This window comes from Dermochelys coriacea, chromosome 13 (genome assembly GCF_009764565.3).
Source record: "Dermochelys coriacea isolate rDerCor1 chromosome 13, rDerCor1.pri.v4, whole genome shotgun sequence".
NCBI lineage: Eukaryota > Metazoa > Chordata > Testudines > Dermochelyidae > Dermochelys > Dermochelys coriacea.
Genome location: NC_050080.1, coordinates 6,503,015 through 6,791,372, shown reverse-complemented (window position 1 = coordinate 6,791,372; position 288,358 = coordinate 6,503,015). Strand labels below are relative to the sequence as shown.

Sequence of the window (288,358 nt, the reverse complement as noted above, 5' to 3'; positions counted from 1 at the left end):
TGAACATCATTAAATAATTAATAGTATTTTTTAATTCTGGGGCTCTATTTCCTTCTGGTGCTGAGGTGTCTAGAAAACCCACTCAAACTCTGTTTATGTGATTTATGATAGGAGCTGAGGGAATGGTCCTAACAAACTCCAAAACTACAAGAAGTTTGACGGGTGTCCGATTTTATTAGGAAATCAAAATTCAGACTAAGTTCACAGAAACATTTGCTAAGGGTTCACAAACCTGAGCCAAGATTTGAACAAACCAGGGAACTAGTTTATGATGTTGCATCTAAATCAAACAAAATTTCCAGCTTCACATACTTCTAATGTAAAACAAGGTGAACCCAGAAGTTTCGGATAGCTGTATGCCTCAAGTTAAAAGTGATCTTGATCCTAAAACTCAAAGGAGGACCTAAGGAGGCTATAAAATCAATCCATCTCAAAACTGCATAACCCCCAAAGGTAAAACTATTGAGCTGTTCAAATATCTGACTATGAAAGGACAGATTGAATAGTACCAAAATAAACTGAATAAATCAAATCAAATAAATAAATAATAATAATTTCAAATAGTTTCATTTAACAAATACTATTTCATTACTCAGCAAACAAACTATTTGACAAGTATTTGTTGACTAGTTATAGAACAGTTTTATACTGCAAAAAATATTAAAGGAATAATGTATTACATTAATAACTGAAATATTCAAATGAATTCTTCACCTGCTTCTAGTCTGCCGCATTGACCCCTTTTAATGGAATGGCAACCCCACAATGCACACCTGCCTGTTATTTGTTCTGTGAATAAAAGGTTCTGTTAACTAGAATTTATGATCTGTTTACTGGACCAATTGGATCTGTACCTCTCAAAGCACTTTCACACAAACTCAACTTTAAGCTGAGGCTTAATTTTAAGCACATAGTTAAAGTTGAGCAGGTGTAAGTAAGTGCATTGCTGGATGGCAGTTATAGCAAAGGAGAAAGAAATACTTAATTTCCATGTGTTTTGCTGACAAAAATTTTTCCTTTACACCTATTTAAATTTGCAATATTTACTTCAGATTCAAATTCACTTTTGCTTCATAGTGTACAAACACTGATCAATACACAGTCAGACTCACTCTCTGAGCATTCCATTCCCTTTTAGTTCATGTTTTACCACTACAACTCCAGGGCATGCACAAACTGATGGCTCCGTGGTCCCATTTGAAGGAACACGTCTTTAGGCTTTTGGGAATGAGGAGATTAATTTAGATCTGGTTGAAAATGTTCAAATGTTAATTTTTTGAGGGCTGGGGAGGTAAGAGGGTGTCAAAAAAAGATGAGACTTTCATTTGCAAAAACATCTCCTATTTTCTGACCAGCTCCAGGATAGTTATTACAGTTTAAAAAAATCAGATGGAAATACTTTACTTGCATTGAAATGGCCTTTTTCAGAAAAGAAAATTTTCACAGGTAGTGTCTCTTTCGTTTTAATTTTGCGTGTTTTTGCCAAAAACATTTGGTTTCTGTTTTTTTTTTGTTTCCTACTGCCAAGGGGGTGTGGGATAAGGAAAAGGGGAAAGAAAAGGGGGAAACATAAAGATCCAAAAACTCTGAAAAATATTTTTTTGGGTCAAGAAATTGGAAAACTGAAATTTTTCATTAAACATATTTACCATTGTTCAACCAGGTTGAATAGTTATTATTCCAGGTGTATTTAATATGCCTTTGGGGGGGCGGACTGGACTAGATCCCCCCAGCCCTACATTTCTGTGATTCAGAGGTTCTTTAAGATGCAGTTCTGCTCTGAAATGGGACGCTGTAATTTATGAGGAAGAGAGAAACAGACATGTATATTTGTTGCCTGTCATGATTTTCATGACAAAATATATTTAATTTTTTAAACAAAAGGACTTTTTTCTTAATTGCCAACTTTGAAAACTTCATCTGGGACCGAAGAGTCAGGTGGGGTTACCTCATTGTAGATCATAAAGATTCTAAAGGACAGACCCTGTCCTCACACACACAAGAATAAATACAGTGGGGTCTATTCTTAGAAGGGCCGAGGCCCAGCCCCTCATACTTTGCACTTACAGTATGAATTTAGGGGCTCAAATCTGACTAACTACCTAATTACACCTCTGGTAGACAGAAGCATAAGCACTCCATGTGAAATCCTGGCTCCATTGGAAAAAATGGTAAAATTCTCGACTTCAGCAGGGCCAGGATTTCACCCTCAGATTTGTACCTGCAATTGGATCGTGGGTGCAAACTATGCCCATTAAAAGTAGGCCTTCCTTAGGAGAATTTGGCCCAATAGGTCCACAACAGACAAAGATACAGGTGGGCTGGCACGGCTCCTCAGCAGAAGAGAGGATTCAGGAGGTTAGAATCACAGCAGAGTCTTTTATAAAACAGCGGCTGCGTTTCTTCTGGATACATTATTTGATGCCAAGTGGTGTGGACAATTTTTTTTTAAAGTAAAGAATATTTAATGTCATACACAGAGAAAAACGGCCCCTTAAATTATTTGTGGCATGTCCTCTGTGCTATGGAGGAACAAAGCTCACTCTCTCAAGGCATTGAAGCAGAGTTCAGGAGCAGCAATGGTAGGCAGGAAACAATTTATGGTCCTTGGGGAGAGATCTGCTAGGGTCCTGTGGAATAAGATAAAATATTAGATTTTTTTCCACAGGGGTAGTGGAGAAGAGAGATGCAAATCCATTTCACAGGGATTGTGCTTTCCGTCTGTCAAGCGGCAGGATTTGCAGAGGGGAGTTAATAACCAGGTTTGATTTCAATGCTGCTTTTCTTTTTTCTCCTCCCGAAGCTCTGTTCCCAAGGAATTTCACAGCATGAACAGGGCTTCTCAAAAATGAGAGGAAAATGGTGGGAAGGCAACAACAGGAACACATGGAGACTATGCCCAGCTGATTATTTCAAACAGTTCTCTTTGGAGTGCTTTTTGTTACTGATGTGATTCGTGAAGGACAACATGGGGCTCTCAACCTGGGTGTCTGAAAGAAAAGCTGATCACCTTAATGCTCTTGCGTACCATACCCAGATCCCTGTAGGATCCCTGAGTTTGAGCCTTGGCATCACAATCAGTGGTTACATCTGGGTCCTGACTGAGGGGGTTACTGGTACCTCTCCGGAGCTGCTGCAGGATCCCATGCTACAATGGAACCAGCTCATTGTGCGCTGTTCTTTACACTAGTCCTGCACTGAGAGAAACATTCCTCTTTTTACCAAGAGATAGCTATTAGGGTAAGAGCTACATAAAACTGACACCTACATCCCACTTGCTGAAGAATTATACCTTCATTTAGGACTCTCCCCCCCTCATTAGGCAAATGTCTTTCCCTCTCCCACACAAACAGACACAGTTCTTTCACACAGACAATTCAGTGCCGGAAAAATACGGTGGGCTGCAAATATATAGGGTCAAGCTTTCAAAGGCAGGCACAGCACAGGACGCTGAAAATAAGGTGGTGCTGCAAAGGCCTGTATTCTCAGGGACAAATGACTACAGGAAAACACAGAAATGGGCAATTGGTCACATCAGTGCTCAGTTGTGTGCCAGCCACCCACCACTTCCGCCTCCTTGAGGAACACAGCCCAAAAGGAGAGTGTGGTGATTGCCGGTTCGGAGGGGAGGTCATTTCAGCATTTGTTTAGGACAGCAAAATCCTGAAAGCTGGCACTGCTCAGAGAACTTGACCAAGAGTACATTGAAATCCACGGGAGTTCAGCGAGCCTTGGATCGGGCCTGTAAATCATCTCCCACTATCCAACACGGTCCTTCTTCCATTTCCATGTCATTCCATTTTCCCCGGCACCCAAGAATGCCCAGAGCCATGCAAATACAAAGGCAAAATTGTTTAGTTAAGTGAAGCTTTGTTCCTGCATCAGGATCCTCTACAGGAGAGGCTGCAGTGCTGGGAGCAGAGAGCCGAGCCCAGCCAGCCCTGTGGGACAGGAGCTCACACATCCCTTTGAAACATTTTGGTGACACAATTTGGGGTCCAGACCCACTGGTTGAGAAATGCTGCTCTACAGCAGACACCTCCTCATCCATTGTCTTCAGACTTCATCACCAGTGCCTGAGAAATTGTCTAGAGGAATTGGCAAGCTTTTAAAGGCTGACCACTGTGTAGTATGGGACAAATTCTCAGCTGGTGTGAATTGTCACAGCTCCATTGATTTCAGCAGGGCTGTAACAATTTACACAAGCTGAGAATTTGTCCCCACAGTGACCTGTGTGACCAAATACAACCAACCAATGCATCCTGAATGCCAGCTTTGGTATATCCCCAGCAGCTATTCATGGTCACTCCACAGGGTTAAAACAAAACTGGGGGGGGGAATCAAATTATTTAGAATACCAAAAAATCTGGGGAAATCATAACATATTTTCCAGCTACCCTCTGAGGAGATAAAAGGGATACATTTACTGGCTATCATATTCATTACAAAGTATTCACTTTGCTTTAATAATAAGTAGCAGATTGATCAATGAGTGTTTGTGACCCAAGACACACCCCTCTTGCACACATCTACAGAGCTACTGCACTACGTGCAGGCTACTACAGCTTCCCTGCTTTCACCACCACCTGGAGCAATGGGAGTTCAAAAATTACATGTGTGCTTGGAAGAAAGTGTTTTTTCCCCTCCCCAACCATAGTATAAGGATGAAGGCTACAGGCAAGTTAGCTGACCTCTCAGAGTAAATAAAAATGACCCAGATTGCCTCTATTTTCAGTTTGCCTCATCTCTACGGGCTCTTTCTGCAAGCCCCAAAACTCAAAATCCTTCATTAAGGGATTGATTTCTCAGAAAATTAGATCATCAGCGAATTGTGGAGCACACTGCTCTGTTACTAGGATTTCAAAACGAGCTGGCATTTCCCCTCCCAGCCGCAGGGAAGGGGAACTAATTACACTGCAGTTTAAGCACTATGGGCTCAATTCTGCCATCCAGGGTCCCATTGAGAAGCACTTCACAGATTGAGCAGTCCCAGTGGTGCTGCCGGAGGAGGAAGGTGCTACTCAGTGGGAGGAAGGGCGGCAGAATCAGGCCTGATTGTATTAAATTCATTTTTAAAAAATGGTTGTGCAAAACTGACATGAAATTCAATGCAAGCCTATCACTCTCCTTGCTGCACGTGCAGCAATCAGCACCGCTCGATGGAGGCAAACATACCATTGTTTGACATTAAAGATGGGTCAGAGCTGCAAAACTTGTTACTGGATCCCTGCTTTGAGCCATGTAGAGTTTGGATGGAAGGTTTGGTGAGGCTCCATCTCCCCTCTCAAAGCACTTTGCAAAGCTGGGGGAGTATTGTCATCTCCGTTTTATTGGTGGGGCCACAGATAGAAGTACTAAGTGCGTTGACCAACATCACACACCAAATCAAGGGGCTGATCCAAGAAAAGAGCGTAGGTATCCTGAAACCCAATCTATTGCCCTAATCCCTAGCCATTCCTGACTCCCATCATGGTGAGACCTAAGGATCAAAACTAATTGTATGTACATATACAGGGCACTGATTTTCCAATGCCAGGGCTTTAATCTAACATCCAGATCTCTTTTGTGCACTCACAACACCCTAGAGACCTATAACATAGGTCATTTGTGCCTATGCAGTCTCAGTAATAGGATGCACAATCTTAAAATGGCTTAATCTGTAATTTTATTTGTAAGGGTTTGGGTGGGGGGAGTGAAAATTAGCTCACAGGCAGAAACGACATTTGCCAAGTTTCCATCCAGAGAGTTATTCGGATACCAAATTCTACACTCCCAAAATAGGGTGTTTGTGTAACAGGGACTTGTGCCAGCTCACTGGCTATAATTACTATTTTCCCCTCTCAAGGTCTTTATTGATATCTGGGATTTTTTTTAAAAAAAAAGGGGGGGGGAAGGTGGAGGAGAGATTTCATACATTCCCCAAACTACACCACTCAGTTTAGTTAAAATGGGAAGTTTTAACAACCTGCCAGCTTCTAACTTCACAGGAAATGTCAGTGCCACTATCCGACTTTAGAGAAACCCCAGGGATCCATTACTGCAGTTTGAAGATGTCCCTGCACCTCCCTTTAAAGTGAATGCTAGAGCAGCTTGCTTCATTCCGTTGCTGCTGTGCGCCACAATATTCCTTTGAGGAGATGCTTTGCCATGACAAAATAACTGCTGACAATGTGAATACTGACTTCATTTTAATTTTGTTTTACATTTTCTTTGGTATGTTTTGATCCCAAAAATCTTTAGAGTGCAATTTTTTTATGATAATAAAGCTACTATTTATACAGTGCCACAGAGTCATTTCTCGGCTGGTCCCCTCAGCCCCCCCAGCCCTTCCTTTTTTCATTGATTTTTTGAAGGAAGTGAGCTTTGAAGGCATGACATATCCTCAGCATCGCTTTAATAAAGAAAAAGAAATGGAAAGGAAAATAAAAGAAAAAAACACCCTAGAAAGAATGTAAGATCACCGGTGACACAAACTAAGGCAACAATTTTTTTTCAACTATAAAATAAACACTGAAGAATGTGATAATGTCAACATGACTGTCAGCGAAGCATGCCCTGCTGGAAGTCATTCTCCGTAGGAGATGGTAGGGGGGTTTGCCCCCCCTCCCCAAAATACAATCGTTTGCAATAAGGCCAGAGTGCAGGAAGACATCCCTATTCAGGGAGGCATATAAGCACATGCTTAAATCTCTACGCACATGTTGAATTACTTTCCTGGCCTACATATCCCCAACTGGCTGGGAAGCCATTTTTAAGTAGGGTAATTCAAGAACTTTAAAATAATTCTGTCAAAGTTCTCTGGCAGCTGCTTGCCACCTAAATTAAAATTCTAAGAATCCCAGTAAACGAACAATTAATCTAATGGAGATGATGCCCCGATACTCTTTCTAGTATAACAACTAATATCCGATATTCCTTGACATTGTGAACATCGCTGTTAAATGAAGCAACAAGCCATGCTGGACAAAGCCTGGAAATGTTATCCTTGGGCGATAGGAATCCTGAGGGGACACCTAGTCTCACTCATTCCGAAGCTTCCTTAATTGTTCCAGCTGCTGAAAATTTTAACCATTTCCCCAGCCGACATGCCATGTTATGTTAAGCCCGTTGTCTGGCTGATATGCCAACCAAAGGCACAGTGAGATAAGCAGAGCTGAGGGAATTGCTTAAACTCACTTTCATGGGGATAGTTGCACAGTCCAGGCTTGTTCTTTTAATTTTATCATCAACTTTGCCATTTATTCTTGTCACATACCTGAAGCCACCACCTCTTGCACCTCCAAAGTCTTGACACATGGTTACAGTTCCAAAAGGGCCTCTGATAATGGTACCTTGTGCTCTTTGTCTGCCTTCCAAGTCTTATATGCTTAGCTTGCTGGCAAAAGCATATCGACACTGCCATCAGCTCTACACAGGCAAAGAAGGGATGGAAGAGCAAGTTGCTTTCTGCCTTGTGCATCAGAACAAAATCCTCATTTATGTTCCAAATCCCAAATTTGTGCTACTGCTGCTGCTGGTGACAGTGCATGAAACAGAAGGTGCGCAGCCTGATTTCCCAGGAATAGACTGAGCCCCCACTTGAACAAGTCTTGTTTCAGTGCCTAAATTGATCAAGATAATCTGCATCCACCTTAAAGCCCCTTCTCACTTCCAGAATGTTGTAAAAGGGGTCTCTGGGTAAAAGGGCCTTAATATGGAAGATCCCACATAGGTTAGGCAGACAGTTACATTTCTGGCACTTCTCTACATTTTAAAGAGACCATCTATGCCTCACCTAAAACCTGAGGTCCTGAATCTCCAATGCCTTGCCCCCTGTGTCATCATTTCCACCAGTGAACAGCAGGGTTAAAGTGCTACTGGGTCAAAATGGCAGCCTTTGTACAGATAGAAGGCACTGGAGAGTCAGGTCAGATGTGCCTATAATATTAGATAAATCTCTGTTCCCTGCTTGGATTTATGGATATGTTCCCCCTTGGGATTATTTCTTATTACAAGAGAAATCTTTACAAAACAAAAGAAACTCAGGTTTGTTGCTATCTATCTGTCTAGATAGAAAAGTGAAAAACTTTCCCTAAGATCACTCTCCCAGGATCCAGCTACAACACAAAGGCCAGTGCATTTAGAAAAGGGCTGTATTTCTGTAGCTCTCAAGCACAAAGGTTGAACTCTATTGGATTTTGGAAAGGCTAAATCTTCACTGAGGATCATTACGTTTTGTCAGTCATCTGTTGAGAGGTTTGCACCTTTCCCTTCAAGGTCATTAATAGAGTGAAGGACTCTAAGATGGGCTTGATCTTGATTGAGAAATAGGATTGTGTAACTACCCGGAGCATCTTGCAGCTGCTATAAAAGCCCATTCCTCCTCTGCATTTCTAGATACCATGGGCCTGTTTCTCCACTGTCCTGCACCTTGATAGGGTGACCATATTGCCCAAAGAGAAAATGGGACATTCCCAGTGGCTTGCCTGAGGCTCTCCCCCACCTGCCGTGGGCGAGGCTGTTGTCTGTCACTGGAACCCTGCTGCCCCCCTTCCCATGCTGGAACACTGTCTCCCACACCAGCTCTGCCTCCCTCCCCATGGCAGACAGATATTTCCGCTCCCTCCCCCCCACATTCCTTCACACTGCACCCCTCTTTTTTGACAAATGCCTCCTTTTGGGAAAAAATCAGGACATCTGGGACAGGGCTTAAAAAAGGGGACTGTTCTGGTCAACAGGACATCTGGTCACCCTAAGCCTGGGTAGTCATTTATACCTGTGCAAAGCCAAGTGTAAAATACTATTGCGTCAGCATGTGAACATTTTACACCACAGTGCAGAGCAGTAGAGACTCAGGTCCCTGGTGCATGCATCTCTTTCAATAGGTTTTGTTTCCCAAGGATGTCAATAACTTTTCATGAAAGCTTCTCTCCATTTAAACCCCTCTGATGCGTTGTCTACATACAAACTTGCATGGGCTTAGTTACATTGAGTGCAAACCGCAGCGTGGACATTTTAATTTTGGTTTAAGGGTCATTTATTTTTATTTATCTTAAACTGAAATAAGAGTGTCAACACAGTTTACTGCACTGGTTTAAAAAATAAATAAATCACGACTTGATTTAAAATTGGTTTGATTCTCCTGAGAGCGGCATTCAAAACAGAGGTTAGATTTTGAACACAGTGGGTGAAATTATTTTAAACATTTAAAGAACCCACATTTTTAAAGTAAAATATTTTGCTAAATCCTCACCACACTGTCATGGCTGTTTTACATTGGTACATTCCACCATCCTCACACTTACTATCGAGTAATGGGGTGTATTAATAGAAGTGCTCTCCTTTCTAATGATACCGACTTCTGCCCGCACTGGTAAAGAATTCAGTGGGAGCGAGAGCAGGCCACAGCAGGCATTCAACACTCCGCAGGGTCAAACTTCCAGCAAGGTTACAAACAAGTGTGGGCAACATCAAGATCCGAGCTGGTCAGCAAAATGTTTTGCTCCAGCGGAAATAGTCTATCAAGAAAACTTTTTGTTTTCATCTAAATTTTTCTTCTAACGTTTTCGAGTTTTTTGTTGAAAACCTAAAAAAAAACCTAAACATTTTTGGGTTTTGCCCATTGAAAAGAATTAATCCAACACCACCTAACACCCATTAATTCAGGTTCTGGTTTCTGTTGCCAAAAGCTGCTTGGTTTTCCATGTTTCAATGAAAACATGGATTTTTTTAAACTGAAATAGCCATTACGTTGAAAAAGCCATTTTCCATCTAAAAAATATTTCAAGCAAAAAAATAGCATCTAGCTCTAATCAAGAGACAGGCCCATCTAGATGGTCATGATACTATGACCCACAACGTGACATGACTTTTGATTGAATTCTCCCCTGATATCTATAGAAGCGGGGCATGGAATTTAGGGTTGGATGGCACAAAAGATTTGGCTAGACCCCTGAAAATCAGGTGGTATCAGGTTCTAGACAAACCTGCTAACAACACTCCAGATACAAAAGAGCCAAGACTATCCACACAGCCCTAGCGCCACCCATCAGAAGCATTGACATGGAATAAATAATTTGCTCCCTAAATATTCATGGAATTTGAGACTCCTAATTTAGCAAACTGGCAGGACATGTTCTCAAAAATATTTTGTGAACAGTCTGTTTCTGTGTTCATCCTGGCCTAGTGCTAGGAGCACAAGGAAGCAGAGGGCTTTGAGATGCGTGAGAGGTAAGTTGTACTCAGCTAGAGGGGTTGGAACAGCAGCTCAGATAGGCTTCAGTTTAGCTGTTTGGGGCGCCTTTCTTGGGAACACTTACATATGAGCTGAATTTGAAGTATGTGAGTAGTTCCACTGAAATCAATGGCACTGCTCAGGTGTTTACATTCAATCAGGTGTATCAGTGTTTGTGGGATCGGGTCTGTAGTTTCTAAATGATGTTACATAACACATTTACAGTATTAAGTAGTAATGGCATTTTACTATCAGTCTGACACATTATGATGCAATTCTTCCAATTATTTCCTCTCCTACTACTCCCCCCCCTTTAAAAAAAACATACAGGATAGTCTTGATATGGGCTTTTTTGTATCTTCCCCCATCATGAAGCAAGAGAGATGCAGTTGTGTGCACATGAGGAGATGCAGAGAAATCAGTGGAGGAAATTGATAGATGTGCCAAATTCTCTCTCTCACACACACACACAATGCAAACAGAAGAAGGAACAATTGATTGCACTCAGTGGTAATAACTGCCTTTGCCACTGTGACATCAGAGCAGAGACCCTACATCAGAACTGGTCAGTCAGTCTCTACCTGGCAATTCAGTAATTGAGTTTGATTATCAGAAGCGGAATTTTTCTATTTGAGTATTAGGGGGTCATCATGACTTCAGGAGAGGTTGTGCACATGTAACTGGGGCTGCAGTTGATGATTATGTGTAAAGCACCAAAGGCTGTGACCAGATATCTGTTTTCACCATTTCAGGTTGAGGAGCACACTGCAACGTCTCACAGAAGATGACACAAAGCCAGATCCTCAGCTGGTGTAAATATGTGTGGCTTTGTTGATTTCAGCGGAGACAGATGTATTTACACCAGCAGAGGATCTAGTTCACTGTCCCTACTGCAAGTTGTTTACAGTTAAAGGACTTGGTCCTGCCGTCACTTACTACCAAGCTAAGCACTTCCTACTGGATTGAACTGGGACCATCCACCAAAGCAAGCACCATGCTAAATACAAAGTGTGTCTAGAATGTGCCCTTCAGTGACTCTGCCTGTGTTTTACTCATGAAACAGGAACATTCTTCTTCTGATCTTAAACCCATTTCACAGCAGGACGGAGGTGATTTACAATCTGACATTGGCTTCCCGTACAGTCGGTGTCCCAATCTGTGTCACTTTTCAGCAAGATGGTGGCTTGCCAGCAGCAGCAGGAGGCTCAGAAATGCAGCCTGTATTTTTTTTTAAATAATTAATTTTAAATGCAAGCCACAGCTTATAGATGCCAAGAACTTCTCCTTGCCACACGAATGTTTCCACAATGCTGTGCTGAATTAAATAGGTTCAGCGTTCATTCAGATCTGCACGTGTGAGGAGACAGCTTGATAGATAAATACATTTACAGGTGCAGACAGCTCTGGTCAGCAGACAATTAAGAGGATGGGAAGCCTAATGTGCCTGGGTCATTTTGGATAGAGAGAGCACAAATTATTCTTCGCAAAAGGATCTATTAGTAATATTTACATAATGCTAATAGAAATCCAGTTACTCAGAAAGACTGTGAGCACATTATCTATTTTTAGTGGATTCATCTTATTCTGCAAACGGATTTTTGCTTCATCATCACATTAATTTTGTCCACCCTCTCCTCTGGGATGCAGCATCCTTCAAGGACATGTCACAGTAGCAATCTATCCCATCATGCTCTTACTTTGAGGCCTAGCAGCTGAATCACCCCCAGCCCTATTTTCTTTTGCAGTGTTAGATTAGTGAGAGGGCTTATGACCCGCCATCTGTCAGGGCAGTCTGCTGACTGTGAGTCTCTGCTCACTGTGCAACATTGCTGAGGAGGAGGAAGGAGTTTTGGGGGAGGAGGGGAAGAATCTTCTTATCCTGCTGCCTACTCTTCAGTCCACAGCCTGTCCTTAAAGCTGCAGCACACTGAGTTTCAAGGAGAAGATACTAGACTCATTGGGGAAGAAGAGATTTTTATTTTAATGCAGTGACCCAGCAGGTACATTTGCTATCAGACTGGATTTTGCAGCATGATAGCAGATCTTGTAGTACCTTGGAGGCAGCATGCTATGCGAAGATGAGGCTCCTGCATGCTGTTTAATCACACCTGCCGAAGCTTCCCCAGTCTTGCCAGAGAGAGCCAGGCAATGTGACCATACATCTGGCTTTCTGGCAAGGAGAGTACTGCCTCTGGCATCAAGCCAGCACAGTCCATCTCTTCCTGAAAATAGCATACCATTAAAAAAGAAAAGAAAAAATACCTAGAAGGATATTTCTCTTCTGGTTAATTGCACCCTGACAGAAAAGTTCTGTGGACAATGCTACCCATTCAGAATCATCCAACAGAATTTAATAGAGAATGAGATCACTAACTACAAGAATTCAACAGCATGCTTTAAAATAATTCTACAGAGAGAGTTCATTCTAGGGAGGGGGCAGAGCAGAGGGAAGACTCTTAAAAACACCAAATAGATTTAGGAGCACAACTCCCATTGAAAGTCAATGGGATGTGTGTTCCTGAATCCCTTTGGGGCTTTAAAAATCTCATCATAGGTGTTTAAAAGTCTTTTCTATCAATCCTTGTTACATTTCTATAGAGCCCTATTGGTTTCATCCTTATGAGATTCTGTAGGACTTTCCCATAAGGGCTGAACTGGCTCCTGTTTAAAATAAAATAATTTACAACATGAAGGAAGAATCCCAAAATAGTTTGATTTTGGTCTAAGTGATGGTACAATCAGTGACATTCCTTCCTATAAGCAGTTCTCTCAACCTCCTCTACACCAGGATCTGGTTGCTATTTGCGTCTCGACATTAAAAATAAAAGGAGTACTTGTGACACCTTAGAGACTAACAAATTTATTTGAGCATAAGCTTTCGTGAGCTACAGCTCACTGCATCGGATAGTCTCTAAGGGGCCACAAGTACTCCTTTTCTTTTTGCGAATACAGACTAACACGGCTGCTACTCTGAAACCTGACATTAAAAATATAACTTATCTGCTTGAATGAATTTACAGGTCTCTCATTGTAGTCTCTGGTGCATGTTTATTAACTTCATAAAACCATAATGCTGTAAGGCACAATTGGCTGTCTCTGGTTAAGCACAGGATGCTGAAAGCCAGGATTAATGTGCATTAGCAAAGCTGTGTGAAGGATCAACGACTAGTGCTTCAGGGAAAGACTGAGGTGAGCTGGGAGTAGGGATCTAGGACTGGGATAGCAGAGTGTGAGAGACCAAAGTATTTACAGGGCTGCACATGGGTCAAGTCTGGAGTAGCAAGGGCTATTTTAGGTCAGCATCAGTGTGCAGTAGCAGGGTTGAGTATATGCACTGGCTGGAATGACAGTGCTTCTCCTCACCGTGCTCAGTCGAGGCAGGAGTATTACTCCTTCACTTTCATAAGCAGCAAAATCTGACTAAAATAGAACAGTGCTAGTGATCAGGTCTCAGCATTTACCCAGACCTAAAACCTCAGATGTGATGAGCTTTTTATGGCTTTTGGAGACATAGATTCCTGAATGTTCCATTGGATTCACTAGTGGTGGTGTCCTCAAGAAAAGAAACGCCCCAAGACTGCCTGGTTTTAGCAGATTGTGGTCTCTGTTGCTTAGGCACGCTGAATGGCGCTCCAGGTAGATCTACCTTGTTCAGAAATGGATAAGCCCTGCTGATGTTTGATTGCTAGGCTCTCCTTTCCCACCTGGTGAGAGAGATCAAAGATGTGTTTGGTTCCTCTTGCTGCATGGGGGAGGGAGAGGGAGAGACAGAGAGAGAGAAAAGGAGCGAGAAACCAAAGGGGAGGTAGGAACAAAAATTTCTCTCTCCAGCACAACCTTCATTGCAACTGCCTTAAACCAAATTTCCTCAGCTTCACAAAGCTCAAATCAGAACAACCGGCCCACATACACATCCCAGGTATTAAGCAACCAAGAGCGCTGAGGTTAATTAAAAATTGCCTCCCTTGCCAAAATGTTGGTATATGTGAACACAGAGACCCCTCTCAATCCATAGGCAAGAACAAGTATTTTCATATCCCCAAGGATGAGATGCCTTGTTTTCCTATTTCTTTCCAAAACGTAGACCCTCCAACAGATGGCACTGCTGGGAATGAGCTCATAGAACTGGCAATGCCCATTTACTTTTCTCTGTGGTGGCTCACGCCCTCACCAAAGAATTCAATTCTGGATATTGCCAAGCACACATAGGGCCTCAGATACGAACACCCACAGAGTTCTGAAAATAGTATTGCTATTCAGCCAGCATAATATCAATTACAAAATGGTAGCGCCCAAATGTTCGGTACTGCACATGGGAAAAAAACGTGCATGCATATTTGCCTGCAGAATTACCACAATGGCATGTACAGTCATGGTAAGGAACAAATGTCAACTGAGCTGCATTATCCCCTCTAGCAACTGTGCATTGTGGGATGCTGGAGGAGTATAGTCATTAAAGAAGGTAGGACAAAAGGCAAGAGCATGGAGGTGCTGGATAGGAGCCCACAGTGTGATACAAGAGAATTGTAGGCTTGCTGCTGTGCTGGAGGCCAGTGAATCTACCATTTTTACTAAGGTACCTTGGCCTTTTGTAGTCGCAGCCCCACAGGCTGACACAACACAACCTGTGTACCAGAGAAGTCCTAGATTCTGGAGCTGCACACTAGGGATATAGCTAGGAAAGGCCATTCACACAGTGCAAGCTGAATCAGTCTCAGATTTCCCAGTGAGAGCAAACTGAGCAGAGCATCTTTCCCCTCACTCCTCTCCCGCAATGGACATACTTTCTAATTCACACCATGGCCCCTACCCATGGAATTAGGATGGAGGGGCTTTCAGTAGCTATGCGGTTACAGGGGCATAGATAACCTAGCCACTCTGCCTCTCCATATGGGCCCATTACAGACCATTGTGGCATGTTTACTCCCCTTTGTGCCAAGGAACACGGGGAAGATGGGGTCTCAAGTTATTTTCTAGAGTGTGTTTTGCACTATGGGAGGGCTTAAAACCATCAGCTAAAACTGTATGGAACAAATTCTGATGCATTTGATATGCAGAGAAGTTAACGTCATTTGGAAACAAGAGGTCGCATAAGTTACTGTAGCCCCAGGGCTGTAGTAATTTATGTGCTGAGAATTTATATAGGTCATGTACCTATTTACTTTGCTGTGCTCTAAAAAATGCATAGTTTCCTTAGCAACTTTAACACTGCAGGAGAGTACAAAGCTGTCTTAAAGAGACATTGTCAGAAATGGTAATCCTAATATTTTAACTATCTTTTCCCCCACTTCCACTGTCTGCTTACCAGGCATGTATAATACTTCCTGTTTGTTATATTTCCAAACCAAATGCTTGTTTGTCTAACAATGACCAGCCAGCAGTCTCACTATTCATAGACTATGTGACAATGAAGGAAAACTCATGAGTAAAAGTGTGTAAAAAAGAATTTATCCATTTCATCGTCCTAACATGTTCTTAAAAATAACTAAGTTTAAAATAATTTTTAAATTTGTGATAATTGCTTTGACTCTGTAAAATACAAAGCATGCTAATTACACCGGGGGGAGGGGCTTTTAGACTTTAAAAAAATGTTTAAAAAGAAATCTAATCAGTAGGCATGGCAATAAGCAGTCAGGTTCCCATATTTGTAATAATTTATAACTGTTTTGATTTATTCTAATCCTTTCCAATGTTATTCTTTAGATTGATTTTAAAAGAATTGTTTCTCATAAAAGATAAAACATCATATATAATGAGGCTCAGATACAAAATATGCTTACGTATAACATTAGCCTGATGGAACAAGAAAGATATGCTCTCTCCATCCATACAGGATCTGATCCAATACTCATTGAAGACACTGAGATTAATGGACTCTCAATCTACTGCCCCTATTACTGGGGTATGAGATAATCTCAGAGTCTCCACTGTATTTATCCTCACAACACCCCTCTGAAGTAGGGAAGGACTATTACTCTCACCTTACAGCTGGGAGACTGAGGCAGCGAGTGACTAAGTGACCATCGCCAGTGGTGGAGAAGTAGTGCTTAAATTTTAATGAAAGAGGTGCCAGGGATCATGCAATTTTTTTTACATAACTTTTTCATAACTGATGCAGCAAGCCCAGAGGTGCCGGGACTATGAACTACCAAGCCTAGAGGTGCCAGAGCTCAGCCCTGGCACAAATTAAGCACTTGGGAGAATGGAATTGAACCCAGGTCTCTCAAGTGACAGGATACACCCTAACCATTTGACCACCCTTCGTGTCTGAATGGGCTTTGGGTCAGGTCCTAAATCCTTCTTTCTGAACTCATGTCTTCTTTGCCCTACTCCAGCTCAGTCCAGCTAGAATGAAAGGAAGGTACTGCGCCCCTCAGAAAGGGCAGGAGAAAATAAAACATGGCCAATATTCTATTTCTCAGTCAAAGAGGGTTGAACATCCAAAGCTATGTGTGCATTGAGGCATTGCTGAGCCACATAATGACAGCTCCATTTCCTTACAGTCTCAGGGTATGTCTACATTGCGACAAAAAATCCAGGCACTGAGTCTCAGAGCCGAGGTCAGCTGGCTCAGGCACATGGGGCTTGGGCTGCGAGAGTAAAAATAGCAGTGTAGACATTCTGGATTGGGCTAGAGCTCGGGCTCTGAGACATTCCCCACTAGTGGGGTCTCAAAGCCCAGGCTCTCACCTGAATATCTACACTGCAATGCTATAGCCCCACAGCCCAAGTCAGCTGACCTGGGCCAGCTGCTGCTATGCCCTGGGTCTTTTATTGCAACATAGATATCAGAGAGCCAATCCTTCAACTAGTGTAGATCAGCATAGCTTCCTTGGAATCAACAGCACTATGTTGGTTTATATAGTTCAGGATCTAACCCTCGATTTCGAACGCATTGCCTTGTAAATTACTGAGAATCCATGTGTATGAAAGGCACTATAGAAAACCAAGCTCTGAAGAAAACATCTTCTTTCTTTGCCAATCTAGAAATACATATTTCAGGATTCCATGAAACGGGACTATTTTTATGTTCAATTAGATATATGGCTAGGACTTCTTTAAATAAATGTTAACTGATCTTAACCACAACCAGGAAAAAAAAAAGGCTTTTCCAACAAGGTTTAGAAAACACAAAATGACCATCCACAAATAGTCTGAGTACACTTAATTAACATGGAAAGAGTCATAGTCTATCAGTCAGAGCCATCAAATGAGAGTACAGCAAAGACAGGACAAAAAAGTAAATCAGCCAGTGATTGTGCTACAGAAAATGATGGTCTTATTATGAGAATCCTTAAGGACAAAATGAGGAATTGGTCTGTAAATACTGCCACACTGTAGTACAACTGGGGGAAAAAAATCAACAGCCTGTTGCAAGTCATTGTTAAGAATTACAAAATAAACTGGTGAAATTTAAATCTTTCTGCATCTTTTAGCCAATTTTCAATGCACAAAGAAAAAAAATAAACAACAAATTATCCCCAAAACAACTCCTATTTTGCAGCCCTCAATAGTATGCAATAGATTTAAACAATTTAGTCTCCCTTTTGATATCTATAGCAATTAAATACTTTTTGCACTTTATATAACTATAGAAATCATATCGAAAATGCATCGTTTCTCCACACAGAGGAATGTATATATGTGTGTCTGTCGTCCATAACTTATAATTTAAATCAGCTTCTGTACCAAATGACTGGAGGATAGCTAATGTGTTGCCAATTTTTAACCATTGTAGTCCTGCTCTGGAAGAACAGAACCAAATGCTGGCTCTTAGTAATCACTGGAACAAAAAGGAAGTTGGAAGTTCTAGATATTTACCCGATTCTTGTAAAATGAATGGCAAAACTTCCATTGAGTTCTATAGGATTAGGCTCATGTGTATGTTCTATAAATGGGCAGCATCTGGGGCATAGAAGGAAGGTTTATAACAAAATTTAAATTTTTGCACATACACCATTCTGCCTCCTAACAAATAGGTGGGCACCATTTGCCGCTAGTTTCAGTATTTCCTATTTGGGCCAACATTTCCAAAGCAGCCTTTGAATTTGCACCCTCACATCAAGTGCTGATCTGGGAGCAGAGTGCCCAATTTCAGATGTGTATTTAGAACTCTCTGAAAACTCTCCTGGACTGCAAGTCCCATGCACACTGCACAGGCGAAACGCACAGTGCTCCATACTAAAGGGCAGATTTCCTAAATCACTAGGCACCCCAAATAGGGGCCAGGTTTTCAGATATCCTGCTTCCATTTAGGCATTAAAATAAGTGGTGAGATTTTCTAAACAGCACAGCACTTTGGGCCTTTTTGAAAATCTGGCCATACGTGTCACAGTGGGAACTAATGGGTCCTGAGCACTTCTGAAAAATTCTGGCTTTTATGGAAGACGAGCTCTTTGGAAAATCAGGATAATGAACTATATTATACTCCCCCAAAGGGGTGCTGGATATCTGTGAAGCACTCTGGATGGGAGGAGTCATCTAAGGGTGAGAGCCTGAATTAGGATTTCCAGATCTGGCCTCTTGGTCTTACTAGTAGATTTGCTTAACGAACGTGACTCAAGCATTTCCTGTTTTGTGATAGCCAAACCAAACAGGTGGTATTGTCCCACCTGCATCCACAAAAAGGAGGGGACTCTCCTATCACCAGTCTCCCCCCATCTGAATAGGAGATGGTATCAGCCATCTCTACAACAGCATCTCTGGGTCCCACTGTAGGTGCTCCACAGCTTCTGGTATCTATGCCCAAAAAGTGAAGGAGCACCAGGAGAAGGAGGGATGAATACACACTCATCACATCATTCCCTCCCACCCTAGAAACCAGCAGGGGATCTTCTCAAAAGAGAATGAAACCTCAAGCTGTATTAATTTTCTCATGGAACTTCTCCGTGGCATTCGGCATCTCTGCCCCTTTATGAAGGCACCAAAAGCAGTGGCCAGTAAACCTGTGCTGAGACAGGGTGGTGGGGGAGCTACAGAGAGCCCTGAGGCCGTGGAGCACAGGGTCCCCAAAGAGGCTCGGGCCTCTAATGGATACCAACACCTTGCCCATCCAACAAAGGCACAAACCCCATTACACCTGCCCATCCTCCATTGCCCTGCATGGAATGAGCCACAGGAAACGTGCAGTGGGGGAAGTCTTGCAGAGCTTTTCCTGCTCCTACTCCCAGCCCCGCCGTGTGTGTTTAGGCAGCAATCTGCCTCCATGGTGTTAGCTCGGTACCTCAGGAAACGGGCCACTTCACCAATAGCCTAAGTATTCCTATGCTCTGTCAGATCTTATGCCTACGTCTGAGCCCCACTACATTAATTCAAATTGGTAGTTAAAAAAGGGGGGGGGGAGGAGAGAGACAGGGCAAAGCATACCAGATGGCAGAGGACAGATACAGTATCCCATTCTCTCATACTGTGTAATAAAACTGTTTAAGTCACCATGGTTCACCACCCTGCTCTCTAGTTTTTAAACACTCTAAAATGCATATATTGCCACCATCCAAAAATCCAAGGTTTTCATGGTTTTGTTTCCTCCTCTCAAATTTTGTATATTTCAATTTCTGTTGCAATTATTTAGGCAACCTGGCACAATGAGGGTGTGATGGCCAAAAGATAATCACACCCCCAGGGTATTATTAAGCACCAGGCTATGCCTCATGCCGCCTGTTCTCCATGGATGTGATTATACTATGATAACCACACTCCCCAGTGACACCTCATTGCAATTATGGCATTTCTTTCAGGTTTATGTATGAATACATTATTTAAGAAAATTACTTTGATCACTAGAAACTTCCACTTAGTGTTCAAATGCTTAAACTGGATGGTTTACAGAGATGAAGTTACTTCTTTACAATGTCTGACAGGCAAAGAAACTGGCCTTTTAATGTGAGCACCGTGGAATTGGAGATCTGCTCACTAACACATATTTTCTCTTAATCGGGACCGTAACCTCTTCCAGTACCTAACCAATAGATTTAGTCTGTATTTTGGCTTCTCCAATATTTGTGCTTGGTTATGAACAGCAGCTCCAAATTCCTCCCACCACCATCACTCACCTCCCCCCAAAAATGGTTTAATAGAAAGAATACTGGATAGAATTATTGCTCCCTGTCCCTTTAAATAAGAAGAATTCAGTGGGTAGCCCAATATGGATACCTGAGGTGCAAGGTTTAAATAGGCAGTGTGGGTTGGGAAACTGAACAATGGACTGCGTTCTAATGCTGGCTCTGGCCTTGATTTGCTTTGTGGCCTCAGGCAAGTCACAGAACCTCACTGTTTCCCCATCTTTACAAAGGAGATGGAGCATTCTAAGGGCTGGTCTGCATTCACAGTTTGCACAGATTGAACTAAATGAATGGAAAAACTGGTTTAGTTAAATTTGTCCAGCCCTTATTGCAGATACAGCTGTAGAAACATCATCATCTTGGTATCAGTGTAATGGCATCCACACTAGGTGGGAAGGGGCCCAGAACTGCAAAGTATCCTCAGCTTCACTTAGGAGGTATGAATAAGCATAAGGGGTCAGCACAGCCCCAAAAGTGGGCAATGCCATCTGACAAAAGGTGTGGCCAGGAAGGCTTTGAGGCCTGGCAGTATTCTACAGGGATCCTACAGGAACCCAGCTGAACCTCACTGGAGAAACAGAAACACCACCTGCACCCTACATAGATGAATATCCCCTAAGATATAACGGGCTTAACTAGTGCAGAAGAGTGCTCTTTGCCCTTCCCTGTGTCTGCTTTGCTGAATATGACCCAAGTTTACAGCATGTGTATTTGATATTAATCACACTAGATGTTCCCCATTGAAAAGAACCAGCTAACAGTGAATAGATAAAGGTCTCCATTGCCAGAGAAACAAGGGAGCCATCAATTACCATAGAAGGGAATGCAGAACAAGTATCATACAGCTGGCTTGTAATCCAGTGTGGAGAAGGAACGACACTACTTGACTTCTGGGCCGCATTTCTCTGCATCCTGATTATTGATATTGATTTGAAGCTTTGCTGAAGGCAAGATTCTATGACACCTTACACCCAAACAACAATAGAGCTCCTCAATAATGTTTGCAAAGGACTGGCATGCCAAAGGGAACCAAGATTTTTGGCCACAGCATTTTGCTTTGTTTTTTACTACTCTTTTTTTCCCAAATTTGCTCGTTAGTTTCAGTTGAGAAAAGCATTGCTCTTTAACCCATTGCTGATATTTTGTCCAATGTTGCACAAAATATAACCTCCGGCATTGGGGAACCACCAAAAAAATTCAGTGTGTTCAGCCCAGCTCACAAATGTGGAAATTTACATTCAGGAATTCAGTCACTATCATCGGTCCCCAAATGTGAAAGAAGAATTTCCCTTCTCATCATTCAGGATAATTTTAAGGCAGTACTAAGCAGGAAGCCAGGTCTGAGTTCTATGCCTCTTGATTTTATTAGCAATGGAAATAAGCTTTTGATGAAAAATACTGATATGCTAATTATATTACAAACTCTGAAAAGAAGATGAAGGTTTTTTTAAAAATATTAGGACTGTAAAACATAAAAGCTAAATAACAAAAGAAATCTAGGTTCCAGATTTGCAGCCTCCAAAGGAAACAGATAAATAAATATCAAACAACAGCTTTAAGTGATGCACAGAATGCTAGCCAATAATAAAGCAGCATTCCCTTAACCTTGTACATGGATAAAGAAAACAATATTTTATATATTTTGTTAAATCAGTGAGTATGTGCCAATTTCCAGTTAAATATAATCAAAGTTGATTTATTATAAAAGAGGTTGGAAATATCAATGTTCTTCCTATTAATTTGATAATGCAACAATTGGTGTAAAGGCTAAATAAGAATGGAATGGCAAGATTCACATTCAGATAACAGGAGCACAGGGAAAACCTGTGAAAGCCGACAAAGCAACATCTGCAAGATTTCACTTCTTGGGACAAAGATCATGGCTCTACCATTCCATGTGGTTTTTGAACTTATTGAGGAAAAAGATCATCTTGCTCATGTGTTCAGTAGTTCTGTCACTGCCATCACTGATAGAACACAAACATCATCTTAGAGGAGGCAGAGAAATCCTCTTCTGCAGAAGATCCCATAGAGAATCAATCTGGATGGTTTAGAATGTCTTGATTCTACACTACTGTTCTATCTCAAAGGAATGAGCTAATAAATCTCCTTTAGAGAGCCCCCTGTTATGGGTTCAGTCATAGAGACCCCCTTGGGACTGTCACCTGATGTGCTGAAATTACCTCTGAGCCTGTTTTGCCTGCCAGCTTGGGACTTCCAGAACCCTGCCTTGTTGAGCCAGACATGCTAGCCTGCTGCAACACTGATCCAGGGCCTAGGCCACACCCCCAAAGCTGCAAACTTTAACTAAAAACAACTCAGCAGGTTACTTGTCTCCAGCACCCAGACACCCAATTCCTAATGGGATCCAAACCCCAAATAAATCTGTTCTACTCTGTATAAAGCTTATACAGGGTAAATTCATAAATTGTCCACCCTCTATAACACTGATAGAGAGATATGCAGGGCTGTTTGCTCCCCCAGGTATTAATCACTTACTCTTGGTTTATTAATAAAAAAAAGTTATTTTATTAAGTATAAAACATAGGATTTAAGTTGTTTCAAGTAATAACAGACAGAACAAAGTAAGTCACCAAGCAAAATAAAGCAAAAACATGCACGTCTAAGCCTAATACATTAAGAAACTGATTACAGGTAGTAGCTCACCCTCAGAGATGTTCCAATAAGCTTCTTTCACAGACTAGACTCCTTCCTAGTCTGGAACCAATCCTTTCCCCGGTACAGTCCTTGTTAGTTCCAGCAGACATCTCAGGTGGTAACTAAGGGTTTTCTCATGGCAGCCCCCTTTTCCTGCTCCACCCCCTTTTATAGCTTTGTCACAAGGCGAGAATCTTTTGTCTGTGCTTTTCCCCATTCCCGCCTCATCAATGGAAAAGTACAAGGATTAAGATGGATTCCAGTATCATTGACATGGTCACATGTCACTGTAAGACTCCTAGTCTCCATTCTTCCTGGGTTGGCCCACATGTATACAGGAAGGCTTGCAGGTAAATAAACCATTTACAACCAATTGTCCTAGTCAATGGGAGCCATCAAGATTCTAAACCACCATTAATGGCCCACACTTTGCATAATTACAATAGGACCTCAGAGTTATACTTCATATTTCTAGCTTCAGACACAAGAATGATACATGCATACAAATAGGAGGAATATATTCAGTTTATAACCTTTGTTATGATACCTTACAAGAGATCTTTTGCATAAACCATATTCCAGCTACATCATATCCACACTCATATGCATATTTCCATAAAACATATGGAGTGCAACGTCACACCGCCTCTACTTCCCACTCTGACACCGGATGCTAATGAGCCAGTGCTTTTCTCCAAGAATCACTGGGGAGGGAGGGAGGGGGGGGAGCAGGGATGAAAGAAATCCAAGGACCCCTCTTTCCAATGCTCCAGTTCAATGAAATAAAGCAAGCTGTAGGCAACCTATCATATGTGGATTCAAGCAGGTGGCACAGCATAGGCTGAAAAAGCACACCAACCTCAACTGGTTTATCATCAAACCTAATCCTAAAAACAGTTTACAAATCTTGGTAAAACCACAAGCCATCATCATAATTTCTGTCCAATCTCATCAGAACATTTCTTCTCGCAAGGTTTTGCTAATATAATAATAATAATGTGACTCTTTTTCCTTTGCAATGAACAGCAGGAGAGGAGACCTCACCGTTAATACTTCTAGTAATGGACTCTCTAAATTCCAAGCTTTTCTCCATCATCTCCTGCCTTCTAAATATTCAGACATCCTTCTGTGAGCTTCCAGCATGAAAATAGCTCCTTAGCATTTCTCAAGAGACTAGAGCAATGGTTTTCAGCCTGTGATTTCCAAAGGGGTCCACACACTACCTTGTTCATCTCTCTTCAACTTCACAATAGTTGATCGGCAGAATTAAAATGCACGGGATAGATCTGGATGATTGTGGGAATGGGGGTGAAGAGGAAGTATTTGGATGCATAATTGTGAATAAAACCCATTGATTCACTTGACTGGGAAACACAACCCCTTTTCTATGAAACATTTGGGAGGACAAGTTTTGACGTGCAAGAATGTGCATGGAAAACAAAATCATCATGAAAGCAATCATGAATTCACAACAGTATCCACACCTGCACTGCTTTCTTTGCCATTTGCAAAAGTTCTAAAAAGAACTTTGCACTACAGACTGATTGAACACTAACTAAATGTTCATGGACAACTTGTGACCAGAAAAATGGATTCCTTCTGTTTAGAAAGCTTAGGTCATTTAAGCAGGGAAACAGAAGCAATACTATGTGGCTTAGGTGACCAATCATCCAACAGAAATGATGAGTAATTATTAGAAATCATATATTAAAATTGTTCAGGAGCTATTGCGATTAATGAACAAATTACTTCATGGCTTTGCCCCACCTTGTCCATCCAATAGTTTATCCAGCTATCAACCACCACCTCCAGTAGGCCAAAGAGACCAGTCTGTTTAACCTATCAGTCCAATTTTTCTTCAAGCACCTTTTTTTTCTTCTCCCATGCTACCTCTTATGCAGAGGAGAGAGGATCTCCTTGTAAAAATCTGTAGAGCCACCACATCATCCCCCAGAGGTGGCAGAAGCTCACTGTGAAGGAGTGAGGGGACACGGAGGTGATCTGCATGGGGAACAGGGGGAAGTCAGGAGCAGAGGGAAGAAGTCAGGCTGTCAGGGATTGGAGGGGAAGTGGGATAGATGCTGGGGAGCAACTCAGTGAGGGGAATCAATGAGACGTGGCAGGGTGGGAATTGTTTCCTACCTGATCCTCGGCCTGATCCGGGCACCCATAGCAGCTGTTCCAGGCCCTCCAGGTCACGCGCTTGTCTCTGCCCCTACTCCACCCCCCACTGCGCTTGCCCACAGTTTACTGCAGGGGAAATCAATTATTTTTTGTCAAGGTCCAAATTTCTTGGTCAAGGCATAGTCGAGCTCCAGACTACAGAGAAAATAATAAAAATAAAATAATAATAATAATAATAATAAGTAAGTAAAGATTCTCACGTCTGCTCAAAAGTGTCCAGTGGTCTGGATTTGGCCTGTTGACTATCCCTGGTTTACAGGGAACACTGGGCTGGGACAGAAACCAAGCTCAGCCCCCATACTGTTTCCATTGCAGGAGTGCTAGCCTCCTGACCCCCATCCTTAAAACTCATCTTTGCAAAAGATGCAAATTGTCGCTGGGCAGTGGAAGTGTCAGACTGCTGCTTTTTCATATGAGTGTTGCTCTGCCTCCCCCCTGCTTATCGGATCCACTTTCAGTTACTGAGGGCAAGTATAGCCTTTTTGCAATCGTTATCATGATTAACTCCTTGTATTGAACTCACAGACCTCAACCCCATCATGTTACATGCTGTGGAAACACAAAACAAACCAAGAAGGTCCCTGCCCCAAAAGACCTTACAGTCTAACTCGTTGGCACATCTGTACACAGCATCTAACACAATAGGGCCCCGATTCTTAATGGGGGCTTCCGGGAATTACTGCACTGCAAATAATAACTATAATAAATACATAAAAATCTCAACTTTCTCATGGATAATTTATCAGGAAAAAAAAGTTACATGAATCAGCTCTATTATGACTCAAAGAAGATGTTACAGCAATGCCAATCTATAGAGCAGTCTCTACTGCAGTGAGTGAATGCCCATGGAGTAGCCTACCCAATCCTCAGATTCACTATATGACGAAGGACAGTAGTTATGCTGGCTTGCCAATGAAATCATGACAGAGGCTAGTCCATGACTGGCAAAGCTGCTCCTGCAGCACCTTACAAAATCGGATTCTTGGAAGAAACAATTCCATCCCTGCAGCATGTGCTAGGCCGCCACAGCCCCTCTTTTCTTGTGACAAAGCCAAAACCTTTAACAGCTGCATTTTAAAATAAACACACCATGAAAGGCTATGCAGCCATTAAAGAAATATCTGAAACTCTGTACAATGTGTTAACACAACATTGCAGTCGACACTTTGCATTTGCAGCTAATCTGCCCATGATTAAATGAGCTGTTACTGAGCATTTACCCTGTTGAACTGGGTTTTTCTTCTCCTTATTAATCATTCATTTTATACCATGGCAGCCTCCTGTCCTTAAACAAATCTTTAAAAAAAAAAAATAAGCCAATTCAGGTTTCTCTCCTGATAAGGTTCTTTACAGTTGCAAGGACAGATTCTGACAACAGGCACAAATAAAACACGTGAAAGCTGTAATGTTAAAAGAAAGAATTCTCAGGGCACTAAAACTTATGGAGTTGAGAAGGTAGAGGACGTGGCTAGAACCACTAAGCTCTGGTGTCAACATGGCCATTTAAGAGGATTTGCATACTATTTATTAACCTCCCCAAAGAGCTACACAGACCTCAGTCACTGAAAACAGCTGTGTACACATGTTTGTTTCATTCTTGTTATCGAACTATAGCCTTTGCCACCCACTTCCAAGCCCCTTCTCAGGTAGATAAATGAGGGGGTGGAGATAGAGATAGCCTATTTCCTATCTAATTTGGATTGTTATAAAACCTTGAATTAATCTGAAATGTCCTCACTTGGAAAGAAGGTGTAAACAGTACTGTCCTAATGACTTCACATTTCTTAAGGTACAATGATAAAGGAGAATTTCTCCCTTCGGGTGCTAGAAAATGTAGGTGCCCCGATTAAAGCCAATCACAGCCAAAGTCTACCCAGGGCCTACTGAGCATTGGCACCTTGATGAGCGAGTGTGGTTCAGCAGGCAAGACTGGTGTCAAGAGACTCCAATGGATCTATGACAATTTGCAACATCTGAGGGGCTGCTGCTTGGATTCTAGTCCCGTCTCAGCCATTCATCTGCTTTGTGACTGAGACCAAACCACTCCATCATTTTAGCCTTCAGTTTCCCCATCTGTAGATTGGGGATAATGGATCCTTCCTTTGTAAAGCACTCCTTGTTCTATGGTAACAAAAGCTACATAAAAGCAAAGGATTATTTTTATTGCAGTCCAATACTATTCACTTGTTATATAAATCTCAGGAGTTTCATACTAAGTTCCAGGTTATATTTTATGACAGTCTGGAAGCTGCGTTCTGTATCTATTTGCATGGGAATGAGACATTTTCTTTCAAGAGGCGTGGAAGAAAAACACCCTGATAACAAGCGATCAAGAGGGGCAAATTTAGTCAGTGGACATGGACAAGAAAGATTTTGAGGGGAAAATTTTCAAAGGCACTAAGGATAATTAGACTCCCAACTACCACTGACTTTCAATAGTGACAATCTCACCCTTACTAAATACCAACCAGTATTCTTGGACACCTGTGTTGGGCAAGGAGCGACTAGATAGGAAGGATGGTCCAGTTGTCAGGGTACGAGCCAGAGACTTGAGTTCAATTCTCTGCCCTGCTACAGATGTTCCTATGTGACACTTAGCCTCTCTGCGTCTCCGTTCCCCATCTGGGAAGGGGAGATAGTAGTCCTTCCATACATCCCAAGATAGGGAATCTATTCAAGATTGTGAGGTACTGCGATAACAAAGCCAGAAAAGTACTTTAGATATAGTCTCCTTCAAATTATACAGATCATGAATGCACTAAGTACTTCCCTAACTCCAACTGCTTGGCTGTTTAGAATATAATATGGAAGTGCTAGGACTCTGTGGGGAATAATCTGAGACAGATATTAACCCCAAATGAAGAATGTATGGTGTGATCATTAGCACAAATGAATGGAGGTGAGAAGCATTGGATAGCAGGAACAGCCTGTGTTCCCAAACTAGCTAAAACACTGACTCGCTGTCTGACCTTGGCCAAGTCACTTGGGCTAGTTTGTGTTTCAGGTAACACCGCTGGAAAAAAATAAGAGTAAAATGCAGAACGTTACTGAAAAGCAGATACTGCTTCTGAACTGAGGTATCTTTAGTAAATAGAGTTTGTATGTGTAACTTACAAAGGGAAACTAACAGGTCAAAAAAGTATGTTTTTTTGTTACTAACAACACCTTAGCTTATTAAGAGAGATTTTAAAGTCTAATTTACTTTTAAAAAATTATTCACTTTGTGTAAGGACAATAAACAAATTCACTTTATTTTTAAGACAGATAATTAATCATTTTCGTTTTCTAGTTTCTTATAATAGGGTGTTGCAATGCTTGTAGCACAAGCACTGGATGAGAATAATTTTACCTTTAAAACTAAACTGTTTTGTGGATGTCTCTCTTTCTATTTTTATTTTTTAAAATCTGTTAGAAACCATGCCATTGATATTGGGTTTTGTTAAACCAGGGGCGATTTTAAAAAAAACAAACAAACTCATTCTACATTTGGGTCCTAACTTAGCCCCAACAGGATCGTCTTTAAAAACGTATACAAACCTATTCAACACTTTCAAAAACTAAGCAGCAGTGGGGGAAAGTTACATCTTCTACATTAAAGATACATACAAAATTATAATTAAAAAGTAAATGCGTGTAAATCAGGCAACTTAGCGGTTTGAAATCTCTCCTGAAGAGCTTATTCTTTTTTGTATATTACAAATTCACTTCCAGCGGTTATTTTTAGCTCAACACACATCCAATTACCCATTCTGCTATAATAAGTAATTTTAAATATCTTTCTGAACAATCAAAGAAGGAGCAATGTTCAAGTACAAGCACGGAAGTCAATTTTATCTCACATTTCTCCATGAGGACTTTTGACCTTCCTGATGTGGGCTCATTTGATAGGAGTGCATTGGCTCTTTAAAGATCTATGTCTCATGTAAAATGATTATAATAGAAGTTCATATCATAAACCCCATACAGAATATCATTCTCTTTACCTTAAAAAAGTTGACATTTTCAAGCTCTTACCTAGAGAGCAAAGGACAAATGGAAAAGATCAGTCACATACAAGCTATATTATCATGACATCCCATGGCAATTTCTGAGTACTTTGAACACCAAATGCTTCTGTTCCATATCTAAATTTCATATAACAAGAGACCGATTGAGGCAAAAAACATACCTGTATTGTTAAGCAAAAATAAATAAACCATGGACTTCTTACAGTTTAAAGCAACTCCCTATTTGGATTTGGTCAAATTCTTCAGTGCGAAAGAATTTGCCTAACACATTAGATAGAGTTGTTGCTGATGAAGTTGGATGAGATACCATAGAGATACATTAGTACCATGGGATAGACTCATGTAAACACAGGCCACAGCTACAAAACTGAATCTGAATATGACCTTACTAAGAACATAGGAATTTACTAGATTGGGTCCATTTCCTCCAGTATCCTGTCTCTGAAAGTGGCCAATACAGGCTCCTTCACAAGATGCTGGAAGAAATCCTACAGTAGAGAAGTAAAGAACAACCTGCTCCCAGGGAAAGCTCCTTCCTGATTTCCATTAGAGTTTGGTATATGCCCTGAAGCAGGAGGATTTATATCCCTTCCAAAACTCTTATAGTAGTAAGGATTAAAACACATGCAACTCTGGATATATTATCTACATAGATGTCCAAACCTTTTTTGAATCCTGAAAAGCTCTTGGCCTCAATCATGTAGCAATGAGTACCACAGGCCAAAGTATGGAGGATGCTGATCTGGGATTTCTAACTTAGATCTACTTCCTTCTTTACTTGAAGAGTTTAACTACATCAGTATAGTAGCTTTGCTGCTAGCTATATAAACAGTTGTAGAGAGATGACATAATGACAAAGATGGCTTCACTTAAGAGGCTGAAAATGAAAAGTACTTCTGTGTCTGTACTAACAGCAGTGGGATGAATTCTGCCCCATTGAAGTCAATGGGATAGGCTCATCCCAGTATCTTCAACACTTTGCTTGTTTTGAAGAGCTTTTGTCTTGTTTATTTGCTGTCAACTCAAAACTCAAGAAGACAGTTTAGAGTAAACACCATCAATAAGCAGGTGAAGCCTAATCCAAACCCCAATGGGAGTCTTCAGTGGTTTTAGGATCAGGCCCATTATCACTAGACATTTTATTCCTGCATCTTCTGTAGTAGCCCCTATAAGAGAAAGGATAACAGGAAAAACTTAATGGAAAACAGGCTTTTGTGTAAGGACCTGTGTCCCTGATTTCCTTCTAGAGCTCCTCCCTTCCACTGGGCAGTGTCTTCTGAAGCCTCCAAGTGTTTCTAAAATTCTTAATGCCAGTCCCAGAACACAGTTTATAAAACAGACCTAAATGCGGACCTCACCTTGCCATGTGTTGACACATTTTCAATGTTATGTCCTCAATTATTATTAATATTTTTTGCAGTGATGGCAATCTGACATGGAAATGTCCATTCATAAACTACAACAAACTCTACAAACATCACTCCATCCAAACATGGGCTCATGTCCTGCAGTCCTTTCTTCGACCTAACCACTCCGCGATGCTTCTGCAGGGGCTGGGGCTGGTTTTACAAGACCAGAAACGCCAATGACTTCAGAGAGTTACCCCCTGATTTACACTAGCAGAAGCAAGAGAAGGATTAGGCCACAGGTGTCCATAGTTCCCTTGGGAACCAGAAACTGCCCCTATAATCTTTGCAAAGCCCTATTTCCCCTTTTCAAATCACTCACCTACCCATTTATTTATAAATAAAATAAATAAAACCCACCAGGAAAGCTAGTGAATGCCAGCCATATCAGCTTGCTAAATCTTCTCAAAAATACAATCTGGTTTCCTACATTTTTTTTCCCCTTACACAAAATCAATTTCTCTATGATTTACGGTAGGGTTAAGGCAAACGTGAGGCCCATGTTAAGGCTGCTTGCCCCACAATAAGGCAGCAAAAAGGTCAACAAATTACTCTCCCCATAATGGTTCATTTGAACCAGTGAAAACAGGATATTTTATCCTCCCGGGTCAGGCCTGTTTAGAAATCCTACGTTCACTCTCTCTGTCTCCTTTCAACTCTCTCTCTGATCCTCCAAGGTAACCTTTTCTCCTAGTCCTAATACCAAATTTTCTGGCTGAGTGAAGCTGAGCATTATTGCAGCCCTGGCCAAAAGTTTCCAGTCAGCAGGCCTAAGGGCCAGGAATTTCAACTGCAGCCTTACAGGATACAGCCCTGGGAGCTGGGACAGGGCAGGGAGAGCCAATGCCAACTGCAGCTGGACAGAGGTGACCAGAGGTATCAGAGAGAGAAGGGGAAAACCCTGCCATTCCTACCCTGCTTGGGAGAGGCTGATTTGAGCCTCATGTTACAAAGGCAAGAGCAGAAAGCTCTAACTGCTGACTAGGAAAACAGCAGTCACATCTAATTATTATCCTAGCTGCTGATTGAAGGGGGGCGGGGGGGACTGCAGGGATTGGAAGTTCAGCTGGGTGACTTGATGCAGTTTTAATGAGACTTGAGGTGGGGGGGGAGTGGCTGGTTGCTTTAGGATGGAGATATGGAAAATTCAAGCCAAATATGGCTGGCACCTATAGCACCTATAGCTGGGGGGGAGGAAGTCCTTCAGACAGACATGGGACATCACATTACAGGGGTGATTCGCGCTTAGCTTCTCTAACACGGGCTCAGGAAAGGGCTCGATCCAGCCCAGCCCTTGTTTTCTTATGTATTCAGCTGCCAAGAGGCAGGAAGGGGCAGTCGGGGGTTGGAGCAGAAAGGCGGATTCCTGCAGTAACTCCCCCAGCCTCCCCTCGCTTGTCCCCAGGAACAAACCTGGTGCAGAGACAGGAGAGAAAACGCTCTCGCGGAGAGAGTCAGAGGGGGGCTGCCTTGCGGAGAGCCCAGGCAGCTGCAGCATGAGCTCATGCATTGCAGAGTTCAGATGCACTTTTTCAAGCAGACGCTCCGGGCTGCCCGGTGGAGGGTGCAGCAGAACCTGACTCAGCAGATGGGTCTGATGTCAAGGCAGGCTCCCTGCTCGGGAGCCCCCCACGCGGAGAGCAGGGCAAAGCCCCCGTCGTGCGGAAAGGAGAACCGCGGGGTTTACTGTCGAATCAACCCAACTCTGGGGGGGGCGGCGGAGGGAAGGGGGGGTCTTTCAAGCTGGGGTGTCTGAAAACATCCCAGAGGTTTGCATGTAGCAGGGGGACCCTCTGCCTTAATGATGCGGGCATGAGAGATCATCTTTCCTTTACATCTGGGTTTGGTCTCTCCTTTGTTTCTGTTTCCTTGCAGCCGGGTGGGTCTAGCTGGTGCATTTCTGCACTGTAAAGTGGTGGTGTGTCGTGTCCCCCCCCCCCATATCCTGGCATGCTTCATCGGAATCAAATTAACGGCAACAAATTAACCCTTTCCAGGAGGTTCTCTCATTCACACACACACGATCCTGTCCACAGCCCCCAACGTATTAGAAAGTGGCAATCAGCCCATCCTAAAAATATAGGTCACTGATTTCGTCCTAAGTTGGCTGACATACCCCCCCTCCTTTCCTTTTACAGGTTATCCCAAGACTTGGCATGAGATCGGAAAGAGAAGAATGCTTGTTCTTTCTTTAAGATTCTGAATTAAATTATTTTGGTGGGATTTATTTTTAATCGGCAAAGGAAAATGTTTGTTTTCCTGACAGAAAGATCATTTCCCCCCGCAATATGGAGTCTGACAAAGTAGATTTAAACAAACAAACAAACAATAAACAATCATCTTGATCATTTACTTACACACACAATTAATGCATGTGTAAAGTATTAGAGGCACATCAGACATGAACATGTCCTTTAATTCTGCTAATGCTTAAAAAGGAGAAAAGTAAGACAGAACTAGATCCCTTCACAATAAATGAAGATTCAAATATTTAAACAAAGTACCCAAACCTATTCCCATTGAAGTTAGTGGGAGTTTCTCCCCAACACTGATTTCACTGCGGGGGGAAATGGATCCTACTTATTATAAAATAATATTGGGTGGGGGAAATAGACAAACTCAGCTGAGTTTTAAAAGATCTCTTTCCTGGCTTTAGTTTACTCTGTATTTCCGGGAGGGGGGGCGAGGGGTAAATTGTAATTATGTTCTGCAGAAAATAGATGTGAATCCAATGAAAGAAAAATAGAAGAGAAAAGCCTCTGGAAGGTGCGTGTGTTATTGATACAAAACTTTCCTTGCCCTTTTGTCTTTCATTTGCCACTTTTTCATGCCAAAGAAAACGACCAAACCATCCCATTCTGCTGGAACCTGGGAATTCTTTGAAGCTGCCTTACAGGGAAACTTCAAACCGATTTTGTAGCACTGTGTATTGAAAACATACGTAGAGCAAAACACACACGGCAGCCGTGCACTCGGGTTATGTGTGGTCACATTTCTGCACCGTTTGACTAGTTGGTCTCAAAACGGATCTTGAACATGCATGGAAGCCAGGGATTTGTTATTTCGAAAGCAATCCATGAGCTGCATTGGCTGTTTAATATCTTTTCTGATTTGTAGAGAACTCCAAAGCTTCTCTCTTTAACAATTTGGCTTTGGTGTTGGTGCCCCAATAATGACTTCGGAAGACAAGCCGAAAGGGGCTAGATCATCCTCCTATTAAGACAAACAGAAAAACCTCTATTGATTTCAACAGGAGCAGGATCGAATCCAGATTGTTTTATGGAAGAAAAGCCATTGCAACGTTCTGCCAGCCTCACATGTAAGCACAAAACACTGCTCGGCCACGGTTGATTTTTTTTATTTTATTTTACATTCTCAGCTTAAATCTGATCATCTCTGAAATAAAACAATGAAGATCCTCTTTTCCAAACAAGAGTTATTAAAAAAAAATAATCCCCTCTCCCCAACATATTCTGATTCATTCTATACTCCATGAAAGTTTGGGGAAGTTAAAATGTCCTAGAAAAGCGTGTAAATACTGGTTTGAAGACAATGCTGCCTTCCAAACAGAGGTGTTGGAACAATCTGCATGCCAGGTGGGGGGTGCTGAGAGCCATTGAACCAAACTGTAAATCCTGTATATCATGGAAACCACTTCCTGCATGGGGGTGCAGCACCACCCCTAGTTCCAGCACCCATGCTTCCAGACTAAAGAGTCCACTTACAAACATTTTATGCAATGAAGAGTTGGATTTTTTTAAAAACAAAAAACACACAAGACTTTTGAGTGTACTGCCAGAAAGAATGCATTTATTGTTCAACAAAACTAAAATGAAAATGCTTAGGAAGGGCTGGGAAATCAATGTGACCTGTTCTGGCATATCCAGGACAGGCTTCGAGGGAAATAAAATTGAAATCCCCCTCCCCAGAAAAGAGACACAAGAATCTTTTACAAATTTAAAACAAACATGAGAGAAATTGGCAATGCCTGGGCCATTTGTAACTGAGTTCACAATGAACCAATTTTGCAATGAAATGCACAAAAGAAATACTCTCACTGCTTTAAAAAAAAGTGGACTCATAAAATACTGTGATGCCCCCAGGAGTTTGGGAAGAAATCAAAACTGGTGCACTGTTTTCACATCCTAATAAGAAATATTTTCTAAACATCCCAGAGGACCCCTATTGTTCTGAACTCTAAGAGTCGCTTCTTTTGGGGGGGGGGGGGCAGGGTAGATTTTTAAAATGGCCCTTAAAGATGTGAACCTTCTGGCAGCTGGAAAATATCTGTGCTATAGTCCCATTCTACAGAAACTTTAATCTTTTAGGAGGAAAAAAAAAGAATACTGAAGGCAAATATGAAAGAAGAGTCCAACACGGACTTCTTTACACACTCTGATCTCCTATAGATGCCAGTGAAAAGTGCAAGGAAAAGGTTATTTGCAATATGTGGTCATACTGAGAACACTCTGCTTTCAGTTACTAATGAAAGGAAGGTTGTAGCCCCTCTGTAGAGCTGGTTCATGTTCCTTTATATTCAAATCAGGCCCACAAACTAACAAACCAGGCCACCCACCCATGCACAAAGGCAAAAGTGTCCATTATCGGTTTTAGATAAAGGGAGACGTTGGGAATGCAGATTAAATCATTCCCCTGCATTGTTTGCAGAATGGGCTCAATGAGAAAGTTACAAATGGCCCTGGCATTGCCAGCTTCCCTCATATTTGTTTTACATATTTGTAAAAGATTCCGTCAATCCAGTCATTCAGACCAAGACCCAGCATGCTGGACCCTGGTTTGTTATTTTTACTGGCTAAGAATCAGTGTCACTTTATTACAAATATTGCAAAGATGGGTTTTCTTTAAAAAAATGATGCTTTCATTTCTAGTCCAAGATTATCTGAAAATTGAGAGAGAAGAAACCTTCGAGCACCTATCTGAGCCTCCTTACTCAGGCTAAACTCCCAACAACTGCTTGATTCTGGTGGCCTATTTACACCGGTATTAAGTCCACTGGGTTTTTGTTCATTTGATTGTTTGAAGGACCAAGCCTGTATTCCTTGCAAACCTTAAACTCCCACTAAGGTCAAAGGGAATTTGCAGGTGTTCCAGGAATGCAGGATCAATCCCACCAAAGCACTCTACAGATTGTTCTTTCCGTACAATAGGTGAGCACATACCATTCACCATTACCATTCAAGAGACGGAGAAAGACTCAGGAAGGTTAAATGGCCCAGTGCCAGATAGCAAGACAATAGTAGAACTAAATTTAGAGCTTGTGTCCCTGGCTTCATGCTCACTCCACTAGTTAAATCTAGATCTGTGTAGTATATGAAAATGGCAAAAGAATTTTTCAAAGGAAACTTTTTAAAGATGGGCTTCTATTTCTGCTTATGCTGTAACTATTAATCCTTAGATGGAAAGACCCAAGACTTGAGTTTTCTTATGTGCGCATTATCTGGAAAAGGCAAATGAGTGTTGTTTCTGTGCTAAAAACCTCCCTTAGCTTACCCTTCCTCAAAAACTGGAGGATAGACAGAGAAATCTAGCACATAAAATGTACATTCAGTATTTCAGTATACAACCTAAATGCACTTTCCCTGTTATATACAGAGTGAAAATTCTCCCCCCCCCCCCACAACAAGGGATATGGATCTGCTCTAGTTCCAAAATGCAGAGGATAGTATACTGTGGAGATGGGGACAGGTTTCAGATGGGTAGCCATGTTAGTCTGTATTAGCAAAAACAAGGAGGAGTCCATCACCTTATGCCCAAATACATTTTTTAGTCTCTAAGGTGCCACAAGGACTCCTCCTTGTTTTTGTGGAGATGGGGTACACCCTAAAGATAGCAAATCTGGGATTCTATTCACTACCTGAATGCATGCATAGGGGGATAGCTGGAGCAGGCTAGGGAAAGGACAAGGGGTATGGTCAGTGGGCCTCCAATTATGTGAACCCAGTGGGCTTGCACATCTCCTGCCCAGAGATTGCCTTGGTCACTTAACACTGACTTTTAAAACTATTTAGCTAAGAAATATATTTACACAGATAATTTTCTTACATTCTGCAAGCCTGATCTTCTACGCACAGAACTCACATTGAAGCTAAGGTTCTCATGCATGAGCACAAGGTGAAAGGATTATAATGCACTAGCAAGAAATTTTGCTGTTGAAAAAAAGAAAGCAGGGTGTGGGAGGCACAAGGGACTATTTGTTAAACATTTGGCTTTTCCACTGATATATATTTTAATTTCATGGAAGCATTTCTATTGGTCTGAGGCTTATCCTTACAAAACCTACCCCAATGGCCAAGTTGGGCCAGATATTGCCCTTTTAATTAGTGAAGAAAACAAATAGTTTATTTAACTTTTTCACTAGTGAACTTTCTTTTCCTTTTCCATTTACTTCAACTTCAATCAATCAGATATTGTTTAACCTTTTAGATCTCTATATCATCAAAAATAAGGGAAACTATTATAAGTATTGAAAACTGGCCATTTACTGTTTGCTTCCTGTTTAAAATCGTCTGGTCCCAGATCAATCTGACTGGATGTTACAGACAGATCCTCAGTTGGTGAAAATTGGCATAGATCCATAGATTTCAATAGAGCTACACTGATTTACACCAGTCTCAGAATCTGGCCCTACATTTCCAGTAACTGTAGACATATAACTTGATCCAAATTTCACTGAAGTCGATGGAAAGACACCCATTGACTTCAATGGGTACTGGATCAGGCCCCTAACCCTGAGAGTTACTAAGCACCTACCATATCCAACTCAGCTCCTTTCAGGATACAGCTCTGCTAATTCTCAAGTAAAATATTACTACCGCTGAAAGCAATATAGAGTCTGTAAGAAAGGGACTAGGTGCTAAACTGTGTGGCAGGAATCCTTTGTGTCTCTTAGATGCTTTGCACTAGAAAAAGAACAAGAGTTGTCAAGAGACAGTGAGCCTGTTCTGTTTTATTTTATTTAACCTTTTACTTCTTAAAATTCCTTAGATGCAGATTAATTTGTTTGACAATCTATTATTGTTTCATCTGGCTCAAAATGGAAGTTTCCAACATTTTGAGAATGGAACTGAAAGATCAGTTAGTATAACTTGAATTTGTCCCTTTTCATCACACTCTTTACTCTCCAAATACCTCATCTTAAAATACTGATGCTATTTTCCCCTCTTTCTTCCATAATAGAAGAATGACACTGTTACAAAGGTGTCCTAAGACAATAGCCCTTACTGCAATGTCAATAGCAGAGGATCACTAAGAAGAGTAACATCGCACAATTGAGCCCTCAGATTTTGTTTCTAGTGTCATTCTATATCAGTTCTTATACCATACTCATCACCATAATATCTGAGCATCTTCCAGTAGTGCATCAAGCAACATGATTGCAAATCTGTCACATTTTTGTTCTCTCATCTTCTCCCCAGGAGAAGTGTGTGCAGTGAAGTTAGATTAACTAGATTTATTCTTCTGTCAGAGGTATTGATAGGGCGCCCATCACCATAGCATTCAGGTCAGGGCACACATCAGAGCTTACTCCTTAGTGGATCCCTTTCTTCCCTCAGTTTAGTCATTTGGCTTGAAATATATATATAAATGATACATCCCCAATCAAACCTTTTCCTCATGCATCCGATGAAGTGAGCTGTAGCTCACGAAAGCTTATGCTCAAATAAATGTGTTAGTCTCTAAGGTGCCACAAGTACTCCTTTTCTGTTTGCGAATACAGACTAACACGGCTGCTACTCTGAAACCTGTCACTCCTCATTGTTCTTCAGCTTCTGTCCTTGCAGGAATGATGGTGGAAAGATGAGTTTTGCAATGGGATCTGAAGGTTAGAGTTGTGCTTATTCTTATCTCATCCAGTCAGCAGCTCCACCAATGGTGGCCTTCCTCAGAGAACACACCTCCACCAGCTCCTGGAAGTCTGACTCTGGCCTTTGAGAACTCCACATTCCTTAAAGAATGCACCTGTCTCAGAGTCATGAGTAGGGAGGTTTTTTCTGAGGTAGCCTGGACCCAGCCATTAGAGCTTGAAATATCATGATCAAGACCTTGATTTGGGACAAGAAATTAAGGGGGGTAGGTAGCATGGACATGGTGTGCTTGTGGTAGGTTGCACTTGTCAGGAAGTAGGTATCCACATGCTGCACTTTCTGGAGTGTGTGTTAGTCAGATCGTCTGCCTCTGATAGAGAATTACAGCAGCTCAGTCCTAAGGAAACAGGCATGTGGATCATGGTAGCTAGATTATTGTTATGCAATTGATAAACGATTATTGAATTAGGGTGGAGACTAGCCTCCCCCAAAGGCCTTTCATAAAACAAACAGTGTCATTTTTCAGCAACATCTAGCACTAGGCTCAGAAAGGCCAATAGAACCAGATGTAAAAGTAAATCCATTTCATAGTTGATTCATGGTGACAAGAGCTTTTAGGTGGGAACTCCTGGCAGATTGCTCTAGGTTCTCAGGGCAACTTTAGAGCAGAGGATGATACAAGTTATTTTATGGATATATGGAGGATCTGGCTGTGGAAGAGATTTATGTACCTAAACTTCTGGATAGCTAGCTGAGTGCTTACCCACATTGGCTTTCCACTTAAATGTTTCCTTTCTTCCATGTGTCCCATCCTGACTGTCCAAACTAGAATAGTTTTCTTAATTAATTAATTAAAGTTGTCATAATGGTATGCTAACACTAAGAATAGCAAACAATGTGTGTGATACCATAGGGCATAAATAGCTAATCAAACGGATGTATAACCAGAAAAAAATGATGCAAAGGTATACAATGTTCATCCCCAATTCCTATATGCCAGTTGTCTTAGTCAAAGGTGAAACAGGCCAGCCATGATTTGATGAGATAAGAATCAGGAGACCCAGACTCTATTCAGGCCTTTACCAGCTGACTTCTTAGCTTGGGTAAATAATTTAATTTCTGTATATCTCTTTTCCTTCTGTAAAATGGGGATATTGAGCTTTTCAGGCAGAAAACAATAGACATCTTAGTGCTTTTCATCTACCTTTGGTATTGCTATATCTAGCAGCTGGTGTCTAAGTACTTATTGTGATCAGACTATTCGTTTATATAGGCCAAGTTCTCCAACAGGATTTACTGGATCTTTGGATTTTCCATTTGAAACTCTGGATTAGATGGCAGATTTTAGCTATGCAGTTCTCTGTTAGTTACACAATGCTGGAGGCACAAGAGGATGCTGTTCCAGACACTGGGTGAAGTCCTGGGCCCAGTGAGGCAAAATTCCAGTCAGCTTCAGTGAGTCAAGGATTTCACCCATGGTCGCTTAGCAGCAGGTTGATTCAGCCAAACTGAAACAAGTTGCATCCAGGGTCACCTGCATTCAAAAGAAGCATGAAAACACAACAAACAAACAACCCTCAGGCATTTTGCTAAATCCTTCCAATTTGGGGGAGTCAAAAGTCACAGACCTGCAAGATGAACTGATCCAGCAAGGACTTTTCTAAGAGAGTGGATCAACAGTGAACCACAGAAGCTGCTCTCAACTCCCCCAAATGTAGGTGACAGATGGTTAGTCTCTGGCAGAGACATTTCCTGCGGATCAGTGTTAAAGTGGGGGTGTTGGAGAGGTGAGAGTGGAGAGCAGCTCCTTCGAACTGGATACAAGGAAAGCTACCCTCCTGTTTTAATTTGCCTTAACCACTGATGAGCCATCATGGGAAGAGGACAGTCCATTGCACAGGAAAAGGAATCTTTAGACAGAGTGCTTATTAGTATGCAACGAACTGCCAGGCTGTTGCACAGATGTGGAGGAAAGCCCAAGCATGGATTATAACCCCATTCTGCTAGGTGCTGTACAAATACAGGACACACTGACCCCACCCCCAAAGAGTTTGCAGTCACGGAACAACAGGACCTGCAGCTTGTTTTATGGTCTTGTTCTGACTCCAAGCCCTGTCTGACATTGAGGGAAATTCTCTAGAGGCAGAACCAGAGAATTCTCTGGGGGGAGGGATAGCTCAGTGGTTTGAACATTGGTCTGCTAAACCCAGGGTTGTGAGTTCAATCCTTGAGGGGGCCATTTAGGGTTCTGTGGCAAAAATTGGGGGACTGGTCCTGCTTTGAGCAGTGGGTTGGACTAGATGATCTCCTGAGGTCCCTTCCAACCCTGATATTCTATACAAGTATCTCATTGTAACCAGAGACACCATTGGGTTTCATGATCTCCAGCCAAAAGTTTGCCTTGGTGAAAGGGTTGGTGGGAGAGTTGGAACTGCTGGAGATGACCAAGCGGGGCTGGAGAGAAGTGGGAACTCACTCATGAGAGAAAAGGAGGGAGGGGAGCTACAAGGGGAAGAGATGAAAGATGGGGACTTAGAAGGAAGAAAACAGTGAAGCATTAATTTTTTTTTTTTTTTTTTTTTTTTTTGCAGAGGGAGAAGGAGAGAGGAAGTCCTGATGTGTTTCCTTTGGAGAAGAGGATCAGTGAAGAAAGAGTATAAGGCAAAATGAGAGGGACAGCAAAGTTAAAGCAAAGAGGGAATGGGGGAGCGGAGAGGAGGGGCAAAGCATGCAGAAGAGAATGAATGGGGCAGGAGAAAATGGAGGAGAAACCCATTAGGGAAAGAGAAGGGGGGAAATAAAGAGAGGTTTTAGATACAGTGCTAGCGAAAAGCAGCTAGGGGGTATGAAGCAGAGAAGCGTGGGCTTTTTCAGCTGTGATTGCATTGGCCATGATTAAGGGCCCAAATTCCAATACGCCACCTCCCTCCCACAATTCCCTTTCAATGGTCCCCGACCCACAAGAGACGGCACTGGAACTTAAGTCAGGGCAGGTAGGCGGGCTGGTGCCAGAATCTGAGCCTAAATTCCAGGCCCTTTCATTCATTCTGGCCCTGAAACATGCAGATTGCTGCCACGGCATTGCCTCCATCCCTTTATATTGTATTTCTTTACCAGTAAGGGAAAAAATCTGATACATTAGACATGCTGTCTTCCACCCACAGGTATCTCCCCCAGCACAGGAGCCTGCCCTTCTTTGTCTCTTGTTTAATAGACCTTGCTTAGCCTAGGGAATCAAAAGGTGCAGCCCAGTGAAAATGGAAAGAGAGGCTCCATCTCTTCCCTCCTTGGTGGTCAAGGTGGCTTCTTAAGGACAATCTCTACAGCATCCCCACAGCTCCATGCAAAGCTTGCCAGAGGGAGAGTCCCATTCTGAATGAACATTAGAGAGAGCAGCATCTTGTCCTAGGGCACAAGGTGAAACATAAGCACTCTCCCTCTTTGGTCAATATTTGCATTTAAAAAGTTACATCTAAATATAAACTGCTTGGAAGAGCCATCTCCAGGTACAACACCCCCTTTCCACTCTAGCTGGTGGCGAGAAAAGTCTCAAGCCCTTCCTCGTTCTTTGCAAAGACGTGATCAGGGAGGGACTTTACCTGCCCAAGTTCTGTTAAGGAATAGGCGATTTGTTAAAAAGTGGTTCCCATTAGGCGATTTGAAAAGGCATCATCTTTGGGCAGGGGAGGGGGTATCAAAGACACAGAACTAGTGAGAACATATATATATATATATATATATATATATATATATATATATATATATATATATACGCCCCATCCACTAGGAACCCATAGTCTCCGCTCAGTTCGCTTCTCCCATCAGTGCTAGGCAGCCATTCTTCTTTTGTAATTTACCAGCCAACTCTAGAGTACGTGCCTTATACAGATGTCCACGTAGGTGCACTTATTACTGTCATGAGCTTTTACAGATCCTAATTTCTTCGGTCTTTTCATAGCGGCCTCACCCTGTATACAAATGGACATTACCTTTTAAAAAGTATGAATGAAGACAATATTTGTCTGCGCCATAATTTCCAAGGTCATCTCTGACGTGAGATTTCGATTGTTGGTACATAGTTCGTTTTTCTTGCCTTTCTGTCATCTAATCAAAGCCTATTTTTTAATATATGCTAATTATACTGATCCCAAAGTTCTTCTACGTACAGAACAGTTGGGAAACTCAAGAGATTTGCTGCATTCCTTATCAACAAAAAATCTGTAGAAGTTCGTTAGCATGCGGCATTCATTTCTTTTCAAAAGTGTCACTTGTACAAATAATTAGTACACACCTATTACACGTACTGTTTTTCTCACAGTATTACACCTATTCCACGGGTTCCTTACAACTGATAGGTCATGGGGGTGTTTTTTGCTCTGTTACCGTCTGCGATGACAGTTAAGAAAGAAAGAAATTTAAAGGATACAATTTGGTCGACAGGTTTCAGGGTAGCAGCCGTGTTAGTATGTATTCGCAAAAAGAAAAGGAGGACTTGTGGCACCTTAGAGACCAACAAATTTATTAGAGCATAAGCTTTCGTGAGCTATAGCTCACTCCTCTCCATTAATGAATCGGTCATTACAAAACAAAACAAAACTGGACCTTTGCTCTCCATTAATTGTTAGAGCTAATGCAAAATGGCTGAAAGTAAAGAAACTATTTATAGACCGTCTAGTTTGCAAAGGCTCAAAGATTGAAGCAAGAAAAAATCCATTGGACGTGCCTAATTGCAAGTCATAGGTTGTAACAAAGTAATCTCTTGTTTTTCCACTGGGTTTCTGTCTTCAATCTATATGAAGCTGTGTAAATAGCTACATTTGAATTCTACCGATTTCCTGAAACACTGTCTTTTGTAAGAAAATACAAGCTTGCATGTCTCAGCAGAAGGACAAAATGAAATCAACCAAGGAAGCGTTCTTTAAGGAGAAACATGGAGGCTTGTTTTTGAAGACGTCAGCTTGGGTTCTGACTTATTCTTTCAGGCTCTCATAACGACCCCTCAGCCTGCTGACCCTTTGCAGAAACACTCACAAACTGATCACCACCCTGCATAGGCTGGGATGGAAATTCTTCACGGTCCAAACCTCGAATTGTTTCTCTAGGACAGTTCAAGTGGTCAGAGATAGACAGACAAACAATCTCGAAAAAATTATCAGAAATAACAGCTTGAAATAAAGGTTGGGGAGAGGGGATACGTAATGGTTTCTCTATAGAATAGTAGTAATATTGCAGTCCATCCGGAAGCTGAGTCAAACATTCACTCCCTCCAATAACCCTTAAAATGCTAACGCCTGGATAAACTGGTTATTTCCAGCAGTCCTGCAAAATCATACAAATAGGGAGAACCCTTAGGTCTGTTTTTAGAATTCATCGTCTATCGGTTAATTTGCCTCGTTCTTTCATTAGGTGCTAAAATGATTGGTTCGCTTGGTGGGTTAGTGTTTCAAGATTGTAAGCACTTTTCTAACTGTCAAGTAAAAAAATAAAAATCTACAGTTCCGTTTTGCACATGCCCTAAATTCCTCGCCACTAAGTAGCTGTGTGCGTCAGGTCTTCCCTCTAAATACATGGTGCGGAGGGGGCATGGTTTCAAACATGGTAAGTTTGTGTTAAGGGCCATTGTACACAGCGACTGAATTCTCTGTCTTCATGGCTGCTTGGATGGAAGAGTCCAATCAAATCTCGTTACCACGAGCAGTGACTACACCCCACCCCTCCAGACCCATGTGTGTTGATTTCAGTGGAGAATGGGAAAACGGGGGAGAGGTACTGATAATTCAACCTTTTCCCCTTTAGCATGGCGGGCAAAGTAAAGCAAGGGTTTATAAATGGCCCCCCCTGTTCCTTTAGGGGCTAGCCGCAGGATACGCCCACCTTTGCAACTTGGTGAGAGACATCAGCTTCAGGACAACGGGTCACGATTTGGGGTTGATGTTCTTGTTAATTAAAAAATAAAAAAAAAACTTGCTGGACTGTATAAACTCCAGCTCTCCCAGCAGCAGACTTCCAGATTCACGAAGCTATTAGAGTTCTTGACCTTCTTTCGACCTGTATTTTGGGAAAGGTGACATTTTATTGTGTCATTGGTTATTGGATAGGGAAAGAAAAAAAAATCCACAACTGCCTTGGAAGTGGCATTATTTAGGTCTAAATTCTTCCTTGCATAGATCACTACAGACCATGCTAAAAGTGGACTCTGGGCAGTTAAAAAGGTGTAGCCCCATGGTGAGTGAGAGGAAAAGGCTTTAGCATGTGTGTGCGTTCCCCCTTGCTACTGTTGACCAGCTATAAAAGGGGAAGAATGAGTCTTCATTTCCCAGCTCTTTGGGTGGCTCGCCGTGCGGATGGGATGTTCTCTGGCTTTTCGGGTTTAGCTCCGGAACTGCTAATAAGTGTCGTCAGGAGCCTACTTTAACAAAAGTTGGATGACACCTATCTATTGTTATGGATTTTTAATCTCTCGGGGCATCTGCGGCTGCTTGCTGTCGTGGTGACCTGCCTCCCTGAGCCCAGCACAAAGCCCTGTCTGAACTTCGCGTGTCAAAGCTGCGTGGAACTTTCATTTCGAACCGGCAAGAAGTTGCTGGAAGTGAAACGGGGAAAGCTGGCCGCATAACCGGGCAGTGCTCGGCTGACCTCGACGGGAAGCTTCGCTTTGAAAGGGGGAGAGAAATGGACAAATCAACTCAAATCAAACCCAGGGGGCGTTGAAAATAGCAAATGCACAATCATGTATGAGAATTAAGTTGGTAGGGATGACATTTCCCATCCCTTTAGCCCAATGAGACACAAACTTCTTCATTGATTAATTCCCGAATGAATGAGTGAGTGAAATGGCAGTGCTTCTGTTTCGGCAGGATGGAGAAGAAATCTTTTATATTGCGGATTTTTTTAAGTTACCTAACACGAACAAATGTTACCTGAAAACATCAGGTCGTTTTGAGGCTTGTAATAGCAACGGGAGTTATTACTACCAATAAATACACGTTTCTTCATCCTTTTAACAAATAGATAAGATTAGAGCACTTTAACTAGGGCTAACTATCAATACTTGGATTTTTTTCGTTGTAGCACATTTTCCTATGAAAACAAATACAGATCTTGAGATTTATTTTATTTTTTACGTCAAGCCTGAAAGTTAGAGCAAGATTATCCGTTAACTTCGCTGAGATATGCAGGTCTGGTAAAATTCGGTAGCCATACATCACACGTTATTACGCCAACTAGCCCTATATATCAGAGGATGTGCTTACAAACACACACTTCCCTATAGAAGCTACTGCATCAAATTAGCATAAAGCCCCCACAAAGACAGAAACCTATACGTAGAATCCCAAATAGATAGGGCTGATTATTTGACAGGGAATGGCACTGGTTCACACTGAAGAATAAGTTTCATGCCTACCAAACATATATATTTTCTCTAAGAGTCATTCTTAGAAAATATGGGGTTGATACGGATGCTGCAGCAGCTAAGCAGAAAAGATACAGTAGTGTCCTCTCTCATAATGAACTCGGAGGCACGTTCATTTCAGTGGATTGTCATGCCTGTCACAGAGAAATCAAAGGGAGAGAATGTCTCCTAGAGTGGTATTTTCAGGTATTTACGCTTGATTTCTTTCTATTAAAGCCACAGAGTAAAGATCCTGCATAGAATGCAGCAAATATTTTGTGAATGCATCCGTCGTTCTATACTGTGTTTGAATACTAGACACTGAATGTTTGTTTACATGATACTGTATCTGGTTGTAACACTTCCTTTAATCAAATAAGATCCTTGTTAAATTAGAATCCAATATTTTAAGGGCAAATATTTAAGAGGCATCTCCTGTAAGAGGTTTAATATTTATATTATATTATATTATATTATATTATATTATATATAAAAGAACATCCTGGGAAATAAAGGAACAGGAGGAGAAGGTTCTATCAGTCAATAAAAGGCAAAGTGTATTTGTCCCCCAACAGTTGCATTGTTAGTGACTGAAGGGTACAGGAATAGCACAGACAGCAAGTATGCGTTTCTCTCTTTATGCTGGCGGTTGGGACCTTCCTGCAAGAGATGGGTTGTTACATGACTTATAACAACCTCTCTCGTGATGAGAATGTCTTATAACAATACATTTTTGGTCAAATAAAATCGTTCTAAAAGTCACCAAAAGCTAGAAATACGTTCTTAGGAATTGTCTCGAAATAAATGTTCCTACTATAATGAGCAGCCTAGGAAACCATACCTGGCAAAGAAGGAGGCTCTTGGCGTGGTCTAATTTGTGGGGATTTTTAATCTAGTATAGTTCCCATGAAAAGAGAACTGCTCGCTGGTTTATGTTTTATATTTTTGTTAAGTAGTTGGCCACCTCCAGGAAATAAGCCTTTCCAACACACACTACTGGGCATAGCTGCCAATAATTACTCCATGCAGTGTTGTTGCAGCTGTGTTGGTCCCAGGATATTAGAGAGACAAGGTAGGGATGTGTGATATCTTTTATTGGATCAACTTCTGCTGGTGAGAGAGGAGCTTATACAAAGCTCTTGTTCAGGTCTCTGTGTAAGCTCGAAACCTTGGCTCTCTCACCAACAGAAGTTGCTTCAATAAAAGATATTAACTCCCCCACCTTGTCTCTCAGATAATTACAGGTTCATTTGACACTTGCAGAAATGGGGGAGGGCGTTTAGTGGAGCAATCACATTTAGTTAAAATAAAAACTATTCACTGACCAAATCCGAATGAATGCATGGAGTGGGACTCGATTCTAAGCTTCTGCAGTTAACAAGAGCAGTAAAGGCATGTGCTACACACGATAGTGAACGAATATTAATGCGTCAAACACGGAAATAAAGTTCTCTTTAAAATCCTTGAGAGGAGTCCCTTTCCTCGCTTGCCTTAACAAACAACTACTGTAGCTAGCAGTTTATGTACACACAAATAGATACATATATACACACACACTTGCATGTACACACACACACACAAATATAATAGGAATAGTGTTTTTACACACAGTATAAATGTGCAGCCAAAGTCATCTGCAGTGGGTGTAGACGTGTTACACATATTATAATTTACAATATATAGCTCTCTTTGCGGAAAAATAACAAAATACCCTGACAAGCATGTAACGTTGCCTATATGCAAAATTTAGATACGTGTGCATACAATGTACATACGTCCATTTGTTACCTGCCTGTAAACAACACGTTCCTGTAAATTTAAGGTCTAATTTCCTTCGGAGCAGGAAGCAATTGCAGGCAGGGTGTGCGCACCAGTGCAACACAGCCTGAAGGACTCAGGCGTTAAGGGCCCGGTTCTCCATTGTTTAATTAAAGGGTCAGGAGGATTGTTGAAAGTTTCGGAGAATGAAACATTTTTTCCTCCCCCTGGGGAGTGTTGCAGCCGCGCGAAGTGCAGTATCCGAAGCAAGACAATCGCTTAGGAACTAAGAACTCAGGCAGAAATTGGGGAGCTCGGACAGTGAGGCTCAAGGGACACCTAATTTCATCCCAAGAGGCAGGAAAGCCAGGAGAACTGCCCGTTTAGAAAGTGTAGCATTCGGGAAATCCAAATGTCTCCCCTGGAAGGAGCGAGGGAGCGGCCCTGGGAGAGGAGAAACCCTAACAAAGGGATGGGAATTTTAGGAAAGCCACCAACACGTGGGAAATCGCATTCTTTAGCAGAGGGCAGCCCTGCCATGCAAATCCGGCACACGGTAAAAACAGCTCCGAGTTCTCCCATAATAGGCAGAGCTGATTCGGGTTACCAGAGCCAGTTAACAAGCACATTTCGCTGAAATAAATACATAGCGATCGGGGTAGAAACATCCCGTTCTTGTTACGATTCTTAATCTCCCTGCGTGGAGACGTTTCAACCGGTTTGGAAACCAGCAACCCCCCAAGCAGTTGTTTACATGAACTGGACCTACCAAACGAGGCAACATCTGGACCCTACGACGGGATATACACAATGGCTATGTACACACATGCCCGCCCGCCCGCCCCCACTAGAAGTGCTAACTCGAAATCCACCCAGATCCGAAAGAAGATTTCCCAGCAAAGAGTCCGAGCGTGGAAAGCGGATCGTGCTTACCTGCCAGCCGCCAGCAACGTCCCCCTCACCACCTGCAGAAGAGGAGAAATCGCCTTTCCAACAACCCTAAAACTTCCCCTAAGTCCACCCAGGCTTTTATTATTATTATTATTTTGGGAGAGCTAATCAAGGAAATAAAGTTAAAGAGGAGGAGAGTTCCTCTTGTTTGGGGTCTGATTTAAGGGGGGGGAGGGGAGTGAAAGAGACCAGTTGCTGCCCACTGCTTTGACCAGTGAGGGGATTCAACCCTGATTACCATTTTGTTTTTGTCCAGATTTGAAAGTAGGGCCCCCTGCATTCACTTCATCGCCTTCCACCCTGAGTGTAAAGGACAGGCCTTCGCGGGCCCCTCCGGGTTGTCCTCCATTAACAATCCCTTCTTTTGTGGAGGTGTTTCTTTTTCTATTCACACACAGTGCTGATGGCACTTCAGGCCCAGCTCTTAAAGAAACTGTTTGCAAAATTATACCTTTCCGCGGGCTACTCCACAAGGCAGCGGGCAGCTGTAGTTAGGAAAACATTATTGAGGCTTGTAATTTAATTAAAAATGCTGAAGCACAAGGGGGGTGGGGAGGAAGTGGGAGAGGGAGAAAGGGGACACAAGGGGGAAATCGGGGCTCCGCTCCTGCTATTTTAAAAATCAGAAACACGCTGCTCAGTGCTATCTCCAACACTGATCAGCAGGCTACTAAATCTCCGACCAGGCGTGGCTATAAATAAAACACTGATTTGGGGTGTTATGTGTGAATATAAGTGTGGAAACATTATACCGTTTTCACACACATCTATTGTCTGCAGCTTGTATTAGACACTGGATCTCACACATATTATACAGATACATAAGTGGATGGAAAGTGTATATGAAGTTACACACCCATCTGCCATGATATTCATTTGTGGGTAAACATACAGTTTATACACCTGATATATAGCTGTGTGCAACAGACAGTCTGGGCACATCTATGCACCTACCACACACACACACAAATACGCACACCTGTATGTATATGTGTGCAATGTTATTTAAACACGCACATACATAGAGAGAGAGAGGGGGAGCCCTAAACTTGGTTTAAAGAAAAACGCATTTAACACCCGTTTCCCCCCTCCTCCAAGGAAAAGCACACAAAAAAACCCAAACAAAACAAACAAAAACACCCAGGATTAAGAAATTAGTCTCAAAGAATAACAAATAAATACATAATGAAAGTGGATGCAATGTGTCCCATTTGGCCGCCCTTCATTTCCAGGGCCCCCTGAATGTTGTGACCCCTCTACGGATTATTCCCAGCGGCCCCGAAATCCAGAATGTGCTTGGTTTGCTAGCACTATTTCCCGGGCGTTATTATTCCCGTAGCCAGGAGCTCTGGACATGTTCCGCGACCATCACAATTCAGTTGGAGAAGCAGGACAGAGCCTGACCCCCGGCTCCATGGATGAGTGCTTCTGTCGGACCCCTGCTGTGCCAATGTGGACCTTGAACCGCAGTTCAGAAATCGGTGTGATTTGCCTGGGAAACCAGCAGCCATCGACCAACTGGCCTTGACAAGATGAAGAGGCAATGTATAGAAGACGTTTAATGGGTCGAGGGAAAGGGGGGAGGGGGAAATATATATCCCAGCCAACCCTGGAGAGGAGCATTCCTAGCTGATCTCTTTAGGGCCCAAAGGAAGGGGGGGGGAGGTCGTTTAAAACACGTCGGGCTCCTTTCCCCCAGCATCAGGGCCCCCTCAGAGTTCTGCCTAGCAAAGGGTGTTTACTTTTTTCCTGCAGGAGATGGGCTTCCGCTAAAGGGGGGGATTTCTTTAATGTCAATGAATGACTTGCTGAAGGCTGGCGAGGCTTTATATAGACGCGTGGAGTCGGATTACGCACGCCTAATAGCCTAAATTTCTTCAAGTGATCTTGAAATCACGCTGATGGGCGGCGGAACATTTATAAATAACTGTGCGAGGAGTTAAGATGATTTACTGGAGAGATGGTGGTGAAGCAATTCCCCACCTAAGCAGAACACTAATGAACGGGCGGTGTGTCTGGAGGGTGGCTTTAGAGACTGGGCTGGGGTTGTTTCTGTGCATATACAGTCTCACTGATTTTTAATTTCGGCCTTAAAATAATTGCAGTAGCAATGGGCGGCCTCGGGGATTGCCCCTCCCCCCGGAAGATATAAAGCCCTGGATCACTCCGGAGGTCCCATTGTTATTTATATTGGGAACACTCACCCGCCCCTGAAGAGCAGGGCACAGCTCCAAGGAGGAGAGAGAAAGACCCCCTCCCCCAGGACCAGGCTAGGCCCCTTCAGCCCCACCCCTCCCCAGTGAGGCAGGTGAGGGCTTGTGCTAGGAAAGTCACCAGCACACGCCAGGGCTGGGATCAGCCCCTCTTCTCCAACCTGGGCCACCAAGGCGGGCAGCCAGCACCGCCCCAATGACCCCCCCCCGCTGCTAGTGCAGTGGGAGCCCCCACGAGCCACCCCGTCTCCTCCTCAGGCTGGTTCAGGGTCCTGCCTCAGAAGCAGGAGAACAACATGGTGACAGCGCCCGCTCCAGCCCACGGGCCCCTGGGGGATTCGTGCTCACACTGTACCTCACTCAGAGCACCCTGGCGCGGGGAGCTCGCCCCGATGCGAAGCAGGGGCAGGACGAGCCTGCTGGGCAGTAAGAATAAAGCTCTTTCCAAAATCTCGAGGAACAAAAGGCCAGCACTCCCCACCGTGACCAGCGAGCAGCCGGAGCCTGGCCTGAGCTCCAGGTCCATGCGCGCTCGCTCCTCCTGGAGCAATGGGCCAGCGCCCCTGGAGTCCAGCGCATTCAGGATCGGGGCCGGGGGGAGCAGGGTATTCCACCCTGGCTCCTTATTCACCCTTGCCACGTGGTCAGCCTCCCCTTCCCCTCCCCATCTGTGTCAGGAGAGCAGGTCGCCAGGCATTGCTCTGAATTTGTAATATAGGGGAATTGCAGAAGGAAAAATACTTGCTCGAGGGACTTCTCCTTCCAAACTAGAACTCAGGCAAAACGTAGGCGCAAGACAAAGCGGAGAGATGGGGTGCACACACAGGGTGCACACACAGCCCCAGCTCGAGGCAGGACAAAGCCCAGCTGCTGCCACGTGGGGAGTATGCACAAAACCCCGACATGCAGGCCGCAGGATGCTGCGCTTTGCCAAAGGAAAAGATGGGGCCAGAGACTTCTTCCATTGCAAGAAGCGGGGGGTGTTTGTGAGACCCCCCCCCCCAAAAAAGCTTCCCTGCTTGCAGGTATCCAGCCCTGTTTCAGCAGGGCAGAGGTTAGGCTGTTGGCCTGTCACAAGTCCCTTTGCACCTTGTTTCCTAGACAGGTGCCTCCCGAAATAAGAACCCTGGAAACAAACAGTATGCCAAGAACCGTGCAGTCTCCCAAGAGGCCCGCCAGGTCCCTCCTGTCGGTATTTAGGTTTTTGTCTATCGTTTGCCTCACTGGACAAGACTGGCATTGGTCTGAGACAGGACAGCCTGCCACGCTTGTGTAGAGCGGAAGGGCCACGCGTGTTTTCTAAGAAGAGATCCACACCCGTTTCCTTCCCACTAAATTACCACCTTCTGCTTCACGGGGCAGCAATACCGCTCGGGATGGTGTCAACAGAGGCCAGCCCGGATGGGCGATTATCTCTACTTAGGGTTAGGAAAACCCAGTAGAAATACATTTCCAAAGGAAAGTGGCCGAGTTCTCCGTTTATTGCGACACTCGTACACATGCAAACACGCACTGGAGATTTTCACTAGCTTTGTCACGGCTCTGAAGTCACACCCTTGTCCTTCCAGATATTATACCAGAAAAGAACAATACATCCATGGGCCACACTCTCTCCCCAACACCACGCACACAGCGACGTGTCGGGGTAGTATTTGGTGTACAGATTCACTTCTCTTCACAACGGGAAACTGAACGGTGGCAAGTGATCAGTTCTCATTTGTATGCAAATGCCTGGCTTTCATTACTGGTATTGTATAGTTGGCCTCAATGGGACTTTTGCCCGAGTAAGGACTGCTGGTTTCTCTCTTCTCCCCCTTTATTTTGCCATCTCTTAATGAGGAGCTTTACCCAGTTAGACTACCTACGAGTGTGTACCGGGGTTTCACTAAAAGACATTCTTGCTGCGGAAAGAGATCTAAGGAGAAATTATGGCATCATTTACAAATGGATGTAGGGACCCAACTCTCTTTCCTAGGGGTAGTTTCATGAATGCGGCACAACTGGACTCGGCTACCGTTTCAAAAGGAAAGATGGTGGCCTCCAAAGATCACATGCCACCCAGGTGGCATCAGACAAGTCCGTTAATTGGACATACCGGCCTGTCTAAATACATGGAAGAGGATACTTTGAAGAACCGTGCATTTGGATTAAGCATTTGACTCTTACAGACCGGCGTATATAGGAGAAGAATCACCCTTCACTTGTATTAGTATCCGCCTATGTGTAAAATGTTTTCGTCTGAATACGGTAGATACAATTTCTAATTAGCAGTTTCAAGGGTCACCTTTTTAAAAAAAATCAGTTTCTAGAACTGGATAACAATGAGTGTTTCAGGAAGACGCGGCAGAAAGTGATTTTTTTAAAAAACCTCAGCTAGGAAATTAACGTTTAAACAATCAACAGAGGCGATTTAGGAAGACTTCCTACTGAAGGGACAGATGCCAACGATATTATAGGGCAAAAAGAAACGAGTTCTGGACTTGTGATATAACCGCTACCCTCCCTCCCCCCCAAGATTTCCCAAGTATTCATTGGACCTTCTTGCGTGCTAAACACAATTTTAATTCCTTTCGAAATCCGTGCATGTAACTTTCTTTCACAGTGATTGAGCGTGAGTGACTCGAGAGTTCTTGAAAATGTCTAAACATTATTTTTAATTCAAAGCCTGAGATACATAAGTGCAATATTTTATCTATATTTTATAAAAACAATAACCCTGAAATCCAATCGGCAGCTCGTGATGCTAGTTATGCCTTCGCAATGTGGCTGGGGGGGGGGGGGGAAGAGGAGGGAATCAAACTACAATGCACTCTATTTATTGATAATACCAAATAAATATCTATAGAAAAAGCCTTCTCCAGTGCGGAAGCATGGTGAAATGAGAAAGAATATTAGGTAATTGGAAAATTACCCAGCTATTTGATGGACTAATCTTTTCCGAAAGAGGAAATTCTTGACGTGAGAATTCTGGCTGGGGCTGTGAAATAACGTGCGAATCAAAGTGAGGTTTTTTATGATGATTATATTTTAAATTTGTAAATCAAGAACAAGTGGACGGGAGGGAGGGGGAAAGGCGAGCTTCTGGCATTCTTCACTTCAGATGCTTGAATGTTTCAAAGTTGCTTCTGTGCTGTTAGCTGACGGCTATTGTGTGTGTTTAAGACTGGGGTGGGGGGGGTGAGGAGGGGACTTTGACCCCCTGTTGGTGTGGATTTGCTGTCCAGAGACCGTTAGAAACAGGCAGAATGAATTGAATTGAATGCGATTGTAATGCACAAGGCCCTCCTCCTTTCTCAAGGAGCTGTGAGGCCAGGAAAGCAGCCCGGAGGAGAGCAAGCAGCTTTCTTACACGAAGGAAGATGCTTTGCAAATCAGTGAATTGTATATTTCGAGGGGGTGGTTTAATTTTTTTTATCATTATTGTTACTATTCCAGATCTGGAGAAAAAAAAATCAGCAACCACGAAGACCAAAAAGACAGAGGACATACTTGGTAGAGAAGTCTGAATCCAAAACCGCTTGTAAGTGTAATTACTTTCTAAGAAAGCTTTAAGTTATCCTTTTAAATTAACCACAGAAAAGACCAATCTCTACTGAAAGCTTTTATATGCCGCTAGATTGTTTGTGCCTAAAGGAGAGGCCAGGGATGTATAACCCGCCCCTCTATTTCCTTTACTTTTTGAAACAGAACAAGGCCTCGTTTAAAAATATATTATTGTTTTACTTGTGGGTCGGTTCATAGCGACCGATTCTGGGGGTGGAGGGTCGATATGTTATATTCGATACCTGTGCCAAGTTCCGATGGCAAAAGAGATGATTGTTAGTTACTTAATCAGCAGAAGGGGGAAAGAGGGGGACTTTCTGAAAGGAATGAGCTTCTCTGACCACTTGCATCGCCTGATTTGACTGCAGTGTATGTGCGTGCGTGTATATGTCTATGTTTTATACACACACACACACACACACACACACACACACACACACACACACACATTTTGCTGCCTGGTTTAGTGGTGCTCGTATGTTGTGAGAGGCTACTGTGGATTTCGGGGTATATTTTTAATATGGTCGCTATGCATTGCAGAGTTAACGTCTGGAAAGTGATAGCAGATTTCTTGTCTCTAGGATCTCTTTGTTCGGGGAACAGTAGGTGGTATGTTTAAAAAGAGACAGAGGGAAAGAAAGAAAGAAAGAAAATGGCCCTTTGCAAGTCATCTGACTATTTTCTTCCGGAACACAGAACTGCTGCATTAGAGCTTAGGGAAGGGATGTTCTTAAAACAAAATGTCTAGCTGGAAGTGCTACTGAAATAGCCCCAAACCCTACACATCTTTTAAAGCCTCTCATACAGGAGGTTGAAAGGGGGGCGGGGGGGGGGAGAGTCGATTTAATGGCAAACTCAGAGGGGCTAAAGCAATGGTGTGGCTTATTTTAAAGCGAAGTAAAATCATGCCACCATCATGCCAAATAGGAAAGTTTTTCCTCTTTGCAGCCTGACACTGCTCCGTTACAACAGAAGCTCTCTTTGCCTTAGGAGGAGGTTAAAAATATCACATCCATGCTGGGGCCACCAGGCTTACAACTCCAGAGTCTCTAGGAACATTTAGAAAGGCAGCAGGAACACTCTGTGCATGGATGACAGGCCGACCCTCCCCCACCCGAACAGATACAGGGGTGGTCACTTCGCTTATTAAGAAAGTTTATTTTTAAGGCAGTCTGTAGCTATAAGATTTCGCTGATCAGGATTCGAAGGAAAGGAAAAAAATCTCTATTCAGTAGGGGAAAAAATGCTCATTTATTCCTGACTGTTCTATTCAAATACACCTGGAGGTAAATTGTACGTTTTAAGTCAAACTGGTACTATTATGGGGGGGGGGGGGGTATAGGACGGGAGGACAGGATGAGGGGGCACCGATTCTGAATACCAGGGAGGTGAGTGATGTGAAAAGGGGAGGGGGGGAGAATCTATTTCATTCAACACCATGGACAGCGAACTCTTAGCCGGCAATGGAACCAGAAGACTGTAGCTCACCTTTCTTTTCAGCACCTTTCCCCTGCAGAACAAGACCTGGTCTCTGTCTCGAATTCCTTAGGATAACGTGAGACAGGGGAGGGGGAAGGAATAAATGTGAGATCCCAAGCCCAGCTGAAGGGGAATGCACAACAAAAATGGAAGACCGAGAGTTTGAGAATATGATCATTGTTTTCCAGACTGAAAGAGATCTCCCTGGTTTTCACTCCGTTGCCATTAGCTGCTCTGTATAGAGCCCAGCAAGGTGTAGGCATCGGAGACAGGTATTTCTGGAATGCCAACTGGGAACTAAAAGGGCAGTTCTAGATAAATAGAAATGTCATTCTATCTGAAAACCATTCTGGTGGTTGGAACCCAATACACAAAGACAGAACTTTAATATTATCCAATAAAATAAGCCTAGATCAGGCAAAGCAATAATAATAATAACGACAACACCTTTCCCCCTTCAAAAATGCAAATCCTGGATTTGGTTGTGGAAAGAAAATTAATTCTGAATTGTGCTGAAGATGGGCATCGTGTTGATGGCAAATGCTTGAGAAAAGAGCTCCCACGCGCAGGTTACATTTATTGAGATTTTTCAACCTAAATGTACCAGGTACAGATTCGCGTTCATGTAGCTTCTCGTGGACGTAAATAAGTCGATGCATAATAAACTGAAAGGAACCAGGTGGAAAAAAAAAGTATCTTCAGAAGATGGAAAAACGATGCTTCAATAGCAAAAATTCCTCTTGTTGCGTAACAGACAATGCATTTCCGCCTATCTAATATACATGCCATGCAATGGAGCATTATATAATAGAAAGGAAGTCACCCACACACAATAGTAAGGTGTGCGAGTGTTTGTACTATGGGCCTTAAGCCTTGAAGACGATATTTCACATAGCTGTCAAGCATTTCTGATGGCTACTTTATTATATACCCCTAGTAGATACTCTGTCGTGAGATTCTGTTTTATACTGCCTTGAACCGATTTTTTCCCCAATTGTGTCTCTGGGTTTGCCTGTCAGAGACCCGCTATCTAATATAAACAAACTATCAGAAACAACAACAAAGTCCCCGAACAATTGGTTTGATCTAGTGGGAACAAAATGTATATATAGTTTGCAGTTCTACTGTACCAACACCTCCATTCTGTAATTGCTCACACAGCAATGGCAAAGTGGAGACTTTCAGAACTGGCCAAAAATGATTTCCATCATAATCAGAGTCCAACTCCCACATAAGCATGTAAAATATCTGTGTCCATCTAAATCCTGCTAGAATCAAATCAAATCACAGTCTTAAATCATTCTAAGAATAGAAGGCAGCGTTTTGCTAGCCACAGAAGGTTATTAGAGCGGAAGATAACCCACAAATCTGCACTTTCCACCTAAAAATCCTTACATGGGGCGGGGGGGGGGGATGTAGAAGTACTTCGCCATATTTTCTAAGGATAAGACTAAAGTACAATAAGGCGTGTTAGAACAGTTCTAAAATACTCATCTCTGATCTGTATATAGAAGTATTTAATAATAATAAAAGCAATCTCCCCTGAGCGAAAGGACTCTTAAAAACATGGCATGACACTGGGGGTAGGCAAGTACAGCCTGATGAAAGAGGTCTCTAGGTAGAAGGCATTCATTCACGATTTAAAAACAAAACACACAAAATAAATGTGTTAAAACCACGTATTTATAGCTAGCGTTTCCTTATAAGAGAGCCCTATTTGCTGGGTATGGTTTAAAGAAGAACCAGCATTCGGTGAAATAAATGAAGGGTATTTGATGGCAGCAGGAATTCTATATGCATTGCTACATTGTCCCTCTTGGTGGGCTTTTAAAACCAATACCCCTCTTTCGGTTTATTATTTAGAAATGATCTATAAGGAACTCCTTCCCTTCCAAGCTAAGCAATTCTTAGCTCCTGTGACTTCCGTGATTATGTAACTTTAAGAAGCTTGATCGCAAGGAACAAAAGCACATGTAAATAGGGAACCCGTTTATTTTAAAAGTGTGACTTTAAACACATTCTCTCTTCCTGGAAGGGGAAAGAGAATAATTCCTTTACAATTTTCTCAAATCTGGTTGGTTTTTTTTTGGTTTGGATGGTTTTTTTTGTTTGTTTGTTTTAAATTACATCCATGTCAGCTTTAAGGAAAATTATTGCTGATGTCTTTTGAGGTAGGAAATATAATTGTAGGCTCTACAGTCCTCCCCTCCCCCTCCTGCCTCTGTTTAAAAAAAAAAAAACCGCAACAGAAAATATAAAGCTTCTCTGATTAACAGTTTAGGTGCAGATTCCAATGTATAACGTCTGTGTGTTCCTAGAATGACTAGATTCTCTAGCCCTGTAGTGCAGCCATAGATGCAGCTGCAAGTACTCAAAGCTTAAACACTATTTTCTGAAAGCCCGAGCACCCAGGCTGAGAGGAAGGTGGGGATGGGCTGGGAACAGAGTCTCTCGAATGTTACTCCTATAGTTTCAAGGACATCTTGCTGATGAGGATTTGGTTAATGGAGGAGAACTTATGTCCTCGCGGTGACGTCATTGGGTCCCAATGTAATCCTCTTGTGCCGAACCCAATCGGCAGATGTGCTGAGAGCCTGGACGGAGGGAAGAAGCGCTAATCCTTTAGACTGGATGAGATCAGCTGAAACAGCCAGGACTAGACCCAAAAACCCCTCTGCTAGGAAGATCAAGAGAAAAGGGATAAATTGAGAGAGACGCCTCATAACCCCTTTAAAGAGCTCTGGAGAAGAGCAGGAGAATGGAAAGATGCGTGGGGCACCCATACAAGTTCATCTGGCTTTTTCCAAGCCGAGCGGGAGCCTGGTTTTCACTCTGATGAGCTCTTTCTTCATTGTTCCAGGGGGAGGAAGAGAGAGAGAGAGAGAGAGAGAGAGAGAGAAAAGGTCTAAAATTCAAAAGATAATGAGAGACTAGGCGCTTTTCTTATTCATCTCTAGCCTGCATACACACAACAAGCATGCTGAACCACGGGAGGGCGTCCGCACTGGATCTGAGAAAGGACGCAGAGTTTGTGCCGCCCCAGCCACAGAGGGCTGCTTCTATTGGAATGGGTAAATCTGCTAAAAGCTAGTCTTGCCGGTGCTGTAATTATGGGGTTTAGGCGACAATGGTGGGAGAACATCCCAGCTCGATTGCTAACTTGGAAGAGCGTCAGGATTTTTTTTTCTTCCTTCCTCTTTTGTAAGCGTCCTTAATGGGCTTTATCATTATTAGGGTTTTTTGGGGGGCGAGAGGACGACAAGGAGGGGGATGGGGGGAATTCAGCGGCAAGATCGATAGAAAGAAATCGTCCTAAATTAATAAAGTGCCTTTAACTCCGATGGCCAGCAACGAAATCGCTTTAATCATGGTCACTCTCTTTCCACCCTTACTTAATACAGACAAGCAAAAAAAAAAAACAACAACCACCCCCCCCCCCCGCCCAAAAAAATCCCCAAAGCGTGGAGCTATTATTGTGCCCAGCCGCTGTGAATTGCCAAATGCACCTCTAAGCTATTTCGGTTTCCCTTCTAAAGAAGAGAAATCAGCTCATTTGCATTTTGAGCGGCTTAAGAGACACACGAGGATGATGATTATTATTTGAAAGTAGAAGAGAGGGGGGAAAAAGACGCCCAGCACTTTGACTGGCCCTGTAACTCTAGAGAAATAGACCTGTCCCTTGACATGCTGGATCTGTTACGCTTAATTCAGGTCTGTCTTACTATTAGAAGGTGGCCATCAGTTTCCGGGGTGGCTGTTCTGTTTTAAAAACTTATCCTTTTAAATACCGTATAGGCGGTTACAGAAATTATACCGTACAGAGGGTTTGCATTATATAAGTGGTTTATATGGCTATTATATAGGATTTCATTGCAAAGGCTTTTGAATATGTAGGCGGTGTATAGGATAGGGTTTGATGTAGAGGTTTGAATATGGGTTTACTGTACAGGCTTCTGATCTATAGGTTTTGTAATTGTAGAGAGGTTTATTCTAGCGGGTAGAGTGCAGAGATATTTTACATTGGACATGGGGGTTCATTGCACGGGGGTGGGGGCGGAGGTTCTTCCCCAGGGTTTGTTTTTACATTGTCCGGCTTTTTATATTTTATACCGTGTTGGGGAGGGTTTGTGTTGTGTGTGTGTGGGGGGGTGTCTCTCTCCTCTCGGAGGTTTAGAGAACCCCCGTTCTCTCCCGCTCCGGAGGGGAGCCGTGTGCGCGTGTTGTCGAGAGAGGGGGGCACCCGAGCGGTGCCCGCACGGACCAGACGCTTTTGAGCCTTGGTCTCTCCCTGTCCTGCTGCCGCCGAGCCCCTCTCTGCGTGTTCACAGCGGACCTTGATTTAATGTCCATACAATTAAGGCACGCGGTGAATGCCAAGAGAGGAGCCTCACAGCTTCATTTTAATGGAAATGGGGGACACAAACCCTCTAATTACACTTAACAGCAGCCACTGAGCGATCTATGGAGCATCCTCGGCCTTTTGACAAATCGGAGCAACAATGGGCTCCAGCGTCTTGCAGGGCAGCTGTCTCTTTACATTAAAAGTGGCAGGGGGGCGAAGCAGGCCCCTCCTGAATATGCAGAGGTTTAGGGGCTCCTGGCTCACAAAGGGAAAGGACAGGACAATGCAGGGGGAGCTAAGGAGGGGAGAGCCAGGAAGACAATGCAGGAGGGTTGCTATTATTATGGGGAGTTTAGATGTCCTTGCAACCCCCACGGCTGCTACTCTGAAACCTGGTAACTTTGCCTCCCTTGAGACGTTTGCAATGAATGGAGAGATCCGAGGGGGCACAGAAAGGGAGTTGCAAGAGCTATCAATGAGAAAGAAACCCGCCAAAGGTTCAGGGAAGCGGTGCTGTGCATTGCTCAACGTCACTTGAAACAAGGATTGCACTGAATAAGAGGAGCAAGATTTCGTTCTGTTTTAGAGGCAAAGCCCTCAGCTTGGACTTAATGTCCGAAAAGCGTCGCTTGTATTCTATATCTGTAACCCACTTCGAAGGGGGGAGGAAGGGAAATACAGATGTCCAAAGCACTTTCATTCCACTTTCTGGGGTTAACCGAATCACGTTCCAAATCTAAGAACAGTGGCAAAATGTGCTGGAATAAAGAGTTCAGCTTCGCTCGTGGTTCCTGGATTAATCATTGCAATAACCCTAATAAACTCCTTTTGTTTTTTCAAATGCCCGACGAAAGAATTTTGTTCTTCCTTTCTTCTTCTTCTTGTTGAACATCAAGTCTTTATCATTATGCAGCAGCTTCAAAGGAGCAGTGTTGCGATTTAAAGAGGTTACCTAGTTCATTGAAATATTTTGAAACCAGCACAGCTCTTTTAGTTACTGCTTTAATAGTTTATTTACAACAGTATTAAAATGCACATTGCTTAGTTTTGTAAATAAAATTCGTGCGTCTGTGTGTCTTTTTTTTTAAGTTATAGAATACTACGCAATAGTCGTAAGAGGATTTGGGGTGTGATTTTAAAGAGTTTAGATTTTAGAACCAAGGTTTGTTGTTACGAATGCAGTTTAGTTACGCAGAAAGTTTCTAGGTATTTATGCATCTCTAACATGGCTATTCTTCAGTAGAAAATTATATATATTTATTATAAAGGAGTAATTCTGTATTTATAGATATGTGCATGTAACTTACATTATAGTTTGCATATATAATCATGCACACAAAGGTGTTGATATAGGTATCTATGCAATTTATATCAATATGATTGTGAGAATGTAAGAAAAGCAGACGTTCCTCATTTGTCTCATTTTTCACCATCTTTGTAATGACATTTTAAAAAGATTCTCCTAATGCCCCCTTACTTTTTAAAATTCATTAAATTGAAAAACCTAGCTGAAGACGGCATTTCCAGGGGCGGCAGAAGAGCCCGCGCATAGCGCCATCTGCTGCTCCCTCTGCTGTATGGCAAGTCGTGCCCGCGGTCCAGCCGGGTTGTGAGGCGCGGGCGTTTGGGAGGGGAGATGCAGAACTCGCAGGGCTGTGGGCCACGCTGAGTGCCGCGGCCCCCCCGGTTGGTAGTTTCTGTGTTAATTAACTTTGTGCCGCAGGGTCTCAGATCATCAAGACACAGCGGGCCGAATCCCGACTTGCCAAGGCCAACTCCCAACCCTACGGGAGCTTGCTCAGGCAGCGATGTCCGCAGCTGGCCCCCAGACACGGGCCTGGAGGAAGAGACATACACACGAAGACACGGGGGGCAGAGGCATCCCCAAAGGTGTAACTTGGGACCCAGCGCATGGAGGGGTGGCTCTGGGCCGGTTGTAAAGAAACAGAAGGAGGGGAGAGGCGGGAGGCTATTTGCCTGGTTTAGGAGTGTCTTCCCCCCTCTCCCCCCGCCGCCCGAATTACATTACATTGTTTTGTTTAATTCCATGTTCCCTCCGGGAGAGTGGGTGCGTCCCCCTGCCTGGCAGGGGGAGCGGGGCAGGGAAAGCAAAGGGGAAGTCTCCCAGCTGCTTGGCGTTGGGAAGGTTGGTGGTCTCTTGAGCCGTTTGGGCTGTTCCCCCAGCAGGAGTCTGCGACGCTGGGGAAAGAGAGGCGACGGACCCTGTGCGATGCCCACCTGTCTACACTCAGCAGCATCAAGACCAACCAACCTAGCCACAAACCCCCCACCCCCATCCCCGTGGATTCGGACCTTGGTGGATTCCTCTAGCACTGCGCCCCCAGATGCTGTGAATTACCGCGCAAATCAACTGCGCTCCGCGCAATCTGTGCTCAAGGAGGGGCGCGTGGCTAAATAGGGGTCTGGGAAAAGGGAGAGAGATCACCAGGACAAACGGACCCCCATGGATCTCTTCCCCCCCCCCCCCCCCTGCAGACCTGGCCTGGAGAGGGGAGCCGACTCGCCTTGCGTCCCCCCGCCCCACCTCCTTCAGGCGCTGCAAAAAGGGGGTTTGGGCAGATCTGGATCTCGTCGCACCTGGTATCGGGCAAGCACCCCCCCCAAGTCTATGGGGTCACCGCGGGGCCAGGCTCAGGTGTGCGAGCTCAGAACGGGCCCCAGTCAGGGAAGCCGGGTTCGCCGGTCTGTGGACACACTCGGGCAACCAGCGCTCTGGCCGGCTGGACCCGCTGGGCTGCCCCTGCTGTGGGTCCCTCCACGGGGTGGGTTTCATTCCCAGAGCGAGCTGGGGGAGCCCGGCCGAAGCCAGCAGGCTGGGGTTGGCGGGGCGGCGAGCGGTCAGATGGCGTCTAGCCCACAGGCCTGCCCGGCTCCCTGATTCCCTGGGCAGCTGGCTGGAGGGGCTGAGTGATGGGGCGGTACTAGCTGGGGTGCAAGGGGCCGGATGCCTGCCCGGGGCTGGCCCGGAGAGCGCAGGTGTCGCTCCTGTCCCCTCCACTAGGCACCACCAGGAGAGCCAGGCCGGATTTGAAGCAACCACCAACACTGCTCTAACATCCTTTTTGCTGTTAAGCAAAGGCCAGGTGTCCCCCCGTGCACACACACACACACACACGGTCTCAGGGTAGCACGTTCACACCACAACAACAGCGCCCCCAAGCACGCACAAGGGTTGCCCGACTAGCCCGGAGTTCGCTTTGCCCTATTCGCTCTTGTTCCTTTCTAAAAGCCAACAGCGGCAGCAGGGCAAAGAAAGCGGGTCCTGGCAATGCCCCCAAGTGACTCCACAGGCTCTGGGACAAACGTTTTCCCCAGGGCCTGTCAGCTACAATCTGAAACCGGACGGGAAGACACTTCAGTGGACAACAGAGAACCAACATACCCCCTTCTTCGCTGGCCCTTGACACTAGCTAAAGAGCCAGGCGTTATTCGGGCCTGCTGGTCTCGAATAGCAGAAGGATGGAGAACCTCCGGCAGCCCCAACAGACCCCCCAATACAGAAATCACCTTAATCCCTGCACCACATACAGGCCCCTGGCGCATGTTCACAAAAGGCCGGATCCAAACCTGCTCAAACAGACCTCCCCACCCCTAGCATCTCTGACACAGTCCGGGCGCCTTGACCAACTCACCGATAGTAAGTCCTGCAGGGAGGGGGCTCTAGCCAGCTCCCTGAAGGTGCAGTTGTCCACTCCCTGGCAGAGCAGTTATGCCAAAGAGGTGCCACCAGCCCAAGGAGGCAGAAACTGCATCTTTCCCACCCCCCTCAGATACCACCCAAGGGCCCACAGCTGGTTCAGAGCCAGAGGCCACTCTCCCATGCCAGGTGCTTCCCCTAGATTAGAGCCTCCCGCGTGGGGAGGATTGGCTGAGAACTTGCGAGCCTCCCACCTGAATCCCCTTTACCCCCATGAGTTAATCACAAGCTCCTGTCACAGCTGTTTTGTCTTGGAAGCGGGGCCTCTGCCTTTACACCTGAGGTAACCTCATTTCACCCCAGGCTTGACTCCGCTGCTCCCAAGCCCAGCACAGCCTGGACCTCACTGGAGCCCATTTACAGCAGCTGAGGAGGTGGGGCCTGTGGACCAAGGAGCAACCACAAAAGCCCTTTCCTCTCCCCTAGCGTGTCCGTTGCCCCAGCAGGTTAGACGCTGCAGGTCAATTAAAGCCGTCCCCCATGCAGATATTATTCATAGAGGAAGAAGGAGCGAAGGCTGACCCTGATTTATTCCTAGCCCCTGAGCCTTGGTTCCATTTTACAGATGGGTCCATCCAGAAGGAGTCAAAGGCCCAGATCCTCAAAGGCATTTAGGTGCCTGACTGTGGGAGTTAGGTAACGGAATACTCTTTAGGAGCTGGGCCAAAGGATTTACCCAAGATCACAGGGCAAGCCAGTGCCAGCGAAGAGAGAAGAATTTCTAGTCCCCTAGCTAAACACATAGCTCCCTGCTGTTAGGGCTTGGTTTGATTGAAGCCAGTAGCAACCCTGGCACTTGATTCAATAGCCCAGGATTGGGCAGTGCATGTCGAAATCCCCACAAAGGGCATGACACCTTCTTATTTCCCCTCCCTGAGTCTGTCCCAGAGCCAGAGGTCCATTTCCTTTGTGCATCACATCAAGTGCTTTGTTCCTAGTGACCCACTGCTACTGCACAGAGAATCAGTCCTCTTTGATTTCCCCCTTCACCCTAAACAAACATTAGCCTGTTTGCAAATCCTTTGGGGGGGGGTGGAGGGAGCTTAAAAGTCTTTACAGTAAAACACTCATATGAAAGTGGACACAGGAATCTACACAATTCCTTCCCCCCGGTGTGGATCTGCTTTACCCAAAGCCCTTTGGTAAATACAAAGGAGGCTCACTGATTTAGTGTGTTGTACCTGATCCCACACACAAAGTGGACAGAGCGTTCCCAGCATCTCGCCTCCTCCTGCACCAGCTAGGGAACTCTTTGTCTCAGCTGCCATGTCTTTTCCATAAACTGCCCTGCGCCTGCAATAGCTCGATAGCTCCCTCTTGTGTCCAAACCTGAACCGAGACCGTGGCTGGGGGTTAAAAACGACCGCAGTGGACAGAAAAGATGGGGATGTCTATAAAAGCAGGAGCTAAAGCCCCAAGGATTGCCATTCACACTGTTGTGAGACGGGGAAGAGGCTTGGAAGCTTCGGACACATCCCCCATGGTGATGTTAATGAGATAGAGAAAGGTGCTACAGTATGCTCAGGGGATTCCCAATTGCAACCGGAAAATACAGGACCCACTCAAGCTGTTGGAGTGCTAAAGTTTTACTACTGAACGTATAGGTTTTGATCTATACACACACAATTCATGCTTAGAAAGAGAGTCTTGGAAATCAGGGTCTTTGTTTATTACTTTCACCTTCAGCTGGTTTCATGCTCCATACAGAAAATACACAACTCAGCACTGCCCTAAGATTCTGGTGATAATGAAGATGACATGGAAAAAGAGGAGAATTTATGACAGGGAATCCTTTCCCCCAACATTTCCAGCCTTGCTTTATTTCTCCAGGAAGTCATATTTTGAGGGGAGGAGGCGCAATCAGCCACTACTGTATTAATATTATTTATCTGTTGTCCAAGTAGCACCTACTCCAGCTGAGATCAGGATCCATTGTGCTGGCTTCTGCACAGATGCATAGTAAGAAACAGAGTAGTTCACGATCTGAAAAGACAAGGGTCGTGACATTTTTAAAGATGGGGAGGATTAAGGATGTCTAGCAAACCAGGGAATTGAATCCACATTCAAATCCAGTGCCTTAACTACATGTCCAGCCTTCTCACCAGTGGGAATAATTCCTTGACTCAGTCTGTAATGAAGGAAGAAAAAGACCTCACCCATTAACCCGACTGAGGAGAGAAGTGTGAAAGCAATATTAATGGAGATGTCCTCTTCTCAAACTGCTGCACAGTGTTTTGGTTGATTGTCCAAGACAGCCCCCTCCAGAGAAGCAGGTAACTCCCCAGGGGGCCAGAAAGTTTGTGTAGGCTAATAACAGAGGACCAGCACTGGGTGGGGAGGGTGGGAATAAACACACACTTATCAGAGGAGTAGCCGTGTTAGTCTGTATCCACAAAAACAATGAGGAGTCCGGTGGCATCTTAAAGACTAACAGATTTATTTGGGCATAAGCTTTTGTGGGTAAAAAACCCACTTCTTCAGACTCACTCTTGTTACCCTAGCTGGAATGTGAGCTGACTTTGCAATTCATGTATCAATTTTTCCCCATATGGCCCATGACTCCTGCCTCCTGATTGGAGGACACAGAGATATCCTAATGCATTGGCAACAAATAAATCTCATCTAAGCCTTGCTCAGCCCAAGCAAACCTTTGGAGTTACTTGGTGCCTAGAAGAGAGCAAGGGTCCTTACTTATCCAGGGTACATATTAGCCCCAATACCATAGGATCTGAGCACCTTATAAATCTTTAATACATTTACACACAAAATCCCCTGGGAGGTAGGAAAGTGCTGTTATTCCTGTTTATCAGACGGGGAACTGGGGCCTGGTCAGACTAAGCATCTCGCCCATTGTCTCACAGGAAGTCTGTAGCAGAGCAGGGAACCGAACCCCCATTGCCGGCTAGAACCCTAAGCACTGGGCCATCTCTTTACTATGATTTGCTGGACTCTTCACAACCACAAGTAAATGTTTCATGCCCATGCCCTAGTACAAAATAGTAGCTGAACAGGGAGAGAAGAGGTCTATACATAGGGCTTGAATGTCTTCTAACCTGTGCTGATGTAAATCAGGAGTTACTCCCCTGATACCAATGGAGTTACATCCATGTGAATCTGATGCACGTTGGAGGAGAATAAGGCCACACAGTGTAAAACAAGCAAGAAACAGGACAAGAGGTAGTTTAGGATGTTTAACCATGAAGTCATCATCAGTGATATTTGTCCCCAAGGCCTTTCCTAGCCATTTTCTGAAATAGCAGAGGATGGGATCTTAATCCATTTTAATAATTTCTCTCCTCTCTTAGGAAATGGTCCATCTGTCTAGAGACAGAAGCCCTACATATGTACACACGCCTCTAACTGATGAGGTTGATGAATAAATTTCCCCAATTATTATAGGCCAATTATTCCTTTATTGACCAAAACACTTTGTGAATAGCAGGGGGCAGAGTGGTCCACAAGACCATCTCTTAATTGAAGTTCCATCAACATATTTTGAAAAGCCTGAGCACCCTGGTATTAGTACAAACTGAAGGCCAAACTCTGCTTGCCTCACCCACTGTCTCTTTGAACTTCTCAGTCTATATAGTCATACTAATAGGCCCAAACCAAGAAAGAAAACACATTTCTCTTAAACAAGCCCCAGAATGAAGACTCAAGTGTATTACCAGGAGGACATTAAGTCTCTACCACAGCAGTGTCCCTGCCCCTTCTGCCCCACCAAACTGCCATTTGTCTTAACCTCCCAACAGATATTCTCACAGGCCTGGTCTGTATTATTTAAGAACATAAGATATGAAGGAAAGCATGTTGGGTTAGCCGACCCATTGTGCATATGATCAAAAGTGTGCACAGAAGGACGGTGTAACTGTCCCGCCTGTGGTCTCGGAGAAGCCAGGGATGGAAGAAGTTCAGTAAGTGGCTCTGTTCCAGTCAAAAGGCCTGACATTAGCATTCCACCTGCCCCACAGAGAGGGAAAAAGTCTTACAGGAAATCACTGGTGTTCAAGGGAATTCACCCTGTAGAGTCTGTAGTTTGTTTAAACTGGGCTGGCAGATGTTTTCCGGTGGAAGGGGAGTCGATTATTATGACATTATGTAACTTTTGGGAATATACCATCAGTAACTAAGGAACTGCGCTGTATTTGAAAGTAGATCTTGTGTTGTTTCGGTAGCTATTGTGTGAGTACTAGGATGATATGTTTAATGCAAGAATAATTTTCACAGGGCTGCTCAGAATCCTGTAGTTAGTCCCTACAGTGCCAATTGCTTAGTGGGAGCATGCTGTGTAAAGAGAGTCAATACAGTTTTAAAATAAAATGGAAAGAATGGACAATTATAAAACTGATTAATACATGGAGGGGACTCAAACACCAAATCACTAACAAGGAAAACAGAGTGGGAGATCAGTCCCTGGAAGGAGTCCCAGATGACCACACGAGGGCACTACTCCACCTCTTTTACGTCTCCTGGAGTTTTATTTTATAGCCTATGCCAGAAACTGGAAACAGACATCAAGAGGGCTCTGCTGCAGACAGTGCTTTGGGTGCTGGTACATTATTGCTGGGTTTCAAAGAAAATGCAGAGGAGACACTGTTTAAAGCTCCCAGGTGGTGTCCGTCAGTTAGCCGCCAGTAAATGATTCAGTACCCTTGACCTATTCAGACGCTAAGCCATGGATTTGGTTTTGAGATGGTGGCTTGAACTGGACTTCACTGTGAGCTGGGGATGCGGTCAGAAGTGACCTAATGCTGCCTCCTTTCCCTAGCCCAGTTTCACTCTCTCTGTGGAGAGAATCTCCTCTCTTGCTATTTATCTGTTGTATTCACAGAATGAAGCCCATGAATGGCACATAATGCAGGATTAATTCCTCCTCAGCACTTGTTTCCTTGATTTTCCTGCCCTCTATTCCAGTCTGACTTTACTTTTGAAACCCTTTGGAGTTTGGCAGGACAAGTAGCCACTGCCTCCCTGTGATCTACTAACAAGGTATTTATTGATACAGCAAGAAAGCTAGAGATTTCATTTGACTCCATTCTTCCTTCATCACAGAACAAACACCTTATCACCCTGATTCTCCATTGCCTCGCAGTGCTTTACACAGGTGTAAACGACTACACAAGCAGCAAGGGAGTGGAGAATCAGGCCCCAGGAAGGAACCAGCATAAATCTTTAGATGGAGAGAAACTCCTTGTGCTTTCCATAAGGTGGCGTTCATTCTCCATTTGATTGGGGAGCAGACCGTGCTTTCCCAGAGAAAGGAGCTACCTGAACAAGATGCAAAGATATTTTGCTTGAGCCTGGCGATGTGATCCTTTGTTTTCATGTGTTTATGACCCAGACATGTAAAAATAAAAATAAAAACACATGTGTACCCAGAGAGCAGCTCAGGACAGGAGACCAAGACCCAGTTCCTCAAAGACATGTAGGCACTTAATTCCTATCCATTTCAATGGAAGTGTCTAAATAACTTTGACGATCTGTGTCTTCTGTAGGTTGCCATGCCCATGTGGTATGTCTTACAGATGGTAATGTTATATGCCAAGCTCCATGGAGCCACTAAATAATAGCCAAGAAAACATGTCTTGAAATCACAGTAGCACAATGGGAATTTTAACCCGAGCCACATGCCCTTCCCATCTGTTTACAGACTGGTATAATGGAAAACAGAGACAGGCACTTTCACACCCCAGTGACTAAACTTAGGCACCTGAATCCATATTTACGCCCCTACGCATGTTGCTTGATTTTCAGATGCCCTAAGCTCCCATGTCTCCTTCTGACAGGTGCTCAGCAGCTCTGTAAACCCTTTATTTAGGGGCCTAAATATAGATCTAGTTGACTAACTTTTAAGCACCCAGGTGTGGACATATTTGATCAGAAGCTTAACTGTGTAATAGAAGGAAACAAATCAGTGTCTGAACCAATCTGAGACAAGAAGCTCTTTGCACAGAGGTAAAGGGCTCCCTCTTTGCAGCTGCAAATTGACTCTCCCTTGGGCTCCCTGCACTCTGCTCATGTCTATTATAATCACCCTCTTTAATGCCCACTTTCTTAGAACAAGCTTGGCTCTCAAATGCCTAATGAAAAGGAGGAAAGCGAGATATGTAAAACAGCTCACACTGTTAAAACAAAAGCTTTGCAATGGCAGCTTGTGTTGCTGATTTCTAATTTACTGAAATACTCTCAGCAATAAAGTCTGTCAGTTCCTTAAGGAACAGACCCCTTCATTAGGATCTACCACTGGATAATTGATAGTCAAAAACATAATGGATGTAATGGATGTCAAGGGAAACCACCAGGCAGTAATGTCTGCAATGATAGGATAATTGAACTTTTTTTTTAAATGCACCAATACTTAAAAAAAATTATTCTAATACACAAAGAGCAGAATGACATTTTATCTCTTCATTTGAATTGCATGGAATAGGCTGTTGCCACAGGTCCCCTGCTGAGGCAAAAAAACAGACATTGATCCAGCGATAATGTTCCCTCACAATGATTTCATTTTTATTAGGCCAGATGACTGATGTAGATGTAATCCTCTGATCTGATTCATGCTGCTGCAGCTACAATGTATGGTAGCTTACTGTAGTGTTATAGACTGGCTGTAGAGACTAGGATCCAGATCCTTAGCTGGTGTAAACTGAGTTCCCTCGATTTCAAAGGAACTACCTTGATCTGCACCGACTGATTTCAGTGGAGCTGTGTCGACTTACACGTACTGCATGTCTGGCCCTGATCCACTTTAGGAAATGACCCCAACTGTAGCCAGTTGGAAGAAGACCAGTGCAGCTATTCAAATAAAATTTTTGGAAAGAGGTTTTTATGAATAAAGTCCTATGTAGGGCCCTTTGATGACCCTCAGTACCACAGTATCTGAGAACGCTAAAAATTTTAATGTGTTTATCCTCACCATGCTCCTGTGAGGTAAATAAGTAGTACTATCCCCATTGTACAGTGTGGGAGCTGAAATACGGTGAGATTCGGCCCAGATCCTCAAAGGTATTCAGGCTCCTATTGATTTCATACTAGCCACTCTGAGACCTGGCAGTCATTGTCAGCCTGCAGGCAGTTCCCCTCCCGTACCCCCCAAAAAGTCCAGTGTTACACTTCTCTTGTTTACCACACAAGGTTTTAACACAGCACTTGAGTTATTTCAGTGGGAGCTAGGCTTCAAAGTACCTTGGAGGATCTGGGCCTGAGCGAGTTGCCCAAGGTCACACATGACATGAGCAAGAAAATGAACTAAAGTTTCCAAGTTGCAAGCTAGCACCCTAACCACCCCTTCAGCTAATCGGAAAATTGGTTTTTGACTGGCTGAAGTTTTAGGTTTTAACTGTTTTCAGTGAGTAATAACCCTCCACCTAGAAACCTGATTGGCTGGCAAAGATTTTATTATGATAATGTTTAGCATTTATGGAGAATTTTTCATGCTCAGAGTTGTGGACAAACATTAACTGAACCTCACAAGAGCCCTGTGAGCTAAGTCTATTGTGAGATCACTCAGTGACAAATGACAACAGAGGGGACAGAACTGAATGAGTTGCTGAATGGCTCCAAAAGGGACTGCTCTTAATGACATCTTGTAAGACATTCCCACTAGAAATTGCTTATCTAGGGGTGGATTTTCAAAAGATTACAGCACCCAGAAGTTCCCATTGTTCTCTCCAGGGGGAGTACCCATTTTTCTTAGTGGGAGCTGTTGGGTGGTGAGCAATTTTGAAAAAAACTTGACCTCTAATATTTAATGAATATTAGCTTTGGCTGATTAATGGGGCATGAAGAAGAGAGACAGTGTTAATAAATTATTCAGATTCCAGGTGATGGTTTGGTGCATTATTCACTACTTATTTTTTGTTACTTTTTGTCTTGAGGTTTAAAAAGTTTAGATCCTCCAATCAAGGAGAAGAAACAACATCTTGGGACTCAGATTGCCAATGTCCATTGGCCATTCTATCCCACAAATAGCAAAAAGTGGAAGTTGAATAGTTCATGAACACCACTCAAAATGAAAGTTGTTCTCAAATCTGTTTGCCAAACTCCTACAAACAAGAGACACATTTAGAGGGATCACAAATGATGCCAGAACTGAAAAACAGGGCTACATTTATCAGACCACGCACTCATAATTTATCTGGCCGTCTCTATTTTAATACACACAAGACTCAGATAGGTAACACAAAGACCAACTGGAGCAGAAACCTCCGGAAGGGAAAGCTCCTTTGAAATATCTCTGATGTTCCCAGAAAACTGAATACACACCTAAAATTGCCAAGACTTTGCAGATAAAAAATATTTTTTTTTTCATTACTGTGTTAAAGACTTTGGCATTCATTTCTGGCAGCAACATCCGAACAGAGTTATTTCTATCAGCTTACATCAACCATAGCTGCATTTTGTATGTATACAAACAAGTACCAGGTACCATGCCTTCTTACATAAAAGCATTCGTCCTAGCTCTGCTTTGACATTGATTTCCGTGTTCTTTCAATCCTTTTTGGCAGAACTGCTGTCACAGTCTCTCACTAAATGTCAACTCAGCACCTTCTGCTGCTCTTATCATTGACATCTGCAGATTCTGAGACGGGTGACAATAGAACAGCAAGTGACAAACCAAGTACCATGGGACAAGAAGAAAGGGCACATTACCCACAGGCAAGTTGGAGAGTTTTTCCAGATGGGATTTCACTGGTCTATAATAAATGTTCCAGTCGTAAAAGGAGAGAGTCTCCGTGCTTAAAGAAACACAGGAATAAATAGTGACCTAAGCAAAAAGAGAAAGAAAAACATAGCTCTTTGGTGCAAATTAAAAAAAAATACTGCATGTAACACACCGTTGCTCCTCCTTAGCTAGGTGGCATGAACAGACTCTGCTTCTAGAAAACTGGTTGTTGCATAGGTGTGCGTCCACATAGTGGCAGCTATTTGAATCCTGTTTTATTTTTTAAAAAATTAATTAAATGTTCTGACTTGAGATCCTGAAGCCTTCTGTCTTCGGAGAAGGTACTTTATGAGAACAGCACAGCCCTCACTTCCCACCGCAGCCTGCTAATAGGCTCAACCCTGAATTGGAGGGGCCATTTCAAGGCTCCAGAGTCAGAGCTGGTTGGAAAATGGCAATTATTTTTCCACAAGAAATTTCCATTTTTTAAAAATTTTGTCCAACTTTCAAATGTGTATATATATATATATATATATATATATATATATATATATATATATATATTAACGACCTCCCACCCCAACTAAAGACATTTTTCCTGTTCAATTTTTGGTCTCCAAAAATTGATTTTGGTTAAACAAAATTGACTTTCAAGTTTTTTGGCCAAAAATTCAGAATTTCGTTTAAAATGAAAATTTTCCACAAAATGTTTCATTTTTGATGAAATGCCATTTTTGGTCAAAATTACTTTTCAATTAAAAATGTTTTGACCAGTGCTAGTTAGTGGATAGTTCATTCTCTGTGCCTGGTTAGTTCTTGGAAGCTAAGTAAGGCTTTGTCTTCCCAGCTAACAAAGGTGTGTTTTTATGTTGGGGTAACTAATGCATGTGAACAATCCTGAGATAAAAACACAGTGATGACAAGTTTACCATAGGGCAAATTAGGCAAGGTGAACCATGAGTGATGGGATAGTGCTGACCTCACTTAGTTTACCTCACAGTAAACATGTAATCACTGTGTTTTTACCTCAGGATTGTTCACATGCGTCAGTTACCCCAACATAAAAACACACCTTTGTTAGCAGTGAAGACAGGGCCTAACGCTAGCTCTGACATGGATACCTGCCTAAGAGAAAGTGACCAGAGATTGCCAAGCTCATTTTATGCAGACCAGGGAATGGACAAATGGTAGTGCTTTGTTCTAGTCTGCACATAGGTTTTGTACCAGTATAACTATTTTGGATAGAGATGTGATTTTTTTTTTATCCATATTGGCAATGTCAACATGATGAGCTCAGGCAGTGATCCCCAGCTCGCATAGACAAACTCACGCTAAAAATAGTAGCATAGGTGTGGTAGCAGGGGCAGCTTTAGCATGTGCTAACAGCCCTGGAGTTCAGGTGGGTTTGTACTTAGGGAGGCGACCACAGTACCGCCATTGCCCATACTACCGCAGCTAGCTCAAATGAGAGCTAGCACAAGTATGCCTATGCCAGCTGGGAATCACACCTCTAGCTCCTAGTGTTGACATAGCCACCGTTATAGTACAACCCCTAGAGTGGATGCAGTTATACTGATATAAATGTGCCTTCTATGTAGCATTTCCCCGGTCCCATACAGGAATATTGATGTAGTTAGACAAATAACACTCTTGTGCAAAGACGAGGCCAAGGTCTAGTGTATAACCATTGAGTCAAGCTTGATTTAAGTTACTGATTTAGATAGCTACCTATAGAATATCCAATAATTCTGTGGTTAGTGCACTTGCCTGGGATGCCAAAGACCAAGATTCAATTCCCCCCTCTCTGCCAGAGGGGGAGAAAGGATTTGACCAGAGGGTCGCCACCTCCCAGGAGAATCCTCTTACCACTGAGCTATGGGATAGTCTGATGTGGTAGTCCCTCAATCTCTCTTGTTGAAGCTGTTCCACTGTGAATAACTTATAAAAGAGTAGGGGGAGCGGACTCAGGGTCTTACACCTTTCGGGTGTGTGCCCTAAGCACTGGACTACAGAATCATTCACATTCTCTCTCCCTCTGTCTCAGGCCCAGTGACACAGAGGAACAGTCATTGGGTGAGAGAGACACCGTAGTCCAGTAAAAAGAAAAGAAGTACTTGTGGCACCTTAGGGACTCCTTTTCTTTTTGCTGATACCGACTAACACAGCTGTTACTCTGAAACTGTAATCCAGTGGTTCCATTATTTATCCCTAGTGGAACAGCTTCAGCAGGAGAGATTGAGGGCATCCCCCATCAGAATATCCCAAAGCTCACTCTCCTGAGAAGTGTTCAAATCATTTCTCCCTCTTGGGCAGAGAAGGGGGAATTAAGCCTGGGTCTCCCGCATCCCAGCTGAGTGCTCTAACCACTGGGATAAAAGTTATAACCCACCTGACTCCAGGAGGCATTCAAAGGTGCCCGACTCTCCACATTCATTGTATAGGGAGCCTGGACGCCTAACTCGGCTTTATGGATTGCCGTGCTGTTAGGCACTATGATACTCAGTGTTGCAACACCAAAGTCCCTTTGTGGATCCCGCCCCCCGTCCAACAGCTAGAAACAAACAACTACAGCAGTGGACTGTCAGAGCCCAAATGCAAAACTTTGCTTCATTAAATTGAATCACCTTGCCTCTAAATTCAGGTGAAGCCCTTGAAGATGGGAAAGTCACTGACATAGAAATGACTGAAAAGGTTCTAGAGATGCCATAGGAAATTACAATTAGTTTCAATGTCATTTGTGGGGAAAATGTTAGATAGCGTTTAAGGGATCAAATGTGAAAGCACAGCAAGGAGGGCTGATGTAGTTTGGGGGAAGGAAGGCTGTGTGGCTAATTTGATGGAGCTAGAGCAGTCCGAGTGAGCAAAACGGGCATTGACTATTTAGACATGGAGAGAACACTGGACAGGGCTCCACAGAGAAGGTTAATGATCAAGGTGGGGAGTCCCAGAATAAATGAATGGCTTAATGCATGGGAAATTGGCCAAAAGCAAAGGAACAAGTGGGAAGGTATTAATGGAACCTTTATTTGTCAGAAGGAGATTGTTACCGGGGTTCCTGTAATGGACCAACACAGCCAGCTCACCTGGCACAGAACAAAATCCTGCAGGGTTAGATTACGAGTGACTGAGCTCCCTAGGACAGGGAGCAGTCATTTTAGATCTGAAGCACCATGACTCCCTGTCCCTGGCCTTGTATAAACATGGCTCTCAACAGTTTCATGCACAGCTGTTGGATTTTTGCATTTGTTTTGTACTGTCTCTCCCCCATTGTTCTGTTCTAATAGATTTTTTTAAAGCGCTTTTCAGAACTAACAGAAGTACAAACAAAGGCAACTGCACACAAGTGATAGAGGGCTCGATCCTGTTCCCAGTTACTACTGCGATCGTTTTGCCACTGACTTCAAATGGGACAGATTGAAGGCTGTCAGATGGTAAGACTGGCTAAACACACCTAGATTGTCAGTGTTGCAGAGTGTGTGCATCTCACTGGGACTTGAGGCTGAGATTTTTCCCAGAGCTGCCTAAGCGATTCAGAGCCCCAGTCCCCTACTCAGTGTTGATGGTGCTGGCTGTTATTTTTAATGCCTGGATAGTTTCATGTTAAGGGTACGTCAACGGGGTGCAGGCAGGAGACATTTGAAATTATGTTCATTTTATTATCATGGAACCTGATTTTCATAAACTCAAGCTAATCAAACTGGTACACAAATGTAGGTGCCAATGCATGTCTATTGCTAAGCTGATATCATTAGAAACTGCTGGAAAGTTACAAACATGAAATTCTGTGGCTACTTGTAAAAGATGTCCAGGGATTTCTCTTCCTGCCCGCTTGACATTTGACTGGATCTCTCACTTCCATCTTAATACAAAGCATGCTGTAACATACCTCATCCTGTCTCTGGGAGAAGGCAAAAATCCTCCCTTAAATACAAAACCAGAGCATCTTAATGTTGATTTTTTGTTGGCTTTTTACATGTTTTTTTTTTAGCAAAGCCTTTGATTGCAGAAATAACATGCAGATCAATTGATGACTTCATGCAAAACGACAGTAATATGGCAGTGTTTTAGGAAGGGTTGAATTGAGCTGGTACACAATGGTGCACCATACTAGCCCTTCAGCAATGTCCTTATCAGCTGCTGCAGACTAAGCTTTCATATATATAAAGAGAGAGAGAGCGAGAGAGAGAGATGTATGTGCATGTATATATGACTTGATTTTCAAAACTGTTGTGAGAACGCACAGCTCCCACAGACATTAATGGACATTAAGTTTATGCTTCTAGTGTTGTGGAGATAAACTTCAGAATGGCACTCGATGCAATATCATTGTACTGAGTCTCTAACTAGACACATTGAACAATGGTTCGGAGAGGTGTGAACTGCTCCCATTCAACTCAACAGGAGGATGAATCTGAAGTCTGCCCATAGCCACTCAAATGTCCATGTTAACTGTTTCAATGATGATCAATTCAGCAGAAATATCTGGGGACTGTGGTTGTGGGTGCAGATTTGATGGTGTGCCACCACTTTTATCAACGGTCTTAAGCAATAGAAGAACCACAAATGCCTGCCATCTCAGCTTTTTTTTGGCCTGCTGCAAGTTCCTGCATATGACATTACCCATTCTTGCAGAACTACCCTTTATGGATGGCTTCCAGACAGTCATTGTTTGATTTATTTTTATAGCATAACCAGCTGCTCATCTTCTTATGCTCCTCTGATTAAGGCTTTAAAAAATGTGAAAAGATTTTCTTGCTGGGTTCTGTTTTATTTTATTTATGATGAACCTTTCAGACCTCTTCCTCCTCCACAATTTGTCTTTTTCTACATTCCCCCTTTTCATCTATTGTCATCACATTGTTTTAGTTCTCCAAGCCCATCTCAGGTCCCTCCAGGGTGGTAAGGCTAGATCCTCTGCTGGTATAGATCAGGATAGTCCATTGAGTGATGTCAATTTACATCAGATCAAGAACAGACGCCTAGTGAACATGGCGATAAAATCACTCACCTCTCTATCTGTAGAGAGCAAAAGCTGGTGCTATTTGTCACTGTATTTGGCTCTTCAAAATGTAAACCAAACCAAAAAATTAAAAATATTATCCACACTGAGAATGGCTGGTTTTTATATCCAGGGTTTGATAAAATCTCTTTGAAGAAAGGGATAATTTACAAGAGGCAGCATGTCCTCTATTCTACCAAGGATAGAGTCTATGTAGCTTCATTCAGTCTGAGCAGGCTGTAGGTTTAACTGCATTAGGAGTGAGGCAATTAGATCATTGAGGACATTTTAATTGACAGGGCTGTGTCTTCCCCTCTTGCTTTGTACAATACATTTTGCTTGACAACCTCCATGAGCCACAGAACAGCACACACAGAGGTAAAGCCCATAAATCCCACCTTCTTTGTGACTTGCTGGTCCTTGTGAGTCATTTTTAAACTAATTCAAGGTCTGTTGTAGTTACTATACTACAGGCACCCTCTGCCTCTGGACAAACTGTACTAAAGTGACTAATGGAGCAGTTGGTCACCTTGGAATAACTCTGCTGATTTCCTTATCCGTACATGAGCTGCAGCTGTAGCCATCCTTCTTCTTTCATAACCACTAGGCGGTCAGCATGGAGTGCCTGGGTTTACACTGCTGGTATGTTTGTCTTTGACAAGTCATGTAAGAACACTGCACAAAGGAAGAGAATTCCTCACACCTCAACCACTGATATTTCTCACCAATAATTTGCAATTTGCCCGGTTGTCCCCCAGTTAAGGGTCATAGAATATCAAGGTTGGAAGGTATCTCAGGAGGTCATCTAGTCCAACCCCCTGCTCAAAGCAGGGCCAATCCCCAATTTTTGCCCCAGATCCCTAAATGACACCCTCAAGGATTGAATTCACAACCCTAGATTTAGCAGACCAATGCTCAAACCACTGAGCTATTATCCCTTCCCATCTTTTGGATTGTGTTCAAATGTTATAAATCTGTGAGACAAAATATGATTAACTATCCAAAAAATGCATGGATCTGAAGTCCCAGGGAAATGTCACAATACTGGTTTAATCCATTTCCTGTTCCATGGAATAGCAAAGTCTTTCAGTACAGATGGAGGTCAGTATAGGCGAGTATTTCAGAAGGACCTCTTTGGACTGTGGTCTCTCTTTTTAGCCTGTTGACTCAGATCTCCACAGTGACTCCATCCTTCCCTTAGCAGGGTTGGGCTGCATGAACTAATAAAACTTTTTTTGTGTCTAACTCTTATGATCCTATCCAGGCACAGAAGTATTTACATGGAGATTTCATTATATATGGCACAAAAGGGTTGAGACATTAACTTCAATTTTACCATTACCTCCTTCCCAATCTCCAACCCCCTTCCAAGTCTCCCTTCCCTTCTTGTCTTTCACTAGGCCACACCTAACATACCCTCACACAAACCAAAACATCAAAGTCAAAATCACAGAACTAACATGTCATTTGCTGTCATCACACCTTCCCCTGCTGCATGGTGAGTGGGGTCACTTGTCAGGATTACCTGGGCCTATCTCACTTAATCAATTCCCTGCTATTGCAGGGGCCTCGGGCACTGGTGCACCTCTGTCTTGCCTATTCTCTGCCTGTGGCACATAGTCTATTCTCCAGTGGGCTATAATACTTCGCTCTAATTTTGGTTCTTGGGTTTAGTGTGTGGGCACTGGGTGGTGGTGGTGGTTTGTGATCACATGCTTGGAGATCCCTTTTGGCCTTAAACTCCATGACAACGACTCTATCACACTGCTCGCTTTGCTTGTGGATTTTACCCCTTCTCCCTACGCTGTTTGTCAAATCTAATTACTTTGTAAATTCTTTGGGGCAGGGATTGTCTCTTACTCTTTATTCTTGCAAAATGCCCCTGCTCTGGGATTTTGACAAATAATGACCTCAGCCTACAGCATTTATGAATGAATAACTATACAGGTTCAATAGCCTAAAAGCCCATAAACCCCTCCCAGTAAATGCCTTACATTTGGTTACTTGCCATTACCAAAAGTAGAATATTCACAGGTAAATATCTGATCATCAATACTTCCACTGTCAATCCCATTCCTCTCCACTATTACTGTGGACCACTTTTTCTTCTATAAAAACACTAGCCAGCTAGTGGGAGGTGATTAAGAGCAGTGTGCTTAGCTCATTGGCCAGTAGTGCTCGAATAAGTCATTTCTACCATAGCAGGAGAGGTTTTGTATATGTTCCTGAACCTGAGTTTCTCATGGCAACACAATCCACAGCCATTGCACTAGTACCAAGATGTGTTTGAAATGTAACAAAAGAAAGGAGTATCCAGGTGACTATCTCTATTATGACTTTAAACTTTCAGTTGATTTTAGTTATTATTTAAAACAAACCCATAAAGATTAATTAAAAACCAACCTAAAGGATCTTCTTATCTGCCTCTCTTTACCAATCCGCCTCTTCCAGGACTTGTCTCCAATTCTCACACACTTTAAACCTGTTCAGCTTGCAAATATCTGGTAGGTTCCCCCCCAGCAGACTCAATATGTCAAGGAGGAATTTGAAAATGTCTTGCTCATGAATGAAAACATTTTGATAACTCACTCATGGATTCACTATTCATCACCCATCAAGTTCTTTACTCATCACTGGTAGATAAAATTTCCCATAGGAGCTCATTATGTATCTTCCTGATTTTACACCATGAAACATTTTGGAGCTGCTCTTTAATCCCAGCTAGTAAAATACAGATTTCCCCCCACCTTACCTCCCCCTCCTCTGCATTAATTTTGAAACAGCATAATTAGAAAGAGCTTTTATGGACACAAAACCCAATGTCTGTGACCTAGGAGATAACTTTAAAGATTGAGTGTTATATGAACTGAATGTGCACCAATGGAACATTGAAGGATGCACTTACTTGAGTGAAAGGTTAAAACCAGGAGCTCTTCTTTCATTACCTGTCAGATCAAACAAAGAATCATTACTATTTCTGTGTCATAGTCACACTTCACATTTTACAGGTCAAATGTATAAAACTAGACGACAGGGAATCTTATTCCCCCCCCCCACACTTCTTTAAACACTGCACATTTCCAACACATTGATATGTTACCTTAATTGTTTCTTTCAATCTGGGTTTCTCTTGGCTAATGCACTGTCAATGAAAAACAAATCACTACAACAGGATGTTTCCAAAGATTGTATATGATGCATTGCAAGCCAGTTCAGCTTGCTGCATGCTATACAGAAAACAATAAATATTGTTTAAAAAAAATCAATGCAAGTGATTTAATTTGATCACATTTTGCACGTGTTTGCTTTATTGCCACACAGAGTTCACTTTAATCAGAAACTGCCATTAATGTGCTTTAAAGTGAACTTTGTATAATAGTTAAACAAGCACCTCTCCTATTTTGGGAAGAGGGAAAAGGTTAAATATATTTATCATTGGGTTGAGCGAGCAAAGCTGCTCCAGTATCTCATGATCTAATATAATTCTAGAATTCATGATTCACTAGTGACTTCTACCCACAAATTATTAAAACTCTTGCTGCCATTGTAACATCTCACTCCGCATAAGCAATTCTTAAATCCCACTAAAAGAAAAGCAGTACTTGTGGCACCTTAGAGACTAACAAATTTATTAGAGCATAAGCTTTCGTGAGCTACAGCTCACTTCATCGGATGCATCCGATGAAGTGAGCTGTAGCTCACGAAAGCTTATGCTCTAATAAATTTGTTAGTCTCTAAGGTGCCACAAGTACTGCTTTTCTTTTTGCGAATACAGACTAACACGGCTGCTACTCTGAAACCTGTTAAATCCCACTGTCAGTGTTCACACTTGTGGACTTGAGGAAGCTGTAGCATGGTCAAGACAGGCTATTTGATACCTCTGTTCTCTATGCAATCTTTAAGCACCTGGAGGTAAAGCACAAAACAGCTCATTGAGGGACCAAACTTTATCTACTAGCTTTATCAATGTAAAAAAGAAATCTGTAATTACAGCATCTTCATCACTATGCTTTTCCACTTTTGTCCTAGGAATAATCCATGATTGCTTTCCAGAGCTTGCTGTGTCTCAGGATGTGCTACTATGAACAGGAGGCATTAAAGGTTCTAAGCTCCAAACTATTCTAGAGTTTAAAACCAGCAGAGCTCTAGAATGGTGTTATGTATATAACTGATTATTTGATTCGCTGGCTGAACAAAAAAATTGAAAATAAAATTTAGTTTTGCGTTGAACAAAACATTTTGTTTGAGTTTTTTTTTAAACCTTTTATTAGAAAATACAACTGAGGTAAAATGTGAAACAAAAAGTAATTTCAAACTGATTTTTTCAGAATTTTGTTAGGTGTTTTTGGGGCAGTTTTTTTTTTGGTCAGCAAATTCAACACACATTCGTGAATCTGTATTTTTTGTCTGAAAAAAGTGTCTGCTGAAAATTTTTTCCCACACAGCAACAACTGTTCTCGTCTCTTGTAGTTTATTTCTGATGAAATGTGCCAGAGTGGAGACTCTAGAAATTGATGTCACTTTCAGAGTTACATGGGACAGATTTCAAATAGAAACATCTTTCCATACATATCATGGGCCAAAATTTGCGCAACTAGGAATCTAGTTAGTGTCTTCAGTTCACATTGATTTGCCAGCCTGATTTTCAAAAGTGCTGAGCATCCAACAGTCTCCTCAGGGTAAACAGCACTTTTGAAAATCAGGCAGGTGCCTTAACAGAGATTAGGAGCTTAACTTTAGACTCCTAGTTTTGCAAATCTTGGCACACTGTAAATCTATACAACTAAATGTATACTGGCTGCTTGTTTACTCTCAGCTCTCTAATACCGAACTTAGTATGGGTAAGTTTCTAGTGGGACATATATATTAATCTATTTACTTATTCCAAACATATTTATTTATAACTAGTGGGTTAAATATAGTTTCTGCAGAGCATGTTATGCGGAACAGTACAATTATGATCAATACATCTGGTGGCACAGAATGTTTTTAGTTCACCTTAGCTGTGGCTTGTGGTGCTGCATGAAGAGAGTAGGTGACAGAAGAGATGCAAAACTGAGAACAGCAAGAATATTAGCTACACTAAATCGCACCAGCAACTCTGTTACATTGACAGTACATATTTACCTCAGCCGTGTGATAAAGCACTGAGAGTGGTCCAGCAGAATAGAAAAATTACCTTGGAAAAGCTCCTTACCAATTTCAATACAAATATTTAATTCTTATCCAGAACCTATTTATTTTCCTCCTGTTTTGTAATTATTTTTCAATAAAAAAGCAAAAACAGGTGGTGCTGGTAACAGGGTACTCTTCTTGCAAGTGTAATATCAATCTTCCCTCTGTATTTTCCACCAAATGCATCCAATGAAGTGAGCTGTAGCTCACAAAAGCTTATGCTCTAATAAATTTGTTAGTCTCTAAGGTTCCACAAGTACTTTTCTTTTTGCGAATACAGACTAACACGGCTGCTACTCTGAAACCTGCAACTAGTAGTGTAACAGTACTTGGGGACAATATATTTGGCAAGACAAATATTTGCCTCTCATCAGGGCTGTCTTCATTACTGTAACCATTGTGTAACATTATCAAATCATATCCATTTAGCAGTAGTTGCACAGTAAATTATGGTTGTGCAGGACTGGTGTCTACACTGCAGACCTCTGTTGGTATAACACCACTCAGGGGTGTGAAAAATCCATATATCGACCTAATCCCCTGTGCAGACAGCACATCATCAGCAGGAGAAGCTCTCCCATTAATTTAGCCGCCTCTGAGGGAGGTGGATTAACTATGGTGATGGGACCAGCTCCTAAGTGCTACAGTGGCGCAGCTGCACCAGAAGACACAAAGACAAGCCCTACGTTCTGGAGATATAAGTCTCAAAAGAAATAGTCATTTAAAACAAAAGTTGCTAGATGGGTTCCTCCCCCACCACCCCAGCCTAGAGATCAAACTATTGAACTATGGATCAACATAGTGTCAAGCTGTTGAGTGTTACCCAAGATAATGCAAGGCACTTGCCCAATCTATGGAGGTCCCAAATTGGGAATGGTATTTTTGAAAATGTACATTTTACACTGCACATGTGCTAAGGGAGGACCCTGGCTAGAATTTCCATTCCCACTATTTTATATGCTTTAAAGCTCAACTCTTGTAAGCGCTCTAAGATCCAAATGGTTAATTGGATCGCTTTGAAATGTGGTGTGCCTCATGCCCGTGCAGGGTAGCTTTAGTGATCCACATTTGGGGTGCAAGGGGATACTTAAATAACAGCGCCCCCCCATAATGGTTTCCTTCTGCTGCCTCGTACTGTTAAATGGAGAGATATTTACCAATGACTGGACGAATCACAGATCTTGATTGCTATAAACTCACCCTGCCTTTAATATATTTAAAGATAAGCTAATCACAAGCCCTCACCTAAGAAAAACAAAAGGAGTTTTGAACTGAGTTGCTGGAGTTTGTTACAACTTGTGAGTCATGGGTAGCACTTTTAGTTTGGGGGAATGTAATCAAAGTATTTAGGTTAAAAATTAGACCTGTGAATGCTTTCTGGAACAGAAGAGACATTGAGGGTGGAGTGGGGGGCTGGGAGGAGAGAAGACTGCAAAACGATGAGAGTTATGAGTAGAAGATAAATGGGGGTAGGTGGGTGGTAGGAGGGGGACAAGAAGCTGGGGCTTCAGGTAAGAGAGGCGAGGAACTCCCCAGGTGTCAGTGCACCCCAATGCCCTTGCACCCTCAGCTCTGCCAGGGCACCCCAAGCCTGCCTGCACCCCAAAGCTCTGCCAGTGCACCTCAACTCTGCACCCACAGCTCTACCAGGAGTGAATGTCCCACCATGGCTGTTTCTAATCTGAATCTTCGTACACCTGGGCAATAGAGATTTAGTAACTCGTATTCCTTGCTCCAAGACGATCAAAATGGTCTCAAATGGTCATTTTTTAGTTAGTCTAGTCCATGGAACCCACTAAGTTTTTGGAGGAGCCAAATTCTGAGCAGTATTTAACAACACGTTCACTTCTTCACCTGCATAGATGTGCAGCCTGGAAGGATTACAGAACGCATGCAACCATTAAGAAAAATATCAAGATGGTTACTTTATGCCTTCCTGGGTAGTTCAAATCTTTGTATACCTGCACAATAAAGATTTAATAAACTCAAGTTGATTGCTACACATTGTCTATGTTATAATATAACCTATTTTTATTTTTACTGTGAGCATAACAGAATAGTCAACAGCCAATCTAACCAAAATTGTTATATTGGGTGGAGCAGAAGCCGGGGACAAAGGACCGTGCACCTGCATGTGTACATTTCAGCAACTGTAGGGTTGATAAAGGAGTGTGTGTGTGTTAAACAGAGCATAGCAGAAGGAGGGCAGAGTTAAGAGGGCAACTCTACCTCTATAGTTTGTTTTCTGGAAATTTGTATTTTGCTCAACCCGGTATTCTGTCAGGGAACAATATATGACTGAGTACCCTCAACTCTGCATTAATAACTATTGTGCCATTGAATTAGGAATCTATTTGGTGAAGACATTGCCATGGTAACATTCCAGGTAAAAAGAGTTCCTTTGACATGTTTTAAGCCAAGTAATGGTAAGATGACAGACAGCAATAAAATGGATTTAAAAATAACTAAACAAGATGTGGCAAACAGTAATTCAAACATCAGCTCTTCAAGCTTCTATTCGCTGCACAAACTGCATGCTCTAAAACATCAAGGTCTGCTTTAGGGGGGTCAAACACTCACATCTGGTATTTGCATACGGAGGAAGAGTAGGAAAAATTAAAGGGTGAACAAGGAGATAGAATAGGAGGTGGCGCCCTTTTGCAGGTACATAGGACCTCCCTGAGTCTCCCAAAAGAGGATAGGATTATCACTAGGATTATCCTAATTTAAAACATAAAAAGATAAGTGACTTAAATCACACAGCAACCCCATTAGGAACAGAACCCATCTGCTCAACTCCCAGACCCCTGCTCTAATCTCTAGTCCACACCAGACATTAAAAACACCAAAGTCAAAACTCATAGGAGGGGACGCAATGGTAATATTTTCAGTTTTTGTTATTAATTTTTCCAGTAGGAGAGCTTTGAAGGGAGGAAGGAGGTGAAGTCAATGAGATATCCAAATACAAGCAGGAAAAATCAAATTCAGAGGGAGATGCCAAGAAATATAAACTGTGGAATCTGAAGTAGACGGCAGCCACAGCATGGTTCAATGGCTAGGACAGAGCATCGCAGGTCAGAAAAATGGTGTTCTACCCCTGCCTCTGTCCTGGCTGAGTCACCAGCTTGGTCAAGTCACTTCACTTCTCTGTGCTTCATTTTCCCCATCTATAAAAGGCAGCAACACTTAACCTTTGTAACAAAATCTATTAATGAGAAGTGCTTTGCAAGAGCTAAGTATTATCATGAAGGACAATAATATGTCAAAAGAGGCAAGTTTATGTACTATCACCGTATCAAGCTCCACAGAACAATACAGCTTTGGAACAGGGGAGCTGTGTCTCCATTACTTGAGAGTGGCACTGGAGCTGAATTCTGATTAACAGGCAGCATTTCTTTAAAAATTGCAAGTATCTTTCGGCTAAATAAACTGTATAGTTTGCAACTACGATATTCTTGCAAGGCAGAGGTTTCCCAAGCTTAACGGATTACACAACACACAGAACACTAGCTGAGTCGGGAGAACAGTTGTGAGAGTTAAGAGGGACTGTTTTGTCTTCCATTTTCTTGCTTTAGTTTCATATTTATTTCATTTTACATAAAATCCCATCCCATTTTGTACCATTGCTTATAGATATGCCTGCACAAGAAGCAAACAGCACAACTATTGTACAGCAGGGTTTGCTTTTTGGGTGTGTGTGTCAGTTTTGGGGGTTTTTTTGGTAGCACAAGAAAGGCTGACACTTCCTTGCCATTTCATATACTGACTCAGAGAGCTAAAATTGTTCTAGTGACTGCAGTAGCTGACATTCGTTTCCCCCTGCATAAGGTTAGGCTGGAAAGTACACATTATTAGATGGAAAAGGAGATACTTGTTGCTTCACGTAAGTTATTACCTCCCTAGTGTGTTGTCGTCAGTTTAATACAAAGAAACGTACACTGTTCCTTTTAGCTTAAATCCTGTAGCGCATCTATGAGTAAATCTATGGCTAATGCATAGGAAGTCAATAGACAGGAAAGAAGTGCCAGGTAGAATTAAATTCGATAATAAATCTACTTTAAAAATGCTTTAGATAAAAGTTTGTTGGGTTTGCTGTAAAACTACAATTGCAAGCTTTGAAAATCAGGAGACTAGTGGGGTGTGAGGAGAGAGAAAAAACTTAGGACTTGCACTTCACACCCATGTACCCCTTTCCTAAAACCTCACCGATTTAAAAAAAAAAAAAAACAAAAAAAAACACCAACAAAAAACTCCAAAAACACACACCATATTTTACAAACACACTAAGTTAAGGTCGCAGTGACTGCTTTTATCCTCAATTTCCCTACTTTTGTCAGCTTGTTTCAATCTTAATGTAACTCAGTTAGTTTTGTTTGTTCCTTGTCATTTCTCATTCAAATCCAAGTTGTATTAAGCTCTCATTAATCAGTAGCAAGTGTAACCACCATGAAAATTAAGCACCTGAAAGGCTGGTAATGTTGCTTTCTAATACAGTTGTACTTGCAGTTATGAATCATTTTTTGAGAATGCTGTGATGTCTATAATTATAATCACAGCTTTAGGACATGCAAGATGTACTGCTCTGGTTGCCTGTTGCATTAGAGAAATACAAGTAAACAAAAAACTATCATTCTTTGAGCAAAAATACTTTCAAGCATTACTAAAATATTAGACCAAGTATATGCACAATAAGTGATTCAACTTTAACATCACACATTCTACAGGACAGGAGAAATATTGCTGCGTATTTATTCTATCTGATTTTTAGAATGTATTGCTAATTTATTGCTGGTCATGGCAAAGGTGAAACAGCAATGATTTGAGTCAGATGTTATTCAAGCTTCTTCTCTGAGCCAGCTACTCCTGGGACTGCATAGTACAACATTTATAACTGCACCCCTTTGCAATGTCTGGGAGAGAAGCCTATCATTGCAGCGTAGGTGGTATTTCTGTGATGCCCACAAATGGGACAGTAGGTCGAGATACACGGAATCAGCTTTTCCACTTGTCATTGAAACCAGCCAAACTACAATGGTTCTATTCCTTAAGAGACTAAACATTTTCTAGGTTAGCAGCAGCACCAAAGCAAGCGATACCTACACATTTTTAATGGGAAACTAAAAATGTGTGCTACCAGTGTCAGACTGCTGTTTGGGGACTAAAGAGAACTCCATTTCTTTTGGCTGTGGAATTCTTGGCTGCATGAGCCCAGCTGATGGACAAGAGAGGGCCAGACTTGTGCTGTATCAGGATGTCAACAGGACTTGAGGAATGGACTTTGAAGAAAAAGGCAGCTTTTTAAAATTCACCAGGTTAAATCCTAGAACATAGGGAGTAATGCAACACTGTCAAAAGCCATAAGGTTACATAAAAGAGTTTTACTTGGTTTATTCCTAATTTTGAAAGTTCTTTCCTCAGCACACTGATCCAGATTTGTAATATCCTTGTATAGATGGTGAATCCTGAAGATCAGCTTTCAATTCCTTATTAAGCCTCTTGGCCATACAAGCAGAATAGAAAGTATAACAGTTGCCAGTTATAAATGCACAAGAACCGCACAGAGGAAATAATACTGCGAGTAGCTTAGACATATTCTTAAGACGATTTCCAAGAAAGATCCCTGCCAGAGAGAATGTGTGTTGACCAACTCAGACGTTTGCAATTCTATCAGCGTACTAACTACTCTAATTGATCTTGTGCCTCATGAGTTTGTGTTACATGGCTACAATATATGCAGGTCTTTGAGTGTAGGGAAAAAATGAAAATGACATCATACTTGCTAAATATGTATTGTTTATTAAGGCTTGTATTCTCCTAGAGGAAAAAAGTTAATCTGATGCTGTCCATGAGTCCTTACAGGCAGTGACAGTCCAGAGACAAAGTTATACGTTCTAAATACAAGTCTAAATGATACAGCTTAAACTTTATTTAAATCAGAGGTCCTTTTGGAGTAAATAGTTTTCAGAAGACGATATTTGCTTTCTAATATAGTAAAAGATCCTCTACAATAAACACGTGCAGATTCAGTGTGCTAGAGCAACAGGCATGAGCACAATTTTCATGCTTAATTGAAACTCCAGTTGGTGACGAGTTCTTCAACGGTTCCCTTATTCCACAAAAACATGACAGCAAATTCAGTTTCTTAAAACATTTTTTTTACTCATCCAACAGAAAAAAAATTAGACATACACAGTCAATTTTAAACATCTGAGGCATAATCCATCATATTGTCCATACTATTAGTTTCTACATTAAAGCTCAGCATTATTGGTATAAAAACTTTAAATGGCATTGGGATTTGGGGGGAAAAAGAAAGGGAAAGATTAAAAATGATCTGCAATTAACTAATAACACCTGAAAGCTGAAACAGGTTTCAACACGTTGTCCAAAAACCCTGCAATGTTGATAGCATTTACATTATTATTTATTAAACTACAAAAACAATAAAGCAGAATTATGGCCGAGAAAAAGCATCTCACTAACTCTCTGCAGGATATGGGTATAACAAATGCACACTGAAGCACTGGTTAACAGAATGTGAAAGGGAAATATTTTCAGAGTGAAAATTTCACTGACAATTTCATTTTCTTTGAGATAGAAAAAAAATCAAAGTGGCATGTTAGCATTTTTAAAAGTATAATTTTACAATTAAAAAGTGATCTTAACTTGAATTTTTTCAATAGTCTGAATGCAGTATTTCTCTTAAACAACATTCTTAAAGTGACAAAACTCAATGGTTTCTTATGATTGCCATGAACAAACTGGGTTTGAGGTGAAGAGGAGAGAAATTCTGTCATATATGAAATTATGATGAATATCAATCAGAACAGGAACATAATTTGTGCCAAAATAGAGTCTTTGGGAAACACTGACATTTTTAGGATGCTCAATTATAGTTCCATATTAGGTCAGTATAATTGTTTACTAACTTAAAAAATAAAAACAGATGCACCTTTATTAATGGATTCTATAGCATTTTACATTAAAAAAAAAGATACAAATTAATGCAGATCCACCTGGGCAAAAAAACTACAATGTACTTAAAGATGCAACAACTTAATTCCCCCTGCACAAGAAGATATATTGGAGCTGAAAGCTTTAGTTTGTCCTGATGCCAGGATATAGCACCAGAATACATTTTAAGATTTGTTTTTCATAGTCGAATTTAATATCAGTTCTATTATATATAGCAAATTGTATACGTTTATTCTTATTGTTTGTTTCGATTCTGCCGTTCCTGTAAAAAGAAAAAACAAAATTTTTAAAAAGTCAGGAAAAAAACCCAGATATTTAATAACATGAACAAACTTTTAGTGACAACAGCTAAAAAAGGTGGAGGTTTTTTGATAAATGCAATTACTGGTGCAGCCCACAATTATGACTTGCACGTAATTTTAAAATTACAACAGCAATTATTTATCATATATAGTATATATTTGACACATAAAAGAATACAGGAATCAAATGAACACATGAAATTTTAAGTGGAGTTGCTGAATGCGTGCAGAGCAAGTGTACATGCAGCTAGACCAGTCACGCAGGCCCCAAAATGGTAACAGGTGAGTGCTACAGCAGAGAACGTAAGTATGGGAAACTAAAATTCATAACTGAAGACAGACCTTGAATATTTTGATCTCTAGCAACAGCAGCTGGATTGGTACAAGGGTAGGAACAGACTGAAGGGATCCACAGAACAAGTGCAAAATTTTCAAAAGTGCCCTTTTGTTAGCGCCTTAGGTCTCACTGGAAGGTGACAGAACTTCCACTCTTAAGTGCATGTCACTTTTGAAACTTGCCCCAAACCTTTTCTCCCTCTGCTACCTTACTATTCTTCTTGGAAGACGTTCTGGGAGACTTCAAAAGTCTGGTAGAGAAAGTGTTGCTGAATGAAGCAAGCAAGACTTGTAAGACACTATGATGCTGAATGAAGTAGAAGCCAGGGGCTCACTGAAGTCTCACTGAGTTTCAGATAACCTCCACCAAAGAGCAAGGGACATTAAAGGAAAACCCCAGACAGGGCTCAACTTTGGAAAGGGCAGTCTACTTAATTTGTGCCCTAAATGCAGTAAATGTGGAGAAAAAGGGTCTCAACAAGTCTGCAAGAATGTCTCCCAGTGAGCAAGAGGAGCAGCTGTGCTCTCCACTCTTTAGTGGGGGTAGTGAGCAAGGGATCATGCAGGGCAGTTCACGCAAAACCAGGGGAAATTGGTAACAAGCAAGAAAAAGAGAGGGACTGTTCAGTAACTGCCTCTGGAACAGAAAAATTGACAAGAATATCCCAGCAAAAGCTTATGTGGGTGCAAATACAGCGCTCCAGAGAGCGGAGCAGTGAATATCTACTATGAGAAGCCAAAAATACCATTTTACCTTCCCAAGAAGCTAGGAGTCTTTTAACAGCTAAACATTGCTAGTTTATGACTTTTTCCTTTAGTTTCCGAATTAGTTGGGATTGCTATATTTTCCCTGTTTTTAAAAAACTCAGAAAAATTGAAGTGACAAATATCTTAACTTTTTTTTCCTGGACTGGTGTCATTCTCTACTTTGTTTTCATCTAAGATACAAGGCGGGTTTAAAATGTTAAGAGCTGTTAATATGAGGGGCGCATCTTCATAACTTTCCCCCCGTATCCATTAATATTCCTTAAAGCAAAACATTTGCATAATGTAAAATACAAGGCATTAAGAACCATAGTTTAATAAGACTTTACATTTTATTTGAATGACTATTGATATGGCACTGGTTCAGTAGCCCAACCACCATGTCCAACGAGAGGCTTAGAAGTTAAAAAGTCCTACTGGATACACTAATTGAGTTTAGCAGCATCTATGATCAGCATTTATGTTAGCTACAAACAGACATGAAAGATGGAGCTCCCAAGCAGGATGCAGAGACTGGGGGTTTTTTTGTTTTTTTTACTTTTTGAAAATTAGATCCTTCCATTTCAAAATAAGCTTAAAATGAATGCAAGTAACCTTAGCATAAATTACTCAGACTAATTACCTCAAATCACACTTTTCAATTTAAAGCCTTTTCACATAGATCCCATCCACATTTTCTCCAAACACGGTGGTAAAGAGCTATCTACACAGAGCTTCCTACCATGTTGAACTATTCTAATTTTAAACTTGTGACAACTAGAGAGAAAGAAACCAAACTGCATTTGTAACTGGGTTAACACACGTTTTAGTTTTCAGGCTACAATGAGCTTATGAACAAGACCTGAACATTTATGATGATTATTTTTTTTGCGGAAAATACAAATACAACAAACTGATAAGGACTAAATTAAATGAAAATTTAAGTAGTCTGTAGGATTTATAAAGTAATATATATATATATTTTTTAAGACTAGAACAGTGTAGAGGGAAGGTTCTCATTGGTTGGCTGAATTATCAATTGCCAATGAAGTGATGTTTGTTTCTTAATTATAAATACTAGTAACCAAAGCGATATGTTCTTAATCAAGGGGCTCAGACCTGGGGCTAGCATTATTGGCATAATTATATATTGTTATTAAGTTTTCCAACCTATATTTGAACTGCATAAGTCAAGACAGTGGTTTTAAGTTCCAATCTTTTGATGGCAGATGCCCTTCTCCACTCCACTGTTCTGACATTTACTACCATGTCTCCAATCTATTCTCTCTCTTCTAAGAAAAGGAAACAAAATAAATTAGTTTTCTTGTTTTAGTCACCTGCTGGCTTCCCACAAAAGGTGGATAAAAATAAAATTGGATAGTTAAAGTATTTTTTTAATAAACTTAAAGTTAAAAATTATGAGAACCTATATTAAAGGCCTACATTTACTGTAGTTTATTAAAAATTTCAATTACAAAAAAATTCAAGTAGTACGTGTTTACTAATGCCAAAGTTTTTAAATGAAGTCAAACCATTGAACTGGAAGCCACAAACTAAGCACCTGGAACCCGAGTTTCTTGAGGTGCTAAACCAGCTTTTGACAATGGCAGTCTCATCTGGAGGTACAGAGAAAGTATTTTCTTCATTTGTTTTTAAACTAGATCAATTCAATGACTAGCTCATTCAAAGTTGAGAAACTGACTGGGAGCTGAAAAAGCAGAGAGATTTAAGAGGATGAGATCTACTAGTTCTAAAATCTTGACTGACATGGTGACCAGAAACTACAGATATTCCTTCCTTTGTATAATACATTTGTTTTAAATGCAAAACACACTGAAACTTTTTTCTTAGATTTCCATCACATTTAAGGTAGTTTAACTAATAAAAACAATTTGGAATTCAATTAAAAATGCACAAATACATTTCCCACCCAAATGTATCTTGACATAAATAATGAGTAAAATACTAATTATCTATTAAATAAGAAATGGTGTCATTCACCATTTTCTAACAAATGTAAGAGTTAGGAATCTGAACAAACATATGATAAACTACATAACTGTTTACATAAATGTATATAAGTGTAGTGTATTATTCTCCTCCTTAACAGAAAGTAGTACCAAATATAGTGTAAAGGACATATTTAATTGCAAATGTACATGTTTTAATGATTACCAACTAATGAGAATATCTTAAAGAGTACAAATGCATAACAGGATTAAAACATCAGGGGGTAGTCTATTTAAATCAAAGTTTCCTGTTTGTTGATTTGAATAACTAAAATTGGTGATTTTAAAATCAATGCATCCCACTCCCACATCCCCGTTTCCTTCAAAAAGCTACAAGCTCCTTTAGGCATCCATTGGTGGTTCAGTAGGATGAGGCTGCCTACTTTCTTGAGGTCAAGTTCCACAGGAGCAGACAATGGGCTACTCCTTGAGCTTCCAGCCCTACACTTCAAAGCAGAGAAGGATGACAGATGGTTTTCCAAGAGCCATTTTAGGTTTTTCCAGTAGTCAAAAGGTGATGTGAAACAGGACCGATCCGTTGTGTACATTTCCCTGCCCCCACTGCTCCTTTCCTGTCCCCATCTGGAGCCTCCCTTTTAGGAAGTGGGACTGTAGGCCAGGTTGAGGCACACCGACGTGTCACAGCTTATGCAACACATCTCTCAGTGAACCATGCTGCTAGTTACAAGTTCTCACACGTCTATTGTTCTTTGGCTTGACTGAAAATGTGAAAAATGTGGAGGTGACTTATTAATGAAAGCAGAGAAGCTGAGAGAGAAAAGTTCCTCAGCTGGATAATTTGGGGGGAAAAGGACAACTATCTTCCCAGGCAGAGACAGTGAAAATTGCAGAAAGGGATGAAGAAAAGGCCTCCAATTCCATACGAGAACTAGATATAGTTTTGCACTTATTGTTCCCAGGCAGAACTGTCAACCCTTCTACCAAGCCAGGGTCAGTGGGATTATTAATTATTATTATTAATCAGGACCAACCAAGAATGGGCCCCATTGTGCTCAGGACTGGCCAAACAGAGAGCAGCAGACACTTTCTGCCCTGAAGAAATAATAATCTAATAATATAATCTAAATCAGTGGTTCTCAACCAGGGGTCCTGGGCCCGCTGGGGGGCTGCAAACAGGTTTCAGGGGGTCAGCCAAGCACAGCTGGTATTAGACTCACTAGGGCCGAAAGCTGAAGCCCTGCCACATGGGACTGCAGCCAGGCCCTTGAGTCTACCACGAGAGGCTGAAGCCAAAGCCTGAGCAACTTAGCTTCACGGTGTCTCCTCTGTGGCATGGAGCCTCAGGCAACTGCCCTCCTTGCTACCCCCTCCCGCCCCCCACAACGCCAGCCCTGGAGTTTTTATAGCATGTTGGGGGGCCTCAAAAAGAAAAAGGTTGAGAACCTTGTCTAAATAGACAAGGCAGACACAAGGTGGGGGAAAGGGTATAACTCACAAGTAGAGTGAAGAAATAAGATGGCAGCAAACAGCATGCTAGTTTCACTATTTTTTTTTTGTTTTTGTTTTTTGGATACGTTTAGTTAGGTGGGGACAGACTGAATGAAAACACAAATGAAGGGAGAGGGGCAGGAGTGGAATAAAGTTGAGATGAAAGGACAGAAAAAGGAGAAAAGGACAGAGTTTGAACCAACAGACAATAAAAGAGAGCCCATTAAATCTTAATTGGCATTCCTCCTCCCTAACACTAAAAAAAAAAAAGCCTCTACAACAGCATAATTAAAATCAAGAAATGTAATATTATGAACACTGGTCTTAAAAATGCAACTGTAATGATCCGCATTTGGGGGTGGGGGAGAGCAGATGCACTCTAAGGCCATGCACCCTCCATCCTGAAAACCTCCATATTAGTGAGCCTTCCAACAAGTAATGGGACATGCAGCTCCCCCAGAGCCTGTCATTGTTGCTCCTTCAGTAAATCCAACAAATCCAGACTAGGATTTGGAAGATGTTAACTGGCACATTAACATCCTTGTAGACAACTCAGTGTGCCTTTCACTTGTTACCAGTTAAACATATGCTAAAGTCACACTAACTGGTCTACACTAGGCTGTTATCACATGCCAGCTAACATCTGCTAAATCCTAGCCTAGACAAGGCCAAAGGGGGCACCTGGGAAACTAAGACACACAATGACCTTGCCTTCTTGGGAACGTAATGCACATCCTCTGCTGCACACTTCAGACCTTTCCTTTCTGAAATATGAGAGCCCCTGAACTCAGATCCACAAGATACTGGCATATCGTGTAGTTACTAGACTGCCAAGCCAGCTAGGATCATCAATATAAGAGGATATCTATAAAGGTTTCATTTTGATCTCCTAGAACATAAATGCCCCTCCAACCTCTGCCCCAAATTTGTTCCAAACAAAATACATCCAAAAAAATATAATACACAACAAGTTTGTTTTGTTTGCTGTCACATCAAGCTTTTTTTATTTCAAAGAAAGATTTTGTAGTTTAAAATAATCTTATTTACTGGGGATGATTCATGAACTATTAATGCCACATGGTAAATTTACAAAATCTTCTATTTAGATAAATTTGCCCACGTTATGAAGTTTTAATCTTTTTATTTTTTAAGTGCACAATCTTGCATCACATGGGGTGAAATTAGCACCCTCTCTTGGCACAAAAAACGGAGTAAACTAGCTTTCAACAGAAAATGCAGAGGTGGTAAGCAGGAGAGAATCCATGTCCAACCTTCCCTGGCTATTTTGTTATACAGGATGGAATAGCAGCCAACACCCCTCCTCTACTGTATGGAATGTTTTAGGCCATTGGAGCTGCACTAGTACAATTCTATTATTCCCTCTCATCTTGCCTTAGTAGCATACAGGGCTACAAGTGTGATTACATCTTTCCTTTATCCACAGAGGGTAATGCAGATCTTAAGTGATGCAGAGGACCCTGGATGAATCTTCTACATTTCGATAAATGTTACCCAACTAAATTATGCTACATAGTCCTCATCTGAGGTCATAATCTTCATATGACATATTATAGTTTCCACAAAAGTAAGATATAGTATGATGACATTAGATTGACTTTAGTTGGAGAATAAGTAGCAAGGGAGTGATTAACTTCTAAGGAACACGTTCTGCACATGCCCTCAGTGATTAAACTGTTAAAGCAGCACTGCTCATATTTGTAGGCAAAACTGTCTAAAAGGGATTTTTAATATTTCTTAAAGTATCAGTGGCTTTATTACATAAAATTGATTTTCTCAGCAAAACAGGAAAAATACATATTTGAATAGTATAAGATTTTAAAAAGCCATCTTTATGTAATTATGATAATATAAACAAATTTCTAAACAAATTATTTGACCTCTAAACCAAATAAGATGAATAGAAGGATACAGCAATTTGAAAACTCTTTACAGTTAAGTCTTACATACACATATGTATTAACTTTAATTGGCAAAAGATTCCTGTATATAATATTTGCTTTTCAATGGAAGGTCTGTTTAAGACAGAGTTCTCAAGTATGTTAAATTTCAATAACAGGTTCTTTTCAACTATAAGAAAAAAGTTTGACTCTTCATATGCCTTAGAAGGAAACACTTACAGCAAGCTACTGCACTGCCAAAATTTGTTTACTCCTAGGTTAAAAATAGATGATTTCCTCTCAGAATATAATTTACATTGACTGCCAGTCTGATTATTATTTATTTTTCACTATATCATCTGTCATCTTTCTCAGCCTATTCCTATTGTTTATACACAGCTCAGTTTTGAAAACTATTCAGATACATGAAATGATACCTTCAGAAAATATAATCATCAGTCTAATATATCTGTAATTAAACTGAATCCCAATGTTCCCTCAATATTAAGTGAAGCAGAAAACATGCATTAATTGTTGAGAAATTGATCCTGTTAGAAAGTAGTACCCTGGATAGGCACATTTTGTTTATGTATTTAATTTTAAACAGAAGCAGAAAATGAAAGTCCACACTAAAGTAATGCAGAGGTGGGGTCAGCCCAGTGGTCTGGTGCTAGTATACTGAGCTACCATAAAAGAGAGCTAAATTCAGGTGATAGCATATGATCTCATTCATAAAGCTAGCAAGGATAAACATAGGATTAAATGTTTTCTCTTGAACTGAGAAGAAGAGGCCTGAAATCATTTTCAGTGGTTGACACAAGAGGCACTCCAGGTAGAGGTGGTCGGTTTTTGTTGTTGTTAAATCTTAGCATTATCATGGAGAGGCTAAGTGATTTGCCTTAGCCATCTCACATCTCATCCATTCAACACAATGCAGACCTCTCAACTCCTAGCCCAGTGTTCTGTCCCACTGTTTCAAACTGCTCCTTCTCAAGGCTGTGGTTGGGGAAAAGTGAGAAGAAAAAATTCTCAGCAGGCAGAAAGTTTGAAAGGATGTGGATCAAGCTTTTGCTCCAAAAATCCCACAGAGGACATAAAAAGCAAATTCAGAGAACTGAAGGTCTTCTCCATCAAGCCTAGTTATTATTGGCCTGAAATTTGCACGTGTATATACTGTAAGATGGCTAGACTGAAAAAATGGTACTAAAAATTGAATGAAAGCCTTAAATCTGAATTTCCCTGAATTTGTAAGGGGAGGTCCTAACCAAACAGTATAAATCGTGGTGCTTCCCGCAGCTCCCATTGTCCAGGAACGGCGAACTGTGGCCACTGGGAGCTGCGGGCAGCAGTGCCTGAGGATAGTCAGTATAAACGAACTGTTTTGCGGCCCGCCAGCACATTACCCTGATGGGACGCAGGATGCCCACCACTGGTTTAAAGCAATTTGAAGGGTGATAAAGGGAAAACCCCATATAATTGCAACTTCCATTTTACTTCAGGACACTGCATCTAAGTCTGTGCTTAAAAAAAATGTTTTGAAGCGCATGTAAATGCACTAAGCTGAATTGGCAAACTTCCGAGGAACTGTAGAAAGAACTATACACTGAAACACTAACATCAGTATCAAAATATTTTAAGTGTCAGCTAGCCACTACATTCTAACAGCTCCTACTTAGTCAGCACATAGTGTATACAGAGAGTCACTGATGTTAGACATTTGGGTCCCATTCTTGGGCCTGGGTGAGCTGCACCTGGCATAGCACTTGAGGCAAGGGTAGCTAAATCTTTTCATGATCTCGCTTTCATATAAAAAATAGACTAGTTACTGTAGAACTCTTTGTCTGGAGGTTCCCCACCTCCCCCACCCTACTCTAAAAATTCCAGTGATTTTTAGCATTGGAAGGTGTTAAGACAGTCCTGAGGAGTCAAAATCCTTCATTTATCCACAGAATAGATGTAACAAACAGCAGCAATACAAGTGTCCTCATACTGTAATTTTCCTCAACTCTTGTTCTGGAGAAGCCAGCTAATTGGATGAGAATAGTTCAGTGATTATTCAATCCTTGGCCTCACTGCTGAAGATACAACCAAAGGTGCCAGTTCTGACAGAATATTTGACTCTGACCTGGATTGATGCTTACTCATTCACAGAAGCCAATGAGCTATTACATGGCATCCCCTTACCTGCGCCAACTTTGAAACAGTCATAGGCTCTGTAGCTCATTAACAATCCCAAAATAAAATTTCAACCTCCAGTAGAATTGGGCATAACATACTTTACTTGTATATTTAACTTTTGGCTTAAACAAACAAACAAACTTAACCTCAGACTATGAAAACCACAAACAGAACTGAAGCACAGGTTTTTGTTTTAGTATTAAACACACTTAGGACAACCACGTTTGAACACGTTACAAATATTTTAGAATCTCTACTTAGCCTCCCTCCCGCTCCACACTCCTCCCACGGCAGCATTCACTGGTTTTCCAAGTATGTCTTTTTAATTTTTTTTTTCTAAAAAAGCAAGTTTACCTTCCGCACCACCTCCTCCTCTTCTTGGCGCTTTTCATAATGGGAAAAGTCATCAAAGATGGAGGTTGTGTGCTTGTAAGTAGCAATAATTTTAAGCACTTGTTTTGCTTTTTCTAAGGGCACCTCCTGTGTGTCACGGGAGTTTGTAACTGGTTTGTTGTCATTGTTCTCCAGCCTGATGTGTCGGAGCTGGTTGTTGGGCACATCCTTCACAAAGATCCATTTCACATCAAATTTCCCCTTCCATTTGTCCTGAGACCAGACGCCAGCACTAGTGCCATAGTCCACAGGTGATTTCATTTCTGCTACTCCACAGAAATGTCCACTACCATTAACACTGAATAGTAAGTAGACTGGGCCCTTACTATTCATGGATCGGAAAGCGCTGTCCAAGCGTTTGTTGCCATGTTCTGTGCTACACCAAATAGAATATTTAATGGAACGATGAATATCATCCTCAGAATAGCTCTTTATTATGAACACACGTCCATTTTTAAGATTCCATTCAAAATCTTTCGGGTTATAGCTATGAGCAGCTTTCAGTTTTTCAAGAACGGGATGGGATTCGCCACTTGGGACAGAGTTAGGCTGGGTACTGCCAGCTGAGTTGCTATCATTACCAGTTCCTCCACTTTGGCCAAAAGCTGCATTTCTGTTGCGGGGAGCCACCCAGCGGTTTTGGGGTGGCTGCTGAGGACTTTGATACTGTGGCTGGGTCAATGGAGGAGGTTGAGCTGGAATAGGCTGAACCATTTGTTGCTGTGGCTGTGGGACAGACTGAGGAGATGGGATTTGCTGGGGAGTAGGAACTTTTGTCACAGGACCCTTATTATCCCAAGTACCTATGTCCATATTATGTTTTATAGGTGGTGGAGGCAAAGCTCCTCCAATTACAGGCCCAGTTTTTGTTTTCATTTTCGGCTGTGGTTTTGCAGGCTTGCTGGCAATAGCAGCCCAAGAGGTTGGTTTAGATACTGGCAAGTTTACACTGGATCCACCATTACCAGAGAGAGCACCCGTCATTCCGGCGCTGTTAACAACAGAACCTACTGTTTTCACAGCAGAAGTTGTTACATCTCCACCAATCTTAAGTCCAACCATTCCCTGTTCAATACTATTCATTCCAGGTGCTTTATTCAAAGTATCATTATGAAATCCTGTTTGTCCATCCACAATAGTACCACCCAGTGAGCTAGGTGGGTAGCTGTAACTGCTCCCATAAGCTGAACTTTGAGTCTGCTGTCCTTGGGACCCACTTGTTCCCCAAGCTGAGAAAGCAGGATTTTCAGGGAAAAAATTAAATCTGTGTTGGTAGATGTTGTTTCCCAGACCCCCAGGCTGTCCAAAAACAGCATCATGCATAAAATGATGGTCTCCATTACTGAGCTGTCCATAGGTGGTGAGGTATGGGATAGGAGGATCTCCTCCAGTAGACCACGGTGCTTCACTGAGAGAATAGGGAAACCCAATAGATGGTGGATAATAACTGGACAAATAGGGATCAGTCATTGATGGATAGCTATTATTCTGTTAAAGAAAAGAAAAAGTAATTTCAGATGTATGCACTTTTTCATAAATGACAACATTTGCATACTACTAAATAGAAATGATAAGTAGTAAACATTCTTTCAAACTCCAAGTTACATAACTTCTTATTCCATGGACTGTTTAGTCTAAATTAATGTCATTGCATCTTGTATATTGCTATACCAGAAATGCATTCTCCTTCTCCACTTCCTGTAGAGTTTTAAACAGTGACCACCAGGCTCAGATGAATGCTAGTTACCCCATGACCTCAAACTCACTTTTACTACACTGCAGATAATTCATTTAAAGTCATGAAAATTTGTGACTTGTAATTGAGAAATATATTTGTTCTATGAGTATACTACCAAATACTTTCATATTGTACTAAAAGTTTAACATAGTGTTTAATCAACAGTATGCAATGATCATAGAAAAAATAATTTTAAAAATGCAGCAAGACTAAGTCTCAAAAATTAATAGGATCTAGAAATTGTACAAGATTGAAGATAATTCTATTTCAATATTAAGATTTACACAATAGTTTGTACTAACACAACATTCTGAAAAATACAAAATTAGTGATTTTAACTCCAAAATCAAGAGAAAGATGAATGGATGAGCAGGTTTTGCTGCACAACACATCCAAGAAATAATGTATGTGATTTGTTTTATATAGTCCTTACATTACATAGCCTTTAAGTCTATGAAGTTGCACAAAAAAGGAGTACATACTACCAAATGTTCATGTGAAAATAGCATAAAATATTCTATAGAATGTGAAAAATTGCTCTGCATATGTTGCATGATGTGCAGCCTTCACTCTTTTCCAAATATTTTTTTTAAACGTACAACTTAAGAAATATTAAGTTTATGTAGGGAAGTGCTAGAAAATAGAACACCATCCGTATACTGTGCACTATATGCATGATGTAGATTCATTACTATGTTGGTGACAAATTAAAAATGTACTTCACCTTTTGCAATTATGTGCAGTACCTAAAGCTCCAAATTTGTTTTGGAAAAAGAAAGATGTGACTAGTATTTGTGACTGCATTGGAGTCACAATGGCAGTGTTACTGGCTGAATGCCAGACCCACAGAGGGGGAGAATAAATCATGTGGCTTGACCCAATTTGACTGTGATTTGTATTATAATTTTAAATAGTGAGTGAGGAGTATTTGGGGCTATATGTAGAGGATATTAAAGTAACTGAAATTTGGAGTGTAAAGACAAATGCTTGACTTCAAAATATGACAATATTGAAGCTTGACTGTAAATGAGACTGAATATATTGGCACGAGCATTTAAAAAATGCATAGGATATATGTAACTCCCGAGGAAGTTACAAAATGAAGTAGATTTAAAAAAAAATAGTTCTGGAAAATCCCTTCTTGACCCCTATATGGGAACTAGAGAAAGTCCCGAGTCAGAGTGGTTATTTATATTATTGAAAATCAAGGATTTGTATCTGTAAAAGCATCAAGTAGTAAGATTTTTCCATCCACCCTTGCTGTGCTGCACAACTAACTACAGAGACTAGAGCCAATGAGGCTCCACGGGGGCATAGGTGTCTGCTCCAAGCACAGCTGCAGAACATTTAGTTAGAATACAATTTAAGTGACAACTCAGCGTATAGTTTCCACAATCTTCACAGCAGGTTAATTAGTTAACATGGAGATTGTAGATCAAGCAGGTATAGAGAACATTAGAGATATTAGGAAACTGGTACAGTAGATTAATACCTCCAATTTTTCAGAGTGACCTCATTAATTCCTTTTCCCGATTACCAAATATTATAGAAAGATCTTCTGGCAGAAGTCTATACAGAAAAAATTTTAAGTACAGTGATTTTATTTTGTTAAGGTGAAGAATATAATAAAAAGCTGGTTACAATCTTAACTATGGAGTTGCTACGATGGCTTCCTAATTCCTAATAGACAAGAAGTTTGAGAGTGTAATTTTTCTGTATTTGTAAACAAGAAGTAAAACATAAGTGAAGTGTTAACAGATGTAATGATTAGTCCACTGGACTTCTACCTCTGAAAACTTAGGTCAGAGACCACATAGAGGTCATAAGCAACACTGAGTCAGATAAGATTGGGGGTTTGCTTAAATAAGTTCTGGTGTCAAGGCATTTCAGTTTACAGAGTTTATTGGTGTGCCAGGGATATAAACCTACAGACAAAAATTCTGCATCTGACATATGCATGTAAATCACTCAGGTTTTGTTCAAGACAGCCCCTGGTTACTCTTTTCCACCAAGGTCTCATTGCCCCATGCAGCAGTCCAGTTACAGATGCTTGGAGCTCTTCCTGCCAGCTTTTCCCAAATCTGTCTGACCATCTTTTAGAACCCTATGAAAAAAAAAAATCAACTTGCTTGTAGCAGCATGGAGATTTTGCCTTAAAGCTGCTCCAAGGACAAGCTCATCATGTGTGTCCCCTTCCCCCCACCTCTTAGCTGCTTTTTAGGATCAGGCATTCAAGTTTTCCCCTCTATTCTCTTACCAAGTGTTCAATTGACTCTTGGTTTCTTCCACTCTCTTCACTTTCCATCACATAATAATGCAGAAGTACAAATAAAGATTAAAAATATTCTGTAGTAAATTTAAGATTAAGTCGCTAGTAAAAATTACATAGAAACAAAGCTTAAAATTAACACTATTCAATATGATGAAAGTCTTATCTTGGCTCTTGTCCAAAAGTTGCCTGCTGTGGACCTACCTCTCCTGTAAATAAGTCTAGGCATAGTAACAGGCTATAGCATGTCCTAGCCACTTGGGCCGGAAATCAGTGATGGGGCTTGAACTGCAGCAAATTAAAAGTTAATAGAAACAAAAGTAGAAGCAGCACTTAATAGAAATAATGGACAATGGAGGCCACCCATCTTATTTAACAATATGCCAAGCAAAAAACTGCCAATGCAAAATGATGGAAAGAAAGAAGGCAGATCAGAGAAAGGTGAAGAGGCAGTATGAGAAGGTAAGGTATTGGTTAAAACTCAAAGAAGAAAATATTCTCCCTCCTTTCTCCTCCCGCTAGACAATGCATACAAAAATGTAAGGTCTTCGAATCAGGTACATTTTTCTGTACCTGATGCTTTACATACTGGAGACAAGAGAAACATTAGACTGCAAAATACTGTATTAGCATTTCTAGCCAAGGGGCTCAGCCAAGTTGTGCAGCAATTAGCATTCCCAGACACCAAACAGAGCCTTAGTTTATGAAGGTTAAGAACACTAATTTTTTTTTTTAAACTTTTAGCAAAAAAATTATTTCCTTCAACCTTTAACCCTTAGCAAGTTCATTTGAGACAAACATCTGTTTAAAAAAAAAAAAAAGAAAAGAAAGAACATCACGCCCCAAAAAGGAAACCAAATCCAAGTTCATTTCTGCAACCATACAAAAATGTTAAGAAACTGATATTTCAGGAATTTCACAACATGCATTTTTTGGGGGTAGGGATGGGAGTGGGGTGGGGAGTTTGGATGAGTGAGGCTAATTTCATAAGGAAGCAGATTCTATACACTACAGAGCAAAGGGCATGATTACTTGTTAAAATTGGCTTTTACAAGTAACCTAGTGTATTTGCTTCTGTTAATTCAACGTATGCCTTGAAAACACTAAGAAAGTTACTTAGTGCCACAAAAGTAAGGACTGAGATCGATTCCTCTCCACAAAAAGAATGAAGACACTCTTACGATAGGTATTTCTATGGCCTTTCACATTCACTACAAATTACCCTGAGCACAATATTATATGCCAGTAAATGGAAAGTAAAAAAAAAAAATTATTACACAAGATCAGAGAAGAAAGGATTGCTTCTCATTTGTCACTTCTATTTTGATAGACTGAGATTTTACAAGTATGTGTATTTTACATTTACACTAAAATTTAAGATTAACTTAAAAAAAAATTACCTCCCCACATAGTTGAAGTTGAATAGTTTTAAGTACTACACCTTCCTCGGAGTTCCCTTGTCAGTTTTTACACTTTTATAACCAAAAAAGGCAAAATTTTGTTTTTCTTTTTTGAATTGCTCCAAGAACCAAATAAAAAGGGGAAACTGAGTATGCACTGGAATGAGTAATGTCCACACAGAGTGACATCAGATGCACAAAGCACAACTGAAAAGAAGTTTCCTTCCCTCTCGTCTATTTCAGTTATAGCAAGCTTAGATGTTACAAGTAAGCATCCGATGAAGTGGGTTTTAGCCCACGTAAGCTTATGCCCAAATAAATGTGTTAGTCTATAAGGTGCCACAAGTACTCCTCATTTTTTTTTTTTTTGCTGATACAGACTAAACACGGCTACCACTCTGAAACCTGAAGTAAAAAAGAGTGGACAAATGTGACTTAAGATAACATTACCCCTTTAAAATGGCTCGAAGTCATTAAAACAGAGGGATGAAGAAAAGGGGGTATTTCTTAGGTGGACAAAAATGTCAATCTTAATGGCAGATGTTTCTATGCATTCAGTTTTTGAAGTCTGATGGCTTTAGTTACTATAAGACACTAAGAATGGTTCAATGCAAGACAAGTATAATGGTTAGCATTTTTCCTAATTTATTCTAAGGAAAATCATGAGAAGTAAAAAAAAAAAAGTGATGCATACAGTGTGAACTGTCACAAATAAGCAAGATTCAAATAGCAGCTACACCTTTCTTACTCATGATCAGACCATCCTAAGATTCTTGAAAGGAGGATGAGAGATTCCAGGTTTGGAATCCTAATTATGGCTTGACAGAATAACGTAGTTGCCTTTACTAAGATTCAATTAGAAGCTTATTTTCTAGTTCTTCACCCGTAACATCACTCTTTCTAAACTCATTCTGAAACCTATGTAGAAATTTCTTACTAAAAAGACTAGTGCTGAATACCAAATCTGATTCAGTGAATGGAGTGATCTGTACAACTCATCCTTCCAGAAACTCCCTCCCACAACACCCCTAAGTATGGTGAAATCAACATCCTGAATCACCATGTAAAGAATTAATCCATAGAGTTTTAACATTAAGAGATACACTAAGCCTTTTTACTATTAGAACATTCACTAAAAGACATAAAAACTTTCAATTCTGGGTTTGTGTTTTCTGCAGTAGTGTTACTTGTGCCTGCATTTTCAAGACCTCTTGGACTAAAGGAATAATACTCAGCATATGAAGACATTTTCTGAGACCCATTATTTTGTCTGACACTGACATCAATGTCTTATTTTACGCCACAGTATCCTTGCTGTCTTCAAAAATGTAAGCACCAACAATACAAAAATGGAAGTGGTTTTTTACCACCAACATTTCAAACTCTGTAGACTTAACTCTCATTCTTAGCTAATCTGCACCATCTCCACACACTCCGTGACAGCTTAGATCTTTTATAGCTCTAGCTAGACGGGGTCCTTGACCATATGTGATTGAAATCAACAGGTGTTTTGTTCCAGAAATATGTATGTTCTCTGAGCCATCCTAACCAAATTCCTTGGACTGTCACCATCTAAGCACCCAGTATGGAAAGTTTCCACATGAATCCTAGCAGAATAAAGAATTTCACCGGACAGCTTAACAAAGCATTCAGCCTATTTCGTTTGGCTTTATGCCACAGGGTGTAAGAGAAACCCTGAAGGCAGTCTTTTAGTGCAGTAGTGATACATTTATTTCAACATACTTATCCTTGACCTTTTTGAGTCCCTCCCCCAGTTTTCTTTGCTAACTCTTTGTGTTAACTGGAAACAGATTACGCATCTGCAGGTATTTTTCTTGGTTTATCACTTAGGACAGATATTCTGTTTCTGGCTGGCTGTATATTTGGACTGGTTTCTTCATTTTTGTATTGGAGTGCTGTGCAACAGCAATACCTACCAATAAAGGTCTAGTATATTTTATCTAGCGTTCCCAGGCACTTGAAATTACAAGTACTACAACCTGATATTGTAGCTCAACTTACACTTGGAAGAACCACTACTATTCCAAATCTGACCCCCTATTTTACAAAGAAAAGTGTGCATAATTGCGTGGAGTTCTGTAACACAGAAGTGAGGATAGGAAAAAGCTAGTTTATTACATTTGTGGACATTTAAATTTTTAAGCATCATTTTTTGGAGCTTGATTTATCTTTCTTAAAATAAGCTTGTACATTACATTATTGATGCGAGTAAATATTTAGTCTTTATTTACATTGGAAAAAAAAGTTGGAAATTTAAAAACCACACAGTAAATTTTAGTTATTCAGGATTTTTAACAACATTTAATTTATACTCTTGGCTTGAGTCAGATATGAATGTATAATCTACACTATTTTTACAATGCCCTCAAGCAGCTCATCTTTCGTTAATCATCTCTAGATAATATGCCTCTGCAAAGAGGTAAGATTTGAGAACTTCTGTAACTCAGCCAGAGATTATGGATCTTCTGCAAGAATGGGTGGGTGAGGATCTGTGGCCTGTGATGTGCAGGAAGTCAGATTAGATGATCATGATGGTGCCTTCTGGCCTGAAAGTCTATCAGTCCTCCTCAAAGCATCTTTCAGAGTTTCAAATTATGCTGTGGTCACTTACTATTTATTTCAACTTAGAGCAGAAGGGTTCAATCCACCAGTCCTACAGAAGCAGAACCCCAATGACAGCAATAATAGGTGATTTATCTATTAAACAACTGAAAGTTGAGGGCCCTTGGCAGGCTGCCAACTATGTCAGATTTTACAGGAATTGTGTCATTTGGTAAGTGCCCAGTGGAAACTAGGATTTCTAACTAACTTCATTTCCACGTGACCAAACACACACACACACACACACACACACACACACATACACATACATACATACATATATATATATATATATATATATAAAATAATACCACCAGTATTCTGAGCTAAAATGATAATTCCATTACTCAATAACACTTCAGGCACTATAGCTTTTTCTGATCCCCCAGGCATAAACAAATCATATTGGTGTTTGCTGTACAACCAGCACTACCCCCAACATCCCTAAAAAAAGCCACCAAAATTGAGAGATGCACTAACCTGATTTGACTGTCCAGAAAGGTAAGGTTCAAAATCGTTGTCATGAACTGTGTCCTTCTGATGCAATGAACCATTTTGTACTAAAACAAAAAGTTGCAACATATTATAACATTGCCTGACAATGTTTCAGTAAAGAAACTCATTCTAGAGTAACTTGACAAAAATAAGTTAACTCCCTTCTTTCTTGTGGCACTGACAATAACCCCAGGAAAGCAAAGGGGTCAGATTTCACCAGAATGAGAACCTCCACATGCACTCTAAATGTCACTATTGCTTACAAAACTGATTTGAATGACAGTTACAGAGAGTCAGAGGAACCTGCAATTTTCATAAACGTATGTATTTATACTTTCCCCATAAAATATCTTAAAACCAAGCAGACATCTCTTGACATGAACTTGCGAGAAGAACTGGAGGACATAGTAATATCTTCTGTAAAAGCTGAGCAACCTCTTTAAAAAGTAATGTTAAATCATATCAGAGGTGGAACAGTAAAATACTGGCTGTTGAGTGTTTGACATCCTAATAATAATATTTACAAACTTTAAATTCAAGCCTTGTTTTTCTTGTCTGTAAAAGGGAGATAAAACTTCACTAAATCAGATATTTGAGACTCAATTATTAATAAATATTTGTAAATCACACTGAAATCCACAGCTGGAAGATGCTACATAAACAAATTCTTAGAATCACTTCACTCTTAATTTCCATCCTTTGTTTCAAAGCATAAGTCACATTGAATGCATTAAGCCTTTGGAAAGTAGTTCAAGAGTTTCACAGGAAGGCTAAACTAAAAATATTGCTACAGGAAAAAGAAATACGATGCTAAAAAATAAAACTAAAGTGGGGATTTCAAAGAGGTCTGCAAGTGTAAAATAATGTTAGGAAGAATTTTTAGAGAAAATGGATGCATAATAAGAAGGGTATATTTATAAACTGGGGGGAAAATATGAGCTTGTTGGGACTATAGCTGTTTGAAATAAAGTGAAATTCAAAGAACCTTAACACCGAAAAGATGTGCTTATGTAAACTGACGGGAGTATCTGTTTCCTTTCTATTCTTAAACAGTTATGTATTTCGTAGCAGTCATAGTAACATACATAACATAGTTTATAAAGCAGGCCATTTACTTGAAAGACAACTTGCTTCTGAAGTTTCATTTGTGACAATGTGCTAGAGGTCACAAAAAAGCATATCATATTATCAGAGAACTTTTTTTGCTTAAGACTGAAATTATTTCATGAAAAACTTGTACCGATGTACCACCTGTCATAATCTATAAACTCTTATTTGCCAATACCAGTCCAGTAACAGAACAATCATTATATAGCAGAAAAACAAAGTAAGTTTGGGTACTTTTCAATCTGTCACTTAAGTAAATGAATCTCCTAAACTGTATTTGTAACTCTATTTGTAACTGTAACAATTTCCTTTTCTTAAAATGCTTTTATAATTAAACACTGAAAGCATGCTTAGTACTGTCCAATCTTACAAACACTGGCATCAGTGGCATGCAAAAAACCCCTTAGGAACCAGGTTCCATTTAAAAAAAACCCACTTTGCTCCCTATCTCACCACAGGGTTTAGACTAATACCTATTGGCTCACCCATTACTGCCTGCCCGCTTCATCTACCTTTAGCAGTAACAACTTCAGTGGAAAAATCCCAGCATTCGCCTTACCTTTATTATCTTGTCCTTTCGGTCGCTGTGATGCCATGCACACGATTGCGAAGAGGAAAATAAAGACAGAGGAGAAAGTTAGTTTTGCAAAACGCTCTTGGCTCCTTGCAGATAGGGTTGTGGGGGAGAAATAACCATGCGGGGGGGGGGGGGGAAGAGATTGGGAAGAGGAGGAGGCCTGACAGCTTTATTTATTATTAAGGGCTGGATCACTGGAAATGGCCCCCGATCAGGCGAGGGAAGAGTTAAAGGGAGTGCCTAGGGCCCAAGGAAGGCGAGAGGGACCTGTCGGGGCAGGCACACGGGGGGGAGGGGGAGGAGAAGCCCTCGGCCCCAGGCCCAGCTGGGCTTCCACACTTACTTGAGGGTCAACGCTGGTGGCCGACATCATTCATGTACGGGGCCCCCGTGGTCAGCAGGGAGCGGGGGGAGGGGGAGGGGCAGGGCCCGGGCCCCTCCGCGCAGCGGGGAGGCGCACGGCGAGAACGCGGGGCGCCACCTGGGCGGGGGGGGGGGGGGGGGGGGAAGCGCCTGTCCCCTGGGCCTGCGGGGGCGCTCCGGACTGGGCCCCGGGGGAGGGGCGGGGCCGGGTCAGCGCGCGCGGGCGTGGGTATGTGTGTGGGGGGGAAGGGGGTCTCTCCTCAGGCTAGGCCCCCCCCCGGGGCAGGGCGGGAGGGGTCGGTCCGGTCGCTGCTCGCCCTGCCGGCCCTTCTCCTCACATCCCCGCCCGCCCTCGCTCCGCGCCCCGCGGCCTGTCCCCCGCGCTGGCCCCGAGCCGGGATGGAGCGCGAGACCCTCCAACTCCAATGGCGGCGGGGACCGGGCGGCGGTGACGTCAACGCCACAGCGCGCGCGGGGCACGCCGGGAAGACTCGACGAGGCGGCCGGGGTGAGGCTGCACCTGCCGCGCATGCGCGGTGCGGCTCTGCTGCCCGGCCGCCTCTCGACCGCTGGCGTGGGCTGCTCTGAGTGGGGAGCAGCAGGGCCTGCCCCTCCCCCCAGCCTCTGCGGGGGGCTTTACATGGGCTCTCCCCCCCCCCCAGGGCGTGGCCAGAGAGCAGGGCTCCTGGCTCTGCACTGCGCCCCCCTCCCCGGGCTGGGTCAGACAGCGCCCCCAGACCCTGGGCTGGGGCCCCCACGCGGGAGATCAGCTGAAGCCCATGTTCTGGGCCGTGGCCTTTCGGTGCAGCTCGCACGGGTCTACCCGGGGCGCCTCGGGCCATGCCCTTCAGTGGAGCCTAGGTAGGGTGACCAGATGTCTCGATTTTATAGGGACAGTCCGGATCGGGGGGGGCTTTTTCTTCTACAGGCACCTATGACCCCGCCCCCACCCCGTCCTGATTTTTCACACTTGCTGTCTGGCCACTCTGGTGGCTGTCGGGTGCAGCCTGTGCACCCGGGGACGCCTCTAGCCCGGCTTGTCCTCCCTGGCAGTCCCTGTGCGGAGGCTTAAAGGCAGCCTGCATCATACTACACCGCAGACCTGGGGTCTGGGTTCAGATGCAGCCTGCATGGTTCTGTGCCATGGCTGTCACGGGGGTGGGGACGTGGGGTACAATTTAGGATTGCCGGGAATTAAAGATTAATCTTTAATTAAAGATTATGTCATGTGATGAAACTCCGGGAATAAATCCAACCAAAATTGGCAACCCAAGGTACGACCCGCACTGTTCTGCTTGGGGGCAAATGGGCAGTTTTAAATTGTTTCCCCGCCTCCACTCACACCCACACACACCTCTGCAGTCCATGGGATTCTACTCTGCAGCACCCATGCTTGGAGTCAAATGCAGCCAGCACAGTCTGTACCACTGGCTCTGAGCTTGGGATCAGATCAGCTGGCTTGCTGTGTTCCTGTCTGTTTCTTGCAGTCGTGTAGCCTTTTTGCTTGCAGGACGTGGGAGACAAGATAGGTGAGATAATATCTTTTATTGGACCAACTTCTGTTGGTGGAAGTTACAAAGCTCAAAAGCTTTTACCTTTCACCAGCAGAAATTGGTCCAACATATAATCTCACCTATCTTGTCTCTCTTGCATCTTTTTTGGTTATACATTTTACCTACCACAGCCAAGCCTCAAATTGGGACCTTTTAATCCAGATGCAGCAGCTTCCTTTCTCTTCTTTTCTCTGTCTTTTTTCTTCTGTTTTCTTTTGAGGTTATTGTTGCTTTGGAAAGGCTAAATTAACAGTGAAGTTTACAATTTTCTCTGAAGGAAAGGAGGTCTGTGGCCAGTCTTGCCTCCATCCTCTGCCAAAAAGATGTTCTGTATTCTTAGCAAACAGCTGAGAGCGCTCTGTCCCCACTTGTATGAGTTTAACATTTTCGTAGTTCCTATGGAATATGGCTACCAAGAGAGATCGTAGGCTAGAACAGTGGTTCTCAACCAGGAGTCTGGGGACCCCTGGGAGGGCCACAAGGAGGTTTCAGGGTGGCTGCCAAGCATGGCTGTCATTAGACTCGGTAGGGCCCAGAGCAGAAAGCCAAAGGTCTGCCACGTGGGACTGCATCCTGGGGCCCTGAGACCCACCATCTGGGGCTGATGCTGAAGCCTGAGGAACTAGCTTCATGGTGCCCCCTGTGGTGTGGAACCCCAGGCAGTTGCCCTCCTTGCTACCCCCAATGCAGGCTCTGGCTTTTATATGCAGAAAAACAGTTGTGGCACAGGTAGGCCGTGGAGTTTGTATATCATGTTGGGGGGGCCTCAGAAAGAAAAAGTTTGAGAACCCCTGGGCTAGAAGATCCTGTCCTTACCACTGCTTTACAGAAATGTTCATATTAGCAGTCATCAGCACTGTGATCCTGATTTTAGATCTGATTAATTTTATTTTTCTGTACAATAATATTTAAGTTGCTAATTTGGAAAAAACTATGGGTGACATCCTAACCACATTGAAATCAATAGGAAAACTCCAGTATTTCACCCCATAGCTTCTCAGGGATTCTTATCTAATCATTTATCTTTGTGCTGATTAAAGGTAAGGAAATGAACTAATATAGTAGAAGCATGTGCTAGGATTTATGTGCAAAGTTGGAATTATGTCAGAGTTGAATCCTTGCAGTTCTAGAGAGAGGCCTGGCATTTCTTTAATGAGAGGTCCAAATTAATGAAAACAGTGCCTGTTTAGTTCTGGCAGCTGAATTCCAGAATTCATCTGAATTCTGGCGTCTGAATTCTTTAGCAGTTGTAGCTGTCTGCTTCTCTTCATAGATAATGATATAGTATTTCAGAGATGGGCGGGATGTTTAATAGCTAGAATTATTAATTATTATTTCTTTGAATTGTGGTAGTGCTTAGGAACCCTAGTCATGGACCACAGACCCATTGTGCTAGAATAGAAAAATAATCCCTGCCTCAGAGGGCTTACAGTCTTTTAAACTGCTGTGTTTCTATAATGTGAAAGGTCTAAGGTAATATATTTGATACCATAATAGCAAGGATTTATATTTGCTTTTGTCTTAATCCTGAGGGCCAAATTATGCTCTTTGCTGGCAACACAGGTGTGATGGGGAAAAGGACACTGAAAAATCTGCATGTGTCATCATTATGGTGTTATTAGTATTGCAGTAGTGCTCAGAGGATTCAGTTGGGTTGGGCCCCCTTGTGCTAACCACTGAACAATGACGGTCCTTCCCCTGAAGAGCTATGATCTAAAATCACGTGGAGCTTCAAACAGAGGCATTATACCTGTAGGTCACACAATCCACCTAGTGCCCAAATATAGGATTCATCCTCTAATTGGTGGAGAATCTTGTAATACTGTATCAAAAACTGGCATCGTCCATGCACCCAACTAACAGTGATGTTGAGAGAGAACCACAAAGGGCTTGCAAATTATTAGTTCACCATTCTCACCTTGTATGAGGCACATGTAGCTGCAGGATAGGCAGCATGAATGACCCAGTAGCTAATATCATGCCATGTAGCATATCACCCAATATTTTACACGTGCTTGTCATCTGGCTGGAGAATGGGAATAGGTTGACAGGACAAGCTTTAAGATGCACAGCTGTTTACGCCCAGAAATCTGGCTTCTCATTAAGATATCATACAACATGCAGGGATTTGCTTTAATCCTAGCCTCTTTTCAGTGTGAAGATACCTTCTTTTGGTAGATTCCCCAACATACACATGCAGCATCTGGACCCAGTGTAGAGTGAGAAGGGGACATTCTGGGGCAGGGCAAGAAGGCTGTATGACCAAGGAAGATTCCTTGGCACACTTGCACCAGGGAATACAGCTCAGAGTTAGGGAGTCGCCACCAGCCCCCAGCTGGCCCTCTATCTCGTTGCCTGCAAGCAGAACTTAAACACAGCTGAGACTCTGGCCCTTAATATTTTGCAATAATGTAGCACCTTCCATCCAAGGATGTTAAAGCATTTTATAATCATTAATTATTTCAGCTTCATAGCATCTATGGTGAGGTAGTTGATTATTATATCCAATGTATAGTAGGGAAAACTGAGACTCAGAGATGTGAAGTGACTTATCCAAGTTCACACAGGAAGTCTGTGGTACAAAATGCAAAGGACCTTGAAAGAGTTCTCATGGATTCCCAGGGGTATAAAGCCCAGAGGACTGTTCTAGCCAGTAGAAGTTATAGAAGTCCTGTTGCTACTCCAGCTGGCCCTGTGGGCTGTTTTTGCCCCCCCCAGCTGCTGCAAGTTTAGAGGAGGTATAAAGGTGGCTTGGAGTCATGAGGTTGGTGCAGAGGATTGTGCCCTACTATTTCAGACTTAAAGATGCAGCATCTACAAGATACAGTATATGTCTAGTTCTAGTTTTGTGAGGATATTGCTTCATTCACATTAGAAAAACATGAGCTATTGCTTCTTCCCCACAATTTTCAAAAACAGTTTTGTCCTGTCTTTAGGACAGAAGTTTAACATAATCTGGAAATAAAACCATTTACAAAAATCTGCTTCAAACCCACAGCCAAGAAAAACCACCCACTGCTAAGGTAAACACCAACAAGATTCAGAATGAAACTGATTTGAGAGAGAGTTGCATAATGTCTTCACGTAGGCTGCCCTACACAATGGGAAGTAACACAATTTCTTTGAAAAAACAGAGAAACAAAGGACTATGCAAGGAAGGATTTAGGAGACTTTTTCCCTCTCTTCCATTAAAATGCTCTTAAATCTCCCAAGAGTTTTGTGTGTAAATTGCCAAAAATCAAGACATGTTTTTTTCCTTAGACGTTAAAGGGATTTGCTGCGGATTATTCTGCATCGAAATCAGGAGGGTGATATCAAACAATACTGCATAGAAAGCCATATTCTAAAATTTTTGATGGGATATGACAAAGATATGGGCCAAATGAGGATTTTCATAATTTGATGCCAGAAATAAAGGCAGACACCAACAAATGCAAAATGTCGTTTTTCCTTTTTTTCCTCCTGTTTTCATGTCATTGCCATGCTGTTCTGTGAATTCAGGGGAGGGACTCAGTCTCATACAAAGAGCATGGCCTGTTGACATTATCATGTAATCATCATCAAGCCTACTTGCTGTTCATTGCAAGGCAGCGAGACCCTCATCATGGTGCTGCAGCAAAAGATGCGTAGCTGGATAGTGTGTGACCACTACAGTTTTCCAAAGATACCCACTCCATCTCTCCATCTTTATCACTGATAACTCAGTTTGTTGTTCTTATCGTCTGCTAGTTTCCATTACATGCTTTTTAGGACAGTATCACCCATGTTCCAGTTCAGCTTCTTCACATTCTGCCGGATGTCTTTCACATTGGTCTTCTGTCTTACCTTCTCTATCATGCCCACTGTCAGTTATCTCTTGAGTCAGAGGGGTCTTATTCTCAATTTATGTGCACGGGGAGAAATTAGTTGCTAACTTAAGTAACACAGGAATGCCCCTCTTTGCCAGTCACCCAAATGCCATTCAGGAAACTGGGCATGTCTCCATAAAAAATAAAGAAGTTCCAGGCTACAGCATGGTTTAATTGGAAAACTATCAGTTCTCCTTGCTGGCTGATATTCTACCTTTTAGAAAGCAGGATGTGCTCCATTAGATTGATAATAATGCCTGACAAATCCTTCTTTAACAGAAATTAATGGCTGAATGGTAGCACTCACATTAGTCACCAGCTGATGGCAGCTGTCAGGGTTCCCTCCCCACTCTGAACTCTAGGGTACAGATGTGGGGACCCACAGGAAAGACCCCCTAAGCTTATTTCTATCATCTTAGGTTAAAAACTTTCCCAAGGCACAAATTCTTCCTTGTCCTTGGACGGGATTGCTGCCATCAAGTGAGTTAGACAAAGATTCAGGAAAAGGACCACTTGGAGTTCCTGTTTCCCCAAAATATCCCCCCGCACTTTTCACCCCCTTTCCTGGTGAGGCTTGAGAATAATATACCAACCAAATAGGTAAACAAGGTGAGCACAGACCAGACCCTTGGGTTTTTAGGACACTAAAAACCAATCAGGTTTTTAAAAACAGAACTTTATTATAAAGAAAAAGTAAAGGATGGAAGATAATTTTACAGGGTAATAAGATTTAAAACACAGAGGATTCCCCTTTAGGCAAAACTTTTAAGTTACAAAAAACAGGAATAAACCTCCCTCTTAGCATAGGGAAAATTCACAAGCTAAAACAAAAGATAATATAACACATTTCCTTGCTTTACTTACAATTTTTGTAGTCTAGATGCTTATCTGAGGTAGGGTTTTAGGAGAGGTTTGGGGTTTTTTTCTGTCCTGGTCTCTCTCTGTCCCGGAGAGAACAACAAAAGACCACACTAACAAAACCTCCCCCAATAGATTTGGAAGGATCTTCTTCCCTTATTGGTCCTTTTGGTCAGGTGCCAACCAGGTTATTTGAGCTTCTTAACCCCTTACAGGTAAAGGAGGGATTTTATGCTACCCTTACCTGTATGTTAATGACAGCAGCTTTATTTTTTTAAAAGGTGTTGTTATCAGATACTTTTGTTTAAACAAATGTTATTTGGAGTAGCTGTTTTAGGTGAAAATAGAAGAGAGCAAAATAGAAAACAAGAATGGATTTCATTTAACTATTTTAGTTAAACAATTTTAACAAAAACAAACCTGATTTTAGAAAACTTGTCTGGCTATCTTTTACAACAATCGCTTTAAAGAGCCACTGATTTAACTATGGATGGATGGCATAGAGTTCCCTCCTCTACTAATAAGTCACAGCTGCCACTCAAAATCTGCACATCGCACTACAGAATTACAATTGTCCCAGCTCCAGATCCATTTAAACTGTACCATAGGACCCAAAGGCAGCGCAGCTCCATGGATTGTAAGGGGCAGGGAAAGGGGGCCAGCCAAGCAACTTCAGATTCTTCCACTGCCCTGAATCTACAGGCTAATACATAGTAAGTTACCACATCCCCTTCTGCAGTTTGGAACCTCCATCCTCTTGAGGGAGGATCCATGTAAGGGATTACTGATGTAATGATGCACAGTTCTTGAAGAAGCCATGCTGTCCAGGAGCCAAGGGCAGTGATTGGGCCAGGTGCACTTTACCTCTGGAAGGATTATTCCTGGGTAGGGAAGAATGGAGCCCGTAGTTTTACAGTCTGTTTGTGGCATCAACCCACTGTACCCCAAACTCACTCTTCTCACTCTTTGGGGAGGCCCGAGCTGCAGTTAGCAATAGCCTAGAGCAGTTCCTGTGCTCAGGGAACACAAACACTGTGATTGTGATCATCCCCTCAGCATGGGAGTGGGGAAGATTCGGTGGGTGAACTCTGGCCCTGTTGGTGTCAATTTCTAACATCAGTTTGGCCAGGATTTCACCCTTGGTGTCTTCTTCTTTGTGCAGCCAGCCCTGTGCAGCTGCAGTCCAGCCCTTTATCCTTATATTGAAAGAAAAGACATGTCCTCATGTTCCCTCCACTTTAAATGACGAGAGATAGCCAGGAACTCTTTCATCCATTTTGGTAGATTTCTTAGTCTGTAATTTTCTTTCTGTGCGCTCACTTGCTCCCTGCTGCAGTTGGTTTCTCCTTTGGCTTTAGTTTTTTGTTCAGGTTCCCCCCACCCACCCCGCACTTCCTCTCTCGTTTGCTTCCCCAAGATAGTTTTTTTTCACACACACACACACACACACACACACACCATTTTTCTCACACAGTCTACATGCTGTCTCTGTTAACTTCTCAGCCGTGTCTCTTCCCTGTCTCCAGCTCCCTAGGGAGTTCTGCTGCTTTCTCTACACTCTCTGCAGTTTTCTTCTTTTCCTCACCAACTGCCCAGTTTTAACTGACACCCCAGTTCCAGTGTTCTCCAGTTCCCTTTTAAAAAATGCCCAATTCTGCAACTATGATTAAATAGTCCCAGACAAAAACTGCATCAAGATGGAGTGAAGGTTGCGAGGACTGCCAGCTGCTTCAGGATGCGAAACATTCCAGGGATGTTGTAATTATTCAAAAGTGGTGATACCATGTGATAACTATATATTTATGATTAAGATATTCTAATATTTGTGGATCCGTATTAGATTAAATTATTTTTAAAGACACAAGTTCCACTCCTATTCCTCCAATCCCTCTACCAGCCCAAGGGACTGATGGGGGAGAAACACAGCAGGTGAGAAACCCCAATGTCAAAGGCAGAGAGAAGTAAGCAATTGTTAGGAGGGGGAAAGACAACAAGGAGGAAATAAGGGGGAAGGAGGGAGATCACAAGGGGTCTTGTTAATTTTCTCCTTGCAGAAGTCAGCATGATCCAGGTCAAAGGGGGCAGTGAGGGAGAGGGTCATTCCCAGCTGCCCAATTCCCAACTTCCCTGTCTAACTGTCCTTCCCAAATGCCAATCCCAATTGCTATTCCTAGCTACCATTCCCAGTTGCCCGAGTCTCAACTGCCATGAAACCTTCTGGAACTAAATGAGTCCAATGTTCTGCTACTGCTTATCCCCTAAAGGCTTTTTGGTGTTTGAATAGTACCTGGCACCTAGTGGAATTTTTTTGATAACTTTCAGTATTTCTTCTATAACACATCTTTTCAGTGTGTTGTTTCTCTCATTATTTTAGAGCTGGTTGTAAAGTGGTAAGTATGTTTTATGGAAAAAATCCTGAATGTTGGGGGGAGAGAGGGTTGAAATTTTTCATGAAAAATTTCTAAATGTTCAGATTTTGGTGGCGAAACACCCAAATAATGGTCAATGTTTGACTTTTTCCCCCTTTTCCTTCTCCCCATTTTCAGTGGCAAAATGGAGGCGGGGGGGGAAGGGTAGGAATGAAAAAAAGAAGGGAGGAAGGGCAAGAAAGAAAAAAAACAACCACTTTTTCTGTTTTGAAAACCAAATAATTTTTGCTTTTTGTGGAAAAAAAAATCAGAAAATAAAAACAATTTTTTCAATTTTTTTTCCATTTTTTTAAAAAAGACCGTTCATTACAATTTCATATAAAAATAATTGAGCTGCTTTGCTACATATTGAAAAGCTATTCTTTACAGCTCACTGGTTCCTGTAGTCATTGCTGCTTATGAAGTTCTGAACCTTAGGATGAAACCTCACATTTGGGTGCAGTGTAACATTTAGGATGTCACAAATTGACCTTAATAAACCCATGTGAGGAATATACTACAGGAACACGAGGAACTACCACTCCAGAAAGAGATCTTGGGAGTCATTGTGGATAGTTTTCTGAAAATATCCACTCAATGTACAGCGGCCGTCAAAAAAGCGAACAGAATGTTGGGAATCATTAGGAAAGGGAAAGAAAATGAGACAGAAGATATCATATTGCCTCTATATAAATCCATGGTACACCCACATCTTGAATACTGTGTGCAGATGTGGTCGCCCCATCTCAAAAAAGATATCTTGGAATTGGAAAAGGTACAGAAAAGGGCAACAAAAATTATTAGGGGAATGGAACGGCTTCTGTAGGAGGAGAGATTAATAAGCCTGGGACTTTTAAGCGTGGAAAAGATATGACTAAGGGGGAAATATGATAGAGGTCTGTAAAATCATGACTGATGTGGAGACAGTAAATAAGGAAGTGTTACTTACTCCTTCTCATAACAAGAACTAGAGGTCGCCGAATGAAATTAATAGGCAGCAGGTATAAAACAAACAAAAGGAAGTATTTTTTCACACAATGCACAGTCAACCTATGGAATTCCTTGCCAGAGGATGTTGTGAAGGCCAAGACTATCACAGGGTTCAAAAAAGAACTAGATAAGTTCATGGAAGATAGGTCCATCAATGGCTATTAGCCAGGATGGTCAGGGATGATGTCCCTAGCCTCTGTTTGCCAGAAGCTGGGAATGGGTGACGGGATGGATCACTTGATGATTACCTGTTCCGTTCGTTCCCTCTGGGGCACCTGGCATTGGCCACTGTAGGAAGACACGATACTGGGCAAGATGGACTTTTGGTCTGACCCAGTATGGCCGTTTTTATGTTCTTATGAAAAGGTTTTTTTAACAAATTAGGACCTGACCTGCAAACACGTACGTAATTAACTTTACTAACATGAGTAGTTTTCTCACAGTAGAAAAATTAAGCAAGTATAGAAATTTCCAGAGTTCCTTCATGCCCCAAATTTCTCTCCTCTCCTTGTGAGGGATTTGACCAGCTTTCTTCCCATAAAAAGAAGTGGAAGGCCAGGACTCATACTATAATTCTTTACAGTTCAACAAGATGCTGTCTGCAATTGCATCCAGTCACACTTCCTCTTCTATTTGAATTCTAAGTATGTTTCATGATTGCAAGCTTTTTGAATATTATTATTATTATTGGGTCTACACTATTCATCGGGACAAAGCATGTTAGTTTCCTGTTCTTCAAAATCACAATAGGATTCTGAAGGCATTTCCTGTATCAGGATTTCGGATATCTGCTGTGCTTTTCAAACTTCTCCTTTAATAGAGACTCTGTTCCCGAGGTGTGGCCTAACAGCTAATCATATTGGAGTCTGAGTAACTCCCTTTGCTAACACTGCATGTTGCATCAATGCTATTGTAAATATTCGCAAAAAGACAAGGAGTACTTGTGGCACCTTAGAGACTAACAAATTTATTAGAGCATAAGCTTTCGTGAGCTACAGCTCACTTCATCGAAGTGAGCTGTAGCTCACGAAAGCTTATGCTCTAATAAATTTGTTAGTCTCTAAGGTGCCACAAGTACTCCTTGTCTTTTTGCGAATACAGACTAACACGGCTGCTACTCTGAAAATTGTAAATATTACAATAGATAAAATACTTTAAAGATTGTGAGGTGTTCAGCTAATACTATAATGATTAGGTTATAGAACTACCTAAGTTTGATAGAATATTCAGGAGGCAGTCTTATGGTCAGGACTTTTTGGTAAATCATATAACTACACCTCTGTACTTTAGCTTACCCATCTATACAATGGTTATAATAATATATACCAACCTCACAGTGGTGTTTGGCAGGCTTAATTAGTTAATGTTTGCAACGTTCTTTGAGATCTTTGGATGGGCAATTGATTTATTATTAATTGTTGTGTATGTGTTGGCTTTGCTTATTTTTTATTATTGAAAAATCCAGTGATGAATTAAAAATAATGATCAGACTGTGGGAAGACCGTAAGCAGGTGGAAAGTCCTGACTGGTAAACACTGATGGGGAAAGAGAAGTGCTCTGCACATGTATCAACATGCATTATGATGGGACGGGGAAAAAAAAAGATTCTTTGGCAGGGTGAATAGAAGTCAAAGCTAGATATTTTTTGCCCCCAGCCTGAAGAAGTGATTTTGTGGCCACTGTCTGTACATACAGTCACTTCTCAACACACCTTGTTACTATTCACTGGGTTGGAAGGCACTGTCTTTTCATAGTGGACTCTTGCATGTACGCCTTGGAATTTCCTGTCAGACAGCGATGCTCTTTGGTCCATCAGCGCTGGCTGGCAGGCTCCGATGGGAGCTGCAACAGACAGGCACCATCAAAGATTTTACCGATGAGGAAGAGCTGGTGTCATCAGCTCCTAAGTGCACAAGGAGCCTGGGTGTTGTTCTGCTCCAGGATGACAACCAGCTGGTCATTCAGAACTGAAGGGAGCTTAAGGACATTAATGTGGATGAGGCCAATGGGCAGGAAAGTGACAGTCATAAATGGGGGGGGAGGAACAAGTCTTCATAAAGCGGATATAACTAGCACTCCTGCTTCTAAGACCCCAGATTTCATGACCCTAACACATTGTCCCAGCCTAGTTGGGAGTTGTACTACAGGGTCTTCCCATATCTCCTTCCATCGTGTCCCCTCCCCAGCCACAGATCCTTACCCTCATAAATAGAGCTGGTCAGGCATTTTTCAGTGAGATGCTTGTCCACTGGAAAATTCTATTTGTCAAAATCAAAACTTTGTTTTGCAAAAATGTCTCAGTTTCAACAAAAATCTCATCAGGAAGGTTTCTCAGGACCAGGACAGAATTTCCAGTTAAAATGAGACAGAGACAGAATTGCCGCTAGTCCAGTGATTAGGGTGTTAGTTTGAGGTTTCAGCATTGGTTTTCATTCCACATAGGAACAAAAATGAAACCTTTGATTCTTTTGGGTGGGGGAGAGGACGGGGTGAGTGAGAGACCCCAGAATATCCCAGTAGTTGGGGCATTCATCTGGCATGTGAGAGACCCACTTTCAAGCTGCTGCTCTGTCTGATTCAAAGTAGGGACTCAAAGCTGTATCTCCTAGGTGCCCTACTTATTCAGTTACAGAGTCAGGGTATGTCTACACTACATTAAAACACCTGCGGCTGGCCCGGCTAAGCTGACTCAGGCTGGGGCTGTGGAGCAATCAAATTACAGTGCAAACATTTGGGCCCAGGCTTTGAGATTCCACAAAGAGGGAGGATCCCAGAGCAATTGTATAGCTCCGTGAGCCTAAATCAATGACCCAGGTCAGTCCCAGGTGTTTTATTGCAGTGTAGACATACCCACAGTCTCTCTCTCTGGCACAGTGATTATTTAATTATTTTCACAAAGTGGAACAGCTCCAACAGGAGAGGTTGATTCTATGGCCTGATGAGAGAGAGCCTTCCCGAATCATGGCTGAATCATCAAGTGAACATGCACAATAGTTTAAAAAAAAAAAGGAGGAAATTGCATGCCTTTTCCTCCATATTAGGGCAATTGTGGTTTAGTTTTAATTATTACTATTACTACTTTTTAGACTACTGATAAATGCACTGCAACTTATTTTGTAAAAGTAACGACTAAATCTTGAGTGAAATGTGGGATGCGACTGTCATGTTTGGGATAAGGAAATCATTGGGTGTTTACATTGCTAAGACAGAATTAAGGAGGTTCTATTATAGCAAGCATTTGCATTAAAAGCTACCTCATCTTATGGCCCTTACATTCCCCCTCTCAGTTCCTTTGAAGCCCTCTACAGCTTCCTCCTTTTTAACAGGCCTGATCATTAAAGCAGAGGCCTAAAAATCAGCAGGCCTGGGTCTATGCTTGACTCTGCCCAAACTGCTGCATGAGCTTGGGTTAAGTTACTTAACTTTATTGTGCTGCCACTTCCCCATCTGCAAAATAGAGGTAATAATACTTACCAGCTCTCCCCCGGCACTTTAAGATCCTAGACTGAAAGATGCTTCATAAAAGCAAACCATTATTAATCATTATTATTATTTATTAACAGGCACCTTGCTATAACTCACCAATAGCTCCCCAAAATATCTCTTGTAATTGGGAATTTGTCCGAGTGGCTTTTCCAGGTGTCGTAGGTTTTTAATGTATGTTCTGCAAAATTCATATATACCCGTAAGGGATGGGACCAGAGGAGCAGAAGCTAATGGGCAATTGTATGTGTACTCAGGAGGGATTTAAAAAAAACCCAACCACATCCATCCACAACAGGATTCTCAGAACAGTACTGTAAATAAGCACTGCCCTCTACTGTTTGTAGCATGTCTTAGGTTTCTTGTAGCTCACGAATGCTTATGCTCAAATAAATTTGTTAGTCTCTAAGATGCCACAAGTACTCTTTTTCTTTTTGCGAATCCAGACTAACACGGCTGCTACTCTGAAACCTGTCAAGATTTTAATTAGAGCACATTTTAAAAAATGAAGACAAAGTTCCCACCTCAGATGGTTATGCTGACATTTTAATTTTAAAAACACACAACTGTTTTATAGTCTTGTTTGGAGAGGGGGATTTTGGTTAATTAGGGGCAGTGCATCCAACAGGTTTCTTCTTTAAAATGAGTGGTAGCACATTCTGTTTTCCCAAATGGAAAATGTGGCAGGGGAGATACAAGTTTTCAAACCCTTGTGCTGTTCAAGACCCACCTTAAAATCATTCCCTGAGCACAGGACAAAGAAAGATAGAGCAAGTGTTCAAACTTCAGGGATGCTGTGGAAGCTAAAGATCATTCTCTTCTGCAGCAACATAGCTGAAATAAACAATTCAAACCTCTTTGAGCAAGTCCTCCTCCCTTTATGGCTCCCATCATGTGTTTATATTCCAATACATTTCGTTGAAAATGAGAAGGCGGCACAAAACAGATGAGGATGCTTCAGAAAAGTGAAAAATATGTAATGATACCAACAGATATTAAAAGAAAGAGAAACTATTAGTTTCAAAATTGTGGCAATCCAAAGAAGGAGCAGCAGCAGCATTACAAAGTGAACTACCTGTGTATGAAGCTACACAATTACACGGCTGCCAAGGTTTGACACTCCAAAATCTCTCACACTGACCCAGTAGGTAGCAGTCCAGAATCTCCTGACAAAACAGTTTTGAAATACAAGTTCTACCCCAATCACTGAAGCATGTGAGCCACTCACAGATATTAATGAGCCTGTCTCTTAGTTACATTACACCTTTTGCACCACTCTGGCAGTGTAAACTGGCCCTAAAATGAATGTAAATGTAATTTCCATCCACTTTAGGGCCCCAGAGCAGTCCAGAGGGGGCTTAGCATAAACTATAATTATGTCCCAATGAATTTATCCTCACAACACCCCCTATGATGTAGGAAAATGTTATTATTCCCATTTTACAGATGGAGGCACAGAGTGGTTATGGTCTGGATCTTGCAAATCCTTACCTAATTTTACACACATAAGTAGTCTCATAGAAGCAGGTGCTTTAGTGTTTGCAGGATCAGGGCCATAATCAAGGTGTAGGTACAGCTCCCAGCACAATGTGGCCCAAGTCAGGATGGGGACCCTGGGGTGCTACCACAATATAAATATTCACTGCTGCTAATCAATTTGTATCATTATTTGGGTAATTATTTGTGCTTCTCTAAATTTTTCAATAGCTTTTTGAATTTTTATACAGAAATATATTGTACTGGGATCTAGAGCTGCAACAGGTCTGCTAGCTCCTAATTGGTCTCCAGGGTGCTGCAGGGGCTAAGAGTGAATCTCCAGGAAATCCTCCAGCACACAACGTTAAGCATCCCTCATTACATCCCTCTCTGCAGAGAAACTCCAAGCCTTCTGTTCAGCCACCACTTTGAGTGAGGGATTTCAGAGAGAGGCGGAGGGGGGAAAGAAAGGAGGGATGATTCCAGTGGATGTAAATAGGGAGTCTCCCAAACAGCAACGCAGGGGATGAGAAAAGGAGGACTTGTGGCACCTTAGAGACTAACAAATTTATTTGAGCATAAGCTTTCGTGAGCAACAGCTCACTTCATTGGTCTGCTCTGGCTGCCTGAACAGTTACTTACTGAAAGACTAGTAGGAAACATAGCTGAACGTTCACATAGACCCTTTCCCTCACAGGGAGGGTGAAGGGAGATGAAAGGTAGACCAGCCAATCAGGGGAAAGCAGCAATAGGCACTTCCCCAGCAGGTGAAATCACTCAAATCTTGCAAGGTGTACCACGCCCTCCAGATGGGCAGCTGCTATGATCTAGAAAAAAGAGAAATAAAGCTGACTTGCCTCAATCACAGCACAAGGCAATGGGCCCTGGAAGCTATAATAGGGTTGGGGAGACAAACTAGCTTCTCTAGGAGGGTCTTGGATGTTAGAAGTGCTCTATAGGATGTGGATTAGGGGCTGGTCAGTTATGTTCTTGTTTGATCAATATTCTGCTGAGTAGAATTGGAGGGAGGCATTTGTATTCTGGCTAGATTTCCCCCCCTTTGAAATGGGACTGCTGATGAATGGGTGTCTAGCTTTAGCTTTTAATGGCCTAGAGTTGAGTAAGTACTTGAGGAAGATGATGTAGGGGGCTTAGTCTATGTTTCTGATGCCCCAGGAAGGTGTGCATTGGGTGTTAGAAACATTGGCTTTTGTTTCTGTGACTTCTTGCAATCTCTGTCTGGTCTTGGGGAATTCAGCTGCTATGAAGGCTCCTGTCTAAAGGGTCCCTGGCAGGATCAATACATTATTTTAACATAGGCAAATAAATGGGGGCTTTCTTGTGGGAGGGATGGAGGAAGGGGTGGGTGGCTGTGATTTATGACCAGGTAGGCATGAACTGGATGTTATCTCTTACTTGTCCTAGTTTAAAACCCAACTCAACCCCACCTCCCCCAAGAAAATCACTCCAGCATACTAACTGCTTGGTGCTTCCCCAGAAGTCTGGCTCTACTATTGAGTCTTGGATGAGGTAACCCACCTCTTTCTCCCCCATTCCTGCCCCAACTGGGTAAACTTGTTCCAATGTATGGCTAGGTAAGTGACAATCACTGGTGATGGGTCCCTGCAAAAAATAATGCCTGCTACAGTTTGACATTAACTATGACTTTTGCTTTGACAGAGCTCAGGACTGAAATAGTGCTGGAGTTGCAGAACTGCCCCACACAAGAAAGTAGCACTGCGGCTCTTCTGAGGTCTGAGAGTGAAATCTGGTATGTAGGTTAAAGCAGCCTCCAGGTACCTTTAACTTTGCTTCTCTGTAAATCCCCTAAGTCTCATTGACTCTAGCAGTTTTATATGGATTTCTTTTACACCAGTGACCCTGTTCTCAAACAATTGCTTCAGTGTGTTAAGCACAAACACACTTTGTTTTTAGCATGGGTATTCGGGGCCTTTCTCTCCACCACTTTGGTTTGTCCGGCTATGGAAGGAAATTCTAGCTGTCCTGCTAATGTGTGGTGTGTTTTTTTTTTTTTTTTTTTTTTTCCCCTGCCTCTGTGGGAGAGAAATGCAGGTGAGCAGGCTCCATTGAGCAGCTGGGGCTGTCTGTCAGTGTGAGTGGTGAGTGCCCGTGAAATACTGGTCTCCTAGTAATGGCGATTTCAGTCTGTCACTCATGGGACACGTATCTCACAGGCAATGCCAGAGTAAGCTTCTCCACACAAACCCACCAATGTACTGCAACTCTCTTCTGGAGGGATTTTTACTGGGTAGCTAGGACTCCATGTCATCTCTGTCATTGGCCTCTCCATGAACAAGGTACTAATAGTAAGAATGGGCCTACAATGTGCTAGGTTCTGAACAATTTCCCTTAGGCTACCAAAAGCACCCAAAGGCTAAGGGAAAGGGGTGTACCATGCAGTAAAGTGGGCAAGGTAACAATTGGCCGCATCTTGATAGTAAATGTCTTCAGAATGCTATGACTCTTGTTAAATATCTCTTTATTTTAGCTTGTTAAGATATGGGTGCCTGTGTACTGTATTGAGAACAATCCGCTTATACCACAAAAGTCCATTAATCGCCAACAGATGGTCAATACTGGCTTGTCCTGAACTGAGCTAGTGACCTAAACTTGGACTGGGTTTTCTTAGGTGCATTTATATAAAAGAGGCTCTATCAAGGACTGCTGTTTGCCAAGTATATGGAGTCTTCTACTCCTGCGTAATTCGTTTACCTTTAGTGGAATCACTCCTGATTCTCACCTGTGTGAGTGAGAGAAGATTTAGGCCCAGAGCCTCTTTGCGTCTAATTTTGCTGGCAATACAGAAGTGGTGGTAGCCTTGCAGAATGGCTCATGGATATCAGGGGAGCATTACTTCAGTTTGAGTAGGTAGGAGGCTGGATAATCAAGTAATATATTTCTTTAATTTCAGTCTTCCTTTGATATAGGACTAGTGAAGGCAGCAAACCACTACCACCATTAACTGTGACTTAAGGAAATCAATAGGCACGTGGGCCTCAACGTTTTGGGCTACTTCTGTAGTGATTCTGCTGCAGTGGTGAGGTGTACTGTGAAATGGGATGGGTAGGAATGATCAGTCACAAGCTGCTGATTCAGCTCCAGGCCACAGGCTGCCATACTGAATGTACACATCATGAAAAGAGAAGCCTGCTAATTGAATATGCGACCTGTGTAACTGGAGGCTGGTTTTGTTATAAAAGGGATAACATGAGGAAACATTTGCTTGGGTCTTGGCTACTCTGTGTAGGCGTCTGGCTTGTTGAACATTGTGTCTCTAGAAAAGCAAACCAAGGAATTAAATCCTTTTTATACTTTTGTTAAAGGCTAGAGAGGTGACTGAGTGTTCACTGTTCAGATCAGAGACTGAAAGCTGGGGTGACTTTATCCAAGTGCATTGAATAGGCCTGGCCTTGTTTTTGCTTTTCCTGCAAACTACTTCAGCTTCCCTGTGACTTGAGAGACTGGAAGGGGAAAACTGCTGGTCTCTTCCCTCCAGACATTGGTGGGGATTGAGGGAAAGGGGGCAGGAAAAAGCAGCATCAGGGCATAGACCATCTGAATCTCTGGTTTGGCTGCAATTCAGGAATATGCTTGGCTTTGTTGAGACCACGAGTTTTCTAGAACATGTAGCAGGATGAGCTGTGGGGATTGTGAATGCAGACTGGCAGTCTGAGTGTTGCCTGACATCAGGAATACAGCTGGTCACTGAGGAATTGTCTTTTATATATATTTTTTTTCCTCTCTCAGTGCTGGGACATGGAGGATAGCTTTCCCCCAGAGGAGATCGGGTCTGGGCCAAGGCATTTTCGGCTGTCTAAAACCAGCATGCGGAGCGAAGAGAAGAGACTAAGGACTTTCCGGCAGTGGCCAGAGAGCTCACCTGTCTCTGCCACAGACCTGGCTAAGGCTGGCTTTTTCTTCCTGGGTCCTGGTGACCGAGTGCAGTGCTTCTGCTGTGGTGGTATCTTGAGGAGCTGGGAGGCTGAGGATCAACCCATGCAAGAGCACCAAAAATTTTTTCCTACCTGTAAGTTCATCTGTGGTGAAGACGTTGGCAACCAGCGGATGCTCCCCTTTCTGGAGATCTTGGACTATGTGGATGGGCAGATCCTCAGCCTCCTACAGAGGATGGATGTGGAAGAGACAGCCCTACCCCGTCAACCAGAATACCCGGAGATGGAAACCGAGGCGATGCGACTAGCCACTTTCCAGAGCTGGCCACCATACACAGAGTTGTATCCTGAGCAACTGGCCAGAGCAGGGTTCTTCTATACAGGTAGGCTTGGCAGAATGAGAGCTTTATTGGTAAATGTCGATGCACATCAATTCCACTGCATGTGCACAAATTGATAAAAATATTTCCATTGATAACAGTTTACTAAGAGGCAAATAGTTGCTTGAGACTTATTAGAGTGTGATTTTTTTTTTTTTAAGGCTATTTTACTCTGTATTTTGACCTGTGAAGTTGACAACTTGCATTTTAACAGTTATGAAGCTTTAACGTTTTTGAATCTCAACATCTACTGTTTTTAAATAATTCTGACCCTGACACCCGCCCCATGATATCCCTCTCGGTGGAAAAATTAAATCAGCAGTTTTCAACTTTCTGAGCTGAGCCCCTCATTTGAGTTAAAATTTTTGGTTGGACCCCCCTGAACCCAGACAAAAATAGCACAATACCTGCCTTCCCCCCCACTCCGGTTTACAGGGTGGGGGAAGGTGTGTGTAACGGTGTCTGGGGGTGGAGCCACTGCTGGGTATGGAGGCTGCTGGGAGCAGAAATTGGTACGGCTCCTGTGCATGGTGACACTGATCCACAGGCTAGGTGGCCCGCTGAGGTGAGTCAGGGGCTGGAAGTGGTGCACCTCCCTGAGCCCTGCCATGCAGGGCTGGCGTCACCGCTAGCCTTCCCCCTCCGCACCCCCTTCCGGGAATGTTCCTCTGCTCCCTCCTAGGAGGGCACACCCCACAGTTTGAAAACTTCTGATTTAAATTAACAAAAATGTAAAAAGCTTATAAATAAGCATATTGGTCATCAAAATTATATAAAAATATTTAATTCTGCCAAGGCTATATACAGGTACATACAGTAGGGAAAGCCTCCCTCTGTGTGCAACTGTAGAGTTGTATGTTGTTTCCAAACAATAGACAAGCTCTATTTTAGGGCAGTTTTTTTATACTGCACCCATATATGTGGTATGTAAGCAGCGGGGTTGGTGCCAGCCACACTGTGAAGCCCTCTCCAGTAGAGCCCCAACTTGACTCTCCTCTTCTAGGTGTGAGGGGCCACAGAGTTCTCCTTAACTGCACCATCCTGAACAGCAGAGAGATGAGATTCAAACACCGCTTAGCCCCAGCACAACATTCTCACAACACTGGGACAGAGTTAAGACCTATACTGCAAATGCAGCCACCATGGGGAACAGAGTTAGAGCACACTCCTTTCTTACTAGACCTGTAAGGTTCAAACTCCATCGTTTGGTAATTTGGCTTTGGGGCTTTCCAGTTGCATTTACACTTTATTTTTATTGTAGCAGCCTCAGTTGGGATTGGGAGTCTCTTCTTCTTCTTCTTCATAATGTGGTACTATGTAGGAGCCCTGGGCATAGACCCAGGACCCATTGTGCTGGGTGCGGTGTAACACAGATCAAAAAGACTTCTCCACTGTTGGGTCAGGTTTGGGACAAACCTGTGGTGGAAAGTCTCTGCTCTGAGGAGCTTAATTTTAAGTTTTAAGAGCAGGAGCAACAAGGGATGTGACAGACAAATGAGGATAATGGCAATAGTCTGCATGACTGTAGACTTGCTATGAGCCCCATTTGTACCATAGTCCTTGGTATCTGAGCACTTGGCTAAATGTAAAGTCTAACATGAGTTATGACATTCAAACACTTCAAGTGGAAGCGGAGTAGAGATGTTGTATGAAGGGCACAGCATGGAGTTTATTTTATATTTATTCCTTAAAAAGACCCTCATCTGTCTGTAGATGTCCCCTTTTCAGAAGCTGTTTGGGGCTCTGTGGATCCCAGCTAATTTCATGCTCTTAGGTAGAGAAGTCTCTCTTAGGCTCTGTCTAGCTCTCCAACTGCCTGTAATTCTGGACATGAACAGAAATTTAATGAGTTTGGGGCTCTTCTTCTGAAGAATCACTTTGAAAACTTCTAAATTTTTTAACTCTAGGTAATGCTAAAATTTTAAATCTTCCTTGTCTTTGAATGCTATTCCTGTCTTGGTCTGAAAACTCCCATGCATGGGGCATCACCAGTGTAAGGACTCAGGCTTTTCTGGCAGAAGTGTTTGAGCTCCCGCCGCACAATCTGTTCATAACATTCACGAACTGTAGCTGCACAAGCTTACAGAGACGGTGTCTAAAATTCCTTGGTTTGTTCTGTGACAGTTATATCTAATCTCGCTACACATGCAGCACAACATTTTTACCTCTGTGCTTCCCACAACCTGTATTTAACCTATAGTTCTGTAGGGGTTGACCCAGTGAGCTGCTGTTCTGACTTATAGCACTGATAAAATCCCTCTGTTGAACTAAAATTCTTAATGTAGCACTAGAGACGTTATTCCCTTCTCTAGCCTAACTACATGTGCAGTATTTCTGGCTTGCTATATATTTAAATAGCCTAAATGACTCTCCTTGAGTTCCTTGAGAAGGCTTCAAAATAATGGTGTGAGGAGGAACCTCTTGTTACTAGTCCTGAACTGAGCAACCAGATGTGAAATCTCCACTGTGTACTAGCTCATAACTATAATTCCAGAAAAAGTTATGTATGCTCTAGAGCCAAACACTACTGACAAAAGAACAACCAGCTCAGGAAAACAGAATACACCAGAAGGCAGAGGCTGTAGTTTGAACCCTTTTGTCAGATTTGTTTTGGAATTTATTTTCTACCTGCAGACCAGCTGTTTGAAAACATCATACTGAGTCTTACTGAGAATGGGGATCCATCGGGGAAACAATCCAACAACATGGCAAACCCACAGGTCACTTGACTGGCAATGCTCTGGAATAGCCCAGTCTGTCTGATCCACATAGTTCCCTTGTTTTAGAGCATTCAAGAATGTCTGAATGCCCAGTGATTTGGAACAGCTGTACTGAAACTCCTTAAAGGGCCCAGCTTATGACTGGAAGGCCTATCCATTCCCAGAAATTCTCTTTTAGTGGGACCCAGGTATAACTTGTTGAGTGGGAAGGTGTAACTTTATTCAAAATCCTGCCCTGTAGCAGGCATGCTGATATTGTTAAACCCACTGAATCTCTTGCCCAGTTTCTCCCTGGGCTGGATGGCTTGGGATCTTTATAATGAGGACTCCTATTACTATGGGGAGTGTGTAAACCAATTTCATGGACCCCCTAGTTGGCAGTCTTCATGGGGGAGCAGTTTGCTGGCTGAAGAAACAGGAGGGGGCAGCTGTGTACAATGGGAGTGGACATATAAAGTACACTTGGGATACATGAGTCCACAGAGGGGATGTACAGAGAATCCATGAAGCTTCCACCCAAAATGTTCATTGACCCAACACTGGAATCCTCATAATTGATTGGTGCAACTTAGGCAAGCCAGCTAGAACTCAAATTTTGAACCAGTGCTCTAACTTGACTCCCTGTCTCTGAACAGGGGCAAGCTGCAGAAGTAGTGAGCCAGAGCCATGGGACAGTTGTGATGTGTGGTGTATGCTCAACAGTTTGGTCTGGTAGCCTGTTATGGTAACAATTAAACATACTGTAACTCTTCCAGCTCTCCTGGTAGCAACATCAAATTGCCTGTGGGTTAGTGTAACTATCTGCTCATGTACCAGACATCAGATCTTCTCTTAATGCTTTTTTTTAGGTCAAGGTGACACTGTGAGGTGTTTTTACTGTGATGGGAGTTTGAGGAACTGGGAGCTTGGAGATGACCCCTGGAGGGAACATGCCAAATGGTTTCCAAGGTAATGCATGGTATACTAATGCTTGTTGGGGCTGACCTACAAATCATTAGTCAGTTTTATACTGAATGGACCTTGCTCCACAGTCAAACCTCATGCCCCAGGTGAGATTTAACTGGATTATTAGTATGTAGAGCTGTCAATCTCTGTTATCAGTTCAAATCCAGCCAGGTCAATCATGAACAAATAGTGCTACTAGCTGATAAGCCTACATGAAATGAATCTGGTGGCTTTTGTCCTATTTGCACTATTAAAAACATACATCATGGAACAGCTTGTGGTCAAAGCAGGAACTTTAGTGAATGTCAATCTCTTGGTAGTTCCTGAGAACTACCCTAGAAGCTCCCATCCTAACAGGCTGCATTTTTTCTGTTGCAGTCTTTTCTGTCCCTCACTCAGGTGGGAGTCATGATAATCACTGTACACTTCTATCATTGTAGCTCCTAAAGGCCACGACGAAGTGGAGAGCCGTTGGGTTAGGCATTGTACAAATCTACACTACATGAGTCTACAAGTCTTAACGCTTTTCAATCAAAACCACACACTAGAACTTAGCCTGAGCTGCAGAGTTCAGACCTCTACTTCTATAGAGTTTATGGATGGTTAACTGTGGGTCAATCTCTATTACCACTGCTTCATGGTAACTTTAATACTGCCTTTGTCTCTTACTGGCATCAGAGCAGCCCTTGTATTCCACTTGTATTGGCCTTCATGTGTAAATGGCAGGATGTCGTACACCTAGTCCTGGTGTGGTGGCTCTTGCAGGTGAGGCCACAGACCTGTTTTCCCTGTGATCCAGTCTGGCTGAAAGGCTCAATTGCAAAAGCCAATCACACAGGCCTGAAAATGAAATCTGACCTATTCTGGGGAGACCAGGAGCCTCAAACCACCATTCTTTCTGCTTGAACAGAAAAATATTTTTACAACAGGGAGGGCCTGTCCATTGTGGCAAGGATGACACTTGTGCTTTGTACGTTGAGATATTGCTATATACTCCCTGTTTCGTTAGGGAGCTTAGTACCACCGTCATGATGAATTTCAGACAAGGTCTGCTGTCCTTCACTGGGTATTTGCCTTTTTCTCCACAGGTGTGAGTTTTTGCTGCAGTCAAGGGGCAGAGACTTTGTTAGCAGCATTCAGGACTCTGACTTCAATACTCCGGTAGTTCCAGTGAGTTTTAAATGGGGTTGTTGGGGGGGGGAGGGGGGGTTTGTGCCATGGAGGGGAAGAAGTTTGAGGAGACTATTCCCTTCTGTGACTGTTTTGTGTCTTGTGGTGTTTTCAGGGAGGCTTCTGGCAACGGGCTGAACAAGATTCCCCTGCGCCCCAAGGTTTGTGTGGAAAAGCATATTGTCTTCTCTTTTTGATGAAAGAGCTGCAGATCTATTACTCTGGCTTCTGCATATTCTAGTTTGCAGGTGGAATCCCTTTCTGAGAGGCTTGCATTTTGATGTGAAATGGCTTCCAGAATTTATTACTAAGAAACTTCCTCTGGTGACCTCTGCTGTTGAAAGTGCATGCCAAACCTGGGTGATAGTTTTCAGCCAAAGCTTGCGGTTGGGGGGGAGGGGGTGTTTTGGTGGGTTTTTTGGTGTTTTGTTTTGGTTTTTTTTCCCAACAATGCAGATTCAGGTTGGTGAAAACATTTAGCAAACTTGTGTTGAATTTACCAGATTGTCTTTCTGACACTATTAAATGAAAAGTTTTTTCATTTTTTTATTCAAATGACTTTCCAATTATTTAAACTGATTACGTTTCATTTCCTACAAAATTATTTTTATTTAAACTTTTTCAGAATGGCCAGTGAACTAAAATCAGTTAAGTCTAGTTTCTTGAGCGACTTTTTTGCGGACCAAAGACGCATGGTTAGCATTCAGAATCTTGGGTACTCCAACGCAATTCCTGTAGGCTCCTCCGTTGCTAGTGATATTGCCTGTGTCCTCAGAACCCACAGTGAAGATCTACCAGTAGAAGAGCTTGAGTGGTTCTTGAGTGTCTTTTTGAGGTTGATATGGAGGAGAGTTTAAAGCCAGCTGTTTCTGGAAATGGTGGTTGGGGGGCTAGATCTTCAACACACAGACTGTTGAAAGTTGGGGATACAAAAGCCACTGCGTTCTAAGTGTGAGGAATAAGGGAAGAAAGCTACCCTTTACAGGCTTGGGGAGTGGTGGCAGCCTTGTGGAAGCAGAGTGTAAACATGAGACTAGGCTAAAAACAGTTTCTTCTTGGAGCCCATCTTGTCTTTCTGAGAGAGTTTCACTGCTTGTCTCAATTGTATGAACTTTGCCATGGGTGCACTAAGCAGCCAGGATTTTCTGCAGGTCCATCTTTGTAACACTTGAATCTTCACAGAAAATGGTGGCAGGTAAGGCCAACCAGAAGCATTTCCTTCTCAAGCGCGAGCTTTTGAAAAGTGAGCAAATTCAGGCTGTTCCAAAGCCTCTCCTGGAGTTGTTTGAGGTGTCTGCCAAGGGACTGCTAACTGATATAGAATAAGATCTTCCCAGTTTTGCCAGGAATCTTCAAATGATCCGCATCTCTGAGCAAGGAGGGGGATTGCCCTGCTTGTGTGCACCTACTTTCACTAGCTCCGTGAGAACGAGTGTGAGTAAATAGTAGTATAGCCACCATCATTAGGGCAGCAGAGGTGTGGATGAGACATGCTGAGTACAAACCCATCTGAAACAGGTGGGTGCACACTTAGCACGGCTCCTCTGTGCCTCTGTCACTGCTGCCCATGCTACTGTGGCTGTACTATCACTTTTTGAACTATCACGAGTATATGTACACAGGCAGGGGAATCGCAGCCCTGGCTTGTTGAGTAGACATAGCTTCCTCCTCAACCTATTGCAGGCCATGGAATGACCACCACTGTGGTACTGAGCAGTAACTATCTGTTTTTGTGTTTAAACAAATTTTGAGATCCTTCCAGAAGAAATTCCAGGAGCATGCTAATGCAGCTCTGGAGATTTTATTCTGTCACACCCTTTTGTGTGTGCTCTTTCCAAGGAGTGTGAAGACATGGCATGAAACTGGAGGTTTTTGGCTCAGATAGATGTGAAACAAGTGCTTTGAACTGTGTTCTGAAGGGAGCTGACAGCTCTATTGTGGTTCCTAGATCTCTTAAGTGCAAAATCAAGTGAACTCTTCATGACTAGGACAACACCAATTACTGCAAGTTCAGCTCCTTTTCTTGGTAGAAGTATTATATGCATGCTACTGATTTGCTTGTGACCTTCATCTCAGAGTAAAAATACTCCTTCAAATGGACATGCATTGGAAGTGTTACAGTTGGTAGGTCATGGGGAACATGCTTTTATGTATTTAGGAAGCAGGAGGGTCCAGAATGGGCATCTCTTCTGGAAAAGTTAGAATCCTCAACTTTATATGCCCTCCAGACAGATAAGTGGTGTATACAAGTATTACCAAACTTCAGAAAGTAACTTCTTACAGATTCAGAAAAAATTTGGGACTAAAAAATAACTCCTGAGTGATTGGAACAATTTCAATCATCTCTTCTAACCTTGCACAAAATTAACATGGATTACTTTGTAACAGTGTGTCAATTTTACTCTTGAGGGCATTCTGCGCCAAAAAATTCAAAATTCTGCATGCAATATTTTAAAAATCTGCAAGTTTTATTTTTGAATAAATGCAGAGGCTCCAGCATGGCAGTGAGGCGCACAGAACACTGGCTGCACAAAGCTGGGAGATCACCCAGCAACTCCCTGCCCCCATCCCTAGGACACAAACTCAGTGGTGAGGCTGTACCCATCCCTGACACAGCACACCGTCTGGGCCTGCCCCAGAAACACCCTGGGACCCTGTCCCCCTGTGCCAGGTGCACCAGGTGTGGGGCAGGCAAGCTCAACCAGGCAGGATCCAAGTGTGGTGGGATCCAGGAATAAGGTGAGAGGGTTCTGTGGGACCATTTTGGGTGCAGGCAGATCAGTGGAGGGTCTAAGTCTGGATGCACAAAGGCTTATTGGGGGGGATTCCAAGTGCATGGACAATGGGACTCTACAGGGGCTTCTAGGCAAAGATTGTTGGGGCTCAGTGGAGGGGTCCCAGTGAAGGGTCTTTGCTGGGGGAGTGGAGCTCAGTGGGGGGTCTGCATGCAGCTAATTGGAGGTCAGTGTCATGGGAGTCTGGATGTGGGGGCTCAGGGTGGCTCAGGGGTGGGGCATCAGGGTAGGGGTTTGAGTGCAGGGAGCTCAATAGGGGATGGTGAGGGTCCAGAGGCAGGGGGTGAGGTTCAGTGGGGTAGGGTTTTGGATATGGAGAGTTAGGGGGGTTCTGTATGTACGGGGTGAGGCTTGGTAGTGGTGTCTGGGTATGGGAGGTCCAGATACATGGGGGTTGGATGGTTGGGGGAACAGCTCCCCATACAGCAATCCCTTCCCTCTCAGCTGAGGAGCAGTGGGGGGCAGGAAGCAGGGGAGGATGCTGAGCTTCCTGCAGCTGGGGGAGGTTTCTGGGGGTGGATCTGACACAGCCCCAGCAAATCCTAGCTGGGGAAGAGGAAATCCTATCCTCTCCTGCCTCCAGCCCAGCCAGGACTAGCAGCTGATCCTGGCTCAGGATCAGAGCCACTGGCTGGGATGTCCCCAGCTCTGTGGTGATTTTACCTCTCTGCCAGCTGCTCCAGGTACCTGAAACTATGCATCTGCACTGCTAGGAAGTGGTGTGTGACTGCTCTTGCAGCTTCCCTTTGCTTCCCTGTCAGTCATTTTCCTGCAGGGAAGAGGAGGACCTTGAAGTATTGGTTGATCATAGGATGACTATGAGCTGCCAATGTGATATGGCTGTGAAAAAAGCTAATGCGGTTTTGGGATGCATCAGGAGAGGCATTTCCAGTAGGGATAAGGAGGTTTTAGTACCATTATACAAGGCACTGGTGTGACCTCACCTAGAATACTGTGTGCAGTTCTGGTCTCCCATGTTTAAAAAGGATGAATTCAAACTGGAGCAGGTACAGAGAAGGGCTACTAGGATGATCCGAGGAATGGAAAACTTGTCTTATGAAAGGAGACTTAAGGAGCTTGGCTTGTTTAGCCTAACTAAAAGAAGGTTTAAGGGAGATATGATTGCTCTCTATAAATATATCAGAGGGATAAATACAGGAGAGGGAGAAGAATTATTTCAGCTCAGCACCAATGTGGACACAAGAACAAATGGGTATAAACTGGCCACCAGGAAGTTTAGACTTGAAATTAGATGAAGGTTTCTAACCATCAGAGGAGTGAGGTTTTGGAATAGCCTTCCAAGGGAAGCAGTGGGGGCAAAAGATCTATTTGGCTTTAAGATTCTACTGGATAAGTTTATGGAGGAGATGGTATGATGGGATAATGTGATTTTGGTAATTGATCTTTAAATATTCAGGGTAAATAGGCCTAATCCCCTGTGATTGGATATTAGATGGATGGGATCTGAGTTACCTGGGAAAGAATTTTCTGTAGTATCTGGCTGGTGAATGTTGCCCATATGCTCAGGGTTTAGCTGATCGCCATATTTGGGGTCGGGAAGGAATTTTCCTCCAGGGCAGATTGGAAGAGGCCCTGGAGGTTTTTTGTCTTCCTCTGTAGCATGGGGCACGGGTCACTTGAGGGAGGATTCTCTGCTCCTTGAAGTCTTTAAACCACGATTTGAGGACTTCAATAGCTCAGACATAGGTGAAGTTTTTTTGTAGGAGTGGGTGGGTGGGATTCTGTGGCCTGTGTTGTGCAGGAGGTTGGACTAGATCAGAATGGTCCCTTCTGACCTTAGTATCTATGAAGCAAAGAAATCTGTGGGGGACATGAATGCTGCGCATGTGCAGTGGTGCAGAATTCCTCTCGGGAGTAGTCAATCGTTTTGAAATCAAGAGAATGCTTTAGGGTTCAAGCTAGTTAGCTTTTCCCTCAACAGTTAATATGTGCAGAGCTGGCACCTTTTGGTGCCAGCCACTGTCTGTGCAGCACAGACCGCAGCACATTTGGGGAATCGTTTCAGGCCTTGAAACTGTTGTCCTTCCTGTCTTTGTGGTATGCGAGGCACGTCGTGTAACTGCATGTTCCGTTTTAATGATAAAGTTGTTGACCTTCTCAGAACACGAGAAAGCACTCACCAGAGTGGCTGAGGATGGAATTCATTGGTTAAGGGTGCCGATGCACGAGGGCAGCACGCGATGTCAGATGGTATATAAGCTTTGCATAAACTGTATACGGTGTCCCCTCCTGACTAGCGGGGGGGCACCACGCTCGAGCGTAATACATTAAACACAGACTGGAAACTCTGCAGATCTGGACCTGGTTTTTGGTGCCTCAGCCTAAAAACTTGAACCGTGCGTGACCGATCAGGTATAATTCACAACAACTGAGAACAAAAGGAGCTTGGGGACATAACTTCATTCACAATTGTCTGCAAGTACTTGGGGGAGAATATAGCCGAGACACTGAAGCCAAGTGTTAAGTAGCTGCAATCTGGTTTTCATACATCTTGATAGAAGGTTCCCTCACTGAGTTGGAGAAGTGTGCAGCCATCTAATGTGCTTGTCCTATAAGGAGGACCTTTGAAGAGCCCACACTTTTTTGGATGGGATCACTTACTTGGGGCCTTTTCTTGAATGGGACAGTTCCCATCTCCCCCAGCCTTTTAGTTCTGAGTCATCTGTTTTGGGATTTGAAGACTAAGAGACATTTTTAAAATCCCAGTTAAAACACTGCTCTTTCTTAATGGCATGAGCAGTGCAAAAAGAATAACTGTCTGAAACATAGGAACTGTCATGCCAGAGCTGGTCCCGCTAGTGCAGTATTCTCTCTCTGACAGCTGACTGTATTAGCTGCTTTAGAAGAAGCTGTAAGAACCTAGTTGAACTGGGCAATCTAGGGAGGGGGAGGAACCATTTTTTGTTCCTTACACCAACTGGTGGTGGTATGTTGTGAAGCATGCAGGTTAATATCCCTTCTATGCTTTGCTTTAAATTCTGTTTAATGGAACTTTGGGTGAAAGTTCTGCCTCTGAGCACCTCAGATGCTTAGGGCAAAATCCTCATTTCACTGAAGTTAGTTGCAATTCTCCCATTGACTTCAGCAGGGCCAGGATTTCACCCTTTATTCCAGGGTTGTTTGAGTCCTGCAGTACTGGATGGGAAAAGGAATGAGGTATTAGATTGTAGCATTCTAATGGCCATAGCCCAATATTTGTTTTAAATCTATTACTATGATGGAATATGGCATGACCTATGGTATTCATTTAAATTTCATAAATGGCCTCGTGAAATGTGGAACTACATCTTGCCTATCTAACTCTCCAATACAAAATTGGCCGTTGGATGGTTAGATTAGAGTCCCTGGCCATATCCTGCCACATATGGAGTTGGCTCCTTTATAGCCTGTTAAGCTCCCCCTCTTTTGTAAAGTGTCTCCTCCTTGTGCTTTACAGATTCTGAGGGGAATCGGGAATTGTCAACTCCTCCTGTGGATCAGTCTTCCATAGTGCAGAATGTCCTGCAGATGGGCTTTGACCACAGCTTGGTGATGAGCTTGGTCCAGAGTAGACACCTGCTGACTGGCACCTGCTACTTATCTGTGTCCGAACTGGTCTTGGATCTGCTTCAGGTAGATGGGGAAGAGAGCAGCAGTGCAGAAGAAAGAGGTATGACAGTTTAGCCTCTTAAACCTCACTGATCAATCTAATCGCATCCCACCACTTCCTCTGATGGTCACTGAAGTTTTTGCGTTTCAGTGAAGCTATCTCTTGGGTCTACAGTGTCTCTTCTTAGACTAGAATGAAATGTAATCGTGCTTCCCTTAGCTTCATAGCCCTGTGATACTGAGGAAAACAGTTCAGTTGTAGAGAGCCTGCAGAGTCTACAGTTGTTGGAACATCTGTTACATTAGTGGTCTCCCAGTAACCTGGCATATAGCTGCTTTTCAATAATTTTCTCATGTCTTGCTTTAAAAGCTGTGGTACTACATCATGACTTAGGTGTACACCCAGTGCTGACATTGCAGCAAATCCAGAAATGAATTCCCTTTGGACCTGCTATTTAAACTGGATGATTCAAGAGGACCATTCCATCTATGTCTGATTCTAGGAGCAGTTGAATGTAAAGGGGGGGGAATAATGTGCTGCTAATGTGACTTTTTTTTTATGGCTTAAACTGTGAGGACACAGGCAATTGTTAAAAGAAGACTTCTAGGGTTAGTACCCCCCACTCTATAACTACAGTCCTACATAGAAAAGGACAAATGCTGCTCTACATCCCTCCTTTCTGTCTCTAATATGCTACAATGCTGGCTGCAATCTTTGACCAAAAATAGCCTTTTTATAAAATAGAAATTTTTCTGTTTAGAAAAAGCCCAAAATCAGAATTGTGTGCACTTGTTTTGGGGGATGGGACTCGTGAGTTGATTATCTAATTTATGGTTCAGCAACAACTCTTGGTGTTGCTATGAGAATCCAAGAACCCAGCTTTGCTGTCCGATTCCAGGCTGAGCATGCAGGGTTAGCAGCCTCCTAAAGAGAACCATTTTCATTTAGCAACACAGCACACTTGAACTGACATCACTGAAATACCAGCAAGGACCCTACTTTGGTTTTTTAAGTCATCTTTAGCATGGGAGGATTAATGCCATCTTTATTCCTTCGGATTTCTACAGAGCATGCAGAGAGGGAAACAGGTGTGCCAGGACAGAGACAAGACACACAGGCTGAGTGCTCAAAAGAATCAGGTGAGGTTATAAAATCTCCCTGGGCTGGATCACAACTGTCTCTACAGCAGGAAATACTAAGGCTCATTATCTCCCATGTAACAGTTAAATTGCAAAATAATTTCCTATTATTCCAAATGTGGTAGCACCTCCAGGCTCCATTCAGGGAATAGGGCCTATTGTGTTAGGCAAGATTAATACACCCAAAAGAGTGCTTACCATGGATTACCCATACATCACAGTTCACTAATTTTATCCTCTTTCCCACTGTTCAAATCTCAAACCCACCATGTGGACAAACCTCTGAGGGGCCCAGGATTGGAATAGCAGGGGTTTGTCCTGTTGTTGTCATGGTCACAATCTTAAACAAAATGAGGAGGGAAAACTAAGGCTCTTGAACTATGGAACAGAAAGAGCCTTTCAAAAAAAAATTCAGATAACACTGCTCTGTAATTAAACTGTGTGGCTCTTTCAGCAGAGCTTCTACTGAGTACAGAGGAGCAGTTGCGACGATTGCAGGAGGAGAGGATGTGCAAAGTGTGCATGGACAAAGATGTGTCCATTGTCTTTGTTCCTTGTGGCCACTTGGTGGTGTGTGTGGAGTGTGCCCCCAGCCTGAGACGGTGCCCCATCTGCAGAGCAGTCATCCGGGGAAGTGTGAGGACTTTCATGTCCTGAACCATGAGGTGAGTAAGTGGGAACATGGGGGAGGACGGGCACTGGGTGGGTTTTATAGATACATTTTGTTCAAATGCCTTGTGTATAGTTCAGTTGGATTGGAAGGGTCTTGCTTGTGCTTTGTAAAAGCAATGTAGTTATTTTCTCTAGCAGGGTAGATGGTCTGAATTTAGACATCGACTTTGTGCCCCAGCTAACAACCACACTTCCTTCAAGACTTGCCACTGAGCTGTAGCTCTCTGATCTTGCAGGAGAACCTGAGCTTCAAAAGGGGGTGGAGGAGAGTCTGTCTTTTGTCTCCTCTAAACTTGGAAGGCTTTTATTTTTTTTGGAAAGGGGAAATTCTCCTGCTTCATCACTGTTAACAAGGATGGGAATCCCTGCTTTGTGAAAAGAGCACTGGATTCCCTCAACTATCTGAGGCCTTGCATTTTTTCCACTGAGTAGCTGTGTTTGGGGATTGGAAAGCTGGCTATAAATGCTGTTCTGGCATAAATCCTACATTGAAGGAAAAGCTACAAAGAATCTAATCTTTATTCAGATCTTGATTTGTCATATAACTTGTCTCAGATATATCTAGCAGCAGTGATGCCATAAATAAGCTCAGGATTCCACTGAAGAAGCAACAGTCTATTCCAAACATGTCTTCATCAACTGCATGGAGAAAGGGAAAGGACTAGAGAAGTTAAATTGTGTAAAAAGAGGAGTTCCTCACAGAACTTGAATACTGTGAAAACTCCTTCTGTCTTTGCAGAATCTCCAGTCTCTGACCTCCACAGATGGCAGCCCCTTTTCCAACAGAGAAGGTGCTGCACGAGGATATCTCACGAGAAATGATGTTCCTAGTCTGTCACTAGCAGTCTGGGTTACTGAACAACCTCCCAGAAGTGTCCTGCAGAGCTTCTTCCATGCCTGTTGGGAAACATCCTTTTGCTGGAAGATGACCATGGAAAAGTTCATTCCTAAATTTTTCCATTTACAGGATGAGTGGTAACTTCTTTTAGTTTAAATCTAATGATTCTTGTCTGGAATTGTGATTTTATTTTTTAAGATATTGTTAGATCTTGGAGCAGATAAAGGAAAGCTTGCCTGCAGAGTAATTTATTCATGGGTTTGAAAAAATGATTTGCTAAGTCTGTAGATTTATACTTCACATTTTGGAATAAAAGCATCTTCTGTTACCTTTTTCGACTGGTCTCATGTAGTCTGGCCTATAAAATGCTTTAGTACAACATTCCATCAAGGCTGGGATCTGAGTGCTTGCCTGCTGCATCAGATTGTAGGGTTACTTAGTCTGCTAGACCATATCCTCTAGTACCAGATTGTTATGGGGGAATGGAGTGGTGTTGCTAGCTACCTTTCAGAGTAGTTCCCAAAACAGAGCTCTTCCCCTGTCTGGGGCATGAACCAGACTCCAGCAAAACATCCTGTCTCTTCTAAGGTGTAAGCAGGACCACACTATTTTGCATCACTGGAGTCAAGCCTTTGTCTTCCTTTTATGCATATCAGCTGAGACTGAGGATCAACTGCATCGTCTCCCCAGTCACTGAAAGTCTGTCAGGTGTGTAGGAGCATGGAACCGGACAGGACTAGGTGAGCCCAGTTAAGCTGTCTGGAGCCTTCCCAGAGCCCAGATGGAGGACATGCTCCATCACGCTCCTCCTGCAGAGGAAGGGGATATTATTCCACATAGCACTATGCAGAGGCAAGAGGAATTGATATTTGAACAGCTAAAATCTTTCCCTGGAAGCTAGTCAGTGGAGATGGGTGGGGTGTTCATAGATTTCATAGGTTTCAGAGTAGCAGCCGTGTTAGTCTGTATTCGCAAAAAGAAAAGGAGTACTTGTGGCACCTTAGAGACTACAAAAACTAGACAAGCCATTTACAAAACACTAATTTGTTAAAGTCCAGCCACGAGGAAGTTTGTGTGGAAGGTTGGTTCTTTATGAGAGTATCCAGTTTTGAGAATAGATTTCATAGAACTTTTTGTACTTAGAAGGCTGTTTGCATCCATTACAAACCCACAATGGCTCTAATACTCATTCATAATTAATCTGGGGGTTGTTCCTAGTTTTAATAGCTGTATTAATCTGAAAAGGAATATTTAAACCTCAAAGCTGACTTAAAAGGCTGTTCAAGAGTAAGAACCAGCTTCAATTCAGAACTTGGATACTTTATTGTATTAGCAGGAGAATCAGTGTTTTTATGATTGGTATAATTAGGATACAAACTGGGATCCTGAAAGAAATCTTTCTTGTAAAGTTAATCTAGTGTGGGCCATTTCTTTCAGCTGTGAAAAGCTACTACCTGGGTTCATGCATTGTTCACACTGGTATATGTCCCTTTATAATGCCACACAAGATGTGATTTTAGTCTGTTAAATTATGCTTTTAGCCAGCAGAGGGCACCATTAACCTAACTATAATAGGGGCCATAGGCTTGAAACCTTCAACTGCTCTTCATTCCTATAACACAACAGACATCAATGAAATGTAGCTTCCTGTGTTAGTAAAATAGAGTATTGCATGGGCATACAATGAATGGAGTTAGTGCACCTGAAACCGGATATGATTTTGTGCTAATGATAAAAATCAGTGGAGGAAAAAGGAGGTTATAAGGTGTAAAATTAAGTCCCTAGTAGCTTGTCCTGACGTATCTCAGAACATCTCCTCCCCCTTTTAATTCCCTTTGTTCATAGAACCTGATCTTGCGCTGAGTGGGATGAGGAAGGTCCTCCAGGCCATCATTAATTCCAGGGCCATTATGGCCATGGATTTAAAAGGTGGCACCTACTGAGACTAGTCTTTAGCTATCCAGTGGAATTTAAAGTTGGGTCTATACTGCAGCTGGGAGGGAGCATCCCAGCCCAGGTAGAGGGACTCGCCCCACTAGGGCTCAAGCTCTAATGCAAAGCATAGCAGTGCAGGCATTCCAGCTCTGTCAGATATGCAGCCTAGCCCCTCAAAGTCAGATGTAGGGGGTCGGGCAGGCTGAAGAGCCTGAGCCACAGCATCCACACTGCTACTTTTAGGGTTGCAACCCAAGTCTGTCTTCCTGGCATGGAACATTGTCTCCCAGCTGCAGTGTAGACCCACCCTAGGTGGGGGTTAGCGGAGACTCACTGTACTTTGTTAGCACTCATCCTCCTATCCACACCACCCCAGCAGCATGCTTGCTTTGCAGGAGGGACAGCAGGTCCATCCTAACTCTCCCTATCTTCTTTCATGGACATTAACAAGGAACATTCTAATTCAGTGAAATAGAAACAAGGAACGTGGCCTCATACCAAATGTGGCTTCAGGCTTCGCTTGTTTAAAGGCTCTTAAAACTCATTTTTCCTCTTTGTACAAAAAAGCAGATTGTCTTGCTGAACTGATCTAAAATAATGAGCAATATAATTGCACTCGGGTCATAATAGTGAGACAAGCTAATGGCTCAGGTTGTGACCACCGTAGTAGAGGACTACTTTGCTCCACAGTAGGGTTCCTTCTCGGGCCTTGATCCTTGCATGGTTAGAGGCAATTGCTTTAAAAAACAAACCAAAAAAACCCATTCTAGTAGATGGTTATTGTATTTATTTTTAATTACTGTGGCCAATGATGCAATTTAATTACAGTGATGTGTATCCCCTTTACCTTTCCCCCACCCCCTTAAAATAAAATTCTTCTTCTCCATAAATTCCCACATGGACTTATCTGCTCAGACGGCTCCTGGAGTAAATTTGACTGACTGCCTTGTGGGTCTGTACAAGAGGTCTCTAATGCATGAAGAATTTGGCCTTTGCCTCTGTCTACAGCAGGAGCAGCCGTGTAAGTTTAGTGTACATGGACACAGTTGCTGTAAGACACAATGTGCACTAGTGTGGCTCACCTAGCCTTGAAATTGGGCTAAGATGTACCAGGAGCAAATCATGGCTTTGCTTATCTACAATTAGGACTTTTTCACTAACATAGTTGCCCTAGTGGCTGAAATAAGGCCACCCACACTTCCCATGTGGACAAATCCTTAGGTTATAAGGAATGGCAAATTCTCAGTTAATGCAAATAGCCGCCTCCCTGTCCCCCTAGAGATAGGGAGGGATGAGATTGTGTTGAGGGCTTTTTGTTCATTTAAAAAAAAAAGTAAACTACAAAACTGTTGAAGCCTGAACCACAGGGATTGGCAGGAATTTTTTCTTTAATAGATCCTTGGTGGAAGGAAGAAGTTCCCAGCTGTTCAACTCTGATGCTCAAGAGATAGTGAAGGGTTCCCCTTGGATGTGTTCATCTCAGCCAAGCCTGTTCCATCCATGGACTAACAGTTCATCAGGATACTCACAAACTGAAAACAAACCTAGAGGCCATTCATCAATGTACATTCATTGTGTAAAAAATGACATGAAATGGATTTCATTATCCTAGCTTTTCTTCTGCTACAGATCCAGACCAAGGATGGCTTCATTTCTTGCAGCGCCTTTGTTTGCTGGGTGCAAGAGGTTTATCAAGCTTGTGGCTCTTCCTCACTTACGCAGGCCTGTGAGGGAGGGGGAAATCTATCAACTCAGAAGGCAAAGGTGAAATTTTCTGCATAAGACAGTTTAAACAGTATTGAATCAGTAAGCACAAAAGAACTTGTTCTCCAGTAGTGCACCCCATATACATATGTGTTCTGCAGGACAGTTGAATGTACACTGGATGGTCTATCTATGGAACTTGCAAGCTTTGAAAATCAACTATCTCCACCACTAGGGCCAGATTTTAAGAAATACTTAGACACACAGAGAGGCACCTAACTCCTATTGTGGGGCATTAGGCTCCTAAGCACTTTTAAAAATCCCACTCCATGCCTATGTGCCTAAATACCTTTGAAAATCTGGCCCTAGGACTTGCATGCTCTGCTGGCAAAGCTGAAGGAACGTGAAACTACTATTATTCCTTCTGGAGCTAGGCTCTTACAAGCTCACCTGACTAATGTCATGAAATGCCCTACAATTATGAAATGTTAAGGCTACACTGATACAGCAAGGAAAAAAAAGTGTGTGTGTGTGTGTGTGTGTGTATATATGTGTATATATATGTATATATATATATATATGAGGTAGAAAATGCAATAATTAAGCCAGATGAAACCTGTGCAATTAAACTCACTGCAGAGGCAACAATCAGCAGCTGTGGTACAATGATTTAAAAAATAAATAAATAAAAAAATTCCTAACTTGATTTTTTGAATGCTGCAGACCAGAGCTGAATATGATTGCTCTCCCCCTAGATCCCAGTACGGGAAAGGGAGCTAGTCCTCTAAGAGCTGCTCACCTGATATATCCAGACCTTATATGCACTTAAACTAAAGATAGTCCTGAACCAAAGTGGCGGATCCAAATACTCCTGGCAGCACTTGTATATTTTGGTTTTTTTTAGAAGCTGGAGCTGAGTTTGCACCTTGGGCCTATCTCTAATATAAAATGGCCTCTAAAGTTGTGATGACTGCCTTTTTTGTGTAGCTGTGATAAGGCAGAACTGCTCATGTGTCTATCAGGTACTATGTGACCTAGTATGGTTCTGCTTTAACTCAGGGAGTACACTTGCATGTTATGGGTTCTATTCCCATTAGCCATTCCTCAAATGCTACACATGGGCAGCTGCCTGTGGGGTCAGTGTTGGTGTGGCCATGCTCAATATTAGAAAGCTGTCTGAAGCACAGTGGGATTGGTCAGTGGTTACCCAGTGGGACCCAGAGATGGCTGGAGTACTCCTGTTCCTCCAGCTGTTAAAGGACAGATTGCCTCACTCTCAGGCAACCAGCTGCTGCCTAACAGCCACACTTACATAGCAGGGACTGCTCCACTGTGTTAGATATGAAGACGGTAACTTTTAGCAACAAAACAGATGACACATATAGAAAAATAATGTATTTAGTTTTTTTTATGCTTCAATAACTGTCAGTAAAACTGGGCTAGATACTCACAACTGAAACCCCAAAGCTGGTGGAAATGTGCAGTTGTAATAGAACCAGACCAAGTTTGTAGATGAGGTTCACAAGTGCTGGAGAACTTTTGTGGAAACCTGGGCCCAGGTCCAGGCCCCTGTGGGAGCAGTTTCTAGCATCAAAATAATGTCAAATAAATTTGAGACAGTTTTGATCTAAAATGAGGTGCTCAATGGCAGTTCCACTTCGAGATCTTTTCACAAACTCAAAGGATAAGGATGGTCTCTCTCGAACAAACAAAAATGGACTGGCTCTGACACAACAGGGTTAAAGTGATGGCAATGGGTCATGATGGGTCTAAATCTCCATGTGTCTGGGAGGGTAGCATAGCTACTTGAGTTCTTAATGGTATTAAGTGTGCGTTAGTGTTAGTCATAGAAGCTTGTTCAACATCATCACAAGAGCACTCCACATGCTCCACCTGGCAAGAACTGTTTCAGGTTACAGACCTTGTTGACGAGTAGTTTTAAGTACTGTAAAATGGCCCTGAGCCGGCACTCAGCATGGAGCAGCCTCTCCACATGAGCCTCAAAGAAGACAGTGTTGCAAAGAGACATGGCCTGAATTTCAGCCTTAGCTAATGAAGGATAAAACTGTTGAGCCTCCTATCCCTCATTCATGAAAACTTATTAGGCTGGGAATGCTCTCTGACTCAGCTTGGGGAGAGGGTTGCTTTGAGTTTTCAATAACTCCTTTGTTATCCTGCTCTTTAATATTTTGACCCAGATGCTCATGCACTGAAAACCCTCCAGTCCTAACATGCCTTGTATCCACATTCCTTAAAATATTAGTATTAAAGTTAACAATTAGTGCAGCCCCTTGATGGGCAAGCAGCAATTAAATTGATTAAGGGCAACTGACTTTCACAATAACCTTTACAATATTTTTTCCATGCTCTGTTGACTCCGTTTGTATTCAAAAGCAGTTTAATAAAAAAACACCCCCCAAAATAATCCTTACGGCCAGTGCAGATTGAAATAGAAATAATTGTAACATGCATGTATTTATAACGACTTGTTGCTGTGTATGTGTGGCAAAGGGGTGGTAACTAAACATATTTAAATATTGCAATTGTAAGCAACAAGGCAGCATGCCAGTGGGGTTTTTAAACAGAGAACTAACAAACAGCTGGTGGTTGTAAGAGTGTTCTCTGCTAATTGGAAGCCCACAATCACAATTAAAAGCAGCTCAATCTATTTATTTTATCCAAGAGAAGGTTAAGAGGTGACTTGATCAAGATACCTACGCAGGGAAGAGATTTTATAGTAGGTGGCTCTTTAACGTAGCAAAGACATAATGAAATCCAAAGATTGGAAGTTGAAGCTAGACCAATTCAGACTAGAAATGAGGTACAAATTTTTAATAGAGAGAGCAATTAATCATTGGAGCAAGTTACCTAGGGTCATGATGGATTCTCCATCATTTGAAGTTTTTAAATCAAGGCTTGGTGTCCTTTTCTAAAAGATACGCTATAGCTTAAACATTACGGGCTTGATGCAGAATTCAGTGGATGAGGTTCTCTGGCCTGTGTTATATAAGATGATCTAATGGTGCCTTCTGGCCTTAAGACGCTGTGAGAATTCAGAAGCATATTCAGTGAGGCGGGGAAGAGAGAGAAGGAGACAATAGAAAACAGGCTCAAAGAAAGGGAGCATTGGAAAGATAGGATGGTAAATGATCTCCATCAGGAAAAGGGCAGGTAAAACTGGGGTGAAGGGGGTAATCCCATTAGAGTGAGAGGTTGAGATTGGGGTGATTCTATTACAGAGAGGGCTGGGGTGAGCCCATTATAGAAAGAATGGCTGACTGGGGTAAGGATAGAGTGATTCCATCCAAAAAAGCAAACACCAGTCCAGCATGGGGCTCTGTTTTGACTGACTAGCATTGAAAAGGAATTTGGATTCTCCCAGGTAGCAATCACTAAAACATAAATAAGCTAAAAAGCATGTGCCCTTGTTGCTCAGCTGCCACTAAATGTTAATTCTGGAGGAAGGCAGAAGCATTTACTGATGTGCACCCTCCAAAGCAGATTGTGCTATACCTGAACAGTGGATAAGAAACCATTCAATTATTACAGAACTATAATAAAGATATGGCTCTCCCAGGAAAAGAACCTAATAATGTGGCCTGGGCTCCCATTACTCCCAGATTACAGGATGCTCTAGCATCAGTATATAGAAATTGTTTCTTCTTTGTGTCCAGCTCTTTCTCCTCCCCCTCCTGCGAGGTGTGCATGGAGGAGGGGTAAGAGCCCAGACTGGTAGTAAGCAAAAGTCATTACAAGGTGGTGCCTATTGTGAAATATACGGGTGCTGTCTATCCAGTTCTTGGTAGCTAACTGCACACCCCAAATTAAACAGCACAGTGCCCCTGTGTACAGTCTCGGAGGATCATGGATTGGAAATTGAATGAAGACTGTATTACTCTTGAAGCCGAATAGGGGCTTTCTACATTAGTGGGGTTTTGTAAGGAAACTTACACTGACACTCCCCAGGCTGCTGCAGCTTGTGAAAGAAGCCAACACTGATAAGTGAAGTCTTCCATCCACATAACATACAACTATTTTTAAGAAAAAAGCAACCTCGTCTCTTTTTTGTGTGTGCAAAAGTGCAGTTTTTCTCCACTGCACCAGGTCAGTAAATCAAGGAACTGCCCAGGAACCCTGCAGCTTCCAAAGATGCAGGAAAATCCCATCCCACAGTGACAAAGTGAGACGGAAAAAAATCGATATTTAATCTCCAGCACCATCCCTCCTAATAAGGCCACTAAGCCCCTTAGTTATGAGAAACTGAACTTCTTTTCAAAACTCACCTGTTCTTCTGGGCTTGTGCTACGGTGACATAGGGAGTCTGAGTGTGGCTGTGCATATGCATTTTAGGAGCATCTGCCCATATCTATTTTAAGATCAATTTCCTCCCTCCAGCCCCAGGTCTCCCTCACCTTTTGTTTTTTGGGAAAACTCTGCTATAGCATTGGATTTAAAATCATCCTCCCTTAAGAGTTTCCACACACTGCAGTGCTCTCCTGAAGGTTCCATTCAGAGAGTAACAGAAATTCAATGTCTATAGCTGCTAACCACAGATAATACTAGCCTTTAAATGTAAGTATCTAATTAAGAAGCAGCTCTCAAGTGGATTTCACAATAGCTCTTGTGCAATGAATAACAAAATGGGGATTATCAGAGGGCAGGAGTTAGAATTCAGTGATGGATCTAGGGTAGGAGTGTGAGGGGGATGGTTGTGAAGTGACCATCTTTCGCCTGAGCTCTACTACAAGGACTGTGTGTATAAGCCACTCTTTCTATGGGAAACTGAATTCCAGCAAAATGAACTCATAAGGCCAAACCTGTATCATCCTGCATGTAAACCAGAAAACACCCAAACATGGGGGAAATGCCCACATTCCACTGCACAGGGTGGCTGAGAAGTGGAGAATCTACACAGCGAGACCATGCCAGCCTCTGCATGTCATGGAGCCAAGTCTTTAGGTGGTCACTCCATAGCAGAGGGCTTGTGGGAGGGGGACTGGGAAAGGCCTCGAGTGGAACTGCACAGATGTAATGGACTAAAACTCTGTGTTATGATTGGCTGGGCGCAGAGCTGAGTATTTTAATAGCTGGGCAAGTGCTCCCTACTTTTGCCTCTATGTGTGGGGAGGGGAAGATTCTCTGCCATACTCCCCATAACATGCACACAGTTACCTTGCACAAAGCTCTCTTACTGAATCTTAGCACGGGGGATTAGAATTTACTCCATCATAAGAGGCCGTAATGATGCCATGTTAGAAACCAAGGATGGCACACTAGCATTCACAGCTTGAGCCCAACCACATCCTAAGGTTGAAATAAATTGACTTCACTCCTCCCAGTGGTCTGCCCCTGCCAAGTGTCAAACCCTGACAAGGGAACACCTGCTAGAGAAATCCACCTATTAGACAGTAAATGGAGCAACCCTGAGCCACCGAGCTGAGAGGCACCACACGCTTCTTAGCACGGTAGCCAATACTTACAGATACGTCTGCTTGCACAAAAGGTTGGTGGGTTTTTCATTGACATGGTAGAGAGGAAATGGATCAAATCCACCAATGAAATCAACTGAAAGAAATCAAAACCCAAATAATAATAAATAAATAAAAAAGCATATGGCAGGGATGGTGACAGGAAAGCTGGTGCAGGCCATGACTTAACATAAAATGGTGCAAAGAACAGAAAGATGATTACCAACAGCCCTTTGTTTGGCACTTATTTATGTACATTGGACCTAATACAGACTGGAAAATTCTGCTTATAAAGACCACTCAACTGAGACCTCTTGGGAAAGGAAACGGTTCAGTGTGTGAACTCCAGCTACTGCAGAATTTTTAAACATGGGGGTGGGGAAACCCTGAGGCACCCCTCCCCACTTCAAATCATCATCATGTTGTGTCACAGCGTATCAGCCATGAGTGGACAAAGCAGACTGTGGCCATTCAGAAATGTGCTAACAGAAAGACTCTGAGTGATGGTAAGGCATGGATGTCTGCATGAAAGCAGGGAGCAAGCAATACTTCTGAAGGTTGTCTCCCCAAGGGCGATTTGCTTGCTTGTAGGAAAACAAGACAGCGATAGCAGCAACTGGTTTATTATAAACCACCCAGTGCCCCTGAACTTGGTGGTTTTCAGTTTTCTTCAATTTGATTTTTTTTTAAATCCATAAACATATTTAAAATGCTTCCTTTCCCCAATGCTCAAATAATGACAATGGAACTAGTCAAGGGACTTTTTACGAAATAATTTCCCCACAGCCCATTATCAGAGTTTTCCAGATGATCTGATTGGGAGAATCTCTCAGGGTTCTTCTAAAATTAATCATATTTTAGACTATGTGGCTCCAACAATATATTTAAAGATTAAGGTTAGGATTTTCAAAGGAACCTATGGGAGTTAAATTTCAGTGGGGCTTGGGTATCTAACTCTCTTGGGCTCCTTTGACAAGTCTACCAACAACATTTTGTAGATGTTCAACTTAAGAAAGATTCTCATAGAGAATGCTGGACTGGATCAGACATGCTCCACCCAGGCCAAGTATCTGATCTCCTACAGCAACTATATAAAGTAGCGTAGGAAGTTACAGAATATTCTCTCCATAGGGAAAGTTTCTTCTTAAACCCCATCAGTTAGAATGTGGTTTACGCCTTGAAGTAAAAAAGTTTATATCCCTTCCAAACATATTTTTAAAAAATATAACTCTGGATATTTTCATTAACCATATAACCATTCAATTTTTCTTTCCTGAAGGTGGCATTTTTAAGCTTCAGTTACATATTTTTAAAGGTTGTTTATTAAATATTTTGTCCGCACACAACCTAAAATAGAAAGAGAAGCATGAAAAACATTACAAATATGTTTAAAAATATTTAGAAATTGAACTCCTCAGCAACCATCCAAATCTTTGTTCTGACAGACAGACAGCAGGACACTGCTGTTGTGACATTGGAATGACTAGAATATAGGTAAAATTTTCAAAGCACATAAGTGACATAGGACCCTAATCCCAATGACTTTCAATGATACCTAGGCTCCTAGGGCCAGATTTTAAAGGAATTCAGATGCCTAACTCTCAATGATTTCAAAATACCTTTAAAAATATGGCCTCTACCTGCCTAAGTCACTTTTGAAAAATAAGATTTAGGCACTCAAGTCAGTTAGATGCTTTTCAAAATGTTCCCTGATAACTTCAAAAATAATAATTGGCCAAGATTTTCGAAAGTGACTAGTGGTTTTGGTTGCCTCTGTTTTTGGGTGTCCAACACCAGAGATATTAAAGAGGCCTGTTTTTCTGCAAATGCCTATCGTCCGCTCCCTGAAAATAAGTTTTCTCAAGTTTGGCATCTAACAACTGAGACACCCAAAATCCTAATCACTTTATAAAATCCTGATCATAATTCACCGTGCAATCACCCATAGATTATGGTGCATTAGCACATCTAAAACATTCTTGCCCACAATCCAGTGTTAGTGGATCCCATTGCTGTGTTTTCTCATGAAAATCACGTTAACACTGGCCTCCTGATTAATGTGTCTCAGCACTCATAATTACTTCATGCTGCACATCAAAGGAACATTTAAAAGAAACCACAAATGGAAGAGAAAATTAAAACGCAGCTCAAATTTGTTCAGGTCACTGGAAGGATCTAATGCTGTGACTGTGAAATATTGATGGTGTGTCATTGTTAATTATTCAAGCAGGCATTTCAACTCTGAGCCTGACAAACTGGGATGGAGAGGAATTTTAAAAATTCTGAAATTAACAGCAGTACATTTCTAAATAATTCATTCTACTTGTAATGGCTTCTGGTGGTGAAACCATTGAATTTAAGCAATGTTTTAAAAAATAATATTAAAAGTAACATTGAATTTAAAGCCCCTTGGGCAATACATACAGATGACATTCTTGGTGAGAGAGGGGAAAAGATGATGGAGCAAACCTTGTTTTTTCACTACTTATAATACAGGCCATTGTTAAACAGATAGCCTAGCTCTAAGCAAGTAATCAGTAAAGGCACTGTGGTCGAGACAGCCACGCAGGAAGCAAGAGAGAAATAGAGAGGGCAAGCTAGACTAGAAGTATATTTCATTAAATCCATTTGAAATAAACTTTCTCACTTACCTTCTAACATCTAATTCAAACCCATTATTTTTCAGCAAACACCCTTGGCAGCGAATCATTATAGGATAAAGCTTGTCACGTTAATGTGAGGGGCTAGAAGCCTCAAAGAAGTAACAGTGATATATAAAGCCTTTGGGTCAGATCCTCAGTTGAAGTAAATTGGTGTAGGTCCATTGACTTGAACAGAATTATGCTGACTCACACCAGCTGAGGATCTGTCCCTTAGATGCAACCCAAAGAAACATGCTTCTAAAAAGAACATCCCATACTGCTACTTAGAATCTATGGACCCAATCTTTGTGCACCTAAAATCATGTGGTTCAATGGGAGTTTTGGAAATGCAGGAAAAGGCTACATGTAGGTGGGTAAATTCAGCTGATCTTACAATCAAAGTGGCTTTCCTTTGGCTCTCTGCTTTCCTTTGGCACTGTAACATTGAACCCTAAGTACCTAAGAGAATTGCAGAACAAGCAGAAGGAGAATTAGTTCATTCATCTTCTCTACAATCCAGGTACAGGACCACCTCTGTTTTGCAAGTTAAATACTCAGTTCAGTTATTTGTAAATATTCTTGCCCTCTATTTTATTCTGAGCTTATATCATGAAGTGCACAGAGCATGGCCTTCTTGCTCAGTTGAACATATTGGACCTGATTCTCCATTCACTTACACCAAGTTTACACTGTTGATACACAGATCTCAGTGGCATTATTCCTGATCAACACCAGTGTAAAAGGAGAATCAGCTCCCTTGTTTCTGTCTCTAATACCCAAACATGATCAGTGGACAAAGCCAAAACTTTGTGCTAAAAGAATCAGAGAAGAGGACTATGGGAGTTCAAGACAGAGGAGATGATCTCACGGTAAATTGTCCTTGTCAGGCAGATGTTGCAGTGATGCCATTTATGTGGTGAGATGGAAAGACTGATAAGAAAATGTCACCTCACTTCCCCTGACCTTCCTCCCTCTCATTCACTGGCTGATGGCCTATAGCACTAGCTCACCGGACAACATCCTTGAGAGAGAGAGTGTGTTTTTTTACAAAAACGGTTGCCCAGGAATCTGTTGATGAATACTTACAGCTGTCCTCTTCTTCTGTAAAAACACTGACAACGTAACAGGCATAGACAAAGCCCACCAGCTGGAAAACAGAGAGAAGAAATCATTCAGCACTTTTAGAGCCAGATGTCAGCAGTTACCACTGAAATGGTGAAACCAAGTAAAATTTGCTGTAAGGTATGCAGTGCAGGAGTCAGACTATGGTGGCATATTTCTCCCTAAATTCTTGCCAAAAATCCCAGAGCAGCAGGATACTTCTGCTAACATAATCAGTACTGTAATAACATAGCAATGTTGCCATTTAAATTGTAATCACCAAGCTTCAGAGTTAACACCTGACTGAGATGAGTCATTCACACCTTATGTTCACACCACTCCAAGAGCTATTGCTTCTGGTTGCCTGTTTGCAGACAGCACTGCTTTAGATCACATTTAGAAGGTTTTCTTCCGCATAAGGACTGGAAACATTTCTTTTTGATAAGGATGCTTGAGAAGTACTGGTACAATGTGCCAAACAGTATCCACTTCATACAACCCCTTCTACAATAGCAGTCAAATAGACACATGGAAGAATACTGATTTCACTAGAGAAAAGGATGCAAGGGGAGAACTCATTAGCTAAAACCCCCTAAAGGGTTGACCAGGTCTACAGGATGAAAGTTAAGAGATAACTACCTTGGTATAATCCATCAAGAGAATGGGACCAAGTTCTGTTTTGCTTTGTAGGTAGACAAGATGGACAATTAGTTTTGAAATTAACCATAAATGTGGGAATACTTTGGCTGTTTAATGTAGTGACACTGAACTCTCTTAGACTTGGAAATGGAGAAATGATTGGAAGTAACAGTGAGGAAACTTAGGGTAAGATGAAGAGTCAGACTCCACATCCATACAAGGGAGTAAGAAGAAACCTCACACCTCTTAAAGCCCTTCTGGGGCTCCCAGATCTTGGGTCCAGGTGCACAGCAGAATTTGGGGCTGTTTACTCCCTCCCAAAAGCAGGTTGGGTGGGCAATAGGCAGGATCTTGACTCCACCTCCTTTACTCACCGGCCAGAGGAGCTGAACCGGTAGGTGGTGTGTCATAATTCATGGGGTAGTATAGGCCAGCTTTAAATTACTATCTCCTGTGAGGAAACAGGGAAGGAAGAGTGAATCAGTGGGGTGTCTCTGGGGTCACAATGTCTCCTGGAGCTGCTCCTGTCTTGGTGCACTTTACACATTGCTCATTGCCCAGAGTCAGGCCTAAAGTAAGAAAACAGACTTGAAATTTCAAAACTAAAGTGGACCATCACCTCAGAACCTCAAAACAATTTTAAAAAAACCCCAAACAGAGGCTCACCACTTTGGGGACATTTCATAGAAGCTCTAAAATGTGCCAGACGCTGTTGCCCTCATGTTCAGCAGCAACAAAATACCCAGCTTGAGTAAGAAAGGAAGAATCTGGCCCTAACAGAATGATCCTGGTCAGCAGATTTGTATTTTGCTCTGCTTTCTGTTGATCAAATATCTCCTCCATACCTAGCATTATGTCCTTACATAACACTCCAGTTAGCAAGATCTTGGTTGACACTAAGCACATTATTAAAGTTATTGTGAGCCACAATTATTTGTTTTCCACCGTGAACTCAATGCTCTTTAACAAGAGTTAGAATGTGGTAAACAATGGCTCAGTCCAAGGGAAGACAGAATGATGCATGAAAGGACTCAGAAAGTGGAATTCATTCATTTTTAATATGACAGAAAAATACATCACACCAGAAAACAAAGGCAGAATAATGAGATTTCTATTGAGGGATTATAAGACTTGATTGTGTGCTGCAGCTCTCTGAAGACAAGAAGCACCTTAGCTGGAGGAAACTAAGTAATTTTTACAGCACCACCAAATCTTCTATTTCTTTTAAACTTCCTATTAAAAGTTAAATGGAACAACAAAATCATCCGTTTGCTCTCCTGAGCCATGACCCGTTCCATGGGGGTACAGTCCAGCACTGCCGTGATGGAGAGACAGCTCTTGTCACTCATTTTCCTGCTGTATAGTTTCCAAGAGAGGGCTACTTTACCCCTTAGTCTCCATTAACTACAGTTTACTTAACTCAGAAAAGAAGCCAACCAGTTGCAATGGCAGTCACAAAACCACACCACGTACAAAACTAATTATGCCTGGGGAGCTTTTAGAGAGTTACCTGTTTAAGTGGTGCCACTGCTCTCTACAGGCATAGGAGAGAAGAAGAATGAATAAGCGTTTTCTTCTGATTGCTTTTCTTTGTTTGTATTGTGTTAACAGGGGAAAAAAGACAAATATCTTTTTTTCATTTGGGGGGTGTTTGTTTTCTTTTACTTGTTTAAATTTGCATTTGTTGAGGGACAGAAATGTACTGGAACTGACCATGGTGCTGAATAAAGGCAGCAAGCCATAATCCTTTATTATATTAGGCAATATATATGGCTATTAGATAAGGGACAAATAAAAGTTATTTGTGGGACTACACTCCAAATCGCTTATGAGCATTTCTCCATGCAAGATTCTCCCATTGGTCCCTCTAGTGTGTCACTGGTCCATGCTCTTCAAGTTTTGGGTGACTGCAGTCAGAGTGCTGGCACCATCTTATGGATAGGATCTCTTGGTCAATCCCTACAATGGAGAACTCATGTGTGATTAAGGTGCAGATCCTCCTTTGTTACCTCTCCTCAAAGGTCCAAAGATCATTTACCTCTTCTCAGACTGAACTTCAGTGAATTATCCAGGAGCTAAGATTATAAAGTATCTAAGCAAAGCAAATATTTATAAGTAAATTAAGAGATCATCAGATTAAAGATACTTGAAGACACATATTTAGATTCATTGAAATAGCTACTTTTACAAAAAATATGATACTCTTATCCTTAGCATGCTGTGTCTGTTAATTTCTTGTCTTCCCTCTTTCATTCCAGCATCTCTGATCTCCAGTCCTAGGTATTAGTGACCTACAGTCTGTTGTCCACTGAGGATCTAAAGAAAACTGGAATGATAGGAAGTAGGGCCAGTTAATGTCAGGATGACAAAGTGTCCCACTGTTTTCTAGTTTGCACCAACATCCATTGTTCGCTTGATCCGTGAGACTTAAAGCTGAACATCACAATACAATTGGGCAAGGACAGATATTTAAAATTTAATCACCGTGACAGAGATAAGCATTTTTGATGCAAATTTTTATAACTTTCTTTGTCTTTGAAATGATGATAAGAACCTGGAGACTTATATTTATTAATTACTTAGTATGTTAGAGGTGAGGTGGGCTCTTGGGCTCTTACAGCAGCAAGCCAGGATCACTAGGTTCTACTCCTAGGTGTAACATTGACTCACTGTGTGGCTGTGGACAATCACACTTGGTGTAAGTTTATCAGTCTGTAAAATGTACATAATAAATAAGTCACTTATGTCACATGATTACCTGGAGTCAAATGAAAATCATCGATTTCACGTGAGTGATGTGAGACTTGACTAATAGATATATGATGCACTTTGAAATCCTATAAGTGGTACATATGGGACACTATTATGTAGGACCTTGATTTTCAAAACACAAAATGTCTAGGACTTCATGCAAAAGTGTGTGAGCATTTCTAATCTGCACATGCTATTACCATCTCTGTGGATACGTCTACACAGGGAGCTAGGGGTACAATTCCTAGCTCACACAGATATGTTCATGCTAGCTGTTATTGAGCTAGTGTGCTAAAAATATGGTGTAGCCACAACTGCACGGGCAGTGGCAAGCAGCAGCTTGGGCAAGCTATTCTGAGGACATACCCAGGGGGTTTAGGCATGTTTGTACCCAGGGTCGCTAGCCCATATCATCACTTACTGTGTACCATGACTAAACTACTATTTTTAGTGTGTTAGCTCAGTGAGACCTAACACGAGTATATCTATGTGAACTGGAAATCACACCCCCACTTCATATTGTATGCATGTGTGCAAAAATTTTACCTTTGCTAGTGGTCTACCTGGCTGTTTGCATACATAATATGCCAATGTGTGTGCGTTCACGTAATTCCAGGTTCAGATTCAGAATACAAATACACATGCACCCATAGAGGGCCTTAGTGGGCTTTGAAAATCCTGCCTTTAATATTTTATAGGGATCAGTGTAAAATAATAATGATAAAGCCAACTCATTGGACTTTCACTAAAACATCCAGGAAAGGGTATTGCATATGTAATGCTTATCCTGATTCACAGGAGATTCCAAGTAGGTTTTCTTGAATCCTCATACATTGCCATCATAGAATCATAGGACTGGAAGGGCCCTCGAGGGGTCATCTAGTCCAGTCCCCTGCACTCAAGGCAGGACTAAGTATTATCTAGATCATCCCTGACAGGTGTTTGTCTAACCTGCTCTTAAAAATCCACAGTGATGAAGATTCCACAACCTCCCTAGGCAATTTATTCCAGTGCTTAAATACTCTGACAGGAAGTTTTGCCCAATATCCAACCTAAACTTGCTGCAATTTAAGCCCATTGCTTCTTGTCCTATCCTCAGAGGTTACGAAGAACATTTTTTCTCCCTCCTTCTTGTAACAACCTTTTATGTACTTGAAAACTGTTATGTCCCCCCTCAGTCTTCTCTTGTCATGGTCTTGTCCTACAGTGAATTTTGGATTAACAGTTATGCCAAACTTCATTCCTAATGGTGTGTATACTTCATATAATACACAGGTAAACCTGATCTGAAGTTGTTACTTCTGTCATCTATGTCAGAGAGGTCCAAAACAGCATTAAGAATGAGGATGAATTATCCTGCACCAAAAAGGTAGAAAGAAAAGGAGGACTTGTGGCACCTTAGAGACTAACAAATTTATTTGAGCATAAGCTTTCGTGAGCAACAGCTCACTTCATCGGATGCTGTAGCTCACGAAAGCTTATGCTCAAATAAATTTGTTAGTCTCTAAGGTGCCACAAGTACTCCTTTTCTTTTTGTGAATACAGACTAACACGGCTGCTACTCTGAAATCTGTCATAAAGGTAGAATTCACATAAATGCTTAATATCAGTCATGCCACTAGGGCCAGTTAAACCTTCTAAAAACTTGTTCCACAATTAAGAGGTATTGAGCTAGCAATAAGGGCTGCTAGGAAGTTTTCTTGGCAAAGAAATTTACCTCCCCCCCCACTAAAACACCCCTTCTCAATATAGAAGGCAAAAACAAACAAAACAGTGGACAAAGTGAACTTTACCAGATCTCCTAATTCCAAATCCTTAGAAGTGTGAGTTGTCTTTCTATTTCTGGTTTCCACTCAACTTTGTTTCAACATAGCCTGCTTTGTGTTTCAAATTTACTCTGCTTTGACCTTATAACGCACGACTTTGTGGCATGGATTTCATCAATTATAAATTACTGTTATTCAATGACTTGTTTCCGTTTTCTCTAAAAAGGTTACATTAGCCTCCCAGCTAAGCCGGAAGGGGGAAGTTTCTGGAGCAGGGGAGGAGGGACATACAATATAAATGTGTATTGCATTTTCATGTTGCCTGAACTAAGCTATAATTAAACCTATCACTTTGGGGATAAAGTGAACTCCTGGGATCTACACTATGTCTTGCCTCATGCATGAATTATGAATGAAACAAAGCCAAAAGAATTGCCATCACCAAGTCTGCTTTCAGTGAGAGAGTTCGCTTGAGCGTGGGCTGAGTTAACTCCAAAAGGCTCAAAGCTTTTAAAGTGGATTCATTGCTAATTCGACAGAGTGTCCTGTGGCACCTTTGCCACTTTTACAGATCCAGACTAACACGGCTACCCCTCTGATCATTGCTAATTGTTTCTTCACCGAACTTGAGAATTAGGGATGGGTTTATTCTATTTCACATGTAATGAATATAAATCCTTCGAAAGAATTAAAATCTTAGTGTGACAAACAGCCCTGTTTTTAATAATGTGATTAACTGGACTGCCAGGGGTTCATATTCTTTTAAGATACGCAGGCTTTTGGCTGTTGGGAGGAACATGACTGGAATTCTGGGATTTCCGAATTAGTAGAAAGACATTTGTGTGGCACTCAGAACAAAGCCTAAAGACACCAGAGTTCACCTCATGGCTCTTTACAATGTTGGGTGAAATAAGTAGGATGGGAGGGAATTCAGCGGGCAATCCTCTGCCAACCATGGTGGGTCTCCTGATGCAGTCATTCATTTACATCACAGAAGCCTCAAGAGAGAGGTCAAAGATTATGGCTGTATTTCACTCCTGTGTAGGATGGTAGCTGAAGGCTCACCTGCCACTTAGGTCTCACTTCAGCCCAGTCTATCGCAAGCCCTACAGTCACATTAGACTGTGACAGAGAAAGAGATGAAAGATTATACTCTCCAATTAGACATTGTTTCTTGCCCTTCAGGGTACATTATTCAATCTGAAAGCCAAGGAAAGCAGTGGATTAAACACCACTGAAGCCACCTCAAGACGAACAGGGGAGAAAGAAAGAAATGCGGCCCACTGGATGGTAATAATAATGGAAAGGGGCACTTCTGTGAGAACACATTCCATAGAGCAGCTTTGCACACAAAGCCCCACCACATATTTTTGATGCTAGAGAAATTCAAGGAGAGCGAGAACCCTGAGTGAATAGGCACCAGGACAAAAGGACACAGGGAATGGTTTGTATGTTTCTTTGGTGCAGAATAGAAAAATGATTCAGTTGCTGTTAAACATGTAGAGGCTCTAACAAAAACAACTGGAATAGATCTGATTTGTTGAAATTTAATTTTTGCCTCAGCAGAGAGGGGAGGGAGAGGCAAGAAGAGAATTTACACAGTTTTGATCTATTAGCTTCTTTTATAGCATCAGCCATCAAGGTGTTTGCCTGCATGAGAAAATGTTTCAAGGTTGATGTATAGAGGGAAATATCAAGAGCAGACTCAGGCCAGAGGGAGGAAAAAATATGAAAATAATCAAGAATCAATGGTGATTTTAGTGGCACAGGAGACTGTGCCTTTAATGGGGTTAGGCTGAACTCCCCACCAGTTGTAACAGCTTTTGGGATAAGCTAATTATTTATGCTAAAATTTAGTACCTCACTTGTTTCCATATAGATTAAGCAATTGAGTTCCAGGAGATCTTGGATTTATTATTATTAATTATCTGTATTTGCATAGCACCTATGAGTCCCAGTCATTGACTAGGACCCCATTGTGCTAGGCGTCATACACAAAGATGTCTAGAGAGGATGCAATCACAGAATCTGATTCTCCACTTGCACCAGTTTTACAATGGTGTAACTTAAATGGAGCAACTCCTGATTTATACCAATGTAAGTGAGAAGAGTCCCAAGGTCTCTGGGGGATGGTTCCTCTCACAATGCTCCCACTCAGCAAGCTCATTCAAAAGAAGCTGGGCATTCATCCCTCCTCTCCCATCTGATTGGCAGCTGCAGAAGTGTGAGATAAGCAAGGCAAAGGATTCATTATGGCCTCAGGAATGACAGGGTGATAGAAAGCTTTCAAGCTCCACATTTCAAATTGGAACCAGGCGAGGCAGAAGAGCCCCAGTCTCACCACCTATAAAACCTAAAGGAAGCAAACAATAAAAAGCATCCCAGATGGCCAAGTAGCAAAGGATTGAAAGTAGTTTTCTTCATAAAATTCATAGGGGGTGATCTCCATTTAGTAACTTCTTCCCATCACGTGCTGTGCCACAGCCCCATTTACCTTTATTAATACAACATCTGTTTGACTGATACATAAAAGACAATGGGTCATATATTGCTCTTAATTTCTCTGGTATAATCTGGATTCACACTAGTGTAACTGAGAGCAGAACCTAGACCCATGTTCCTTCCCCAAAATGGTTACAATTTGAACATGTTGGAAATTTTCCTTCTAAATTATTTTTGATTAAAAATGCAGTTTCTGCAAAATAAAAAAAAATTTTTTTTTGCAAAAATTAAGATTTTGCTAAATTTTTCAAATGTCCTCCAGGAAAATCAAAACAAAATATTTTGTTTCAGGTCAGTTCAAAATATTTGGGTTTGCTGACACTGACACACAACATTTAGTTTTGAGTCAGTTGAACATTAAACTGCATTTTCCTATTGTAGTGCCTTGTCTCACAGGAGTTGTAATTTAGATGCCTGATGCCCCCATTCTCTCTTATGGGCCAGGCTTCCTGGCCGGACTACATGTTCTATGATGCTACACAATTGCCCCTTTGACCAAGCGGCGTGGTGCATCACGGGAGTCACATGGCCCCAGTTGTATCATAAAAGAGATATAGTCCAGCCATGGTAAAATGGAATGTCTTGAAATTAAACATTTTGAGTCAGTTCAGCAAAGCAAAATTAAATGGTTCAGTTTGGGAATATTGAAATTTTTAATTTTGACCAAAAAGGCTTGAACAAAACATTTTGCCATTTACAAACCAAAAAATTTCGTTCTGTGAAAAATTTTAGTATTTCAACTTTGTGTCCTATTTTGGAATGAAATCAAATTTCCCATGGGACAGAAATTCCAATTTTCACTCAACTCTAAACACAACCTACGGAAGACAAGATGTTAACATACCATAGATACAAACACAGTAAAAGAAGAGGCTACAATGAGATGACCTGGTTGCTTAGGCTGGTGATGCACACTTTCTTAAGAAAAATACAAAGTATTGTTTTGGTTTCAGATACTATTATTTTGAACTTTGTAAGCCTCATGGTTGATATGTATTTATTGAGGAGAAACTTGGAGGAGGAGAAGGTGGAAGCATGACAGATGGGCTCATACAGAAAGTGTTCCTATCCAACTAAGCCTAGTCAGCTTTTTAGGGCTAGCTTCAGGGAAGAGAGAGAGAAGCTGCAATTCAGGCTAGGAAGCTCCGAGGACAGAAATACTACTTCTGTTGCTTTGTGCTTTTAAACAGTTCTGCTCTTTGGCATTTAATGCTTTAAGTTGCATGAAGGGAACATGTCCAGAGAGCAAGAGAGCTTTGGGGGTGCTTTTCGGTTGTACAAGAAATCTATACCAATAAAATCCAAGGGCTTTTTTTTGCTTAAGCTGCGCCTCTAGTTGGGGGTTAGACTAGATAACCCTTGTATTCCCTTCTAACCCTATGTTCCTAATGCAATTCCTCTCCAGCTTCACAGTCCCCAGCCATGCTGCAGATGATTTGCAACTCTAAATGAGCAGCTGATTTTGTGACTCTGCATGATACCCACTCTGCGACTGTCACCAAGCAGAGACCACAAAACTCAGTTCAACTATGACCCAAACTGAAATTCAAACCCAACGTCTGCAGCGGTATAAGGCTAATACAGTAACCCAACGTGATTCCCAGCCCTCAACCTTTGCCAGTCTCAGAAAGGGTTTTGAATCCTCTTTGCCCCAGCAAGATACTGATCATTCTTAGGCCTTTGCAAGTTACCCCGGGTCGGGGTGGGGCGGAAGAGAATCAGTGATGTAAAAAATGATACTAAGCTATTGCTCTAAGTCCACCAAAAATGCTCTTGTTCTTTAGCCTCTGCTGCTGTTTCCCCCAGATAACCTCAGTACCAGCTTCCTCCAAGGCATGCAAGTATCCAATTAAGCCTTTTATTAGGAACACATGTCATAGCCGGGTGGGTTCAATCAGCCAGTCAAACAGCCTGGGAAACAACAGGCTGCAAAGCAGAAGGAATGATGCACCTTGGTTGTCCCATGCATCAGCTTCTTTCATTGTGAAAGTCTGTTATCACAGACAAATGGATGGAGCGGGGATCCCCAACATAATCCTGTAGAGGTTATAAGACAAGCTTATTTTATACACAGTGTGCAATTTGCTTTGAGTGATGCCAGTATTGCCGAAACACACATAGGAGATCATTAAGGTAGGCTTGGCAATAGACTAAGGCCTAAGCAAGGCTGTCACCAGTCCTGGGCTGCTGCTGTACAAGCACTGAAAAATCCACAGGCCATCCCCATCTGCCTAAGTACAGGTCTTTGTGATACTCCTTTTCTTTTAACTCAATTGGTACTTGCGGCACCTTAGAGACTAACAAATTTATTTGAGCATAAGCTTTCATGAGCTCACTGTAGTTCACAAAAGCTTATGCTCAAATAAATTTGTTAGTCTCTAAGGTGCCACAAGTACTCCTTTTCTTTTTGCAAATACAGACTAACACGGCTGCTACTCTGAAACATGTCAATTGAGTTAAATAGCCCACCTGTGTTTGAAGGGGATGGGGATCTTGGTTACCACTCTCCTAGTCCCTTTTTTATATGCTCAGATTCAGTAATCCCCTAAGAGGTAGAGGGTAGTGGCACAACTGCCTGATGGCTCTCTTTGGGGCTTGCCAATCCTATCTGACCTGGCCAGTGTACGAGGTTTATTGTCTTCTGATAGGCATGGGGAGGAGAGGAGAGGGGGATGGTAAATGACCCTCCTGGGAGTGACTCCCCTGAAGGCTTCCCAGAGTCTCCCTTGGGAGCAAGGCAGACACCATCTGCTCTCTCCCAAAGCTGCCTAGCAACTGCTAGGAACTTCCTGCTTCCGAGCCCTTATTCCACCCTGATATGATCGACAGGGCAAGTGTTGCCAACAGATGCTTCTCCTCCTTCGTGGGTGCGGGGTTGATACACCCCATCACAGAGGTCTAGCAGTTAAGAGTTTGCTAGCATAAAAGACTTAGCATAAGTCTTAGCATAAGACCTAGGGTTATAATCTTTAGCAATAAGAGTATTTTCATAAACAACTGCAAGGAACAAAACAATGCAGGCTTAACGGAATTTTAGGGTTTTGGGTTTTTTTTGAGTAACATGTACCCTTGCAGCTATCTACATTGACACACTGGAAATACTGATCAAAATACTGATGCAAATAGCGATGTCAACATTCAGAATCCCAGCTAAGGTTACCTGGATAGCCACATATGGAGAGAGGACCGAGATCTAATTAAATATGGTCATGCATATGCTGATGTGTAAACAAAGGATATAAAAACCAATGCATGGATGCTAACCAGTGGTTCAGCAGAATGAAGTAGTAAGCAAGAGCCACCACTGTCATTACCACTTAGGGTGACATGCTTACTGATCAATTCTGTCTTTGTTTTCATCAGTCCATGATGTTCTGGATACATCCGCTTTGTGGATTGCTCTATTCTTTATACCCATTTATTTGCTCAGTATTTTTCACTTGTGGATGAGCATGGTTCTTGATTAAAATGTTTGGTTGGATACACAGGGAGACCTAATCTCAAATTCAACCAAATAAAATTTTCTTAAGTAGCCATTTGAGTGATGAACCTGTTATTTGTAAAAGTAGTAACTCAAATTTATCATAGACTACAAGGAGCAGGAGGAAAGGCAAGGGAGGGTAGAATGCCCAATGAAGCTGGAATACTAGATCAAGCCTTACCCCACCCCCCTTTGCAAAATTCTGCCCTAAGGGCATGAACTATTCAAAGCTACATTCAAACCCTCCCTTTCGTTCTTGCTTGTGACAAGAGCAGCAGAGCACAGAGTCTCTGCTAAGTCCCCATCACTTTTCTCCATGAGACAGAAGTCCTGTAGGTTTCATTTCTAGCTTGAGAGTGAGTTGAGCATGTTTGCCCTCTCACAAATATGGGCTGGGGGAGGTAGGAGGGAAGAGGGGAAGACGTTAATTTCTCGATCCTTCTTGAGTTTCCGGAAAGCTCTTGCTCGCTGGAGAAAAAGGGATTGTGATCAGATATCCAAAGCGACAACCAACAGAGTTTGATTTCTTGACCTTTTTTGCTCTCAGGATGCAATTATTATCAGTGAAAATGTAACACATACCAACAGCAAAACATGTCTTGACTTGCTTTTCACTGTAACATCTGCTGTCAACCTTTGCTTTGCCATTTTCTTGGGAACCTTCCAAGCTGTCATTTTGAATGAAAGGAGCAGACAGGCAGGCTGAAAATTCTCTCTGTTAGGGAGACATTTCCAGCGTCCATCCCACACCATGGACCTTTGGAAAAAGCCCATCCTTCCCTGCTGCCACATAGACAGACCAAAAGTAGGCCAGGTATTTAAAACAGAAAATGAACCTCCAACTGCTGCCTGGCAAGTTGGGGGGTTGTACTGTGGACATTTGCTAAATTGGAAAACAAAGCAAATTTCCTTTTGCAGATAAGTAGGATAAAAATTATTTCTGCTGCATTTTTTGATGGGGTTGGTATGGGCAGGCAGCACACTGACAGTAAATGAACTAACCTGCCTATGCCAGTATACAGTCACTGCTTAAGATGTAAGCTTCTATTAAACATCTCTCTCCACTGTGTCCCTTCACAATGTCCTTTGTTCTGGTGTATTTCAGTGGGTTGGTTGGGATTAGAGGTATAGCCCCACTTTTCTGTCTCATAATCCAGTATTGGTTCTGTCATGATAGTATCTACGCCCTTTTCACTTTCAAGAGACATGGCTTCAAATCCTGACTGAATGACAGTTGAAAAGGAGTCTGATGGATTCTTAGATTAGGCCCTAACAGATATTTGTGCAGATCAAGAAACAATCACATCTCATCACAACCAAGTCTTTGGTGTGGATGCTGATCTCGTTCACTCCAGATAAAGTTAGAAGCAACTCTATTAACATCATGGAGTTCGCCCAGCAGAATTTGCCACAAATGAGATCAGAATCAGGTCTTTGATGGTTCCGCCCCCTTCCCCCCAAACAGAGGCCCGGGATTGGAAGAGCTAGGTGACAGTCAGGAGTCAGGGACATAGTACATTAGCAGAGCCATTCAGGAACACTTCTGTGGCATTCACTCAGCCTGGGTGAAATTCATCCCGAGTAAAGATGGGGTTTATGAAGAGCAGCTACACAGGGGATTTGACATTTTTATCCTGTGAGCAGGGCTCAGGGCAGCTCCACAGCTGCTATTACAGTCCACTGGTTTACATGGAACATTTTTTTTTCATAATAAGGTCAAATTTAATGAGGGGGGATGTTTTCTGGGATGAATCAACCTTCCCTCAGGGGGAGCACACAGCAATGTTACTGTGCCTCAGTGCTCCTGAGGAATAATTATCTCCCCAGGATTGGACACGTGGTCACGTATTATTTGTTAAGAAGATATCAATTTCACAACACTGAAGCTGAAACAGGTAATTCTAAAGCTGCTGGACAAAACCCACAAACACAGGAGAGGAGGCTTTGCATCCCTCACCCCACTGCTTTGAGGTACTGAGGTACATTCAATTTCTCATAGATGCCTGACAGGCATCTAAGAGGGAATGAGGTCAGAGCCTTTGCTGCATCTCCCCGTTCTTCGGGAGACATTATATATATATATATTTACTGTGTCTGCAGCACTGAGGCCTGCAAGCATTCTGGAAGGGACAGCAGCCTATAATAAAGCCTATAATAAAGTCTGCCTGAAAATAAGATAAAGAGAATAGCAAAACTATTGGCAAGGATCAAAGAGTGTGGTTCTCAGAGACTAAACTGGGAAAGGACTAGCAGCAGTTGGCTATTTTTAGGCAGGGCCTGATTGAAATAATGAAAAGCCCTTTAAGGTTTCCTTTCTGCTCTGTCTGCAAGGGACATCTGTCTAATGTCCAGTAAGATTGTATGAGCACTTAAGGGACCCCAGGAGATATAGGCCTGGCGCTTTAACATTCCACCTTTACTACAGGAAAGGTATGACCCTTTTACAGAAACTCACCACGTACATCAGGAAATCCCTAGCAGGAACTGTAGGGACTTCCGTACACACGCGTGCTTGAGCTTGTATCCCAGTTTCAGGGCCCAGGATGCACAAAAGTAGGATAGGAATCCTCTATGGTTTACATCTCAAGGAGGGAATGGGGGAAAACAACTTATACATATTTGCCCCAAACCCATTAATTTCTTGCCCAGCCTCAATCAATTTCCTCTCTCCATCTGGCAAGCTGAGAGCACTCATTCTGAACCCATGCTCCCTTACGCATTTAGAAACTCACTACATGAGCTTACAGTGCTCTGTAAAAAAAGTTAAGAAGTATCAGTATACCCAGCTCAGAGGCAGGGGTTGTAACCCTGCCTGCTGTGTTTTGTTGCGGCAATCTATCTTGGGGCCTCATGCCCAAGTTTTCAGGATCCTATAAAACCAGAGCCAATCCTAAGCATAACATAGGTCCAGGTCCTGCCATTTGTTGACTGAGCCCTTCCCCTTAAGTCTGCCCACTGGGAGGACTTTGATGTTTCTTAAGTCAGTCAGAGGGAATGCTATTAAGTGAGGTATGACACTTCTACTCTCTCAAGGGTTTAACATTCAGCCTCCAGAGCACACTATCATTGGTTAGCTTGGAAAAGAATGAACTAAGAAACAAAAGCTTTGGTTTTCTTTATGGCAGAGCTGGCAACTACCATGAGAACACTGGTCAGTAAAACATCCACGAGTAACATTCAGACTAACAGTCCTTCAGAAAAAGGCCATATTTCCTTGAAATATGCACTGTGTTCCAGCACGCATGGGGTTACATTTCTCACATCTTCCTTTCTTATGCATACAAGCCAATGTCAGGTGCAGTCAAACCTGTCATTTGAAGCACCCCAATGGATTAAAGCACAGTTCCCAGCTGCAGTAGAATCTGTATGTATTTAAAGCCACTACACTACAAAAGCAAAGCAGATTAAAAAGATGTGATGCAACCACAAAATGCATGAGCATCAGTGGAAATAAAGACAACAATGGGACCTTTTATTTCAATTAATTTCACATGCAAATGAAAAACAAATTAATTAATGGGGAACATTAAGGACAACACATTACTGCAGTATATTTTAAAAATGCCCATGAAAGACTCCAATGAGGCAATGTTTGATGGAAACTTAATACAAATCACTGGTGTCAGCAGGAATAAAACATGCCGCTTTCTGGATCTATCAAAAGTTGTTTTGTTTTCTGAAGGAGGATATTATCTTCAAAGGGTAACACAGATCTCCCCTCCCCAAATCCTTTCTATCAGCACACACACACACACACACACACACACACACACACCCTTCAAATATCCCAAGTGCCTATAGGAGATACAAAAAGCTACGTCTCTTTCCTTACCGAAATGAGTTTCCCTTCCCCAGTCATTGGATTTGTTATTGTAGAGGTACATGTGGCTTGTTATGGTAAGTGCTAGGCTGCTGGTATCAATTTCTATTTTTAAAAAATAGGTCTTGTAGATATTTAAGAGAACATGGAGTTAAAAAACAACCACTCCCTTTGTGCTACCTACTAACATTCTACTTGGATGGTTTTACTCTTTGTTGGAGACCAGATCCGCTAGGCAGTACTCACCGCTACCAGAATTTGGACCGAGCTGTGCATGACCTCAATGTACCGATACTCTAGAGCACAATCAATCACAGAGATGTAAGAATGGCTGTCCAATCCCTTTATGCCAGCCACGGAAGCCTCCTTCCTTACGCAGCCAGGGCCATTTTCACTCCACCATGACTGATGTTGGGAGATATTAAAGGTCAAAAGTTCGCTGTCCTGGGGAGAAAAAAAAAAAAGATGCAAAAAAAAAAATCTTCATTTACAGAGGAATTAACTCATAAGTCCCATTTAGGGGGGGAGTTGCAAAAATGCTTAGTGTTGCCTTAAAAATTGGCCATTAAAAAAAAACCTGACCATTAAAGTCAATGGGAGCCTTCCTAGGCGAGTGCTGACAGCTTCTGAAAAACCCACCTTCAGTGAGCGCTAAGAGGATCAAAAGGCGTTTAGAAGCATTTTTCAAACAAGCTGATAAATCAGTATGGACTAAGGCCTGCCAATGGGACACAATGCTGCAACATTGTGCCAATCAGTCCCACCTTAACATGGTGATGTCTAGATGCAGTCATGAGCATGAGGTAGCTTCAACACACCATATTGCAAGGCCACAACAGAAAGACACTTTATAGGCACCTAGACTAGTTTGGGGACTCAAGACCATGTGTCTAGTGGTGCCTGGAGGAGAAAAGAGCTGTCAAGAAATTCGGAATATCTGCAAAGATCAGGATAGAGGCAACACTCTAAATTTGCAAGTTATCTTAGATTCATATAAATATATTATGTCAAAACATGATGGGTTCTTGGAGTAGGTTATAAACTTTCAGATCAAGGCATCCTGGAGATTTTTTTCATACTTAATATACCACTGCACTGTTTATTCTAATCTCTCTAATTATACTTCATTATTGACTATTACAGATGGGTTGTGTTAGGAACAAAAACATTCTCAACACATTTTCTCAACACAGAGCTGGTGCACCTTCATTGCACCTGGACCAGAATGAGCTCTCTTAAAAGTTCCATCCACATTAGGAAATTGATCCATTGTTAAATATTATTGTCAACAAGTCCCAAGAACACTTTCTGGAATGGTGCTGGAAGTGGTTCATCTTATCTGCAGTGGTTTACACAAATACCAAATTATGGTGACTTTGTCTACTGCATACAACATCTTTACTTTGCTAAGAACTCTGACAGTAGTCAGAGACAGCAGCCATTTTGTTCCCAGAGCTGCTGCAGCTTGTTCTTGACACACAAGGACGCACTTCTCTCTTACGGAGACAGACTCTACTTTTGTTCTTTCTTGCTGCTTTCCTTTAAACTACGATATGTTGGAGGTAAATGGTTGCACAGGGAGATTAGGGAGGCTATACAATTTTTAAAAACTCAATAATAATAAAATAATAATAAAATAATAATAATAATGATGGGGGATTTCAACTACCCCCATATTGACTGGGTACATGTCACCTCAGGACAGGATGCAGAGATAAAGTTTCCTGACACCTTAAATGACTGCTTCTTGGAGCAGCTAGCCCTGGAACCCACAAGAGGAGAGGCAATTCTTGATTTAGTCCTAAGTGGAGCTCAGAATCTGGTCCAACAGGTGAATATAGCTGGACTGCTTGGTAATAGTGACCATAATAAAATTAAATTTAACATCCCTGTTGTAAGGAAAACACGATAGAGGCTCAACACTATAGCATTTCATTTCAAAAAGGGGGACTACACAAAAATGAAGAAGAAGTTAGTTAAACAGAAATTAAAAAGGTACAGCGCCAAAAGTGAAATCCCTTCAAGATGCATGGAAACTTTTTAAAGACACCATAACAGAGGCTCAACTTAAATGTATACACCAAAAAAACATAGTAAGAGAACTAAAAAAGTGCCACCATGCCTAAACAACAAAGTAAAAGAAGCAGTGAGAAACAAAAAGGCATCCTTTAATACATGGAAGTTAAATCCTAGTGAGGAAAATAGAAAGGCAAATAAACTCTGGAAAATGAAGTATAAAAATATAATTAGGAAGGCCAAAAAAGAATTTGAAGAACAGCTAGCAAAAGACTAAAAAAGTTTTTGCAATTACTTTTTGAAAGTACATCAGAAGCAGGAAGCCTGTGAAACAATCAATGAGGCCACTGGACTATCGAGATGCGAAAGGAGCACTCAAGGATGATAAGGCCATTGCGGAGAAACTAAATAAATTCTTTGCATTGGTCTTCACAGCTGAGGAGGTGAGGGAGATTCTCAAACCTGAGCCATTGAAACTATAGTAAAGAACAAAATTGTCAGACACATAGATGAACAGAATCTGTTGGGGAAGAGTCCACATGGTTTTTGTAAAGGGAAATGCCTCACCAATCTACTAGAATTCTTTGCGGGGGTCAACAAGCATATGGACAAGGGGGATCCAGTGGATATAGTGTACTTAGATTTTCAGAAAGCCATTGACAAGGTCCCTCACCAAAAGCTCTTAAGAAAGTAAGCTGTCATGGGATAAGAGGGAAGGTCCACCTGTGGATTGGTACCTGGTTAAAAGATAGGAAACAAAAGGGTAGGAATAAATGGTCAGTTTTCAGAATGGAGAGGGGTAAATAGTGGTGTTCCCCAGGGGTCTGTACTGGGGCCAGTCCTATTCAACATATTCATAAATTATCTGGAAAAAGGGATAAAGAGTTAGGTGGCAAAATTTTACAAGTGAGACAAAACTACTCAAGATAGTTAAGTCCCAAGCAGACTGCGACGAGCTACAAAAGGATCTCTTAAAACTGTGTGACTGGGCAACAAAATGGCTGATGAAATTCTATGTTGATAAATGCAAAGTAATGCACATTGGAATACATAATCTCAGTTATACATATAAATGATGGGGTCTAAATTAGCTGTTTCCACTTCAGAAAGAGATCTTGGAGTCATTGTGGACAGTTCTCTGAAAACAACCACTCAATGTGCAGCGGCCGTCAAAAAAAGCAAATAGAATGTTGTGAATCATTAAGAAAGGGATAGATAATAAGACAGAAAATATCATATTGCCTCTATATAAATCCATGGTGCGACCACATCTTGAATACTGCATGCAGATGTGGTCGCCCCATCTCAAAAAAGATATCTTGGAATTGGAAAAGGTTCAGAAAAGGGCAACAAAAATGATTAGGGGAATGGAATGGCTTCTATATGAGGAGAGATTAATAAGACTGACTTTTCAGCTTGGAAAAGATACGACTAAGGGGGGGGGAATATGATAGAGGTCTAAAATCATGACTGATGTGGAGAAAGTAAATAAGGAAGTGTTATTTACTCCTTCTCATAACACAAGAACTAGAGGTCACCAAATGAAATTAATAGGCAGCAGGTATAAAACAAACAAAAGGAAATATTTTTTTCACACAATGCACAGTCAACCTATGGAACTCCTTGCCAGAGGATATTGTGAAGGCCAAGACTATCACAGGGTTCAAAAAAGAACTAGATAAGTTCATGGAGGATAAGTCCATCAATGGCTATGAGCCAGGTTGGTGTTCCTAGCCTCTATTTGCCAGAAGCTGGGAATGGGCAACAGAGGATTGGTCACTTGATGATTATCTGGTCTGCTAATTTCCTCTGGGGCACCTTGCATTGGCCACTGTCGGAAGACAGGATACTGGGCTAGATCGATCTTTGGTCTGACTCAGTATAGCCATTCTTTTGTTCTTTGTGTGTGAAAAAAATAGATCATCCACACTAGCAATTAAACTATTTCCAACGTTGGTTCAAGGGAAAAGTTCCCAATAATGGTTTTCAGCAAGAGGTCAATTTCATAGCATGGCATGGGATTTAGATTTGTAAACTAGGTAAATTTGCCATAGAAGCCACAGAAGGAGAATAAATATGGAGCACTGAGTCTACTCACAGAATCATGTCTGAACATATCCAGCTGGCACGATTAGAATTAGGATCTACAGCTGAAATAATAATGAAAAACATTTTTGAACTAACACTTTAATTTCCTCTTTGCCTTCAACTGTAAATGTATCTAATAAATTCCCCTCCCATCTCCATCTGTCAATTTCCACCTCAGTATTCAGATTTATTGCACTTCTGGGTCTTCTATTGACCTCAGTCACTATCAACCTCTTGGGTCAAATTACTCTGACAAACTGACCTCCACTGTGATCAATAGCTTCATAATTAACACTCGCCCAAGAACTCCACATCATCTCTGCCTTCCAAGCTACCCTTTACTTTGTTTCCTGCTGCTTCACTGGTTCAGTGCCCTAAAACATGCAGTTCTGAGTGTCACGTGGTGAAACACAGCATGGGTAGATCAAGGGTTTGACAGGCAATGAAGAGGTGGCACTTCCAACAATAACAAATCCCCCTTCCTTTGGGAAAAAGGATACCCGAGTAACCTGGAATCACAGCTGAAAATCCTGGGATATTGCTCTGGGGCTTCTAGCTTAAATTTCCTTGCAATTGATGAAAGACAAACTTAGCATTGTGGGGAGAGCAGGGGATGAAAAGATAATAGTAGCAATACTTTGTGGGGAAGTGCTAAGTGCCACTGGGACCCCAACAGACCTTCCATGTCACTTTGATGTAGATTCAACAATACCTTTTGGCTCTAGCAGCCGATAGGAGAGGGGTGGAAGGATTTATATGTGCCTGTCCTAGAATCTAAAGACCTCTTCACTATAGGAATAAACACAGAATTTACAGTGTAAGTCCAGCAATAACTACAGGGCTTCTTGTACTTTCCTCTAAAACATCCGGTACTGGCTGGGCCATTGGTCCTAGACTGAGACAGGCGATGGGGTGGGGATGGGGGGTGAAAATCAGAGTCTGGATCCAGGCACATTCCAAGCAGCAAACTGGGCTTGCAAGTGGAGCTGATCTGAACTCAGCTAATGTCCGAACAAGGACAGATTTTGTTAGGCTACCTGACAGACTGTAATTTTCCTAGCTGAAGCTCATGTATAGCATTAATTCTTAGTTCCCAAGTCCTGAGAAGCCAACCACTCCATTATGAATCCTATGTAGACTAGCCGGCAAGCCCACAACAAGCTAGCACTCAATAACAGCTCCAAAACTTTTTACTAACTGTTCTGGGAAGCACATCTTGGGAGACATGAACAATGAAGTCAGAAAAAGACAGCTGCCAAGTTCCTGACATGAGCACTGCAAAAGATGGGATGTGCTTTGAGGGGATGGAGGAGGGTGCGAAGCTGTGGTGTGCTACCCACGCTGAAGCAGCCGCAATATTAAAGGAAAGACAGCAGAGAAAACTCCATTAACAGTAGAGCTTACACAGGATCCTCTGCATTTTGGAATGGGTGTGTGTGGGGGGAGGAAAATAATCAGATTGGCATCTGCGGGGTAACAAAGCTAACATAAGGTGCTGGGTGCCACAGGTTCTGTGCTGAGGAACATCTGGGGAGAAGCTTCTAGTGACCAATTTCCCTCCCCTGCAGCCTCTGGAAGCTGCTGGATTTTGGCAGGAAAGTCACTGGCCTGCTCTCTCCAACAGGAGTGTTGCTCCCCCACAGATATGTTCTCCCCCTCCTTAGAGTCATGCAGTTTTCCTCAAGCTTGCTGCTCCCCCACACTCGCCTCCTATCTTATACAGTCCCCGGGACACATGATTATGTTCCGTAAAAAGTTCCCCCTTCAGTGAAAGCCAGCCAGCCTGCCCAAGCTGCTACTGGACTTCCCCTCAACCCTCTTCTTCCCCGACCCCAAGCTAGTGGACAGATCCGCCAGCTGGAAAAAAGGCAAAACCACGCTCCAGACAAGGACTCAGCTCCAGCTCCTTTGCTCAGGGCTTGGCTTTATTGCCACAGATACAAAGCGATTCAAACGGCCTCACTGCCCCACAGGGCCTTGTCTTCCGGGCATCACTCTCTCCCCATTCCCCAGTTGAGGGCTGGCACCTGCTCCCTGCAGGGGTCTCCGTCAGCCTTTTGCCTGACTGATGTGAAGAGCCCCTTCCAGCTCCGTCTCTGTGCTTGGATTCCACAGAGGGCAGACTGCCTCAAGAGAGCTGGCAAGAGAAAAAACAATGGGACAGCTTTCCTCCCCTTTGGAAATCCTCACAGAGTCGGCTCTTGCTTCCCTCTGCTGCAGGAGATGGACTTAGTCACCAGACATCAGCAAGCCTCATTTTGAACTGAGCCTAGATAAGCGGCAGAACAGATGTCAGATATGGCAAGGAATTAGGCAGGTAGAAAAATACTAAATACAAAGTCAAAGTGCTCAGTGCTATGGCATACAAATAGCCTCAGCTGCAAGCACAAGCAGAGTTTATGCTATCAGAAAGCAGAAATGACAGTGACGAAGTTGAGTGGTTCCTAGAGAGACAACTCCTCTCCCTACCCCCCCACCCCCGTTTTAAAGAGTTTCTTGGAAAAATGTGGGCACACTTGCACATTCAAGTGGAGCAGGCAGTCACTCGCACGCACAAATGATCAGCCTAATGACCATTATGCTTACACATACTATGATTGAGAGTGGCCTGGTGTAAGCAGATGCGAGTGACGTTTTGCACACATCATTCTGAAAGGGTGAGGAGGCATTTTGCCACTCGTGTTTTGGGGTAAGGGACAGGAATGGAGGTGTTGGTTTTCTCAGCCAACTGAGATCAATGCCATTTTTTATGGGTGCCCCTGGCACCTGCAGTGACCAAGCATTGTAAAAAGGCATTTAAGGCAAACATTTTGTTGACCTCTGTTTGCTAAGCTTTAGTTGGGAGACCAGGGGAAGAATCCCTGGACTCCTACTGCAGTCTGCTAACATTTTGTTTTCCTTATTGCAACACTAAAAAAAAAAAAAAAATCAAAGGGGCATTTAATTAGTGTTATAAGAAAATCACAGAAGCAGCTCATTAAAAACAGGGCAAAAGAACAGGAATCAGGAAATAACTTCAGAAACAGCGACAAAAGTATTCTGGAAAGCATTTGCAATTTTTCTTGAAATGCACAAGTAAAGGTAACTAGAAGTGGGAGATGTGTTGGGAAATACTTATCAGTTCCCAGCTATTTCAGTGAGGAACAGAGATCAGTGTATCTCTACACTCCCTCCATTTCTTGACAGGTGGCTATTTAAAGGGTTACTGCTACTTCCTTAGCCTTCAATCTGAAAAGAAATATGAGAGAAGTGGTGATACAAGCACCCTCTCGAGAGCACGCTGAAGGCCAGCCAAGCTCACATTTCAATTTAAACTGTCACTGGACCTTGTTGCTGTCTATTTGCAATTCTCCAGCACTGTGGTGGTGCTGTGGGGAGGGAAAAAACCCTAAAAATCTAATACAGTATGAGAGTTTTTCCTGTTACATCTCCTATGCCTTTATATTAGACACAATTCCCCACACATAGCACCCACAGAATTAGCTTTGGAAAGGTAGAGATCATCAGAAACCACTATGTTTCTTCGTTCACTAGCTGCCTTCTGAACCCCGCTCCCCCTTTCATTAAAAGGGCAGCAGTAATGGCTCTCAAAGCAAGTTCAGCCCAGCCACACAAGCCCTCAGAGCTTGATGGCTGAATAATTTTGCATCTTTTAAGTTGGAAAAATTTATCATCAAAAAGGGGAACAATAATTCTTATCTCCTAGCAGAGTATGCTAAGTGCCTGCATGTCACTGAGGCAGCAAGGGAATTACTTTTATCATTGCTTAGACTCATGTTGTCTGTTCACAATGCAGTAGTATTTAAAGGCAAAGTAATGGATTTCTATTCTCTGAATTCAGGAGGAGGAGTGGGGGAGTAATTATCATCAACAGTGCGTTTCCTCTCACCTCCAGCTGATAACATTTGCTCAGGTACCAGAGCTATCCCAGAGCAGCTCTACCTATTCTCTTCTTGAATGCAAGTAACTTCCATGATGGCTTACACAAATTATGCCCCTATAATCAGGTGATCAGAACAGTGTTCGTAGAGAGTTAAGGCCGAACATCAGGCCTGGGTGGGAAAATTTAAAAATCACCGTTCCACGATGAACAGTTTCCAGATGAAAAGAATGAACAGAGGCAGGTTTAAAGGTGAAGCCCAGACACTAACTGCCTCTCAAAAATGTTTCAGTGTCCTGAGAATATGATGAATAATCAATGTGGCAGCTGAATAGATAGAGACATGTACATTTTAGCAGCCTGATTTTAATTATTAATTTAGATTGGCATTTCCCACTAACCTAAAAAGTGCGCTTGTGTAAATGAGCTGTGTCTTCATGCCCAGCAAGTGGATCTAGAAGTTTATTGTGATATTTGGATCTGTAGCCAAGATACCATGGCAAGTAAGTATTATAAATAACTAGCTAGATTGATGCATAGGCAGAAAGAAGAGGGAGAATGTGAAAAGTCAGGAGGAAGAGAAGCAGCAGTCTGGAAGTGGAATCTCAGGAGTTCCACCAATTGCAGTGATATAGAGCAGCTGTACAAAGCGCTCAGAGAAACAGTATGTCACCATGATACTGCAAGCATGTCTGAACAGCGAGCAGAGACAGCCAGGAGTCTGCACCAAACCTGCTAGGAAGCACATCAACATCACATTGCTGAAGATGAAAAGCAACATTTCAGTTCCAGGTCTTCCTTGTTTCTTGTCTGACCAAAGCATGGTCATAAAAAAAAAAAAACTGGCACAGCAGGACCTGCTTTACAAAGACCTTTCAAAAGATCATTGCAAGGTAGCAGGAAATGCTTTATTAGACCTTTGTCTGCCAATCCATTTGTCTGCTGACTGCCTAATGAAGTTCTGGCAGACAATATTTCATTCCTTTTATTCTATGAAGAAGAGATATCAAAATATGAAAAATGACAAGGAGTAAAAAAGAATAATCACAATTGTCAGACTGATTTTCTGGTTCAAGGAATAAGGAACAAATGTAAAATACTCAGGAGAGAATTTTCCTTTTGGACAAAAATAACTCAGCTTGATTTGGTGTCAGATGAGTCTAGAAAAAAAGGAAATGAAGAGGGTTCAGTTTAACTCCAGCTGCAACATCTGGGTCTAGATATTTGGAACTGCCTGTATGTTTTTGCACACACAGGTACTGCAATCATGCACCCATTCGCTAATCACATGCCCAAATGACTTGTTAAATGCATGTTTATTGCAACTGCACATGCAAAATGGGTAAAAAATATGCATGGATTTTTGCACGTGCAATTATGCCTATGGTTTTGGAAATCTGGGCTTAAATTGCTCAGGAATATTAGCAGCACTTTTGCTACAATTTATAGCCACCAATCTTTTCTCTCTTTAAAGTTTTGAACATTCGTAGATAAAGTATCAAAAAGAGAACCTCAAAAGACTTGGAGGTTGCATTTGGGCTAACACCAGACATTTCAGATGCTTCTCATTTTTTTCAGGTGGCTTGCAGAATTTAACTGGAGACATTGCGAGACTGGCTGCTCTGATGATATTTTAGCATTTTCTTGGTCAACACAAGGATGTAATGGCTACTCTAGAAGTATGCTCCATGAAAGGGGAGTAAGAGACAAAATGGGAAGGAAGGAAAGAGACAGAGTCTTGTTTTGAGCTGAGGAGACACCTAGACACAGGTGTCAAAACACTTACCAGAGACTGTGGTTTCGTCTACTCTGTGAGCTAGACGTGTGATTCTCAGCTCCCATAGACATACTCACTGGCACTCATTTGAGCTAGCATGCTAAAAATAGTAGCATGCAGCAGTAGCATGGGCAGCAGTAGTGAAAACAAACATGACCTAACCCCCTGGGTACATACTCAGGGTGGCTAGCCTGTGCCATTGCTTCCACTGCTTGTGCTAGCATGGCTACACTTCTATTTGGAGTGCACAAGCTCAGGTGAGAGCTAGTGCAAGTATGTCTATGCAAGAGAATCACACCCCTAGTTCATAGTGTAGATGCAGCCTGAGAGGAAGACAACCTTCCCCCATAATTCACAAAAACCAACATGCGCCTAAAAACTTGCTGGTGTTCTACAAATAATGTACAACGGTGGGGACTGCAGAAACATTTCACTGTAGAAATAATGATGTTCTATAAATTATGCACAACAGCTGTGTAATGTCTCTTCTCTGTTTCTCTGCCCCTCTCAGCCACCATCCACTCTCTCCACACCTTCCCAAAATCAAATCTATTCACCAGACCACATAAAGAATATACAACAATGACTTTCTCTGCCACAAAGACATGTAGCAGTTTCCTTGTTGCCCATATTTTCACCTCTCCAGGCATATATTAAACTTGTTAAAGCAGAACCAATCAAGGTTCTTTTCCTCCTCGTCTCCCCACCGGCGTCATCACCTGTCTGAACTGTACAGGGCTGTCATTACCAGCTGCCATTTTAACAAACTCCACTCTTTCTAGCTCACTGCCCTTGCTGCATTTTGTCATTATAAATTAACCAGCTGCTGACACAGCTATATCAGCCAGGCATCTGACAATACATCATTGCCAGAAATGAAAAGGAGAAGCACTGGGGTGGTCAGAAATGCTACATGGCTTCCACATCCTGCCCCATATATCTTATAGGGGCTCACATGGAAAGACAGCCCTAGGGACAGGAATCCCCCCTCAGCTACATGCATGCAGGGATACCTGCCCTACTGTGATATCACCATACAGTGTTCCTCAGCAAATGGCTGATACTGCAATGCTCTTGCCATCTTCCAGAGGTGGTACATCCAGTGAGGTCACAGGGCTGGGCACTCTCCTGAATACAGACAGTTCTTATGGGGACTGAGCTGAAGCCTATTTAAGTCAATAGGAGCCTTTCCACAGACTTCAGTGAGCTTTGGGTCAGGCCTCTGAATGTGCAGGAGGATGTGGCGGTTCTCATATAGGCCAGGATAGAAGCCTGTCCACATGCAGAGTTGCATCAGTTTAGATGTAACTTTGAACCGACTTCATCAAAGTGGTGCAAAAAGGCTTTGTGGACACTTTGATTTCAGTTTAAACTAAGTTTATTTCAGTTTAACTTAGGTTGATTAACCTTGCCTACATACAAATCTACATCAATTTAAGTTAGATCAGTGTAAAGTCCTGCATGGACACACTGATTTCAGTTTTAGAGTGGTTTATTTGAGTTTAACTTAAACCTGTTCACAATCAATTAACAAGAAGCTTAAAAGCAAAACAAAACCACCCTAACACCTCAAAGGGATAGAATAGCATCCTCACAGGGATTTGCACTCGTTCAACTAAATAGTTTCATAGTCACGTACCGTTAAAGTTTATCTGTGTAGTTAAGCCCTTCGGAACAGTTTTCAGATATACTGAAATAAGGGAGTCCATCCAGGGGTTCGCATCAGTTTAAACTTTGGTTTTGTCTACAATGGAGCTGCAAGATGTAATTTCTAGCTTGAGTAGACATATGATCAAATTAGAGTGCTAAAAGCAGAAGTGTAGCTATGGCAGCACAAGCTGCGGGAGAAGCTAGCCACCCCAACTATAATCCCATTTGAGACCCAAGGTACATACATGGGTGGCTAGACCCTTGTACTGCTGCAGCTACATGTGTATTTTTAGTGTGCTAGCCCAATCAGAGCTAGTGTGGGTCTGTCTCCTTGAGTTGGAAATTACACCTCCAGCTCCAGTGTAGACATACCCTAAACCAGTGCAAAAATGTGTGCATAGACAACTGCTAGCTGCACTTATCCATCTTGTTCACACAGGATAGTAGAGTCCCCATTTAATGAGGTCTCTGGAGAGAGAGATTCTGGGACAATGAATCTTTAAAGTCTCCTCATTTAAACCATGAAGCATACCCAAAATTCCACCTTAAATCCCAGAATTCGTTTCCACAAGCATCCCGTTGACAAGCTCTCTCATTTGTTTGTTTATAGACAGTTTGCCATTCTTAGGATGCAAGGAGTTTCTCATAAGAGCAAAATGGAATTTTTTCAAACAAAAACAATTTGTGAAAAAAATCAGAGCTCAGCTGTAAACTATTGTGCTCTTTGGTGAAACCAGCAACATTGTGTATTTTTGCCAGTTGCCACCCCCTCCATGGTAGCAACTCTGTTACAGCTCCAAGGGAGAATCCACCAGGAGACAATATGTGTTATGCAGTGCAGCCTAAATCTATAAACTCTTATTCACACAAACAGTCCCCCACTCATCTGAGTAGTCCCATTGGCTAAATAAAGCTTGGCAGCAGTAGAAACATAATCATATAAAGTTGTGAGCTTTGCTAAAGTGTCCGATGAGACAAAGGTAGTGGGTTAAAGCTCATTGACAAGTGGCAGAATGGCATTTGTATTATCCTGTTTGAATTGCAGAATCTTTTTCCCCAAACGGTAAAACTCAGATAATGTAAAACAGGTCAAGGGTAGCAAAAGTACTTCTGAGATAGGCTACTAGAAAACACGAGTGAGTCAGTGAACCATCAAAGGGACAGTTTGATCTGAGTTTTACTGTTTCCAGAACGGTGCTTTCAGATACTAACCAAAACTAGATCCTTTTATCTAACTGATTGCAGCCAGTGTTGAAGTTACACTTTGGACCAATGGTAATCACTAGTCCAGGCGAGAGCTCCCTCTCAATGAGTTTCTATGGCTACTTCGGAAAATAGAGATTAATTGGGGAATTAGGAAATGAAAGTTTCTCCTATCTGCAACAGGCTTTTGGTGACCACTCACTAATTTAACATAAACCCGATAAAACGTAGAGCAGTTCCAGTTAATGTCTGTAATTTAGACACATGACCTGAGAATTCAGGTCAAATGTAAAGTGTTGTAAAGTGAACCAAGCTCCTCTAACCACTTTGAGCTAATTAAGCTACAGCAATATTCGTTAGAAATTCACTGCTTACAGCCCAAGCTTGGGTTAGGAGCTGGTTCCAATTGCCAGTATTTCTGACTCTGTCCTCATGCAGCAGACAATAAAATTTAGCATCTTTCATCTTCAAAGAACTTTGCAAATATTCACTAATTTAATCCCCACAACATCCCCGCAGTGGGCACGTATTATTTCTCTATTTTTAGATGAAGAACCTTAGGCAGGGAAGTGCCTAGCCTTTGATAAGCAGTCACCTACATTGCCACACATATGGAGATGCCACAATGGATCTACCTGGCTGCCTTCAGTTTTACTCTTCATATAGGACACAGAGGGGTTTTACTGAACTCTCCAGAGAGATGTAATTGGGAACATGGTGTCCCTGTTCCTAAACTGTCTGAAGGCCATTAGCAGGGCTAAGAGTAGAATAAAAAGAGAGAAACCCCGCTGAGCGAGTTATTGCAAGGAGTTTGGTTTAACCCAGCTCAAAACCAACTGGGCTAAAGTCCCTAAATACATTCCTTCCCTAGAGCAAACTCAGAAATGCAAACAGTACAGGGCAGTGCTAACGATTCCCCAGAACTCCCTGCTTTGGAGTCTGATCAGAATAAACCCTTATTTCTCTCCCCTCAAAGCAATGTTCCCTTCTTCTAAAAAGTGTTATTAACCCTCAACAGGCTCAGCTGCAACCTAATTAGCTCACAGCCTCCCAGAGTTGCCTCTGAACTCAGGCTAGGAACTAACCCCCTCACTCCCTCTCATGCAATAGTCCCCCCTGCACCTTTCCTCAAGGTCTCTTTCCCACCTTCCGTTTGAAATATTATTTGATTCCATTGTGTGCAGGGACTGCTGATGGGGTGGGGGGAGGGAAATCAAGCCACCATTGACACTTCTGCTAGGGGACTCCAAGAAATTGGCCCTTGTTTTTATTATGTATTTTTTACAAAATTCTTGCAACATGTGTCTCTCCCCCAGAGAGCCCCTAAGCCTCAGACTGCATTAGTCTATGCAAGAAGGCAGCATACTTCCTCTTTTTCCTCTTCAATTGTAATCATCAAGAGGACAGGCAGCATTTTCTTGTGGCAAGTCCCCTCTCCCACACTCTATTCCCCCAGCAGGTTCCCTTCCATTTCCTTTGATGCACAGGCTGTTCTCCAATCAGCCAGGCTCACATTCCTGCTCACCTTTGAGAGTCCTCCCACCTCCAAGTAAAAGCAGATGATGAAGATGTTCCAGGTGACCCAAATTGCAGTCCAGATGGCATACTAGAAAGGAAAGGGCAGGAGGGAAGAGAATTAATGACCATCGGGGTGCTCTGGGAAGCTAGCATGCTTTGCCTGTGATAAAGCTGGAGACAGTCAAATGCCCCAAATCAACCTCACAGTTGCTTTCTGCACTTCTGGCATTTGACTAGATTTCAATGAAGCTATAGGTTTCTGGTAGTTATGGGGCTCTTATCTGGTTCCCAAAAAGCAGGGTTCATAGGCTGCATCTGTCCTGCTCTGCAGCATGGCATGTTAATGCAACACCACCTCCCTATTCCCAGTGAAGGCTCCCTCAGCTGGGATCAATCTAGGCATCTCATTGGTGGCATAATAAACACCAGCTGAGGATCTGGCCCTGAGTTTTCAGCTGGCTAAGCTAGGTTTGTCAGACCCAATAACATTTTAACATCAGGCCTCTGCTGGTTCTGGCTCTGGCTCCCCTTGTAGGGCAGGGGTGTTCAGTACTCACATAGCGAGTGGTCGGTTGGGTTAGGGTACCTCACGCTTCTCTTACAGCAGCCTACTGAGGAGAAATGAAAGACTTTGGAGCGAGTCAGATTCATCTCTCCTCAGCTTGAAGATAATGGCTGCTATTCAGGGGCTTGCAGCGGGGGGCCTTTGAGGGCAGAGTAAGGCAAAAAGTTGAGAGGAACGGATGGCTCATCAGGGCTCCAGCTGATGTCTCAATTTCAAAGCTGATGTCTCACCAGACAAATAACCTGGGCATTTTTTTAGAACAAAGAGCAAGTGCCGTGGGCCTCATTTCTAATTCTCGTGACCTGCTCCTTGGAAGAGTGCAGTTGTTCTGGAGATGAGTGGCACAAACATGCTTAGAAATACATAAATGAAAGAAACAAACTCTGTCTGCCAGCCAGCAGGCTATGGGTCCCTTCCCTTGGGCACCAGATCAGCAATTAGAGCAGTGGTTCTCAGACTTTTGTACTGATGACCTCTTTCACACAGCAAGCCTCTGAGTGTGACCCCCCCACCTCCTTGTACATGAAAAACACTTTTTTATATATTTAACACCATTACAAATGCTGGAGGCAAAGCAGAGTTTGAGGTGGAGGCTGACAGCTTGTGACCCCCTATGTAATAACCTCATGACTCCCAGTTTGAGAATCCCTGAATTAGAGGCATGGGGGCAGAGGCTTGGAGGAAATGATGTAGCAAAACCTAGCATCCCAGGGGAAGAGGAACACTGCTCTCAGGTGAGTGAAGTAGAAAGTGAGGCAAACTCAACGAACCCACTGTATCTGTCTTACTGACCTCTGGCTGGAAAACCCTGCTCTGCTGGATTCCAACTTATCCTGACTCAAGAAATGTCCTCAGCTAAGCTTTCTATGCGGCTGGTAACTCTACATATCAAGTGTGACCAGAATGCATTTTTGTGTGTTTCAAGAAGTTTGTTAGTTGATTGGGTTTACTTTGAATGAAGTCTGAAAGCTGTCAACATGTAGGGAAACTGAATAAGGACAATGTCTGTAGAAATTCCTCAGAAAAATACTATTCAGACCCCTTTAAATGAACTTCCCCTGACATTTTCTATTCCAATGCTTAATGGTCTTCCACCCATGTCAACAGGTACACTTGTGCTAGAGGGCCCCAGTATGAGGCTAGGAGGTTGTCAGACAGCCCAAGAGTCACAACCTGATCTCCATCTTGTCAGCTTCCACAGAGAGAGATGACTGCAAGCTGTCTCCTGCCAAAAAAACCTGCCAGCTGGCAGAAGTTTATTATTTAAGGCATAGTCCCTGTCACTGAGGATTTTATCTGTCCAATAACTGACAGTGATAAAGCGGAGCTGAAGGGGAACGTGAATCATAGAGCGTTTAGGTCAATTATAAGGCTGTAGATCCTGTAAAGAGAGGTGCTTGATGGCATCAGAATGTGATTCTAAGTATCTAAAAATATTTCTGAATGTTGGTTTTAAAAAAACATATTCCCGTCAAAAATGGTTTCTCACCAACAATGAGCAGAGCCAGAAAATGAACATTGCATTCCAGGAGGCTTCTGAAAAGATCCATTGGTCACTGATCATGAAAACTGACCGGCTAGTATAACCAAGGCAGCACTGCAGATCCTCATGAGTCTCAAATTTGAGCATCTACTTATCAAAAAGAGATGATCTCACAGACTTTTAAGGTCAGAAGGGAGCATCGTGATCATCTAGTAAGACCTGCACATTGCAGGCCACACAGCCTCCCCCATCCACTTCTTTACATAATAACAGGTTTCAGAGTAGCAGCTGTGTTAGTCTGTATTCGCAAAAAAGAAAAGGAGGACTTGTGGCACCTTAGAGACTAACCAATTTATTTGAGCATAAGCTTTCGTGAGCTACAGTTCACTTCATCGGATGTAGCTCACCAAAGCTTATGCTCAAATAAATTGGTTAGTCTCTAAGGTGCCACAAGTACTCCTTTTCTTCTTTCCATCCACTTCTGTAATAGATCCATTACCTCTGGCTCAGTTACTGAAGTCCTCAATGATCTTGTGATTAAGACACAAGATTGGGACTCAGGAGACCTGGGATCATGTCCAGTTATAGACAGTCAGAACCCAGCTCTGTATCTGGGTCAGCACCCAGTTCTGCTGCAGACTCCCTGTGTCACCTTGGACAAGTCACTTAAACTCTCTGTGCCTCAGCTTTCCCATCTGTAAAATGGAGAAAATAATGCTTCCTTTCTCCAGCCCTTTGTCTGCCCTGTCTATTTAGAATGATGGTTAAGTCTCAGTGGAAGAGATGCTCTCTTACTATGTGTCTGTATACCACTCAACACTATGGGACTCCAGTCTCAGTCGGGGCCTGTAGCTGCTACTGTCACACAAATAATACATATGATTTAATCACTTCCAAAAGTGCTGAGTAAATATAGCAAAGAGTAGAATAAATAGTGTGCTCTTTAAAGCAGCACAGGCAGGTACAGGTTAAACAAATACCTGCCAGGGATGGTCTAGATAATACTTAATCCTGCCATGAGTGCAGGGGACTGGACTAGATGACCTCTTGAGGTTCCTTCGAGTCGTACAATTCTATGATTCTGTGTAGATAAAAATCCCTGATGGTTGAATATCTGTGCATGAGTGGATTGGTTCCAGCCGTAACTCAATGCCCACAAGACCCGATCATGGACTTGGCTGGGTAATTGTAGCATGGAAGAAAACGAATGTTACTTACCACCACTATGTAGCGTGGCCTATACTGAATAGTACCAAAGAGGCCAAGGATAACGATGATGATGTGGAGGAAATTGGCTAGAATAGGAGCCCATTGATATCCCAGGAAATCGAACACTTGTCTCTCTAATGCAGCGAGCTGGAAGAGAAGCGCAAATGATGAATTACAAATTCATAGCTTGTTGCAAGGCTTTTAATGTTCAATCTCAGAGTCACTTCATCACCCCAGCCGCCTCTGGTGTTTTCCATTTATTTGTTCACCTGGGTACATCCACTGGGATAGCATGGGGAAGGAAGGTAGCTCCCCATCAGAAGCACTGCTCTCCCTCCACATATTTAGCTCTTTTCAATGCTAATATATTAGTTTAAGGTAAAATCTATAAGTTGTTAGTGCTTTACGTCTAGATTTTCAGAACAGTCAATGCAAAACTATGTGCATTTTGAGCACATGTTTTTACCAGCGCTGTGCACATAACTGCAGTCAATGTATCCAGCTAGACTTATAGCTGGCCATCTGTGCATCAAATTGCTATATAGAGCAGGCAGCTATATGTGCAAATTAGACATGCAATTGCACAAAAACAAACAACCTCCTCCCCTTAAGTCTTTTCATTGATATGTTCACAGCTCAAGCAGGGTGGAGGTAAATTGGCTAGTGCCTCCTCCCATCCCTTTACTCCACGCCCCTGGCACATACACTCCCTACATACAAAGTATTGCTCCATCCAAAACATGCTATGTCCAGAACTGCGGCTGGTACCAAATCCTTAGGAAGTGGGATCAGCTATAGCAAAAGAAAGGTGCCTAACAGCATGGGAGTTCAGAGTACAATTGGTATTTATTTTTTACCCACAAACCAGTTGCCAAAATGTACCAGCAATGCCCAAGATTAAGTGTAGCATAATATCCAGTATTTTCTCCCTCACTTGCAGGGGGTAGCCTTGAGCATCCAGCCTTAAGCGTCCAAAGGTCTTTTGCCATCTCCAGCTGTTAGGATATATTATACTAGCTTTGTATACTGAACTCTTTTAGTGGATGCATCTAGTCTACTCCTCGTAGACACATCTGAAGCCGTGCATCTTTTCCTGGGTGTACGCTGCATGCAGCTGGGCACCAGGCAGTGGAACTTTGGCAATGGCTTAAAATATTGGGGGATGGTCATTGTGTCCTCGGGAGCTAGTTGCAGGCCCCAGTGAAGCAGCATGATGAGAGGTGCCACTGTTATCAAATGACCACTGTTCCTCCTCCTCCCCGGGTGACAAGGTGGGGAAATCATTCATATGCCTCCCTGTGGCTCGGAATGTGCCAGAAATGGAACTACACCCAGAGGAATAGCAGGCAGACACACTGCCCAGGAACACAGTTCTCTTTCCTGAAACCATTAGCTCAGAAGACAGCGGGGAAAGTTCAGAAGAATCTATGTTTCAAAGGGGTAAATAAACAGTGTTGCTGCTTACAGGAGGAGATCAAAAAGCATGGCTGCTAAGCAGTTTTTCCTCAATGACAGCTCTCTGCTTTGGAGAAGGGGTGCATGAGAAGCAGGGGGTTGGGAGAGCTGGCTCAAAGTCAAGCTGTATTCTACAAAACAAATTAATCTCCCCTTTGAAGTAATGCACGCTGTCATATTTTGATCAATTTTAACTAACTGGAAGGTGCTGTGAAACGCGGCAATGCTGCCATTGTGCTATCAGGCTGTGCCTTTGAAATGAGAACTGGGAGAATACTCCTCATTTCACAGTAGTTCAATTTGGTATCCTCCCATGAGTGCAAAAGATTTTCTGTATCTCATCAGAACCAGCAGTCATAGGTTAAATGCTTAATCTTTTTAGTAGGGAATTAATGTACATACTATAATGACATTTAGAATTCCTGAACCCTGATTGGCTAGTAACAGGTCACTTGACTGTGACTACTTCATCCAATCAGGCATTTAATTGGCTTTGTGTGTGACATTAACCCTGGAATATGTACCATATAGAGCCAACACCACAGTATATCAAATAGCCGGTTAGACAAGGGGACACAATGGGGGGGGGGGTGTTGTAAAGAGATAACACCCTGCCTTAGGTGCATTAGGATGAAATATCCAGCTTTGCCTCTTGCCTTCAGCCACTTTAAGAAATGGACAGATATAGATTCTACCAAATAGTGCATTATTGCCACAAAGAATTGTTCTTATTCGTTAAAAATAATCATAATTTGCCTGTTCAAAAAAGTGTTCCTTTTTTTTACACATTTCCCAGTGTTGTCGTTGCAGGGGATAGCTAGCAACAGCCATAGATCACCATCTCCTTCCAGCTGTGACTTCTGTTGGGTTGTTTAATTCACAGGAATCTGGCAAAATGGGTCTCATGCCATCTCTGTCAGATGGAATGATCCCAATAGTCTTAGGGACTGATTCATGATTGCTCTGTAGCTGCAAAGCTGCCACCCAGGCCTGCAGGGACTGTCCCTGGTGTAAAATGCAGAGCCAGAATGGCCTCCTACAAAGAAGAGAGGTTGGTTGGTAATAGAGGGAGGTAGGGGTGGGTGGGTATCTAATGCATTGGCAATTGTGAGCTGTTGTAATGCCCCACAAGGGCTGAACTAGCCCCCACCGGCCCTTAAATAGCAGAGGCTCCTCTTCTCGGGTCCTGTGCTGGCTCTAGCACTGCGGCAGGTGTGAATTCCCCATTTGTCTCTAAGGGTCAATTCATGCAGTCTGAACTCCAGACAAAATTCCCAGATGGTTCTGTAGTCCTTATTCAGGCAGGATTTTGCCCTGCTATTTTAGGAGTTATGTTCATCTTCATACTTCCCTTTCTTCTACCTGCTACCTCCTTTGTACCCTTAGCTGCTTCTGTCCCTGCTTCTTCCACTGTAATCAGCATTTCTCTGAAGATCATTGGGAATTTTCAGTTCATTTCACCCCATTTCTTTTTTTTTTAAACTTCTCCTCTCTTTTTCCCATCCCCATCCTGGACCATTAGGTGCCTTTGCCATTTTCTTTAGGCCCTGTATTTTTAAACAATGTTTTGTGACCTTATGAATGGGCATAGCAGACTGCTACAGCCTGCCTGCAGCATGACTGGTTAGAGCAGGAGAAAGGGAGCCAGGAGACTTGGGTTCTGTTCCAAACTGCTGCTAATGCAATGCGTGAGCTCAGCAAGTCATTCATTGTCATGGCTTTGTTCCCCCACCTGTAAAATAAAGTCACTACAGGGCACTTTAAAATCCTCAGATGAAAGGGGTTATGTGCAGTAAATGCAAAGATTTACTGTGGTTGTTAATGTTGTCCAAACAATGAGTGGTAATTCCACAATCCAGGTTTCGGAAATGAGTCCCCAAGCAGCATCAAGGCTCTCTCTTAGTTATCACTGGTCATTGGGTGGAATTAACAAAACATTTGCTAAAACAGAATAGATAAACAACCATATAATTCATGAGGCTACAGTTTCGTGTGAAGGACATAACTGTTAAACTCTGCCAAGGCTAGGAGGTAATCTGGGTAACTCTTGTGCAAATCCAGCCTGAATTTCAGGTTGGCAACAAAGCATGAAACCAGGAGAATGGAATTACAAGTCATTAGAATCCCAAGACTGAATTCCTTGATTTGGCCAGAATGATGAGAAAGTGATGGCAAAGGGGAAGGGACAAGGAGCTTTGGACATAACCAGATGTTCATGCGTGCACACAGGCCCATACCTCTCTACCTCTGGACAGGAGCCATCCATCCTATGTGCCTATGGGTATTAGCTCTTATGGAAAACTGCTGTGGAATGAGAGAGAAATGCAATCTTTCTATACAACTTTGAACCATCCTATTTGGGCTATAGAAAATTATACCTCTGCAGTTGAATTCTATAGGATGGTTCAAAATGTCTATAAAGAGGAACTTGTATTACATTCTAGGTACAGATTTTAAAGATTGATCTCTATCAGTTTCATCTCATTCAAATTATATAACACTTTTCCATTAGGAAGGGCAGAATCTTGTCCTTTATGACTATTTTCATTATAAGAAGGTCTCTTTTTTTCTCTTCTTGCTGCTCCAGACCATACAACATCTTCCCCTTTCCCGTTTTAAATTAAATGAAGGAAAAAGCTGTTTTCTTCAACCAGTTTGTAGCAGAACAAAAATCTAAATGGTTGTGATTGACCTTTCTCTTCTGAAATCAGCTGCATTTGTGGTGATCTGAAGGGAGCTGGAATAGCAATAATCATACAAAGTATTTGTTAGACTGATAAACAAAACCTATAAAACTGTCTTTAGGGCTCTACTGCATTTATACAACAGGTAGTGAAAGGAAAGCAGTACAAGATGCCTCTGTGGAATACACGAATTAAAGTCAATCACACAATTCATGGGTAGTTAACTTCCTCCTCACAAATTGGAACAAAGCCTTCCACAGACAATAATATAGTGAGCGCCTGACACCCTGACAGTACTGAAGTCTTAACAGAAAAGGGTGCTGTAGCTACGATGGAGGTTGAGCCTTACTGAGAGAACTAGTTGAAAAATTATTTTGCAAAACATTTTGAGTGTCTTTTCAATGTGCAGGGTTCAAATGGAACAATTTCCCATTTGTTGGACATTTTCAGTGTAATATTTTTGGGGGCAAGAAAATATACCCAGTGCAATAAAATGACTGAAGTCCAAAGTTTGGGGATTTTTTCATCCTCCCTCACACACACTCACCATTACCATCATCATTTTTTCTTGTTGCTATTCTGTAACTGTTCTAAAGTTGAGGAAGTTTAGAAAAGTTATGAAGTGGAAAAATGGATTTCTTCCCCAACCCCTCCAAAAAACCCACACTCTCTGAACATCACTCACTCTGCTGCATTCAGGGCAAAAACAGAAAAAGAGGAAAGGGGGAGGAAGAGGAGAAAATTAAAAAACTCCAAGATTTCAGTATTTGTGGTTTGCACGGGGGGTAGGGGACATAGAACATTTAAAAAAAAAAGCTTTTCATTAAAGTTTTCAATGTAGAAAACGTTCCATTTTTTTGTTTGTTAAAGAAGTTTTGAACAAGAAATGCTGACAAACTCTACTTATTAACCTTTGCTGATATATAACCCAAGAGGCCTGTCTACTTGCCATATTACCTGGTGCCACAACTGAATCCATATGAAAGAGCCACCTCCCCTTCCATCCTCCATCTCCCACTGTTCCTTCTTGTCCCTTGAGGGACACTTAACCTCTTCTGCCACCCCACTAAGAGTAATTTCCTATTACATTTAATATCTAGGGTTAAGTGGGATTGCAGATTGGGGTGGGGGTGAGAAGACAAGGCAGCCATATTTGTGATGGGCATTTTCAGGGTAGTAACCATAAAGCAGAGATTTACAAAAATGCTTGTTCAGACATGACTGTCTCATGTTTGTGTATCTGTGCTTCGATTGGCTGAGAGGTATTTGCATAATGGAGAAACCAAAGTAAGGTCATGGCACCATCTGACCCAGATATTAGAACAAAGTGGGGGAGGAATATCAAAAGTGGGCTCTGCTCCCATGCTTCTAGGGGTTGGTTGCTTACATTTGGAGGCTTTCCCTTCTCTATCTTCCTCGTCCTACTTTTCTTCTTTCTATGCTTTTCCCTTCCTCTGGGCTCTGCCTGGCTTCCTCTGGGCTCTGCCTGGCTTCTGCAATTGCAGGGAGGCTCCTGTGAAAAGGTGAGTTTTATACTTGGCTCTGAAGGCCATCAGATTGGAGAACACTGATCTGCTTCAGAAGGGGGTTCCCTAACATCCCATATGCTCCTGCCAGCCTCCCCTTTGGCGTGTATGGATTTGGTCACCCTGATGAGCTCAGAAGTCTTACTCATTCCTCAGGTGCACTGGTGTGGATAAGGAGGGAATATGGGGGAGCCAATGAATGAGCAGGAGGTCACCTGTAATCCTTTTATGCCATATCATTTTTATCCCACTATCCTGGCCATATTATCAACTAGATTTGTTCTTGCTAATGTATTAAGTTTTTAAACCCACTAATCTTATTTGCTTCAGATCCGTGTCTTTCATTGCTTTTTTGGAGTCACTTGGAAAAAAAAACAATTACCATTTGGATGATGCTGAACTGACTGGGTAAGAGAAACAGACCTGTGACTTGGCTATGCATATACCATATATCACATACATCCACACCTCTGTGTTTTAATAGCAGTAAAGCTGCTTTCACACTTTCCAAGTTCAGCTTTAATAATGAAAGATAAATTTTTGTTTAAATTTTAATAGCAAAATAAAGAGTGCAAGCATGAAACAGAGGAGCAGCTGGGAGGAAGTAACCCTGTATTGCAGCCTACAAGGATCTGGCTCCTTGGGATGAATATTTGAAGGTTGTAGGGTTGAATCCCACCAGAGCCAGTTAGAGATATAGTCAAAGGTACACTTTTTTATGAATCACTGTGGAGGTGGAAAGATTTCTCCAACAAGACAAGCAAATTGATCTTTAGCTACAGTTTCCCAATGTGTTAATGGATCCAGGCTTTACAGCAGGCTGATGAATTTTAAAGAGGCAAGAAATATGAAAACGGTGTGTCTGGTTCTTATTTACACTAAGTCCTCTTTAAGCCACTCTACCAGTGATAGCTGTAGTTTAAAAAAGTTGAGATCCAAACCTTCCCAAAGTTCAGGGCTGTTTGGCTCTGGGAGTTTTGTTCAGTCTCTATACAGACCCTTAAGTATAATATCTAGAGCTGCCCAGAAAATGGTTTGTTTTTCCATGGAAACTTTAAACTTTTCATTGAAAAAACAAAACAAAAACAGAACATTTTCATCCAAAAAATGAAAGTTTTTGAGGGGTTGGGGATGAGACAAAAAGTCAACATTTTCCATAGAAAGCAGACACTTTTTGAAAACAAACAAACAAACAAACCCACTCCTCTTTCTGTCCAAAATCCCAATTTGCTGTTGAAAAACAGTTTTGATGGGAAATTTTCTACTAGCCCTAACATTGACACAGCTTTAAAATCTTTTCTCTCCTACTCCTCCATGCTTCCATCTCCTTGGACACCCAAAGCACTGATGGCCACAAGGCACTACTGAGAGCTCTGCAATGCCCCTTTAGATGGATATACATGGAGGCCTTGGATCCAGAGAACACGTGTGTCTACAGTTTAGAAACAGCCCAATTCTGTGACTTAATTTTATTTACTCTCCCTTTGACCTAACTCAGGGCAGAGATCCAGCCAAAGCCCAGAGTTTTTAAGATGTGTCTTTGTTTGATAAACTCCATCATCCAAGTTATTAAAAGTCTCAGCCAACTTTTAAGTGGCAAGAATTTCCATAGTTATAAATTTTCAGCAAGAGTTTGAAATTGCAGTTCTTATTCAGGCAAGATTCCCATTGACCTCAGTGGGTGTTTTTGGCATACAAGGGCTGCAGGGTCAAGCTTGGTGCACATTCACAGTGTTGCCAACTCTTACTATATTTTGTATTTTTCTTAAAGCACCAGCTCCTGGAGTCATGGGATTATAAAAGACTCTCAGCTTTCCTTAAAAAATAAAAAGTTCTTAACCCTCATGGTTGCAGAAACAAGCTTGAAAATTTGAGTCCTAAAGGCTCATATATTAGAAGGAAATTAGAGAACCTCTAATTTATTTTTAAAATCTCCTTATTTTTGAGCCAGTCTCATATTTTTTTGGAGCCTGCCTCATGCTTGGGTTTGATGATACTGACTGTCCATTACCCAGCCAGCATGATGCCTATCTGCCTTGCAATTTTGCCTTCTCATCTTTGAAAATGGTGAAAATATCTAGGTCTCAATAACTCATGCTAAGCCTGGGTAGAGGAAAAATACCCTTATGGCTGAGCAGAAAATTACCTTCCATTTGTCTCAGGGTGAGCTGCAGTGTGAACAAGGTGGATTCTGTGGGTACTGAGGTTAATAATGTAAATAACAAACCTCTTCTCTACCACAGTGAATTTGTCTCCATGCAGCAAAAAAGGAAATTCTTTAATTAAGTTTATTAGGAAAAAAGAAATGGTCCCACCCACCACTTCAGACTGTCAGGGCCCGATCCTGCTGGGTGCTGAGTGGTCTGAGTTCCTCCTGAACTCAGCATCTCGTGACCTAATATGCAATTGTGTTCATGAAATCTCATTTTTCTTCCGTAAGTGTTATCAAGGAAACCCTCCTTAAGGCCTTGTGAGCCACAGCTCCCTTCCTAGCATCCCGTGCTGAGCCACAGAGGTCAAGAGACTAATTGAACAGGAGGGTTTTGTTTGTTGCCTTGCCTCTGCATATGTTTGGTCAGCACTGCCATTTAATAAAATAAACACCAGTCTCTATTAAGTTTGGTCTGTTTGCTCCCAAGGAGCTGCTTGTATACCCCACGTTCATTACATCCAGAAGCATGCAGGCATTAAAGTGGCTGAAAGGATGTTCAAATCAAATGCCATCTTTTAAGTCTTCTAATTATTAATGCTGTAGAAATAAACCTGGGTCATTTTGAGGGCTTGTAAGGACAACTAGCTCCAACTAAGCAATCATCTATTAAACAACTCTGTGTACATTTTTGACACCTTCATTCCCTCTAGTGTGGTATATGTGTGCTAAGGAACTGCCACCCATAGGATCATTCTTTCAGTTGACAGCAATCTGCCACTAGTCCTTTGGCCTCATTTCCCAGGTACTGTGTCACTGGGCCCTTTCAGAAAAATCCTGGCTGTAAGGCTATGTTTACTTGCACTGTATTATTCAGTTATCAGCTGTCTGTGTCCTGCATTGACTTCCTGGCAGGGTGTGTTCCTTGGTAAACATAGGAGACAAAACTGGGACTCAAGCTGTGTGGAAGTCTAAACTTTCCTTCCTCCTTCCCCCCCCTGCTGTTGGTGATGGCTTATCTTAAGTGATCACTCTCCTTACAGTGTGTATGATAAACCCATTGTTTCATGTTCTCTGTGTGTGTGTATATAAATCTCTCCTCTGTTTTTTCCACCAAATGCATCCGATGAAGTGAGCTGTAGCTCACGAAAGCTTATGCTCTAATAAATTTGTTAGTCTCTAAGGTGCCACAAGTACTCCTTTTCTTTTTGCGAATACAGACTAACACGGCTGCTACTCTGAAACTTGAGAGGGGCTGTGATTCTGTGTGTCATGATACTGAATTTATTGTTGCATGTATCCATCAACCATGAGAACACACTTGCTACACAACCACCGATGAACAGATAGCTACCAAACCCCTCCCACTTTAGCTGTACAATTACAAATTTTAGGATGAATTTAGTCTTTGAGAAAGTATGGGTCTAACAGAATTAGCTAGAGGTAGGCAGGTACTGCATAAACTTCTCCCATGCAGATCTATTAATGTCCCTCAGCTCTGGACTGCAGCATCCCCCGCTATACCAGTGCTTAATCTCTATGAAACAGAGACTAACATTAATAAACAGATGGATGTCATGCAGACAAAAACCCACTATGATCTTCTTATCGGATGCAGAAGCTTGCAAAGCCAATTTGCGGCAGCCTCCTCAGTGAAGCGCAGAGCCCTCAGACCACCAGCAAATCTGGTCAGAGGCAGTCGTCAGTGATGTGTGATAGTGTCTGCCTTTGGCCACAGATGCACATGGGATCATCTTGTTGGCCTCAGCCTGGCTGCACATTGATCCTGGCCCATTTGAAATCAGGTCAGAAGGGCCCACGAGTGGCGTGGCACATCAAAGCCAGGTATATACATAGTCAGGTCAGTTATGAGAGATTGGTTTCTAATGTCAACTGCAGATGATTCTTCATACCATGTTGATGTTTCAAGTGTGTTCCATCTTTACAATGCCAGAGAAGACCAGGAACTCAACATCTTTCTCAATGGATATCTCTTGAAACACAAATCCCACCCAGTCTACCTCAGAGTAACCCTAGATAGATCTTTCACATATCTGAACCACCTCAGGACAACTGCGGCTAAAGTGAGGATGCACAACAACGTTCAGAGCAAATTGGTGGGCACTTAATGGGGAGCAAATGTTCAAACTCTCCAATCATCTGGTTCAGCCCTCTGTGACTCTGCAGCAGAATACTCTGGTCTGGCTCTCTTCATCTCTCATCAGATTAGTTGCCACAGAACTATACTTACCCATGTACGTCATAACTGGGACAATTCAACACATACCAGTACTGTGGCTCCAGGTGTTAAGCATCATCCCTCCTCCACCCACAATGATAAGGTGGCCAAACTCTTTTTATTTGTGACCTAGGCCTCCAGAACTTAAAGGCCAATTAATTTAATGTATTGTACCAGCATCAGTCATCCTAGAAAAACCTTGTGACAGACAGAATGGCCATTGAAATGAATGGGATGTGATTGGATTTGTACCTGGCAGAAAAATAAGAGTTTTCTTATTCAGAAAGTGCCTGACATTTACGTCCTGCAGGCACGTGGCGAGATTTGCGATGCATGGCCTTCTTGGATAGCTGTATGCATCTGGGGCACATTCTCTAACACAGGGGGCCAGCAGTAGCACAAGTTTATTGAGGGTTGAGTTAAGGACATTTGCACAGATATTTGCGCAGGGCAATTTGCTACTGTTTATGAGGCCATCTAAACATTATAAAGACCAGGAGGCAGAGCAGTGCTACAATATCAGCGGGAATTACATGTTCTAATTGAAATATTTATTCCCACTAAATATGGTATTGCATCCCTGCATTAGCTCTCCCCCTGCTAGTCCAGAAAGGCTAGCCAATGTTATTCGTTTGCAAGAAAAGGAATGAAAGAATATGAAAAAAAAAATCCAGTCTCAGTCCTGATAACTAGCTAGGCAGCAGTACTGCAAAAAAAGGATCAGCGAATTGTAGTGACTCATAAAACGAATAGGAACCAGCAATGTGATGCAGATGCAAAAAAGGCTAATATCACAAGGGTGTAATAACAGGATTGCTGTCTGTAAGATACGGGTGGTAATTTTTCCACTCGACTCGGCAGTGGTGAGGCCTCAGTTGGAGTACTGCATCCAGTTTGGGGCACCACACTTTAGGAAAGATGTGGACAAACTGGAGAGAGTCCCAAGGAGAGCAACCAAAATGATAGACGGTTGAGAAAACCTGACCTATGAGGAAAGGTTAAAAAAATGGGCGTGGTTAGTCTTGAGAAAAGAAGACTGATAGGGGGCTTTACAACAGTCTTCAAATATATGAAAGACTGATTTAAAGAGGATGGTGATCAATTGTTTCCCATGTCCATCGAAGATAGGACAGGAAGTAATGGGCTTAATCTGTAGCAGGGAAGATTTAGGTTAGATATTAAGAAAAGCTGTCTAACTACAGTAAAAGTTGTTTTATCCGGCACTTCACAAACCAGAAAGGTATATAAACCGACATTTCTGATCTTCGTTGAAATTCTGGGTTATGGTCAAGTTGGCGCGGGGCTGGCAGGGAGTTGGGATGCGGGAGAGGGTGTGGAGTGCGGGCTCTGGGAGGGAATTTGGGTGTGGGAGAGGGCTCAGGGCAGTGGGTTAGGGTGAGGGAGAGGGTGTGGGGTGCCAGACCCGGGTGGCGCTTACCTCGGGTGGCTCCCTGCAACCGGTGACCTATCCCGGCTGCTACTAGGAGGAGGTGTGGCAAGCAACTTTGCGTGCTGCCTCTGCCTGCAGGCACCGCCCTCCGCAGCTCCCCCTAGCCGCAGTTCCCAGCCAATGGGAGCTGTGAAGCTAGCACTCGTGGCGGGGGCAGCGTGCAGAGCCACCTGCTGCGCCTCCACTTAGGAGTGGCCAGGACAGGTCACCGCTTGAGGGGAGCCACCCGAGGTGAGCGCCCCCTGGATCTAGCACCCCACACCCCCTCCCGTGCCCCAATTTTTTACTTACCGGCACCCCCTTTCCCCCCAACATGCCGGATAAAACAGCTTTTACTGTATAAGGATTGATAAATACTGAAATAGGTTACCAAACGAGGTTGTGGAATTTCCATCACTGGAGGTTCTTAAGAACAGGTTAGACAAACGCCTGTCAGATAAGGTCTAGGTTTACTTGGTTCCTCCTCAGAACATGGGGAAGGATTAGATGACCTTTTGGGATCTCTTCCAGCTGTACATTTCTATGATTTCATTATTATTAACAGAACAAAATCAAACCCTAATAAAGAAATATTTCTATAACTAACAACAATTTAACTAATATCTCCTACCAAAGAGAAGGCCTCATTCCTTGTACCTTTGGCCGGGTCAAGTCTTTGTAATGCCATATTCAATTGAAAGGTTTTTCAACAATGAAGAATTTGGGAGAGAAAGAAAATATTAATATTCAGGTGGGAAAGGGGCATTACTTATATTCTGTATTCGTCACAGGATTTCTCCATTTCATATAGAATAGAGTGAGATCCCATCATCCAATGAGAAACTCACGCTGCACATTGGACCCCAAGGACTAGATCCACAAAAGGACCAAAATGCCTAACTGGCCTTTGCAATGCTTAAGTCCCTTTGTGGATCTAGCCCCAGAAGTCTCTCCTTGGATTGGTTTCACAAATTGTATATAGTTAACATGTATCTCCTTTGGGAACTGGAACAGTTTGGGACTAACTGTAATTCTTGGTAGTTTTGAAAATGATTGTGATAAGATTCTGATAACATTGAAGTAAATGGATATTTTGCCACAGACTTCACTAAAAGCAGGACTGGGCCACAGTGGTGGCAGCGTGATACATGTTAACTGAGTGGAGTTTTATTGGTGGATATGCGTCATGTGCACAAAGTCTTGCCCTCATGTTCTTAGCTGAAAGCAAATGCAATAAAACAAAAGCTAATCTACATTGTGTGGGCTTCTCCAGCTACTACTCTCATGAAACAAGAAACAGTCTCATTACAGTTCTTGAAACATTCACAAACTAAAAAAGAACAGAGTCAGGAAATTCAACTAACTGAATTCAAATCCACTCTGCTGATGACTTGGCAACTTTTTCGGCAAAGAGTTTTTGAAAAGTTCCACTTTGTCAGCACAGAGGCTGTCTTATCCCTCATAGTACATACCAGGTTACCCTGCCAAGAAGTGAAAAGGCAGCTGCATGCTCATTCAGAGAGCTTTGCATGCCTGCCAGCCAAGATCAACCTCGATCTGTAAATCCTAATATAGTAAAAATGCACTAAGCTATTGTTAAATACATGCTCAGTTAGAATATTGCTTGGTCACCTTCACACCATTCACTCGCAACCAAATTGCTAAGCATTATTGAAATAATCAAGCACTTAAATGCATTTCCTTGCAAGACTCTGGCAGCCCAGCCACTGTGCTGTTTATTTTAGTCAGGCTTATGGCTTCCTGGTTACACGTGCAACCAAATAGGAAAGGTTTCAGAGTAGCAGCCGTGGGAAAGGTAGCAGATGGGTACTAAAGTGTAAATAAGCCCTTTGGGGCAGGGACTATTTTTTTATGTTTGTACAGCACCTAGTACAACAAGGTTCTAGTCCACATCTGGGGCTGGTAGATGCTACAACAGTACAAATAATAACACTAATAACATAGTTTGTTTTTGACGTATGATGACCCTATCTCTATTTGCCTGGGATAAACTTAGAAATGGGTTCATGGGCTGGATAAACATCAGGAAGAATCCAGAATTATAAGGTAAAGGGCCAAGTTCAGCCCTGGAGTAAGACCACAAACTTCAGTTGCATCTGTTTACTCCAGGGCTAAACTCATGTTCTTAAATATTTTAGTCTTCAGTTTCTTAAAGAAACAGCAGAATCTCCATAAGGAAACTGACTTGAATCTTAAAGGGACATTCTCAATTCTTCCTTTGTCCCTTCCATACACAGTTCAAGAAAAATCCTTAATTTGAGAGAGACAAAAAGGCCTAAATTTGAAATATACTTATCAAACCTTCAGAACAAGCCCCATTTTGTGGGCAAAGTGATTCCAACTTTGTCCTTTTACATCATCCTCAAGAGTTTGAATCATGGCAATGTATCACCATGGTATCTTCTAAGTAGTTTCCTACTGTACCGAGACACAATTTGTGATCACATATGCAGACTTTAGGCTGGGGATAAGAGGGAGTCCCTTAGGGTCACATAAATGTCTCTCTGGGGATGCCCATAGCTGCAATCTGTCTGAATTTAAAGTAGTTTTCCACACCCACTGGAACATTGTCATGAAAGATAAGCAAAAAGAAAAGGAGTACCCGTGGCACCTTAGAGACTAACAAATTTATTAGAGCATAAGCTTTCGTGAGCTACAGCTCACTTCATCGGATTCACTTCAGATTCATCGGATTCTCCTCTGTTTTTTTCACCAAATGCATCCGATGAAGTGAGCTGTAGCTCACGAAAGCTTATGCTCTAATAAATTTGTTAGTCTCTAAGGTGCCACAAGTCCTCCTTTTCTTTTAGCATATACATTCTGTCTGTCAGTGGCATCAGGAGCCTGTCACCTTATCCCTTACAGCAGGGACGGGCAAACTTTTTGGCCTGAGGGCCACATCGGGTTTTGGAAATTGTATGGAGGGCCGGTTAGAAAAGGCTGTGCCTGGCTGTGCCCCCCCCCCATTTACTCCCCCTTGCTTCTCGCCCCCTGATGGCCCCCCCGGACTCCTGCCCCATCCAACACCCACTGTTCCTTGACGGACCCCCCAGGACCCTACCCCATCTACCTCCCCGCTCCTTGTCCCCTGACCGCCCCCGGAACCCCTGCCCCTGGCTCCCCCCCACCCCATTCAACCCCCCTCCTTCCTGACTACCCCCTCCCGGGACCCCTGCCCCCATTCAACCCCCACCCCGTTCCCCACTCTTTGACCACCCCGACCCCATCCACACCCCTGACCACCATCCCGAACTCCCCTGCCCTCGATCTAACCCCCCCTGCTCCCTGCCCCCTTACCATGCAGCACAGAGCACCGGTGGCTGGCGGTGCTACAGCTGTGCCACCCAGAGTGTTGCACCGGTGCAGTGTAGTAAATCACTCTCCATAACAGCTACCAGTAGCACCTTCCTATGCAGAGCAGTTTAATACATTATACCAGCAGCATGGCACGCTGAGGCTGCGGGGAAGGTGGAACAGTGGGGGAGGGACTGGGGGCGAGCCTCCTGAGCCAGGAGCTCAGGGGCCAGGCAGGAGGGTCCTGCGGGCCAGATGTGGCCCACGGGCTGTTGTTTGCCCACCTCTGTCTTACAGGCTACACAGGTTACTTTGCTAGGCTAGCAGTTTCACGTTGCTTGAATATTCTTTATAACCAAGAGAAGACAGAGGTGATAATCTCCTTATCACGCTCCTTAATCGTGCATTCCACTGGGAGATTGACACTCAGACTAATGCAGTCCTCTGTGCATGTCACAGGCTTCTGGATAAACGTCAGGCCAAGGATACTGTGCACATCTATAAAACTAACCTTATTCCAAACTAATTTAACACACCCAAGTTATAAATCCTAGGAAACCAGAAGTTATGTGTTCAGACCCTGGGCCTAATACAGGGATGAGCCACAAGCATTTTGCTCTAAACACTTATTACAAAATAAATGAACAGAACAACACGTTGATCTTGCTAACGCCTAAAGTCTCTCCTTCTACAAGCCCCATCTGCCCTCCTTCTCCCCCAGGCAACGGCCACTAACAAGCCTCTGAGCTCCTATTCGCATCCTCCATCCAAGAACCTCAAAACACTTTCTGATGGATCAGATTCACTCACCGTAATGCAGGAAGGGGCAGTTTGCCAGCATGGGTGGGATGGGACTGGCTCTCAGGGGAAAGTGTCGCCAATGCTGACCTCCACCAGGAGTTCTATCAGGGTGAGGGCACCATCTTCGAGTGATGCCCAGTCCTACCTAGGAGACCTGTCGGGAAAGCCTGCAGTAAGCGTGAGGTGGATCAGTGCAGATCTGGCCACCCGAGACATAGCTGGCTCCCAGTTCCAGAAGACGATATTCACTTTTAGGGCTGTGCTGTGTGACTGTGAATCTGCTAGCAGAGAGCCAACCCCACAGGTGGCTTTGCTTTCCTGTCCTCGGAATTGTGCTGCAGTGAACCTGACCCAACAATTTCATTATTGGGCTACCAATTATTGGAGCAGGGACCATGTATTCCTCTATATTTTGCATGGTGCTGAGCACAGGGCAGGGCTCAATAAATAATTAATAATAGTTCATTAATGCTTGCAATGAGCTTTGGGATCCTTAGATAAAAGGACTGAGTCTTTGACTTGAAACCCCCAGGGCGGTAGTTGCACTGTATCCCCTCCCCTCTCTTTTTCCAACCCCCACCATGGAGTTTTCAAAGCTTAGGGCCCAATCCTGCCCCCAGTGAAGTCGATGACAATCCCCACTACTGACTCCATGGGACCAGAATCATTCCCCTAAGTTTTAAGCAGAGCTCTAGCAGCTGATCCCTCTAATTAGGTCACAAATGGATCACTTGTAAAACACTTATATAGGCCAGTTTCTCCCCCTGCCAAGCTAGTGTGAAATGTTGTGGGGGGAAGGGAGAATTAGACCCTGTGTGGACCTGTTGTTACAGACAAAACAAAGCTTCTAAACTTTGCCCATAAGGAAAGGGGAGAGCTCTGTTTTAGTTTCTCTTAAACAGCTGGGAGGGTTACCCTCACACTGACATTGCAGCTAAGTGGTAGTGTCTCTTTAATTTCCTTTTGCTCCTACTGCAGCTCCAGATTGCTCAGATATTCGTCAACAGAAGGAGTTTAATGAAAATTATAATTAGAGCCCTGTGGTGCTCTAGCAGGTCGCCTTTACACTGGAGTGCCAATTTACATTACAAATCAGCCCGGTGTCATTGCAGAGTCCACGGTAACAGAAAGGAATTCATTAAAAGAAAGCGCAGGGTGGAAGAGAAATGGTGCATAAGGAAAATGATATTAGGACGATTATTAACAATAATCATAAAGGAAATTGGGATCTGCCACTGTCTCCGTGCAGCTTTGCTCAGAGCATAAAAGCCCTTTTGTAATATCCTGAGGTGGGGGGGAGACAGAGCAGCAGTTTGGAATTTTCCGTGGGCAATTGCTGTACAAATGAACCCTTTTTCATCCAGCATCTGCTTCCCCAGGAAAACAAAAGGACAAAGAAGAATTTATCTCCCCCACTGGGATATGGAAAGTGCACTCTGCACTTCTGCTTTCCCGCATTTAGTGTTGCACAGCTGGATGATGGTTGGGGTGGGAAAGACTCTCTGAAAAATAAAATGCAAGTCAAAGAAACTAATTTACCAGGGTTTTACTGATTTCACCCTCCTTTTCTTACCCCCAGGCAGCAGCTAAGCTGCTAAGGTGCGGTGCTGCCACCCCATTACGGTGTCATAATCAGCAGCATCTTAAAACTGACAGAGACCCAAATTCAGCAGAACATTTCACTGTAAGCACGAGTGTAAGTCCCATTGAAGCCAAAGCTAAAGCACGTTGCTGAGTCAGGGCCTAAGGGAGCAGCGGTGATCAGAACCTGTAAGGAACGGTGTGGTGTGAAAGCTGTCTTCTCAGAGTACATCTTCACTGCAGAGAGAGCCCAGGTGATCAGTACCCAGGTCTGAACACCCAAGTTGGCCTAGCCCAGGTGGGAGCAGCCACGATGCAAAGCCTGGCTCGAGTTACTGTGTCCTCACTGGTATGGCACTCACCGGTGTGTGTCACTAAGACTTCTGGGGACACACTCCCTGTTCTTTGTGCTGCAGTAAAATGAGTCGCTCAATGATCTGTCCCTAGTGAATTGTGAGAGAACTTCTTTGTCCTTCTGGACACATGGTGGAAAGGCAGTGGAAGACTATCAGCACTCAAGTGGTTTAACCTGTGTCCTCACTGAAAAGCGGGCAGGTTACCAACCTGAGTGAAAGTGGAGCCCATGCTCCACCCCACTGCCCCAGCTAGGCCAAGTTGGGTGCAAGGATTTTGGACAAGAGCTGGGTTAGGTGCAACACCAGAGGAAGAGGATAACTGCAGTGAAGACAGACTCACAGTTTGAGCATGTCAAGTTGCTTCTTCTTCATAGCTCCTGAACACACACACACACACACACGCACATCACATCAACTCTTGCAATTTTATCATGAGTCTTGTGATATATCTTGTTTTATTCAATCCCCAGAATCTGGAATGAAACTCTCTCATCTTTCATTTTAAAAGTAAATTTCTAGCCTTCCCAGTTGCTGAGAAAAAGCTTGAAAACATGAACTGAGTGCACTACAAAAGCTCACACACCAGAGGGCAAACAAAAAGGAACCCAACATATATTTTTAAGACAATCTCATTATTTAGGGGGGCCTGATTCCTGATTTTGGAACACTTGGGATTGGCCATACGGCATACATTTTACTGCAAACCAAAAGTGGAAGTACTACATGTAACACGAATCAAAGCTACAAAGGGTTTATTGCTTTCTTAATCTCTTGACAATCCAATCTTTTTTATCTCACACCTTAGAACTTGATAATTGACCTCAATGTACAATTTCAAGGTAAGACACCAAGGAGGATTGATTCTCTTGTATACCACAGCCCCATTGTCATTTGCAGGGAGTAGCAGTAGCTTGTACCAGGGCATCCGCTACTAGCAGTGCCAGCCTTTGAGTGTGCCATGCTGCTGGGTTGGGAGATCTGTCTGCCTGTTTTGAGGTTTTTTATAATATCCATCACCTTAGTATCTGGGGTCAGCTCCCAGGAATAGCATCAAGGCCCCAGGCAGCAGCAAGCTTAGTGCTGGCATGTCACTTCTGGCAAAAGGGCCCTACCTGCACTTTGTCATGGCAAGTAAAACAGTTAAACAGCTCCCGAAGCTCGGAAGCCTCTAAAGGTATGTCTACACTGTGTGACGGGGCAAGGCCAGCTGGCTATGGAAGAGTAGTGGGATATAGATATATTAGCTCCAGGCTAAACAAATCCCTGGTACCAGGATAAGTGAAATGGCAGCTGCTCCAGGTCAATTAAGACATCTGGGGCCAATTAAGAACTTTCCAGAAGGCAGGGAGAAGGCTAGGTTGATTGGGACACCTGAAGCCAATCAGGGGCTGGCTGAAACTAGTTTAAAGCCTCCCAGTCAGTCAGGTGGGTGTGCATGTCAGGAGCTGTGGGAAGAAGTTGTGCGGTTGGAGAGGCTGAGTAGTACACACCATATCAGGCACAAGGAAGGAGGCCCTGAGGTAAGGGTGAAGTGGAGCTTGAGGAAGTGAGGGCTGCTATGGGGGAAGTAGCCCAGGGAATTGCACATGTCATGTTTCTAAAAGGTCAGCTACCATAACTGATACTATTAGGGTCCCTGGGCTGGAGCCCAGAGTAGAGTGTGGGACTGGGCTCCCCCTCCCCCTTTGCCCCCTGATTAATCACTGAGACTGGGAGACAACAAAGACTGTGCAAGGAAGGATAACTTCTCCTCACCTCCCTAGCTGGCTTATGATGAAAATGGCTCAGTAGACTGTGACCCTTGTCTCTAGAGAAAGAAGGGTTACGTGGAGAGTCACAGTGAGCCTCTGAGGCTAGCGAAATCTGCCAGGAAACGTGGGACCCACGGAGGCAAGGACAGAGCTTTGTCACAGCTTGAATTAAAAACCCACAGCTGGCCTGTGCCAGCTGACTTGTGCTCAGAGGGTTTGGGCTGTTTAATTGCACTTTAGATGTCCAGGCTTGGTCCGGAGCCCAGACTCTAGGACTCTGCAAGGTGGGAGTTTCCCACAGCTTGGGCTGCAGCCATAGCTGAATGTCTACATGGCAATTAAACAGATCCCTTTGCCCGAGCCCCTTAGCCTGAGTCTGCTGGCACGGGCCAGCCACGGGTGTCTAATTGCAGTGTAGACAATTTGAAAATACAGACCTTCTCCAATCAAGGGAAGAGCGGCCTCAGTCTATATGAAAGGCAATGCGGGGATTAGTGTGGCCTAAAGACAGCTGGGGAAATGAGATGTGGGGAAACAAAATATGGAATAAACCACTCCTATTGGCTTCACCAATGTTTAGTGTTCTAGGACAGTTACTGCAGCTATCTGTGTTTATTCTAACTGAGGAAGAGCCTAGGCCTTTCCCTTTCAGACTCCTTTCTACCCTAATATTTTGCTGTTCTGTTATAAAAAATTGGACAAAAAACCTGTCAGATTCTTAATTTCCCCTTGAAAACAATTTAACTTGCACTTCCCGGGCTGGGAATGAAGAATGTGACTATATAGGCAGAGAAGAAAAGAAAAAGCAAGATGAAAACTGATTTGAAGGTCACTTGGTCGATGGTCCTGACCTCTAGTGGGCTCAGCAGATCTTTTCTTTTCTCCAACACCAGAACTCACTCTCCTAGCCAGTGTGCTGCCTCCTAGCTTCAGAAGTAACTGCTGGAGAGGAGACATGGGTTTGCTGTTAAGGCAGAGAGAAGATGTGGTCTCTGTTCCTGGCTCTGCCATATGTATCCTGTCTTACCTAGGGCAAGTCACCTGGGGTGTGTCTACACAGCAATCAGAGGTGTGACTGATGCATGTAGACATACCCGAGTTAGCCCTTGTTGCCATGGCTTCACTGCTATTAGCACCTGAGCTAGCCTGATTAAAGCTAACTTGGGTATGTGTACATGTGCTGCAATCACTTCCTGACTGCAGAGCAGACGTGCCCTTAGAAGCAGATTTTCAAAAGTATTTAGGTGCCTAAAGATGCAGATGGATGCCTAGTGGGATTTTCAAAAGTGTCCAGGCCCTAACTCCCATTGAAATCAATGGGATGAAGGGCCTAACCTGTTTAGGCACTTTGGAAAATCCCATCTGCATCTTTAGGCTGCCTAAATACCTTTGAAAATCTGCCCCACTTGATCATTACCTGTTAGGTTCACTCCCTCTAGGGCACCTGGCATTGGCCACTGTTGGTAGACAGGATAAGGGGCTGGATGGACCTTTGGTTTGACCTAGTATGGCCATTCTTACATTCTTATGTTCTTAAATTCCCCATTAAGCACAATTTTCAAAAGTGACTTCTGATTTGGGATGCCTCAGTTTTCTAGTGCCCAGCTGGGGACACTTTGTGCCCAGTGTTCAGAGATGCTAAGAAGTTCCCATTGATTTTATTCGGAGTTGCTGGTTCTCAACATTTCTGAAAATCAGATATGTCTAGTTGGGCAAGCACCCCAAAATTGAGGCCACTTCTGAAAATTTTACCTTTCCCCCTTTCTACCTCAGGCTCCCCACATGTAAAAAGGGGATAATGAACACCCAAGTGACTTAGGAGCACAAGACCCACTGGGAGTTGTACTCCTAAATCACTTAGGTGGGATTTTGTAAGGCATTTTATATTTATAAGGTACTTCGTGATTCTGAATTGAAGGATATAAGTGCAAAGTATGGGGGTAAGTGTGAATTTCTCAATTTTATTTTTGCCCAAAATTTCTGAAAAATATTAGTTATTAGGGCTATGTATAGAAAAAGTTCTATTTCAAGCAAGAAGCTTCCATTTAAAGCAGATTGTCTACACTGTATGTTCCAGGATGTGAATGTTTACACGCTATTTCAAGTCAATTCCATCTCCACCTGGAGATACGGGTCTAAAAATTCTAGCCTCAGACATTTTGGCATCAGCTCCAATGAGAAGTATAGTCACATATAATGAATGCAGAATATAGAAAGTGGACTATCTATTCAGTTGGGGTCACTAGGTACTAATGTAGTATAAATGCTAAATATATACAGCACCTTGGGATGTGGTGTTTGCCATGGCTAACGTAACATCCTATTTAGTAATTAACAATGAGAAATTTGCCTTTCCAAGTTTACTTAAATAAAATACAAACAAATTAATGCAAGATGCATATGAATCATTTTTAAAAGGTCTGACTTTTTCTCCTGTAAAATGTGAGTGTGCATCTCTTTACCTATACAAAACATGTATTTGCATATGCAGATCAGGTAACTGTGTTTCTGTCTCACTGGCTTATGAAATTGCCCTTTCTGTGCCTGTGAATGAGTACACATTATGATTTTGTATGCACAAATTTCAAAATCCTGCTGAAAATTTGACTTTCAATCTAGAGCCTACAGTTAATATTGAGCAGTCAGATTTTCACATTTTACACTGACAGCATCCCTTATGAGTGCAAAGAATTCAGGTGGCCAACTGTTAGAAAATCTCAGGCTCCTAAATGAGCTGAAAACATTTAGTATAACGCTAAGGTATGTGGAAGAGACGATCCCCTGGGTAAGATTTGATGTGTAAAGCCGAACACTCCTGCTCTGGTACCTCATCTATTCTGCACTGAGTTTCCAGTTGTTTGTTAAGCTTCCAGTTGTAGCCCTTTCATGTGAACGGAAATATAAGATTAAGAACTGGAGAATGCAGCAGTGAGGTGGCAGGCAGGTGAATCAAATCTTTATTCCTTACCAGGTTGTTCCTGGGATTTGGGTGAAATAATTTCTCTTGGACAGCCAAACATCAAACCCCAAAAGTAGAGATGAAGTTCCAGGAGATGTATGAGCACAGATCTTGACTGAATTTACATCAAGAAATAATAACATTACTGGTCACCTGTTTTTGACAAGGTCCCATACCAAAGGCTCCTAAACAAAGTAAGCTGTGACTTGCTGGAGGATTCTCTGCACCTTGAAGGCTTTAAACGGTGTTTTGAGGACTTCAGTAGCTCAGACATAGGTTAGGGGTTTGTTACAGGAGTGGGTGTGTGAGATTCTGTGGCCTGCGTTGTGCAGGAGGTCAGACTAGACAATCATAATGGTCCCTTCTGACCTTAAAGTCTATGATTCTATGATAAGAGGGAATGTCCTCTCATGGATCAGTAACTGGTTAAAAGATAGGAAATAAAGGGTAGGAATAAACTATCAATTTTCAAAGTGGAGCGAGATAAATAATGGTGTCCCCCAAGGACCTGTACTGACACCTGTTCTGTTCCACATATTCATAAATGATCTGGAAAAGAAGGTAATCAGAGAGGAGGCAAAGTTTGCAGATGATACAAAATTACTCAAGATAAGTCCAAAGATGACTGTGAAGAGTTATAAAGGCATCTCACAAAAATGGGCGACTGGGCAACAAAATGACAGATGAAATTCAATGCTGATAATTTCAAAGTAATGAACATTGGAAAACATAATCCCAAATATGCATATAAAATGATGGGGTCTAAATTAGCTGTTACCACTCAAGAAAGAGAACTTGGAGTAATAATGGATAGTTCTCTGAAAACCTCTGTACAACATCCAGCAGCAGTCAAAAAAAAACCTAACAGAACATCAAGAACCATTAGGAAAAGGGTAGATAGTAAAATAGAATATATCATAACACCACTATATAAATCCATGATACAACCACACCTTAAATACTGCATGCAGTTCTGGTTGCCCCATCACAAAAAAATTGGAAAAAGAATTAAAATATTAGAATTGTAAAAAGTACAAAGAAGGGCAACAAAAATGATTTAGGGATATGGAACAGCTTCCATATGAGGAGAGATTTAAAAGACTGGGATTGTTCATCTTAGCAAAGGGACAACTAAGGAAGGATATGATGTCTATATAATCATTAATGGTCTGGAGAAAGTGAATTAATATTGCTATTTACCCATTTGCATAACACAAGAATCGGGGACACCCAATAAAATTAAGAGACAGCATGCTTAAAACAAACATAAGGAATTACTTCTTCACACAACGCATGGTCAACCTGTGGAACTCATTGCCAGTGGATGTTGTGAAGGCCAAAAGTATATCTGGGTTCAAAAAAGAATTAGATAAGTTCATGGCAGATATGTCTGTTAGTGGCTATTAGCAAAGATCAGGGATGGATCAGGTCAGGGATGCAACCCTGTGTTCTGGGTGTCCCAAAACTGCAACTCCAACTGCCAGAAGCTGGGAGTGGATGACAGGGGATGGATCACTCAATAATTGACTTGTTGTGTTCATTCTCTCTGACGCATCTGACACTGGCCACTGATGGAGACAGGATACTAAGCTAGATGGACCATTTGTCTAACCCAGTACAGCTATGTTTATGTTCTGAAGTTACTAATCACCCTCTTGAGGTCTAAATCATATGATGTATTTGACCATGGATACTTAACAGAAATCCCAACCTTCTAGGAACTCAGGGAAATGCTTTATCCCTATCTATCAACATTTAAAATCGATGGGGTAAAATCCTGGCCCCACTCAAGTCAATGGTAAAACTCCCATTGACTTTAATGGGGTAGGATTTCACTACAAAAAGGAGATATTTGGGGAGAAAACAGAAGATCCAATGTTTAGACGTAAGAAAGTGCATTCAACAAGTTTTAGAGGAGGTCAAGAAGACAAACAAATATTTTGTTAAAAATGGAAACTGTCAGCATGTTCACAGAGAGAGCATTCCCAGGGTTTTCCAGTAACCACACTCCAGTCCCAGTATGTCCACAAACAACTTCCCGTCTATAGAGTGGCTACAAAATTAATCAATCACTATTGATTTTCATCACCTGATTGCACTGAGGGAAGAAAATCCAACATAGTTGAATGATTGATTAATTACTTCAGTAATTACAGGTAACAAATCTAACTCTCCTTCCATTCCCTCTGGACCTCTATTTTTTGAATCAATATTTATAAAACTCAGGATTTTTAGGTTTTCAGATCAATTTGGGGCACAAAGCCAGTTTTGTATCTCTAAGGAGCTGGAGAGAGAACAAAGCTGTACAACTGATTCTGAATTACTATCTCTGAGTTCTCACCAACAATTCACTGTTCAGGATTCCTAAATGTTTTGAAACACTCTTATAAGAGTGCTGTCCCAGGAAGCTTTCTGTAAGTTTGGAGGTCCTGACTGGTTCATTGGTTTTCCTCCTGATGAAGCATTCCAGTAGAACATGGCGTGTTCTGTCTAGTGTTTTGTTTTAAATAAGGTAATAAAAATAAAAAATACAGATACTATTAACTGCAGAAATAAATTAAATATATAAATGTACCATAATAAGTTTAGACATACAACTAGGGTTGAAATTTGTATATTTTTACAGGATTTTAAGTCATGTTTGTAAAGTATAACAGGCTATGGCTAGTCCACAGAGGATAACAGCCTACTAACTGATGTGAGCTACTAGAGTTGTTACTTCATCTTCAGTAGCAATGGCCCATACTTTGGGGCTGAAAATCCCATGCTCAAAACCTGCATATGAGCTTTAGAACATAAGAATGGCCATACTGGGTCAAACCAATGGTCCATCCAGCCCATAGAATCATAGAATCATAGAATATCAGGGTTGGAAGGGACCCCAGAAGGTCATCTAGTCCAACCCCCTGCTCAAAGCAGGACCAAGTCCCAGTTAAATCATCCTAGCCAGGGCTTTGTCAAGCCTGACCTTAAAAACCTCTAAGGAAGGAGATTCTACCACCTCCCTAGGTAACGCATTCCAGTGTTTCACCACCCTCTTAGTGAAAAAGTTTTTCCTAATATCCAATCTAAACCTCCCCCATTGCAACTTGAGACCATTACTCCTCGTTCTGTCATCTGCTACCATTGAGAACAGTCTAGAGCCATCCTCTTTGAAACCCCCTTTCAGGTAGTTGAAAGCAGCTATCAAATCCCCCCTCATTCTTCTCTTCTGCAGACTAAACAATCCCAGCTCCCTCAGCCTCTCCTCATAAGTCATGTGCTCTAGACCCCTAATCATTTTCGTTGCCCTTCGTTGTACTCTTTCCAATTTATCCACATCCTTCCTGTAGTGTGGGGCCCAAAACTGGACACAGTACTCCAGATGAGGCCTCACCAGTGTCGAATAGAGAGGAACGATCACGTCCCTCGATCTGCTCGCTATGCCCCTACTTATACATCCCAAAATGCCATTGGCCTTCTTGGCAACAAGGGCACACTGCTGACTCATATCCAGCTTCTCGTCCACTGTCACCCCTAGGTCCTTTTCCGCAGAACTGCTGCCGAGCCATTCGGTCCCTAGTCTGTAGCGGTGCATTGGATTCTTCCATCCTAAGTGCAGGACCCTGCACTTATCCTTATTGAACCTCATTAGATTTCTTTTGGCCCAATCCTCCAATTTGTCTAGGTCCTTCTGTATCCTATCCCTCCCCTCCAGTGTATCTACCACTCCTCCCAGTTTAGTATCATCCGCAAATTTGCTGAGAGTGCAATCCACACCATCCTCCAGATCATTTATGAAGATATTGAACAAAACGGGCCCCAGGACCGACCCCTGGGGCACTCCACTTGACCCAGTATCCTCTCTTCTGACAGTGGCCAATACCAGGTGCTTCAGAGGGAATGAATAGAAAAAGTAATCAAGTGATCCATCCCCTTTCAACCATTCCCAGCTTCTGGCAAACAGAGGCTAGGGACTCTTCAGAGCATGCTTTTGTATCCCTGCCCATCTTGGCTAATAGCCATTGATGAATCTATCATCCATGAACATATCTAGTTCTATTTTGAACCCTGTTATAGTCTTGACCTTTACAACATCCTCTGGCAAGGAGTTCCATAGATTGACTGTGCATTGTGTGAAAAAATACTTCCTTTTATTTGTTTTAAATCTGCTTCCTATTTTCATTTGGTGACCCCTAGTTCTTGTGTTATGAGAAGAAATAAATAGCACTTCATTATTTACTTTCTCCATACCAGTCATGATTTTGTCCCCCCTTAGTCATCTCTTTTCTAAGCTGAAAAGTCCCAGTTTTATTAATCTCATATGGAAGCCATTCTATACCCCTAATTATTTTTGTTGCCCTTTTCTGTACCTTTTCCAATTCCAATATATTTTTTTTGTGTGCACACAATATTCAAGATGTGGGCGTACCATGGATTTACATAGAGGCAATATGATATTTTCTGTCTTATTATATATCCCTTTCCTAATGAATCCCAATATACTGTTAGCATTTTTGATGGCCTTGGGGAGGTTATATTACATATATACGCTTTGCATTTGGTAACATTACTAGGTCTGATCAGTTCTGTTAGCCAGGCCAATCCTAAAATACTACTGTTACTAACCAAGAGAGCCTCATGTGGAATTTATTAAAGGCAATGATCAAGCTAAAAAAGTACTTAGGTTTTTTAAATTGTTTCATTTTTCTTAATCACAATTAATTTACTTTTCACTATGAATGCTGGTCATTTTCCCTTTGCATTACATTCAAATTAGATAACAAAATGAGAACTTTCACTTTCTGTTCTTCACATGTTAGTCCAATGCTGCTGGGTTTCCAAGATAAGGATGTAATTTTTTAAAAATCATTATTTAAACAAACCAAAACACATTTCTAAGCCAGATTTTTAAAGATGCAATTTTGCATCCTTTGACAAGTGTCAATGGAGATGCATCATTCCAGGTTTAACACAAACCAAAAGATGCATGGATGCAAAACTACACATTTTAAAATATAGTCTTCTTTTCCCAGATCAAATACTGCAGCCATTATTGAGGTAAAACTATCATTGACTTCAGACCTTGATAATGTTGCTCCAACATAAAACAAGAGCAAGTGGCAAGTTCTTCTTTCATTTTGGCTACTCCTTCTTCTTATGATGCAGTTCCTGTCGTGATGTGTTTGCAATGGGAAAGATCCGTTCTGCTCCAATCCCTACAACTCAATTAAATAGGGTAGAGGGGAATTTTTTTTTACTCCGTGTTAAATGGGGTGATGGGAGCAGGAGAATAAAAAGGAAAAAAAATCTTACTTATTATAGGTGAAAAATTTGCAACTCAGAGTTTCCATTGGATATTGTCCAGCCTTCCAATTAGACATGCTGAGACACTCAGTAGTGCCATTATATGTAACTATTTATACAGTGTCGCTCAAGCATTGTTTATCTTATGAGCATAATTTATCTCTTCTGCAGTGCTACCCAATTTGTTTTGATTTCCAGTGGCCCCTCTACAGTCTAGTCTAGTGTTTTATTGTATATATATTTTTTGGCCTCCAACCAACTTACTTTCCAGTTATGTTTCTGTGCATGTCCCACAATAATCAGGTCCCTCCTGCTCTACAATTTTCACATCATGTTTCTATTCACTTTATGGGTGAGATGGTGTCCCCTCTATTTCTCCTCCGCCTGCACCAACTGGCAATTCCTCTATGGCTCATGTTTTATTCAAGAGCAGAACTGAATTTCTCTCTTTTTTTTTTAAAAACGTAGTGGTTTGTGAAAAGGTGCCACCACATCAGCTCTGGAGACTTAAATTCTCTGCCCACAGAACAAGCACAACACAGGCAACAGCCAGAGGTGAAAGTAAGCCAGTACGGGCTGCCACACAGCTGACCGTACCGGCAGGGGGCAGCTTCCCCAGGCCGGCGATTTAAAGGGCTGAGGGTACCCTGCAGTGGCTGGAGCCCCGGTCCCTTTAAATCGCCACCAGAGGCCCACTGCCAGAGCCCTGGGGTAGTGGTGGCAGCTGGGAGCCTTGGGACTCCGGCGGTAATTTAAAGGGTCGGGGGCTCCCAGACACCGCTACCACAGTGGAGCCCCTGGCCCTTTAAATCGCTGTCAGAGCCCCGTTACCAGAAGCCCCAGGCCTTTTAAATTGCTGCCTGAGCCCCAGGGGTTCCTGGCCGCTGCCGCAGCTACTACTACCATGGGGCTCTGATGGTGATTTAAGGGACCCAGGGCTCCCAGTCACTGCAACTGCAGCTGGAGCCCAGGGCCCTTTAAATCTCGATTTAAAGGGCCCCAGCATTTAAAGGGCCTGGGGATTTAAAGGCCCCACCCCCCTGCTCAGGACTCCAGCGTACCAGTAAGTCCTTTAAGTTACTTTCACCCCTGGCAACAGCAGAGCAAACCTAATGGTGAGCTGTATTAGGCACCTAGATTTCAGTAAGGCATTTGATACCGTGCCACATGGGGAATTATTAGTTAAATTGGAGAAGATGGGGATCAATATGAACATCAAAAGGTGGATAAGGAATTGGTTAAAGGGGAGACTGCAACGGGTCCTACTGAAAGGCGAACTGTCAGGTTGGAGGGAGGTTACCAGTGGAATTCCTCAGGGATCGGTTTTGGGACCAATCTTATTTAATCTTTTTATTACTGACCTTGGCACAAAAAGTGGGAGTGTGCTAATAAAGTTTGCAGACGATACAAAGCTGGGAGGTATTGCCAATTCGGAGAAGGATCGGGATATTATACAGGAGGATCTGGATGACCTTGTAAACTGGAATAATAGTAATAGGATGAAATTTAATAGTGAGAAGTGTAAGGTTATGCATTTAGGGATTAATAACAAGAATTTTAGTTATAAGTTGGGGACGCATCAATTAGAAGTAACAGAAGAGGAGAAGGACCTTGGAGTATTGGTTGATCATAGGATGACTATGAGCTGCCAATGTGATATGGCTGTGAAAAAAGCTAATGCGGTTTTGGGATGCATCAGGAGAGGCATTTCCAGTAGGGATAAGGAGGTTTTAGTACCATTATACAAGGCACTGGTGAGACCTCACCTAGAATACTGTGTGCAGTTCTGGTCTCCCATGTTTAAAAAGGATGAATTCAAACTGGAGCAGGTACAGAGAAGGGCTACTAGGATGATCCGAGGAATGGAAAACTTGTCTTATGAAAGGAGACTTAAGGAGCTTGGCTTGTTTAGCCTAACTAAAAGAAGATTGAGGGGAGATATGATTGCTCTCTATAAATATATCAGAGGGATAAATACAGGAGAGGGAGAGGAATTATTTCAGCTCAGCACCAATGTGGACACAAGAACAAATGGGTATAAACTGGCCACCAGGAAGTTTAGACTTGAAATCAGATGAAGGTTTTTAACCATCAGAGGAGTGAGGTTTTGGAATAGCCTTCCCAGGGAAGCAGTGGGGGCAAAAGATCTATCTGGTTTTAAGATTCTACTTGATAAGTTTATGGAGGAGATGGTATGATGGGATAATGGGATTTTGGTAAGTAATTGATCTTTAAATATTCAGGGTAAATAGGCCAAATCCCCTGAGATGGGATATTAGATGGATGGGATCTGAGTTACCCAGGAAAGAATTTTCTGTAGTATGTGGCTGGTGAATCTTGCCCATATGCTCAGGGTTTAGCTGAGTGCCATATTTGGGGTCGGGAAGGAATTTTCCTCCAGGGCAGATTGGAGAGGCCCTGGAGGTTTTTCGCCTTCCTCTGTAGCATGGGGCATGGTTGACTTGAGGGAGGCTTCTCTGCTCCTTGAAGTCTTTAAACCATGATTTAAGGACTTCAATAGCTCAGACATGGGTGAGGTTTTTCATAGGAGTGGGTGGGTGAGATTCTGTGGCCTGCACTGTGCAGGAGGTCAGACTAGATGATCAGAATGGTCCCTTCTGACCTTAGTATCTATGAATCTATGAATCTGCAGGGATTGAATCCAGGACTTCTGGAGCTAAACACAGGAGCCAGCAAAAGCAGGAGATCTATTAGTTCAAAGCAATTAGCAAACTCATAAACCCTTTAAAACTGGCCTAGCCACTAAAGGGGGGACAAAAAGCCACACTTTGCATGAGTTACAATAGCTTCTTCCACAGAGTACTGCCAACATAGCTCCTCGCTAGCCCGTAAACCTCACTTCTAGGGGTGAGACGATCACTCAGTTTCCATAGGTTTCAGAGTAGCAGCCGTGTTAGTCTGTATTCGCAAAAAGAAAAGGAGTACTTGTGGCACCTTAGAGACTAACAAATTTATTAGAGCATAAGCTTTCGTGAGCTACAGCTCACTTCATGGGATGCATTTGGTGGAAAAAAAATTTCCACCAAATGCATCCGATGAAGTGAGCTGTAGCTCACGAAAGCTTATGCTCTAATAAATTTGTTAGTCTCTAAGGTGCCACAAGTACTCCTTTTCTTTTTTCAGTTTCCATAGCTATTCCAGCCTTTGCCTCTCTCTGTTCCAAACTTGCCAACAAGCTTGCCCCAGTGGAGGTGGGTTTCTGATGTGCAGATGTCTGTCTGCTCAGAACTAGATGGAGGCCAACTACATCAATTTCTTAGTCCAAAGCAGTTTAATCCAGTAACACTCTGAAGGGAGCTCCTGCTTTGAACTGGTGCATGCATGTCGCTCAGCTGCTTGTATTAGTGTGAAATTCTTTAATGACAACAGGGCCTAACATACCACCTTTTCTCATCTACCCCACCTAAATCCAATCAGGTGGTAATTTTTGGTCAGTCTTAATCTGGGTTACAGTTTAAATCATGACCTGCTGTAGCATGGAAAGGATCTTTATTCCTTTGCCAACCACACGAGCTATCAAATCCCCCAGAACAGGACTTTCCCTCTTTTTATATAGGAAAATATAGTTAGCATTTGACCATCAAAAATGAATTCCATCTGGATTGGCTTATACTTGCAGAGCATTGCCCTGACATGTAGGTTGGGAGGCACAGTTTAGATGGCTGTAGTCACCCCTCATGAGAGAATCTAGCACAAATGAAACTGGGGGTTACCTCTTATGCCAGGAAAGCATTCTTTGGCTAAGCAATCTGCAGACAAATTCCCTCACCCTCTCACCTGCTGCCACCATAAGCCTCTTCAGAAATTCGTTGTTTATTAAATGATTCACGCAAGTATCCATTCGATCCCAGTGCATAGGATTGCAGATATTTTATAACACAACTGTATATTTAGCAGCAGAATAGTTCACAGCAGTTGTAACAGGCTCGGTCATCGAAGAAATAAAACAAAGCACCATTAGTCAGCTGGCGGGAGATGCAGTCTTTATAGTTTGAAGCAGTGTAGAGGGCTTTATACCACCCTATCTATTCTCTGGCTGCCACATACCTCAGTTTTAAGCTATTTCGTTGGCAGCTCTGAAAGTCTGAGGGCTCATGTAACTTCCCACATCTTATTTCCCAGTTTGTGCTGTTTTAAACTGAGCCCACAGACTCTTGCTTTTGATCTGAGGCCCACCGGCTCATGCGTTGCCCTGTGTTATGGGCACTCCTGGCACTCTTAAAAGGCAAGAGGCTTTGGTCTGTTTGGCTCATAGTAAGTTTAAAAGAAAAAAACTGACTGTCACCTTTCCTCAGACTTTGAGTGTGTGAGAAACCCACAATGGCAGGATAAACATCTGTGAAAAAATATCTGCTAACATAGCGGCAGCAATTACTGACCAATTACTGTAGACTGGTGAGTTACTGCAGAAAATGGACCCAGAGATCTACAGGGCTCAATGCACAGCTGCAGGGAGGATTGGCTAGTGATTGCCAGGGCAGTAGTGCTAAAGCATCCAACCCACTGAGTCCTAAGAAGACTGTGACCTCAGCACGGGGAGCACCGTTTAGACTTTTATGCAGCAGAGCACCTGCTCCGTCCAACAAACAGAATTTCTCCTGAAGGAGAGAAGCCTGGTAAGAGTACACAGGGAAACGGGGTCATCATTACACCCAATCCATTCGCTCTGGTGGAGGGAAGCAGCATGAAAACCCATTCCAGGTGAAAAGGGCTAATTACTCAAGCCTGCTCCAGCGACACAGGAGAAAAGACCTTGTTTTCTCTTATCATTCAATCGGGATCATTCGTTGGCTGATTCTCTGTAGCACTTGCTAGTGACTGACTGGGGTTTGTGCCTCAGCCAACCCCTCCAAACACGGAAGCAATACACGCACATAGCCGCCAGCAGTTCTAGTCCGGCCAGGAAAGTCCCAAGTTTCTACACAAGGGCCTAGTGAACTGCTGTCCCTGCCGCTGTAGTGGGACATAAGAGAGTAAGTGAGTGTTATGAGCCTCCACAGTCCTTAGTGGTGAGCTAGCAGCGGGAGGGCAGCGGTGGAGAACTGTACCCTAAGGCTCTGGCATTATACCTTGAAGGGTATGTCTACACAGCAAAGAAAAAACCTCGGCTGATCCATGCCAACCAACTTGGGTTCATGGGGCTCCGGCTGTAGGGCTGTTTCATTGCTGTATAGACGTCTGGACTTGGGCTGGATCCCAAGCTCTGGGACCCTCCCACTTTGCATGGTCCTAGAGCTTGGATTCCAGCCGAAGCCTGGAAGTCTGTACAGCAGAGGTGGGCAAACTATGGCCCACGGACCACATCCGGCCCGCGGGACCGTCCTGCTCGGCCCCTGAGCTCCCAGCCAGGGAGGCTTGCTCCTGGCCTCTCCCCTGCTATTCCCCCTCCCCCGCAGCCTCAGCGTGCTGCAACACCCGCACTCTGGCCCACCGCTCCTGCCGGGAAGCGTGGCTGGCTCTGACATGGTAAGGGGGCGGGGAGCAGGCAGTCCCGGGGGGCAGTCAGGGGACAGGGAAGAGGGGGCGGTTGGGTGGGGCAGAGGTTCGGGGGGGCGGTCAGGGAACGGGGAACAGTGGGGGCTGGATAGGCATGGGAGTCCCAGGGGGCCTGTTAGGGGGCAGGGGTGTGTATAGGGGTCAAGGCTGTCAGAGGACAGGGAGCCGGGGGGGTTGGATAGGCTTGGGAGTCCCAGGGGGCGTGTTGGGGGCGGGGGTGTGGATAGGGGTTGGGGTAATCAGGGGACAGGGAGAAGGAGTGGTTGGATAGGGGGTGGAGTCTCAGGGGGCAGTTAGGGGCGGGGGTTCCAGGAGGGGGCAGTCAGGGGACAAGGGGCAGGGGTGTTGGATGGGTCAAAGGTTCTGAGGGGGGCAGTCAGGCGGCGGGAAGTGGGAGGGGGTGGATAGGGGGCAGGGGCCAGGCTGTCTGGGGAGGCACAGCCTTCCCTACCTGGCCTTCCATATAGTTTTGCAACCCTGATGTGGCCCTCTGGCCAAAAAGTTTGCCCACCCCTGCTGAACAGCAATGAAACAGCCCTGCAGCCCAAGCCCTGTGAACCCAAGTTGGCTGGCACAGGCCAGCCACGGTTGTTTAGTTGCTGTATAGCCATCATAGAAGAGGTTCTGCTCTCCACAGGAACTATTGGGATCGTGGGAGACCAGCCAGAGATCTAGTCGCATCTAGTTTCCCATTGGAGATGCAGCATTATCACCCAAGCAGGGGTCATATGAAACATCTGATAAGAGGAAATCTACCTTGCTGTGTGTGCTTACTGTACATTCACTAATAGCTGCATATTCATTTAAGTACCAAGATCCCTTTTTACTGAGTATGTTTTGCTCTTGATGGGAAGTTTAACCAAACTCTCCTCAGTAACGCTGACTCCTTACAACATGTATCTGTGTGGCCGGGGCCTGGTTGGCACATGGGATTGTCAACGGAGTACAAAGCCTCTCACCGCAAGGGCACCAGCTCTGATCTAGCCTTCTACAGGTGGGTGACATCCCAAAGTCATTACTATCTGACACGTAAAAGCCAAAGCAAAATGACTTGTCTTGGGAACTGGGGTGAGAGAGGTTTCCATGTCACAGAGAAACAGGTAAACTGACAGCACTGTTGGCAGTCTTGGCTTATGTCAGCTGGAATTGGGCCCTATCATTGGTCCAGAAGTATCAAATCACAGCCCTTACTTGACCCCCATGCCCCAGAACTCCCTATTTGGAGTTTCTGGGAGAACAGGCAGTGTAAAGCGAGCCATTAGGGGAATCCCCAGCAGCCTTTGGGAAAGCTCCAGATCTCCTTTGTTCTATTGGAGCAGCACAAAGGGGAGTAGACCGGGGCTGAGGATCTGTCCCTAGGTGCACAATCATACATGCAAGTCAGGTGTCTGTATGCACAAGTCCTGTTGCATGTCTCAGTGGATCACTCCCTGCAGAAATTAGCCACGGAACTGTGCTCCCAATTTTTCAGAAAATCGGGGCCTGGGTGGAGCATGTATCCTCTCCCCACCAGCACAGAAAGAATGACGACTGTTCATGTTTCAAGGAGTTCCAAGTATTTGGAGACAGAATGTATTCCTAGAGGGGGAAAAAATGAGGGAGAAAGCAAAAACCTTTATTAGTCAAGCTCCTGCTCCAAGAAGGATCTGAGAACAGCTGGTGCATTTTCCTGCTGAGTTGGCCAGTCACTGAGAGGTAGCAAAGGAAGCTGGCACAACAGTGCCAATTGTTTGCCTTCTATAAGCAGGTGACAGAGGCAAGCTGGTGCATTGATTCCCACATTATATTTTCATTAAGCCATGGCAGATGGCATTTGAAACCACAGTTTACATATCATAATTTCAGAGGAAAGGTGGCAGTGAAATTGATGCATAAATTACTCAACTTGGATTCACCCAAACAACATGTGGGAGAAGGGGAGGTGATAGACAAGAGGGATCACAAAAAGCTGCTGTCTTTATTTCTGCATTGAGTCCTCACCACATAATGAAAATCAGGGGCATCAGTTTCTCTGCTAACCAACATACTTATGTCTAGCATTCTGACACCGAAGCAGCTGTACTGACAGCAAGCCACAGACACCAGGGAAATGGCAATTATGCCCTTTCATAAATGAGGCCAAAAGTACTGCTTGGAAAAAGCAGTTTGGGCCAGATCCTCAGCTGGTATAAATCAGCATAACTGAAGTCAGTGGGATTATGCTGATTTACACCAGGCGAGGACACAATCCTTTGTTGTTAGATTTTCCCGTTAAAGAGACAAATTAAAATATGTAAAACTCAGGGTGCAATTGACATAAAACTTCTGTTCTCTATCAGTTTATATAGACATTTAAGGCCACATTCTGATCGCAGCTGTCCCAGTGAAAATCCAGAGAAACAGTGCTACCTACTTTTATGGATTTATCATGGGTTTCACAATATCTGCTGTTTTGCAGAAAGCCTGAGTTCTGGGAGTCATGTTATCCACAGAGAATCTCAGCTTTTTTTGTTTCTGTTTTTGTTTTAGAATAAGATTCTTGGTTGCAAAGAAAAGCTTGAAAACGTGAACACTAAATGCTCAAGAACCAGAAGGCCAAATAAATCCCAACCCCAAATTCATTATTTTTAAAATCTCATGATTTTTAAGCCAATTCCATGATTTTGGGGGGCCTGATTCATTACTTTTGAATGCTTCAAACTAGAGATACTGCATGAATTGGTTTTGATTTCATTTATTTATTTTTTTAGATTTAAATAATTAAAAAATGTCCAAAAAGCATTCAATACTCCTATACAGATAACTGATTAACCAAAGCAATGAAACAGCTCATTTCTCCCTTCTTTTCTCCACCGCAGGAAAATATCCTCAATCTTCTTGCAAAACCCTGTCAGATTAATGGTTTGCAGAGTGCCCAAAAGGTTAGAATAGAGCTATGTGGAAGAGTGGGCGGGATGTTTCTTGTGGAAAATTTTGACAAACACCAAAACATTTTTCATTTTTGTCAAAAATTTTAGTGAAATTTTTAAACTTTTCATTAAAAAAAGAAAACGGAAAATATTGCAGGTTTTGACAACTACTTTTGGACAAGCGCTGCTGAATACTGACAAACCTTTGGTTTTTTTACCAGAAACGTTGCTTGAGTTTCAGACAGAAAAAATCCAAAATTTTTGAGGAAAGCAGGCACTTTCTGTGTAGTAAAAACAGGACATTCAGGGCTCGCCCAAGCCACCCCCCACCACCACTCCCCACAGGGCTCACCAGAGCCACCCCCCACCCACGATTTGGGCTGAATGCCTGAGCCACCTGTGGCTGGGGCTCGGCTGAGTGCCCGAGCCCCTGCTGGAGCTGAGAGCCCCCCTGAGCTCCATGCCACTCATGGCTGGGGCTGAACCCTGTGCCATCTGGGGTTGAGGCTGACCCCTGAGCCTTGCTGCCTGGCACCTTGTGTTGCCACCCCGCTCCAACATTCCTCTGCATCCCCCTAGGGGGACGCACCCAACTGTTTTTATGAACAGGGCATTTGTTCATTTGATCTTGCCAACTGATCCATTGGCAAGAGCAAATGGGACAAATGCCAGTTTTTGTCAAAAAGTTGGAATGTCTGGGTCAGGGTTTAAAAAAAGGGACTGTCCCAGCCAAAACAGGACATATGGTTACTCTATTTCTGTGGAAATGTTCATTTTGTCAATAACCCAGTGTTCTATCAAAAAACATTCAGACTGAAAATTTTCAACCAGCACTAGTTGTCGTGTTTGGGCTATTTTGGACCATGTGGTGAGCGGGAACAAGTTCCAGAGTCTGAGGCAGGTAATGCCTTGTCCCCATCTTCTCTTTTATAAGAAGGCAGAACAAATTTCATTGATCACAACTGCGGTGGTACATCAGTAGGGATGTCCCATGTCATTTAGGATTTGATAAGTCATGAACAACACCTTAAACTATCCCTACTGCAGTGGAGTTACTCTAGATTTACCCTGGTGTAGCAGAAATGAGAATCAGGCCTTTTGCTCTCTAGTTTTATCCTTCCAAGATCTCCTGTTTGACAGTCCCCTGCAGCAGGTTCTTGGAAATGCTGTCTTTTACACCCCTGTGAAAAAGTACTTAGTCTCCTTATGTAACACAGACTGGAACAACCTCAGCTCTGCTTGTGGGATGTCACTGGGCTACACTGGATGTTCTCTTGAACTGAACACCCCATTTCCAGGGTGAGCCAGCACCCAGACACAGCACAGAGGAAAGGTGTTCAACCCTGGGATAGCAACAGACCCTTGTCCGTTCTTATGGAAAATAAAAGAAAGTAAACTACAAAGCAGAGAACAGATCTATAGAGATGAACTACACCTCAAGGCTGGTAAGATACATTTCAGGGGTAGAGGGGTGGGAAAAAGAATGAACAATACCGGAGTTGCTCCACGGACATATTTCACCATTCCGGACCTACATAATAATGCTCTCTCCAATGCAGCTAGAGAGGCTCCTCGTCTTTGTTATTTGGACTCATCTTTTCCTTACGCTGTCAGCAGAAATGGATGCGTGATAATCTGCTGCCACTGGGACCCGCTATTTTCCACTCCAGGATCACCTTGTGCTGTTGTATTCACGTGTCTCACCTGCCCATGTAGTAGTTAATCAAGACCAAGAGTTATGAAGAACACTGCATAGCATATGGGGTAACTGGACAGAGCATGGGAAAGAGGTCAAATGAGAAAATGGAGAGGTGCAAGGCGCAGCCTGTTTGCATCCTACACACCACTGAGTAGGCATTGTCTTTTTATTTTCTCTCTCTCTCTCTCTCTCTTTTGGGGGCGGGGGCAGGATGGTGTATAAATAAAATCCATCAGTAGGGCTGGATTAAGAGGCAAAATCTATAAAATCTGTGCCCTGGAGGCATAGCGGCCCATTGAAGAAACAAGTGAGAAGCAGAACAGCAGGCTGTGGCCAGGCAAGGCTGTGACTATTGCCAATCAGATACCCCTGAGGTGGGATGGATTTTATCAGCAGGGCCTCAGAGGTGGGAGGAAAAATGAGAGCCACTGGGGGAAAGTCAGCCTTGGGGTGGCCCCCCAAAGTTTTGGGTGGATCCAGGTCGCAAATAACCTCAATGGCTTTATAGGTCAAACCCGAGGTGAGGTTCTCTTTATCTGTTACTTATAATTGACCCAGTTTTGCAGCCCTTTACGCTGAGTATCAAACTACTCATGGGGGTAACCCTGTTGAGTTCAATGAGATTTTTTGTTTGAATAATTACTACTCAATGTGAGTAAGGGTGGCAGAAACAAGCCCAGTGCAAAGAAAGGCCAAGTCCCGGTCTGTTGGCAGAGCTGTGCCATAAAGGCTCAAATATACGGAGAGGAGAGAGAGATAAAAGGTAGAGCACAGGGGTGATATGAACAGGAAAACCTAAACAAGGGGCAGCTAAAACGTGCAGGGAATATGGTGATATACGAAAATACCCATGAAGTTGCATCTCCAGTGATCTCATCCCAGTGGCACAGTAAAATTTAAAGAAATCAGACAAGGCACCTAGAGTGAAAGCAGCAGGAGAGAGAAGTTGTTTGAGTCTGAAGAGGATATTCTTGTGTTTGGCCAGCTCTGGCTTTTTTTCCCACTCAGTGCAGCAAAGCTAACTGTACTATATACCACCAGTGGATTTAATCACATGATAGATGTAGTCCCAAATGAAGTTCTTGATTTAGTTATAAATCTGTTACAACTGGTTGGATTATGTGTAGGGACCTACCAATTCATGGTCTATTTTGGTCAATTTCATGGTCATAGGTTTTTAAAAATGGTAAATGTCATGATTTCAGGTATTTAAATCTGAAATTTAACAGTGTTATAATTGTAGGGGTCCTGACCCAAAAAAGGAGCTGTTGGGAGGTTGCAAAGTTATTGTGTGTGGTGGGGGTAGGTGGGTTACGATACTGCTACCCTTACTTCTGCGCTGCTGCTGGCAGTGGCTCTGCTTTCAGAGCTGGGCTCCCGGCCAGCAGCCGCCACTCTCCAGCTGCCCAGCTCTGAAGGCAGCAACACCAGTAGCACCAGCACAGATGTAAGGGTGGCATGGTAGGGTATTGCCATCCTTACTTTTGCACTGCTGCTGGCGGGGCACTGCCTTCAGAACTGGGCACCCAGCCAACAGCCGCCGCTCTCCAGCCGCCCAGCTCTAAAGGCAGCACAGAAGTAAGGGTGGCAATACCGTGACCCCTTAAAATCACCTTGTGACCCCCCCGAAACTCCCTTTTGGGTCAGGACCCCCAATTTGAGAAACACTGGTCTCCCCCATGAAATCTCTATAGTATAGGGTAAGAGCACACAAAAGACCAGACTTCACGGGGGGAGACCAGGTTTCACAGTCCATGATGCGTTTTTCACGGCTGTGAATTTGGCTGGGCCCTAATTATGTGGGATGAAATTCAGTTAGCAAAATAACAGTACAATCCAATTACACACAACCCCAGAATATAGTATAAACCACATCACAACATCACGTCCATCAGCCACAGCGGCAGAAGTCAAAGAAGAATTTCTGATGTGCATTATTTGTGTTTCCAACCCATTTAAAATGTACAAGAAGATCACCAGACCAAGCTTGTGCAAAAACACTTTAAGAAAAAGAGGTTGAAGAATGGAGAGAATTGTTTTTATTTTGGACCTTCCCAGATTTCATTCATGGTCTGAAACCTCGGAATGGGTTGGTTTAGAGAACACAAAAGCACAGGATTCCTGGGAGTCGCTGGCCATCTACTGCCACAATGGAAAGTATGAATCTGGATTGTCTGAGCAATGTGAACGCTGGATGCAAGCACCTATGAAATACCAAATATTGCACAACAAACACTGCCCTTGTGCTGCTCTCCCGCTTTGCAGTGGAACTCCCTGTCTGAATCAATACTGACGAGAACTGCTTGGAGAACTGTGCTTTTCTCCACAGAAAATTTTGACTTTTTGTCAAAAAGCAAACCAACCAAAACTGGACACATTTTCACCCAAAAAGTTTTTGGGATTTTGATGAAAACTCAAAATTGTCCATGGAAAGCAGACACTTTCCATGGTGACATTCATTTAGTCAAAACCTCAGTTTTCCACCAAAGACCAGTTTCAGTGAAAATTTTTACACCAAGCCCGTTATTGCAACAGCCTTAACTTTACTTTGTCCAGCACTCGCACTCAGGAAACAGCTTCTGTTTAATATGGCTATTATACTTATTGTATAATTTGTGGTAGTGCTTCAGGACCACAGATGGGGACCAGGGCCCCATTGTGCTAGGAGCTGTACAAACATAACAAGAAGACAGCCCCTGCTTTGAAGCATTTACAATCTAAGTATAAGATGAGAGACAACAGATGAAGGTGATCAAAAGATGGGGGAGCACAAAGTAACAGTGAGATGATTCTGATCAGTATGATAAGCAATAGGCGCACTGCTGATTTGGGCACCTGCTTTTGTTTTAACTACTCCTAACTGCCCGTTAGGCACAGCACAGCATTAGCGACTGTGTGAAATCATCCATTCCAATCCTACACGTCTATGATTCTACGATACCACCCTGGAGGAGCCTCAGAAAGCATACAGTATCTCTTCAGGGGATGTATCTAACTCTCCCAGCAGTGCCGTCTCTGCTCCATGGGCTGGTCTGGGAGGGCAAAAGTGAGAATATCCCTGCTGCCTCCTCCCACACAACTTTGGCATGCTGGGCACCCCCAGAGAATAGCGAGGGAGCAATCTCTGCACTTCCAAAAGTTCACGGAATGTACTTCCGCTTGGCTCTTAACCAGGCTATGCAAAGTGCAGGGGAAAGCTCCTTATACCCTCTCCCAACCCCCACTCATGTAGAGGCCAGGTAGAGTCTAATATTTGATTGCTATTCAGTGCAGACAGTGTGCTTGGAACTGTAGGACATCAGAGAGAGAGTTCCTGCCCCACGAAGCATATGGATTACAGCTGACAGGCTGGTATGAACTTCCCCAAAGTTTTGAGGTGCTTGGTTCAGCTCAATATATAAAGAGGGGCCAAGAGCCAGCTGCAAAGTTGGGACCCGTATGTGAATCCAAATATTGCCCCTGTTGGAGATTGAGAGTGGGTGGATCTAAAATCAGCATCCAGGTCTGTTGCTACCTTTAATGTAGGAAATGGAGTGGGAAGTTTATAAATTTTATAAACTTTACATTCTTTATATGTTCATTCACGTTTTGGCCATATTCTGTTCTGATTTACACCCAGTGCAATCCCAAAGGCCAATGTACCTTTTTAAAAATTGTCCAGTGTTTTAGTTTATCAACTTTCTGCTAGATCAAGCTGACACAGCCATGTTAGTCATTTGAGAAGGTAGCTAGAGAAGGATCTATACTAGTTTCAGATAGTTTCCAGAATTGATCACCCACTTCTGTAAGAGATTAAAAAGACATTGTCAGAAAAGGGAGTGGGGGAGAGAGAGACAGAGAGAAGAAATAAATACATGGATATAGTTACTTTTGGTTTGTTTCTGCGAGTAGAAATTCTGTGTAGGCTCCTCTCTCACTGTTAATATGAAATGTTTGTAATTTTTTCCATATAGAGCCTCTGAGAAGAAGGGGTTCTAAATGTATCTGTAAAATTGCCTCCAGGCTTATGCTTGGCATCCATACTCCCAACCCATGGACTGAATTTAAACAACAATTATTTGATTTATTGGGATGGATTATGGGGAGGGAGGGAATTTTTCTATGCTTGGTCTGATTGAAATATATTCAGATAGCACCTTCAGCACACACAATCACTTATTACTCTAAGAAATATACTATTGTGAACAATCTGCGTACTGGCAGGGAGGAAGGACTGGATCACCAGTTGTTAAAATGTTTCCTGTCTGGAACCTAGCAACTGTCCATGGTTTCTTGCTGGGACCCATCAATCCCACAATATTTTGGGAGTCCAGAGTGATGCACTCTGCAGTATATCACATAGATTGTGAAATCCTGCACTAGAAATCTTTTCCATCATTAATTTCTATACTGCACGTTTCTCTAACACACTTAACAGGGATGGAGTCCAGGTACCACTCCCTCACTGAGAAAAGATACAACCTGTTTAGGTTTTGCTTAGGCTTTCCCTAATATTCTTATTTCAACAAAAATTCATGGGGGGGGGGGGAGAGGGAGGCAGAGTCCATTCAGATAACATCAGTTTCTGAGTTAAAGTGATGTAAAGACAGTAAAACCAATTGTGTCCATCCATCCTTAATTCACACTACTGGGCCCTTACAGTGTGAATTAAAAGAACAGATTGCCAGTCCTAGAACCAACCCCTCCCTTGACAGGCACAGTGATGGGGTCCAAAGATACTGCCTTGTGGTTTTCTGCTGGCAGGTCTGGGGCACCATGCTGTGGGAGTAACTATGCTCTGTGTCCACGGCACAAATGTATTACAGGGTAGGTGTATTAGTAGCTAGCCGTCAACTTACTGAATATGGGTTCTCCCTTAGGATTGTGGAGGGCAGGCTGCATGTTAGCTGAGCCCACTTCATACAATACTCTTCTATGCATTATGATCCTGATTTAGCAACACACGTGCTTAAGGTTAAGCTTGTGCTTAAGTTCCATTGAAGGCCACGCTGGATCATGACCAGTGGTGCTACCTTGCCCTGCTGCATGCACAGGGGTGGCAGGGAAGAAAAGCACCAGAAGAGCTCTTTCTTTCACTATGCTCACCAGCACAGAGCCACGAAGGAGCAAAACCTTAATTTGGAACCTTCAGGTGGACGACAGTTTAAGATTAGAGTTAGTCAAATTATTCATTACAAACATAGCTTCTTTCTGATCAGCGAATCAGCGGAGACTCAATCCTGATTCTCTTCAAACATATTCATTAGCTTGCTCTATATAGTTTAGACAAAGACTTTGCAGCCTGTGCATTGCTGGTGATCTATTTGGTATTCATGAGGTGTAGCTGATCACCTAATTCACATGTTGTTGCTTCTGCTATCCAGTTGGCTGACCAACATTTTTAATCAGGAGAACAACAATGATTAATATACTAAGATATTTTATTTTTTCAGGCATACATTTGTGTTATAATTTGTGAACATTTCAGGATCTGTGAACACTTCCACCCACAACTGGCAGTTATCCAACTACTTGCACATAAGCAGTAATAGGACTTCCACAAGCCATTGCAAACTGAACTCTTGCTTTTCTTGTATTTATTATTTATAAAAACTCCCAATAAAGTCAGTTATTGCACTAGAGAAATATAGAATATAGAAATAGTAGAATGTGCAGTTTCCAAACAAAGTAGTATAAAAGCATGCAATTAAGATTTGAAGTACCGGGGTGAAATTCTTACTCCACTGATGTCAATGGCAAAGCTCTCATTGACTTCAGTAGAGCCAGGATTTCACCCCAGGACTTTGGTTGTGGGAAGCACAGTGTCTGGAAGCACTAAGGGAAGAATAAAGAGAGATCAAAATAGCAAGTGAAATAGAACAGAGACATGCAACGATCAAAGAAAGTTCACATCTTTATAATTTATTAATGATGATGGTCTGATTGCTTCTGGTTTTTTGTATTAATTGATTCCATTACATACAGTATCTCATTCTATTGCAGCTCACTTAGCTATATTGCTGTATAAATGACGTGACAATTTACACACAAGGAGAGCTGGAAATGTAGCAGGAAAAGGTCTCACAGCTTCCCCCAGTAACTTACTGGGAGTTTAGCCAACAGCTCATGATCACATGCTCATCCTGGTTTGAGCAGGGGGTTGGAGTAGATGACCTAATGAGGTCCCTTCCAACCCTGATATTCTATGATTCTATGATCAGGACAGAGCTTCAGGAATTCCCTCCCCATACTTTACATTTTTCATCTCTACCAATTTACCAAGGCAAGTACCATGGGCAATCACCAAGACAGAGGCATCCAAACCTGCTTAAGAATGGGCAAAGAAGCTGATTCTTTTTTGCAAGGAGGAGGGTCCTAAGGAAAAAAAATGCTCAGGGTTCTTTGTTCCAGTATCCTAGATACCAGAAAACTCCCACGCTTGTCAAAAATAAGAGCAGCACCAGCCGTTGGTTTTTTTTTTAAAGCAGGCCGATACACAGCTGGATTTAAGAGACAATTAGGTGTTCAAACACTAATTTATTCAAATGTTAACATGGTTACAGTCTCTTTCTTCTGTACAGAATGGGTGAAAAATTACAGGGAAGAACACACACACCAAAAGACTAAATACTCACTGCTATCATTATCATCATCATGCATAAAACATGTCTAGTAATATGCTTCATGCAAACAACAGAACCTCATTCCTTGTTTTATTTATCCACAAGTCAAATCTTACATCTCTTGGTTAGGCGAGTCACAATGAATAGCCTAAACTTCACTCTCCGCACCCAAATTTTAGACCAATGGTTTGGGTTTTAAAAACTAGCAGCTTCCAGTTTCTGCTAAATGAGAGTTCCTCCACAGAACTGTCCCTTCAGGGAAAATAAATTACAGTTACAGTAAACAATTCCAAAACATAGGTTTAGCTAGAGTACTCAGTGGCACTAATTTACTACGGAGTTTAAAATCAACTGGCTCCTTTCTTCAACAAGGTCTAGAGATTATGCTCCAAAATAAAACAAATTTAGAAAAAACGCGCTTCACAATGTAATAAAGGAATGGCATTTCCTTTTTAAGGCAAGAGAAACCCTGGAGCCTATTAGCAATTGACATGGGGAACCTCCAGATACAAGCTAGATGCGCAGACAATCATAAAACAACCAGACCTTTGTTTATCACAGTTCAGCATTGACATGTATGCAGATGTGACAGAAAGCCATGATGTATGAAAACCAGTATTTCAGACATTAAGGGAGTTTGTTTCTGATTATATATATTTGTACAATTGATGAGGAGAATGTTTTAAATAAGTAGTTTTAAATATGCATGAACCCATACAATCAGTGAAGAAGTGCATATTAAATGAATCTTTCATTGCTGCCTTATGTATTAGTACCTTTGGCCTCTTTGATATCTTGATTATTTCAGCACTTTTCAACTTTTTGCTGATGATCATTATGAGAATTCTCGACTTTTAACATCAGGTTTAATTTTTTTTTTTAAAGAAGGGTGACCTTACAAGTTCAAGACTTTTTTTAAAGGTGCCCCCCCATTTTAAATAAACAAATAAAATAATGAAGTCACCCCAGAAAAGAAGAGTCACTGGCAATTCAGGATTACATCCGGACTTCCCCACCCCTTTCAAAATATAAATCGAAAGGCTGAAAGTTAAACGGGACCCAATTCTGTAATAAAATGAACCATTCTAATAAACAATTATTAGGAAAGCAGCTGCGTGGGACTTCAATTTTCAATATACCTACCAAAATTCGGGGAATCCCTAATTTTCTTAACAATGCAGTTTGAGAGTGGAGTTAGATCCCGGGAATCTTTTGTTCTGAGCCTGATGCCCCCCCCCCTTCCCCCTCCTGGGTTTGTGCCTAGACGCTCAATCAAAATGAGTTGCTTGCTCCCCTTCTGTTTGAGAAGCAGGGTTGATCCGGGCGCAGACAGACACAGCAACCCCCCCCCCATACACACACACACACTTCGTTTGTGGGTGTAGAGAATCGGTGCCAACTCGTGGTCGATTCGGCTCCCGGATCAAGCTGGGCTGGAGCGGTCTGTAAAAGTTTCCCTGGCTCTGCACCCTCCCGGTGGATAAGGAAGGGGGGGGGTGCGTGTGTGTGGCTGCGAAGGGGGCTCCCCATTGGGGTGGCTAGAAGCCCGGCTGGTTGTCCCGGCGTGAGGAAGAGAGACGGGGAAAGAACCGGCAACTCACCAGCTGTAAAGTGCAGAGGAAAATCAAGGTGCAGCGCCCGGTGCAGCATCCCATCCTCCCCAAGCCCAGCGGGTCCCTCCAGCCGCTTGAAGCCGAAAGCGCCAGACCAAGAAGCGGGGCTGATTCACTGGGATCTGCCCGTGACCATCTCCGGGTCCAGCTGCCTTCAGCCTCATCCAGGGACTGGGCAGCCCCCTCCGCCGCCTCTGCCAGCAGCCGGGCTGAGAAAGCAGCTGCCTCTCCCGGCCGTGAGGTCGTGGAGCAAGTGAAAGAGCCCCCTCCAGGGAACCGCTTGCTGGGGAGGAGGGGGAGGAGGGCGGGAGTGTGGGGCCACATCTTAAAAAGGCAATGCCTGAGAGAGGCTCGGATCCCGAATCTTTGCAGGCAGTGGGAGCCTTGCCATTGACGTCAACGGGTTTGGGATCAGGCCTTTGCAGTCATCTTGGCTGGCTGCAAAAACCCACCCTACACGTCTACTCCTTATGGGGCACCCAGCGCCCACGTCGAAGCAGAGAATATGCGGACAGACCCACCGTCCTGCAAGAACCACAATGCATATGATCATATGTGAGCAGAGCTCTGTAAATAGTGCAGGGCAATGAATTTACTCAGCCGGCTTCACCTCCTTTTCTCTTTGCAAGTTCTCTAAGAACAGGTGGCAGTTTTCTTAAATTTAGTCTTTATTTTGCTGTTTCTTCCAGCAAACTCGTTAACTAGAATATTTGTGACAGAAAAAAGGGGGTAACACAGTCACAGCAAAATCCATTTTAAAATGTACACACACATTCATGGATTTATTGTAGTATTTTTAGTATTTTAGCTTTGGGCATAAATCACATATGAATCATTAATAAGTAGAAATTAGATGTCGAGAGGACTTAATGGGCCATATCTTACCTTGCACCAAGTTCTTCAATCAAAGCACATGCTTTGCTACATTCTGAGATATTCTAGATCTCTATAAACTTATCCAGATATCTTTACACATGTCACAGACACTGTTCCCTCTAAGCTGTGCGCGTATGCGCACGCACACAGATCCTAAACCCCGTGCACACGGCGAAACACCACGCACACAACAATTTGCACAGAAGCACAATTTGCACAGAAGAAATTTGTTGTGCACACAGCCTGTCAAAAATTAGAGGGAACATTGGCCACAGATAATAATACGTGGTTCGTATATAATGCTTTTCATCCATAGATCTCAAAATACTTTACAAAAGAGGTCAGTATCCTTATCCCCATTTTACAGGTGGGGAAACTGAGGCACAGAGCAGTGACATGACTTGCCCAAGGGCATCCAGCAAATCAACGGCCAAGCTATGAGTAGAACCGAGGTCTCCTGAGTTCCAGAATAGTGTGCTGTCTGCTAGGCCAGACAGCAAGTGGCAGAGCAAATCCCCAGAGACAGGTGCAACAGTTCATATTGGGTTTTGCACAATCCCACATAAAAGCCAATTGCAAGCACAGTCTCTGTGGGAGGGCCTCCAGAGGAGAGGGAGCCATTGCTCCATCCTCCACTCCACCATAGCCTAAGGAGTGGGCCAGATACACCCCATGTTCTATGGCATACTTCATGCTGCAAAGCACCTACACAACAGGATAATAATATCACACAAATAAGAGATGGGAAAGACCCATTTGATCATATTGTGGTACCTCCACAGTTTCCGTTAAGCTAAATAGCAAAGTTTAGTGTACCACCCTGGACCTTCTCCTTCTCCCTCTGAAGTCATTAGGAGCATTGCCATTGGCTTCACTGGGAACAGAATGTGACTTTGGCACCATGAATGATCAGTTGCATTTTTCCTTTAAATAAACGCAAAAGAGAACTTGTTGCAATATATCAGAATATGGTGGTAGCTGGGACATCATGATGCTGAAGAAACAAATGGCCCATTAAAGCATTCCTTGATTGTACTCAAGAAAAGTAGGATTATGCCCAAAGTGGTGAGAAAACCTCATATGAACTTCACTATTGTTATTCAAATCAGCAGCCATTAAAGAAATAAAAAAACAAACAATCAAAGAAAAAAGTTTCTGTAATACCTAAAACAAGAAGTCAGACCTCTAAATGGACACAAAGCCCATTGGTTCAGTGAAACATATCAGTTTTCTGACCTGTTCACTGAACATAATCTGACATGCACCAATTAATGCAGTCTAACACAATGAAACACATTTTATTCCAGCTGAAATGAATATGCCCACAGAAAACACCAAATTACCTCGCCTGGAAGGCTCTAGATTTAAGGAGCTTTTGCTGTATTTATATTTGCTGGAAATGTTTGAAGGTTAGTTTTATTTTTTATGGGTACAGCAGGAACATTCTTTAGAACATGAATACAGAAGTCTCACGCTGCACTTTTGGGTCAGGCACCCTGGCATCAGAATGTAAAAATGCCACTTCAAAAACAACAGGAACAGGTTGGCGTTATGCTGGTTTGAGTTAAATTCTCTCATATCAGCTGGGAACAGTATGGAAAAGGTTGGACTGCTGCTGTGTCTGCAAGAACCTCGCCTCTGTGTAATTTATTTCACTTTCCTACTTCCTTTGTGTCAGCTCCTGTTTTTGAAAACTCCATGGGTGCAAATATTTTCAAACAAAATGATAACACAAAGGACCAATGGTGGATAGCAATAGCAAAACATAGCAGGACTGAAATAATAAATAGCTTGCACAGAAAGGATTCTTCTCCTACAGTTTTATCTTAATAAACTGAGAAAGGACAGAAAGGCAACTGTGCATCGATCAGGCCTTTTTATGCATCAGAAAATCATATTGAATCCCCAGAGGCTATTAAGAAGGGTAAAAAGACAACACGAGGGTGAGTATTTCTTGAGGGGAGATAGTTACCCTTTCAGACCCTAATCCTGCAAACCCTTCCTGACTCAGGTAGTCCTTACTTTCACATGATTAGTCCAATTGCCTACTACCTGAGACTTCAGTTTAGGAAGACACATAACTTTAAGCATGGGAATGTCTCATTGATGTCTATGGGACAGGCTGAAAGTCAGACACATGCTTGTGTCTTGCTGAACTGGGTTCTGAGTGAATAAGGGTATGTAAGATTGGGTGCGTGTGACTTATTTATTCTAAAGACCAGCTCCTGCTCCCACTGTAGTCGATAGCAAAGCCTTTGTTGAGTTCAAAGGGGCCAGATCAGGTCTTTAGAAAGGCCCTTTAAAACTCCCCAAGAATGAAGAATGTTTGAACTTCTCCGTGTCCAGGGTTTTCAGCTCCTAAAGATGATCCCCCTCCTGAATTCCTGCCTGGCAAAAAGTTCAGTGAGATTTCAGGAGGGATGTCAATATGATTTTTTTCCTGATTGAGGAGTTAAGGATGTGGCTTGAAGGATTCTTAATATGAATATTGATTTTCTAAGGTCAGGTGTCTTCTGAATTGTGGACTGGGTCATCCTTTTCCATAGTACAGCCTCTGCAGGAGCCTAAGGCAGAAGAAAACCAGATAGGGAATGGAGTTCCTCCCTGATTGTATGATCAGGGAATATGACTCTGAGCCCCTGGCTGTTGCCCTTCTCAGGGTTGCTTCTCTGGCCACAGCTGTCTCAGGGACCTCCCTGCACCCCTTAAAGGGGGATCCCTTGTGCAAAGAGTGTGGCACAGGCCAAGTGATAAGGCCCAGGCTGTACTTCCATCCAGGGGAGCTCCATGGGTCTGGAAAGGAGATGTATGTGACCCCAACCCAGCAGAGAGATGCCCATTTCTCCCACATGATTGTATAAAGGCAATTGAACACTCTCCCCTTCCAAACAGGAGGGTTGAGATCCTCCTTTGGAGGGCCTGTCTATAAACCTAAGTTCTCCTATGCCCTCTCTCCCTTCACCATAGTAATCAAGCTCCTAGGATTCCCTCCACATACAGATCTTGGGGGCATAATTGGCCCCATGGTAGCATTTTTCTTGCCAAATAGGCTTACACATGTTTTTTGTTAGAAAATTGCTCACATCATTCCCCGGCTGACAGAACCTAACCTACACAGGCCTAACCATGCTAAAATCATCACACAGAACCCATCCTAGATCAGCCCTTATTACATCAAGCACAGCTTGATAGAAATATGTGGTCATGGTTTCCCCAGGCAGGGCCCAGCTCACTCCCCTACATTCTAAAAAGACGTCCTTTGCAACAAATAATAGAGAGAAGAAGGAGGTGCCTCTCCTGTAGTGTATTTACTCCTTCTGTTATCATTATCATCCAGGAGATCTCCAATCCACATCCATTTTTTGTTTTTATGTAATTTTCCCTTTTGATGTATTGTTATCCCCTAGTGCTGTGTCTATTGTTTTATTGTATTTCCATTTTTCATGGCCTGGTGTGTGCATGACTCTAGAAAGTGTGCTTGGTTGAGCTGATTTTCAGCAGGCAAATAAAAGGTATTGCCAATCTCTTTTCTCCCCCTTTTTTGCTTATCTCAGGAAGCTACATTTAATGTGTCTGGAAGTGACACTATGCCCAGACTTTCCTGAAACTCTACAAATCTGACACAGATGAGCCCAATTCAACAATCATGCCATGCCTAGCTCTCTTATTGAAGTCAGTACAAGGAATATTGCCTACTCAAGGACTTCAGGACATCCCCACTGTAGCCTCAGCAGATTGGGCTCTTCTGGCAGATCTTCCATTGTAACCAAAATCTGCTCTCCTCTCCTCTGCAGCCTCATGAATACATCTCCAAAAAGAGAAGCCACAGTCAGAGCAGGGCTCAATGTTTCATGCTGTTTCTTTTCATATCTAATGACTAGACCCATTTAAAACAACACAAATTACATTTGTGTTTTGATATCATCCTCTAACAACCCTGCTCAATCTGTGAAATTTGCCATAACCAGTGCGTGAAATCTGTCATTTTCCCTCTGATTCCTTGGGAAGCCTTGTGCCAACAGTGCTACTTTGCATTTCCATAGCGCCTTCCATCCATAAATTGCTCCATGGTTCAGTAATATTAATCTCCTGAGCCTCGCAGCATTCCCGTGAGGAAGGAAAGTATGAACACCCTCACTTCACAAGGGAGGAAACTGTAGCCCAGAGAGATTTAGGGCCCACATGTTCAAACGTGGACTCAGATGTTGGCTACCTGAATGTCTGGATGCCCAACTCTATATACCAGAGGTCTGATGATCAGAGCTGCTGAACATCCACTGCTTTTGTTGACTTCAGCTGGAGTCATAAGTGCACAGCGCTTTGGAAAATCAGGACCAAGGTCTGCAATCCCAGGTCCATTGACATTGATGGGCATTTTGCCATCAATTTCAGTGGGACTAAAATTTCCTTCAGTCTCTAAACTTGGGCAGCCAATAGAGGCCACTTTTGGAAATCCAGACCCAAAGTCATACCAGGATTCTGGACAGATCTGGGAATATAAATCCCAGGAAAGCAGATTTTAGTTCTGTGCTGTAGCCACAAGATTATCCTTCACCATCCCTTTGTACAGTGAAACTGGAGCCTTCCTTCATACGGTGAAGCTGGAGTTTGGTAAGATTCCCTTTAGCAGAATGGTATCCACTAGCACAGCTACCACTGAGGTTCTCATTCCAAAGCTTTCCTCCCAGGGGTCTATATCTCAGTCAAGCCATTCCAATCCAGGCTATCATTTGGGCATGCAAGGTCTCATCACAGAAGCAGGGCCTTTTTGGGGTTTTGGAAAGGTGGCTTTTTGGCTGTGTCCTGGACTGACTGGGAATCAAGATTGAATTACACTTTCTCTGCTAGACATGGTGCCACCAGATTGGTGTTAAATATGTCACAATTGGGGTTAAGATGGCACAGCCACCCCCCAGGCCATCCCTCTTCTGTGAGCAGAGGACTTTTTTCTAGTGATGTTATAGGCCCCCTTCCCTGCAAAGAGCTCCATGTGGGTGCACAGGTCCATCTATGCAGAACTCCTTGCAGGATAACCAGTTTTCTCTTTTATAAATGTAATTTCAATATCTTTTGGAAATAGATTCAACTATTTGTAAGTTACAGAAGGACTAAAGATACAACCTAAAGCTGTGATAATGTCCTGGTTGCATATATTTTTTTTCTTTATTCTTTTTATTCTTGTAAGCTAACATGGCCCTGGTTTTGTTTTCTTCCCCCCATTTTTTATGCTTTTTGGATCTGGTACTGCAAAGTGCTTAGCGCCCTCAACTCTCGCTGAAATCAGTGGGAGTTGAAGATGCCCATCATTAGGCAGGAAGCACTGAGTGCTTTGCAAGATCATAACCTAGCACTGGAAATCAATGAAAGGTGGTAGCCCAGCAGACTGGCATGGTGGGTGTGTGAGCTTGCAAACTATGGAAAACTATGGCATTTCAGGTAATTGAGCAGAAGGAGATGTTTAGCAGCATGTGGTCTGACTTTTTTATATAATGGATTTTCTCACACCTTTTGCATCAAACATATTGCTGTGGCTACAGTGAAATCTAGATAGGGAGATCATGGTTTTCACAGAGCTCCTCCTCACCTATGAGACTACAGAATCCTGCATTCTGCTTTAATTTCTCTGTATCCCCCTTCTCGCTCCCTATGCCCTTCCCAATCATCTTGCCTTACTCCCATATCTGAGCTCACTATAAGTGGGATATGCTGCCTAGCCCAGATCCTTGGTTATGGCTAGGGAGTGCACAGTGCAACTCAAGAAGGGTGGTGAGGGATGGAGCACAAATATGGCTTTAATCACCTTTGCACTCCCTCTCTCTTGAGCAGCTGTACACAGGTCCAATTTCCTTAAATAAGTTAGAGCAACCTGAAGGCTGACCTAACTTGCTTCAAATGCAAATGGCCACAGGGACTGATACAGGCGCCAGGGATTGCCAGGATGCAAGGAAGTCCCAGCCACACTCTCTTTCCATTGGCCCTGGCCCCTACAATATCAGCCATGTGGGCTCTTTGCCATTGTAGGATCCTCTTATGTGTCAATCAGGCATGCCTGTATTAGGTCCAGTGTTCATGGGCAGTGCAAATCAGTTGTGCCACAGGGGAGAAAATGGGCCTATATGTGTAAAGAAATATCTAATGAATGACGAGGCTTATGTCTCTATGATTCTCCTCCCCTCTTTTTCTGTGAAGAATTAAAAGTAACCTCTGTCTCTGTGTGTGTTTGTGTTTGTGTGTGTGTGTGTGTGTGTGTAAGAGAGAGTATAAAATGACTAATTTATGTCTCTTAGAAAATCAGTCAATGCATAGCACTTTTGATAAGGTCACACTGCAATTCCATGAAGGATTTGAGCATTCAAGGTGACTGCACAGGTATGGATCTGCAGATTAAAGGCTCCATAAATCCACATTGACACTATCGATGTTAATGGCTCTAAAAGAGCTCTTGCAGCCTGTTGTGTAAAAGATTGGTATGGGGTGTAAAAGGGATAATCATGCTGGTCCAGTAGACCAAGGATTAAAAACACAACACGCAGAATACATCACAGAGCCATGGCCTATACAGTGTTATTGGATTAATTTAAAAATAAAAGTACTGAGCTTTCAAGAATCACTGGATATGGGACAGCAGAGCCAGGCAGAGAAGATGTGTAGTGACAAAGTGTAGGTTCAGCCCTAAAAACTAAACTCAGGAATAGAGAGATATCAAAAAAAAAATCAAGAAGAGGTAAGGACTGGATTGGACTGGACTACAGTCCATGAAGTTGTGCTATTGGCTTCAGGGGGATGAACATTCCACCCTAATACTTAGCATTTCTCCAGCACATTTTATCTGAGGACCTAAAACTTCATTACAAATACTAATTAGTGAAGATTCACAATCCATCTCTGGTACACCATATGACTCCATCACCACAGTATCTGAGCACCTCACCATCTTTAGTGCATTTTTCCTCACAAAACCCTGGAAGGTAGGAAGCCGTGGTTCTCCTATTTTACAAATGAGGATTAAGGCCCAGATCCTCAAAGGTTTTTAGGCTCCTAACTTCCATTGATTTTAATCAAAGTTAGGAGCCTAAATACTTTTGAGAATCGGGGCCTCAATGACTTACCAAGGTTGCCAAGGAAGACTGCAGTGGAACAGGGAATGGACCCCAGTTCTCCTGAGCCTAGACTAGCATTCTAACCACTGGACTATCCTTCCTCTCCACTCCTCACAAAACCCCCAAGCGGCAGGTGAGTTAAGTATTAATTTACTGATGAGTAAGTGGAGGAATGGATGAGTTGTTAGGCGATTTGCCAAGCTCCAGAGTATATCAGTGCTATCTACTGTCCTCTATCTGCACCTCCAGCACCCAGAACTATCCAGGCATGAGGTGAGGGTAGAGTGAAGTGGGCTGTAGCCCACGAAAGCTTATGCTCTAATAAATTTGTTAGTCTCTAAGGTGCCACAAATACTCCTGTTCTTTTTGTGGATACAGATGAACACGGCTGCTACTCTGAAGCCTGAATTCAGAATTTCCTGGATTTTGTCAGTTTAAATGACCACATTCATGTTAGTTTAATATTTATACCACAGATCATAATTCTATTTGAACAGTGGTATTAAAGATCTCCATTATCCAATTATTTAATTTCCTAATTCATGTAATTTATATCCTGGAGGCTGAGAACTTTAAGTGACCCACTGGAATGCTTTCGGATGTGCATCTTAAAACAGGATTCTATCAACTCACAGATTTGCATTCCAACATTCCACTAAAAACACTACAGGTGCCTTCAAAGGCATGGCCTTGGGCGGGTATGAGGGAGTGCCAAAGGAGGGATTAATTCTGGCAAGAAAGCAAGCTGTCCCAGCTGACATCTGAATATCTCAGCTAATGCAATATGAGAAGCTGGCATGATTGCAGACACATTTCCAGCTGCAATTTCACTAGACAGTGTGACCAAGTGGTAATTCAGTGCAGCTGCCAAGTTCCATGGAATATTGATACTAAATGACTGTTCCAGGGTTTCATGGAACAGTTGCATTTCTCAAATGATGTGAAAACATCTCGGGACAAAAGTATGAGAGAGTTCTCTAATTCTGAGCAGTCCCTATGGCCACCCTTTTTTTGTGGGAGGTTCCCCTTTTTGTTTTATTTTTTTCTACCTGCAAAATGTTATGGATGTTACTGTTCCATTTCAACAAACCGTGTGTGATGTGGTGAAGAAAAGATCAAGGAAAATTTTCTTTTACAATGTGTATTGAAGGGGCATTTAAAGAAGTCAGTAAAACAGTGGATGCAATTGTGTGTAGTGTGAGGACTACGTATCTTATGGCTCATGCGCATAGTGTAGCTGTCCAGGAAATGTACAATCATGAACCACAATGTGCAAATACACACAAAAATACACACAATTTTCTGGAGTGTCTTGTACTAATATTTTCCTTTTGAATACTCTCTAAAGTTAAGCAACAAGCCTTGACAGCCAATGCATATTAAGGTAAATTAAGAAGCATCAGGCGGTGTCCTAGGTGCCAGACTGAAGGAGCAGTGTATTTTTTCACAGGCGTTTATTTTTGAGTGATTGATTGCTCCTGAAATGTGCCAAATTGACAAGCACTGGACACTGAACTCCAAATGTCCAGAAAGCAGGTTCACTATAGGCAGCAGCAGTCCAAGCTTTCCCCTCCATTCCCCACCAGCAGGGTTTAGCCCAGCTGGAGCAACTACTGTTAGTCTCCATAACCCATTTAGGACCTGATTTTGCAATGTGTTCAGTGTCTTCAAGGCTCAGGTGCCAAGCAGGATCAGCCCTTGGCCATTCTGATGACTTTGACTGGCATTGACATAAATTGTGATGTGTCTTGGTTGAGTGACTTTAAGTCTCCAAGAAGTACAAAAGTCTCATGACTTTTCCAGAGTGCTTTATTGCTATGAAATGGATAATAAAAGCTCTTAGCAGCTCTGGTTGATGATATCATCACTTATGCACTTACTGGCTATTATAGACAAAATTATCAGAAGACTCCAACTGTGTGTAATTATAGCTACCTGTTACATAAAAGCTCATACTTGATTTATGTGAACACGTGATTTCTAATTTTGTAATATTAGAAGTGTGAATCTATCTTGCCTAAAGCTGAGAACTTTCACACTTAACTCATGTCTGAAATTGGAAAATATGCATGGCCTAACTTTCAGACCAATGGGACTATCCAAGTGCTAATCCCTCCTAAAATTTCTGCTGATCCTGTCGGAAAGTGTCATTGGAGAAAGATAAAGGTCTGGATGTCCTAATAACTTAAACAGTAGGATAAACACAAGCATTAAAAGATAATAATCCTGGTTGTGTTGTGAATGGAGACAGGAATATGACTAGCCAGGATAGTGAGCCTGAGTAACCAATGAATTTCCTGAAACTATTCAAACAGGTGTTCAGGAAGAGATTGATTATTCTCCTACCCCCTGTATACACTAGGTAAAACAGGACATGTAATTCCCCACTGGTAGTAGCAATATGGAATCTGTAAAGTAGATAAGGTTATTGTGTTTTAAATGTCAGAGCCTTGTCTACACTACAGCTTCTGCTGTTGTTATTACTGGTAGGCTGTACTAGTCGATAATTATGGGTCCAGATTTTGCAAGTGTGGATACAACCCTAGGTAGTGATTTTCAACAAGCTGGCAGCGTCCCTAAGCAAGTATTTGAGACTAGAGGGAGTGACAAGGCAAGCTATATAGTACAATCAGAGAGAAGTAGTTATTCTATTAAAGGCAAGTGAGATTTCTGCTGTAACTTCAGTGACAACATGCTCTGTAATTTAATTATCTTACTTTACAAAGTCTGTAAGGCACTGTGCATATGTATGGCACTATGTGCAAACGTTAAATAATGAAATAATAATTAATAGATCTACTGAGGCTTCTTCAGATGGAAGATAACATTTAACATAGTTTATCTCTGTTATTTTCTCTCATGTAATATAATTAACATTAAAAGCCTAAGGTCCCATTCCTGCAAAGACTTACACACACAAGTAATCCCAGTAAAATAATCGGGATCACTGAAGTATATAAAGTTAACCATATTATTAAGTCTTTGCAGGATCAGGGCCAAAAGTGCTTACTATCATTAGCGAGAGCATTAAGTGCTAATAACAAACTCAGCACTGTTCAAAACACAGATAAAAACACTGTAATTAATGTATTTATTCTGGGACAAGTCACTGTCTAATGCTTTCTAAGGGAAAATGGTGTCTTCTTCCCAGAAGTAGGCCAATCTGGTGTAAATGAGCAGCTAGTTACCGATCATGGGGTAGGAGAGGGACTGAAGTTTTATTTCTAAGAAATGTTATTAGGAAATCATAGGGTGCAGAGAAGAGCAAAAAGAGCTCCAGGTCTCATCACATTTCCTTCCAGTAGTATTTGGAGGCTATTGAAGACATACAGGGAGCTAAAAAAGTGCCACGTTTTGTTATTATTATTTGATTATTATTGCTGCGTAAGTTATAATTAATGACCATGCAAAACTTAAATGCCAAGGGAAATTAAAGGGAGAAAAGACCCATCAAAACTAGTATGAAAAATCTTCCAAAAGGAGTGCATTTTCCTTATATATCCTTCTATCTTACGGTTTGTCCCTTGTCCTCACATTTTACTGTATTTGAAATTAGGCTTGATGATAAAATACTATGGCTAACAGTGTTTCATATTGGCTGTCCAACTAATAGCCAGTCAACCAAGGAAAGGGGGAAGATATCATTTAGGACATTTTTTCTGAATCCTACATGTTAATATTTTTAATGTTTTCGTACTAACACACTACAGATATCTGTCTCCATTTCAGAGATGGCAATGGGGTTATGTACCTGTCCCAGATTCTAGGAACAGAGCAATTAAGACTTGCTAGGGAACTGCATTGATTCATTTGTATGCTGTGTAAGAGAGACTTTGCTGGCTTTGTCTCATTCCCACTGAATGAATGGGCCTGATCCTGTAACTCTCACTTACACAAGTACTTACTTCTACTTCTGATTTATCATGTTAGTGAAGACTTCTTCCATACTAGGAAGAGTTGCGATATTGCTACCATAGTGCCAATGTAAGCATCCAAAACTATTTATTGTTCCATGCAATTAATAAATTGTATCTTCTGTGAAAGAGCAGGGAACGCATTAACATTTAATGCAGGTTAAATTAGTGGCAATTTTGATCCATCCAGCCAGGGCTGCCACTGGAAGATTCTGCATCCCAGACAGTGTGTGAATGTTCATGTTTGGTAAATGAACCAAGAATGGAGACAGTGTTAATATCCCAGTTCTGCATCATCCATGACATATGAAAAATGTTGCACAACAGTGCTCCCTTGAGGCTGCAAGCATAAAGTATTGAATATGCAACACAAGCCCTGTCCGACACACTGCAGAATCAATGCTGATACCAATCACTGGGCCCTATACCAATTACAGAAATAGTATGATGAATACTCTAATTAGATTCTCATATAGTGTGTATATAATGGGAACCTCATTTCACATTAGTTCATGTTACCAGAAAATAATGGCACTTATCAGAAGAGTTCACTTCGTCCTTAACTAGAAAAGCAAATTGTGCAGGCGGAATTTACTTTATGTTTCATTGCACACCTCCAATGTACACATATTCAGGGTCCATTATCTTCTTGTTGATGTAAGGGAGGGATTATGCATGTAGCCACCATTAATAGTAATGAGAGTTATTCTTCTTAATCTTCCATATAACCATGGCAGGACAATAGATCGCTTATTAAGTACCATGGCTGGGAACAAAAAGAAAAGGAGGATTTGTGGCACCTTAGGGACTAACAAATTTATTTGAGCATAAGCTTTCGTGAGCTACAGCTCACTTCATCGGATGCATTTGGTGGAAAATACAGTGGGGAGATTTATATACACGCATATATATGGCTGGAACAGGCATTGCACTGAAAATGATCAGCCTCTTGTCTCTCTGGGTTTCAAATGTAAATGTTAAAGGACTGCTCTGAAGGGTCTAAAGTCCCCGATTAGAAAGAAAGGGGTGATTGTGTGTCAATGGGGCTCTCAACATTTGGCTCCGACCATTACAAATCAGTGCCAGCTGCTTTTGTCGTATCATCAGCCAGCTATGTCATCACTTCCAGAGAGGATTTTTTGGGTAACCATGAATGGAAATCACCTTCACACCTCAAGTAAGAAAAGGAGGACTTGTGGCACCTTAGAGACTAACAAATTTATTAGAGCATAAGCTTTCGTGAGCTACAGCATCGGATGAAGTGAGCTGTAGCTCACGAAAGCTTATGCTCAAATAAATGCGTTAGTCTCTAAGGTGCCGCAAGTCCTCCTTTTCTTTTTGCGAATACAGACTAACACGGCTGCTACTCTGAAACCTCAAGTAAGGTAAGTTGTGTCGCTTCAGACTATTCGCTGCTGGACCCCAGCCTCCCCGCAGGCCTGACCCCGCACTCCCGCCGGCTGTGAGGGGAGCGAGGAGGCGTTCCCGTGAGTTCAGACCCCCTTCCACACCCTGGCACGACTTAGCCTGGATGGTCGTCCCTGCTCCAGGGGGGTCTGGTCCTGTGTCTCCCTTAGGGTGACCAGATCTCCCGATTTTATAGGGACAGTCCAGATATTTGGGGCTTTTTCTTACATAGGTGCCTATTACCCCCCCGATTTTTCACACGTGCTGTCTGGTCCCCCTCACTCTCCCTGCCCCCCCCCCCTCGGTGTCTGTCTGGGTTTGAGGCTCCCCCGTCTGAGCCCGTGTCTCTCGCTCCCTCCCTCCCGCTCGGTCCGTCGCTTTCTCCCTCCTTGGCCTGGGGGCCGCGCGCTGCGCCCCCGCCCCCGCCCCCGCCGGCCGGGCCCGAGGGGGTTAACCCGTCCCCGTCCCCAGCATGCTTTGCAACCCTGCAACGTCGCCGGCGGCGGCTGCGCTGTGAGGAGCCGGGGGAGAGCGAAAGCCGGGGCTGCCCGCTGCCGCAGGAGGTACAGAGCCGCCCCCCGCCGCCGGGGGACCCCGCCCGGCCGCCCCCCGCCGCCCCCCGGCCTCCTGCAGGCCCCGGGTGGCCCGTCCCTCGCCCGCGGGGCTCCTCGGCCCGATCCCGGCCCTGGCCTACCCCGCCCCCCCCCGGACCGGTCCCCCCCCTCCGGCCCTGGCCTACCCCGCTCCCCCCCCGGACCGGTCCCCCCCCCTCCGGCCCTGGCCTATCCCGGTCCCCCCCCCCCCTGGCCCTGTCCCCCCCACCTCCCCCCCCCTCCGGCCCTGGCCTACCCGCCCCCCCCCGGACCGTCCCCCCCCTCCGGCCCTGGCCTACCCCGCCCCCCCCCGGACCGGTCCCCCCCCTCCGGCCCTGGCCTACCCCGCTCCCCCCCCCCGGCCCTGTCCCCCCCCCCCCCCCCCCTACCCCGCTCCCCCCCCCCCGCCCGCCCTGGCCTACCCCGCCCCCCCCCCGGACCGGTCCCCCCCCCCGGCCCTGGCCTACCCCGCTCCCCCCCCGGACCGGTCCCCCCCCTCCGGCCCTGGCCTACCCGGCCCCCCCCCCGGACCCCGCTCCCCCCCCTCCGGCCCTGGCCTACCCCGCCCCCCCCCGGACCGGTCCCCCCCCCCCCCTGGCCTACCCCGCCCCCCCCCGGACCGGTCCCCCCCCTCCGGCCCTGGCCTACCCCGCTCCCCCCCCGGACCGGTCCCCCCCCCTCCGGCCCTGGCCTACCCCGCTCCCCCCCCTACCGGCCCCCCCCCCCCCCCCCCGGCCCGGTCCCCCCCCCCCGGCCCTGGCCTACCCCGCTCCCCCCCCGGACCGGTCCCCCCCCCTCCGGCCCTGGCCTACCCCGCTCCCCCCCCGGACCGGTCCCCCCCCCTCCGGCCCTGGCCTACCCCGCTCCCCCCCCGGACCGGTCCCCCCCCCCCGGCCCTGGCCTCCCCGCCCCCCCCCGGCCCGGCCCCCCCCCTCCGGCCCTGGCCTCCCCCGGTCCCCCCCCCCGGCCCTGGCCTACCCCGCCCCCCCCCGGACCGGTCCCCCCCCCCGGCCCTGGCCTACCCCGCTCCCCCCCCGGACCGGTCCCCCCCCCCCGGCCCTGGCCTACCCCGCTCCCCCCCCCCTCCGGCCCTGGCCTACCCCGCTCCCCCCCCCTCCGGCCCGGCCTACCCCGCCCCCCCCTGGCCGCCCCGGTCCCCCCCCCCTCCGGCCCTGGCCTACCCCGCCCCCCCCCCCGGACCGGTCCCCCCCCCTCCGGCCCTGGCCTACCCCGCTCCCCCCCCGGACCGGTCCCCCCCCCCTCCGGCCCTGGCCTACCCCGCCCCCCCCCGGACCGGTCCCCCCCCTCCGGCCCTGGCCACCCCGGTCCCCCCCCTCCGGCCCTGGCCACCCCGGTCCCCCCCCTCCGGCCCTGGCCTACCCCGGTCCCCCCCCCTCCGGCCCGGCCTCCCCGCCCCCCTCCGGCCCTGGCCTACCCGCTCCCCCCCCCGGCCGTCCCCCCCCCTCCGGCCCGGGCCTACCCCGCTCCCCCCCCCGGACCGGTCCCCCCCCTCCGGCCCTGGCCTACCCCGGTCCCCCCCCCGACCCGTCCCCCCCCCGGCCCTGGCCTACCCCGGTCCCCCCCCGGACCGGTCCCCCCCCCCCCCCCGGCCCTGGCCTACCCCGGTCCCCCCCGGACCGGTCCCCCCCCCCTCCGCCCTGCCTACCCCGGTCCCCCCCCCTCCGGCCCTGGCCTACCCCGCCCCCCCCCGGACCGGTCCCCCCCCTCCGCCCTGCCTACACCCGCTCCCCCCCGGACCGGTCCCCCCCCCTCCGGCCCTGGCCTACCCCGCTCCCCCCCGGACCGGTCCCCCCCCCCGCCCGGGCCTACCCCGCTCCCCCCCCGGACCGGTCCCCCCCCCCCGGCCCTGGCCTACCCCGCTCCCCCCCCCGGACCGGTCCCCCCCCCCGGCCCTGGCCTACCCCGCTCCCCCCCCGGACCGGTCCCCCCCCCCCCGGCCCTGGCCTACCCCGGTCCCCCCCCCCGACCCGTCCCCCCCCCCGGCCCTGGCCTACCCCGGTCCCCCCCCGGACCGGTCCCCCCCCCCCGGCCCTGGCCTACCCCGGTCCCCCCCCGGACCGGTCCCCCCCCTCCGGCCCTGGCCTACCCCGCCCCCCCCGGACCGGTCCCCCCCCTCCGGCCTGGCCTACCCCCTCCCCCCCCGGACCGGTCCCCCCCCCTCCGGCCCTGGCCTACCCCGCTCCCCCCCCCCTCCGGTCCTGGCCTACCCCGCTCCCCCCCCGGACCGGTCCCCCCCCTCCGGCCCTGGCCTACCCCGCTCCCCCCCCGGACCGTCCCCCCCCCCTGGCCTACCCCGTCCCCCCCCCGTCCCTGGCCTACCCCTCCCCCCCCCCGACCGGTTCCCCCCCCTCCGTCCCTGGCCTACCCCGCCCCCCCCCCGACCGCCCCCCCCCCTCCGGCCCTGGCCTACCCCGCTCCCCCCCCGGACCGGTCCCCCCCCCTGGCCTACCCCGTCCCCCCCCCGCCCTGGCCTACCCCGCTCCCCCCCCCGGACCGGTCCCCCCCCCCCCGCCCTGGCCTACCCCGCCCCCCCCGACCGTCCCCCCCCCCCTCCGGCCCTGGCCTACCCCGCTCCCCCCCGGCCCGGTCCCCCCCCCCGGCCTACCCCGGTCCCCCCCCCGGCCCTGGCCTACCCTGCTCCCCCCCCCGGACCGGTCCCCCCCCCCGGCCCTGGCCTACCCCGCTCCCCCCCCCGGACCGTCCCCCCCCCCCCCGCCCTGGCCTACCCCGGTCCCCCCCCCGCCCTGGCCTACCCCGCTCCCCCCCCGGCCGGTCCCCCCCCCCCCTCCGGCCCTGGCCTACCCCGCTCCCCCCCCGGACCGGTCCCCCCCCCCGCCCTGCCTACCCCGCTCCCCCCCCCGGACCTGTCCCCCCCCCTCCGGCCCTGCCTACCCCCCCCCCCCCCTCCGGCCCTGGCCTACCCCGCTCCCCCCCCCCGGACCGGTCCCCCCCCTCCGGCCCTGGCCACCCCGGTCCCCCCCCTCCGGCCCTGGCCTACCCCGCTCCCCCCCCGGACCGGTCCCCCCCCCTCCGCCCTGGCCTACCCCGCTCCCCCCCCGACCGTCCCCCCCCCTCCGGCCCTGGCCTACCCCGCTCCCCCCCCGGACCGGTCCCCCCCCCTCCGGCCCTGGCCTACCCCCTCCCCCCCCCGCACCGGTCCCCCCCCCTCCGGCCCTGGCCTACCCCGCTCCCCCCCCCGGACCGGTCCCCCCCCCTCCGGCCCTGGCCTACCCCGGTCCCCCCCCTCCGGCCCTGGCCTACCCCGCTCCCCCCCCCTCCGGCCCTGGCCTACCCCGCCCCCCCCCGGACCGGTCCCCCCCCCCGGCCCTGGCCTACCCCGCTCCCCCCCGGACCGGTCCCCCCCCCCCTCCGGCCCTGGCCTATCCCGGTCCCCCCCCCCTCCGGCCCTGGCCTACCCCGGTCCCCCCCCCGGACCGGTCCCCCCCCCTCCGGCCCTGGCCTACCCCGGTCCCCCCCCGGACCGGTCCCCCCCCCCTCCGGCCCTGGCCTACCCCGGTCCCCCCCCTCCGGCCCTGGCCTACCCCGGTCCCCCCCCGGACCGGTCCCCCCCCTCCGGCCCTGGCCTACCCCGGTCCCCCCCCCCGGCCCTGGCCTACCCCGGTCCCCCCCCCGGACCGGTCCCCCCCCCTCCGGCCCTGGCCTACCCCGGTCCCCCCCCCGGACCGGTCCCCCCCCCTCTCCGGCCCTGGCCTACCCGGTCCCCCCCCCGACCGGTCCCCCCCCTCTCCGGCCCTGGCCTACCCTGTCCCCCCCCCTCCGGCCCGGCCTACCCCGGTCCCCCCCCCAGGACCGGTCCCCCCCCCCTCCGGCCCTGGCCCCCCCGGTCCCCCCCCGCCCGGCCCCCCCCCCCCCTCCGGCCCTGGCCTCCCCCGGTCCCCCCCCGGACCGGTCCCCCCCCCCCCTCCGGCCCTGGCCTCCCCCGGTCCCCCCCCGGACCGGTCCCCCCCCCCCCTCCGGCCCTGGCCTACCCCGGTCCCCCCCCCCCTCCGGCCCTGGCCTACCCCGGTCCCCCCCCGGACCGGTTCCCCCCCCCCCGGCCCTGCCTACCCCCCCCGGCCCTGGCCTACCCCGCTCCCCCCCCGGACCGGTCCCCCCCCCTCCGGCCCTGGCCTACCCCCGCTCCCCCCCCGACCGTTCCCCCCCCCCCTCCGCCCTGGCCTGGACCGGTGTCCCCCCCCCTCCGGCCCTGGCCTACCCCGGTCCCCCCCCGGACCGGTGTCCCCCCCCCTCCGGCCCTGGCCTACCCCGGTCCCCCCCCGGACCGGTGTCCCCCCCCCTCCGGCCCTGGCCTACCCCGGTCCCCCCCCGGACCGGTGTCCCCCCCCCCTCCGCCCTGGCCTACCCCGTCCCCCCCCGGACCGGTGTCCCCCCCCCTCCGGCCCTGGCCTACCCCGGTCCCCCCCCGGACCGGTGTCCCCCCCCCCTCCGGCCCTGGCCTACCCCGGTCCCCCCCCGGACCGGTGTCCCCCCCCCTCCGGCCCTGGCCTACCCCGGTCCCCCCCCCGGACCGGTGTCCCCCCCCTCCGGCCCTGGCCTCCCCCGGTCCCCCCCCGACCGTGTCCCCCCCCGTCCGCCCTGGCCTCCCCCGGTCCCCCCCCGGACCGGTCCCCCCCCCCCTCCGGCCCTGGCCTCCCCCGGTCCCCCCCCCGGACCGGTCCCCCCCCCTCCGGCCCTGGCCTCCCCCGGTCCCCCCCCGGACCGGTCCCCCCCCCCCCTCCGCCCTGGCCTCCCCCGGTCCCCCCCCGGACCGTCCCCCCCCCCCCCCTCCGGCCCTGGCCTCCCCCGGTCCCCCCCCCTGACCGGTCCCCCCCCCCCTCCGCCCTGGCCTCCCCCGGTCCCCCCCCCGACCGGTCCCCCCCCCCCCGGCCCTGGCCTCCCCCGGGGCCCCCCCCGGACCGGTCCCCCCCCCCCTCCGGCCCTGGCCTCCCCCGGTCCCCCCCGGACCGGTCCCCCCCCCCCCGGCCCTGGCCTCCCCCGGTCCCCCCCCGGACCGGTCCCCCCCCCCCTCCGGCCCTGGCCTCCCCCGGTCCCCCCCCCGGACCGGTCCCCCCCCCCCCTCCGGCCCTGGCCTCCCCCGGTCCCCCCCGGACCGGTCCCCCCCCCCCTCCGGCCCTGGCCTCCCCCGGTCCCCCCCCGGACCGGTCCCCTCCCTCTCCGGCCCTGGCCTACCCCGGTCCCCTCCCTCTCCGGCCCTGGCCTACCCCGGTCCCCCCCCTGGACCGGGCTTACCCCGCACCCACTCCCTGGACCCGGTCCCCCCCGGCCCTGGCCTACTTTGCCCCGACCTCATCCCTCCCCCTGGCCTCAGCTCCTGTCCCCCTTCTCCCCTGTCCGGGAGGGTTCTGCAGGAAGCTCGCTGCAGCCCCCCATCCTGGGATGCCGAGAGCCCCGGGTTTGAGGTCCTGCCCCTGCCCTCTAGCTGTAGGTGTGACAGCCCCTTGTTAGCCAGGGGTACCGCTGGTGGGTCGTGTCCCTTCGCCGGAATAAGCCTTGCGATGGTAGTCACCTTCCAGCCATCGGTGCAGATGGGGCCCCAGATTGTTTGCTCTGGTGCTTTAAAGACAGGAAGGAAAAACCGATTGTTTTTTTTGTTTTTTTTAAAGTACTGCTTCAAATAAGACTTGGTCCATTTGATCTGTTTTTAAGAGCAACGCTCTTCTGTCTCTCCCCCACCCTCTCCCCCACATAAGTCTTCTAGAGAGGGGAAGCCTCCATCCTCATTAGGAATCTGGTCATGTTCTGAAACAGTCTTCAAGAACTGAGCCTGGATCTGAGTATCTCAGTTTACAGGCTTCATTGGGATGTGGATTCAGAATCTCTTCCGCCTTCTCATCTTGAGCTTAGTTTCAGGTAAGATGGTTGTAATGGTCAGTGTGGAAAAGCATCTAACTGGAAAAAATGGCTTGAGAAAGTTTGTCCACCAGTTAAAACCATTTTAAAAAGTTATGCCTCGCAGACTGATACCACCATCTTACCTAAAACATCTTTAATCCCGATGAAGTCTGTAATCTAAGATATCTGGAACCTATCCAATCACACTGTTTATTCTTTATGTAGTATCCTTCATATAGTGTATTGCAAAACTCTTTAGAGTTTCAACCATATGACTAGTCCACCATGTCAGAGTTTCAAAGTCCTACTGTAGCTGTTTTAAACCCTGAACATCATAATTGTACTTCTAGATCAGCTACTTCTACTACTACTTTGCTTTTAGTAAAATAAAAGGATGATTAATAGATGATTTGGGTAAACATGATTCTTCAGTGCTCAGGTAGTCAGCATGGGTGACATCCTGGTTTGTGGAAATCATTGCTGTAGGAAATGCAAAGAGTACACTTTTACTCTCCAGTGTGGAAGCAGATAACTTAAATATTCAAGACCAGGAAACAAAACATTCCAGGATACTTAATATACTGATCCATTGTAAACTTGCTCTGCTGTAGAATGTTAGCTGGCACATTTAGTTTAAAATTTCATAGTTAATTTGTACGTCTGTTTGTCTGAATTGTGTATTTATGGCAAACTCTTTTCCATTCAATATTGAATCTTCTTTTCCTCTGTAATATTGGAGGGAATACTTTAAACAGTTACATTCCTCAAAGAAAACTTATTTCCACAAGATAAATGTTACTTTTCTTTATAATTTGTTCTCTGCCTTTTCAGTATTTATAATTTGTAGAAAATCAGGAAAACAGTGTTTAGTATACTGAAGAGTAGAGGCAGTGGTGATTAGGTGACCGCACAGAGGTTCAGTAATTCAGCTGTACTGTAATTTAAAGTGTTCTGTGTCCACGATGCAGGTTCAAGGAGCCAACCTTCCAAACAAAATTACAAATTCTAATTGTTCTTGCCAGTTCCTCAACTGAATGCCGGAAGATGACCAATGTGTACGTAAAGCTGTGAACTCTTAGTGTATTACTATGGTTGTGGCTTAACTCTTAGACTACAGCAGAACCCCATTATCTGATCTGGCCCCGGTCCCAATTAGATCAGATAGATAAAAAAATCCGGAGAAACTGGACAATAAGAGAGTGCAATGCTGCAGCGCCATCTAGAGGCCACGAGAGAGATTGCCCCCTTCTGGATCTTTGTGCTTTGGTTGTCGGTATAAAGATTGTTGGATAAGGGAGGATAGGATAAACAGGCTTCTACTGTATTTCTAAGTTGACTTTAATGACTGTGTGATGCTTGGAATAGATGAACCCATAATTGAATCACATTCACATAGAAAATAAACATTGGGGGGACTAGATGACTTGGGATTTAGAGGACTACTAGTAAAGAATACTGGAGAGAGACATAGTCTGTGCACAAAACTGGGAGCCAGGGATTTATGAATTCTAATCCTGGTTCAATAGGTCTCTCGTTAGCTCTGGGTAATTCACTTAACCTCTCTCTGCCTCCCTTTCCCTACCTGTACAATGGATATTCTTGTCTACCTCACAGAGATGCTGGGAAGATTCATGACTTCCATAGCACTGTAAAGTTGCTGTGATCATGGGAGTCACAACTTTACAACTACCCCTGTAATGCTTTCTCTTGAGTAATGGAATCACACTCTACAGCTATGTCATCTGAATCAGGAACTTAAGTTCCTTCTCCACTTGAGTTCTCTGCATTTTGCCAGCCAGATGAAGCATTGTAGGTAGGGGAGAGCAGCTTCGCAGCCTGACTTCATTTTTTCAACCTCCCCCCATCAAGCAGTGCTGATGAGCACCACGGGGGAAGGGGTAGGAGAGCAGAAGCAAAGTGTATTGAGCAGGACAGTCAGAGATCTCTCCCTCCTTAACTAGTGCAAGTCTAGGCCAAAAGACTTGCTTCAGACTCTTCCTCCTCCACCAGAACCACAGTGTATCTTGGCCAGAGGAGGAGCCTAATTTCCAGAATGGGGCATCTGTTTAGATCTCTGGCCAATAAGGCTAGAAGGTTTTCTAATTGTAGCAGACAGCCCCTGTCTCTCTTCCCCACTATTCTGAATGAAAACCTACTCTAGCATTTCTAGATGAGGGAGAAGGAGGACAAGCAAACAACACCAGAGAGAGACTGTATCACATACCTATGCACCATTCTGCAAATTTGAAATAACAGCCCTTTAAAAGAGAGTGGAGGCAGAGTTGAGAGAGAACAGAAGAAAATTATGTAACTAAATATATTCCCCACCCTCATTATCTACCAACAAATTACCTCTGTTAATTAGATTAATATCTTAAATTCAGAAATAAAACACCTAAAACATTTTAATCTCTTCTCCCTGTTCAGTTTGAAATGTGTGTGTCTAATGGAACGAGGGAGATTCCCCCCCTTCCCACCAATGACAAAAGAGAAAATGGAGCCCTGTTCATCAGATCCATGGAAGCTTATTTGCTGCGGTTTCTGACTAGATTATGGTCAAAATATATATCAACATATTTCCTTCTTCAAATGGATGTGAGCAAGGTATATAAGGGAAACTTTAGTTTCAGAATCCCATTGGAAAAATAGTGCAGTCAAAAAAAAGATTACTTGTCATTCTTTTTTCATTATACAAGACATAAAAGCTGTTTCTGTCCTGATTAATGAACCAAAAATAACAAAAAATCGAATAAATTTAAGTTTGAGAAAGGGCTGCTGAAATATTGTGCTTCATCAAGCATTAATTACGGTGTAACCTAATAACGCTCTTATATTTTTAAACAGAAAAGCGTGTAGAGTGGGTAATCTTTCTTGGCTCAATAAAGAATAACTAATGATGATCCGATTAATGATTAAAAAAGAACAAATGCTAGATGATGAGTATAAGTTTAAAAACAAGATTGTCCTCCAAATGGCATGAAAATAAACACCGCTATACAAATATTACATCCTTTACTGCATTATTTTCAATGGCCATGAATTAAAAGGAATGCCTAATATAGACTGAAATCCTGCAAAGATATAAATAACCTCATCTTTCAACAGTGATAATGTGTAGCAATTTTGTATTTATTTTTTCATGAATTACACTGAGAGAGCTGGTATTTGGATACCAGCCCTTGGCCTTGCACAGCTTCGTTGTAGCACTGCATGTTAGTGTTGTAATTCACAGGAAAGATGGTCCAGGTCAGTGTCTACTGTAAACCTGTATGGTAGTGATGGCACAAATTAAAGATTTAATAGATTTTTTTTTACAGGGGGAAAAACACAATGTGAAGGTTGGAAATTGGTTTGACTTTCTCCCGTTGTGGACATGTCTGTGTTTTGGAATGGTACTTAGCACTTACATAGTCATTTACACCTTAAAGTGTTGTGAATATTAATCCCTCGATAAACTGGTGAATTGAGTAAGTAGTAGTCTTCTCATTTTACAGTAGAAGAGAAAAGGATTTAGCTATTTGCTTAAAGGCACACATTAAGTGAGAGTAAAAAACGCAATTAGAGCTGCCTCAGGCCTGTGTGTAGTCCACTAAACCAAGCTTCTCAAAAACAGTAATATGGAAATGTCAGACAGCTGAGGCAATGCCCTTTCCTTCATTCAAAGACCTTCAAATTTGAAAATGAGTCTTTGATATTTTTTAATAGGTTCAAATCCTGACCCATTCTTTTCTGCTTTTTTTCCTAGTCCCTCTTGTATTCTGAATGTAGTGCTCTTCACTGCACCTAGGTCAGCCTGACATTTCTATGTCTATTTATTAGCGAATTTTGGACTTTCAAATATCTTTTATTTGGGAAAAGCTTGGGGTGTGAAGAATTAGGAAAAGAGAGCTGTAGTGTTTAAAGTAGAGCAAAATAAATACCATAAAACTATATTTTTTATAAGCTTTGAATAATTTCCACTTATCCAAATTGTAATGTTATATTTCAACCTACATCCTAAGCATCTAAACTGTATGTAGGTTGCAGTCCCATTTATCAGAATGTGTTTAATGTCCGTCAGTGCTTCAGATAAATGTACTACATGTAAATCCAAGTTCCTTGCTGAATGTATATTCTAAAATCTGTAGTGTAACTTCGCTTCATGCACTTTAGCAGCTGTTACTTTTCATGCCACTTGCAAATTGTCAAGTCTGTAGTACAGTATTGCAGAACTGATCAGAGCTTAAAATATATTTTACATAAAAACTTACAATAATCAGAATGTATTTCTTAAAATCTATTTTTAAAGGGAAACTGTCAACCTTTTTCAAAATTATTTTTCATAAAAAGCAACTTTCTTAGAGTACCCTTTAAATAACATGTACAGAATTTTTAAATTTACATTTTATAAGGGTTTCTGCTCCTTTGCTGGGGCTGGTTAGGGTTTATAAGGGTATTTAAGCAGGGGGAGTGGGTGGACTTGACAGCAACATAATCGAGTGTTTGGGTTGCCTCTCCTGCCACCCACTACATTTGTATGTGTATGCCTGCCTATGTATTACTGTGTACCTCTTCAGGTTTTGAATCTGCTGCTGCTAACCATATTCATGCATCCGATGAAGTGAGCTGTAGCTCACGAAAGCTTATGCTCTAATAAATTTGTTAGTCTCTAAGGTTCAACAAGTACTCCTTTTATTAATCATAAGTGTTTCTTGTAACAAGGAACAAATACACAATTGACTGTGCCTCTTCAAAAATTTTAGATTGTAAACTCTTTGCTACAGGGATAGTCTTTGCATCTTGTACAAGTGCTGAGCGTTTGATCAGCACTTAATATGCAAGTTGATTTAAAGTCTTTAAAATTGTGTTTTCCCCCATTATAGAAACATGGCAAGTCCAAGAACAAGGAAAGTTCTTAAAGAAGTCAGAGTGCAAGATGAGAACAATGTAAGAAGGCCTATATATATATATTTAATTAAGTAGCAACAAATACTTTTCAGCCCATTTCAGACAACTGAATTTGTTCTCTGGAGATTTAATTAATGCTATTAGCATAGCCAGTAAATTTTAAGGTACAGATGTGGATGTGTATATACTTTCATTAAATTGTATTACAATACTGTCAAGTATTGGGCATAACTTCTTTGAGTGGTTCTAGTGATTCAGTAAACCATTGGTCGTTTGTCAGCCAATCCCTCAGATAATTTTGTTTTGGGACATTGTTGCATATTTTAAGAATAGGAACTTTCTATTTAAAGCATTTTATGTTTATACTCTAATAATGCAAACAAAATAATTTTGTCAATATGCTACCGTATTTATGGTAATCTGCCTTTGAAGTCCTCCTGTACACCCTAGGGATTTGTAATTATATTTGAAACTTTCAATCAGTAGCCCCAACACACATGATGACAAACTATATTTAGAATCCCTGCTGTAGAAGAACTGAAGCTGCCCAGTACACAAGTATGTTGGTTTTTTTTTTTTTTTTTTTTTTTTTTTTTTAAATTCCTGCCTGGATTGGTGCTAGAACCATGCTAGTTGCAATTATGTTTGTAACTGGCTGTCAGATGGTCAGATCACAGGACTGAATTAATGTTCCAAACTTTTTCTCCATGACATAGAACTAATTCCACCTAAGTTTTTTTTTCCCCCCTCAAAACAATAAAAAAAACAAACAAACATACATTTTGATTATGTATGTTTTGTTCTTTATGGACACGTGAAACAAAGTTATTTCATAATATATTTCTATGGTGCCCTGTGGATAGAGTGTTTAATTCAGTCTTTCTAGAGATAGAATCATCAGTTTAGCTTGTATTTCTCTAGTCTGAGTCAGTTAACATGAATGGTTCTGCCTATAAAACATTAAACCCTCCAGGCACTTTCTAAATGACTACCTAATAGAAGTTATATACATGAGGAAGAAGTTTTTTTTGAACACTAACAACTCCTAATTCTGAATTTATTTGCTGCAAGTAGCTTTTTTATGATTTTCTGTAGCTGTACTTTGAAAGTTTTACCTGGAACAAATGATGACTGAGAGTTATGGACAATATTTTTTCTCTTATAGGTCTGTTTTGAGTGTGGTGCATTTAACCCCCAATGGGTGAGTGTGACCTATGGAATCTGGATCTGTCTGGAATGCTCAGGAAAACACAGAGGCTTGGGAGTTCACCTCAGGTCAGTCTTGGGAACAAACACAGACCAGATTTACAATTTTCTTTCCAGGGGAAAAAAATAGAAGTTATTGCAAGGAGTATTTTTTTGGATATAGCTGTGGAGATGCAAGATTGCCATGCTTCAGTAGAACAGCAAATCTAGAATTTTGAAAATCAGAATATGATGTATTGCTAATCCACTGTGGAATCTAGAAATCAAAAATGAGTTAGTATTATAAGTACACGTATGATTAAGTTAGGTTACCACAGTATGTTACTTCTCCGTGAACCAAATTTAATGTTATGGAGAGATTTAGGAGATCTCTAGTCCTGTCAGTTGTTCACTTTGTATCCTATTTTAAATTTCTCTATTCCTGTAGGCTAAAGAACTCTAGTGGCACCAGATAGTTTTAAAATTGAACTAAGACAATCGTAATACTACTATAAAGCATGTATGTAGTGCTATAAATGTACACAGTGCATTACAGAACATAGAATGTATTGTGTTTATAGAGGTTCCTGTCGAGTACACAAAGAGCTTTTATAAAAAGAAAAGGAGTATGTGGCACCTTAGAGACTAACATTTATTTGAGCATAAGCTTTCATGACCTACAGCTCACTTCATCGTACAGTGGAGAGATTTATATACATAGAGAACATGAAACAATGGGTGTTACCATACACACTGTAACCAGAGTGATCACTTAAGGTGAGCTATTACCAGCAGGAGAGCGGGGAGGGGGGGTGGGATGGGGGAGGAGAGACAGGGACCTTTTGTAGTGATGATCAAGGTGGGCCATTTCCAGCAGTTGGCAAGAACATCTGAGGAACAGTGGGGGGTGGGAAATAAACATGGGGAAATTAATTTTACTTTGTATAATGATCCATCCTCCCAGTTTCCCTTCAAGCCTAAGTTAATTGTATCCAGTTTGCAAATTAATTTCAATTCAGCAGTCTCTCATTGGAGTCTGTTTCTGAAGTTTTTTTTGTTGAAGTATTGCCACTTGTAGGTCTGTAATCGAGTGACCAGAGAGATTGAAGTGTTCTCCAACTCTCCAACTGGTTTTTGAATGTTATAATTCTTGACATCTGATTTGTGTCCATTTATTCTTTTACTTAGAGACTGTCCAGTTTGACCAATGTACATGGCAGAGGGGCATTGCTGGCACATGATGGCATATATCACATTGGTAGATGCGCAGGTGAACGAGCCTCTGATAGTGTCTGATGTGATTAGGCCCTATGATGGTGTCCCCTGAATAGATATGTGGACAGAGTTGGCAATGGGCTTTGTTGCAAGGATAGGTTCCTGGGTTAGTGGTTCTGGTGTGCGGTTGCTGGTGAGTATTTGCTTCAGGTTGGCGGGCTGTCTGTAAGCAAGACAACCTATCCTGAAGGATGACCCATCATTCTCACAGATCTTGGGAGACAGGCCAGTCCTTGCTTACAGATAGCCTCCCAACCTGAAGCAAATACTCACCAGCAACCACGCAACCGCTAACCCAGGAACCTATTTTCCCCCTCCCTTCTCCCCCCCGCCCCGCTCTCCTGCTGGTAATAGCTCACCTTAAGTGATCCCTCTGGTTACAGTGTGTATGGTAACACCCACAGTGTGTATGGTAACACCCATTGTTTCATGTGCTCTTTTTCTTATAAATCTCCCCACTGTATTTTCCACTGAATGCATCTGATGAAGTGAGCTCACGAAAGCTTATGCTCAAATAAATTTGTTAGTCTTTAATGTGCCACAAATCCTCCTTTTCTTTTTGCAAATACAGACTAACACGGCTGCTACTCTGAAAAGTGCTTTTATGTGCTTCTAAAATGAGCCAATGAACAAAACAACCTCTACCCCTTCCACACACACACACACACACACACACACACACGTGTGTGTGTGTGTGTGTGTGTGTGTGTGTGTGTGTGGTCCTGGGTCTAAATCTAAGACAGAGAGGTAGAATATGGAACAATTATTCAGATAAGGGAGGGAAAGGAGAATTCAGGAATGAGAACACTAATACCAGGGAGACACTTAGAAGTGGTTTTTAAAAGGATGGTTTGAAGGTGAATAGGGAGTCCAAAGTATTAAGTGAACAAGAAGTGGAAACTATTCCAAGTGCTACATGAAAGAAGGTATGAAGCACAGAGACAAAGGGAGATGTGAGTTGGGTATGGACCAAAAGAGGATAAGAGGAAATAAGCATAGAGATGTCCATGGAGCAAAGTTTTGTAGGGCCTTGGTGAAGAGGAGATCTTTTACCTTTTCTTTGATGGAATATTTAAGCATTGGCAGTAGGGGCCAATTTCATTTTCATGTGGAATAATGAGCAGCAGCACTAATTTTTGGCCCAAAGCAAAGCTGTGGGACACTAATCCCAGTCATAAATGCCCTTGGATGAGGTTATTTTAGGTATAAGACAGATGACTTGAGTACCTGAACTTCATTCTAAGTGCACTCCTGAGGGATGAGTGGTGGTAAAGAGTAGCAAACAGTTTAGAAAATGTCTGGAAAATATTTTCTGTGAAGTGACTTTGATAGTCAATTCAGAATTTGGGTTGGGATACCTACATTTTGTTTCCTTTGTGCAGACTGTTTATCTCCTTTTTAAGTGGAACTCACTATTCAAATTTCTTTTTTCCCACCGGAAAACTCGTAAGGCTTTTTTGCTATAGTGCTTTTCCTCCCTGCAGGTTAGGAAGCAATCTCAGTAAAAGTGCAATTGCTCTCAGTGGCACTTCTCAAGGATTAATTTTTGGCATAGCTGTCAATGAGGTGTGTTAATTTTGTTTTATGGTATATTATTATAACGGGATTATAGCAATAAATAAAAAGTGAGGTGTTTCCTCTCTAATTCTGATTTCCAGCTTTGTACGCTCTGTCACTATGGACAAATGGAAGGACATTGAGCTGGAGAAGATGAAGGCGGGTGGTAATGGTAAATTTCGAGAATTTCTGGAGTCTCAGGAGGATTATGATCTCTGCTGGTCAATGCAGGAGAAATACAACAGCAAAGCTGCTGCTCTCTTTAGGGATAAGGTAAGCGTAGATGATTAATAACTTGTGCGTCCATAATGCCTCCCATTTGAAAATCTCAAAGCACTTGACAAACACTTATTAAATCTTGCAACATCTTTGTAAAAACGTGTTGCAGTTCCTGAGAGAGGATAAGACTTGCAGTTCTGTAATCTGCAAAAAGCTTGTTCTCTAGAAATTTTCATTAATGTTGTTGTTTTTTGTTTGGCCATGATCACCAGATTATCAGTGGTGTAATTTGTTGTAGCTCGGTTGAAGGTAAGGGATCTATGCCAGTTTACACCAGCTGAGAGTCAGCTTGGTATTGCATCAGACTATTGTACACAAAAGGGCCCAATTAATTGCCTGCACTTTTTTTGGTGGATGCAAAATGGCAGATTACTCTGTCAAGAGCAAGTGGGACCATAAAGAGTAGCCAAATCCATGCCTGCACTGGAAATATCATTCCAAAAGGAGGCTTTGTGCAATTTCTCAAAATAAAACGCCTCAGAATTCAAATACCACCTGGAAATTGCAGAGACTTGAGCACACAGGGGTTGTGCATTTATGCTGGCCTGCACCACTAAACTGAGAAGTTACATTCTACACTGGCTGGAGCTCTTACACAGTTTTGAAATTGGTTTGCCCAAAGAGGTGTAGTTGTGCTACTTATGAATTGCTGGTCTGGGACACTGCAGCTAAAAGAGGGAATGTCTCAATAGCTTAAGGTTGCCTAGTTTCTCATACTGTAGTCCTTAGATCTTTACTATTTTGGGGAGCTGGGATGGACAGGTCTCTATCAGGACAGGGAAGAAGAGGGTAAGTTGGGCAAGTATGGAAGCTAAGGTGAAGGGAACACGACGGAGAACTTCACAGGAAACAGCTGAGGGAAAGTCCAGGCAAAACTGTAGGAAAACCTCTGAATGACCACAGCCCTGCTTTGGCTGCCTCTGCGGTTGCTGTCATTGGCTGGTTGGTTCCTCCCAGCAGTTTTCCCCCAAGACCATCTGAGAGGGAGTCACTACCTGGATGCTGCTGTTCCCCACTATGAAGGAGGTCTTCCTTGCACAGCTCTGGGTCTGGGAATGCCCGGAGGGGGAGCAGCATCAGCGAAACCCATTTTACCCTCTGTCCCATGCAGCAGTCCCTACTTTGCCTACTTCTGTGGCTGCTCCAACTGACTGTTGACACTCTATTTAAGGTTACTTCTACATTTTTATTTTACTTGAAAATTAGGACCTTGCCATGTTCTTAACACTTTCTCCCCTCTTTAGGTGGCTACTTTAGCTGAGGGCAAGGAATGGTCTCTTGAAACCTCTACTGCGAGAAACTGGACTCCACCTCAGCCCAAGATGGCCCTGTCTTCAGCTCATCGGTCTGTATTCTAGTTATCCAGTTCTCATACAGTTTGATCTCGCTATCTCTGACTTCGGATAGGAAGTGATGGCATGTTAGTTTGACCACCCTGTCCTCCCCACTGGATCTTTTTCTTGTACATCTTTTAGCAAAGAATTTGGGCAAGCTTCCGGTACCTTGGCCTACAGCAGTGGTATCTAAACTTTCTTCAGTGTGGACCACATTTTAATACAGATTGTAATTGTACTAGCTACAGTCCCTCCCACTTGTGCTTGCATAATTTCCCAATTGGCTACTGCAGTATTTCCTTACATTCAAAATAGGAAAGCCTTTAGTGTATTGTAGCTGTCCAGAATACAGCAAATGTCTTGCCTATTTTTGCTTTTTCCTTCTGTCCCATTCTTTCTCTCCCCTTTCTTCCCTGAATACACTTCACTGTGGCTGTATGCACCTTCTCCCCTCAGTCATGGTCATACACCTGGTCCCCTCTTTCACTTTCACCCCAATAGCCCTCTCCCTTTCATGGCTGTCAGCTCTATTCTAGCTGGTGACTCCTGTCCCTGAAGATAATGTTTCTCTTACTCTGTTGTTTCTGGATCCCTGGTAGAAGCATATCTTGCTTTCAGGTGCTTCTGGCTCTTCTTGCCAATAAAGAGCCAGGATTACCTGTACACGGAACTAGAAAGAAAGAGAACCAGGAACTTGTGATTGGTAAGTTCTACAATAACCAACAAGTGCTAGCAAACTAAAAGTGGTCTAAAGACCATTGTTTGTGGACTTGTCTACAGCTTTCTTTCTCCCCGAGTTAAGATACTTGGATGCTCTCACCTGATGGATGTAAAATTCTGATCTGTCTTCGGCACAAGCTTCTGTGATGAGCAAAGTCATTTGTTTCCTTATGCCTCATGTAGTTTAACTTCCTAAAAATCCTTCATTTGATTAGTTCTGCTGGACCATCCCAGAATGCAGCTGGCTCTTCTGACAAAGCTTTTGAAGACTGGTTAAATGATGATTTCAGCTCCTATCAAGGGTAAAGTTATTTGACTTTCAAGTAATGTTTATTAAATTAGACACTTCTATATCAATCATTGTGTGTCATGGCCGTTCAGAATACCCTAGACTAGGGCCTCATTATTTTCTGTCAGTTTACATATGGCTCTGTTAATCCATTGGGCCATAATAGGCTATGGTCACATCCTAAATAAATGTAAAATAAGTGATAATACATGAAAAAGGGTTGGATATAAAAGCATTAAAAAGGGTCTTTTCTTTCCTATGTATCAAGGAAAGGTTTGATGTGCAGTGAAGCTGAGGCTCGTGAGTCAAATATAGACAGTAGTTTTATCACCATGGTGGCCTCCTGGTCTATGAAACTTTCAGATTCAATAGCCTAGAGCAAAGTGTGTGAAACTCAGGTATTTAATAATACTACCACTAGGTTCTTCAGTTTAATGCTGCGAGTTGTATGCAAAAAGAGACCACAGCTCTGAAGTAACTAACTGATCTGTTATACCACAAGAGAAGATTTACTGAGATGATAAAATCTGCAAGGAGGCTTTCTTGTCTGCAGTGCACATTCACTAGCTTTACATAATTGTCTAGTGGTGGTCTTACATGTTAGAAATAAGGTGCAAAAGTGGAGCTGTATGGGGGTATCATGCACACAGTTTACCTGTACTGCTGATGCAAATTCTGTCAGTCCTTTACTTCCATGTGAATGAAAATCTTTAAAAACGAAACAAAAATTCAGCCGTATCTTATAATTTTCGGTCTGATAGTTTTAATGAAATGTATAATTAGTTGTTTTCTGATGGTGTGTGATTTAGTGGTCAAGAGAATCGCTATGTGGGATTTGGGAACACAGTCAACCCTCCGAAAAAGGATGACGACTTCCTCAATAATGCCATGTCTTCACTATACTCGGTAAGGAGATTCTTTCTCTGAGCTTTCTGTGACTCTTAGCAGTATGTTCCTCTATTTGTAGCCCAGATTATGGGAATATGAATAGAGAGAAAATTAATAGCTGTAACTGGGAAATATGCAATACAGGTGCATCTGAGGAACACTGCTTATTTCTGTTATTGACACTTCTGTGTCTTCTCAAAGCAATCTGATCAAAAGTCCTGACTCCTCCAACACATTTAAGCCTAAAATGCTGGTCAAAAAGACAGGTGGAGACAGTCCTAACAGGATTCCAAACATGAACTTCTTAACACTAAAAGAATTGACCACTCTATTATTGCCAAGGAATGTACAACTACAAGTAGCAAACTGTTTACCAGGGGCAAGAGATGCCCTAGTGATGGGTGACAGTAGTATAAATAGACAGTTTGGTGATAACTAATTTAAGGAAAAATGTGGGGAGATTTGGATTTTCCTTTAGGTATTGCTCATATTTGTAAGAGTATGTAATATCCTTATTCCCTTTCCCTCCAACACTCTTGGTGTCAGTCTCCACTCAGCCATAGAAGTCAAATACCATTGCAAATTTCAGCATTAGGAACATGCAAAAGTCAGTTTGCTCAGACTTTATTTGTATTTCATGTAACTCCTGAATGGGTTACATCTTTAAGTGAAACCAGCAAACCTCCCTGCCCCATCCCCTGTGGCTGCTTTTTTGTGCTCCTAGTTTCTTCTCTGTGACCTGACGATCCCATCAGAGATAATTCTAGCAGCTCTGGAAGGTTTCCCTTGGGTTTGCAGCTCTCATATTTGACACATGCCTAGGTGATTTGCTTCCTAGAGTTTATTGCATGGTGTATACAAGATTTCATTACAGCATCGTGACCTAGTGTAGAGGCATTCAGCCTTGCTTCTGCATTCATCTGAACACAACCCTTCAAATATGGGGAAGGAATGGGGTAGAAGTTCCATATGGCACAGGATTCTAAAGCAGGGTCGGGGGTCATTGGAAAAGGTGTTCACAGATGGGTGAAAAAATGTTTTAGTATTCACATTACATAGCAAATTCTATAAATGGCACAATTCACAAGCACATGCCTTATGTACCTCTCAGGTTTTTTATAGTAAAATACTGCTGTATCATCTAAATCAGTGGTTCTCAACCAGGGGTACGCATACCCCTGGGGATACATAGAAGTCTTCCAGGGGGTACATCAACACAGCTAGATATTTGCCTAGTTTTACAACAAGCTACATAAAAAGCAATAGCAAAGTCAGTACAAACTAAAATTTCATATAGACTTGTTTATACTGCTCTATATACTGACATGTAAGTACAATATTTATTTTCCAATTGATTTATAATTATATGGTAAAAATGAGAAAGTCAGCAATTTTTCAATAATAGGATGCTGTGAACTTATATATTTTTATTTCTGATTTTGTAAGCAAGAAAGTTTTTAAGTGAGGTGAAACTTGGGGGTATGCAAGACAAATCAGACTCCTGAAAGGGGTACAGTAGTCTGGAAAGGTTGAGAGCCTACTCTTAACATCAGAATTACAAGAAATATCATCTTGCCATTTGCACATCAACACCATCACTGTCATTCCTTTTATTAGAATGAAACAAAGCAAGATGAGACTACTAATGAAGGGATTTTACTGGAATCTTTAAAGGGACTGTTGAGTACAGACCCTCCACCTTCTTTTCTGGACTAGCTAAATTCAGTGGAAAGCATGATGAGCAAAGCACCCTGACCTTTTCTTGTATTATTTTCAGCTTTTTTGCAGAGATGGTCACAAGTGTCCATGTACCATTGGAATATCTGTGCTTCAAAATTGACATACCAGCTATATGGGGCAGTTATAGGGTTATATCTGATCCATGCAGCTGTTGTTAAGTAGTACTGAAGTAGTGCAGCTCCGTAGCTTAACAAATTTACTTGCAGGTGGCCTGCAAAGGAAAAACATCTGTTGGTGTCCCTTCCCTTCCTTGTTTCTTTACAATGTGTATAAAGAAGGCCTGAAAAGTATGCCAAAGATTTTTTTCTGTTTGTTTTACATTAGAAATTCAAATCTTGTCATCTTGTTTTTATTGAAAGTTTCTGCATGACTGGGTAACTAATAGTATTATATCACAAGTATCATGGAACTGCAAGCTGAACAACTGATAGAGGAAGAAAGTTTAATAGGAATGTTTAAACTGTCCCCTTTCTTCTCGGTAGCTCCTTATTAAATTCCTGACCAAAAAAACTGTGAGGAAAATATCTTTGTTATAGATTCCACACCCTATTACGTTAACTAAGGGTTGAGAAAACTACTGATTGAGTTTCCTGAACTTGATGGAGATCTCCAGAAAAAAACAGGCAAAACAAGGCTTTATATTCCTGGTATTTGTATTTATAAGGCCAAAAAAAATGACTAGAAATTGTTTTAAGCTTTCTTATAAACAAGAAAAAAAATCAATAATGGATCTGCATCTGCTTCTTATGAGCCCCTTAATTCTTGTTTTGTTTTTGTTTGGATGCACTGGCTGTTGGCTCCCTTTTCAGTTTCTTCCAGGCTTATACCTAAGTTTCACTCTGCCCCTTGCCCTTTCCCCCAGATGTTAGCTCTCTCAAAACGCAAACTAGTCTTGACTTGTCCTGTACTTATTCGGGCTCTACCAACATTTTGTCTTCTCTTGCTATCATTGTGAAAATGTTTGTATTTAGAGAGAAACAAAAGCATTGTGAAGTTTTCTCCACTAGAATAACCCATGTTCAGGATTGTTCTTGTTACCGTCATTATCATTAGGGTTTGTACTATGGGAATGCATAAGGGAACAAAGGAAAGTCACCGCAGTATTTTTTTACAGTTCAGTGGAACTTTGCCACAAAAAAATCTGTCTCAATTAGTGGGCATCTTTTATGGCGACAAGACAGGGTGTGCTACAGAATATATTGACTGTGTTTCACTATTACATGTTAAATTAAGCTTAGTCACTTCCTCCTCCTGCCCCCCCCCTTTTTTTTTTAAAGGGATGGAGCAGTTTTACAACTGGAGCAAGCAAGTTTGCCTCAGCAGCTAAAGAAGGTGTAAGTAACCAAGAAGCTATTTCAGTCTTATTGTTGCAGTGGAATAAGGATTCTATTAGCTCTATTTGGCCTCTTGACAGGAATTTATCTTGAAATAAATAATAAATGCTCCATATTGTAAGCTGAACCCCTGACTTCTGTGTCCTCCTCCTTCCTATATGCATTTTAAAAAATGGAAATGTTTATGTACTAAGTATAAGCAAAGCTGTGCATGGTCTTTGGTACAAGTTTTCATATGCAGATTTATATGCATAGTGCATAAGAAGCTATGCAGGTTTTTTTTAGTTCAGTTTCTAAAAACTACACTTGGGACTCTAGATCTAAATTTACAATGAAAAGTGAACATTATGGAGGTGTAATCATGTTCACAGGTGTGCTTATGTTCCATTCCTTTCCCTTTTGAGCTCTAGCATACCTTTTTCCAGATGTTTGCATGCTGTTCTTTTGAACAGAATCTATAAAGCTATATTCTACTGTGATTTTTGTTTTGCAGTGACGGGCTTGTGTTTTGTTGTTCTTTCAGAATTATGGTGATGAGCAGTATACTTGTATATAAAATAGTATTGCGGTATTACATTCTGAAATTAAAGCAGATAAAATGAAGTAGAACAAAGAAGAGGTTTTTAGAGTTTGAGAACTGACGGACCAGTGGTTGAGCGCTAAAAATATCTTAAGGCATTTGTTACGTCCTTGGGAGTCTCTGCCTTCTCGGGTGTGCATAATTTTTCACTAGTGGTAATGAATAAATCATGAGCTGTGATCCCTTTGACTTTGCACTCAACAGCCTGAATCAAAGTGTAGGGGTCCTTGTTGTCCCACACCATATCAAATACCAACCATGTAACCACCACCTTATAAACATGTTCCAGCCTTGTCTCCCCTTTCCCACCACTACAAGATCAAAGGGCCTAAAACTTGTCCTCATTCTCTCCCCACCATCTCATGGGATCTCCATCTTTTTCAGCAGAGTTTTTCAGCTTTCAGCCACACTAAGTTGGCCATTGAAGGGGAAATAGTTGCCGGAGGTAGGTGTCTGACTAGGAGCCTCTAGAATCAAGCTACCAAAGCCTTATACATCCAAACTTTCAGACGTCCCACCACAGAATTAAATGTAATTTACCATCTAGTGCCAACAACTCTTGACAAACCACGCCACACCTCAGTTTGTGCTCTTCTCATCTGCTGTAGGCCTCTCACTCCTATGGATTCATGAGAATTTCATATTTTGGACATTGGTCCTATTTCCTGTATTTTCCACATTTATTTTTGGATATGCATACACAGCTTTGGTTAGGCATTTCTGTAAATAATTGGAGCACTGCACACAGATATCAAGAGAAGAATAATTAACATTTATTTACCATTCTTTTTTTAAAGGAGTTTTGTTTTCTGGGGCAAGGGTGTGTCAAGCCAAGTTAGTGTTTTCTGGAGAAATTTCACACTGAGCTATACATTGTTGATTTGGTCAACACAAGTTGCTTTGTGTTTCAGTTTTTTAGTTCAGTAGATTTATAGATCTGATCTATAAAGTCAGACTGATTTACTTAGAGAGCACATCAGGGAAAGATGGCGGAGAGGTATCTTGAATTCTGAGTTGTGAGAGGGAGTTTCTGGCAAAACTAGGCTACAGTGCTTCCCCTGTTTTTATGCCCCCTTTTGGCAGATCATTTTATATCTGTCTTGGGGATTATATAAGTAGCTATAGACTTACAATTAGAGCTAGTCAATATTTCAATATTTAAAAAATAAATGAGGGGAGAAACTTTTGTGAAAACTTTTTTTTTTAAATCCCAGTTTTTGTTCTCTTCTATATACAGATGATACATTCAAAGAATGATGTAAGGAATGTACTTTCTTTACAGCTAAACATGTTCTAAGAAATAGAGTGTGAAATCCTGGGCACCATTAAAGTCAACATCAAAACTCCCATTGGTTTCAGCTTCCGGGATCAGGATTTCACTCACCATGTCTGTTTGCTAGGGAGGAAAAAATCAAGTTGATCTAAACAAATGATTTTTTTTTTCTCCATTTTACAGGCTACCAAATTTGGATCTCAAGCAACTCAAAAGGTGATTAAAACTAGTAGCTCTATGTCATTTACAGTAATCAGGTTTATTAGGAATCCCTACCAATTCTCTTTACATCAGTAGTATAAGATGTCTTGGATCTGGTCCTTATGAAACTGTGGTGTGTATCTTCAGTGCTGCATATTTGCATCTGTATAACTATATGCTAGGATATTGTCTCTTAAAAACTACATATTAGATTTTATTCCCACAGGGATTATAACATTTTTACAGTACACATAAATAATAGGTGTAGTTATTTGCTATTGAAATTAAACAGTTTGTTGAATGAATGGTTTGATGCCATACAATATTGTGGTGATTGTGTTTTCGAGAAACTTAAGGATGGTTTCTCAAAGTATATGCTTCTAATTTTTGTGTGTGTCTGTAAGTAGGTGTTTTAATAGAATGCATGTGCTCATTCCATTGCACGAATTGAAAATAACAGCACATTGAATAATATTGTTGAGTTAAGATGCTTATGTGTAAACAGGCAACAATTACAAATATACAAATATTTCGTTTTTATACTAGGATTAAAGCGGGGACAATCGGATCTGAATTGCTCACAGCTCTGACATAAACATGGTCGTTTTTTGTGGAACATTTTTTGAAAACCCCAAGCTGGAAAGCAAAAATCTGGCTTTACTCTTTGAATTACCCAAGGGATATGATTAATTAAGTGCCAAAATCTGAATGTTTTGTTTTGGGTTGGAAGGAGATTATGTATAGTACATGAAAGAGTCTTGCTCTTGAACTGTGATTCATGTGTGTACAGCATTAGCCTGAGCTTCATGGGATATTGTTCAAAACAGGGTTGGAAAATGGATGAGAAGGCTTGGTGGTCAGTGGGGAGTTATAGATGTTCGTATGTCACTATCTCACATTATAGGCTAAAATATATATATGTTTTTGAAGGATTAACAAAGAAAATGTCATTCAGAAGGACTTCAACTTGAACCTTAGCTAAAAGCAATAAGATATTTATCGCTTGGCTTGAATGAGAAAAGTTTAGTGTTATACAGGTCTTCCTCTACATATGATTTCCCATTTTGAAACCTATTTATATACTGTTACATTTAGAGTGGGTGTGCATCTTTATAATATAGAGAACTAAATGTAGACGCTCATCAGATCTACTGACAATCACATTAGCAGATTGTTGTTCTTCAGCTCTTGAGCCATATTAATGGTAGCTCAAATTTGCTAATTAACAACCTGATCTGTTGCTTTATAGCACACATTTAGAATCTGGCTGACTCTGAACTGTGGTGGCCATGTATTTTTTGTAATTAAGTTTAGCCACTGGACAATAAACAGACTTCTGCTCATTATTTCTCTTGTCAGTAGAGCCTGGAATTGGAAAAGGATCATGCTACTTAACTTGCCTGAAAAATGCTTCAATTTTTTTGCTAAAAGCTGCTTCTTCTACCTTCCTTGCTCTCTTTCTCTTGTGCTGTCTGGGTAAAGTTTTGGGGCTACAAGCAGCAGCCAGAGCCGGTAAAGCCCTCACATATATTCACATGCATGGGCGCTTTGTCACTGTTCGTGCTGAATATGTGTGTTTGCTCTTGAGCTGTCGTTTTTTTATTTCCTTTTTTTTAAGTCGGTCATTTTTTTAATAGTGTTGTGTGCATCATTCTGTAATGTCTCTTCAAGCCTATTTAAAATAGGCTAAATTAGTAAAAAAAAGAGCCAGTTCTGCCCTCTGGCATGTTAGAGAACGTTCTGTACAGCAAGCCATGCTACCTGCAAATGTTAATGGCGTCAGTTTCTCCTTCTGCATGTGGAATTCAGGAATGAGATATATATATATATATATATATATATATATATATATATATATACTGAATAGCTTTGGAATGCCATTTGAAGCCCGAATTTAGTAAGAAATCCCCACAGAAGGAATACAGTGTTTGTTGTATTGGATCACACCATATGTTTATCAAGTTTGATATCCTGTCTTTCACAGTGGCCGATACCCAGTGTTTCAAAAGAAGACAAAACCTTGTCACCCACTGCCCCTTTCTGTAATCATCTGCAAAATTGTGCAGTCCTATTACTGTACAAAAGGGTCCTCCCTGATATCTGCAGTGATCCATTATTCCCTTAAGCATCATATTTGATATTCTTTGATCACTAACCATAGTTAATTATACTTTTTTATGACAATAAATTGGACAATGTCCGAGTTAATAGGCATAAAATATGCTGATTCTAATTCTGTGGGGATTTTTGTGTTTTGGGTTTTTGCAAATATTTGTTTATAAAGAGAATAAATGGCAGCATCTTAGCACATAAGCAGCTCTTCAGGAACTAATCAGTGTAGTGTACTTGTCTCCCAATGGTTGGTTAAAGATTGTTTTATTATGGACGGTGAGAAAAGGAATAATTTTAACAGTTATAAAAAACTCCAAGTCACTCTGTTCTTTTAATATTGTCCTGCCAAACTCATTTGTGACTTCCTCACTCTTACAGTGTGGATTTGCATGCTGTAAACCTCCTCTCTAAAGTACAACAGCCTTGTGCATCTATCCTAGATATAATTACAGTTTTCCTCCTAGAATGTCTGCACATCTCAGCAGAGAGAGAAGTTTAAGCCATAAAATAGTTTAATCATCCTTTCACGTGGGTATGACTGTGGTGTATTGCCTAGAAACAGGGAATTGGTTATTAATAGATGACATTGCCTGCATCAGAGGAAGGGAGTATTTCATTGTGAAAGAATTTGTATTCTTTCCTGATGTAAAGGCCTGTTTTTGCTGGTAATCCCATTAACAAGAACATGTAAGGGTATAGTTGCTCAGTTTTTCAAAATATTTGCTAAAGCTCATGGCTTAGCAAGAGGCCTGCCTTCTGGGCTGTTGCTGGTTGAAAGGTTGTGCCAGCTCAAGGACAGACCTTTCTTGGGCTGTGAGAACTTTCAGCAGCCTTTATTGCCTTTTATCTGTGTTTTCTTTTTCTTCTAGCATTTTCTCTGTAGTGTTGCATTGTGTGTGCTTTTAGCTCACTATGTTGCTTATATGAGGCAAAGCTTAAGGCTTTTCTGTCCTATGTTCTTTGAGCCTCTTGGAGGCTAGTTTCTTGGCAGTGAATGTTGGCTGTATTTTATGAAGGAAAGTATAACTGACTTTACTTTTGTTTTGCTTTTAAATAGGCATCAGAGTTAGGTCAGACTTTAAATGAAAATGTTCTCAAACCTGCACAGGAAAAGGTAACTTTGGAAATGAGTAAATTACGTACAGAGTATTTTTGTATTACCTAGGAAGTAATTTTGTTTTTTCCTGCCACAAGTAGTTAAGAGTTTATTGCCAGCATGTTCAGTTATTTTACATATCCTGGCACAATAGCAGAGGGAAACTGCTAAATAATTCAATATTAATATTACCAAAGAAATGTTCAAGTGGCAAAATTGTCCTCATTTTGACGGGCTTCGTGTCCAAATTAATCCTGAGAGATCCCCATTTTCTCTTGCTTTGTTCTCCTTCCCATGAAATGCCCTGTTACAGCCATCTTCCTTCATGTGGTGAAAGAGTGGCTGGGACTCCATTCAGAGCCCCTCATGGCACCTCTTAATTGGCTAGAGAGGTCAGTGATAAGCAAATATTTTGATTAGTAATATTACCTTAGTGAGTGTTTAATTTCATTGTAGTCACGCTTCTCTGACTGCTAGTACTGTTCCCTTTCAAATAAGCATCTTGAAGGCATATCGGAACATCCACAGCTACATAAGGGTTAATGTAATCCGATCAGTAATGTGGTTTCTAATTGATTGCAGACAGTTTTTAAAAGAAATATGTTCTTGATTTTTTTTAGATCTTTGCTTTAATCAGATAATCTCAAGGATTATATGTATTCATAAAACAGAATATACTCAACCTTTATCCTATTTAGTCATTTTACTAGGAAAAGATTAACTGTTAGTGTCACTTCTGAAATTGTTGCTATATTGTTTACTGGAATTTAGAATATAGTTTTAAAGGATCAAAAGCAGGAGGGAAAGCCTGTCTCCTCACATGTATAGTTATTTACACTTTAGCTGTAGATTCAGGAATGAATGCTGTGTGCGCTTTCCAGGTAATCCAGCTGGCAAAAAAAGAAAGCTAAGCCGCCATTCTGAGTGAGTGGTGCTGGCTAATTTTACCTATTTTACTCAGAGTCTCCATAATAGGTCAAAAAGAAAAGGAGTACTTGTGGCCCCTTAGAGACTAACAAATTTATTAGAGCATAAGCTTTCGTGAGCTACAGCTGTAGCTCACGAAAGCTTATGCTCTAATAAATTTGTTAGTCTCTAAGGGGCCACAAGTACTCCTTTTCTTTTTGCGAATACAGACTAACACGGCTGCTACTCTGAAACCTGTCATAATAGGTCAAATATTGTCTTCCCTGTTGTTGTGAAACAGTCTTTATATCTTTTTCCCAGGTGACGTGCATTTAATTTATCCTGTACGTCTACACATTTTGGAGCAGTCCCAACATTTGTATAATTAGCCCTTCATGTATGAGAATGTAATGATCTACTTACCTATAAATCTTTTCCTAAACATACTTATTTTTACTGTTAATTAAAAACATTATTTTTTGTTTCATGGGGGAACATAGTACCAGCACTGTAGAATATGGATTCATGTCTGATTTGAAAAAATTAAGCCCATCACCCAAGTAAATCAGTCCTCTTGTATCACACACTCATTATATTCTTTTTTTTATGTGGAGTTTTCCACTATCTATTGTGATCCTGAATCATTTCCAGAATAGAATCTTTTTACAGAAATGTCTCATCAAGATTTTTGTTTCGGTTGAGCTGGTATAGATGCAAATAGGGTAATTTATAATACAAAGTATATTGCAGCCAGTACATTTTCTTAGGGTGCTTTTCCTGTAGCTGACTTCCATGTTTTGAAAGACTACTGTGTGAAGGATGTTGTACATTAGGTAAGGTGAATAATGGCAAACTGCCCTTGGGCAATGCTTTTGTTAATTTTATTTAGAATAAACTGTCTTCTAGAATTACATAATTGACAGCAGCCAGTGACAGTCTGGCCCATGTGTAACTATATCTGATCACTTGTAGACTTTTGTATTGGGCTGATTGTTTTACACCAGCTGAGAAACTAAATTCCAGTGTGCTCCAAATGACCAGGAGGCAAGGATATCAAGATTTTTGTAAGGTTTCCAGTAGATTTGTAAAAAGAAAAGGACTACTACTTGACTAAGGTGCCACAAGTACTCCTTTTCTTTTTGCTAATACAGACTAACATGGCTGCTACTCCGAAACCTGTCAGTAGATTTGTGTAAATGGTAAAAACATATCATTCTTATAGTTGCCTTGTTTTCAGTCTCTCCAGAATACCATTTTATGCAGTAAAACATATTCTTCGTAAATGGCCATGCAATACATTTTTTTTATCTGTGTGGGGTGTTTTCCCGCCCCCACTCTTCCCCCCCAGTTCTCAAGTTTCCTGTAATAGTGCCAATCCAAAGCCCAAATAAGTCAATGGAAAGAGTCCCACTAACTGTAAAAAGCTGAGGATTAGCTCGTTAGTAGCAGCAGACTTCATATTTTATTTTCTTAACCTCATTGTCTATTGAGTCAAATATACTTTAGCTTGTTTTTAACTTGTCTCTAGCTGTTATCACAAGCTGTCCTGTTTTAAGCTGTAGACACCATTTTGTTTCATGACTAACTACGGACATTTTGATTCATCTAGGTGAAAGAGGGAAAAATGCTTGATGAGTTTTCCATGGGGGTATCTCATCTGGCCACCAAGGTACGAAGGGGCCTGCCTACCCATTAGGCGGCCAGATACTAAGCCAGTCTCCATATTCTTTCATGTGCACAGGTCACACAAACACAAGTGATAAGTGTCTTATAAAACAAAATCCATAAGATGTGTGTGTTTCTGCTTTTTGCTATTATCTGTACCCAATACAAGTAATCTGGGAAAGGGGTATTTTAAACACAAGCTTGCTTATGCCATTGTCATAATAAAATAGCTTGATACGCAGACGAACTGTGAGTGTAAATAGCTACAGGTACATTAATCTGATCTTAGTAGCATCTGAATAATGCTTACATTGAGAGCGAAGTGTAGACTTGTAATAGTCAGTGATCCAAATGTTTGACAGTAAATGTGTGCTAAAGAATATGGAGACAGCTTAAATAAAATATGCACACTTATTAACATTATTAATGTGTGTACCTTTTTCCCATTATGCTGACATTGCTTGGTAACATGGTAAGTGCTCCCTACTACTGCTAGTTTCAGAACACTTGCAACATTTTATAACACGCTATTTCAGTAATTTGCACAGCATTGCTTAGAGCTGTTGATGTCCGAACTGTTGTTGGCAGTTAAAGTTCATATTGGAAGTCACAGTGCCAGGAGTTTTTCCTGCTTGAAAGGATGGGAATGATGGAACGCTTCAACAAAAAAGTGAATTAATGTCTTGTCCATTTTGCTCAAAGCCTGGCAATTTGCCCCAGTATACACAGAGCCCCAATTGGTGTATTTGGATTTCAGAATAGTGCTCATTATTGATGCCATTTCATTGGTTGTGCTTATGATCTCAGCCTAACAGAAGGAAAGTGTGTTTTGGAATTCCTCCAACAGTAACATTCAATAAATTAACTTTTGGCCTGTCCACATGAGCACTAAAATGAAATTGTTTTTGAAAACCATTGGTGAAACCACTTAAGTATATTTACAGTATTGCTGTGAGAATAAAGTCAGACCCTGCAGCAGATCCGGATTTTAGTTAAACATTAATGTCTTTGGATTAACTGTGGATTTACATCAGGGTAATCGAGATCAGAATGTGGCTCCTAGTTTATGATGATGTGGTGAAGCACATTCAAAATTTCTTAGCATCCAAACACCATTCTAGAGCTATATTTGGTTTAAAACTTGCTTAGCATGGACACAAGCCTTGTTAAACAATATTAAATTTCATAATGGTTTAAAAGTTCTAAACAGGGCTTCATAATCTAAGGATATCAAGTTAGATCTGTTCCAGTATTTTCTCACTTGTGAAGATCTTTATGTAGCTCTAGCCATGTACCTAGTTTCTTATACCTGTTTATTAACGTATGTTACTAAATATCCATCAAGTCCCTCACTTTTATTCTTGCCGACTTACAAAATCTACAGTGAAACAGATTGGTGAGTGTGTGGTTAGCCCCCTAACTAATGATCAGAACAGCTATAGATGCTTGCAAAACTGGTGCTTCACCACTTTTCTGGGAGCACACCATTTATGCACAAAAGTCGGCATACCAAGTTGAAGTCTGGGGGTAAAAACATGGGGTTTGAGTCTGTTGCCCAGTACTTTATGCTGCCATTCACACTAGTGCAAAATGGATGGAAAATATTACTATTCTGAACGTTTTGCATTTTCACAATGACATCACAATATCCAGCGCAATGCAGAATCAGGTGCCCCTTCCTGCTCTGAGCAATTCCAACATTTTCATCAGAAATATCTAAAGTAAAAGTCAAAAGCTGTCACTACCAAAAATCAGGTGAATAAAGTAAGCCCTGGTTGCATCCTTTTTGTTGTTGTTGTTAATTGCTCACTTGATAAGCACTGTCCAGTCAATGTTTTTCTTTCATCAACCTTGCAAAATCGTAATGAAAACTTAATAGCCTAGATATAACAATGACTTGCCATGATGATGACAAAAGATATCCTATTTTAATTGCCATACTGGCCTCCTGAGTGGGTGAGTCGAACGTTGTGAGGCTGCTTTAAATGTCTTCATATGCACGGGGATGTGTTCTGTGGTGGTGTGACAGATTTGTTACCAATTTGTCTGGGGCGTCGGGTGATCAGGCTGATGCCACAGGATCATTAAGGGAGGAGATGACGTAACACACCAAGTGTCTAAGTTTTAAAGCTTTATTGATTGAAATAATAACAGAGTGCTGGGAATGCTTGCATGTCACTTAAGGGAAGAAAGAAAGCGTTAATGCCCCAAGCTCTAACCCACTTTCATGCTCACACAAGCACTACCCAAGACTGGCCAGACCTGGGTGTAACATCAGAAAAAGAGGCGGGGGGAAGGATGGATGGATGAGAGTGCTGTCCTGGGCCCAGGCCGTCCAAGTCTGCTGTTGCTCTCCAAGTTGCTGCAGCTCTCAGGAGGGTTTTAAGTCCTGGGCTCCTTGGGGGGTATTCCTCTCGGGGACCTCTGCTTCTGGTGCTCTTTGTGCCAGTCCAGACTGGCTTGCTGTGGCCTCCTCGGTTTCCCAAAACATCCCGGCTCCAGAGACTTTTTTTTCCCTTCTATTGGCCTTTGCTGTCGCTGTCTCATTTGCTCTCACTGTTCTCGCTGCTATCTCTGCAGCTCTGCTCAACTTAGTTCTCCTCTTCTCACGGCTGGGCAGCTGCTGATTTCTTGTCGAGCCCATGACCTTGGGCTGGGGCCAGCATCTTATCTTCACACGGAGCTAGCCGAAGTGTTGAGTTAACCTGTTATCTGCTCTTCTTCCTCCCCACCCCTGGCCTCTCGTATTCTGCAAAGGAAATGTCCACTCTCCACTCACACACCTTTGACCCTCCCCAAAATGATTTGTGATGCTTGCAACAGCATTAGCCATATACAGTGCTGTTCTGCCTTCCCACGGGACTCCCTGTGGGGAGGGGGCCATTAGGTTTTGACAGTGGTGCATTATGGATTTTGGGTAGCAGTCTTTATTAAAACAAATGGGTGAGCTCAGTCCAAGTACGAGGTAATTCATTAAGTGTGAAATAACTTTATTCTTTTTTTCCAGGTTCAGGGGGTAGGCAGTAAGGGATGGCGGGACGTCACCACTTTCTTTTCCAGCAAATCAGATGATCTTTCTGAAAGGTACTATCTTTTTGTTTGTTTTCTTCTCTCTAAAATACATGGATTCATAAAGTATGTTAAGATATATCCTGTGTTTTCCCTATAATTTAAAAGTAGCAGAGAAAACTTTTCCTCAGCAATATCTTTAATTTTAGTAGGAAGAAACATTTTTCTTTCATCAAATCTTCACTGGTTTTCAAAAGTAATATATACAGACTATAGAGGCACACAAATACCATTTAATATAATAAACAGGTAATACGGGGCACAAAAATACAATTTAATTTAATTTTGCTGGCCATCAGCCCTGGGTATTGCATTGAGAACAAAATAACTCTGAATGTAACTTTTTTTTAATTCATACCAATTCACATGGAATACATCATCTTTTTTTTTTTTATATGTTTTCAGGGTGCTTACCCAAACCAGCTAAATCTGGAAATTAAAACCCAAGGCAGACTCCGTTCTAAATATATTCAAGTTCTTCTGCCTTGCTCATCTTAGTCATCTCCAAGTTGCTTTGAGCAAAGGATACTGGCACTATTGTTTTGTCTGTTCTTGTTGGTTAATGTCTCAGCTGTAAAATTAAATGCAGAAATACCATTTTTTCCGTGCAGAAATACCTAATTTTTAAGGTGATGACAGACAAGCTTAGTAGGAGCCAGGGGTGAAGGTTTACGCTTAAGCAGATTTATTAATTCAGTAATGTGAGGTGCGTGGTACAAAATCTGATATTTTCCCCCATCTCTGTTCTTCTTTTTTGCTTTAAAGACCACCTGAGGGAGACAGCTATCAGAACAGTGGAGGAGAGGGCTACCAGAACAATGCTGTAGATCAAAGCTTCTGGGAAACGTTTGGCAACTCGGACCCACCCAAGGCTCATAAATCCCCAAGTAGTGACAGTTGGACCTACGTGGATAATTCCACAGAGAAGAAGAGCTCTGATAGCTGGGACGTCTGGGGTTCGGGGACGGTCACCAACAACAAGAACAGTAACAGCGATAGTTGGGAAAACTGGGAGACCAACTGGGAAAATGCAGGAGGGCAGAGCAAGACCAAAAAATCCCCCAAGAAAATGACAAAAGTGTCTTCAGCAGCTGATGATGGGTGGGATAACCAGAACTGGTAGGACTCTGTAACCCTGCTTCGCATGGCGAAGGAAGGAGTCCATGCTCTCTGATGAAAAAAGTTTCACACACAACTGGATTAACATGGTTGTCCTTATTGACCTGTTACCTTGTGCTTCCCCTTCATTCTCCTTTCTTCTGTTCCAGTTTAGAAAAACAAATAGTGTCTCATTCTCATTATGACCATATGAAGATATGGCTCTCCCATTGTAAAGGATAGTAATAGATATTTTCTCCTCATCATAGTGCTATTGGAGCTGGGTATGCTAACTTCTTAAAATGAGAATTCAGAGGAACAAATCAGTGCAAGCATGTTTTCATGCCACAATATTGCATGTGTAGTTTCTTAGGATTGCCCCTCCAGTATTCCTAACTTCTAATGAAGTTCTAGAGAACATCTGTGGTGGCGTGATGCAGGGAAAGGAGGGGATATATCTTCAACAGATATTCATCTGCAGTTCACTCGTTCAATTGCTGGCTAAGCACCAGTTTAAATGCCTCTCTACTGCTGGGACTGCATTAAATCTGGCAGTTAAAAATGGCCATTAAAACACTTTTTATTGAAGCTGTATTTTTAAACTTTGCAAGGTTTGAGAACTTTTTTTAAACCTTTTTTTTCCTTATAGAGAGAATTCCTAGATGAGGAAAAAAAAAAACAAAAACTAGAGCTAGATAATTGTTAGTATGTAACTCACCGTTTTGTCAGCCTGACCATATAGGAGTGTTCAGAATGGCACCACTTCTTCTTCTTGCCCTTTGATTTAGGGATGTACACAGTGCAAATTTTCTGCAGGTGTATCATGCAGAGTTGTGGTATTTTTCCCTTTAACCATTAAGAAGTGTCTTCCTCTCTTTAGCTTTCTTCCTTCCAGATTCCTAATTTCACCTGCTATGTTTTTGTTTAAAATGAAAGTTTTCTCTTCTTCTGCTTGAGCTTTTATCAGCATGTGTTGACCACAACAGCAATGAAACTTTGGAAAAATCCAGCAACAGCAAGATAAAATGGGAGAAGAGAGTGAAAACAAAACATTGTTAAAGATAGAGGCAAGCTAATTTTGAGATGAATAGAACTCTGGGTTTAACAGTGTAGCTTAATCAATCTGCTGAATTTAAGTTTATCTTCTCTTCAGTTTGTCAAATAGAAACAATTCTATAATTGTTTAAACCACCTTTTCCTCCACAATTTCCCCAATACCTTTATACAAAAAAAAAAAAAATTTCAGAGGCCCTAGTCAGGTCTCAACTTTGATTTTTTTTTTTACCTTCTTTTCACGATTTATAAACCCATAATCTTTGAATATGGAAAACTAAAATAGAGGAATTCAGATGTTTCCTTTAACAAATGTGTCTTATGTTAAGTATCTGTCTGCTGTGGGTGGGGTGTAGCTCTATTTTTTTTTTTGTTACTGTGGTGTAATGTAAATATACAAAATAAGTGAATATTGTAGTTAGAAGTCACTTGAAAACTTCAAATCATGGTGCCATTGGATAATACTTCAGATACCTGTGTGGAATTCTGTATCGTAGACGTTATTTGTGAATCTTCAGAGTAAGAATATCTTTGTATTGACAAGCTGACCAAATGATAGCTGATGCTGATCATTTGATAAGTTTTCTGTCTCAGCTATTGCTCAGTTTCTGTCATTCACCATGGAGAAGGTTCAAATTTAACCAGTGGATATTGGCCATAAATGAACTGTCTTCAGCAGCCAGAAAAAAAAATATCATGAATTACCCAAAAGTATTAATGGTTTCTCCATTTATAGTGTAAGTAGTAATATCTGTATTGATTATGGTAGAGAAATTTTGATCTTGCAGGATTGTTTGTTGTATTTCCATCACTATTGTCTTTCTAATTATCAACAGAATATTTTTCTGATCTGTTTTATCCCCTCTTTCATGCTGCTCCCCCATCCTTTATCTCAATGATTTAGTGCCCCTTCAATAACGTTTTAGTGATATGTTGAGACCCACACCTAACCTGAGTACTTTACGCAATGCTAGTAATTATCCAGAGTTTGCTTGTGCCAGACTAATGCAAGGCTTTTTGTGTCACACTAAGGAATCCTAGTTGCCAAATGACCCTTTTTAAAATGGCAGCAGCACAGCAAGATCTAAGACTCCAGTGCTGCTTGTGGTGCTGTTTTCAAGAACATTTACAGCCAGAATCCATACGAGTGGTTTTACTGGAATTTCTGCTCTTCTGTTTCAGAGATATTGTTGTCCTGGCTTGACTGCATGTTAAACATGTAACAATTCTTGTATTTTATGCATACGCTTCTGTTACTTGTTCTTCCTTTCACTTATCAACTACCCAGTTTGAAACTAATGCATGTACTTTGAAGGCCATGCTGTGTAATTTGTACGTGAAGTGGTATTGCCCAGACTTTGACTAGCAATTATCTTTTGTGAAGTGTTGCAGTAGTAGTGACAGCAAAATGCACCTGATTAGCTGGGTTGCCTGACTTCTGAAGTTGTTTGTCTAATGTGATGTGAAGCTGATTCAGCTTCCTGTGTACTATTTTATTACTGTCTTTTTTTTTTCCACCAGCCTCCTGAAATAGCTTTCTGTAATAGGTTGAGCAATCTCTGTAAAAATAATTTGATGTGCATATACTATTGTCCCTATTCTCCCAACTTTTGTGGTTTGCCTAATAGGGAATTGTTTACATCACACTTGCAGCTAAGATTGGCTCAACATAGTTTTTAGGTCTCTACTCGAACATAGTGAAAATCAGTGCCCTGACTGGGTACAACTTTGTGACGGGTGTTCTTCCAATCCAGGAGAAAGTGAAGGAATAGATTCCTCCTTTGCACTATTGTGGGGAGTCCTAACATACCCTTACACTTCCAGAGAGGTATTGCAAGGTGGTTAAAAAGTAGCATTGTGGTGGAAGATACAGGATGGAACAGTAAAATGGGGCCTGTTGCTCAATCCAAGTGCATGCAGTTCCCATTCATTTTAGCACTGCTGAATCAAAAATGAATTTTTGTTCATCAGAATCCAATGTCTAGCATGTCTTTGAATAGCGGTGAGAGGAGGATGAAACTAGGGCATTTCCTTTGGCCAATTTTTGTTCTCCTTGGTTTTAGTTTATTAGCTACTAGTTGGATAGGACACCACTGCCATTTGAAAGCCGTTCAGTTGTGAGAAGGCAGTGTCAAAGCCCAGTTCTTAGTGGAAATGTTTTCTTATCCTAAAAGGCACCCTCACAGCTGGCCCTGTTACGTTCTTGAGACCTACCAGTAACCAAATGGTGGAGCCTCAGCTACGTAGATATGGCCCAGCACGGAGTTTGAGAACACATTCCCAGGGTATGCAAGCCCTGTAGTGCCACAGTATGCTGTGCCTGTGTTGTGGATAAACAGGACTTCTGTTTTCAGAACTCTGTCTTGCACCTTTCACTAGCATGAAAAAAAAATTGTTTTTAAAAAAAAAATATGAGGGGGAGATGGATACTAGGGAAATGGTGATCGGAGGAGTTTTCTATTGGATATTGCATCACCCAGGTTAGCCTTCCCAGTGTTTCAATCTCCATTTCATTTAATCTGGTGGATCTCATCAATGGCAGATTTATAGCACAGAACTTCCAGGGCATTCAAACTCGGTGCTGTTTGCAAAGGAGCAAAACATCTTAGTTCTTGAGTGTTCCCAAACCAGAAACTGGATCTTCTGTTTCTAGCATTTAGGATTTTGAAATGTTGCTTTCATTTTGTCTTGAAGCCTGTCACTAGTTACTAAATTTCAAGAAATTTCATCTCTCCTTAATTCTTGATCTGTATGATAATGCTGCTGCTTTTTTCCCCACTCCAAACATTGTAACATTCCACAGGTAGATAATGTATTTCAGTGTAATAATCTGTGCAATAATTTAATAAGTGTGAGTGAAACCTCCTTTGTATTCTAATCCAGGAAATAAGATTTAAAGATGCAGTGCCCCTTCTTGAGGTCACAATAGCAATCAATGAAAGAATGTCAGTATCCCTATTGCCTTTGTAAGTAATCTAATTTTAAAATCCCAGCCCAAGGAGGATTTGTGCAATCTAGAGCTGAAATAAAAGTAAAGAAATGGAATCTAATGCTCATTACTAGAGTGTTGTGTTGTAATGACCTACAGTGACCTCTTCTAGAGCCACTTTTGTGCCAGCAGAAATTTGGTAAATGAGGAGGGTACTGTATCTTTAATTTTCCTTATGTGTTATGTGAAGTTCACGGGAATGGCAATTTCAGTGAACAGTATTCCTTGTTCTATGGAGTGGTACTGGACTTGAACAGCAGTGTTCTTTTTTTAAAAGAGCATTACAATAAAGCAAAGAGAAATTAAATAGAGTGGTGTCAATCTCCTGAAGGGACTACACAATTTTAAAAGCCTAGGAAATACCATCCCCTCTGTGCGGGTCTCTCTCTTTGTCTTCAATACAGTGAAACCTGATTTAAATGATCACTTTAGGGACAATACAAAATAGGTTGTTTAGTGCAGATGGTCTCGTTAACAAAAGTGAAGCGGATTGTTACTCAGATAAATGGATACTGTGGGGTAATCTAAAGATAGGATAGTATCCTAATACTTTGACTACAGTGTCACTGTGAAAATGGGCTGGTGCGAAGGGACAGCATAGTGGCATACCTCATCCCTGACATGGAACCCTAGGGCAGCTAAGTGGTGTCATTCATGTCCTTGTATAGTTGGGATCACACACATTCTTGTCTGGAGGTTAGTGACACTGACGTGAGCTCACCTGGCAGTGACTGGGTTTAAAGGTGATGGTGAAGGAGGGAGGAAATTGGTGGGGGTACCAAGGGGAGGGGAGCAGCTAGCACATAAAGATTCATGTTGAACTGTAAATTTAATGAAAGACCAACGCTAAATCCGGCTTTTTAAAATTTTATTTGTTTTAGGAACAGTTTTGGACAACATTTCACGTGTGGTCTGTCCTTTATTTAAAGATGAACTATTAAGTAGAAATGAACAGTGAGTTAAGCACAGATTTATGTGCTCGGTGATCTCACTAACCAGGCCACAGGAGCATCTGCCATAGAAATAAGAACATTTTTTAAAAACAATGTTCTCTTCTATGAAATCTGCTATTTGGTTCATGCAAGATTTCAGAGAATCATGGATGTGATGAATACCTGAACTGGGTTTGATTTTATACGTTATGTGAACCTAGCCTCTGAGATAAATAAATGCTGGCCTATAAACTAGCTGAAAAAGCGTGTGCGTGAAGTGAAGATCAAAGAGAGCCTGTGCTAGACTCTACTTGGAGACTTGAAGTGTGGTGAGCTACTGGGAAGTGATGGACTGATTCTCCCAGACTGGTGATTACGAGTGCTGCCGAAACTGAGCTTGTGCTGTACCTCACTGAGCTTCCTATTCCCTGCTCAATGCTATCAGCCTTCCACAGTTTGCAAATCTGCCTTTCTTTCCCTTCAAGCTCTGCCAAGCAGCGTTCCCTCTGAGAGATTCTGAGGTGTTGTCACACAATAGATAAGTCACCTTCTGCCAGGAAATGCAGAAAGGCTTAGGCTTGTCTTCGTGAAATGTGTTCTGTCCACATCTGCTTTCAAGTGTTAATGGCTAATGTTTGTAATTCTCCATCATATTGCTCAGGTTTTCGCTTTTCCGCCCTATATACTGAAGGCTAGATGTTTTTAAAAAATGTTCAAACCTGCAATTTATGTCCCACAGTATGTCTATACAAGTTGTACCTGGAACAAGGAAGTCCTGGTTAAGGTCAGGCTCAGAATCAGGTCTTCATTCTCCTAGAAACCTTCCAGCATTTGTGACTGCATATAATAACTCTGATAGTTCTAAAGTGAATGGCTGGTACTTAAAACTAATGTGTATCTTTACAATACACGTTTCTATTGACATTTAGCTATTGGTCATCACACTGATGCTATAAATGTGTAATAAACTGTATTGAACGCACAGTTCTAGTCCTGGTGGGATTTTCATAAGCACTCCTCATTAACCTAATTCTGCTCCTATTGAAGTCAATATGAGTTTGACCAGTAGTTTCAGTGGGAGCAGCGTTAGGCCAGCGCACACATGAATAATATGGTATCTTAACACTCTCACTTGTCTGTGATATCTCATTCATGCAACATTGTTGACCTGCCGTAAGCAGAGTTGTAGTTAAAATACTGTTAGTTACATGGGGCCTTGTCTACCCCAGCAGTGTAACTAACCATTGCTACCACTGGTGGGGCAGAAGATCAACCTTCCCTTGAAACAGTGCGTGCAGAGGGCCACTCTGCTTCTTTCAGAAAGTAAGAAGCACTCAAACCTTGAGTATCCCTTTCAAGTTTTCATGACTCTGCGGGAATGGGAAAGTGTACAAATGGAACATGTACATCATATTCCAGTCAATTGAGAGGTGCACATCATTAAAAGGTCAAGGACTCTTTCTCTTTCTAAAACTGCTTGTACGGTATGTGTGGTCTACTTAGACTAAGTTCTAGGGCAGATACTGTCATTTTTGTTCTGTGTTTATATAGGGCCTAGCACAGTGGGGTCCTGGTCATGACTGAGGCTCTAAGTGCTAATGCAATGCAAACAATAAAAAGAATAGATAAATGTATAGACCGAGCAACTTCAGCTTGAATTATTGATTTTGAAGCCTTGGGCAAGTCTCTTAAATCTCTCCCTCTGTTTCCACATCTGTAAAATGGGGGTGATGCTCAGTCCTCCCATCACTGCTCTGATGTAAGCAGTCAGCTCTCAGACAGTTTTTCATCTTCAAAGTGCTGTACAAAATCTGGTCTCTCTGTATGAAAATGTTGCTGAACCACAGTGCAGAGTCTAATCTTCCTTTTGTTGTTCATGGGCTGACTCCATCCTGAGTTTGTGGTGAGCCCATCTTGCACTAACAGCGGTGGAATCTTTCTCATAGATGTCCAGAATGAGCTGGGATTGTGACTTATTGCCTTTGTTCAGGTCAAGGCTGCTGTTGCCAACCAGTGCTGTCCAGAAACGGGATAAAACGAGGAAACAATGGTCAGATGTAAACATAGTCGGAGACACTTACTTGTGCTAGAAGAGGAGAGAATTGGGCAATTAGTAGCCATGTTCTTTTGTTCCACAGCCAGAATAAGAATGAAGGCTCGTTCAGGACTTGTGGTATCTTCCTTGGATAACAGGCCACTTGCTTTTATTGAGCTTAGTTTTGGCATAGCTCTTCCTGGCTCATTCATCTAATCTGTAGTCTCCATCTAACCTTGCTTTCATCACACTGCAGACCCTGTTGTTTGTATTGCAGTAGTATGTAGAGGTTGAAATTGAGGCCCTGTTGTGCTGAGCACTCTATAAACCTGTAAATAAAATTTGGGAGCTCCTATTCTAAGATAATGACAAGGTAAGTTCCTTATGCATGATCAGCAGCAGTCCCAATTTTCTATGTCCGCCAGAGGGGGTTATTTTACTACCTGCTGTAATAAAACCCAGTTTAAAGGGTGTAGAGACTAGAAATTAGACACAATGCTAGCATCCTTGTTTTGTCTCCTTGATCCTCCATCTTCTCACCGTACCCTCTTTTCCCTGCACCTCTTCTCTGCGTCCAACTTTTACCCTAACATTACGCTTGGATGTTGTGATGTTGTTCCTTTGTTGTTGCTTCTCATCTCATCTCATCAACCTGGTCCTCAGCCTTTAGACTAACACAAACTATTTTCTTTGTGATGGGAAGGTAGTGAGGGTCAGAAGGAGAGGAGGGTGGTGTTCCTAGGGCTTGTTGTATTGTTCCTTAGCAACTCCCAATGGCTGATCCAGTGCCGTTAATTAGAGGCT

General features: G+C 43.0%; 4 protein-coding genes and 2 long non-coding RNA genes across 46 annotated transcripts; 3 read left to right on the top strand and 3 right to left on the bottom strand.

The window, feature by feature from the left end:
• Positions 1-53,482: 53,482 nt before the first annotated feature.
• Positions 53,483-72,918, top strand: LOC122456398. Its single transcript, XR_006275323.1, has 3 exons — positions 53,483-53,671; positions 54,106-54,190; positions 72,260-72,918. It is a non-coding gene; the product is annotated as an uncharacterized LOC122456398 (long non-coding RNA).
• Positions 72,919-88,367: 15,449 nt separating this feature from the next.
• Positions 88,368-109,902, bottom strand: YTHDF1 (YTH N6-methyladenosine RNA binding protein 1). Of its 6 annotated transcripts, none has more exons than XR_006275320.1 (7): positions 109,427-109,902; positions 109,066-109,090; positions 107,385-107,464; positions 102,871-102,910; positions 98,837-100,363; positions 92,481-92,656; positions 88,368-89,828 (listed from the first exon to the last, which is right to left on the bottom strand). XR_006275320.1 is itself a non-coding variant. In XM_038369530.2 (5 exons), exons 1-5 carry the CDS (start codon positions 109,454-109,456, stop codon positions 89,802-89,804), a joined length of 1,689 nt encoding a protein of 562 aa, XP_038225458.1. In that variant the 5' UTR covers positions 109,457-109,899; the 3' UTR covers positions 88,368-89,801. The 6 variants fall into 6 exon arrangements, 1 of the variants encoding a protein (XP_038225458.1); XR_006275321.1 differs by lacking the exon at positions 102,871-102,910 and adding an exon at positions 102,543-102,717 and having other exon boundaries at positions 109,427-109,443; XR_006275318.1 differs by lacking the exon at positions 102,871-102,910 and having other exon boundaries at positions 109,427-109,901.
• A 287-nt stretch (positions 109,903-110,189) lies between these two features.
• Positions 110,190-142,573, top strand: BIRC7 (baculoviral IAP repeat containing 7). Of its 17 annotated transcripts, none has more exons than XM_043495576.1 (12): positions 124,890-125,039; positions 125,561-125,657; positions 125,743-125,833; positions 126,258-126,380; positions 127,831-128,359; positions 131,925-132,024; positions 133,110-133,191; positions 133,307-133,352; positions 139,444-139,656; positions 140,664-140,735; positions 141,190-141,400; positions 142,147-142,573. In XM_043495576.1, the coding sequence occupies exons 4-11, from the start codon at positions 126,372-126,374 to the stop codon at positions 141,390-141,392; spliced, it is 1,254 nt and encodes a 417-aa protein (XP_043351511.1). In that variant the 5' UTR covers positions 124,890-125,039; positions 125,561-125,657; positions 125,743-125,833; positions 126,258-126,371; the 3' UTR covers positions 141,393-141,400; positions 142,147-142,573. The 17 variants fall into 17 exon arrangements, with proteins under 17 accessions (XP_043351519.1, XP_043351515.1, XP_043351511.1 ...); XM_043495582.1 differs by having other exon boundaries at positions 124,909-125,039; positions 125,488-125,657; positions 133,110-133,182; XM_043495581.1 differs by having other exon boundaries at positions 124,909-125,039; positions 125,488-125,657; positions 141,193-141,400.
• A 2,462-nt stretch (positions 142,574-145,035) lies between these two features.
• On the bottom strand, positions 145,036-233,756 carry NKAIN4 (sodium/potassium transporting ATPase interacting 4). Of its 3 annotated transcripts, XM_038369833.2 has the most exons (7): positions 233,282-233,756; positions 187,453-187,590; positions 184,194-184,274; positions 170,301-170,498; positions 155,081-155,141; positions 151,365-151,449; positions 145,036-145,904 (listed from the first exon to the last, which is right to left on the bottom strand). In XM_038369833.2, exons 1-7 carry the CDS (start codon positions 233,615-233,617, stop codon positions 145,895-145,897), a joined length of 909 nt encoding a protein of 302 aa, XP_038225761.2. In that variant the 5' UTR covers positions 233,618-233,756; the 3' UTR covers positions 145,036-145,894. The 3 variants fall into 3 exon arrangements, with proteins under 3 accessions (XP_038225761.2, XP_038225764.2, XP_038225763.2); XM_038369836.2 differs by lacking the exon at positions 151,365-151,449; XM_038369835.2 differs by lacking the exon at positions 145,036-145,904 and having other exon boundaries at positions 151,361-151,449.
• A 13,282-nt stretch (positions 233,757-247,038) lies between these two features.
• Positions 247,039-284,890, top strand: ARFGAP1 (ADP ribosylation factor GTPase activating protein 1). 18 transcript variants are annotated; one of them, XM_038369439.2, is made up of 15 exons: positions 247,059-247,153; positions 252,916-253,075; positions 257,920-257,983; positions 259,110-259,219; positions 262,063-262,234; positions 263,485-263,585; positions 264,510-264,596; positions 265,393-265,489; positions 268,489-268,545; positions 270,582-270,614; positions 272,082-272,111; positions 273,769-273,825; positions 276,323-276,382; positions 279,386-279,462; positions 280,213-284,890. In XM_038369439.2, exons 3-15 carry the CDS (start codon positions 257,924-257,926, stop codon positions 280,568-280,570), a joined length of 1,299 nt encoding a protein of 432 aa, XP_038225367.1. In that variant the 5' UTR covers positions 247,059-247,153; positions 252,916-253,075; positions 257,920-257,923; the 3' UTR covers positions 280,571-284,890. The 18 variants fall into 18 exon arrangements, with proteins under 18 accessions (XP_038225379.1, XP_038225376.1, XP_043352127.1 ...); XM_043496186.1 differs by lacking the exon at positions 272,082-272,111 and adding an exon at positions 255,485-255,661 and having other exon boundaries at positions 247,060-247,153; XM_038369442.2 differs by lacking the exon at positions 272,082-272,111 and having other exon boundaries at positions 247,060-247,153.
• LOC122456553 lies at positions 278,495-281,401 on the bottom strand. The gene is made up of 2 exons (XR_006275484.1): positions 281,264-281,401; positions 278,495-279,491 (listed from the first exon to the last, which is right to left on the bottom strand). It is a non-coding gene; the product is annotated as an uncharacterized LOC122456553 (long non-coding RNA).
• Positions 284,891-288,358: the final 3,468 nt, after the last annotated feature.

Coding starts and splice junctions, on each gene's coding strand:
- YTHDF1 (XM_038369530.2), bottom strand. CDS start 109,456: ATGATGTCGGCCACCAGCGTTGACCCTCAA. Junction 100,364..107,384: donor TTTCTGGACAGTCAAATCAG/GTTAGTGCATCT, acceptor TTTCTTTAACAG/AATAATAGCTATCCATCAAT. Junction 89,829..98,836: donor AGGAGGAGGTGGTGCGGAAG/GTAAACTTGCTT, acceptor TTCTTTTTACAG/GAACGGCAGAATCGAAACAA.
- BIRC7 (XM_043495580.1), top strand. Junction 133,353..139,443: donor AGATTCCCCTGCGCCCCAAG/GTTTGTGTGGAA, acceptor TGTGCTTTACAG/ATTCTGAGGGGAATCGGGAA. Junction 139,657..140,663: donor CAGCAGTGCAGAAGAAAGAG/GTATGACAGTTT, acceptor GGATTTCTACAG/AGCATGCAGAGAGGGAAACA.
- ARFGAP1 (XM_038369439.2), top strand. CDS start 257,924: ATGGCAAGTCCAAGAACAAGGAAAGTTCTTAAAGAAGTCAGAGTGCAA. Junction 264,597..265,392: donor GATTTCAGCTCCTATCAAGG/GTAAAGTTATTT, acceptor TGTGTGATTTAG/TGGTCAAGAGAATCGCTATG. Junction 276,383..279,385: donor TATCTCATCTGGCCACCAAG/GTACGAAGGGGC, acceptor CTTTTTTTCCAG/GTTCAGGGGGTAGGCAGTAA.
- NKAIN4 (XM_038369833.2), bottom strand. CDS start 233,617: ATGTGGCCCCACACTCCCGCCCTCCTCCCCCTCCTCCCCAGCAAGCGG. Junction 187,591..233,281: donor TCCTCTGCACTTTACAGCTG/GTGAGTTGCCGG, acceptor CTTCTCTTCCAG/CTCGCTGCATTAGAGAGACA. Junction 151,450..155,080: donor TACAGAAGAAGAGGACAGCT/GTAAGTATTCAT, acceptor GATTTCTTTCAG/TTGATTTCATTGGTGGATTT.